At 38.6% G+C, this 264,501-nt stretch overlaps 6 long non-coding RNA genes and 1 other non-coding gene across 8 annotated transcripts; all 7 read right to left on the reverse strand.

The window, feature by feature from the left end:
• Positions 1 to 8,711: 8,711 nt before the first annotated feature.
• Positions 8,712 to 8,785, reverse strand: TRNAN-GUU (transfer RNA asparagine (anticodon GUU)). Its single transcript has one exon. It is a non-coding gene; the product is annotated as a tRNA-Asn (tRNA).
• Positions 8,786 to 32,845: 24,060 nt separating this feature from the next.
• On the reverse strand, positions 32,846 to 179,502 carry LOC106043556 (uncharacterized). The gene is made up of 7 exons (XR_001211746.3): positions 179,446 to 179,502; positions 44,794 to 44,964; positions 43,497 to 43,682; positions 38,678 to 38,808; positions 37,429 to 37,671; positions 36,531 to 36,898; positions 32,846 to 34,468 (listed from the first exon to the last, which is right to left on the reverse strand). It is a non-coding gene; the product is annotated as an uncharacterized lncRNA (long non-coding RNA).
• LOC106043559 (uncharacterized) lies at positions 124,582 to 130,312 on the reverse strand. The gene is made up of 3 exons (XR_010833624.1): positions 129,047 to 130,312; positions 124,924 to 125,055; positions 124,582 to 124,729 (listed from the first exon to the last, which is right to left on the reverse strand). It is a non-coding gene; the product is annotated as an uncharacterized lncRNA (long non-coding RNA).
• Positions 179,503 to 212,474: 32,972 nt separating the features above from the next.
• On the reverse strand, positions 212,475 to 214,424 carry LOC125182270 (uncharacterized). Its single transcript, XR_007161669.2, has 3 exons — positions 213,770 to 214,424; positions 213,428 to 213,486; positions 212,475 to 213,215 (listed from the first exon to the last, which is right to left on the reverse strand). It is a non-coding gene; the product is annotated as an uncharacterized lncRNA (long non-coding RNA).
• Positions 214,425 to 219,786: 5,362 nt separating this feature from the next.
• LOC136791462 (uncharacterized) lies at positions 219,787 to 226,000 on the reverse strand. The gene is made up of 2 exons (XR_010833623.1): positions 221,298 to 226,000; positions 219,787 to 220,613 (listed from the first exon to the last, which is right to left on the reverse strand). It is a non-coding gene; the product is annotated as an uncharacterized lncRNA (long non-coding RNA).
• Positions 226,001 to 227,612: 1,612 nt separating this feature from the next.
• Positions 227,613 to 230,900, reverse strand: LOC136791459 (uncharacterized). Its single transcript, XR_010833609.1, has 3 exons — positions 230,331 to 230,900; positions 228,069 to 228,191; positions 227,613 to 227,758 (listed from the first exon to the last, which is right to left on the reverse strand). It is a non-coding gene; the product is annotated as an uncharacterized lncRNA (long non-coding RNA).
• A 1,399-nt stretch (positions 230,901 to 232,299) lies between these two features.
• LOC106043520 (uncharacterized) lies at positions 232,300 to 238,924 on the reverse strand. Of its 2 annotated transcripts, none has more exons than XR_001211722.3 (3): positions 238,786 to 238,924; positions 234,671 to 234,794; positions 232,300 to 232,624 (listed from the first exon to the last, which is right to left on the reverse strand). It is a non-coding gene; the product is annotated as an uncharacterized lncRNA (long non-coding RNA). The 2 variants fall into 2 exon arrangements; XR_010833673.1 differs by lacking the exon at positions 232,300 to 232,624 and adding an exon at positions 233,802 to 234,591.
• Between the last annotated feature and the right edge of the window lie 25,577 nt (positions 238,925 to 264,501).

Consider the following 264,501-nt stretch of genomic DNA (forward strand, 5'->3'; position numbering starts at 1 on the left):
ACTATTCATATTCAATTTAAAATGGATTAGAGAGCACTCTGAGTGTAAGTGCTGTACTTTAAGTAGCAATGATATTTCAACCATGTATACAGCCTATTACATTTCATCTCCTTACTTCTTACAAAAGCTTCAGTTCAGCTTCTGATACCTACACTGTTATTAAAGCTGCTTGTAATAAATTAAAGGGTGTCAGTGTTCTTTTATATAAATCCTTCACATGCTGTCCCTCTCACTGCCTCTTCAACAACCTTCAAGAGCGCAGATGCAACCAGAGATGGAAGAGCGCTCCCACTAAGAAACCCAAACTGATATGGCTACAGGGGATATCTGGAAAAAAAAATAGTAGAAAACTTGGACAAACCAATTTCTTTGGCAATGTGGAGAAGTGAAATTCACCTTGCAGAGTCTTCTGCTAAAGGACCCAAGCTGGAAAGCCTGCATGGGAGGACTGGAAGCAGCACCAGCCGCAGGATGTCCACCGTGCTCCGTCATACGGGATGTGCACGACACACACCCACAGGCATCGCAAGTGTTTCGGTTTTAGTGCTGTAACTGTTATGAAATCTTTGTGTGTAGTAAATCCAGTAAATGCCTTTCCTCATACCACAAAACAGACAGTACAGTCAACACTGTCCAGATTGCACTAATCTCTCTAAACCCATTGTAAAACCAATTCCCATAAAACCTGCATATTGCATATTGATTTTTCTGTTCATATTTTATTACAGCAAGTTCTTTCTGAAACCATACCACCGCTTTTTGATCCTTCCATTGTAGCAGTTTGTGCAGCTGTAAGCTGTAATTTAGTTTTCCTTTGCATAATCATGCATATATATACACACATATTCAGACGTATTTCTTCCATAAAACGTCACTGATGTGAAACAGAGAAAATAGATATCCAGATTTCCACAGTTCAGATGACAATATAGAAAGTTCTTTCACAGAGCAAATCCCATTAATCCCCTCAAAGGCGGAGTTACCGGTTTCACCATCTAATGTATATGACTCCTTAACTCCTTATCTCCATTCTGTCTACGTTGACATCTAAGAGCACGTGCATACCCTTGAACTAACGAGATCATGCTAGACGTACATGTTCTGCCATGAGGCAGGACTGTGCTATTTTACTGCCATTTTATTGACACTGGGGCAGCAAAGGTGCCTCCATGCTGTTATTTTTACTGTAAGGACGTACCAGCCTGACTAGCACTGTTCAATTTTTATAAGTGAAATTAAACAACACTTCTACCAAACATTAAACAATTCATATTTAAGCATGGGTATTAATCTATTCCTCATTTTTGTTTTGTAGAATATTTCATTATATTTAGAACGCTATAGTGACTTATTTTTTCCCCAAAGGAAGGAGTATTTTCTGATATTCTGCATTAGAATAGCAAACCCTTTACGAACGAACAGTGAAAACTGTAGTAAACATCAGAGCAATCAACTCCAGATCTGGGCAGAGCATGCGTTGTGGTTTTACATGTAAAGCTGTAACAAAAGAAAACAATATCATTAGGAAACTGAATTGTTTCACTGAATTGCCATGGCTCCTGCTGCTCACTTGGCTTCCTCACACCCTGCTCTTCTCGGCCACACCGGTAAAATAAACCGCTTTGAGTAGTATCTACAGCGCGCGATACAGGTGCAATTGGGGAGGTCGTGTATGCTAAAAGACATTTAAGGAATGCTTTTACCTTGCTAAGCAGATTTGTTATGAAAATCATTTACATGCTACAAGAACCACAGATATCACCATCAGCATGTAAATCACAGCTACAACCAGCAGCAATAATGTCCTTATATCAATGCAATATTTTTACACACACCTGTCTCTTCCACATAACAATCTACAACAGTGACAGCTCCAATCTTTTATTTAATTTGTTCCTGACCTTCCAGATAATGCTGCCTGTTCTCTGCCTGCATTTGTTCCTTGACTATAGCAGTGACACTGTCCTGAGAAATTGCATTTGCCCCTCTCGGAGCTGTGAATATTGAATTCAGACAAAACTCCTTCAAGATATTTTCCTAGAAAGGATTAAACTACAAACCTCTATTTATGTTATTTGTGCATTAAACTCTTAAATATGGATTCAACAACAAAACAAAACAATCACCAATTTAAGCGTAGGCAGGTATCCATTTTTCTAGGAAATATTTCCCAAGAATTCTCTTTTTAGTTTCATTACAGAAATCCTGTTAAAATAGCTTAATTTTGTGATACAGTCTGAGTAATGATACAGAACTGCAATTATTTCCTCCTGTAAATCCTTCCTTAGATCTATACCAACACATTTGCCTTTAATTTCAACATGACTAAAATTAAATGAGAGTATTTTCCTTATTTTAATATTTCCACAAGTAAATATGGCTATTTCAGTTCTAAAAATTTTTGAAAAAATCCACTTAAATCTAGACAAGTTGTTAATTTAACATGTACAGAGGATATGAAAAGAATATTTTATCATGGTGTGAAGTTAAAGAAAGAATGGCACACTGCAACAAAAGCACCACTCCTGTAACATATTTCTTTCAGCCATTTTTGATCTTCCAGGTGCTTTGCAAAAGCCATAGGAAAAAAGTGTTTTCTAGAGAGAGATGCTTTACATATATTCAGAGTAGGTCTCTTGGACATTTCAAAGTTTGCATGCTTCTGTATAGTATATAATTCAATATTTGCAAAATATCTGCACATTCAAGAATTAATAACAAGTAGGCAAATAGATCCTGAACATATTAAACAAATCTAGATGAACCTGAAGGAACCAATTTATTCCTCCAATTTAAGCTCTCAACTTGATGATTATCCAATGATCTCCCAGAAGGTCAGCTCAAATGGGAATTCCCTTCCCCCCCAAAAAAACACCACCAAAAACAAAAAACACATGGAATTCTCCAAAAACGTTTCTGAATATCCCCACCTACATGTCCAAGAAAAGTGTTTAGAAAGCAGAAGAAATATTCAAACACAAACTTATTTCTGGTAATGAAAAGGGAAATAGATGACATTTTCCAGGCCAGTCCTAACAGTAGTTTACTCATTTTATTTGTCACTGACTAATTCTGACTTTGTGTTCCCCTGGTTATATTTCAGCAGCATTCTGCACCATGAAACTTGAAAAAAGGAATAATTTTGTTTCACTTGCTAACAGTCATCAGAATAGAAGACACTTTGGGGTTCACTAAAGGTAACTGTCTTTTTTACGGCCTCTAGAGAACAAGTGACCTTTATTGCTGCTATACTGCTCTGGTTTGTCAGTGTTTGCTTTGCACGTTGCAAAGTGTGTTTACTCTTATCAGTCATTATTGCTTTCATTTACAGTATTTAGCTGGAAAGCAAATAAGCAAGATGGACGGGGGGTTAGGGAAATGTAAAACTGAAATCATTGTATTAACCATGCTACATCTTTAATATCCTTCATTAGTTTGCATAGAGTGGGTAAAACTGACACTATACTTTAAATGTCAGTAAAACTGACATTATACTTTACTGCAGATTGCACTCAGGAGTGAAACATGGAGAGAAGTATTCTTCAAATACGGAGAAAAGTTTGGACTCAGAAGTGTTACATCTGCCGAACTTCACCCTTGACTGCATTTGGTTTAAAATTATTTTCACAGTCTTATGCCTGGTCGATTGAATCAAGTTTTAGTCCATGTGCACTATTTGGTTCATGGCACTAGAAAGGGGGAGATGTCTTTAAATATGACAATGAAGCAGTGGCTTTGATTTGCAATTTAGCATGCAGCATGGGAAAACAATTTTAAGTCTGAAGATATTCCCAGCTGGAGGTATCAAACTACTTGTGCATATATAAAAATATGTATAAATTAACTCTGGTTAATTTATGAGTATTGTAGTACTTATAAACAGATGACTGACAAAAGCAGACGCTGTTGGTATCTAATATGGTTCTAGAAAAAAGCTACACGTCTCAAAGCAAGTTACAGTGGTAGACTGTAGTACAAAGCAGCACTGTCAAGATTACGACTGCCCAGATATATCTCTGCAAATAACTCAAAATTTGCAATTCACTAAACTTGGACTTGCAGCCATCTTGTTCTGAAGCTCGGTACCTTGAAGTCCCAAAGTCCTGGCTTTGACCAAGACTTTCAGAGTCCTAGAGGCAGATTTCAGAGGCTGTAAATTCTGGAATCAGCTCAAAGCTCCACTGACTTGAGGCACTTCACCCAGAAACAGGAAAAGAGGTATGGAAAAAGGAGTTCATAAGCTGTGGAGAGTATCATCCAAAGCCGGGTACATGACAAAGCCAAATGCAGCCATCGACCTCAGATGTCCTTCTCAACAAGACAAGAAGTCAAACTGCCCCAAGCTGCTAAGTTCCATCCTTACTGAATGCACCATGAATCAGCATCCTAAAAAGAAAAAAAATCCATTTTATAAGGATCTTATAAATGGAGCTCTGCTAAGCTTGAGTGAAATCAAAGTTTCTCTTAAATTGGAAATCTTGTATTTTGGCAATCTTGCTACATGATTTAAAGCAGGATACCATCTTATAGGGAATACTGTAGTAGAAAACTTGTCACCCCAATACATTTCTAGCTACATCAATGCAGTCTCTTCCTCTGTGTCCTCACTTGCTCTTAATCAATACTACTGATCTCTAGTCTACCCAAAAGGCAACTATCAAAACGATCTCCCCTGCCCATCAATCTGATACACCACTGCCCTCTTCAAATTCTTCCACTCTTTCCTATAGTTAAGCACATCCACCATAAATTCCTCAGCCTTGCATTCAAGTTCAGCTCTCCCAGTGCCTTCTGCACCCCAATTTAGTTGAAGAGCACCAGGACAGTGAGAAGTGACCACTTGCTCTGAGTAACAGAGCAGTAACTCGTGTAGTATAGATAGGACGTATCAGTCAGATATTCCTTTTTATTGCCCAGTGGAAAGAAGCAAGTGATATATGGAGGAGAAGCATGCTGGATTGCAAACCTGATGAAGAGTTTACTAATGGTGTGGGACTGGTGTGTGACAATAGATTGAATTAATTCTCTCAGGACAGAAGCAAAAATAACTGCAATAAAGCTGTCTAAAATATCCAATGAAATATGAAAATTGAGTGTCAACTTTAAGTTGTAGCAGAAATTATCATTATTCAAAATGAAAAAAGCAATGAGGCAGCAAAAGATAACTGTAAATGTTGACAGTATCCTCAAGATGTTTCCCTTGTAAGAAATAATTTAATGATAACTAAACACCCCCTGAAGATTCAAGATTCGGAAGAGTCTTGACTTATACACAAACTTGTTGAAATACTCTTTGCTGCACAGGAATGATTATGTATTGACAAGAAATATTAACCTGCTTGTTAAAGCAACACAATAAACATCTGCTTAACTCACCCAGCAGGGCCCAAAGTACATTCAGTTTTGCATTAAACTGCGTAAACTGTATAGAATTTACCAGCAGCAATATGCAATTAGAGCTGAGCTACAACTCCAACACTTTGTCCTCTGCTTAGATATACAGATGTGCTGCTGCAAGCACACTGGGAGAGACCAAAAGATGTGGGGCTCGTCTCCTGGCTCTGCAGGGTGCATCCAGGGTGATTTGATTAGTTTTGTGTTCTTGCTCCTCCTTTAGTTGGTAAAGCGCTCGTGCACCGTGTGTGCCATCTGAGGGGTCCTCAGGGAAGTCCCTTGAGCAGCCTTACCACAGCCAGAGCCATGCTCAACACAGGGTGTCAGGTCAGGAGGATAGGCCAAGCCCTTACATTCACCACGTTAGATACTGTGTGGGCAGTACAAGGAGTGTTATGGCTTAAAATATACCAGAGCAAGTCCTAGTAGCCTGAACCTGAATTTAGTAAAAAACTAGCAGATCCAAGATGTTTTGAATGGGCAGTATGGCCAATTGCTTGGGAAGGACTGCAGGAGTACACTCAGCTGTTTCTAGATTGGCAGCTAGCAGCGCTCAGACAAATGCAATGGTTTTGGAAATCTGCAGTTATTATTAGAGATGTATTCAATCGATCCATCTCATCACCTCGACCTGCATCTGCTTTGGCTGAGCCCCAGAAATATTTGATTTCTACAAGACACAAAACAATAAAAGCAACAGGGGTAGGCATATCTCACTTGGTCCATTATTCATACTACATATAGAAGAACTGGTACCTTAAAATATTGCTGATCTTAAATTTCTCACAAGAATGTCAGAAAATAATAAGAGAAAAAAATCAATAATGGGGTGAGGAAACAAATTTACAATAATCAAGAAAGTCTAAAGCTGCTCAAACATTTTTCTTCTTAGACTTGGAAGAAGATATGAAAGTTGTCCTCAGCAAGAGATTCCAGAAATAGTTTGTCTAGTGTCAGCATTTTAATTTTGTGTTACATATATACATACATACACATAGACATATGTGTGTGTATAAATAGGCCTTTTTTTTTATTTTTCAAATATAAAACTATTTTAAGATTAAAAATAATTCCACAGCTGTGGAATGCATGGATTTAAAAAGGCTGACTCCTTTGTCCAGCTTCTCACATGACTCACTGCAGAGGAATGCTTTCTTCTAAAGGGTGTTCTTAGGGAGCGTAAAAAGAGAATAATTATGTCTCGATTCCTTTATAAGCTGTCCAGAGATTTAAGATAAGTATTACTATTACCAAAAAATAAAAAGGGACGGGGCAGTACATCCTGGCAGAACCTGGAGTCTTTCTACCTAGGACACTGTCTGTGTGTGCATGCGTGCATTTTCTTGGCTGCTATTACCTACTTATAGCATTGCTGGCAGTCAGCTGTGGGATCCTGCCCTGTGAGCATGGATCAAAGGATAAAGTGACTCTTAACTCCTCACAAAGCATTCAAGCTGGTATAGTTCAACGCCTGAAAGTATGCCTTATGTATGATCCAATTATTTGCATTAAAAACAAATTGAAAACATGAGCCAGCTAAATTAAGAAATATCTAAAATTAAAGGAAGCATATTTAAGATGTGAGCACCTGCAAAAAATGATTTCAGCCTCTTTCAACCAGATCACTGCAATTCGTTCCCCACAGGTGCTCAACAAATCTTTCTTCCCTGTTGACAGCCACGCACGTTGTCTTACATACAATTCTGTCCCATTCACTCTAACCTGAAACATTCTCTCCACAGTGAATGCAATGTTAGATTTTCTATAGATTTCATAGTTTTCAATTTTCTTGCATAAGTCCTCCGTAATCTCGCTCTCTCCTTGCTTATTATATTTCAATACATGCCACCTGTAACTCAATTTCCCTTTCTTCAAAAATTGCTGATGCCTTCCAAAATGCCAGCATCTCTGCAACTGCTTGAAATTTCAACTCAATCTTTGTGGCATTTGTAGCTCACAATTCTGTCTTCGAAATGACGCCAAACTTCAGCCAAAATGTATTGCTTGCTGCTCCTGCCACTTTTACCTTTTTTTTTTTCATGCTTGCCCCTCCCCATATTTAGGGGGATTTATATAGTAGTGTGAGGAAACAGAATTGAGGGGGGGACAAATTACCCTGTCTGCAGTTGAAGGTGTGAAACACATACTACATAGAAGAAAAGAATATCTTTAAGTGCACACATCTTTTTAATGACGCATTCTCTGCTATAGCAGTAATAATGGTGGAAGTTTAAGAAGTGCAGTGAATGATGAGACACACCAGGGAAGAGAAATCTTGCCAACCACGTGCCATATTTTAACATCTGTACTGTTATATTAACTTCTTTACAAGAAGACTCATGGGTTGATCCACACAGATGTACTGATATTGCCCTTCCTATTTTCTTTAGTCGTGTTCAAAGAACAGCTATAGAACAGAGCTTTGTGAACAAAGGAGTTTTGCTTCCAGGAAACCCTCACTGGCTGCTTCGACCTGGAATAATGGTCCTTTCCCTGGTCAGCTTTAATTAAAAGCTTCTCCAGGCACAAAAGAGAGGTCAGGATTTACTTAAGAAAGCAAAAACATTCATCTGAAAGGGACTGGAGAACGAAAAATGTATTAAGAAGTTTGACACAGAACATGAAATAGATTTTCTTCACTCTTTTCATTGCCCCTCATTCTCCTTAAAGTGTATTATAGAAGTTTTGTCCAGAGTATTTTTCATAAATTTCTTTAGAATATTATTTCACTGATGTCTGACCTGCCAGACTGCTCTAATATAAAGCCAAATTATTTTCATTTTTACTGATTTTGAAAGGTTTTTTTTTTAGTAATACTTTAGAGAGAATAATTTAAAAAACCTCAAAATAATTAAGTTTTCAGTGATTGCTGTATCACAGCATTGTATAGGTTGGAGGGGATCTCTGGAAGCCATGAGGCCCCAGCCCTGCCCCAGCAAGGCCACTCAAAGCACGGCCCAGGGCCACGTCCCAACAGCTTCCTGGAGGTCCCCAAGGAGACCCCAGCACCCTGTGGTACCCAGGCCAGGCTCTGGCACCCACACAGCACAGAAGTGCTTCCTGGGGGCCAGAGGGAGCCTCCCAGGCTCCCGTTTGTGCCCAAGGCCCTGCTCCTGGCGCTGGGCACTCCTGAGCTCAGCCCTGTCCTAGTGGGAGGTCCTCCAGAGCCAAGGCACCTCCTCTCCAGGCCTAGCAGCCCCGGCTCCTGCAGCCTCTCCCTTCAGCTGAAGGCTCCAGGCCCTGCTTGATGGCCCTGTGCTGGGCTTGCTCCAGTACGTCCACGTCTCTCTCAAAACATGAAGAGATCTGATATTCCCCGTCCCTGGGTGGGCTCGAACCACCAGCCTTTCGGTTAACAGCCGAACGCGCTAACCGATTGCGCCACAGAGACAGCTGTTTTTTCTGCCTTTGATCAAAACAAATAATGAACAAGTTATCTAGACATATATTACATATTCAGGGCTCTTTGGACTGATTTTTGGACATTATACCAGCTCCCTTCTGACCAACGCTGCCTGAATCACACAGTGACTCCGTGACTCTGCAATACCACACAATGTGATGAAAGAATAACACCAATATATTTATATATACTAACTTAAAAAATAAAGTATCTCTAGTTTTTCCTTTCTTGACTTTCAGGAATTGTGACCTAATAACACCTTGACATAACTGATAAGGAGTTTATCAGCATGAAGTTTGGCTAGCAAAGTTAATTTATTTTTCAGTGATTGTATATCATCAGTATCATTCAGTGAACAAGGACTGAGAGTTAACTTTCCCACTGCATATTTCAGAAACATGCATATAGAGAAACTGTATATATATTTATATATATTTATAAGAATCAGCTTAAATGTAAGAAGCTCAAGAAAAGAACTGAAAACCAGCTTCTCCCCCCCCACAGCTTAGATGTTTACTCCACTAGAGACAGAAGTCTCTGGGATATTAGTTTTTATTCATGGGATCAGTAAAGAAACTTTGTGGAGGATAAAGATGCAGATCAATGAAACCATGGATTTAGAAAAGAAAATTAAACAATTTGAGAAGGATTACCACAATGGACCAGCTAATGGAGGCCTAACACAGCTCTAAAAAATAAAAATGTGCCTGATTTACATTTATATTGTTGTGCTTTTTTTTTTGCAATTGTTTTTGTATTCATCCTCAATTATTCCAAAAGGCTGTGTTTTATTACTCTAAATAGAGAAATAATAAGATACGGAGACTACTCTATATTTAAAAAATGAAGAGAAAGATGCAGACTCTGACAACACTGTCGGTTTGCTTAGAGATCTGAGGAAATAAATAAAATTTTAAAACTGAAAACAATCTCTGAAAGCTTTGCTGCATCTCTGAATATTTGTACAGTTCAGGATCTCAGGAAAACAAAACTGAATTCAAACAGAGCAGGGAAAAAACATGGTTTTCATCTCAAACAAATGCACTCTCCTGGTCCCCTGGGGATGGCCACTGCTTTGCCGGCAGAGATGTGGCAGTGTGACACCACTGTCCCCATGTAACGCTGGGGTCTGGGCTGTACCGCAGGCTGTACCGAGGTCCCGTACAGGAGAGGGCTCGTGGGAAGCGGTGCCGAGCCATCAGCTGCCAGCAGACAGCCTTCCCCTGGTCAGGGCACAGTTTCGGTGTGACAGCATTCATAAGGAAATCACGTACACAGCCACTTTCCTTAACGAAGCGACTGAGACCCAGCTCTTTAAATCCTGCCACGATCCAAAGAAAAAAAAAAAGTTGTGATTTTTTTTTTATTTTTTTTTTTTTTTAGCAACAACTCCAGTGCCCTCGGTACAGGGGCAGGAGGCACGAGGCTACCTTGAGCCTGTTTATAGGCTGCAACCCACCCTGGAGTTGGTAGAGAGGACAGGAGAAATACTCACAGGTTCTCTCTGAAAATTGCTTAAGCGTATAGCCAGGAACTGTTCCTAATTGCCCTCCTCACCCTCAGCACCCAGCCCCTCCACCTTGCCTGTCACCAGCAGACACCCTGCCCTGCCTTCGGGTAATGGTGACTGTGCTGGCAGCCCTCCGATGCCTGCACACAGACAGTGCCTGTGGGCATGAAACGGGGATGAGGCCAAGCCTGCCTCATAGGAGGGACTAGCAGCTCTCTCACAGGATCCTGATTTGCGGGTACCCAAGCTAATGTGCTTAACGATACTTCCCTCAGCTGCCTCACCCTCCGCCATGGTATGAGCAAAGAGCAGACCCCAGCTCGTCAAACACAGCCACTACTGGCCTACTGCAGAGCCCTTCACACAGGAGAGGAGGGCTTGCAGGTTTGCTCTGTTTTCCTCCTCAGCGTATCTCAATCTAAATGCAAATTTGTTCCCCTTCCTATCTTCGGCAAGAATATCTTCATAAGCAATATTTTATTGTTGAGGAAAAATTTCCTTCGGTTTTCTGGAAAGAGATCTCAATTAAAGCTTTAAGTTATACACTCTTGATTTTTATTTTTTCCATAGTCCTATCAATGTCAAATAAGGTTCCTTGTAAAACGATGAGGCAGCCCCATCTCCCCCAGCCCAGCTGCAGCCTGCCGTTCCTCCTGTCAGTCTGCTGCTGAGCGCCTTGCGCAGCCGCCACCAGCTTCCATCTCAATACTGAAGGCGTTGCTAAGTACAGCATGGTTTGAAAAAAGCCTCACGAGTTTATGCCTTGAAAACAAGCCATGAAATCTTAAATTCAAAGGATTATGCGTTTACCTACATGATGGAAAAATATGCTTTTGAACCATGTTTTCTTCAGTCACTTGTATGGTCTTTGCTGGTGTCAACTCCAAACTGTCACAAATACATTAAAAAACCTTCTTACTTCCAACATCACATTAGGTGCTTAAAGCTGGAATTTACTAGACTACTTTGATATACATACATGTAAAATAAGTTGGTAGAACGGGCTCCAAATATTTAGTAGAAGCATTTTATGCCAAAGCACGACAAAATATACACAGGCCTAAACCCTTTGAGAAGAAAATATTTACATCTATGAGGGCTTTATGACCTAGCTATTCATCTACATAATAACTTTTGTTTAATTAAAAAAAAATCCACTGAAGTAAGGCAATAGCTCCATGCTGAAAACCAAATTTTCTTATTTTGCCACTAAAAAGGCTAAAAAAAATGTGCTTACAGGGAGGTGGGAAGCAATGTGGCCCATCATCTCCTCACATGGTTACATGTGAGTTATACATAGGTTTAGAAATAAAGGAAAAAAACAGGCATTTCAGCTAGCCTAACTAGTACCAACACTTAGCCGCACCCTTTTGTGGAATTAAATTAGGCTCTCCAATGTGGTTTTGTACTTCAGTGACTTCAGTTTATTTTACTACCTCAGATTAGCAAGGCTTTCACTGCATTTTGTTCCTTTCATGCCAAAAGATGTCACGTCTTCAAAATCCGTCCCTGGTTTGAAGAGGTGCTGCTCACACAGGCACGGAGATGGCGCTAGTTCTTGTAGATGTGCAGAGGCTGCGGTGAGGCACAACGTATTGTCAGCCTGCACACTTAGTTTACAAGCCGCTGTACGAGCAATAACATTTACCTCTGCATGAAGTGAGATAAAGTTACAAACCTGCACAGGTTGAAAGAAAGATGAAATAACCTGTCTACACACCAACCTGAATTTCAAGGAGCAACATGAAGGAACATGAAGAGCTCCCTTATTTCTCCTCCTTGCTCCAGACTAAGGGAAGGTGTTTGAAAGAGATGAAATCCAGTTCCTGTAGCTGGAAAACATGATTTGTGTCCTATTCATCTGGACTTATAGCAGATCAATTATATGTCATTAGAATTTCAAAATAAACAAGTTTTCCGATATCTAGAATATTATTTCTAAATTAACAAAAGAGGCTTCCATTACTTTTCACGGACATCAGAGAAGCTGGATTTTTATTTATTTATTTTAAAAGTAAGAATGTGCATTGCTTTAGTTGCTTGGAATATTATTCCACAAAAGTTTCTCCATAACAATATCTTATTGTCTTGAAAGGGGAATATTTCATATGATTAAGTTTTGAAAGCAAAGTTTTCCAAATCCCATGAAAACAGAACACACAGTATCAGCTCTCTGTACAATTCCATTCTATAACATAGCAAAAGGGAATTCCAGAAACACTAATGCACATTTCTGAAATGAAATTATCCTCTTCGACCTTGCAGTTCCTCAGTAAGATGTTTGTCAGCTTAACTAAGACCAGGTTTCTGAGTCACCAAAATCTCCTAACAGCATGCGTGTTCCAGAAAGACACATTTTACAACAAAAATCTGCTTTATCCAGGGAAACAAAGTTTAACTTGCAGCTTTTTGACTACATGAGGTGTCCTAATCTTAAAATACACTAACTCACAGCAATGTATGCATGATCTACTTTCATGTCCCAGTACAGATTCCCCCCCCCTACATTGCGATTATATTCTTTTGTTATATTGAATCGGGCCCTGTTTAGAAAACAATGCATTCATGAAGTGTTGATCACAACTTTCTACCCAGAAACAAATCAAAGATAATTTGGAGCCATTGTCACGCATTTTATCTTTTCCTAGCCCCTGATGATTTACAAGTTTTATCATCAGATCGCTCCAGGTAATGAGAGCCTAAAAGGAAAGGCTTTTGGTGACACAGATGAAAAATCTGTCTAGGTTTTGGTGACACAGACGACATTTGTAATGGAAGCATGTCAACAGTCAAATATTGAATATAAACTATAGCATTTTCTGTATTCATATTGAAGAAGAATATTTCGTAACAAAGTGGAAATTTATAGTGAGTGTGTTTTGTGTTTTCCTATTAACAATGTCTTTATTGTCTACACAAAAAAATATTTTGAAGTGTGCTCCTGCTGACAATACACGTCCTAATCACCCCCCCCCCCCCCCAAAAAAAATAAATATATATATATTCTTCCATGTTTAGTAATGAGTTTAAGAAACAGATTTTGGTCTGCCATTAGACAGCACATTCTGGGAATGGCCTTCCAGCTCGCTCCAGGCATCAGACCAGCGCAGCTGTATCTCAATTCCATCCTGATGGCTTGGGCACATATAATATATTGAGAAGGGACTTCATCTCTTTATATCAGAATTTTGACATAAAACCCTGTCATCCTCATTCAAGTCTCAATTTCCCCTTTTGCTCTGCTAAACTTCTGAGTATATCAGAAGCATATATTAGACTTTACTTAAATGTGATTAAAAGAAATTGGTTAGAAAAGTTAGTGAACACAGTTAATGTAAGGCTGTGATACCAACATCACGACAGATCTGCAATCACAGCCCAAACATGTTGATTTTGGAAAGTAACAGTAAATCTAATTTATTTTTTTTTTTTGCCTCCACCTGCAAGATGCAGCATCTTCAAGTCACCAAACTGAGCTGAATAAAGTCATGCTGAATTTATTTTTAGTATATGACTAATTGATGCTATTGTTTCAGCTGCACCGCTGTTCTCAGTGCTGCACCCAGTGGGAGAGGTGGATTTTGTCTCTGGGAACAGATGCTAAAGATGATGCACAAAAATCCAGTCAACACCTACATGTTCAGCAGTGGTTTTAAATAAAGGCTTCTTATTAACTATATCTCAATGCAAGCCCACAGCCTTGCTGGTTGTTTGAACGAGTCATAACAGGGTTGTAGAAGCAAACCTCAGGTACACCAAACTACTTTTCTCAAAGGTGTCCCATGTGCCACTGCAGCTCTTACCCGTCCATAGCTTTTGCCACCAGACCGTGGAAGCTACACTTGTGGAAGTGCCTGCCTTCTGATGCTGAAGGTAACATCACGTTTCTGCAATGTTTATAAAGTCAACTAACAACTCTTCTACAGGCCAGGATTTTCTATTTAAGTTTCATCAGTTGGTTTAATTTTAGATTCGTGGTGACAGAAAGTGAGCAAAATGTGTGTTATTTACCAAGTCCTAACTAAAGGTTAAAGCTTGGTCAAAGCTGAGACTTGCAGACACGTCAGTATTTTTTAATGTACGCAGGCAGGAAAGATAGCAAACCTCTCCTTGTGACATTTCTCTACCACAGAACTCAACTCAAGATAGAAGGCGAATCTAACAGGATTCTGACCAGTCATACCTATTCGTAGTTTTATTACAGCCCCACATCTGTGTTTTTTATAGCAGCCATGCAATTGCTAAACTGTGATAATGACCACTTGTTATTTATTTTGAAAAAAGTTTGAACAGTGCGCTCTGCCAGGAGCTGGACAAAGGGGTAGGAAAACACTGCAGCAACAAGGAGATTTTGCAATGTAATTACCACTGTTAGAACACTTCATGCACAGTATTGTTCGCAAATTAGCTTGATAGTCCAAACTTTTAATGACCTTTTACCTTGTGTGGGAATAATTTCTGCAGCAGTCCTTCTTAGTTTCCATAATTAAAGTCACTTAAAAGTTTTAACTAGAAAGCACGCTCACAGCACACAAGCTGATAAAGGGAAATGTAGCTTCAAGAGCTATTTTTTCCCCCTGTGCAGAGCTCCCACTGTGTCAGAAAATTACAGAATGTCCATCTTTCAATTTGGCTCAGCAACAAAGGATTTCCACCTACTCACTCCATGCTTTTCATATTTTTATTTTTAAGGCTGGATGTTTTAATGGGAAAAAAAATTAAACACACTGCTAAGCAATAAGTGCCAGTATTAAATGGGAAGGGAGAATTGTAAGAATGTTTGGGGTACAAAGAAACCAAGAAACCGTATGGGGCCAATCCCATAGCTGAAGTGCTGAAACATCTTTGTGCCCCAACATTCCCCCCCATCTCAAGTGTTACGCTTCTCTAATTAGTTTTCAAGGATTTTATATTTGATACGCATATTTTTTAATATGATTGATTGCTTTTCATATGAAGATCCACGTGCAATTTTAAAAACTTTCTTTCAGATGTGCCAATGAAAGTGTGTAAAGGGACAGATTTCAAGAGATATTGAAGCAGTGAAATAAAGTCATAAAGTTGCACAGCATAATTATCTTTACAGAAGTGCCCTGAAGAAGTACATTTCAGGTTGTATATGAGGCCCACTCTGTAGACACTGACTGACCTCACAGACTGATTTGGGGCGGAAGGGACCTCAAAGCTCCTCCAGCCCCCCCTGCCATGGGCAGGGCTGCCTGCCCCCAAGCCCAGGCTGCCCAAAGCCCACCCAGCCGGGCCTTGGGCACTGCCAGGGATGGGGCAGCCTGGGCCAGGGCCTTACTCCTTCATAGTGAAGAATTTCTACCTAATGTCTGAGCTAAACCTACATCCGCTGACAAAGAGGCCCTCCCAGGCCTTCCTGCAGGCCTCTTCAGGCACTGGCCTGCTGCTGTGAGGTCCTCCCAGGGCCTTCCCTTCTCCAGGCCAAACACCCCCAGCTCTCTCAGCCTGTTTTCATAGGAGAGATGTTCCAGCCTTACTTCCAAATCATATAAACCAATTCAAACTGGAAACAATTCTGAAAGGAAATATTTTTAGGCCGGTAATTAAGTTTAGTGCGTATGGAAAGCATCTATACTGAAAAGGAATTTTAGCACTTGGTAAGGCAATCGAAACATATGAATGCAAACTCACCAAAAACATTTCACCAAAACCAGTATAGTGGAAGGTCAGACTGACTCTTGTGATCTACCTAAAACGTGTGGAGAGTTACAGTTCCAAAGGACAGCAGAAGGTGAATCTGCTCATACTTTTTTTGGCTCTTAAATGCCTGTCTATGAATATTCCTTTCCTGTTTCAGTATTATAAAAGAGAAAAGCTACCAGGAATATTGTTTTTAATCCAAATATTGTATTGTAAATTAAGTGACTTTCATATATACAGTACAAGAAAGAAAAAAAAGTGTTTCAAAAGCCAAAGAGGCCATAAAAACTGTTCTTTACTGCATGTGTTTGACCCGCAGTTCACTGAACTGAAGTTTAATATGCTACATAAAGACATGGTGTCAGGAAGCTCCGTTTCAGAAGACAGCTGAAATATGTTTGCCCTGTTTTGTCTATGGCTTTCCAACTTCAGAAATTCTGTGCTTTAAATAACAATAACATAGACTCACCATAGATAGAATTAAAGATGCATTCATTTTAAGATTATTAGTTTATTAAAGCCACCAGCCTCTCACTGATAAATAAAAAGTATAACCAAGAGGCAAACACACAACGACAGATTGTTTACCACTGTGTGGCACATTTTTTGCAGTTGGTGGAAGCTATTCACTTGGTTAATGATATTGTTTCCTTGGTCTGAGACGATAGCCTATATAAACAAGTATCAAGCAAGAGGGTATTTGGGCACTAAACTCAGAATTTTGCTCATTTCACATTTGACTTTAAAAACTCTAAACTCAAACTGCCATCAAAAAATTACATGTGGGATTCTTACAATCCCACTCATACGCTCCTAGCAAGGGATGAGATTACACCAGCATTTGTTTTGGGCAAGGCTATAGTAAATACTGGTTTCTGGTAAAGGAAAAGTTCACTTTCATGAAGATATGAAAACATGTTTTCCAAATTTGTTCATTTTAGCAAAAGTAAAACCTTTAACTATTTCCTCAATAATTGTGGAAAGAAAAAAAAAAAAAGACTGCAAAATAACAGCTTGCAGTACTCACAAGGTTGTGAACTGTTCTCTCCAGTTTCAAATACCTCGTATTTCTACTTGAGATATTCAGTGTTGTACAATTAAATATCCACAGAGCTTTTTTGCATATTTAAACGTAACAGCAGACTGAAAGATGTGTCACGGCTTTAAATTTGAATGCATCAACAACCAGCAAAAGTTACCATACCAATTCATCCACTATCCTCTAAATCACCTCATATACAATATGTAATAGAAAACTTCTTATTTTCATGTTGTTCTAAACTTCCAAAATTCTCATGTTATGCACTAAAACTAAATCGGAAATGTAAAGTTAACCTCAGGGTATATTTACTCCAAGTTTGTATTCCAATTTCTTATTTTACTATGAGCCCTGAACATTATAAACTTTGACTTAAAAGGAGCATTGAAAACAGCAGAGACTTTCAGAAATATGAGCCTGGTCCCTCAGAAACACTGCTAATTGGCCCTTTGGGTGAAAATCAGTTCCATGTAGAAGGCCAACACACCACTTAAATCCTACTCAAACCTTGTTTGCTGAAATAAGCAGGATTTAAATGGATCACGAGTTTTCTGGTCCCGCCCCCCTTGGTGAGCACTGGAACCTGATCCTGCCAAGAAGATGCTCAGAGCAACTCCAAGGGGACATACTGACAAGTGATAAAAAAAATAGAAAAAAAAAGGTAACAAATGACAAATTTCCATTATTCATGTTCCCTCAGAAGGTCGCATGGACATTTTGGTGCTCAGCAAGCAATGGGCTGCCCAGTGGGGAGATTTCCCCTGGGGCTGCCAGGACAGACCCACTTCAGCCACACACTGGGAGCTCCCCACAGCCTCACAACACACGTATGCAACAACCGTGATCCTTCAGGCAAATCCAAATGATAGTGTCAGATTTCCTACCATTCAGCAACAGAGAATAAAGAAACATACAGAATAAAAAAAAAAAAAACTCCATCTAAGCACAGTGATTAAACTGGGCTATGTTGGTCTATTATTTAGACTAAGGAAAAAGGTACAAAACTAGAATACTAATCCCACCTCAAACTGTTTCTAATCACTGACTTAAATCTCACATGCATTTACTCTGAGTACCTAAGAAGATTTCAGTTCATATAATAAATAAAGAATGAAACAAGATTGCATCCACCATGTTGATCCATTTTGTTTCATTCCTCTTTTACCATGGTAACGCTTCAGCCAGTTTTACTTTTATGAATACAAAGATAAAATAATCCACGCAGAGGTATAAGCCTGATATGCTGGTTTTAGAGTTCACACAGAAATACAAGTATCATTTTTAAATAGGAGTTACATGCTGTTTTCTTCTGAGGCAATAGAAAGCTACTTAAGTCCCAAGCAATAACACCAGTTTTCTGAACTTAGAAATAGATATCAAGCTTTATGTCACAGTAGAAATACACAACTGAGTTGGAAATATATAAAACATTTCCTAAATTTTTTTTAATAATAAAATTACGTGGTAGATAAACTGAAGCAAGCTACAGCAACAACTGGTAAAACCCAAAAATGATGTTTGGATGTTAGTGATCAATCACACATACTGATTAAACTGGAAAGGGTTAATTGCCTGTTTTACATAACATTTTCATCTATGAAAATACAGAAAAAAAACACAATGCACTTGTCATAGCTACAGAAAACCTGTTTCAGGACTTTTGTTTAAATGATGGGATCCTGTAAAAAAACATTCTAAGGTTTACTTATCAAGATGGAGACAACATCGTCTCTTGCATACCCTGCAGCTGAAAGACAAACTTGCCAGTAAGATTTGACTTTCTTAGGCTTGCCATCTCCATTTAAAAAGTTCCTTTGTCACCACGTTTAAAAATTGTTTGGATGACAGAATAGGTATTTGCACAGACTTTTGGTATGAGCTATCACATAAGTCAATGTCTAAGGGAAGGAAACAAGAGAACATCAATATTTATAGTTCTTGAAAGGCCACTGACGGGTTTTTATTTCTTTAAACATGAAAAAAATGCAACAATTTGATGCATGTTAGAGAAAATGAGCCATAGAGAAAAGCAATAAAAAACTTAGCTCTTAGAGAGATTAATTGTCAAAGCCAGACAATGAAGTAGCTAGAACATGGAGCTAACCTGGTGGCAAATCTCTCTGAGATTATAAAAGAGGCCAGTGGACAGATGGATTGGGCAATCATTTGATATGAATCAGTTTATAACAAAGATAAAACAGAAAAGGAGAAAGGGAAAGAGATGTTTCATGTCTGGGGAAAAAAAAAAAGGTTCAGGAACAGGGAGTTTCCAACTTTGCTAAACCAACTGCTATTGAATTAATACAAGAGGGCCACGGCTGAACTGGCAGGACAAATGACAGAAATGAAAGGGGAATGAAAAACAAGAATGGGAAATAAAGAAGTGGTAGGCTTTATTCTGAGACAAACAAAACTGATAGGGCTTCCCTGAAATTAATAGCAGCCAGGACGTACTACAGATTTGCCATATGTTGTGTAAGAGAACTAGGGGTGCAGCTGCAGTTCACTCAAATCACTGTCGCTTTACGCTGCTTTGTATCAGCTGGGAATCTGGGACTGTGAAGCGTCCTTTACAAATAAACCACTCCAAACCCCCCAAATCCTTTGGAACTTTCTATAACCTGGTCTGCATGCCTGCTTTGCAACTGTAGTTTTGTAATACCCACAGAGTATGTCCAAATTTTCATAATATTATTGGATTGAACTAAATACCATAGTTTTACACCAGCTAACTGACCATGGCTGTATTTAATAGCTTTTTCTCACATATGGGAACCAAATCAATTCAAGAAACCTGCTGCAGTTTTCATTGTCTCTTATTTAATGAGATTTGGAAGCAAAAATTAGGATGTTAGTCACACGAAAATACGTTAATATTGGACAATTCAAGCACTCAAACAAGTTTAGCATTACCATCGCCGTGCCAATGAAACCATTTATTCCATGAGTGACAGTACAGTTACAACTTTAGAAAACCGACCTGAATCAGAAAATATAAGCAGCACATGGTGAAAAGTTCTGCATCACGATCATCCCATTGCAATGGGATACAGGACGGCTGGGCACACAGCTGTGCCTCTGAGCCCAGTAAGCCCTATTACGCAGCATAATTTGTATTTTGCACCAAATTGGTTACTGTATGCTCTGCGCACAAACACTTGAAATGCTTCCTTTATTACTGCAATCAGCTTCATCATAATTCTTACACAAACGCCAAGGTGGTTGTCTGACTTTAAAACTTGTCTCTTAGACTTTATGTATGAAAAAATATAGTTATTTAAGGAAATGCTTTGCTAGCAGTTACTGAGTGGTCCAGTATACAAACATCTATACATACCTACCTATGTTTATTTCTCTCTATATTAGCAAGCTTCTTGCCTGATACTTAAAAATAAATAATAAAAACACGTGGGCTGTAACCACTCTCTGAGGTTGCAGTATTTAATTGTTAGGAAGCTTGTTTATAAAGCTGTGATCCAGATGGGCCATTAGTGTCTCTGAAATAGATATAGAGCTGAGACAGTAATAAGGTTTTATCAAAATCTCCGTGTAACTTAGTAACCTTATTTTCTTCCACTGACTACTTTTCACAAGGGAGTATGTTTATCTTAAACTGTTGGTCCATTGCTGAAATAGTTCTTTTTCCCCAGTTTTTATTAGAGAGATCATCTGGAAAAAACATAGGAATTTGCTTAGGATTTCGTGGATGGGATGTGAGCATCACTAGCTGTTACCCAGACTACCTTGGGTAACAGACCCACCTCATGTTGGAAAACTGAGCTGTGAATTCTTTAGAACAGCTACAATTGGGCCAGGCCTTCTCATGGCTTAAATGATCATTTCCAAAGACTTCAGAGTTTTTTAATACATAATTATATATACATGCATAACATACAACCTATTTTTTAATATATAAAAATAAATTGTGTATTATGTGTGTACACACACGCATTATAATCCTGTTTTTAACAGTTGAACTCAATGAAAAAGAACCCGAATAAAATCAAGCAAATGGACTACAAGACAGAAGCTAATTAAGTTTCTCACTGAGATGACTTTTCCAGCAAGTGATAGACTAAGTAACATGAAGGCAAGCTACTATCCTTGACGTTAACATTATCTTAAGTATCTGCCAGACTTGAAAACTAAAAGGTGTTACAAGAACTCTTGACAAACTACTTGCCAGGGGAAATGAGTTCATGAATATTAGCAGGAATGGCCTGAAAACTCGGAAACATTCATGATTTGTCTGTCTGTTCCCTAATCAAAGTCTGTCATTTACTGCCATTTTATGGCTCGCTACAGGTTTGGAACTAAGTGCTTTAATGTTGCGTATTGATGTTTTCATAAACAAGCAGATAAGGCTAGTGTTCGCTATACATCTGAAAAATTGTGGTACATTTTATGCATTTCAGTTCCTATGTGGCATTTGACTCTGAAGCTCATCCCACTGGACAATTCCAGGGGCATAACCACGTTAGAATTCAGGCCTTTATAAGCATGCACAGTATCAATCAGTAGTTAATGCATTCACCTTTTAATCATATTTATAAAACCATTTCCTGACTTGTACTCACTGGAGACTAGTGCGAAAAACACTAAAACCATCTGTCTACTTTTAGTGCTCTTAACCTCAGCACAAAGAGTCTCTGCCATATCATCTAAATACATACATCATTTCTCTGCAAGCCTCCATAATCCCTTACCAACAGTACTCCCATGTCTCTTCGTTCATTTTATATGTCCTTTCAGTAAACTCTTGATGTTTTAAATCCCCGATCACTTTTCTCATTCAGCCACATCTCACTTATTCCAATAATTTCATACTTATGCTAAAACATTTGTAACTCTTATTCAGCAATCTTATTATATAAGATATGCAGCTTTTCTCTCTTAGCTCTCCTCTGATTTACATTCTTACTAGAAGTCTCTTCTACTGAACATTGTTAACCAGTGGATAAATTACCTTGGGATTTAGACGGTACTATCTAAATCTCTCTTCTCCTTCATTACTTCAGCTAATAAAATATGGATAGTACTTTTCCAGTTTAGAATTCAGCTGATTTTCTCCCAAGCTTGTGAAAGATGGCCCCTCCTCAAATACTGTTGTGCTGAGTTTTGTTACCTGAAAACGTCTTCCTGACCCAACTTAATGAAGACAAAGGCAACCCCGCACAACTGCACTCTCCTTTGAGACATCAGGCTATTCAAGCATCCAGATTTAGACACCCAGACATGGAAATTCCAGCTGAAAGTTTCCTGTCTTGTGTCAAGAAGAATAAAGAAAGAAAAGTGCAGTAGAAAGACTCTTGGTGGCAGTTTTCTCTGTATCTACTACAAGTATAAATCACACCAAGCCTCTAAGAGGTTCCCATTTGTACTCCCTAAAAACATTGCTAAACGCATCTTGCTTACACAACCATTTCTCCCAACAACGCAATGCTTACCAGATTTAATAAGCACCTTATTTTAAAACTGACTACCTTGCAATTTAATAATGAATTCAATTAAAAATAAAAGCTTGCAAGCATGTTTTAGGAGTTGATTAATAAGCAAATAACCTTACCTAATTTAGGGTTTTGAGTAAAGAATATCTGTACAAGATGTCTTGCCTGTACCTTGCTTGTTTATTTCTGCTGTAGCCATATTCTTCTTGCTAAAATCCCGAAAGGGTTGTGAGCCAAAAAGGAGTCATCAAATACCCATTTCCCTGGTGTAGGGGGAGTCTAAGACTTAGATGCAATTATCCATTTACAATAAAATAAAATAAACGCCAGGCTCTATGGAAACTTGTTATATGCCTTTCTGTCTCTCTTTCTTCTTAGGTTTTGGTGATGCTCAACCCCTTTCTCAGGTGAAGATGTTCAGCAGGGATTAATTTGCAGATTGGCTGCAGGTTAATGCAAAGCTGGGGGCCAGGCTGTTACTCACACCGAGCAGTGATTTATGCCACGAGTAACCCCACTCCCCTGCATGGTAATTGGGCAGTTTTGGAGAACGCATCTCCTACTGGGTGCACAGAACTTCTCATCCAAGGCCATATCTAATGTCAGTGGAGCATGCATAGTAAACTGTGTAATAGGCAAACCTAAGAAGCCATACATTTCCAAATGAATTATAGAAAGCTTTTTCTGAAGTTTAGATTTTGGTTTCAATTGAAAGTATAGAGAAGGTCAAGCAACTAATCTGGAAGGTGCAGTGTGATTTGAATAAGGAAAATATGGCAGCTAACCCTTCAGGAATGGTAGTTCGCCTATAATGAATTAGATTTCAAATTGAATTTTTAAACAATGCCAAAGACACTGTGATCCAATGTGCCTGACCATCGCAGGGTTAAGGCTAAAATAATGTTGGTTCAAAGAAATACAGTAATTATATTCACTTCTTTAATACTTGCACTAATACTTTTGTCATTATAGAAGTTATCAATTTTATCCTGCTGAATTAAAATTCTCGCTACACATTTGAAGACAGTGGTGTTATAGGCACATAAAATTGGTTTAAGTGCAGTCAGGCAAAACACTTCTGCCAGTAGTAATGGAAAAATATTCTGGTCACATCAGTTCAATTAGCTACACATATGATCCAAATGTCCCGATTTTCGATAAAGGACTCTACACCCTAATGTGCTTTCCTCTAAAATGTGACATCTCAAATCGTGTTGAAAAGTGCAGAATGAAAATACCGTACAAGTGTTTCTCTGGCCTCTGTGACCTTTCTCAGATCATTTGGACACCTGAAAATTCCCTGCCGTTACAGTGGCAGAGTACAACGATGAGGCCCTTCATCTCGCCTGATCTGCTCCTGTGGTTTTTGCCCCTTTGTACCGCAGTTGCAGCAGATCTTTTGAGAATGTTTCCTGACCTGTGTGATCTTTAACCGTAAATAGTGGATATGCTGTGGACCTTTCACGGACTAAGCATATATTACACAGCTGCTGCAACTATAGAGCATGCCATAACTTGTATATGTGAGTTGGTCTCTTCTGGTCCCAAATCCTTTTTCACGTTTTAGGAATCCCACAGAGTTGGGATGGGGTAGCAGCAAAACCAGCCAAGGAGAATCACAAATACATCCATCATTTATTGCAATACACCGTGAAAGCAGAATAGTTAAAAAGCAACACTGGAAGATTTCAGATGAGTGCTACTCGCAATGGTCAAAATGCTGCAAGAGTTTGAAGATGGAGCTGAGCAAACATTTACTCTTCCATGAACTAACACTGAAATCCTTCTGGGGGTTCTGAACTGCCTGTTTAGAGACAGGGAAAATTTATTTCTGTAACACGTAAGACACAAAGGTTTTTGTTAATTCAGGTCTCTCATTCTATTCCAATTTTTCTCACCTAATTTTTGACACAATAATAAAATACAGAGATCCCAGCAGAGACTGTAGTTTCTGATTTAGAGTAGATTGAAGTGGTTTAAATGTCTTGTTTGCTTGCGACTTTCACGGAAATTGAAGTGTTCGTAGAAAAAATAAACCTCAACAGATTTTGTGACTATTCTTTTATTTTTGTGTTTACTGGTTGTACAGATAATCAAAATGTTCTGATACTAGCAAAAGCATCTTATTTTCCACACTGCAATTTAATTAATTTATTGCAACTTACTAAGCTTTGCTGTAAACAAAACACATACAGATTTTTCCATATTAAGTGAGTTTGACTTGAGCAGCTAGAGAGTTCATGACTAAGAGAGAAGTAAGAAGAAGAAATAGGAGAAAGATCTCACTAATGTTAATGGTGTTGCATTCGGTTGCAGGGAAGTTCGACGTGACCAATTTCAGCAGCATTATTTCTGTAAGGTAAACTTGACTTTTTTTTCAGTATAGGAAACTTCTAAAACCACTCATGGTTGGTAAAATTCATCTGATTACAGAAACTCTGAGCTGTGAAAACTGCTTAAATGGATTTTGAACTTCTCTGTAGAACTACCTCATGAATGAGTGTTTAGGTTTCAAAAGATAAGCATAATAATAACCTTAGTGCTGTAGTTGATAAAGGGAGGCAATGTCTGTAACTACACCATCATTGTCCACTATAGCATCAAATATAGCACCAGAGTGCTCTATTTGGATAGCGTAATGCAACTTTTCTTAAAGCCTGTGCTGCTACCGGAGGTAATTTTTTTCTATTTTTGCTAGAACTCTCAGCAGCCTGAAGCAAATTGCAGAGGGCCACCACACTGGCCCTTTTGATCTCACTGGTCTCAGTGACAAATCTGAATTCTTAACTGTAGTTGTAAAGTACACAAGGGACTATATCAATAAAACCAAAGTCATTTTTTCACAATATTTACCTTTCGAGCATTTTCTTGTTGTTGTTTTAAAATGGTCGTAATCAATGGATTTTCACACAGCTACTAGTTTGAAATTGTAAATGTTTCTTTGAGCTGCTTGGGCTCATCTTCTGTGTCATTCTTCATCTAGAAGCCCATAATGTTACCTCCATTATCCCCATCACACTGTAAGGTCTGGTAAGTCACCTTACACCGATCAGATTTGTGTTCCATATTTCATAAAAGAATTCCAGAGTACTCCCAAAGACAAGAAAAAGATTCTGGGGGATGAAAGTAGGATGATCCTTCAGAAAGTGTTGCTGTTTGTTACGAGCACAAGTGATGATCCAGAGGCTAATTTTCCAAGACAATACCATTCCATCCCCAAATCCAACATGCCCCTCAGGGAGCAGAGTAACTCATGAACTGGGATCACATACTTCTGGAAGTAAACATGAAAATTTATTGAGATGCCAATGGCTGTCCTAAACTTCAGTGCTTCTTCTTTCAGCCTGCTGTCACAGCTAATTTTGGCTGTGTACCATCAGGCGTACAGGCTTATGCAAATGCTATCCAGCAGCCTCAATCATGGCGGCTAAGCGAATCCAAGTGCTGACACAGCAAGAGGGTTTGTCAAAGCCAACCCACAACTAAAGATTGAAAATGCATTGCTCAAGTCCTATTTTTGTGTACGTTATTTTAAATACTTGGGATTTTACCTGAACATGCTGTGATTGGTCCTGGAAAGCTTAAGAATTCAAGTGCAATGAAAAAGATTAAATGGTCTTGAACATCCCGCTATAAAACTGAGAGCTCCAGAAATTTCCTGCGGCTATTTTTGATAGGCTAGTTAAGAACCATGATGCTTAGATTCTGTTCTTTGATCAAACATCATTCATCTAGCTGTTAAAATAAGGAAACTTGGCATTTTTTGCCTTCCAGTCATTGGAATTGGCTGTCAGGATACCTGTGTCATTTGCTTTATCGTCATGTAGCTGCTGACATGGCATAAAATATCATGAAGAATTTAACAAGGAAACACTAGCAATTGCCTCTGAGATATATCTTGTCTGGTTATAGGCTTATGTAAGTCTCTTTATCTGGACATATGTAAATATATCCTGAGACCCTCTTATGCCATTAGAGAGGTTGCAGACAAGAAACATTTGAAGAGAGGGATAGAGGTGGTCCAGTTATTGAGCTGACTGTTTCCAGGACGTAGTTAGGTTGGAAAGACCCAAACTCCTGAAAGAAGGCTTTAATCTACCCTTCTGCCCACATACTCAGTGTCTACGGGACGATTTTGCCTAGACAGTGGCTTCCTTTGCTTCATCTTTCCTTTATTGACCTGTAAACTGATGATGACTTTCTTCAAACAGCATTTGAGCTCTAGGGCAAAACAACAATAAAATACATGCCGAATACCTCCCCCTTTGGAAAGCAACATCGACTGTTACAAGGAAGGGGGGTTTCATCCTCTAATCATGGATGAATGAAATTGTTCCAGATATTTTAAGTCATGAATCTACTGTAAATGGAAAACTATTGTCTATCATGTCAGTTCATCACTTCTGAGACTGCCTTTCTCATACTACCGTTTAGCCTGTATTAGATTATGGAAAGAGTGATTGTTGCAGTGACGTGACTGATGAGCTGTATCAGCACTTACTGGGTAATATTTAACCTATTTCAGAACATCTGTCCAGTTAATGTGGTTTGCAGGAGAGCTTTCTGTCTTCCCAAGAATGCAATGACTCTCCAATTAATAAAAGGGAACTAATTTTAGAATGGTTGAAATGAACAATTTGGAGACCCATAAAGGCGTTTCTGTATGTGGCATTAAATATAGAATAAATTAATTTGCTGGAGTGGTTAAGCTGTACGTGACGGGATTTTATTGGGGGAAAAAAAAATAATGTAATGCAACTAAGAATCTAATCAGAAGACGGGGAATAAAGCACAATTTATGCTTTAGGACTGGGTTTGCCACACACGTTTTTGCAAACTGTGTACTTGCAGAAGGGGACTCAATTAAATATACTATATGAAATTAGACCAGCAGGGGGATTGCAGTTAGTCACATAAAAACATGCTAAAATGAATTAAAACTCATTAAAAAGGTGTATAATTACAGTTAACTAGCAGGGGAAAAAAAAAAAAAGAGTCTGGACATAAAGAACAGGATGTTAAAAAAAAGGAAAGGATAAGAGATAGCTGCCTGTGATTGGACAGAAAGGAAAAAATAGGTCATGGGAGCAGAAAAATGAGCCCATAGCAGATCAGCATGATGAAGTATATCAGCAAGAAAGTGCTACTGAATATTTCGTTAGTGGGAAGTGTGCCTGAACAAGAGGGTTACATATCTGTGTTTTGTTTTGTGTTTTCTTAAAATGTCACTAGATTATTCCACATATATTTAGTGTGTTATTTATCTCCCTTAGCACATACCAGTGAGGGATAACAGCCTGACCACTAGCAAAAAAGAACACAAAGCACTGAGCGGGAGGCTGTGCTGAATGACCTCCTGAGGTCCCCTCCAACGCCAATTACTTTACGAATCTGCACCACCATCCACGGCTGATTTGTCTGAGCTGAGAGAAACCCTCTCCGAGTTAGCCTAAATGTGGTGATGTCCAAATGACGCATCCAGCTGCCCTCTGCTACAGGCCAAGGAGAGACCAGAGCTACTTCAGATATTAGAAACATCAGCTTCAGGAGCCTGGGTTCGCATCTCACCTTGCTTACCCAGTTCCTCAGCAGACTGGATAACAGACAACATGAAAGGCAGGCAGCACATGGTGCATGACAGCTCTGACATAAAAACAATAGCTGCATTTGCAAAAATTTCTCTAGCGCTACCTCAGGGCACGCGTGTGAGTGGCACATCCAGCAGCTCTCAAGGTCATAGCAAAGATCCTGCCTTCCTGGCAAAGAAGAATTTGAGTTCTGTTCAGCTTCAAGCTCATTTTTCCCTTAGTTAACTTCATGCTTTTACTTAGCTCTATCTTTCTGGTCCAGCAGCCAATTCCAAATTTAATAAAATTTCTCATGTAGATCTCATTTTGTTCTATTTATCTACATTACCAAATTTCTCTGCCTCTTATTCCCTTTTTTTCCTGAGATTCAGACCCACATCTCAATATTATTAGAATACAACTCATTTGAAATTCATGCCTTCGGGCAAAATAATTCTCAATATCGTGAAAAACATCCTGGGGAGCATTACCAAGACAAACTGTCACATTTCCTCTGATCTGCAGTACAGAATCAAACATCTTCAGCAATCTTTACTTTGATGCTTCTAAGACACTTCATTTTCCTGGCTGCCCCAACTGACAATGGCAATTTCTGGGTTAAAAGGACTTTCTCATAGCTCTGCCTTAATGCTTCACTCTCTCTCTGCTCTCATCCTGCAATCCAGCTCTCATATTTCTCAATCAATATCTTCCAGAGCACTGTACACGAACTGCCTGGGATCTAACGAGAAGCACCATGTGCGACTGATTACCTTCCCGATTTGACCGTATAGATGGCAAGACTTTTGCCGTTTGTACTGATGACCTCGGGTCTGAACCGTGAGCGATTCTGTGCCAGCAGCTCACCGAGCTGCAGGGATTTGTCCCTCCCTGGCTGCCCCCCTGCCCATGGCTACGGAGCAGCCCCGGCGCAATCAGTGCAGGCTGCCCGGCGGGACGGGCTCCCAGCCTGGCGGCGCTTCAGCAGCAGACATCGATTGAGGCAGATACACTGGTGCTTACCCTGAATTTATGAAACCAGGAGTCTATCTCTCATTACAGCTCACAGTAAATCATCCTCCTCTTGCCTTTTCTTGGAAATTGCTTCAGCTCCTGCCTTTACTTCCATTCTTTTATATATCTAATATAAAGGATAAAAAAAAAAACTCTCAGCAGATGCTGTACAAGTTGAAACAAAACAAAATAAAATGAACTGTGCATTTTCGAATAAATAATAGAAGAGTTTTGCAAGAGCCTCTAGAGCCTGTGGGCCAAAGGACATGGACCCGCACCCCACTCCAAGATTTTCTGAAGTAATCTCAACCTGCTTTTATTTATTTCTCTTAAAGAAGCTGTGAAGTAGGTTGGATAGGCTGGAGGCAGTAATAGACTGTTAAATAAAGGATAGTTTCACATTGCAGAAAGGATGACCGCTCTGACTTAACACACCTTTTCATCATGCCTCCCACCATCAGAGGTGGTCTGGTGAGAGGGAACCTGGGGTAAGAGCATGGGGCCAGTGAATAGCTCATGCCTGGGTTAGCGCTGGCCTGTTATTACAGGGAATATAAAGAAAGCCACTTGCTCTGCAGGACAGCTTATCAGGCAGATTTTTAACATTCCTGGACAACCTCGAAGCAGAAACTAAGACAAATCAGCAAAATCAAAATATCAGAAAATCATATCTGCTGCATTTAGTTCCCTTTTACAAAAGGGAAACTTCAATGGAAATGTATTCAGCCAAGCATCGTGCCTGCGATGGGTTCCCTCCTCCTGTACTCCTTGTCACTGCCAGGCACAAAGTCTGTAACTTCCTGGTTTTACTGTTTTTCAGTACCTAAAGGCATACAACCCTCAGTTTTCAGCCTGGGAACTTATTTCAGTAGCTTGGGGCCAGATTTGCTTCTCTCCTTAGTGTGCAGTTTTCTGAACAAAAGCAGCTGTATGAGCCCATCTACCCTTCTCTTTTCTGCTTGTAGCACATGCAAAGGACATATGAGCTCTCATTTTATATGTGTAAAGGTCCTACAGAAACTGTACATTACACATGCATGGGAATTGTTATCAAAGTGCACAGATATTAACCTTACTTTGCACGCACAACTGAACTCCTAAGTGATTTTGTAAGCATCATTTTGCGCAGAGATCTTGCCCTATTCTTTAAAAACTGCTTTGTTCTATATGACAGTGGAAGTACCCGCTTACCTTAAACACCCTTCCTTTCCTGCAGCCAGCATCCAATTCACCACCTGAATTTGGAACAAGGCTTTTAATAGCTCTCCATTTTCAGCCTTGCTTGCACTCGGGATGGGGAAAGGCTTGATGTCTGTAAAAGCGATCACTCTAACCATACCAGCACAAGTCTTTGCAGAAATGGTGCTAAGAGGGAAGGAAATTGGAAAAGTAAGGCTTGAGAGCATAATCCTATTAAAAATGACTTTGGAATCACTATGGGTCACACACACACGAGGGAGAGAGAGAAAGAAAAAGCTGCTTCTTCATGGGCTATTTCTACTTTATGTGAAAAAATCTCATTAGTTTTCATTTGGGTTTTGCTGGTGTCTTTTAAGAACTCTCACTTTAAAGATATAATTATTTGTTAATATGCTAAAAGTTCCTTGATTCCTTTCTTACGATTATTTCCAGCTATGTCTCCTCTATTTCTTCTTAGGCAATGCGGGGCGACCACTGGGCCCAAAAGCGCCTCACCTTTACAAAAGGACTGGAGCTTCAGCAGAGCCTTTTCCAACAGGACTACAACGGTGTTATTTAAATCCAACACCAGTCAGTAAATACACCTCGCCTGGCCTCGCTCTGGGGTCCAGGTCTGACAAACTCAGGTAACCATCACCCTTCACATCGCACGAGGCTGAAGAAGCTTTCAAACTGCAGCTGGGACCCAATGGTAAGGAAACGGGCCCGAGACAGGGAAGGAAGAAATTTCCACCAACAACGTCACTGAAAAACCTCTCCCTGTCTGTCTTCTGGAAGAATGAAGCTGTTTGCATTTAGACCCAAAGGGATGTTAGAAGTGTATGATACCAGGGAAAATAAAGTTTTCCTATATAAAAACTTCAGAGTATTGTTAACAAGACTTTCCTGTATTAACTTAGATTACAAGTGTTAACATTATTGTAACTGGACTGCTAGTCACTATCTTTTGTATCTTCAAACCCAGGAAGGACAAAATATATTGCTAATGTCAATAACAGCTCCCGCCAGCCATCTCGGCAAACAAGGACAGAAGATACAGAGATGAAAAGTATCGTTTGACTTGAGTTATTTACCTCCTGGCAGCAAATATCTACTGTGTTGAAATTTTCCATATTTGAATAAGGAAAGGAAAATGTATTTTCTGTTAACAGAAAGCAATGAAAATAAGTAAAATATATATAATTAGACACAATACAAATAAATTATTTGGCCCATCCTACAGACTATGAGCTTTCACTTGATGAAGACTGGTTAGCCATTATATTTATTGATGTATCCGTGACAGGTAATGCCTTTTATAAGAAGTGATAAAATTGGAGGTTACGGGTGAAGAGTGATACAATGAGCTATTCCCTGATCACACAGAAAGTTGATGCAAAGATTTTTCAGGTACTGATTGTAGAACAGGATACTTAACATTTTGAGTGTCATTCGATGACATTCACGAGCTGGTAATGACTTTGAGCCAGTAATGACCTAGACTGGATTTGGATTGGTGACCTAGAGGTAAAAAACTTTACAAGGCCTTACTGTGACATTGCCTTCAAGCTCTACTGCCACTTAAGGTCCATCCTTTAGACATTTATCCACATTTAATAATGTCCGACACTCTGCAGACTGTTTGAAAAAGAGACCAGAATTGGTTTCACTAAGTTAAAACTATCTTTGATTTAAATAGGAGCAGATCTAAGCCAATGATAATCACATTTATATTTCCTCTCCCCTTGCCCTCCCCTCAGCTGTCCTTTTTCTGTAACCTTGCTCCACACCCTGAGGAGCAGAGCCGAGAAAGTGACCCCTCAAGCAGACATTTTATGATCTGCTCTACTCCTATCTTCTTCTGCTGACATTACAGAAAACAGAATAAATCATATGGTTTAATTATACCTGCGGATTAATAAAGAGGGAAACTCCAGGGCAATAGCATATCAAGAAAAAAAAACTCCTGTGTTCTGCTGGCTAGAATGGGATGAGGTATAAGGTGAGATAAGCCCTCCTGCTCCAGAGGAACCTCTTTTTGCCCAGACTTCTCCTTGGGACATCACTTTGTTCCACAAAATGAAAGCTGGCAATTTGGACTTAAATGACAGTACACTGTGACACCCTAAGCCGTCCTAAGAATGTGAAAGCCACATTCACTTAGATCTAATCCTCTTTGGGATATCCTCTTTTAATCCTAATTCCAGTTCCAGTTTAACTTGGGGACTGCCTGAACAGTTCCAAACTGGCCTGCTTTACTGGCCTAATTGGTTTAGCTGAAGCTGGAGCTGCATTCCTGATGGTAGCATTTGTAAACTTATCCTGTGGTGGAAAGGCTGTAAACCCACATGTGCGCAGAGCTTTTCCTTCACTTTTGACACAGAACAGACCTGTCAAGCACAGACCTAGATCCTCCTTTGTACCAACATACAAAGCTGATACTAAAATACTCATTGCTAATGAAAGAAATAGCTGATGATATTTATATTTTATATATATTATGTAGGTACACATAGAATTTTTTTTTTCTTTTTCCTTTCCTGCCGATAGTAAACAAAAGCTTCAGGCACAGCTCAGGATGGTGCACAAGCTGATGTGCCATGCTCTGCAGCTGCTGGGAAGCAAGAGCCACTGGCCCGTTAGAGCAGGAAATTAAATGATACTGGCTATCCTTTTGTTTTTCCACTTACCATTTCCATATTTTGACTTCCACACAAGAGAAACAGGTAACACCAAGACACACACAGAACTAAGCAAGGTCTTTGCCAGAGAGTGCAGCCCACATGTCCTGCTGTGGCACTTCTGAGGGATCCATAGAAATGGCCCATAATAGCCGGCAGGTTTTTTTTTCAATCAAACCCATAACAATTTCACTTTATCATAAAACACTTCACTTTCTATGTTCCCTCTGTTCCAAACCACTAATGCACTTAGAAGTGATATAAAAAAACACATTTTGAGGAACATGGCTCTTTTTCCTGGGTTTTGAAAATGTTTGCGGAATTATGGTCAGAGACTGTATTTGTTTTTTTAAGTAGAAGATGAGAATACTGACTTTATTTACATGTTACACATTAGCTGGCCATCTGTCCTCTCCCAGAATAATGTAGAACAGGTTTTTCAATCATTAAAAATATTTAAATTATAAAAGCAATAAAAGTTGTTCAGTATTATCAAGTATAAGTCTGACTTATTCTCCTTGATTTTTTTTTGTAATGTATTAAAAACTAAAACCAGTTTTGATTAAAGACATTATTGGATGCAATAGCGTTTTAAAGAAATATAAGAAATTTGATACACGAAAGAAAAGGTAATAACTATCTTATCTAGTGAAAATTAATTAAAAATAAATCTTCAGAGAAAAATGCTGACACATACACTCTGACCAATTCTATTTCTTAGGATAAAAAATATTTCATAATCATCGCATAACATTTTACATAACCTTCTATGTTAAACACTAGCTTAAACGGTTACTGTGAAAAAAAGCCTGGTGGTAATAATTCCGATGTAATATCACTGAATTGCACTGACTATAGTTACCATCATATATACTCCTTCAGGGCAGGTGTGAATTGAGCCACGCTATTGTGATGGACATGCTGACAAGCAAATCACTTATGACAGAAGAAAACTATGCATACTTTTTACATGAGCCAAAATAGAAAGGTTTTTCTCGTTTACCAAAAGGTAATTTCTTATACAATTGCAATGGCAGGGGCATTATTTCTCATTTAGACTGTGAAGACCTCTTCTTCATTTACGGTAAATATTTAAGCACTCTTTAAAGAGAGAGCACTTTTACTTATTAAGCCTTAAGCTGTTGTAGTTTTGTTTTTGTTTTTTAAATGATTTTTGTGAAATCACAGAGATTTCGTTTGCTAAGGAAAATCAAACTGTAGATTCATTTGAAGATATTAAAAAAGTGCATGATTATAGCTTTTCTTGATAAAAAGGGAAGTGGCTATTTTGTGAATGTTTTATCAGAAGATGCTCAGCACAAAAGTCTTCCAGAAGTACCTTTATATGTAAGATGCTATTTCAGTGAGGACAATAGAGATGTATTCACCCAAAAATCCCACAGAGGGATGAGAAAATCAGGACTCTCGCTACTCTTCAGTGATTACATTTCTTCATTCTGTGCTCAGTCATCTGGAGAAGTTAAGCTCGTCAGGCCATGGCTCTCCATCATTCTCTTATTCTCCCTTTGAGCCATAGATGTAACATGTTTTCTCTTCCTCGACAAAGCTGAATTTAAAATATATATATATATATTATTATTTTTTTCTTTTGACTGTAACAAGTGAGAGATCTAATTTCAGTATCAGCTCAAAATCTGTTCAGATGCATATCCATGAGTGTCATTTCCTGGGAAATACATCCAAAACAGAAATGGGTGTGGACCTTGGGGTGTGTCAGCCTCATTGTAGGACAGAGTTTCCAAGGCTAAACTGAAGAAGGCTCTCAGGGACTTTTTTACTACAAATATCCCTATGAAATCCCTAAGAAATGTTTTGTTGTGTAGTTTCTTATTTCTTCATACTTAAAATTCTACCAAAGTCTGCTAGAGGAGACATTATTTTCTTAGAAGAAAAAAGATTTTAGATGTATCACTGAAAGTTACTGATATTCTTCTAATTATTTATTTTTCTGAAAAAATCTCATATTTTTAATGAAAAATACAGTTTTTCCGTAGGAAAAATTTTGAAAAGTTGTATTTGAATGAAAGTTGACTGATGATTTGCACCTGTAGCATATCCTTCCACCTAGACTATGTATTTTAACTAAGAACTTCAAGTAAAGTGAAGCCACTGGATGTATGAACAAACCTCAGGAGTATATACAATAAGTCTGGAGAAAGTTGACTTCTGTTTAAATTTGACTTCTCATTATCCCCTCCAGTTCTCTAAGATATTTTAGCAGCAATATCATCTTACGGTTAAAACCCAAGCAATGGTGGGACAGCACGCTGCCAAGTACCCAGTCAGCGTAGCAATGAATTGACTGTTATTTGGTTACCAAGAGTTTTGACTCCAATATTTCTCCAGAAGCTTTAGGGACTTTCAAATGTGGGAAAAGTTTAATCACTAAACGTATAATAAGAAACTGTCTTTTGTACTAGGTTCATTTGTCTGAAGATGTCAGTATATAGCTAATCTCATTTCTTCTCTGACTTTAAATTCATCTGGGTTGAAACACACACTTCTGCATCCACCAGTGCTAACTGTGATTAAAATAATATTAGTTTTGTTTAAAACCAATATCAGTTTAAGTTGAGTTGCCCAATTAAGAAGAAAAGGCTATGATGAACTCTCTGAGGAAACTCAACAGTTACTGACAAAACCATAGGAATGATACATCCTTAGCAAGCATGTGGCAGCATAAATCATCAAATCCTTGTTTGGCAATTAGAGGGAAAATGTGGATTAAAAAACTATTCCAGCTCACCACAATAAAAAATGTGAAGCCAAAACACTACGTCAATTTCAACATTGTTCTATTTTCAACATATCCTCAATAAAATTGGACGGTTCTGCAAGTCTTACCCATTTTTCCCCTACCAGCCCCAAAGAAAGATGTGCTTGTAATGGAAGTATTTTGCTAGAGACATACTGCAGAATGATAATAAGAAAAACACTCAATTTTACATCAATTTCTTATGCACTGAAAGAAATTTGTGCAGCCGAAGAGGCTTACTCTCTAATCTACTTGGCACTCCATAGTACACACCACGTTTGACACTGATAGTCTTCTAGATCCGAGGTGAGATCAGCCAACTTAATAATAATTATTGCCAGCTGGCCTCAGGTTGGCTGTCCACAGCCCTGAAGCTACCACCCTTCCTCCAGCCCGAAACTGAACTGCCACTGGTGGCAGCCAGAGCTCTTGCAGTCTCCTGACCATCCTGCCTGTCATACTGTCCTCACCCACCTTCAAATTGTGATCGAAGCCACACGATCAGCAATAGTGGGTTGCTGTGACATTGTCCGCCGGGACTATACAGAGCTAAACATGGGTGGGGGGAGTATACACTTGCTCGCTTTCACCATTTATCACTGAGCTTTTACTAGTTTGCAACAATTAACCTCTTGTCCACCTCCAGACTACTAATTTTAGAGAAGGATTAGAAGAGATCATTGCCTCTAATTGATCTTTGCTGCTGGAGAGGCTGTAACCCCAGAGCATGACAATTTTTGTAGAAAGTTCAGCCCTCAGCTGGCACAGACATAGCCCCCATTGCACTCCTCGGTGGTATGCTGCATCACACCAGAAGAGGAGCTCTCCCAGAAGTCAGACTTAAAGCCATTACCTGGAAAAATCTCTCCTGTGCTTCTGTAATGTGGACCAACCCTGCTGAGATGTGAGCTTTGAACCCATGCTAAGGTGCAGAAGGTGACTGGTGCAGGAAACCTGTGTGAGAGGTACTGGTAGGAGAGCTTCTGCAGGATAACAGCAATCCTCATCAGTCTTTTCACCTTCTTAATACCAAGAATGTAATTGCATTGCAAGCATCCATCCTGTGCAGACAAGCAAACTCTGGCTGCTAGATGCTTCAAAGGCATGGGAAAGGCAAGTCACACGTCGGATGGGAAAAGCAGCAGGCACGGGGAGGGGAGGTAGCAGCTTTCCGTCGCATACACCCACTGAACAGCAGGATCCTTTATCTTCCCCACCAGCCTGGTAAAACAGAGGACTAACTTTATTTTCAGACATTCTTTCCTCCCTAACACAGACTTACTATTGAAGGAAAAATTGTATTGCACACTATAGAGAACAATTTCATCAACTAATTTGCTTTTATTGCCTTCCAAGGTGCCCTAGCTAGCTGTTCAGTCTCCAAGGCAGGCATAGGGAAAGCTAAGATTGTTCTCATTACTGCCTTTCACACTGCTGAAGTTGTGGCTGACTGCAATATTCTGTTTAAGTGATAATAGTTTTGAATATTCCCCATGTTCAACAGGAAATTAATTTCATCTAGAAACTTTTTACCCAGCAACACTCAGTTGTAGATCACTTCTGAACCAAGGGGATGTTCTCCTGGATGCTGCATACATGGGCGGTGGGAAATTCAAAGCAGCACCTCGGAACAAGGGCTTGCAACGGGACCGAGCACTGACCAGACACGCTGGGCTAAAAGCTCGCTGGAGATGGAGGCAGTGAGTCCGTACCATTTTAATACCATGTTTTTTTTTTTTGAAGGTTCTTACCTTTTTAATTTGCTTTCCATGGTAAGGGAAATAGGATCTGGGAATGGGACAAAGCCACTCAGAAGCAAAGGGTGCTGTGAAGGAGCAGAGGTGCTGCAGTCAGCGTGGAGGTGAGCGAGCAGCGCGCCGGGCGCCACTGCAGCGAGATGGGGTGCTCTGCTTCACACAGCAAGGCAAAGCCGGCTCTGCTTCCAAATCCAAATCATCCAGTGAAAACAAGTCGATGGATGCAGCTTCTTTTCTCTGAGAATCATTTACAGACAGCCATCAACCGAGACTCACTTAACCAAATGCATTACTGTTTTGAAAACATTTCCTAACTTGTTTATGGAGAGGACCTCCGGCTTGTGCCCCACGGCCTCTCAGCAATTTGCTTTTAATGTTCATTGTTGTTACCATTTGACTGCTCATCGAAATCCCAGAGTGGTCTGCCTACTCCCTCACGGCACAGCTGAGCATTTCAAAAGACGGAGCCAAGGACAAAATAACCTGCAATGAGTACCAGGACTCTACCAAAAACTGATGCAGAAAATACGTAAGGAAATATTCTAGGAGATTTAGGAAAAAAAAAAAAAAAGGGAGCTGGATCTGTTATTAAGCCACTGTGAGGAACTGAAAAAGTTCTTCTATCATTTACAGAAAATATGGGGTGAATTCTCAGCTGTTTCAGATTGGGTCAGCTCCTTGCTTTGACGCCATGCTCTGCCAGCTGGCCGTCTTTCCTAGAGGAATGGCCGGTCCCCATGTTAGCAAATGGCACTGGTGGCCTTTCAAGTGGAGCCCGACAAACTGTGTCCTGTTAACGTGGTCACTCATCTGTCGACTGGGGACAAGCAGGCTGTTGCCCTGCTTCTTCCCTTCTCATTCTGCTTTGTTTGCTCTTCCAAAGAAAAATCGTGTGCTTCAGCTTTCAGGTGCACTGAAGTGTTTCTTCCAAACTACAGCTTATCAAACTGTGGGACTCCTCAGAATAAAATGTGGGATAAGATAAAGCTACAAGATGTCTTTATTGTTAAAGATGCTTTGTTTTACCAACAACAATAGCAACAGCAAACAAACCAAAAAAAAACCTAAACCACATGGCCAAATCCAAAGGCCAACCTAGTCATTTAAAGAAGAATATAACACCATGTTTTTAAGTGCTTAATTACTCTTTTCAAGATCTTTTAGTTCTCATAAACAAGCTTATATGTCAAGGAACAAGAACTTGAACAGGATCTTAGCAAACAGAAATGAAAAGCTGAATTACCTTGTTGTCTTTCCAAACAGTATTCCAGGGTGTCCGTAACGAAACCTTTTCTGCAGGAAAAAAATCTCTAGAGGATGAGTTCCACCAGCTCCCAGAGGGCTGAGTTTTGCGTTTAATAATGCTCTCCTAACCTGTGATTATAAGAGATCTATTTTGAGTGAACACACTTTTCAGGTTACAGAAAACAATCTGATAATCCCAATCAGAGCTTCAGTAACAACGCCACAGAAGAGGGAGGAGAAGAATGAACGTACTGATGCAGTAGACATCCAGTAAACTCAGCAAACAACCTTTGGGTGTCTACACATGAATTATTTGCTTGAGTAATTCAACATATTTCCTTAAACAGAGAGGGGCAAGGGATGATTTAGGTGTCATATATGGAGGCAGAGTACTCCTTTGGTCTCCCTGCACCTGGGCTATCTCCTCCATGACGTGCAGATCCCAGCAAAGCAGGCACCCAAGTGACTGTTGCAGTGGAGCCCCACGTGCTCCCAGTTAACACGTCTCTCCGCAGCCACGTGAGGTTGGCAGTGCTCTTGCTTCTCCTCTTTTCACTTACAGAGAAATTAATATCTCCAAAGAAATTAATTTTGCAGGTGGAAAAATAGAACTGAAGGCTTAGTAATAATGAAACAAAGACAAAATGCAATACATTTTGTACTTCGGAGATATAACTTTTATTCTAAAATGCCAAGATATGACCTACTTTTGTGCAAACCTTCGCGAGCAATGTGTTGCTATGGTGGGTGAATTTTATCTGACATTGGCTATTCCAAACTACAGGTCTACAAGGCATTTGAAGAGCAATATCCAGCACGACCACTGTAATTGCAACTTCCAGTTACTGGGAAAGAATCACAGTTCTACACTTAGAAAAAATATCTCATCTGCCTTCATTACAGATTGATCTTCGCCCTCTATTATTGATGCAGCTGACAAGACAATCACATTAAGACTGCTCTGAAGAAGCTGACACAATGGAGCTTTCAGATATAAATTTATAAGTGTCCTGACTTGTCAGTTTTCCCATTATAAATCTTCTTTGGAAGGGGATAAGGGGAAATAGCTAGTTATAATTTAGCCATGAAAATTTAATTATCGGCTCAAATCTGCTGAATTTAGAAATGAGGTTTGGTCATAAAACGGCATGTTTGAAAGAGACTGAAACCACAAGATACTTGACATCTAAGATGCATTGGGTTTACTTATTAATAAAACAGGTAATTATTGGAACCCAAGATTAAACACTCCTTTCCTGTAAGGGTAAGGAATACAGAAAGAACATCTGAGATACATCAGCAAGGTTTCACCTCTTCCATACCTACATAAATTACTGAACTTTGATTTATGGTTAATCAAAGTAAGTAATTATGTGCAAAGCATTTTGTACTTTTTTTTTTTTTTTTGGCAGTTGTGCAAAGGTCATGCCCATCCTGGGAAATCACGAAGAGACATATGATGTTCTGCCACCCTGTCTGTGGTATTCCTGGGTGCTGGGCACCTGTGGGCACACAGGAAGCCACCCTTGTCCTCCAGGTGCCTGGATGCAACCCCTTCCCCTTGGGAAGGCAGGGCCTTAACCATACTTGTACTTTTTCAAGACCATCACAGTGATTTCAAACTACTATTAAGACAGAGAAGGCTACTGATGGATAAAAAATCAGCCCCCTCCAAACCTACAGGCAGCTCTGTGTAACTATGTCAGATGTTCTTATAAGCAGAGATACAGAAGCATTTTGTGCTACAGAATTTGAGTAATTCAAAGCCAGGATTAAAGTGATATTACAGGCCGCCAATCGTTAATGCAAATGCCTGAGTTAGCAATTCTGGACACAGCCCTGGGCACAGACATTAGTATTCAAAGCAAGGACATCACAAACAGAGCTGCACGCTAAAAATATAAAAAAAGAAAAAAAGAAAAAGACAAGAAAAAATATCACTCTGCAGACTGCAGCTGCTCAATATAGGTCATGTTTCAATTTTAATTTGAATCATCATCTTTCCAAGTCAAATTGACTAATACTAGGGTACCTTATCCAAGAGCTATGTGGTCCAATCAAAGATCAATTTAAAATGTGTTCAAAGAGATCGATTCTTCTAATTCATGGACATTAGAAGCTCTAAGCTCTGCTAGCATCGCCAAGACGTGACCAAAGCATCATTCAGCCGCAGAGACACAGACAATACTCAGTGGATGTAGATTAACTGAAATGAATTTTTATTAACTCACCTGGCAACATAAGCCAGAAATAAAGCACACAGAGCTCATTCTTCCTTGAGTATTTCACTGTGTCAGCCAGCCTTAAATTTTCCTGGCCCACTGGGACCTCCCCAGCTTTCTTTGGGTAAGGTTCCCCAGATGAAGACATGTGAAGACAGATGTTTTGAGAAATATATACACTGAAAGACACGTGGATGTTTATCATCCACCTTCACAACCCCCAGATGTCTGTCTCTACAGGGCCTAAGAGCTGCCATCCCCCTTATCCCTAGGGCATCTCTTGTTTAGCTCCTCCACAGAAAAACCCAAGAACAAATGTTCAAACATTAAATATGTGAATTTCAAGTGTGTTTTAATTAAAAAGATGCAGCGTAGCAAAACCAGTACATGGACTGCATTTGGGTTCCTGAGCCATCCAATGTCCTTAAGTAAACCGTAGGTAATGAGTTTTACTCCCTCTTGCTGGATTTTATACTGAAATATAACCTCTGTCTAAAAGGGAACTGGTCCTGACTTTCTTCAGGGTGTTGTTTTTTTTTTTGTTTTGGTTTGGTTTTTTGTTTTTTTCAGGTATCTCAGAGAAGAACTCAGCATAACTGTTCTGCTAAATTCATACATTCAGATTTGGGAAGCTGGACCAACCTTTTCCCCTTCATTGTTGGTTTTGCCACACCATTAGTTTTAATTGGCAATATTAGTAGCAGAGGCATGCAGCTCAGTCCTTGCTGCTGCCTGTTTGCTCCTGCTGATGCCAACATCAGATTCCTCTGAGTCAAATCAGTCTTCTTATTTTCAGGCTCACATTTTTCAACCCCATCAAAACTCTTAAAAATATACTTTTGAAAGCTCAACATTTCATTTCAGGTATATACCAGCTTCATAATTTAAAAGCTGTTTCCAGAGAAAAAGTCTATTAAAAATTGGAAAACCAAACAAGAAAGGTAGTAGATACTCAAACAGAATACTGTGAGATTCCTCCGCCAGTCCTCCCATGTGGTCATGGTAAACTATTTCTGGATTTTTCACAAAACTCCATGGTTTGAGTGACCTCTGTGTGCAATTTAACACCATCAATTACCAGCCTGTGGTAAAGCAAACAGCTGCCTGGGGATTCCCAAGCCAATTAATTCTGTTATGCACAGAAGATAAGGTACTGTAGCTTATAAGTAGTACTTCCCTATTTACAGGAAGGAGAAAGCAAGATCTAACCTAAAAGTATTGTTTAATGGCTTTCCTGAAGAAGGATTTTATGTTTGGTGTATTGGAAGGTTACTTCATACTTCCAAATTAGTTGGAAGGATCTACTGTCACTGTAAGAAATTACTCTGCATATGCAGCCCCAGCTCCACTGGATATCTAAATGGTGTTATAGCAACTGAAAGAATAACACCTCATCAGCTTGAAGGACTGTAAGTGGGTATGTGAAAAAGATTCCCAAACTGGACAGTGAGTAGTTATGTGTAGTTACATGCCTGGCTGTGAAAGACGTGGAGCATCGCCTGCACCTAGCATTCTGCGCCAGGCTCTGGTGTGTTTTCCAGCATTTTCTTTCTTTCCTCACTAGAACAGAATTGTAATTGTCTATTTGTTTTGATATGTATTTTTTAATGAGTTCGATACATCGTTTTGAGTAAGCTTTGAAATACTTATATATAAATATTCATATATATATATATATAAATATATATATATAAATGCTTATTTAAAAATCCAGCATAGCTAGTGCTTGATAATAAAACCAATAGTAATTCTTTCTGGTAAGTTATTTATCTGGGAGTTTTCTTTTTACTTTGTTTATTTTTCCACTTCAATACCTTTTGCAAATTACTTATTATCATAATTAAGATAAAGCAGTGATTGCAGAAATGCCACAGAAGAAAGTGGTTCCATGAATCTGGGCAGCACAAATCAGATTACATAAAACACAGTGTTTGAACACAGCAGTTAAGTAGCCTAGTTGATAGTGCCACGAGAGGCGATGCTAGTTCAAAACCACAGAAGCTTTAAAGCAGCTTGAGCATCTGAAATGGCTGTTAAAGACTAATGCTCTTCTACATTATACCTGCAAAATGGCAGAGCAAATCTGTCATCTAGAAAAGTGACTTTGTTGCAGCATTGCAGCTAGGAATTGAAGAAGGAAACTGAGGCATTCATTGCGGGAAGTTCTGTTGTTTTGTTTTTAAAGTCTTTAGCAACATAGAATACACCATTTGTCTAAATAAAATTTTACATGTTTTTTAACAAAATAAAATTTCTTGACTTCTAAAATAGATCAGGTGATTAAATAAAGTAGTTTAATTGTCTAAATTCTTCTCTGAGATTGTTTATCTCTTGCTGAAATCAAATGGGAAAATACAAATACAGTCACTGAAGGAGCGCCAGTACATAAAGAAACACTCAAGAGATTTTCTGCATGATGGAGACACACTTGTGTGTTTACAGTGAACGTTCCTACAAAGAACCTTTTTCAGAAGTTTCTCCTGCCTATTTTACCCTCTGATTCATCTTTTGGCCAGAACTTCAACCTCCAAGCTCCCGTATCCTGAACTGGAAGTGGTTTTCCAAAACTGCATTTCTTTCCCAAGTGAGTCTTACCTGATTTCAGCTCCACGCATTTCCACGTCTTATTTTTGTGCCACTCCTCCACAAATAATGTTGATGTCCCTCTTGTGAATATGTCAGTACAGTGGGGTTATCATTCTGGATTTATGGCAAAACCAGACATAGGAGAGGTATAAGTGGGATCAGGCTCTTGAGCTAAAATAAAGAGCTCTCTGTTACCTTAAGAGGAAAAAATAAAATAAAAGAGATAAATACTATGCAGTGATGAAAAAAACATTTGCAGTGACTATGCTGTTTTCGGTAGTTTTTGTTTAATGAAACCCTCGTTTATACAATAGACATCAAAATGTTTAAAACAAATCTACAGAAAGCTACGCCAAGATTTGTTATCTAATGGCTGATATTCTACACCCTGAGAAAATAAAATAGCACTAAGCAAAACAAACAAGACAGCCATTTTATGAAATAGAGGAGAGCAGTTTCCTCTAATGCAGGAATCATGGATTAAATTTCCTGGCTTGCAATACACAGGAGGTCAGAAAAGATGTTTATAATGGCACTTTCTTGCTTAAAAATCTATGAAAACAACTGATTGGTCTGTCAGGTTCAGGCTATATTCTGCTCTGTTACTTTCCAGTTTGACCTCTTAATCCCATCCATCTCTGAAACAAAGTTAATATCTTCCTAAATTCATTTAAGTTCTCCTTCAAAGAATCTGAAATCAGTGAGGTTTTTTTTTCCACTGGGTATGGGTTGGGCCTAAGGCCTCTGTATTCCAAAAATATATATGGATGTATTGAGAATATATTCCAAATGTATATTAGTCTTTATGTAAAATACTTCACTGAGTTCCTCACTCATTTATACTCTCAGTAAATTATATGAATTACGTTGTCGTTTTTTTTTCTTGTAGCACTAATACTAAGCATAATCCGTAGTCAAAAAAAAAAAGTTTTAAATGCAGCAAATTAATTTGCATTCTTGCACAAAACACCAAGTACCATGAACAGAAACGCAACACCAGCACAAGAGGAAAATCATAAAATCTCTCTATAAATATTACACCGTTTTAACCCAAAAAAAGCAGACTATTACAACTTTTTAGTGTTGCTGCTGTTGGAGAATATATTCCATTTCATTTAAAAAAAAAAGTTAATATTTAAAGAGTAAACATAAAGGAGAGGATCTAGATCATCTTTCACAAAAAAAGTAGGGCTATAAATAATATCAACATCAATTTTCCTCTCTTTTCCATTTTTTGTGTTTGCTGCAGAGGTCAAAGATGAACAGCAACAAACTGGTTAATAGATTCTGAGCATGAGTGACCCACCTGAGGAAAGCTGAGGCATATGTTGTGGTCCTGGGGAATGGCTGAGGTGACCGCAAAGCAGAGGAGCAGGAGACAAAATCAAATATGGCAGGATATGGTGCTCCGCCCGTCACGATCTGCTCTTTTACTTGGGTTTCTTGGCTATGTTCAGGCATCCAAAACAACATTTTGCTGGTGGTTTTGGAGAAAGTAAAGACATTATTACTGCCTCATATCTCATGATGACAGATTTCCCTTAAAACACAAGTGGAAGGGGCAATATCCCATGAGATGAGTTGGCTTTGTTTAACTGGGCCCCACACCTGGACCAGGAGGACACCCTTGTGTGAGCAAATGCTGAATGCAAAGATGTACCCTACCCAACAGGTGAAGACGCTGGAAATGAATGCTCCTAAAGACTTTGACTAGGTTAAAAACAGTCAGAAAGCATTGTTGAGTATCACATCTGATATTTTCAATCAGCAGGTAAACATTGCCCAGCTTAATTTTTTAAATGTTTATCTCATTTATTACTTTTAGAAAAAATGAAAACACCAATAAGTACTGTGAGGATTAGCATATCTGAAACCTAATCGTTCATGACTTGTTAGCAGATAACATTAATTCTATAAACTTTTTGTGAATTTCCAATTATCTTTTACCATTTTCCCTCATGGGAATAATAAGTATATTAGGATGTGCCATACTTTCCAATAGTCTGCATTATTTATTTATGCTATATTTATACTCTTAAATGTGTTGAGTCATTTCAAGCAATTTAGAATATTTGCAAAGTCTAATCATCTGACAGAAGCCCTGGATCAGGAAAGTACATTAATATTTTTTTCTGTGTTTTCAGAAGTGACTATAATGCATCTAAAAAGACAACAAAAAAAAAGTAAAAAATCCAGATGTGTAACATCTGTTCAGAATGATCTACTTTAAACTGTGAAAAGAAGTATAGCAACTAGGGCAGAATTTAAACATTCACTAAAGTACAACCGGAACGCAGTAGACTCAGCCTTCTTTAGATTAATGTTAGAGTCAAGACGATGACTTCAAAATATCTAATGGTCGACACCAGAAGTGCTCCATTTTGCGAGGATAATGAAAGCCCACATCCGAGGGTCAGGTTCAACTTCCCAAACCAGATGCTTCCTTGCAAGGCCCAGATCTTTGACACTGGAACACCTAATCTCTCATGAAATCTATATTTTCCCTGTCCTTCTCTTTTGAAAAAAAAATAAATAAATAAAGGATGGACTAAAAGTGCTACCTGCTTGATAGGGAAGTTGAACAGAAATGCGTTATGAGTAATCCAAATTCTCCAAAGTGATGATTGCTGCTATAAATGTGACTTTCATGAGACTGTTCTCGGTGGATACGCAGCACCTGCCCCCGAGCAGCCCTTCTCACCAAGGGCTGAGGAGGAGGAGCCGGCTTCTGCCTCGCTCCCCCTGCCCCAGCCCGATGCTCACGCAGCCATCGCCCAACCCAGGGCCAACAGCACGAGCCTTTCTGAGACCAGCAGCACACCACAGGGAAGAATTTGGTATTTGGGAACTGAATTCTGAAATCTGTGCTAAATGCATTTGCTGTTTCTCTCTACTCGGATTCATTAATTCTGATAGGAAAATATAATTTTTATATTATTATAAATCATATTTATTTGTTATTCTACCAGTTATGCTTTGCTACTGTGCTCAGATAGAAGCAGATTGCTAATTATGTGCCACAATAAAGTTTGTAATGAATGCTATCATTAACTATTCCTTTACGTCTGATGAACTAATAAATAATTTCTTCCTCAGCCATTACAAAATCATTTTGCATAAAGACCCCTGATGCATTCCTGCTAGGGCCTCCACTTACAAGCCCCTCCAGGTAAGTATTTATTATGTATTTTTAATCATCTCTGGGACATGATGTACATTTCACAACTCAAATGTTCATGTTTTTACTATTACCAATGACATTATGTATGAAGGACTTCATCTGGCTACAGGTTTGCTTGTATTTTGTCATTAAGCTTGGGGCGCTCTTACCAGCCAAAGTGAGCACGCTTGTGTTGCTTATCCCCTTCTCTGCCAGTTTTCCAGATGCCTCTGAGTAGGGTTTGATCCCCTCTCAGATGCTGCCAAGATGTGAAGGTCACCGCCAAGCCACTAACCAGGCTGGCAGTGGCCATCACGTGCAGAGGATGCTCCATGCCCTAGCCCTGCACTCCCCAGGTGCAGAGCTGCAGCTCAGAGCCCATGAACTGCCCCTATGCTATTATTGCTCACAGTGATTTTGCCTGTTATACAAAGACAAAGAGGTTTCCTGTCCCACTACTGAGCTTTCCGTTGCATTTGCTTAAAAAAAGAAAAAAAAAATGACACTAATATAACAAATCCCCTGTGAGAGAACAAGAGTATCTACTTCCATTAAAATGCTTTCTCCCTGCAAGAGGGAAGATAGCGCAGCTAAAGCACCGAGTCCAGTATGAAATCAATTCTATCCGCTGTGTATAAGGAAAATGTGAAATATAAATACGAATGCTCTTCTGCTATTATAAACATTGGTTTTCTGTATGATGAGTGTTAGTCTATCTGTATTACTTCCAAAAGCTTTTTGGAGTAATGCACGTAGCACCAGCCATAACAACTTGTTCCTTCAAAGGAGCAGGGCGATGCAGCACAAGCAGAGCAACTTAAGTAGCAATATTACAAATGAATTGCATCTGCAGCCCTGCTAGGAGCCACTTTTCATTTTTTTTTTTTTTACCTGAGCTACTTAAGTCGAAGTGTATTTCAGAACTGAGGACTGGGTAACCTAAGCACAAAATCCGTGATGATAGCAATGAAGATTATATTTATTTGCACTTGGGTAGAAGGCAAGATCCCTGGTCATGCACCAGGAAACAAGAATGTGAAGCGCCGCATAACCTGTGGATATTTAAATGGACTTTATCCCTAAAGCTTACACAACATATGAAACACCCTAATGGCAGCCACTTCTCTATTCAATTGTATTATGCACAGGTATCCTGGTTTAGCAAGCACTCTGACATAGTTTTTAATGCTGCAGCTAGCTCATGCCAATCTAGACCTATGCTCCAGACCAGAAATCCACTGATTTTCAGTCAAGCAATGATAATCAAGACAGCTCTGACTCCTAACACACAGACTTTACAGAAGCTTGTCCATTATAATGGGATAAACACCTACCACCAGTATTTCTAGGAGTCTCATGCGTTACTTGCAATGCTATCTTAGAAGGGTGTTAAGTTTTAATTAAATGACTTTCATTAAACAAATGTAGTCTGAGCAATGCTTTCATCACCGATGTGCTAATATACACATGGCATTATTTAGCTTGGGAGGAGGAGGGAAGATTCTGGAGATCCCATTCATTGTTTTAGCCATTTAGCCATTGTTTAGCCATTTTACCTGTAACAAAATCACCACGGGCTTTATCTAAATCCTACTGAAGCCACAGACAATCTGTGCATTGACCCCACTGTTTTTTGGATGAACTCCCAATTGACAGCTGCCGCAAACCTTTCACTGGCAAAGTCTCACTGAAGTTTTACTCCCTTTTGCCCAGGAGTTAAATTAAAAAAAAAAAAAAAAAAAAAAAAGCTCAGGATTACAACCCAATGCTTTAATCACTTCCAAGAGTGCTAGCAGAAAACTTCAGAGGGGAAGAGAATGAGTAAAATGACCAAAAGAAAGAGAAAGCTGGAAAGAGCTACTCAATTGAGACTGTCTTTCAGCAATGCACTATTCATACAATAAGCCTCAAAAGTAAAATCAATTTAACAGCTATTTTCTTTAGCTATATTTCCATCCCCACACAGTGTTGCCATGTGCCTATATTCTGTTCCTTACCTTTCAATAATTTAATGGTCCTCACTCTTGCCTTGGGCTCATGAACCCACAGAACTTGGAGATATTTTTTATTAAAGATTCCTTGCCAGAGGCCTTTCTTAGGTTTGCAAAGGCCACACTTCCCACTAGCCAGCTTCATTATGCAGAATTCACATTCCAACTTATAACTATGAACCAAATGCTAAAGTTGGGAAGTGTATGAAATGTCATGAGATAACCCACAAATAGAGAAACCTCACTGTCAGAAGACAGGAAAGTGGCCATTAGGGAATGCAAGTGGAATGATGCTGGAGAACAGACCCCACTAGAATTATTTTAGCAATGTCTGCCCCCAAAAAAGATATTTTTGTAAAGGAACTAGATGCCGAGAAAAAAAAATGGTTTATTACAGAATTCACCAATATTTAAAGCAAAAAAAAAAAAAAAAAAAAAAAACAAACACCAACCAACAGAAAAACCATCACTGACATTCCGACCTAGAACTTAAGGAATGTGCTCCCCTTATTTTTCCTGCCTCCTCCACTTTTCCCTTCCTTTGTGGTGTCATTAGGCATTTACCCTGTTCCTGTAAAACAGTGTCTATTAATATAAAGAAATTACAATGTGAAACTGAAATTTGTAACTGGCATATGACACATTATAACATGGATGACCTTGTGCATATATGTACAGAGAGAGATGAATACCAAAAGAGGCTGATGTCAGGAGGGAAATGTTCTTTTCCTTTTCACTCCCATTTCCCCAACCATGAGACACCTTTCAGAAGTTGCACATCTGTCCTGACCATCCAGAACCACTAGGTTTCTCATGGCATCTTGCTGTCTTGTCAAGCTATTTGCCTTACAACCAAGGGTGATTTATTTAACTGAACAAGGAAGTTCTACACTCGAATACCAGGTACTTGAACTTCAATATCCACTAGTGCCCACCTCAGGGACTGGAGATGGACACTAAGCAAACCCCTCTGATCAGCCTTGCTGATGGTTCTCTCCCGCACACAGCAGAGCCAGTGATGGAAAGTGAAAAGATGTGCATTTGTGAAGATTGAAATCTCCTTCACAAATTGAGTGTATTAAGCGTCTGTACTATTTGGCAGACCTGTGCATCAATTCTGAAATAAAACAGTGTTAACTGCTCTACAAGATTTTTATCTCTTATAGCTTCCCACGCTCTGTGTGAATTACATGGGTAAAAAATTATGCTAGCCTTTTGGACAGTGAGCTGAACAGCAAATAAATTTGACAAGCATGGTGCCCATGCAAGACAATTTACCTGTTATATGTCATTTTAAGGAATCAAAATCTTTTGCTCTTTGGGGAGTACTTCTGAATCTCAACATTATGTATCTGATCATACCTACTGTCATGACTTCGTAGCATTTTGGATATTTATTACAGTATTTCCATCTTTGTGCCATGTTGTCTCATTACTACATCATGATGCTGAACTATGATCCCTGCAGTAACTTGCTTTGCAAATGAATTCTGCTTCAGAAAACCTCTTTGTGCCAAAATACATGGATTTGGGATTCTTCCATTTTATTAGCAACCATCATTCTTCTTTTACAGCTATATGTCACCACAAACTTGCCCATTTAATGTAAATTCAGATGTAGCTCAGACATAAAGAATGACCTTAGAGTGGTGAATGTATTGCATATAAGTTAGTTATGTATATCAATATGTTTTCAGTGGGAAAACTTAATGGTCAATTTGTTTGAGAACTATGGTGATTAGTAAAATAACTGAACATAACAGTGTGTAAGTGCTCAGCTTTAGGAAAAAGTTTTTTTCTTCCCATGCATGATTGAGCACTCATAAAAACTTTATGCTCTACTTGGCATTATTCTGTGGATGATTTTTTAGCACATTACAAAATAAAGAAAGATAAAATGCTACTATTCAATCCTCTACAGCTTAAATTAGTCACTTACTATGTCTCTTTAAATAAGATAACTACATTCAGAAACTCAGTGATCTTCAAGCCTTATTAGTGAAGCATTGAAAGAAAAAAAAAAAAACTTTTAGGAAAACTGTTTTGTTTGTCACTTTCCTAGTTTGAGTAGGAAAGCATCATGAAAAAACTTGTTCTTAATAATGGCAAAAAATTTAGGTAAATCAATAATTCAGATTATAGCTTGTTGATAGTGCAATAATGAATTCACGTACTGTTTGGAGCAAGCTTTCTGCTGGGCAAACAGGGTCCTCCCAGCTGTTCTCAGCCAGCTTCGGTGGCAGGAGTCAGGGAAGCCATCAGGAGGACAAGACACCCCGATGGATGCCAATGACATGTGGGCACTTTTAATTCCTTGCTATAAGTCTCCAGCCCCTCACATGGCAGAAAAGAGAGGAAAAGCCAGGAAAAGTGAAGTTTTCCTTTCTCTGGTGACTTTCAGAACATTTTTCATGAAACAGTGTGCTTGACTTTCTCTTAATATCACATCATCTGTTCTTTACAAGACCAGATTTTTAAATGCCTTTAATGATGCAAATAAGTGCTGGTAAGAATTGCTGAGGCTCCGTTGAAGTCAATGGGGCTCTGCCAATTACACTAGTGGAGCGGCAGCCTCTTTGAGAAGAAAATGCCATGAAATCAGTAGAGCCTACCAGCTAAGAGTGCTGTTGGGGAAATTACAGGAACATGTTGCCTGTAAATTATTAATAAACAATAAGTAGTTGAATTACTCACCCAAACAAGTCATGTGTATATTAAGAAAGAGTTTCTGCAACAAGGTCTGAATGGATTACTTCATGATTAAATGGAGTTTAATTAATGGTACAGTTGCCTAAGAGAAAGCAAGTACTTTCCTATTATTATATTGTACCTGCAGTAGCACAACTCTAATTATTGTGTACATCTGCTATATGTTGAGGAATCACAGAGGCAAATTATTTACAGAAACACTAATAATTACTGAATTCATCTACAGATAGTCATAAAAATAATTTTAAATTTAAATTTAAAATGGTTATATTCCACTGAAAAAATAAAAATAAGCTACAATATGTGACGTGGGTATAGAGGTACGAGTGATTAAAGTATTCTGCATATAAATCATTGAAAAAGTCCAGTGACTTAGAAAACTGGTTCAGGGGAAAAAAAAAAAGGTATAAATTTATGTGACCTGTATCATCACCGCATACTGGAAAAGAGTAGCTGAATGGATGTGAGAATGTTAATAATTATTAATAGTAAAAAAAATATTTTATATAAGAAGTTATTAATTGAAATATGTTTCTCCATATGAACGTGTTGCTGCTACTCATCTAAGATTTTCATTTCTCGTTAGAACATTTATGTCTTTTGTACATGGAAATGGTAAGACAATGCTCCAGTATTTCAGAGCTATACCACAACAAATTCCACTAAACTATATTCTAGGATTACACACTGGACCATCAAGTGGATTAAAAGTTTTCAAACCACGGAAATGGCACCCGTTCTATTTTTTTCAGTCCAACCTGTAACCACCAGGATTTCAATTTTTGAAAATTCAACCAAACAAATGCACCCACAGGAAAATAAACAAAACTAAACAAAATCAGCCAAACAAGCAAAACAACAAGAAAATAATTTTATGTGTGGGGATCTTCCAATTACTTTTCCTGTAAAATGTGAGAAATACATATAATTAAGGTTTTTTTTTCTTTTCATCCATGACCGCAAGAGTTACAACTTTGTGGGATTACACAAATGACAGTCATTGTTTACAGTTTCCATTGCTATAAGAGATTTTCTAATGAAAATGAAGATTTGCAATGCCATGCCCTGCTTTTGTTCCAGATGTATTTGGAGCACACAGGGGAGGCAGAAGCGCTCTAAGGCACCGACAGGACAGCTTAGCCCCATTTCACACTGCTTAATCACAGATTGCAAATAGCAGGGGACAAGAAATAACTCTTTTCCCATTCCTAAATATTGTGGGGTTTGTTTCTAAACATGTTGTTTTCTTTGGAGGAAATAGCTAATTTAGCATGCCTATTAAGAGAAAGGGATGAGTTTTATCCTATTTTTAATTGGGTTATAATGGGTTATAACTTTGATGGGAGCAATGTGTTTGTGGGTTTTTACTAGAGAACAATTAATTGAATTTACCATTTGCATCCTGTTTGTTATTAGACTCACTAAGCATTATTAATACCTGGACAACCGTATATAAAGAAGTCTATGAAGATAAATAACAGGGATGTATTCTACTAGCCGCTTAATTTTTGTAGTATTGGCTCATTTTCAAACGCAAGCATTCAGAAACACAGCGTATGGACAATACAGTGCTGCAGGCTCTGACATTGCTCAGTACAGCTCCGTGGTGAGGGGGTTTGTACTGAAAGAGGAGCTTGACCCTTCAGAGCCTGCCCCTACCCAACTGCCATGGCCTCCTGGAAGGTGTAAAACTACTCACTGCTTGTTGGAAAGCTGCCGTAGTCTTCTGCTAGTGCTGCACAGCCAGATGCATAAATGTTGAATAATATAGCATGAAAAATAAGTGCTTAAATTTTTGATATGGGTGGAATTAAGTTTAAATACACACAAAGAAATTTAATTATTTGAATTCTGAAGTTTCTGCTGCTCAATAAAACACGTAACTTGGAAAATAAGGTGTTTGAACAACTTTGTATATATCAAGAGCTTTAAACTTTTGTTACAGGTCAATGTAAGGTTACTACCACACGAAAGATCTATTTACCAGAAAAAGAGTGTGAGTTGTGGGAGATGAATACATTTCTCTCACCAGACAATTAGAAAAAGATAATGACTGTTCAGAAAAGCAGTGGTTTGACATCATTATTATTTAGTGTCACATCGGAGTATGTGAGAGAAGAAAAAAATCAATGCTTCTCAAGTCACATTACTGAATACTTCTATTGAATAAATGTAAAATTATTATTAAGTGACCAATTATATATATGAAGAAAGCTCATTAAGACTAAGAATATATACTTGGAATGTCTTCTACTCTTTATTTGGGTTTTATGAAAATGTACCTGCATTTGACACTAACTAATGAATTGCACTATTTTTTCCATACGTTTTAAATGTTCTAAGCACTTTATGGATTTTATGGTGCTTTACTACAAATAATACAAAATTTTAAAACATGTAATACTTTAACATTTGAAGAAGATTTTACACGTTAATGTGTAAGTTTAGTCAGGTTGAGAAGTCTTAGGAACACATTCAATGTCTTGTGAATGTTGATAAATGAATTTTAGATCAGAACAATAAGGATTTTGAAAATGAATAACTTTCTATTTAAGAGATTTATATTAAATAATCATTGTTTGGCTCCAATAATGTTTGGCTCCAGCTCCAATAATGACTCCAGAATAATCATAGCAATTGAAACACCACTTCTGCCTGATGAAACTATATCTTAATGCAAAGCAATTCTGATAACCAAGGTAAGGTGTGCTGTTCTGTTTCCAGTTATTTCTTCTTTTCACAAAGACTAGTTCTCTCCTTTTCCCTTATAACTTTACCTTCCTCTCACTAAGGCAGAGTCATGGTGAAGGGAGAGGAAATGACACTTGGTTTAACTCCAAGCAGCCCTACTTCATGGCACAATTCCTGGCATCCAGCTTCTGACTGACTGTTTTCCCAGGCAGCGACACGTCAGGTTATTAGATTCGGTGTGATTATATTGCTGGCAGATGTGGATACTCCGGTGCTCCGGATATTTACCCCTTTGCTTCACATTGTTTGCTACAATCACAGCCAAAAGCTCACACAATAAAAATACATCAGTGTAACTTGTCCACCAGCCATTCAAGCTAACAGCTTAGCTAGCAGTGATCCAGCAGCCTTCTGCTTTGATTTTTTTCCATTGTTCAGTAGTAGAGAAGTGGTGAGAAAAAATAGGACCTATTTCTCAAACTGCCTGAAGAAGCAGTCAGCAACTTTCTCTGTCCTGGTTGCTCCTGACTGTCCTCACTTTTATTCCTCTGGATTTCTTCCAGAAAATAAAGAAATCCACCTGAGTGAATGCTATTAAATCTACTTATCTTTATTTCTCATATATATATATTTATATATATATTTATTATTTATATTTCTCATTATATATATACATAAACTTTCTTTCCTCCAGGTTCTAACCAAACTCCCTTTAGAGCCAGAAAAAAAAAAGGGGGGGGATTTTAAAGGAAGTTTTAAAGTCTTAAACAACAATTAGAATGACTCTTCCATTTTCCTACTATGAACTGTCCATGTCTCTTGTAAACCTTTACGCTAATAAGCAAAAAATGTATGAGTTTTCATTTTATGTGCATTCCTGTTCTAGAAATGTTTGTAATCTTAATCTTCAGAAATTTGAAGAAAAAAAAAAAAGCTTTACCAGCTATAATTAGCAAACATACAATAGCAGTTTGACATTATATTATGAAGAAAGCAGCAGCCTCACATTTGGTAGATCAAATTATAATGTTCCTTCACACTGCTATAATTTGAAACAAAGGCCTAAAATATTATTTCATACAGACAAGACTACAGATAAGGTATAAGTATTTAAAGAAATAGTAGGATGCATACATCAGGTTCATTTTCATTTGAATGGGGATAATTCCTACTTGTTTAAAGAAAATGCAATAAATGTCACTCCACTGAGACAAGATTTCTGATCTCTGGTATAATCTAAGTATAAGTCTTAATCAAGGAGGATTATTACTGCAAATTGAATGGGCTGGGGCTTGTGATATATCCAAACTTCAAAGTTTAATGCCATGTCTAAAAATACTGTTAGATCTAAAACCACAAAATCTGAAAAACCACTTCTTTCTGTGCCTTGATTCTTCACAATATGCACAAGCTTGAACAGAGACAATTTTGTAATCAAGACTGATATTTTCTTTCAAATGCCATATTGATCAGCACAGTAAATGACAGGTTTCCAAGTACATGTAATATAGCCTTAAAGCACTGCATTTTAGCAAACACAAATGGAAAAAAAATCTAAACATGGGGTGAAACTATAGCCTGAGATAACTCACAATAATGAATGGCCTTAATATAATAATAGCAGGGTGAAACAACTAAGAATAACTTGCAGATAAATAATATCCTTCTGGATGTGGGCTCAAAGTGCTGAGCTACTAATGTTTCAGGACTCACAAAATCCAAGAAACCTTTTCTCACTATCATAGCAGAAAATCTGCAATTTGTAGGAACTTTAGATGCTGTAAAAGAAACCTGAACCAACATCTTCTCGACTTGGGCACAGGCAGAGGCTGCACCAGGGGCACACACATGCCAGGGTGTCTCAACGCTGAGGGTGACCATCACTAAGTTGTGAAAGGAAAAAGTACAGAAAAGGATCAATTTTCCCACTAATCCACTAGACACCCTTTAAAGAATTTTTTGTAGTTGCAGTTTGCCTTAATTTTATTTTTTATTCTGAGTAAATTTTAATTCTCTACTTCTAGGAACGTGGTAGGCACTAAAAAGCTTATTGGCAATTTATCTGAATTTGATATGAATTGGCTAAATAACACTGACAATGCAAAGAATTATTCTATCAAGATCTTTGTTGTGGCTCTTAAAATCTACAGGATAGATTTACAGGTACGGACCTTTAAAATGTTTTAGCTCTTAAATATATATATATGTCTGCTCTATATTAAGCTATAGTAGAGTTACTTGTGGTATTTAATCATTCAGAATAATGTATAAAAATGGGGTTCTCCTAGGTTATTCTTTATGAACAATAATATTTGTTTTCAGATTTCTGCTTTTAACTGCTCAGGAACCTTAGAAAATCTTAGGCTATTCAGATTTCATTTGTTGTTGTTGTATAATTAGATATTAAGTTCTAATTAAACAACAATGCTAATGCTAATTGTGTGGTGAATTATTACAGAAGAACCATGCAACTTTCACTAATTAAACACTGAGAAACAGATGCAAGATTAAATAGTGTATTTAAAGTCTAAGGAAAGCATGGAAATTTCAAGTGACAAAGAACACAGAATGAAAAGCCGTTGCATATAGCTCAAGGAAGTTATTTCTTGTTGTCATTTCTTTTGCTGTAAAGGACAGCATGTTCATGAATATTTGCCTTATTACAACAGAAAGTGATTTTCTTTTTCTTTCCAGATTTTGCCTAACTTGCTTCTCCTGTGTTATGAAGTAAGGGTATCATATGTTTTTCCCCTTGCCTCTCCTTAACTCTGCCCTTCTAGGTAGATGGGATCTCACTGGGAATAGGAGGAGAAGAGAGGTAAGATCTGTCCCTGAGTTACTCCGGCACAGACACTGGGATGGCTTACCACCCAGCAATTTTAGTGACGTTAGCACAGATTTAGCACTGGGATATGAACACAGCATTAGTAACATAGCAAGCATTCAACATATTTTAACTAATAACTTAATGGTCAGGTTAATATTTTTTTTCTCCCTCACCTGCAGCTACTTAAAACAGTAAATATAACTTACAAAACACTGGGAGCTACCTATCAGCAGACACAACAGCTGAAGTGTGAGTTATACATTCAGCAAGAATTCAGATAATTCACAGAAATAAGAGGCAATTTGACTTTCAGAATTTTCATGCTCAAGATCTCTTTGGAGAGGTAGGTTCTTCCCACTCATCGTTTGCTTCTGATTTTAAAACTCTGAACCACCAAACTCAAATTTAACTCCAACAACAAAATAATGAGTGGAGGTATGGGGCAGAGAGCTCTGAGATGTAACTCCAAAGCAGCAGTAGCTTTGTAGATGGGATAAAATGAAATTGAGTCCACAGCTGAGTGCATAACATTGTGCCATGCTTCACAAAGCAAAATCACTGGCACTCTATTTGTTGGAGTAAAAAAAAGAGAAGAAAGAGCATTTTTTCTCCCAATTAAATTATCTCTAGAAAATATTTCCTTGCTGACAAAGTGCATGTCCTTCTAAAGAGGGAAAAAATAGTACCCACAACAAATGAGAGTCTATACAGAATTTCTGCTACATAACAAATTGTCTTAATTTGACCTGGAGCAAGATAGATTTATAATAGACAATCAGCATATTCATAAAGAAGGGAGTTGTATACTTTTAAGATAACTTTAAATGTCAACAAATTACAGAACAAAAGTGCTGTATGCTAAAATAAAATCTTAGTGTAAGTCTCTTTGGTTGAACTGATATTTATTGGATGTACATTTTCTTCCTCTCAATTATGACTTGGACCCTGGAAACGCAATGATTGAACATTTGCCTAATCCTTGTAACTCCACAGTAATACTTGACAAACTTTTCTATTACTCTTGCACTGGAGGGCTGTAAACTCATGCCTTCATTCCAGGACTACCTGGTTAATAGGATGGGCCAAAAGTGCATCAATACCAACAAAACCAGCATCATGTGGGAACAGAGCCATTAATATGAAAAACAAGAAGCAATCCATCTGTGTGACACATTAGTCTGGTGCCTGCTGAAAATGAAACTGTGTGACTAAATTGAAGATTAGGTCAGGAGAGTCAGAGTCCTGGCAAGTCCTTGCATGTTAACTCTCGCTATAAATGCGGCTGTCATGCTTGACGGCCATTTAACCAGGCAGAAATCCCGAAATAAATTGGTACCCACACCATGTACTGCTCGACCTCTCCGACGGCTAATGGCCGACCTTCATAGCACACCACAAATTATCAGGAATATTCAACTGTCCTTTTTACAGTGCTGTTACGGACACCACCTCCAATCGAGATTTATGCTCTATGTACAAGAAACTGCATAAAGTTTACCTGTAAAAGGTCTACCTGCCCCGAGGCGTACAGCTCAGTAACATCCCACCTTCTGTTGTTCCACACAAAGTGCTCATCAAAAGTACAGTATGGTCGAATAATTAAAAAAAAAAAAAAAAGTATTTTGTACTAAGTTTCATTTTAATTCATTTAAGCCCTCTTTCTACAGTATTGCATTTTTTTGTCATCAATATTATTTTTTTAAGTACAAAAACATCAACACAAGCTTTGAAGGCAGTGAGGTTTAGATTCAAAGGTGAAGTGTGGGGGAGAATCCAAAAATCATCAAAACCTGAATAAACTAAATTGTAAAAATTGTGGCATCCAATGTACTCCACTTGTTAGATCTTAAAAAGTATCTTTAAATTGCTTCATGATTGAAAAATACTGCCTCATTAATCAGAAGCACATCAAGCTAAGAGCACTAGTAAAGTCAGAGAGAGCAATTGCTGCTAATATTAGGAAATGTGTATTGTTTTTCAGAGTTTATTCGGGCATTAAGTAGCCAGCCAAAGATACACCCCTTTGCTCACAACATGAACGATTGCATAGGTTCAAGGCCAGGCTGGATGAGGTTTTGAGCAACCTGATTTAGTGGGAGGTGTCCCTGCCCGTGGCAGGTGGTTGGAACTGGATGAGCTTCAAGGTCCCTTCCAACCCAAACCGTTCTGTGATTCCATGACTCTATTTACTACAAAGAAAGAAATGATGAGAACACAATGCAGAGATGTGATGGATATGTTTTTATCTCTAACTCTTAATTGAAATCAGAATGAGCTTTAGGCAAGGAATTAGAGAGGACAGAAATGACCTGCAGAGGCTCAGAGGCTAAAGTATGAAGCAAGTATGAATCAAGAATACTGGTCTCAAATCCTACTTTTCATACACACACATCTGTTTGGGTTCAGAGAGGACCAAATAAGGAGCTGGTTTGCACAGTATGGCGCTGCTTTAATCAGGAAACATTCGGACCAATACTCTGCTTTTTAATTTAATAGTTTGCACAATTAGTATTCTTTCTTTAGTGTGTTATCCCGTGTTCTCCTTAAACAGGAAACTAGGAAGACGGAAAATTTACACGGGGATTGGTTTATTTTATCAACAATACTTATATATGCAAATGAGCAAGCAACAAACGGAGGTCTCTTAGGACACATCCAGAACTCTTCAGTAGAGAATCGGGTATGAACAGCATATACATATTTAGTCACTCTTTTGATACACAAAAATTGCATGATATTGTTAAATATCTAAATTGGAGGTCAGCCAAACATGAAACTGCACTTTTTTTGTTGCTGTTGTTTGTTTTGTTTTTTGTACAGGAATTTCTCTGCAAAGTATTTTGTTGTTGTTATTTGTTTGTTTTAAATCCTCATTGAGAACATACCTGTTACTGGTAAGAAACTTGCAGTGTCCTGCACCACTGAGCCTCCCTGTGCTGCGGTGCCGCGTTGTACACACCAGCCGCCGAGCTGATTTAATGCACTGAAGTGCATACAAACAAGCAGAATTGTGTTTTTGCAGATTTAAATCTTTGAGTAATGCCCGTGGCTTGCTGAAAATCCTTTTTATTGAAAATTGAATGTGTCAGCTCAGTCATCACTTTAATTTGTTTTAAAAGATTTATTAGAGTTTGATGGTTTTTCTTTTGCTTGATTTTTATGTATTTTCCTGATAAAATTAAAATCATTGGAGCTTCAGCTAGAGAGAAGAACTTCATCAATGTGTCAGCAAGTGAGCATGATTTTAATAAAACACTTTGGGAAAGTTTCTTACTGAAACATTTTTGAAACTTTGTACGAGGCACAAAGAATTCATGGGTACAGAGAGCTGGAAACTATAGTACTAGCAGTGCAGTGGAGCTGATCTTTAGTATTTCTTGCTTCCTATGGTACTGAATTTGAGTTCTGGATTTGTCTGCTTTGCTTTAATACCACAGAAACATAGCTCTCTCCTTTGTTTCTTATGCACACACAGACACTCTCTCAAAATCTTTACATTAACAATGTCTCTTGAAAATATTTGAGATAATATTGTAATACTCATCTGCGCCTTTTTCAGGAGCCTAGGAAACACTTTTGAACTGCTCATTGCATACAGCTGAAGCTGCTGCAACTGCAACATAACACCAAATAAAATCTGTGCTGGGTCTGCACAAGTCCATCCCTGGAGCCTGGAGGAGGTGATCCTGGATGCCACCAAGCTGGTGGCACTGGCTCCAGTGGTGACACCTCACTGAGCACAGGTGTAATATTTTTCTCCCCGTACCATTTTTTTTTATTATTATTTTTGTGTGTGTGTAGCTTGGTGTAAGACCCTCCATTCCAGTTTGTTTATGAGCCATCGCAATATGTCCTTTATCTTCCGAATGCACTCGCCTTTGGCATGGCACACCACAACCATAACATCAATCTTTTCTGTGATACACTTCTCTTCACTTGGCACAGCAGAAAATTAGCAAAATCCCCCAGAATAACAAAGGGAACATCAATTACACAGATCAATCAAGCCTAAAAGGACAACAGAGAATTGCTCCTTTTTGATGATGATGAACTCTGAGAAATTGCATCTGGGACAATAGTTAGATATATAGAAATCTATTAATTACCCTACTGAATTTTGGGAATCTTACAGACTGCCAATCCTCCTCATCCCAGAGGCTGGTAAGCTAAATAACAAACTCAGTATGCTTGGTCTCTATATTTATAGGTATAAACAGTGCTTGGAAATATAATTTTAAAAAGTCTAAATGAATATCAGCTGAAAAATATATAAGATTTGAAGTTTTTTTTAAATAATAATAAAAATAAAACCTTAAAATCTTATTTCATGCAGCATGGAATAAGATATACCCTATTTATACGTGTTTCAAAGTATTACACTTTCCTTTGGTACTCAGCTGTAATAAGGTATAACTTCATGCACTCTCTGGGTATTACGGGAAATATAATATGCACCTGCACAAAAATTCCACTTTGATTTAGAAAAATTGTCTCCCTCATACAAATTATGCTATGCCAGCAGTAGCACTTAAAAATTAATTTAAAATATCCTACTAGCCAGTTAAAATTACTTAAAATGAACATTTGAGGTAAGTTGTATGATAGACAAATGAAAATACTAAGAGCAAACCATATCCAGCATGGAAATGAAACACTATTACCAAAATGCAAATGCTGTCAGCTTTACATTCCCGAGCTTCCCCATGAAGATCCAACTGAAATTAATATGCAGTGAAACAGCAAAAGAATCCAAATGGTAAGAAATACAAAGCAATGCATACAGGAGAGGAAAGTCTGAACTACCCAGCTCCCTTCTGGGTTCCAAAATTAATTCTAGCAACTCAGGAAAATGATGGGCATCATTTTCTACAGTTAAGAGCAGACCTCTGTTCAACATATAGCGTTGGCTGACAGCAAACAAAACATTAGGATGCATAAGCAGGATGAAGAATAGTATAGAAAAGATGATAACATCATTACAGAAATCACTGACTTACTCTCCCATCTGAAACACTGTACTCAGTGCCTATCATCATCTCAGAAAGCATCCTGCTGAATTAAATGGCTTTTGAAAAGAGGCAATAAGAATGATTAGGGACATGGAAAACTTTTCTAGTGAAGTAAAATTAAAAAGATTGAGTTTGTTTACCTTAGAGAGGAGGCAAATGCAAGGAGACATAATTAAAATACACAGACTTACTAATGGCAGAGGGCTGGTGGAATCCTCTAAGTCTTGTATTGTGAGAATTTGATGGCAGTGTGTGAGATTGAAAGATTGCTAACTGGGAAAAATAGCTCTTCCAGTAGAACACGTAACGAGGCAGGAGAAGTCATCACCACCAGGACATCACTGAGGCCTAAATCGTAGTCAGATGCCAAAAATAACTGTATTTTTTTTCTCCAGGTAATGATGGCAGCCAAAGTTACAGTACTAATTTAGAAAAAGGAATTTAGGTGTTGGAATTAACTAATTTCTAACCAGCAAGGATCACACATTTTCTTGAAAGTTATTTTATCTTGCTGAGCACTTGAACTTGCTTGAAAGGGATTTACTTGCTTTCCTAATGTCACTTGGGACACAGTCTGAAATGAAACACTGGATGGATGAATGCTCAAATAAATCCTCTCTGCCAACATCTACATTTACACAGGCCTTCACTTCTGTTTACTGATTTGGAAGTTACTGTTTATATTTCAGATTCAATATTTAGAGCTGTTACTTTCTGAAGAAGTCCGTGTGTGTCAGAAATACATCTCTATTAGTCTGTGGCTACCCTGAGGTGAAACGTGGCAGAGAACTGGGGCTGGCGGCAGCAGTAGCTGTAGGAGAAACAGTAATCAGCCCCAAATATCCACAGGGCAGCAATGGGAGCATAGCTCCCACAGTTCAAACTCACAACATTTAAACTATGGGTCCTAGAAAGGAAGAAGATGAGAACAGAGGATTACCTCTGGGGCAGAGCAAGATCAGAAGGACTAAGGAGCAAAATGACCCAGACAGACACAGAGAGAAGCCACTACCACGGGGGCTGAAGTGGACAGGGGAATTAGAGGAGGCATTGGGATGACACATTTTAAAAGACCATTAGATCCCTTTGGGTTTACTATGGACACTACAGTTTTTGACCTATTTCCCATTCTTAAGTGGATTTTACTGAATAGTAAATCTACTCCAGACCCAAATCTTTGCCATTCGGCTCTCTTGCTTTCCCTAAATGGAAAAAAAAAAAAAAAAAAAAAAAAATTACAGACAAGAACCCTGCCAACACTACTGAAAATCACACGATTTTTCTGTTTCTGTCTGGATATGAAAAATGCTAAGTTGCCTTGTTCTGAGATTGCTTGATGAATGGATGCATTGTTTTGTCCCAGCAAAGCTAGACTTAAATGTGCAGTCTGGGGTTTTGCCAGATGACAACAAACTTTGCACTGAGTTTAACCGAGCTCTCAAGTTGATCACCAAGCAATCTACATTAGATCAAGTCATGTAGTTGGGGCCTGATCTAAGTAGTCAAGAAAATGCAGTGTTGATAAATTCTTTAGACAACAGTATAACATGTAAATGTTTGGATTTCTGTAGCAACGTACATTTCCAAACCACTGTACAACATGATAAAGCCACAATAAAAAAATTGTAGCGGCTTTTCCTCTGTTTCTGCCCTGCACCTATTAATAAGAGAAACAGCAGTTAAAGAATAATATGAATGTATTTTATTTTAATTTAGCTTACTGTACAAGACTACTACATCCTGTCAAAACTGTAGTTTCTCTATTTCCTTCATTCTCAGTCTGAACGAGTAAGATGCAGTCGCTGTTCTGGGGATGACAAACACATAGATCAAAATTTCTGTATTCCCAAGACAGCCAAGATCTGATGTACACCTAGGATTTGGGAGAAAGTTGTTCTTGATTTTCAGAGGTGAAATAACTTATTATTTTATGCATTCAGGATTTTTCTCGGTCCTTTGCCCTGTCCACTAATCAGCAGTGTATAATGGTAAGAAATCAAAACCTTAATACCAGAAACAGTGATACCATTAAAAATAAACAAATCACAAACACAAACAGAAACAATAAAAGCAAAACCTCCACAGAAAGAAGACAGTTGATGCCTTTCTTTTCCTATTAGGGAATCCTTTTCCTAGGAAGTACTTTTCTATTTTTCTAGGCACAAGTGTAGCTATTCTTAGCCTGCCAAACCGTACTTCTATATGTGCGACCTCTATCACAGCAACAGGTTGTTCATAATGCTCCCAATCTTCCTAATACTCTTCAGTCAGTTCGCTTCCTAATTCTCCCTCAATCAACACTATATTCCCAATGCTTTTAAAGTAAGAATAAACCCTCTATATGAAGGTATCATACACCGGTCTTCAATAGAAAATAAAGAGGGGATTTGCTATTAATCATTATTAATACGATCTTTCCATTATCATAAATTAAGGCTTATTCCAGCTAATCTAAAAGAGGGTTAAACTAAAGCTGCTTGAGTTGACTGGGGTGCTGTCACAGCCTCACCTCGGCAGATCTCTAGCCCACCTTTCTCATCTCTCCTGGGAAACATTCCCACTAACCCAGTGATTAATGCTACCTGGGCAGCATCCTCTCGCCTTGATCATGCTGATGCACTGACAGTAATATGACTAAAGAATATTTCATGACAGCACAGCCTTCTTATTCTAGCTGCAAGAAAGATACTTTGGGGGCACACTGACCACTTCGAAATTATTAATAGAATAAGTAAATTCCATGCAAATAACTAATTAGCATCCTTTGCAGAACTCTGCTCCTATTTTAAGTTGCCAAATGCTCGTTTCCATTTTGCGCAATTACATACCTACTTATGTGTTACATAAAATTAAATCAATGGCTTTATGGTTTAAACACTGTTGATGTTGCTACTTCATCATGAATATGAATGCTGGGATTTACAACGTGCAGCATGGTTTGGAGCTGGGAGCTCAGAGCAATGGTGCAAAATAACTTCAGTTACACCTCACCACTGATACTTTCCATAAGCAGACTGATGTCTTTATTCTGAGGTTTTTTGAAAAGTCATCTTTCTCAGAAGCTCTTACAAAACATTTTTTCCTTAGTTTACATAAAATCATCTATTTTCTATCAATCTTTCTCAAGCAAGTCAATATATACCCTATCATTCTTATCTTACTATTTTTACTACATTCTTTTTACAGGTATCTTATTTTGATTACATCACTCTAATAAACCCCATTATTAATTCCATTATTATATAAATAAAATAATTTTAGAAATCTATATTTTCATTGCTTACAGTCAAGAACATCAGACTAGTCTTGGATCTCTCAATAAATACTGTATTTCCAAATACAGTAAACTGCTCTTCCAAATATCCTGAAACCCATTACCCATGCTACTCTCTCAATACACATCAAATGCTAATCCAGATACCCAAATACATACATCTCAGCCTGCCCAGAAATCAGTTGGATGCTTCTGCAGACACTGTAAAATGGAGCAGTAGTGCTCACAAAATGCATACACAAATGTCAGCGCTAGACTTCAAAAATAAATGTGACTTATTTGACTTCTACCAGAAAGGCTGAGTTCAGAAACAGTCCTGGGTGACAAAGAATACAGAATAGCTCCTGGGGCAGCTTTGTTCTTGATGTAATCCCAATTTCTGCAAAATCCCACTGCACTGAGCTCCAGGAAAGTTCTGTCTCTGAAAATACTTCTGAGCTCTTTCCACACCGTTTAGTATGGATCTGCATTGAAATCCTACAGGCGGGCCACCTTTTGTTTGCCCTTCTACACGTGAAGTTAAGCACAAATTCCTAGAACATAATTTATGGGATATAGCTTTCTATGAGATATGCAAATTTAAAGATGAAAGAGCAAATGCAATTTCATTTTCCATTCCTTTTTAAATATTACCAAAACCTGAAGCAAAAATCCTGCAAGAACCGCTACATCAGAAAATACCGTGAGTCTGGATGTTATGGCCTTTGTGAGAAAAATGAACGAGAGGAGGAAGTGGTGTGTCAGAAAGAGGCACTAACTTCAGATGATGAAAAATGGAAAGTCATTGCAAGTTTGGTCCATAAATTCCTCACACACAAAAAAAAAAGAAAAAAAAGGATTTGAAGAAAACAAACAAACAAAAATGAAACAGAAAAATGACCCCAGACATTGAATTTTAAAAATGTTCCTTTCAACCTTGAATATATATTTTTTCTTGTACAGCTGCTCATTCCCATTTAAACCCCTAAATATTGTAATGGGAAACACCAATAGATTTCAAACATATATGGCAGTCAAAATGTGGATTTGTTTCCAATATAAAAACAATTTTTTACAAGACATTAAATAAAATATTTTCCAAAAAGAATTTCTGAAATAAATGTTTGGGAAAAAAAAAAAAAGTACAGTTTGGTGGCACTAAAGTTTGGGAAAGACGAGAGAAAGTGAGAAAGGTAGATGAAGACTGGGTGTGCTAACTGATACCCATGAAAACATAGTACCATATCCCAGTCTGATTGAAATCACTTGCTTCAGAAGATGAAGCTCATCACTTGAGGAAATATCTGTCCCCAGCTGTCTACTCTTACACTGAGATCAGAAGAGACTGGACTATGAAACCACCAGAACAACCTATTTACTGTGGAAAGTAACTTCTTCCTTACAACTCCCACTGAAAAGAAATTAGTTTTGTCCACAGTATAACACTATAAAAAAAATAAAAATAAAAACTTAATTTCAGTAAAACCAGATATTTGTCTCTCAAAACATATACAGTTGTACTACTGATAAAAGGGATGGAATTAGAATGTGGCTATAAATTAGGTTACACTTTTTCCTCTAAAAAAATATCAGGCAAGCTAAACTACTACAAAAAGTATAGCAATAGTCTTAATCATCTTATTAGGTTTATTTGAGTAAATAAAGAGGAAAGTTAGGGAAAAAAAAAGACATAATATAACTACTCATTAGGAGTTATGGTTAAAACAGAGTTAGCAGAATGACAGAGATGTTGTTTTTACACCCAGAGGGTTTATTTATATCATATGGGTTTTGATTGGAAAGAAAGGGAAGATCTGTTTTTCAATTACTTTCATCGGAATCATGGATGATGCTAGAGCCCCGATCTGGTTTCCATCTATTGGTGTGGCAGTTTTGCCCTTGACTAGCAATAGGAACAGGAACGAGCTCTATTAGAAATATCTTGTTGGAACTTTTATTTACTGTAGATTAACTATGCTGCACATAGACACATAAGAAAGAATAAGCAATCAGAAGAGAAAACCCAACCCAAAAAAACCTCCCATCAGTAAGCAGCCATGAAGAACCGCAGAGCTGAGCTGCAGGACTGCTGCTGGGGCACGGTGGGGAGCCCAAAGGGAGGTCTCACCATCCCCACTCTCAGGGATGAATAACCATTTCCAGCCCAGCTGCTACTTTCCATACACTCTGGGCATGAGGATTAAGGGAGCATGGCAGTGCTCCAGATAAACTTTCTGGGAAAATTAAGGGCTCCTTTCATCAATATTTGATTTTTTTTTTCCTCATATTTTAGCTTGGACTCAGTTCTGCTAATTTTGCTATATACACTCACAGCCCTTGACTTAAGTAATGCGTGCCACATGTACTGATGCCAAAAAAGAAGAAAATCCTTTTCAGTCCTCAAATGACAAAAATCACTGGTGCAAGACAGCACTAAACACTAGCAGTTGTTTTTTTGGCTCTAGTTTCTCAAAGGGGATCCAAAACATAAACATGAATTTGGAACAAATTTCTGAAACTCAGGCACCACCCTCATAAACAAGAGACGCAAAGGAGACTTCAACTACCACCAAGGAATTATTTTTTTTGCTACGACACCTTCCCCCCCCCAAACCAAAGCTATTGTTTCAATGAAATATGTCAGTTGTAAATACTAAATCTATAGCATGAGTGATGCTTCGTTCATCGCAGAGACTGCTCAAGAACAGCACAAAATGACCCTTGGGGTGCTGGCAATGTCAGTGTCAGCTTGAATTACAAGTTACATAAATCTAAGTTACAGAAGTTATATCCCCTAAAAGCTGATCCAACTTGCACTAAATTATCTGGCAACATTTCTGTTTGCAAATCAGACTCATGGAGTTGATGTGTTTTTTATTTTGTCCTCTCTGCTGCTTTCTCCTGTTCTTCAACCTTTTCTCCCAGTTTGTGTTTCCAGGAAGCAGCGGCGACCAGGAGGAACCTCACCCTGCTTTTTCTAGGTGAACATCTCATGAAAGTTCTCCACGAGTCCTCTTTGGCTAGAGAAGGCAGGATGAGGGCTCCCTACAGGCAAAAAGGGAATATCCAGAATAATACCGGCTGGGTTGAATGGGTCATGTAACCAACCTAGCACCCCATATGCAGTCATTTCTTCTAAAGTACAACACCATTTTCTGGAAAATAAACAAAAAAACACAACATTAAACTGCTGCTAGAAACTCTTCAGATATGTATTCAACTACAAGAGGAATTTTAGCATAGAAACATCACAACATTAACCTTGTTTAAATACCTGTAATACCGACATTTTAGTCAGCAATTAGCATAATTTACACTATGGAGCTTATTTTCTTCCTGAAAAATCAATTTCTTTGCTCTGTATATGTTCCTGAGGGGAGGAAAAAAAAAAAAAAAGGAAAAAAAAAAGATAAAATCTATTTCAAAAGACATTTATAGAGGAAAATCATTTAGTTGTTGGGCAGGCTTAAATGCCCTGCTGTGAGGTTAAATCTTAGAGACAGAAAATGTATTGATGTCTTCACAGTTTCTTTAAGCGTGATTCTTCACAGGCCTTTACATTAGCACTAAAATAGCATTTAATTCAACCACTCAGAATGACTGCCTCCATGTACTCAGGCTTGCTTTTAAGAAAAAAAAAAAATATATATATATATACACACACATACAGTTACAATTTATAAAGATATAATTTGCAAAATAGGAAAATACTGAAAGTTAATATATTCTAAACCACACACTCGCAGAAGAGAAAAAAAAAAGTGCAATCCACTGGAAACTTCACCACCACCTCATGGGTTTGTGAACCTTAATCCTATTGCTTAGGCTTCTCCTCCCCAAACCGCAGCCTCACAGCTCCTCCAGTTTCTATCCTATGGTTGCTCCACTCCTTGGTCATTTTATCTGCCTTCCTCGGTAAGTTCTTGAACTTCGTGTCCTTCCCGAGATGCAAGAATCAGAACTGCATGCACTGCTCAAGCTGTGGGCACAGCAAGGGCTTTACGTCATGACAAATGACATTCTCTGCCTTATTCTCACTGGCTTTTTCTGGTTTAGTTTCATGTAAAGGTCAAGTTTTATGTAACATAAGTAGGACATACCAGAATTTTTCAGCAGATTCATGTTTTCTATAGAAGTTCAAATCTTATACCCCTCTAAAACTAATCTACAGAAATAGTACCAAGTTATGTGCCATTTAGCCTGAAAAGACAGCGGCAGCAGTGCCAAGCTGCTCGGTTATAACCTACTAGCACAGGAGCATTAGCAAGGAGAAAAGAGAAGATAATGCACATACAGGGAAATGACTGGAGGTGTGCAACTGGTGTCTGCCTCCACCTGATGCTGGTGTGCAACTGGTGTCTCCCTCCACCTGGTGCTGGACGGAGCCCCCACACCCCAACCAGCAGCCCAGGTTGCACACTGGGGCACAGAGGCCAGGCCATACTCAGGGAGCACCTCTCACTGACTTGGCTGTCCAGAATTATTCCTATACTAGGAATTTTAGTATTTTTAGAATTTAATTAGAACTACAGTAGAGTTGCCTATATAGAAATAAAAATATCTAATTATATCCCCTCTCTCCACTTTCCATTCTTCTTTTATTTTTACAAGACAGCAACAATTCACAACCTCACTCTATTGCCACAGTGGGGAAGAAAGAAAAGGTATTTTAATATTGTTTAATTCTTAACTGTTAACAATTAATTGAATGTCATGATTATGCAGCCAGCGAAGCACAGCAATGCATGTTCTGAAATACAGGCCAATAATTCACCCACGTCTTACCTAAAATTTCAATTCTTACCAAAATAACATTTGGAGTAAGTTGAAATATAAACACTACCCTGAATTCCTGGCTTATAATAGCTGGTTTCAGGATATCATTTTGCCATAGTTTTGTTTCTTATCGTCAAGCTACGCGGTAGGGCTTCACTTTTATTCCCTGTTGATGTCCTCTGTGATTTGGGGTAAATATTAAGGGTGTTAGGCGCAGATATTCAGGCTACAGGGATAACGTCCATGGGAGTTAAGGGAGCACAAAGCCATGCACTCCCCTATCTTGTTCCCTAAGTGTTTTGCCTAACTTTTTCTTACAACTGCCCAGTACCCAAGTACCTGGCTAAAGCCACTGTTCTCCAGCAGGCCAGAAAGTCTTCTGGTATCCATTGCAGGTTTTCTTTAGGGGGCCCTCACAGCGGTTTAAACCATGGCAGAGCGCATTCTATAAAATATTGGAATTACAATTTTTCCAAGGTTTATATGACTTGGACAGCCTTAAAATAACCAAGAATCCTATATACAAGCTGGTCTTCTCTTTTGACCTCAAAGCAGACATGCAACAGTTGGCATTTCTTTGTGCCTCAGGGATCAAGTTACTTCTGGCTTGCTCTTGCCTACCTGTTAGCCTCCCGAACCCGCCTGCCAAGCAGGCACCCCAGTATCTTTTGCTCACTTTACTTTTGGCAAAAGCCCTGGCACAAAGAAACTCAAGACCTTTTTGTGGCTATAAACCAAACCTCCTTTTTAAGAAAGGTTCCTTACCTTTGCCTTTCCCACATTTCTGTCTGATACAACAATCTTTACGAGCCAACTTTACAGCAAATAATTCATCAAAATCAACACACGGGGCACGCATATTATTCAGTCTAAAATAATATACTATACTCCTATCTGCATTGCAGGTGGCAATGTAAGAAAGAGAGCTGCTGAAACACTAATCATTTTCTTGGGTGCAGACGCAAAGACATTGTATGGTGGGTAAAAAAGGGGGAATGGGATGGAGAGGAAGGAAGTAAATCAGGCACATGCTTTTACTGCCATACATCAGAGCAGAGAGAAATAACCTACACATTCCTGCAGGGTCAATAAAGCTCCTTTCCTGGAAGCTGTTATGACAACCTGTTCTCAAAGCAGACTGATCCCCAATCAGTAAATAAAGAAAAAAAAAAAAGATGCAAAAATTTTAACTGTACACCGTGTAGCTGGTTTAGGAGGTGTTCTAAATTAATTAATACATCAAATTTTAGCCCAATGGATGGTTGCATTTGGTACAATGAAAAACAAAATTATTTTCCACCCACTGATCACTTTGTAATTTTTAATAAGCAACTACAATTCAACAGCACCTAGTTCAACAAGTTTACGATGACTGGTTGTATCTGCATCACAGAGATAGCACACCTTCACTGAGGAGGAATAAGGGTGATTGCCCATCACTCCATGGCACATTTGTAAGAAGGAAATAGAGCATGCAACTAATCCTCCAGAGTGCTGGTATTTTATTTGAGGAGATTTACTCCATGCTCTGTTTCACCCATCCTAAGAGGCAGTTATATTAATTCAAGAGATTTGTGTCCAACGTTTTCTCTTCCTATTAAGATTTAGTGTCTCTAATTTGGAAAAAAAAAAAAAAAATCTCTATCTTCTGTTTGTCTTCTGCAAAATCCGGACAGTTGAAATGCAAGTTTATTCTACACAGTGGTTCCTACCAATAAGTTTAGCAAGGTTAAATTTTAAATGATGCCCATAGTATCCTCAGATTCCTCTGAAGGCAGAGTCAGAAAATTCACAACAGCAAAACACGGATCAGTGTTCTTGTTGCTAACAAAATTTATTTTATAGTTTAAAAATAACAAGATGGGAGCTCAGCATTGTGAGTCAACACTGCATGTAATATTAACATCATGTCCATTATGGGCCTGAGGCAAGACCCATTAAAATCAGCGGAAGAGATTTCGATAGGCTCTACGTTAGACTCTACCTCAGCAATTTACAGGGTGAAATCTTGGCCCCACTAAAGGATAATGTTAACACACTCATTGGCTTCAAGGAAACTAAGATTTTTCCCATTGCAGGTAATTCGCAAGCAAAATGCTCTAGTCTCCTGCTTACTGAAGAGCAGTTTGTGTGAATGATGCCTCTGATCTATTACTTACCTCATATGATGCTTTATACTAAGGCATACAGATCTACAGAAAACCAAGAAAACTAGGGGAATTTCTGAGTACAATTTAAAAGCATTAGTTGTATTCCTAAAATAACTAACCATATTCCCTAACATTCCTCCTCTGTATTTTAGAAGATATTCAAAAATATATATTACCTTTAATATTTTATCTTAGATTTTTTTTTTTTTTTGCATTTATTTTAGCAACTCTATTAAATGGTGGACTGTACCCAGGTAATTATCACAGCTAATTATGTAAAACTACTGCTACATAAGCTTTATTTCCTGTTCACCTTAATTCTTTGCACAAGATCAGAGCTCTTTCTTTGATAGGATTTTTTTGGGACATAACGCAAGAACCCAGATCTAGGCAACTTCAACTTGTGAATTAACTCCCAGTTGCTGTCAGAGATGAAATATATTCTTATGCTAGTATGGCGCATGAGTATCTATGACTGATTTAAGTGATGCCTTGCACAGACTACTTAAAACATATTTCAATCTCTATTTATAGCAAGTAATCTGATGTCTAGATCAAGCCTTACTATATAGGCATTCACATCTCATGCCTCTACAGCTATTCGTGGAATATAAGCATCATCCAAAACATGCTGTTTCAGTAAAGCTACAGCTGAAGGATGTTTATTTTCTATTCAATACACAGTGCATATGTATATACGCAAAGCTTTCTTCTTCAGAGAATATATCCCACTCTTTCACATAGTATAAAGTATATTATGTATTATCCAACACTTGAGAAAGCAAACACAGGCAGTTAGGCTAAAGCCAACACTTACCAACATGTGAGTCCTTTTAGCCAACAGCACTCATCTCTCTCTTAAGAGATGACCTACTGTATTTAGTTTGTCTGGTCTATTGAGATTATTACTAATATCTAAAAAATTAAGGGTCTGAGCCCTGACACTCACCCATCTCACCCATCTGATTTTCCATCTTCTTTCTTTCAAATTGGCGTAAAGGCATATTTATCTGCTGAGCCATTCCAGCTCCGTTCTCGCATCCTCGTGTAGCTCAGATGCTGTGCAGATGGCATGCTGACACACTAAGTCTAATGGTAATTTCTATCCTGATTTCAAACACTGACATTTTAGGTCATGTTTAACAAATACTTTCTGTTGCGAATTTTTCTTCCGGGTCACATTTTGCTATGAGCTTTTCATATATACACAAAAAGTCCTTTCAGCATTTTTTTTTTCCTTTTCCTTCCCAGCATGGATTCTTGCTTCTGAATTCCACCTTTCCCAGTGGTTTGCTTGGCTCAGGTGGGCAGGAGGATTAAGAGCTGGAGGGATAGGGCAGGCACACAGAAATGCTTGTGGGGGGGTGTCCCGTTGGGCACAGTTATGGGCCTTCCCATCCTCTGGTTCCTAAGAAATCAGTCCATTTCCAAGTTTCGATTTCTTATGGAGAGTCTTGGCATTATCATTTTCTCTCTAAAACAGTAAAAGACATTTTCCAGCAAGCTTGTTTAGTGACGATATCCTGCATCTCCTGTAACATGTGTTAATCTCAATCAGTAATACATGATTCCTTGGGAGGATTGATGTCCCTGAAGCTTAATTTCAGCATCCTACACTTTATGAAAAAGTATAAAATAACAATGAAACACCTGCTACACATAACTTTGCATCAGCCTGCAATAATATTTCTAGATACGTTCGTATTTACACGATCCCTTACTCCACTGAAAAGATGGTTGCAGTAGGCACAGAAAAGACTAGAAAAGCCCTAAAACATTCAGACCTGGAAGAGCACAGACCTGCTGCTTATGCCTTTCCCTCATTTTGAGCAGCAAAACTCCTCCATGCTCCTGCCACAGGAATTTGCCGGGTTTATGGCTACAGCTTGTCAAAGTCAAATAGCAGACAGTGTAGCACCTTTTATGAAAGGACAGCAACACATTTCAGATAATGAGAGCAGCCTGACCAACGCTGACTTTCTGCTTCAGCTTTTACTGCTCAACTGCTGGAAAGGAGTTTGGGGAGCGCTATGTAGGGAGCATCCTTAGAGACACTTCTGCCAGTAACCGTACGTGCAGGATCTGCACTTGCTCAGATACTAGCTAAAATACTAAAATCCTAAACTAAAAAGCAGTAACTCCTACTGAAGGTTCATGCCATCCTCACCAAGGACGTTTTTCTACCTCACCCTGGATAGAAACATACGTTCTATACTTCCACTGCGCTGTGCAATATTTTAAATGGTAACAGACATTATTAAAAATTTAAAAACCAAAGCTTAACTTCCTTATAATTTGATATTCTGTTTTCATATAGTAGGAGCAGATGTGCAAATGTTTGTTTACTCAGTTCTTGATAGTAGGCATTTGCTAGCAGATGCATGAAATTAATTTCTGCCCTAGTATTAAAAATCATTTCCTTGATTTAAATGTCTCTGATAAAGAAACAGTATCATAAAGTGGTTTAGCTGATGAAGCAGCACAAATAGAAACAATACTTGCTATTTTAGGATTGCTATTTCTATTTGCTTAGATTGCATAGTCTGTCTTTCAGGAAAACAAATAATTATTTGTAAAATCTTCCATCCAAACATTTTCCTCTTCAATGTTTTTCCAAGAGCAACATGGGAGAATATATATATATTTTTTAACTGTAAGAAAAAATCATTTTTTACATCAGGCTGCGATTTCTGTAGATTTCATAAAGCCAAAAGGAAATGTCAGATTTCATACTTTTTCTTTTCCTATTCATTTTTTTATGGGGCGTACTGAGCAGTTGCAGAAAAATGTGAAGTTATTAGTGCTCTTTTATTTTGGCCTCAAGCATGTGTCCACAAGAGGCCTTTGTGGTAAACACAGAGAGCAAGTTAGGGGCCTTGTTACAGACACAAATGCTCCTCGTGGTCTCCTTGCTTTGTGGAGTCTTCATGTTTACATCCGTCTTTCAGAGTATTTCTGATGCACTCAGCTTCGCATGCAGATGTGAAAGAGAAAATAGGACTATCCGTACCCTTCTTATACTTCAGGGATTCCCTTTCTCATCAGATATTTGCTTTCTAAGGAGAGCTTTCCCTAGCACCTAAAATGCAAATATTTATGTGCGGGGATGGAGCACAGAAATGTTCTCTGTCCACTCTACCGGCTGCGCCTGTTTTTAAAGCTTGCTGAGTCTCCTCCATACTGAAGACATGCCATATGGATGTGCCTTAAAGCTCCCACTCCTGGAAAAGCACTGCATAGCCACTGACACAAGTCCACTTGCTTATAATTTCATGTATTGCCACTTCCCAACAGCGTCACCACACTTCTGACAACACAGGTGAATAAAATGTGTTATGTGTAGCAACTGTAATAACTTTAGATCAAACCCAATAGAGTAAGAAAACAAATAACCTTATGCCACCAGACCTGCTTGGCTAAAAAACACGTGTTTGGACCTCCTCTGTGCCCCAGGACTGCACAGACTCTGCAGTGTCAGCCAGCATCACACAGAATTAAGCTCTTCGGTGGCCAATTCAGAAGTGCTGATGGGTTAGGAAGGTAGATAGTTCTCTAGGGCAAACTTTTCCTGAGATGATGGAAACTGAAGACCTCAATGCTCTCTTGAATTCCTGAATTTTACAGCCTTTATAAGTCTATATATGTCTTTTTATAACCTATTTGGTATCAGGAGTTAGAATCAACAAGTCCAAAACCCTACCTCATGTTTCAGTAGGCAAACCTGTCAGATGCTGAATTATTTTTATAATTGATTTAGCAAGGAGGGCAGGGTGCATGAAACTCCTGACAGTAAAAACGTTAAATGTGGTGAAAAGGCCGGGGGGGGGGGGGGGGGAAATGTAGAACGTGAGGATCTGTAAATAGTAGCAAACTGCTGGAAACCTCACTGGGAGCCCTGTGAAGTTCCAGCAGAGGCGGCCTGCAGGCACCTCACTGCTGTTGGAGCATAGACAGCGATCCACGGTTTGCAAGGAGTAGCCTGACTTGTGCTGAGCATTCCTGAGTGCTGCCCTTTCTCTCTGTGCCAGTAAAACACAGATTCAGAGATAAAGCAGACTTATGCCCTTCCTTGCCACTGCTCCCAGAGGTGCTCCAAGACCACTGCCGCCAGGTCCCTTAGTGCCACCCTTGTCCAAGGCCGCTCATGGGGCCTGCAGCCTCCCCTGCCCTGAAAATCCACAGACTGAAAGAGCTAAGAGCTTGATAACTAGTACAAGCTACGTATATAGCTCAGAGATAATGGCTATATATTGCAAAATTTGATCTCTTACTGCCCTCATTTTTTGTTGTTGTTTTGGTTTGGTTTTTCGTATTGGTTTGTGAGCAGGTTTTTCAGGTTCAGTCTGTCCTTCATTACCAGTTTGTTTCCTCTAAAAGATAAGGTGCTTCAGTATGCACAGCTCTCTGTCTCCACTGACATTTAGTTTCCTTCTTTTCCATCAAGGAGGAAAGATTTTCTTCAAGGCTGAGCTTCCTGATGTAATAAACTGCAGAAGATAAACCTGGCTTTCACCCCGCTAGAGCCTCCATTCCTCTGTACTGATGCAGAGTGCAGAAAAACTTCTGTTTTATATCCGGAGCCCCACAAAAATCCATATACTATCAGTTTAAAACACGAGTGGTGCAGAGCCTCGGACTGCAGGCTGTGATGGAAACCACCAGCGAGGGGTGAGGTCGGCACGCGGCCCTCCCGCACCACACAGCTCTGCTCAAGTGTAGGGCACAGCAAAGCCACCAAGGGACTTTCCGGTGGGAGGAATCAGCAACAGACAGCCAAACACCTGAGATAAGGCTCACAACACCATCAGAGCCAGCCAGCCAAAAACCTGAAATAAGGCTCACAACACAAAGTCCATAAAAAGGGCATGGAAGATACATGTTCAAAACACTGTCACTCTGTTTCAGGGGAAATACTTGAACCTCAGGCTCCTGTGTTTCTCAATAGAACTCCAACCACATGGCTTTACATGATATATGTCCATTATTTGTAACCAGAACTGCTGTTGTAAAAGAAAAAAAAATCCAAGTACTTTGCAACTTGACGGCAACAACTCTGTGACATCTGAAAATCTTGTGTTTCAGTCCCCGCACCAAAGCGGCAGAGAGAAATTTTAGTTGGATTTGCATTTTGCTGTGTAACCCACTTACCACATCCATAACCTGTTTTTGGGTAGATGCAGGGAGAGCCTGAGCCCTTGCACAGCCACTGGCCCTGAAAGCTCCTGGGCTAGCTGTTCACTGAGCAGATTTTGCAGTTGGGATAGAAGGAAGAACCAGCCTTAAAAATTATTTCAGGGCTTAAGCCTGGAGTAGGATTGGTAACAAAACAAAAAAAATCTTCTGGAATGTCTAGAACAAGGGAAAATAAATATTAGCATTTTATTACTAGAAGCCTGTAATGATTTTGCCATTATAATTAAAAAGAAAAGGAGAGAAAAGAGAGAAAAGGCAGAAAAGGCAGGAAAAAGTCAGCTTTTCGCCACAGTCCCTTAAACCCTAGTGAGGCATTATTTCTTAAGTGGCTTGAACAAGTAGGAATTGCAGAACTAGAGAAAAGAGAGCATAATTGGTAAAATAATAACCTAAACCACATTGGTGAATTTGTTACTTTGTATTTATTTTTGCATGGCCTATACTTCTATAGTTTGACGTATGTATCCTATTCCTATTACAGCTTCATTTCACTTTCACAAAAAATTTATAGCTAATTTATTTGCTTAATTTCAGACAACAAAGCAATATTAAACCATCAGTCAAAAGAATGTTCCATCAGAGTCACTGTCTGTGAAAGCATCACCTAAAAATCCATAGATTATAACTAATCTGCCATGGAAGTTAATGAAGTTGATGTATGATTTTGCGTCACTTAGGAACTGTACCTAGTGAATAAGAACATCACAAAATGCAGTGGGTTTAACACAGAGTGATGTGCTTTTTCACAAACTCTGTCAGTGAAAAAACATAAGCCATACCTTGGACTTCCTATAGTGGCGGGAAGCATACCCATATTAAAGAGGAAAAAAATATATAACTTTTTTCTTTCCTGTATTATGCAGCCCTTCCATAATGCTTCGTTAGGTTCCAGTTCAGTACTAGCATCACTGCAGGTTATATAAATACAATAATAAAACCACAGCCACACAGTTCCTTTCACAGAAAGATCCCACAGCACTTCCCCACATTAATTAATTAAGCCTTGCAGCACACCACTCCAGACTTGAGCACGATTTATCTGTGCACATCTCCCCGCTCCGGCACTAATGGGTCTGTCGCTGGGTCACTGTGGGTACTGTCCCAAGGTGGTCCAGCGAATAAATAAATAAATATTCATCTAAAAAAGATGTGCACAGCTTCACGCTGGCTCTATTGCTCTCCCAGACAAATGACCTGGGAGGGCAGCAGCTCTGCTGCTCGGGTTACAATTCAGCACGTACTGTTATATGTCTTAGCAGCGGCAGTTGTTTGGGTTCCCCCTTGACCCCAACCCTGTGACCGCAATTAAAAGTGCCCTCAATTCATGACCAGACTTCCAGCTCCCGTGAGTCACAGGGAAGAGGATGGGACAAGCAGCAGTGCCTCCAGAGGAGCGTGGCATGGAGGAAAAGTACCGCTACCCTGCTCAGGCCCAGCCAGCAGCCTCAGACCATCGCTTAGGGCACTTTACATGAAACAGCACAAAACTTGTGAGCACGGCCCCTGCCGAGGTGGAGCCCCAGCAGGTCTCTGGAGGCCTCAAAGGGCTGGCCACGCTGAGCCCTTCGTTGTCTGCTCCTGCTGTGCTCAGTCCAGGCGGCGGGCAAACATCTCTCCACAACACCAACAGCCCTCCACTGTCCCACCTCAGCACACGGGGGCCTCTCAGAAGTCAGGGGGCACATCTCCTTTCAATGCGCCTTGGGATTTTTAATGGGAATGTCAACTTCAGGTGCCCCTGGGATGCCAGAGAAGTGGCTCAGCTAAAGGCGACGGTGCCCAGCCTCTCTCTATTTATTTCTGTGTGTGCTGTACCACTGTGTCCCCACACCTTGCAGAAGCAGGCCTCATCGGAGCTGAATCTGATCCTCACAATAGGTGCAGGAAAGGCTGACATGGGGTCTACTGTAAACACATCAGAAATTACTTTACCAGCCTAAATTTTGTCTCAGGTGAATCTCCCTGGCGCTTAGCAACACCTTGTATTAAAATTCTGTTTTAAAATACGGTGTTAATTAAGCAATCAAGGATGCCAAGGCTTTTTTTATGGCATCATCTACTCATAGTTAGATTGTGTTGTAAGGTTAACTGCATGAGGTATGTTTTATGGCCTTATGAAATGCTGTCTTCCTATTCTTATTGCTTTTATTATGGATTATAATGAATTCCTTTTTATGTATTTTAAATTATTTTTGATAACAAAGTGGTCTTATTATTTGCCACATTACCATAAGATGCTGTCAGCTAGAGTTTAGCTACAGTTAGAAGACACATTTGCACAGTGCATTAAATGAAAGCACACCACATAAAGAGATGTAAACCAAAACAAAATAAAGCAAAGAAAACAGCAGCAACATTCATTACAAGTTTAGAAGTATAAATGATTTATCACGCAGAGAATATTGAGCTGCGACTTGGAAGAGGAGCATATGTATGGCAGCAGACAGAGGTGTTTATGAGATTGTGTATGGTACAGAACCGTAGGGTAAGGACTACTCACACATGCATCAAAATGAGAGATTCTGGCCCCAAAATGTTACCATTTTCAAGAACAGTAGTAACAAATAAGCAAGCATATTCCGTATCATGAGCTCTTTTCTACTCTAGAACAAAACCAAAAAAACCTCTTTTCTGTAGTTTAACAAATGAGTTTAGTGCAAAACCATTCAAAAGCTCAGATCACAGACAAGCTCCAATCTGATCTAAACTGTGCAATGAACATTGCTCAAAACTTGTGATAAGAGTAAACTAGGAAGGAAATAAAGTTCTATTTCTTCTAATTAAAGAAGACTCTCTTTATTGACATGTCTGTATATGGTAATGATTAGTACATTAAATATGAATAATTTATCAGATTCTAATTGGAATAATGTGCGTTCCTAGAAATATTCATAATACTTTAAATTTTTCCTGTGATGCATTTTAAATATAGAACAGACGCAGACATTATTCACTGCATATACTGCAAGCACGCATAAACCCACCTTCCTCTTCTAAAAATACATAAATAAAGCTCAGACTGTAGGAGCAAACAGAGGTTACTTCTGGAAATGACAGCATGGGGCAGAGTGGTTGGCGGACAGCAGGACAGACAGAGCCCTCCCTCAGGAAATGTAGGCTCAGGGGGACATGGGCACAGAGCAAACTGGAGAACAAGGAGAATGAAGGAGCTGCACATAACCAACTCCACCAGCATTGCAGAGTCACTCACCATGCCCATAAACACTGGCGTTCAACAGCTTGCTGCTTCCCCTTCCCCAGCGAGCAGCGGTGCGTGTTCTTGCCCCCCAGCCCATGTTCTGCAGGAGACAGGGCTAGATATAGCCTGGAAAATCCCCATCTCACAGCTAATGCTCCAGAGGACACGTGTGATAATCTTCCAACAGCTGTTCTCATTGTACTCACTCTCTCCGCCTCTATTCCCTTTCCCTCTCCATAAATGTTGTACATACGACCAACAGGGAACCATATTAATGTACCAAGTCTTGCAGCCTGCTTTAGCTTGAAATAGTGCCCATGCCTAACTCCAGGGAGGATATCTCAGCCCAGCACTGTGGCTTCCAGGTGCCATCTCAGTAGAAGAAATATTAATAGTAGCATCGTTCATAATGGCTTAAACAAACCTCCAACTTTAGTGATTGCTCTGCCCATGGCACACAAGAGAATAGCAAATGGATTTGCTGAATATTAACAGAGATGCTAGGCAGAGGAACAAATGGATGTAAAGGGTTGTAGCACTCAAGAGCCTGTAAGAGATGATCACAAGATTTGTTGCAAGTGCTGATTAGTAAGGAGCTGCAGATAAGCACCCCCATCACTCTCAGGAGGCCTGGGGAGCCCTTCCCTTCAGCTGCTGTTCCTGCTCTCCTACCTCAGGAACAGGTCAGATGGGAGCCTGTACCATATCTGATGCGAGGTAACTGGAAAGATGCTATTTAGCAAATACCTTCTCATTAGAACTCACTGAAGGAAAAACGTAAAGTGGCAAACATTTAAAAAAAAAAAGCAACACAAATTTTAAGGTATTTGCAGTAGGATACACTTGGTTTAACTGAACTTTTGGACGTATAAACAAAATTTTAAGTGTATTCATGTCATCAGTTTAAATAAGCTCAAATTCTTTTTTTTTTTTTTAATTTAAACTTTACTCTGGAAAGCTATAAAATATTAATCAGGAAAACTCTCAAACAAATTTTCTTCTGAGGCCAGATTATCAGTGATCTTGTAACAAATCCTAAAGCATAACATGCATTTATTTAAATTTCACCATAGCAGAATGAGTCCTTGCAGCAGACACCTCCTTACTCAATAACAACACATCAGTGATTTCTTGAGACAAATAAAACGTCAACACAGATTTTACATCAAGCTCCTTACCAATCACAGACCCATCTGTTTCTGCTGCATTTGCCTTCTGCCTGCAAAATATTCATCTGAACCACAGGGAAATCCCCTGCTAAAGACCTTATATCTCTCCCTTTCTAGTTCACTAACAAACATCCTGCATTTCCCTTTGAATTGTTAAATTTACAGTAAATGTAATTTTTCAGCTGAGGATTATTTCTATCGTATCAGAGAGACTGGAAGAGGTTTGATCCCCATAGACTGTTGCACCACACATAAAACCGTATTATATTTATGTTGTTACCAAACTTTTGCAAGCATCACCGAAGAAAGGCAGAAACAGCAAGGCACAAAGCTGGAGATATGAGACAGAAGGATAAAAATATATCCAGTTAGTGTGCATGAGCTCGTAACACATTTGGCATAAACAAAATTTGGCGACAGCATCTAACCACATATCCTAAGTACTATGCACATAGCATAAGAATTGAGCAAATGTACTTCCCAGGAAACTGCAATTTCCTCTGTGCTTGTGCTAACCGTGGCTCAGTAATTCCCTCCCTGGTCTATACATGTGTTTGTGTCTGTGTGTGATACCCTTCTGGGAACAGCAGCCTGCATTCACATTCCTTTTTTCCTGCTAATTATTACTAATTGACTTGGGGTTTTGTGTACACTGCACACACACTGCCATAGCTCGCATGCAAAGCTCACAGGTACTTCCCAGGTACTTCCCCAGGAGCAATTTCCAACAAAGCCTATCCCAAATCAAGCCACCAGGAAGATCACAAAAGCATTGAACCCATTGCTCCCTCTTTTTCAACCAAATAGTGCTTTCTGACAAAAGGATGTTAACAGAGAGCAAACAAAGGATCACGAGGGACCAGTGAATCTGTTTTAAGACGCACAAAAACCTTCAACAGAGTTCATTGTTGCTAATACAGTACGGGGATTTTCAGCTACTTCTCTTCTGGCTTCCATATGCAACCAGGAATTTAGTAATTATTCATACATCCAACCTGTGTGCCCTTTACCTGTAGCTGACCAAAAGAAAATTCCCTAAATTAAACAAGGATAGTCCTTGAAAAGCTCTAAGGAGAATGGTAGAGCCTTCTGTGAGTCAAACCCTGCCCACCTCCATCAGGCAGGAGAAGTTGGCCTTTGGTGGTCCACTTCAGAGGGGACCCACACAAAAACCCATGGGAGCCAATGGTGCTGACATGGTGGAAACCCCCATTATTATGAATGATACTGAATATCTGCATAAAACACACGGGAAGGCTGCAAAACCAGGAGATCACTTTTCACTGTCTCAGGACATAGGTGTTTTGTTAAAGCTTTGTTTAAATGGTGTCACTTATTTAAAGCAAAAATATAAGGCAAACCTCTGCTCTGCACCTGAGGCTAGCACACATCGCACTTAAGAACATTTAGGAAAACCCTTCTTGTTGCAAAGGAGGACTGAAAAGCTCTTTAAATGTAAACCAGATGACAGACTGCAGATGTCCTTAGACAAACAAGCAGAAACTGCCCCTCTCTCCTCTCCAGTCTCCTTCCCTCACGTAACCTCGCACAGAGCTGAGGGGAAAGCAAAGGCCTTAATTTTAATATCCTGTGGCAGCCTGGTCCCATAGCACATCATCGACAGCTCAGCAATTAGGTAGTTTTTCAACAGCTCCAATGCTCAGTTGTACAGTTTCCATTTAAATCTGAACAGAAAGATCTGCGATGACTTCTGGAGCACTTGTTTAATTTTATTGAATTCACAGAGTATCAAATCTGTGTTTTTTTAACCTCCATGTATGAAACTCCTCCAGTAAATTAGTGTTGAAACTATAGATGTGGAGTAAAAAATGTGCAGATCACTGGCTTGCAGCGACTATTAATAAAAAGCCTTGCTTCCATTTTTTCCTTATGACCTGCATTGAAGTATTTACTGTGGTAGCACATACCTTGTGGGAAAAGGGCTAACAGTTAACCTCAAACCCTCCAGCACTGCAACACCAACTCTTAAGATTTATTAACTTCATATAAGATTTTACGGGATTTTCAACAATTATCATTATGTTGCTATAGAGGATGACAGAATCCTGATAATAAAACCAGCAGAGATGTGCACGCGCTGTACGTTGCTCCCATGATCCGATCAAGAGTGGACCACACGTGTGGGGACAGTCAGTCACTAAAGTTTAAAGATGAGACCTGCCACATCGCATAAGCTCAACCTCATGTTGAGTGTTTGGGCACCAGTCAATACGTATCTGTTCTACATTTGTGCTAGCAAAGGTCAGATGGTACCTTCTAATTCTTGTTACTGCAACAAACATGTCAAGCCCCCTGAAAAATGTGTTGTGTGCAGTGAGTGCACCCAAGCGGCAGATTTATCTAGGCTGTGATCTGAATCACTTAACCAGGAGGCTGTAATAATTCTTGGTGCTCCTTCCAGATTTTTATTGCAACCAAGCCGGGTGTGTAGTACACACTGCTAAATCTGACGGTGCTGAAGAGACCCCTGTTTGTTGTCACTGACCTTTGGAAACGCTGACCCAGCTGGTTGTTGTGCTAGTTCCCTTGGTCATATCATCTGGCAGCACCACTTTAACAAAACAGTTTTCTGAACAAAATCCAAATTTATCCTGTAAATGGGTCTTTTGTTCTTGTTTTAGGCACGTCACTTCATTCGACTATACACATCAGAATCCAAAGGTCATGAATAAAAACACAAATGCCTTCTGTAAGACCGATACAATGGCTAAACCAGCATATCACTAAATAGAAATGCAGTAGTGATCTGAACAAATTTCAGACTGAATTTCACAAAGCAAAAAGTATTATCCCATTTACGAGATCAAATACAAAGAGGTCTTCACACTTTAAAAGAGCAAGATCCATACATTCTTTATATAGAACAAATCAATGCTTCATGGCTAGATAATGGCCCAATAACTTCGTCTCCTGAAGGACTGCTGAGGATCAAATGAACACAATTAAGTGAAAAATATAAGTACTTACAGGAAGAGTTTAAAATGGATTAAATCATAAACTACACATAATGGCTAGTGAAATACTCTATGCAAACAGACTGAGGTCAAATTAGCTTCCTTCTTGGAAATCTACTGTATGTAGTCGGTGAAAGCAATAAATTCAATTTATGGGAAGATAAAACACCACACAGTCACTCCGACATTTCAAAAGGCAGCAAAATCAAACAAAACTACTGCATTTCAGAGCAGTAACTCTACACCAACTGGAAAGTACGTCAAACTAAATCCAAAGCTATGAGCTGTTTCCTGCAGAGTGATGTATGCAGAGGACATCTCTGAATGGGTTTCATCATCAGAACAACCTTTCACCAGCCTTGCCTCTCATCTCCGTGTCCTTGAAAAAAAAAACAGCTTTGTAGTAAAAAAATTGGCAATAATTATATAAGAGGCAAGCCAGACATATATTCTTAATCTAGGTGTTCTCTGCCCTCCTCCATTCAAGAACTGGTATTGCTTGACTTAAATAATTTTTTATAAAATCTGAACACACAGCTTCTGCAAACAGTGAACAGCTATAGCTGAATAACTTGTCAGCTTTCTACTTACATGTGTCCTGATTACACATAACTTGTAGCACCTAGGCTGCCTCATTTTGAAGAGGACAGGGATGGAATTCCTTAGTTTTTAGATAATTTGTAATGTTAAATGTAATAATGATATTGAAATAGTACAATCTACTTAAAGTGTGAGGAATTCTGCAGAAATAAATGAAGCATGAGTGTTCTTTGTTTGGTAAAATATTATCAGACTAAGTTAGAGAAGGCTTTTTTCTCCATGCAGCATCAATGACAGAAAAAAAAAATCTCAGTAATTCTGAATTTTTCACTTGGGTGTACGTAGGTAAAATTAATTAAAATTAGAAAATTGTTGCAGGAGTAGCTTCAGCTCAAGCAACATTTTTTTTTTTTCCAATATTTTAAGATCAGTTTGCTCGAGGAGCAAAATGGAGGAGACAAGGAAGATGGTTCACTATGGCTACTGCCATAGCACTGTTGAGCTCGTTCAGGGCAAAACACACACTGGAAGTACAATTGTTGTTTTCAAATTGAAATTTCAGATGCACAGCCTCCACTTTGACAGGCCGGCCTTGTGGGGACATAGCAGGTTTTAGATATTGCCCCAAGTCCCAGACTGGCAGTGAGACAGCAGCCTGTGGCCAGCCAGCAGCGGATGCTTACAGCCCCTCTTTCAAAGGAGCTTCTAAAGAAAATGATCATCTTTACTGAGCTTTTAATCAAGTTTACTTTAACACAAGTCCACTGAGAAGGAGACGGAGCAGATATGACTTACTGGCACATCACATGACATAGGAGAAAAATGTTAATAAGAAAATTAATTGTTTTGGGGCACCTTTGTTTTGCTTTCATCTCACATTGACAAAACCTTTCCCCAGGCTTTTTCTACAGATGTGAACTATTCTGTGGCTGCAAGGGAATGTGCAGGTGTTATTTTTAATAGTCATAATCATTTTATGTTATCTTCATATGTGATATTACTTTTTTTTCAAAGAACTGTCTTGAATTTCAAATGCTAAACCGAATGTTATGCATCCAGCTAACAACACACAGCTGAGACTGGGAAATCTCTGGTGTAAAGTGAATGAGGTCAGATGGGAGAGAAATACAGCACCAAGGTAAAAAAAAAAAGAACTCATTGCCATCTGTCTGCAATTGGGTTAATAAACAGTTATTGAAGAATCCTCAGAAATAATTCAAAAAAAAAATCTGAATTATTAGGATGAGGGCTTGTTTTTCAAATTAACTTTTCAAATTGAAGCAGCAATAAAACATTGATATGCATTTTAAGCCTCTCTAAATCTTTAATGCATTGAGGGATACACTTAAAATTGATTTGGGGATATATACATAACACCTCTAGTAAACATAAGCTGGATAATTCTTTCTTTTCCAGTAACGGGTGGGACATGTCCTTTCAGGAAACTTTGCACAATGGCACTGATTTTCATTGCCACCTGTGGCTCTGACAGGAAAACAGCCTCGTTTGAAGAGCTCCCAAACACCATCTTAACTTCCACAGGATTCCACCTAAATGCACACAGAAAATAAACCTACTTTCAGGTTTTATATGTTTGGGGTGTTTCACAGAATGATAAATAAACAGAACTGAATCACTGGGAAGAGGCAGGAGAAAACACTCAATTTATGACAGATTTTTTTCACAGAATACGCTGAATGAATGATAAGGCTAAATAAAACTGGAAACTGATCCACAGCAAATCTGACAGTACACCCACAGAAATTACTTCAGTCTAATATAAAAGTATTACAAGCCTGGAGTTGCTATAGCCTGTGCTCGGTTTCTTACAGCTTTTTGTTTCCAGCAGCAGCTATACTTCAGTAATCATACAACCATTTGCTCTTACCATAAAGCGGTTGCCTACCTGTGATCGCATGCTGGTTCAATTTTCCAGCTCAAAATCAGATATAATGTTTGTACTACAGCCATTTGCAATTGTTACCTTAACTACAAGCACAGCCTCAGAGGTTCGAGAACCACAGATGCAAAAATAAAAATTTAAAAAAAAAAAAAAGTGCTGAAGAAATATCTGGTGATATTTTTCTACTTTTACTGACTGCAGCAACATGCTGCACGTATTTCAGCAACTCCTACAACTCTGCACTACCAGACAACAAACTTCTGGATTGAACTTATTACACACCAGTGAAATCCTTTCATGCATAAGCTTGGGCTAAATCTAATCATTATTTCATAAGTAAATTACTGTCTGCGGCTTCAAATTTCCAGACTTTCTCTGTCCATCTATTTATTGACATAAAACATCATCTATTTCAACAAGATTTTGCCTGACATGCACACATTCATTTATTTATTTCTCTTTTGAGGAATGAACTAGTTTTCTTTGGAACAATTACTGGAAGTAAAATCAATGGCTTACATTCGATTGTTGGGTTTCTATTGCCTGAAACGTCAGAATGGTCTGCCAGCATATTTGTAATTTCTAATCCAGCAAGTACAATCGGCTGAGATAGTTTCTTTTTTTTTTTTCTTTTCTTTTTTTTTTTCTTTTCTTTTCTTTTTTTTTTTTTTAACATTTAAAAAAGGTCATATACATGATAGAAGAAATCAAAGAAATCTGCACCTGGGTGAATTTGTGACACTCCAGCTTGGCAGAGAATTTGACATTTTGGGAGGCCTTGAAGCTTCCTTTTTTTTTTATATATATATATATAGATCTTTATATTAAAGTACACAAACAAACACCACACAATTACTGCCTTCTACAGAATTTCCCAGAAAACAAAAGAAAATAATAATGTTCTAATTAATTCAGTATGACTTCTCCATACAGAAACTGGTCCAGGTCTCACAATTTAAGAGAACCATCTCTAAAGCTGAAAAGATAAGAGGACTTTTTTGACATGGTTATGCAGGTTGGCTGCCCTGAGAATTCAATCACACTGACAAAGGTGGCCAGACCTCAAGCACAAAAAGAAGAAAAGAAGAACAAAAAAAAAAGATGAACTGAGAGAGACAACCTGGCTTTTCCCCACTGTCGTTAGATTCCCCCACAAAATTGAACACGTACCATATACAAAAATGTTGAAAGGCATAGGTAAAGGCTTAAGGAAACTGAGAATAAAAAAAAAAAAAAGGATCAGTATTAAAATGATAGAAACAAGTTGTCAGAAATGAATTAATTAATCTGCAATCTTATTGTCTTGCATCCATAAGCATACAGTTTCAGATTTCTTGAAAATATTGTGTTAGTATTAACTACTCTAACTCTGTGTACTCTTTGACTACAATTCATTCAAGTCTCTCACACTCAACAAATGCAGAAAAAAAAAAATTTTCAATGACCAACTCATACAAAAGAGAGCCCTTCCTATCTACATGGCTGCTTTGGTTACTTCAAATACCCCAAAGACCCCTGTCTTCCTGCATATTCTTTTCAAACTCCAGTATGATTTTCTTGCTGGCTTTCCAAAGTGCTTCTAATCCATCTCTCTTACAAGTTCTGCTCCTCGTCCTTTTCTGCAGGACTGCCTCCAACTAGATGGCCACAGCACCTTCTCCAGCTGCAGAGGCAGGCAGCTCAGAAGGCCGCCGTCATCTTCGGTCATTGGCAACAGGCCTCGCTGCTGGCCAAAGGCTCCCCTGCCTGTGAATAAAATCTATGCTTGGTTGTAATTATTTGCTTTCTGGGGAAAACATTACACTTGCTGAAAAGAAACGGTTGTATAATGTCAGCCAGCATAATGACTATGGTTGCAGCACACTGTGATGTAAATTACAGAAACTGAGCTCAGGAACATGCCAGGTTAGTGAGCAGTGAGTTATTTTACTTTGATTTTGTTTTTTAAACTAGATACGTTCACTCCCTTTAGAGGATGGTCTGATTTCTTTGCAAGTCACTTCATTATGAATTTGTCTTGAGGAAATTAATTTGTCAGTCATAATATGTGCATTTTGATTGTAATTTTTGTCAAATTGCTCTAACAGTAACAGCAGTATTTACAGCCTTCTTGTAAAGAGAAGTAAACTGGATGTCACATAATACATAAAAAAGTTTGCACTGGTAAAGATTTTTTTTTTTTAATCTTGTCTTGTTCTCCCCTCTGACTAACACCAGAGCAATTAAAGGAAAGGGAAAAACATTATTTGAGCTATAACAGTTGCAAGTGAAGACAGCATAACAATCAGGAATTCCAGTGTGTAGAACAAATATTTGGACAATGATCATTCAAGATCTACAAAACATAAAATAACCCTTCTTCATAATTCAATTTCAGTTAACTGTTTATTGTGAGAGCGCTGTTCGGGTTTGCTTAATGCATGAGCTGCCTTGGTGTCACCGGGCTCGACAAAGGGACATTGACAGAACACCGGTCAAGAGAGAAGAGACAGTCGAGCTTTCTGGCCTTACGTTTTCATCATATGTTGAAGAAAATTTCATTTCAGGACAGAAGAGAGTGGTGATTCATGGTGCAGAAAACATATTTTGAAACAAGGTCAGAGCAACTCTGTTATTCACTATATGGGAGAGAAAGGAAAAAGGCCATCTGACTATTAGAGCTGATGGATAACAGAAGGCCCAAGCCTTAAGAATTACAGTTTGAACTTTTTTGCTGCCAAAAAAATAAAAAATTGTTCAGATGGCTCAGATCAAAATGGTTTAGCTCATTGACCATGAAGAAATTGCTTTAGCTTCGTCCATGGTTTTATATATACACGACATAACACTTGCAATCAGCAGCTTGGAAGCATTGCTTTAACAATGTTAAAATGACATACTGATCTTAAATTCCTCTCAAAATTCGAAACTAAATTTTATCCGAAGTATATCATCCAAAATCCCCACAAAGGCAGTTTGAAACAGCATTGACTGAGCAAGATTATTTTAAAAAGTCAGAGATTGTAAAAAGTTATGATCTACCAGTATCTAGATCTGGAACAGATTTCAGAGGATTTTTTAGTGTATCCAGAAAAAGCCTTTGGCAATCTGTTTATCTAAATCAGATCAATCTGAAGTCTCTTTGATGCCAAGGCTACAGCTCCACTATAGGTTATCACCAGATAGCGGACCAGCTCCTCAGTTCTCACTTTGTTCACAGCAGAATTCAAGTCGGGCAGCATAATCTCCATCCAACGCCTGACAAGAGCCAACGTGCAACTTTACCCCCCCAGCTGGCTTCCAGTGATGGGAATGGGCACGAGTGACTGGGCAGAAGCAGCACCGAGCAGCACGCGCAAAGACAGGGACAAGCGCTCCAGCAAAGCTACCAGGTATCACAGAGGGAAGCATAAATTAATAAAACGATAGAACTAAACCTGATAATAATAGGTTTGGGCAAAGTTTCAATTGATGTTGTTTTCCAATAGAAGTCGGGGAAAGGGAGGGTTTACAGGACTATTTTTTTCCTGGAAAGGGTTTGATTTCCACAAGAAAATAATATCATTTCATTGAAAAGCAGACTTCAGGGTTTCAATTTTTTATCAAAAGATATTAGTTTCCATGGAGAGGAAAATCCAGAGCATTTGCTACAACTCTAAGCACACATACATGGGGAGGACATTTGGGATTATACTTGTGCTCAATAGACTGTTTTCATGAAGTTTCTTCTCGTGTTGGTAAGGCACATTGGTTTTATATTGACTTTTAATGAGGTAAACAGAAAATTTCTCTAAATTTATTGTGGTTTTATGACATTTCTTGTCGGTTTAGTGTTAAAATGATGTGTCATCTAAGTAAACATTCCTTGCAAGTTTCTCTGAAACTGTTTTGTTGCTTCCATAGAGAAGCCCGTACTTTGCCTTTCAGAGATGATTTGTGTCTTCATTTGGTTGAAACTAATTCTGTCCTTGATACCCATAGCATCTAGTTCTGCTCAGATATCTCTAAACTGTTGATGAGGGGCTAATAAAACTTGACACAATTAGGGATATCCTGGTTAAGTTGCTCAGACTGAAAACCAACCCTTCCAGATTTCAGTCAGAAGTGAATTCGGCACTGTACGCAGGGCACAATTACAAAATTGCTGAGTTCTGCCTGAGTCACAGCCAAGGGACATGGGGATATATGAGGAGTTAAATATGACTTCATTAAAATCAACAGTATGTTTTGTAACCAAAATGAGATTCTCAGCCAAGCTGAGATTTCTAGCCATGATTGCTACATCGTAGTCTTGCTCATGGCTGTAGCACCACGTCTGAAACCCAAGGAATAGTAACTGGAAGGAAGAGTGTCGATATGAAATGTAATCCTAGCATTGTCCTATTTGGACAGGACTCCAATAAAGTTGTGAAGGAAAGGGGTTAATGTTTTTAATCTGTAGAGTATGACAGCAAAGCCAGCCAGATAAATTAAAGGACCCTGAATAGGTCAAAATGAAAATATAAGGCCACAGAAGTATAGAAACCCAAAAAGCAGAACTCCTCAAGTGTAAGATACTATGCTGCCAACAAAGATGGTATGTGCTAGGAAATGTCACAATATTAGTATAAGTATATTCTTGGCTCCAACTTCATAAAAACATAGCAAGCACAAGAACTTGTGTCATTGTCATAAAACAAGTAACATGTAATTTTATAATTCCCCTTTGACTCCTCATGGAAAAGATGAGCAAATGTCACTCAAAGATATCCTCGCATTTCATCTAGATGTCTTGATTCACAGCAGGAAATTGTGCTAGTAAGTCGTAAAGGTTCTGTAATTCATTATGTTGTCATTATCGTTTGTAATCTTCCTGTAATTAGGTATCAGTGGGTTTCCTCGGAGAACATATGATTGAGCCTTAAATTGCAGCAGAGTCTCAGCAGCATACAACTGCAACTGGAGCATTTGCTATGTGGTGTTTCTCAAGCGTATATTTAATATATGGAGATTTTATTTGTGTGTGCAAGCCCGTCTGCCAGAGAATGTGTGCTTATTACTACATGTGCACTTAATTTCTGATGGGGCTGCGGTTATTAATGAGCTGGATTCCCTCATTGCATCAACTAGTTCAAGCAACGTATTCCAGCTTATCATCACAGGTTTGTTTGCTTTTTTCTTTTTCTCAGAAATAGTGATGTAGTAACACAATTATTTTAGTCTTGTATGTTATGCTGTGTCAGTGCTCAGTATTTTCAAAACATGAATAAATTAATTCAGTATTTCTGTATGTAAAATACAGAAGCAGAGTTTCCATCATGGTACAGTGGGTTACATAGGGCTTTTGATGCATATACATTTATATACACAAATCTGTCCACACACTTTGTGATGTATAGAGAGCACCAGAGGCTCCTCTCAGCAAACCCCGGAGGCTCCCTCGCCACCCTCTCCATGCTTCCTGCAGCTACCCCAGGCTCGTCTCTCCAGCCAGCGACCACCGAGGGCTCAGCCAGGCTCACGAAGAGCAAAGAACTTTTTCCTCTTGAAGGAATTTAAGCGTGCTTGAAAAAAACTCTCTCTGGTAGAAACTGTTTTCACAGTAATGGCAATATTATATCTGTCATCATTAAAATACTGGCAAAAATACACAATTGAAAATGCTTGATAAGTATTTTCCACTGGCGATTTAGAGGAAAAACTGTTTGTCTTTTCACAAAGCCCAGTAATACGCCAGTAGAAACCTATTACAGTAAGTGCCTATACTCAGTGAAAAGCAAACAATGAATATCTCCTTATCACCTTTTTTTGTGCAAGGGAAACCATTAGTTGGCAGAACTGAAATAGAGTGTGAAGGCAATACATATTTTTCCATTACTGCAGCAAGAAATGCTGAAATAATTAATAACACCAAGAAGTCTAATTACCTGCATATTTACATACACTAATTCGATTTCTAGCATGACACTGACATCACTCTTCCACTTACAATCAAACCTTTTATCTAGTTATCTCAAAATCATAGTTTACAATAAAGTCATATTCTTACTGTCTTATCTTTGGTTTCAGACACTTGAGATGAAGTTTTAAAAATAACTTTTAAAGTCTTTTAAAATTCAAATGAAACTAAGAGATACATCTCATTACCCATGATTGCTATTGACAAAAATAACGCAGTATCACAGTGCTTCTATCTCCAATCTCTATAACCTGATCCTGAGCCTCTGAAGTTAAAAAAAAAAAAAAAAGGACAAAATGGAAATAACAGACTACTACTCATCAAATGAGAGCTTCCAACAGCCATTGGAAAAATCCCATAAAGTAACAGCTAAAGAAGTAAATTCAGAAGACTTTAAATCTCTGGATTTAAAATAATTTTAAACATTTTCATGATTAACTACTTTTCTATTGCTATGAGAATTGCTACACTAAAAATTCTGCAGTACAACCCTGGAAGCCACCTGCATCTAGATGCCGAAAATCAGCAAATTTCCCCATGATTGTCAAAGTTTTATTTTTACTTCACTGGACCACAAAGCAGAATCCTAAAGAGATCTTTGCACAGGAGAAAAAAAAAATGATAATTAAAAAAACAAAACCCTGTAGAAGGTTTATAGAAATTGTCTCTTGAGATCTAGGTCCAAGTTAATCCTTGAAGACAAAGAAAGAAAGAGCAAAACTTGCTGTGTTAAGTGATGACAGTGAATTTAAAGCTTTTTTTTGTATGTTCACAGCAGTCAGGAGTAGATATTGGTATCAGAAGAGCATATTTGAAGAAACAGGGGTTAAATATGGGCCTTGTCTCACAAGCAAAGCTCTCAGCTTCCCTTCCATGAAGTAGGGACTCAGAAGTATTTATTAACATAGCTGAGCTCCCTTGAATCTCCTGTCATTAGGCAAAATGCTGAAGTTTTATTTTCCCTGATATGCTCTGATGTCTGTCTAGCTGTTATCTTTCTACCTCCAAGAAAGCTGCATTTTGGTGATGGGAGCTGTAATTTTATTATGCATGCAGTTTTTAAAATACTTCTGGTATCCTTGATATCATAGAAGAAATATCTGACAAACTGTGTACGTGCAGTCTGGAAGAAAAATGTTATAAAATGGAAAATATTGTTACAGTATCCATAGTTGTACCAACCTTTTAATTGGCTATTTACAGAAACTTTTTTGGGGGAATATCTTCTTTCATTCTTTCATAGCTAAAGTATTTGAACAACATAAGGATCACCATTTTTAATAGAAACAGTAATAAATATACAATATGCATATGAAATAAGGAGGAATGTAGTTTTCTTCTTATTTATTTTTCCTAGCAAGAATGTGCATATTCAAGAAGTATTATAGGAGAAAAACTCTCTTTCTATGAGCTCCTAGCAGGGGGGTGGAAGGAGAAGCATGTTTCTGGGGCCAGCAGCGAGCACTTTTGGATCTAGCAGTGCACAGTGAGGCCAAGTGAGAAGTGAAACAGTGCTCGATAATGCTGCTGCACAAATAAATAAATAAATAAATGAATAAATAACCTTTAAGACCCTGTATCCGCAACCTTCCTTCTTTTTCCCTGAAAACCAAGAGCCACAACAGGCAGCTGTGGCTCCATAGGAGCAATACTCAGGCTACATCTCCTGTGCTAGGAGAAATACTGAGGAGCTCAGAAGACACATGCATCTGCTTGTGTTTGCCTGGAGGAGGCAGGTACAGTTCCAGTTGCAAGCCTTTTCCCCACAAACAAGTGTATGCACGCAAGCGTATGCACAAAGTGCTCCTCGCTGAGCTCCAGGACGGATTGCTGCTCCAGCAGGGCGCATGCCCAAAGCTTCCTGAAACGTGTGTGGCTCCACAGCTCTCTAAAAGAGAGATCTCAGGGAAAGAGATCGAAAGAAATCGATAGAGCTGATAAAGTAAACTAAAAGGGTAAACATTTTTTCGTTATATTCACTCTTGCTGTTGACATATGAGAGGCTTTTTTCAGGACCGAAATGCCAGCAGACAGGGACGGTGGGTTGTCTGCAGCTCACCGTTTGCTGCACATTTATGCCACAGTGCTCTCAGCTGTAAAAAGATAAAAATTCCCCTTGTGTAAAGAAAAAACCCTATTCTACCAGATATATTAAGCAATATCCATCATCAGCCATACCAGATGAGCAACCCTGTTCCCCTTCCCCCCAAGCTGCATTTAAGAGGTGCCTCTGAAAGAAATCTGCTTTTGTCAGTCACCCGAAGGCTTCACGCTTAACCCCCGCATCCCACCACAGCACGCAATTATGACGGCCACTTTTCGGAGGCCACCACTTCAGAGAGGAGAGGAATACTAACTACACACCATACCCATAACATTGGGAACAAGATTAGGATGTGGCAGCTGAGTGACAAGCATAGCAGCAGGCAATGTTTTGTCTTTTTTTTTTTTTTAATTAACAAATGTGAGATAAATAAAACACTTCAGGGCTGCCACCCCTCTGCAGAAAAGTGGCCTGGGACCCTTCACTGTTTCAAAATAGATGCCAGGGTTAGACCCTTCATAATCTGTGGGGACAAAAGAGAGAAAAACTTTTTGAAGCAACCACTCCTGTAGCACGAACATTCAAGATTTTTCTCTCTCTCTTTTTAGTGACCTGTTGATATCTACCACTGGATTAACTGGAATTGCCTACAAGAAGCCAGGACACCTGTATCTCCATTTTCAAGCCTTATTATCACAGGAAAGGAGCATGCTAGGCTCGCAAGAAGAAAGAAAGAAAATTGCTCAGGATCCTGCATATGTTGCATTGGGTGCTTTGCAAGGACAGCAACACTATGCATTTTATATTCTTTTTTGTTTTGTGAACGCACATCTTTGTCAACAGCACACTTGAAAAAAGAAATCTGAATTCTTAATTAGCGTAAAGGTATAAATAGTCCAAAATTGCACGTTTATCCCCCAAAAATGTATCACTTATCCCCAGTTCTGCATGAGCTTCATTTAATTGAATCTTTTACCCAACCCATTAAAAATAAGAAACGTTGAGAAATTTTTTCCCCCCCATTTGCTGAAGCCAGGTCCCTTGATTCAGAGAACACGTTGGTTTAATCCAAATTGCTCCTGATGCAAGCCGAAGTCTTCTAATGAGATAATGAGATATACCACTGTGCATTGCTATGCCCCTGAGGAGCCTCATTAAAAATTGGAAAATGCACTACTATTAACCACAATTTTTTTTTCTGTGAATACATTTGTACATTATTTAATAGATCTATAGCAAACAGTAGCACCCAATATTATTTGCCAAAACATTTTAGGCAGTTTTTGAACTGCCCTAGTTTTGCAGTTTCTGGTGCAGGAGCAGTGAACTCACTGGGGGTCTCTGGAAATACCGAAACTTCCCTGACACAGGTTTCGGGCCCTTCTTTGCAACTTATGGCAACAGACCTTATTGCCCATCATTTTGGTGTGGTCCTTTGATCATTCCTCACACATTTTGCATGAGAGTGTTGGAAAGTAAAAACTTTTCTTTTTTTAAATCACATTATTACATTGATACATCATACATTATTTCCGCAGCACCTGATGGAGGGACGTGAGCCAGGAAAATATAGAACTAGTGTGTGAAGATATGGAATTGGTTTAATATTTTAGGAAGGAGGCCCAGACAAAGATGAGAAACAGGGAAACCATCAGTTTTCTCTCTATATATATATACACATATAATGTGTACACACAAACACGTACATATATCTGTACAGGCACTGCTAAACTTCATGTAGGTCAGTTGCTCTGGCAGTTTGAGAAATAACCACAAGACAGACAGACTGCTGCATGCTAATAATGAATGGCAAAGCAACAGTAGAGATGTCTTATCCATCACATAAATGCATCTGGCTGTTGCACGGGGAGGCACTACGCTTCCTTGTTTTGTTAGTTTTCACTGTCCAGCAGCCTACTTGCTTTCAAGTGTCTTGAAATTAGTAAAATCAAACGGTTATTGCTGCAGAATAGCAAAAATCTACTTCAGATAAAAATGTTTCCAATAAACTTGGTGGGGGATAAAAATGAGCCATTTTTGAGATTCTAGCTTTCCTTCCACATACTCAGCTTAAACTGGTCAATACAATATCCTATTACCTAATAACGCATAGCAAATATGTAAGTCAAGTAGTGACACTACCAAACTCTTCAGGAAGAAGCTCATGCTCCCTTTTATTTCCTTTTGCTGAAGAGCTCTATGACTGCCTCAGAAGACTGATTTTTCTTACTGTAAAATTCACTCTTAATACTTCTGTCTTGAAATAAGTGATTTAAATGTCTTTATTTCCTGAAATATAACCAAGCAACAAATGCTGTCTAATCAGAATAGAACTGTCTTTAATTCATGACTGTTTTGTGACATTTCTGAAAAAGTTAATTCGAACCCAGAAAGCCAAGGTACATGGATACATCCATGGCGATGTCCTGTTTTTGTTTGTTTGTTTTAGCCAAGCTTTTAAAAACTGTTAAGAAAGCATTACTAAAAGCATGTATAAAGCCTTACCTCCCCGTTCTTTTCAAACGCGTAGACAAAAAGAAATATTGGAGAGGAAAAGCAAAGACCCTTCCTTGGCTTGATCCAGGCCCTTACGTCACCTGTGCCAAAATATTAACTAAGCTGAAGATCCATAAATTGGGCAAAAGGTGCATCTGCATGAGTGACCAGATCAGACTGCAGTAAACACAAACAGCCAGCAGATTGTATCTGCAGACTGCGGCAGCACAGTGTTCAGGTCAGGTCAGCACCCGTGGGTGCCCAGGGGCCAGGGCTGGCTTGGAGAACTGGTGCTGAAGCTACACCAGCCAGCAAAGCACACAAACACTAGCTTTACATGTCCACATATGCTGCTCCAATACTGTCAAGTTTATATAGGCACAGCCAGAGAAAAGATGTATTGGGGGTCCATAATAACAACATACATACACGTACATTCAGACACAAATATGGATATTCTGGAATGAAAACTGCTGTGTAAATGTAAAACATCTGTCCGATGAACGTCCAACTCGGTGTGCCCTTCAGAAATCTCACGGGGTTAGAGGAGGTTTGAAATGTGTCCTACATTTTACACAAAGGACAACAATTTATTCTCTCTTAACACTTCCCTGAAAATCAAGGAACTACATTTTTTCCCAAAATTTAAAAGCTAAACAACTCTCTATGCACCATATTAAAGTGAGATGCATCAAAAAAAGAAAGCATTAACATAATTAAAAATAAAAATAAGCATCCTTCCCGTTTGTGTTTATTAAGCCAAAATGTAATTATCAGAGACATGCTGTACTGGATGTTGCCTTTGCAAACAGACGAGCCCGGCATTGTAAACAGCCTGCTTCCTAACTGCGTATGCATATTTATGTGCCCATTTGTAAACATTTTATTTAGCTGATTCTCAGTCATCAGTTTCTAAGACTTTTAAACACAGTTTAATTAAATTCCATGGACTTGCAAACAATTACCATGCACTCGTTTTAGAATATTCTCAGCAGCCAAATGTTCAGTGTGTTATTACAATTTTTGGTAATCGCAAAGTATCAATTAATTAGGAGTTAAGATCCGGGGGCTATAACTTATCTCAGAGAAAGTAAAGTGTTAAGTACAGCAGTAAATTAATTTAGGCCAAGTTGAAGAGAGCAGTGTATTTTGTTGCCATTTGGGGAGGTTTCTGTTCCTCCAGCTACTGAGAACAACCAGAACTGGCTCGGTTACAGTGGCTTTGCAGGGAAGGCCAATGTTCAGTCTTAAATGATGAAAGCTAAGCTCTTGTGTGGTTGAAGATATCTCATTAAGCAACTACCTCTGGAACAATACAAGTGAACATGCAAGAACTGAAGGTTAAGATGGCAAAAGGAGTGCTCAACATCCTCCTTGTAAACAATGTGCAGCCGCAGATAGTCTAAAAAAATCTAGTTAGGGAATACACAGTGAAAATTGAAAACTAAACAAACAGGGCAGAAGACAAAAAGTAAATGAAAACATATCCAAAGATTAAAATCAGAGAACGTGAGAAGAATTATAATGTCACCAGCAAGGCTGAGTGCTCAGTAACATTTCCTTGCTGCAGAAACAGGCGACAGAACCTCTCCATGACCCGGGTCCCCTTGCAATGAGGCCCTTGATCCACCCAGGGACACCTCCAGGCAGTAATATTCACTGGCACTGGTGAAAGAAAAGCTCTTCTGTAGCCTTTTTTATTAAATGGCTTCCCCCTGCCTTCCTGCAATCTGCTTACACGTATCAAAACTTCCAGGTTTTGATGTGGATAACAAGGCCAGTTCTTCACTTGGAGGGTGGTGAGGCACTGAAACGTGTGGCCCAGAGAAGCTGTGGATGCCCCATTCCTGGAGGTGTTCAAGGCCAGGTTGGACGAGGCCCTGGGCAACCTGATCTAGTGGGTGGCATCCCTGCTCATGGCAGGGGCTTGGAACTGGATGATCTTTAAGGTCCCTTCCAGCCCAAGCCATTCTATGATTCCTGCAAGGTACAACATCTGCCCTTCAAGGCCTCCTCAGAATAACTATGTAAAATCACCCGAACTTCTCACCTCTTGAGTCTTTAGCTACCTTTATCCATCAGGTTGTCACTACTAGTAAAGACATTCATAATTTTAAGAATAAGCATTTGAATAATAAATATTTCTGGGTCTATGTCATTGCTGTTCAGACAGTGGATATATTTGAAGCTGCTCTACAAATTCTGTTCAAAGATTTTAATGCTTGAATGAATCCTGAAAATTTGGATGCTCGGGAGAAGTACATGCCTAAAAGATCAGACAAATGAAGCATAGGAATGTAACATCTGTTTTTCAAAGGAGCAGGATGTAAAACCCAGACTTAGGAAACCAAAGAGAACGCCCAAACAGAGCAAATTACTATGCAAGCAAAGGGTATAAGCATTAAATCAATCCTTTCTTTTCAGTGAAGTCAGCAGAGATCTCTCAATAGAAGTGTGATGAGATAAGGAATTACGTTTCTCCATGAACAATACAGGCTTCAGAGATACAGGAGGCAGATCAGTAGAAGAGAAGATAAGGGTAAAGACTGAAACAAAGTTAAAAATTTAAAGAAAACTATTACCTACTCAAGATTTAACCACACAGGAAATCATGAAGTAGAACTTAGTTTTAATCACCGCAGTATTACAAACTAAAATAGCGTGTTTTTTTTAAGCAAAAAAAGTTTTTTAAAAAGTGACATTCAGGAAACTTCTCTCATGCTTTCTGAATGACTGTGCACAGCCATACAGAACCAGCCACCTTGCCTCTACATTAAACATCAAATCCCAGTGATCTGTGAGCTCGAGGCAATCTTTCATGGTCCTTTACAGTTTCAACTAATTGTCAAGCATCTTAAGCATATTGGGCAGTGCTTCATACGATATAAATCAATTCATATTCATATCATTAAACTGTCTGTAATTTTCTCTAATCTCAGGTCAGATGTTTCCCCTTGGAGATCCTGGTTTTACACGTATTTCTGCCAGGCTTTGCAGATGTCACCTCTCCTTTAGTGCATGTAACTTCAGGTGCTTAAACCAGAAAGGTTTCCTGAACGTTGCTATTTGAGATTTTACATTGAGCTGGACTCCTCAACAGATTAAAGTTACTCTTCCACTGAGCACGAAAGACAACTTCTTACACACTACATCCAAAACTCCACACTAAAAAAGATTAAGGTTGTAAAACCCAGCACTCCAAAGCAAGGAGATGCCAGACTTATGTCTGCTCAATATTTGGTTTGTTATGTACACATTACACTGCAGTCCTTGTTATGAAAACTTTGACTCATTCTTTTTTTTCCTGTGACTCCTCATTTGGTGAGTGGGTATAATTAAAGACTTACATCTTCCCTTAGGCTTTCATGCACACAGTCAGTTTCATGCTGAATACAAAGCTGTCGAGTCATCTAGGATTTCAGGGTCTGCTGACCACGATAGCTGTGTGGGATGTGATGGTGGTCCCTGTTCCTTTCTCCACTTCACAACTGAGGCACTGGAGCTCTCGAGAACTCACAACCTGAAATCCCATGTGCTTGCATGCTGAAATCTAGAGGTCAACTTCCAGATCTTTCCTGAAAGTAATTAGGGTGTCTTGATTTAAACCAACTAAACAGCAGTGCAACTATCTTAAATAGGTAGAGGAAGCTTTTATCAAAACTTAAAGAGAGGAAATATTCTGTCCATCTTGTCTGAATACAAACACAAATATTACCGGGATACCTGTCTGATCAGTGTCCTTATCCACTGAATTTATTCCACTTGCCTAACATGATTAATTTAAGACTTATGCTGTAAGGTCCTGTTACGGATGATTATGCACCATCTAGTGTAACACCTAATTGCTATTAAGACCTCCATGATGAAACAGTAATAATTATAATAATGTATTCATGTTAGTTATATATCTTACAGTAAAGCAAGTAACTCTTTGCAAGCACATACCAAAGTTACCAATGAATAAGGAATACAGAGTGTTACTGAGACAGCTCTTTGAGCTACAATTCATTCCTGCCTGCATTCAGCTTGAGAAGGTTTGATGACATCTAGTCCAAACTGTAATACCATAAAGACAATCACACAGCAAAGGGAGAGCCAGCACTGGGTCAGTAGGTACTGGAAGATAGATTTGGGAGTTGTCAGCAAAAATGTAACACTAAAACCTGTGAGCATGAATAATAGTGCCCTAAAGAAGCATATAAATACTGAACAGAATAGAAAGCAAAATGATATCAGTATGGCTCTATGAGCAATTTGGGACACTCTGGAAATGTAAGGACAAATATCATTGTCAGAAAAAGAACCTGAAGAAGGCCAACTTATTACAGACTTAATATAAAAAATTCAGAAAACACACCAATCTCGTTGCCCACAGCAGCAAATGAAGTAGAAAGAAATATAAAGTCCAATTCACAGACATGTTATATTGAATTGGGAAAGGGGCATAACCTAAAGGCAATATTTGGAAAGGGTTGTCACATATCTGAACAAATAAAACTTCATCTACAAATAAGACATGTTTCTAATATATGTAAATATTTCTTTGCATTTTCAAGGCTACATAACTGTTAATGAATTTCCCTTACAGTTGTGCAAGGGAGGCATTTCTGCTGTGTATGAAGGAAAACAAAATGATGTTACCTTATTCACTCAGACAACAAAGACTTACAGGTTTGCTGCTTTGCCCATCACTGCACACTGCTGGGCTCCTCAAGCACCCAAGACCTTTCAAGGCAGTCTAGACCCATTTGATTCACCCATTTGATTTTAGAAGGAGACCTTTCTCCTGCAGCACTTTTTTGGGGGCTGGACTGAGAATCTTGGGCAGGGCAGATTCGGCTGCCTCCCAACACCTGCAGCTAATTCAGGCTGGCAATAAGTAGGCTTGGTCAATGGAGAAGGAATTAGGTTTTGGTAATGACCCTAAGAATTTTTTCCTTCTCAACAGTAACTAATATGACGCATTTTTAAAGATGTGTTTATAGCAAGATGGAGATGGTTTTGAGCAGCAGAAACCGGGAAAAAAAAAGTAATGAAAGAAGATGGTTTGAATTAAAAACTGGTGACTGTTGAAATTGTCTGCAGTTTCAAAAACAATTTCCAAAAGAGTGAGATTGTAATGGACTCAAGAGTATCCTTTATTTATTGAACTCCTGAAGCAGGGCAGAGAGAAATGTCACAGGGTCTTTGGAGCGGCAACCTGCTGCTTTCACGCTCCTGAAAATGAATGTACCAGACTTGCCACTGATGGCAAAGAACAGAGATCTTATGGATAGATCAGATTGGGTTATAATTATAACCAAGCGTTGGATGTAGTTTCTGTTGGAGGTTTTGAAGATATGTCAAAACACTGCAAACAGTTTACATTTTCCTAAATGTACACCACCAGGGATAAGAGAAAAATGAGCAGTTCTAAATAGCATAACTTATCTGCTGAACTCTGCTCACGCCTTCAGGAGTAACTCTGGTATTGTAGCCTACCCGTTTCATCTTCCTCCTCAAATCTTTCAAATTCAAATAGAGCAGAGAACTTCAGCTGTAGGCTTGCTTGAGCTTTCTTGTCTTCTCCCCACAACGATGGAGATGTTTCCTCCTCTCCGAGCAAATAGTGTCATTGTGTTGGACCTCTCACAGAGAAAAATCCTAGCATAAATAAAGCCTTTTGAAAGTATTTTATTCAAGGAGAGGGCATTTAATGAACAAGAGGAAAAAAAAAAGGATAATAAGCTATCGCCATAGTAGAAAAATTCCAGCAAAAAACTATCCAAGGAAATAACAGGATCGGAAAACCAGCTCCTGTTAGGAATCTGAAGCTTAGCATGCTGATTTTGCTAAATATAATTTAAGTGCCCCTGAATGTAATAAGCTGCTGAATGATCAAAGAATCGACATTAATCAAATCAGCAAAGGAAGAACAATTTACTGGTAGGTAAATAAACATGAAAAACTCCAAAGAATTTCCCAGCAGACTTCAGCTCAGCAAGACATAGCCTAAATGGGTAATTAGTAAGGGACAATTGGAAAGACATTAGAAGGCATGGAAAGGGAAAAAAAAATGTCTGTTAACAAAGAAAAGAATGACAGACAGGTAATAACCCTATCAAAAAGTGGCAGAACAGAAAACCTAATTATCAGAAATCTGTTACAAGACACAAGCTGAGACAAAATGTCTAAAAGCCTATCCTGCTCTCCTGCATGGCTCACGCTCACGTAGTATCTGAGCATCTCAAATCTCTCCATGCATCTATTCTTACAACACTGCTTTGAAATGCGGTAATATTGTTACTTCTTTTTAAAGAACAGAGAGCTGAGAAATGTCATGTTAAGGCCATGTTTCCCAGAGGAGTCTGTGTCTTACTTTCATTGACTTAGCCCAGATGTTCAGCTGAAAATCAAATGGAAATCTGTGAGAAAACAGGGAACTGGATCTGAGACTAGGCTTATGTTTTCTTACCTGAACAAACCATCACAAAATAAAAAATAAAATGAAATCTTCCCTTAAAGGGTAACAGTGCTAGACAACAGGAAAGCAGGATGGTAAGGCAGCATTGTCTTTACATCAAATTCTTATCATTAACATTTTCCTGCGTTACTGCTCTTTCTTTAAATAAAGATATAGATAAAAAGAAACTTTTCAAGCTACGACGGAGGCAGGACTGGAAGCAACGAGATACAAAAATGGCTCCAGGGGCACACAGTAATCAAGATGAAAACAAAATGCAATCACAAAACACCTTAGTGAATACATCTAAAGCCCACTGCTGAATCAAACTTGCTGTTAAGAATTAAACAAAAAGAAGAAATAAGCCTCTCTTCAGCAATAACATTAAAGCCAGATAAAAGCAGCTGGGGCTGTCCTTAATCCCATTGAGTAATTTTTCACACTCCTGGATGGCAGCGTCTTCTCCTGGAAGCAGTAATTCTCACACCCGTGGAGCTGCTGCTCTCCTGCACTGGGGGACAATAGCTCTCAAGCGCAGCAACCATAAATACATGGTACATACACACTAGTGGCAACCACTGATGAATTAGTGTCATGGGCTGTCCTACCCGCTGGCATCGATATCCCTCATGATTTAGATCCATTTACCAGCTGTATCTCCTCATCTCTCATTTTCTGTTATTTCATTAAACAAACTATCGCATTATTTCCCATCAGCACTCTCCCTCATCCCCTCTATGCTCAGGGGAATGCTTTGCTCCGACTGTAAATGATAACGCCCTAGCCTTTTCACTCTTCTGGCAATGACTCTGCTTTTACATGGTCAGTACCCAGCTCCCTGCCTCCCTGTCAAGAGAAACTTGCTGCTCATATAGTTGACTCACAGAAAAAAATGAAAGAACGAGGAAAAAAAGCACAAATATACCCTGAGAAACAGTGCTAAATACAATCAGCTGACAGAGTCAGTGCCCATCAGCTTGAAACAAAGGAAATGGAGCTGCCTTTAACAGGAGCACTCAGGAGGAAGCATCATTAGTGCTCTAAGACACATTACAACAATAATCTTTCTGACCCGCTTTCCTCTGAAAGCTAGAGTGCTAGGCACAAGTGAAGAGGTGCCAACATCTCAAAGCATGTGCAGTAAAACCAAAACTTTCACAATGCTGCAATACTGCATCGGAGTGACAGGTGGACACCAAAGGCTCTCAGAGCATCTGCATCTAACAGCTTCTGTTAGACGGCAGCAACGAAACCACCACTTCCTAGAGCCTTTGCAGTAAAACAGACTTTTCGTATAACTACAGCAACAAACACCTGTCAACATCAGAATAAAGTTCTCACAGAAAATGCCTTTGTTTTAAATCCAGCATTAATGTACCTCTGTCTCCCACGTGGGCTCTACCTCTGCCCCCCTCTCGAGCTGCCTGGCAATACTCTGGCACTGCACAGCCTTCTGGCCACTTCCTCTCCCGAGGCAGAATCTCACAATTCTTCCAATACAAAGGGAAGAACGAGGCACATTATATCACCTGTGTACTGAAAGGGTGCTTTTAGACACCCAACAGAGACATCCAGTGCTCCAAGCAATTGCTAGGATTTGAGTGGGTTGATGTTTCTCCCTGACATGGGGCACAAACCTGTTGAAGTTTGATAAAAGCTCGCAGTCAATGAAGCATTTTGAGCAAGTTGAATACAATTAAATATTCCTACTCTAGGACAGTTAAAACATTTTATTTCGATGATTTTTTTTTCAATAGAAATTGATAAACTTGGAATGTAGTCAGTCTTTAAAATTTCCTGATTTTTTCATTGTCTCGCTCTGAGCTGGGGCAAAATACTGAAACTACTGAAGCTTTGCATGGACTGGAATTGCTGTTGCCCTGGTTCTACCATCTGTTGAAAAGTCTTTCAAAAGAAAGTCTGTATCAGAAGAAAAAGAGCAGGATCACGTCACTCTAATCCACTACCCAAAATTGACTGGATCATCTGGGAGAGCCCGAGCAGGACAGGCTGCAGCCACATGCTTCTGTGAGCGTTCATCCTATTTTCAGCTGAGAGCAGCAAACACAAGCAGATGGGTGCCTCCTTCACAGCTCAGCGTACAACTTCAAAAATGACTCCGGAAATTCATGTGAATCCTATTAACTCCGTGGCAGCCTCAGCCAAAATGGCATCATGTTTTCATTCAAATCAAAATCCCATTGAAGAAAGTGGTAGAGATGAAAAGCTATTATGTCCTGCCTGGGACGTTCTGGAGTTGAGTGCATGAAATAAAACAGAATTTCATCCTGCAAGCCTCTGACATGTTAAAAAAATGCAGATCTAAAATTGGTCATTCCTACACTAAAGAATAGCAAATTCTACACAAATTCCCCAAGTAAGCTCAACACTGAAAGCAGCACAGCTGCAGCATCACAGTACTGGACATGATTATTTTGCTGAATGAAATGCACAGGCATAATGCCCTGTGATTTGATGTTATTTACCCTTATACTCCTAGTATGGTTTTTTGTTGTTGTTGTTTTTTTGTTTTGTTTTGTTTTTCCTCCAATTTTGCCACTGTATTCTCTTTATTCCCAGCAGTTACAGCCAGGAAACCCATCCCTTGTTAAATACGTCCTCAGAAAGGGCTGAGTTTGAGGAATAAAGCTTGAAATATGTAGAAGGGAAGGCGGGGTAAGCCTTACCCTTTTCCCTGCAGCCCCTTATCTGACCAGAGGGTGAGAAATACATACCTTCACATTGCAAAATAATATCAGTTTAAAATCAGTTTTCACATTTTGTTCCCTACTTGACACACCAAGGACATTACACACAATATTAGGAAACCTATGTAAACGATTGGCAAAATAACAGTTCCCAGTTATGTTTCCTAAAAGTTTCTAATCACATCAGAATTCAACCAGTAAGAAGAAATCCATCTATCCCTTGAGAGAAACTTCTGTGTAATCCATAGAAAATCATAGTAATTCTGCAGATTTTCTTGAATAGCTTTATACAACTTCAAGAATTTTGCTCCTACTTTATAAAATATAAAACAGCAACATTTGTGATTAAATTACACTAGCTACTCCAATCATCTTTGGAAATAAGAATGATTTTTTTGATAAAATATGAAGAGATATTTAAGAAGCTATATGTACTTTAAAACCTTTCAGGGATTCATACCAATTTATAAAATTAAGCGCTATTTAAATTTGGAGTCAAAATGTATTTTGAAATACATGCTTGGTGCTATAGTAGCAGTGTGTAACAGTAGTATATATGTATATACATGCAGTAGCATATAGATACTTGCTTGCATTTTATATATAGTATTTAAATGAACAAGACTGTTGTGAATCAGGTGGTGATTTTATCCATTCACATATCAAAGTAAAAAAAAGAAGGAATTACTTCTTAGGAGTTAGTGTGTTGACATATGTACGTATGTATCCATAAGTGTATGTGAATGAATTCCCTCTGACAACAGGTAAAACACATGGGAATGTGCTATGCATTTTTTTTTCTGTGAAATGTTATATTTCAGATTTTCTTACTGCAAATAGGTAAAGAAATCCCTAATCCAATCCTTGCTGCTCTTTCACGTGAATCATGAAAAAAAAAACAGAGGTGTATTACAAATTTTCTTCAATAGGTTCTCTGCAGCAGACTAGAGTCAATCTTATTTGTGGAAGGATAAGGTAGAGTAGCATTGAACCAAATCTTCTCTCCCCTCTTTTTTATTTATAATTTCTTCATTAAAAAAAATCACACAGATCTGAAGCTGTTCAGGCCAGACAACAGACATGTCTACCCTGAGAGGATTTTCAGAAGCCAGAGCTAGTGACACTTTGCTCCGGTCACCGCTTTGTTGTAAAACACGAGCGTGACTGCCTGGGCTACATGGCGCAGGCTGTAAGTGGGGAGGAAGCAGCTGACTCAACCCTTCCGCAGACCACATTAGCAGAAGGAAAACAACGTGCTGCAGGCACAGGTTACAATTTGACCTTCTCAGAACTAAGTTGCGCTGGTTCTTCCTCTGCCAAACGAAGAGCTCCTTGTTCTTCCCACTAAGAACAACATGAAAGGTCTTTAGAAACTACAACTCTTGCAAAAAGGGAGCTCAGATAAAAGGCTCCTGACACCAGCGTGCCCACGCAGCGTTTCTGAGCTGCAAGGGGCTGCAGCAGCTTCAGTCCTTGGGCTCTAGGAAAAGCCCTCAGGTGGCTTTACTTTGCTTTGTCTTAGAATAACTGTTAGCAAAGTTTTAATCAGAGCTAGAGTCTAAAGCTCTAAGCAGACATGGACCAATCTGTGCAAATCAAAAGCAACTGAGTGCTCAAGAGTGTGTTAGAAACAAAGGCAACCTGACACATTGAGATTAAAAAGAAATGTGAAATAAATGCATCTTTAATTAACCTTATTCCACCCACCAGGACTTCCAGAAATTCCTTGCACACTTTTCTTCCACTAGATGTTCCCTAGTAGCATTTCAGCATTAGTCAGGGGTGTCTGGGTGCATCACGGTTAAAGCAATAACTTACTCTGGCTGTGAAGCATCAGTAAAATTCTCTATATTCACTAGGATATAGAGAATTTATTGAACCTGGGTTTAAAGGGAAAAAATAATAAAAATCATTAGGTAAGTAATACACAGAGAAAAATACCAGCTCAGTGAAATCTTATTTGAGAACTTATATGACTGAGAAAAAAGCTAGGAGCTTCACATAAATAAAACACAAAGAAAAACACCATTAAATCCAGAGCCAAAAAAAGGAATGCCTATAGGAAGAGAAATTGTAGCTGGATAAAGTTCCTTTTCCTCCAGAAAGGCATAATTGCAAGTAGGCTTTGCATGACAAAAGAAAATAAATGCAGAATCATATACTGAATATAGAGTGGATTCTAACACCAGTGATAAAGGGGAAAAAGTACATTCCACAAGAAATGCATTTTTTCCCATGGTAAAGAAGGTTTTAGTTGCTTTCCCCATCCTTGCTGAAGGCTACCCCTTCCAAGATACAGCTATGAATCCTGTAAGAATCACGTCCTTAGATCACATCACAAAATATTCACTCATACAACAACCTGTTTATCTCAATTACTTGTTTACCCCAGACAGAAGGTAACTGTTTTTATATCACATACTTCCCAGAGTCACGTTATTCTAACCCCAAACACTCCATTCCTACACCTGATTTCCTTCCACTTCTTTTCTTCTAATGACTCTTTGATGCTACCAGCAATTGAGAGAGAGACAGACTTTTCTACAGCACTATAGTATAATGCAACTGAATGAAAATATATGAGTTTTTTTTTTTTCCTGGATTTATACTGCTGCAAAGCAGAACAAGTTCTTACCTCAGACCCAGGAAGAGAGACACGAAACATCCTGGAACAGTTTTCTTAAAATAATCTTTTAACTAAGTTAAAGCAAGGGGAAACAGATGATCATTCATCTGTTTTATTATCTGCAACCCAGGGACTAAGGAAAGAAAAATAAATAAATGAATAAACTGCATTCTAAAGGGAAAAGGAAAGAAAAGAAGGCTGTAGAAAGCTGGTTGTCATTCCAGGTGACCTTCTGCTCAAGATTTAGAGACCACAATGAGAGCTCTTATTGTTTTAATCTGCTAGTACCACTTTACTTATTTATTTTCATGGATTTTATAACAACAAGGAACCAGAAGTACACTAATCACTGTAACAGTTTAAATTTCTGATCCATGGCAAATTCAAACTCAAGCAAAATGTTCCCACTGCTTGTCTTGTATATACTCAATCTTGAACTATTTTTTAATAGTTTGCATCTCCTTATCAGACCTTATACACTGCATAAATATTCATAAAAGTAATAAAACTTACTATAGAAATCACAAATCCACCATGAAGAAAAAAAAGTTACAGCATCTTCAAAATGATGTCCCTACAAGACTTTTTTTTTTCCTGCTCCAACATCACAGGAAAGTCAGAGAGGACGCCCTTCAGACTTTTGTACCCAAATATAGTGCAAAGACTTGATTACAAAGTCAGTTTGCATCCGCATCTTCCATTCTTCCTCATAAGCATGAACAGATTTCTTGGAATTCATTTTTGTACCTCTGAATTTGATAAACTGAAGTAAATATTAAGCTAGCTTGCAAGAACGCAAAGTCTAGATCACTAGGCAGCTTAGATCTGCAAAGCTTTAAAATCCTCTGTTTCTGTTAAAAATCAGCATGTACATTTTTTCAGAACCCCCGTGTAATTGCAGTAGGTGGTTCTCCCTGATAAGCCTTAGTGCAAGTGTTTTGATGTGATATTTTCTGTAGGTTTTCAGAAAAAAATAGATCCCTGTTACTATCGTTATGGATTTCAAGTGTCTTCCTGTCCTTGTGTTGCTTTTTCAAGGTAATCATTAACCAGTCCTATAAAATGAACATATTCATTATTCTTGTAGGAAAACAGTTAATAGGTGGTGTAAAGTTAACGGTGTTTCCTCAATTTTCCAGCTGAATTCAAACCTGTTCTTGAGTGATTTGTAGCACAGCGTATGAATTCTAGCAGCTGCCTGTTTTAGCAGATATTATTAGCTTTGAAACCATGCATAAACTCTTAGAAGGTCAGAGAAGGATAAAAAACTGACAGTAAGAGGTTCAAGTAAATGAAGGTAAATACATCAAACAATCTATTTAACACAGGCTCCACATGAGTCAGCAGTGTCACCTCTTCACTGCACAGCAAGTTAAATCAGGAAAATACCAGTTTTCGAAAGTCAAAGGCAACAAACTTCACGTAGATGAAAGAACAGAGAAATGAGGAAAAACAAGGCAAAAAGCAAGTGGCAGCCTTCACAGCAAATCCTGCAACATGACTGCAATATGGAGAACACTATCTCCAGCACCCTCCCCTCTGGAATTCCAGTACTTTATGAAATAAACACATCTGTAGGGATAATTCCACAAATTCTTCATCCAAATTATCCACCTTGAAAGACTTATTACAGGCAGTACAAAGAGAACCCCCACTTCCCTTGCTGGGGCTCCCTGTTGAAGATAACAGAAGGACAAAGATTCGTATATCCCCTGCTCATAAACCTCCCAGAAAAAAAAAAAAAAAAGCTTATGGTACACTGTAGTGAAAGGAGGTATGTTAACAGAGAAAATGTTGTGTACTGTCTAGCAGGACTGAAGCTCAAATTGTAATGCCCAACTCTAGGTATTACCCAAGCTGTACTAGCAGTAACAAATAATTTTCATTCAAAATAATTTCCTGGAAATCAGGAATTGTTTTTATGTATTTTCTCACAAATAGTCTTCAATTTACAATAACACAATACCGGTGGTGAACTCAGGCACCAACTGGTAACACAGAAAGGGAGCCTTGATTCCTCACATGCAGCTAATCACCACAGAAAGGTCAGCTCTGCATTTACATACATAGTCCAAAGTGGAAATGAGTTTTTTGGAAATGAGTTTTTATGCAAAGATCACAGAAGTCTTTTCCACAGAGTGAGCTTCTTATTCAGACTAGAAAAAGATAACTGTTATTTAGCCAAATATCTTCCTTCAACTTTTTTTTCTATTATTTTGAACAGTGTTGTGGAGTCCACAGTAAAGAATATACCACAAAGGTTTTATATCATTCTCATCAGCAACAAGTCCTTTTTATCAATTCATATTGCAAAGGAATAGTAGGAAGGAAAATATACTGCTCTTTCAGTTAAAGAAAACTTTCTAAACTAAGGCTGAGCCTAATACTTAAAATAGAATATATGATGCAGTAAAAAAATACATTAAAAATCACACTTGGAAAAGTAAAAACTAACCAAACAGAAAAATCCAGACTGCATACTTTGTTGGCAAATACTTGCATTTATTTCATTCTTAATACATAAGAAGGGATTTATTTGCTATATTTGAATTTGATTTCAGAACATTAAAAGCAAAGTACACTGAATAATTTAAGCTTTAATGTATTTCCCTGAATGGAACATGCTCTCTTGAGAGGTGAGTAAAAGAATCGGTTTACATTGCACAAATGGACAGTAGTAAAAAAAAAGATTTCCCTAAACACAACACGTCAATACAATTTACAATCTCTGGCTTTATATAAACTACTATAAATCTGTTTTTCATATTTTGGATAATGTAAAATTCTTGTAGCTGAACCATAACGCCATTCAATTCTTATGCCTGAATAATCTGGATCATTGGAAGGAAACAAGAAACATCTAACACGGATGGAGAATGGGAAGAAGATTTCAAACAATTAATCAAAGTTAGACAAAATAATAAACTAGTCCTCTGATACTTTGAAGGAAATTCAAAGGAATTTCAGTCTCTCCAAATTTAATCGATAGCATCAGCATGAATACTAAAATATCGTAGCTGTATTTCAAAGATAAGGACAATATTTAGCAAGAACTTATATCCTCGCTGGGTTCTCACCATATGCAGACTGAAGACAATTTACACATACAAAGGCCTATTAATCTGAAATTGCACACAGCCTGGCTTTTGCAGTCCTTATGCAGTACTCAAGATGCATCAGTGCAAGACATGAGTTTTACGTGGAAGGACCGGAGAGACAGTAAAGGATATTCAGTTAATAAAATATTTTTCCCTGATTAGCAAGTCAGATGTTTGGTAAAGCGGTCGTGATGGAGGAGAGAGAAGTAAAAGCATCAATAGCTTTCCCTCAGTGGGTTCTCAGGTTTAATTTGCCAAATGCCAGGATTCAGGTGGGGTTGCAGACCTGAAACTTTTCACATGCATGCCATGGCATATCCAAATACTTTGATTTCTAAATCAAACTATGCTAATCAAGGTATGATATGTTATTAGAAACAATATTATTACAAATGATATAAGAGCATTAGTTAATTCACGGCTTGTACTGAAGAGTAAGTATAGTCAGCTCTTTGGACAAAGAGCTGAAGGATAGCAGAAAAGCAGCTGTCACAAAATATGCCTCGTTTAGTCCAAGACACTACTGGAGTCCAACCAAATGAGGAACAAGTAGTCAAAGAAGAGTCAAAAGACAGCACAAATTGACGAGCCCAAGATCAGATGTCCTGACGCTCCCTGCAGGGCATCTCCTTACAAAGCCTGGTGGAAATGTCATTCCCCTTATTAAAAATGAAATTTTTTTTTTTTTTTAAAAAAAGTATTGAGAAAGGCAGAAACATAGGGGGGTTCTCAGCACACACACTGATAATCACATGCAGCCTGGATTCCTGCCACCAAAAGTAAATGAGGGAGGTGGGAAATGGTCTTTGTATCTACAAAATATCATACATACAGTGTGGTTTTCCCCCAGATGAGTCAACCAATACCAATTAATGCAGAGTCAACAAGACTGTACCGAGTTTCATCCTGCAGGAGGCTAAGCAGCAAATTTAAAATTACAAACCAAGAAATTCCTTACAGGAGTAAATAGCTTGGAACCTATCAGTTGTATGTGTGCTTAGGGATGGCTGAAGGAAATGTTATTACTCATCAGCTGTAGCTCTGAGGACATTAAAATGTAGCAGTTATGTACATAGCCTGCACAGATGCTTTGGTGAATCCTACAAATACCTTGTTCAATCATTTATTGTATAAATATCTTTAGGATACCCAAGCCCCAAACTATTACAGTATAATTTCTTCCAGGGAGTAATTGAATCTTGCATGTATTGGTGAAACTGCAAAGAGAGAAAATACAGCCAAGACCAGCAATAACTAAAGAAAAGACAAGATTATTTTGAACAGTCAACAAGTCCTTATAGTCCATCCCATATAATTGCCACTGGAAACTCATAAAATCCTGATGTTAACTCAGGAGTCATTCAAGGTTCTTTTCTGTCACAAAAACTCTCTTTTTCTTGCCGATAAATCAAAAGGACAGAAATTCATTGAGGAGGTTCTCTCTCTTTCATTTTTTTTTTTTTTCCCTTTTAATTCTTTCTTTCCAGTAGCTTTTGGTATTGTTTCATGAAACATCCGTTATCCTCTAAGTCTAAAAGCTGTACGAAAATCTTGCTGTCTTCTGATATATCATGAATAATTCTGGTTCCTCTCATGCAAAAGAGTAGAAAATCATGGAGGTCTTTTTGAATAAATGAAATACAGATATGTAGAGAGAAATTAGCATTAAGTGTGTTTGCTATTTTAGTGCTATGATTCTGAGCTTTTTGTGATGCAGCCACTCTTAGGAGTGTCTCTCTTGCTCCTCAGAAAGGAAATTAGGTCATTTTTATTTCACTACTTTCAAAGCAGTCAGATTAAGATCACGTTATTCTTTCTATTCATAACTGACTCTACCAAAAATTCCTCCTTTGGCCAGAATTGCTCTTTAACATCAAGGACAAATTCAGATATGGCTATTCTGATTCAACTGTGCCCAATATAATCCAAACTTCACAAACATGGAGAAGTTGCTACCAGTGGTGGCTACATACACATATTTCCCACCTATTTTGGTATATGGATACTCAGAAACCTTTCTGTCAGTCTTCTTTATTAGAAATAGGCCTTAAAAGCCAACTAATACTTTTCTCTTTTGAATGCAGATATGCAGAAATTAAGTATGAATAGACAGTATTATATTAACCCAATGCTTTTCCTTTATGTCACAGTACAAACAACATAATATGAAAAGATACATCAAAATATTTTTGACATGTAGTCTATCTTGTTGATAGGACATCTAAATTTCATAGTTTTATATTAAACTTGTAAATTAAAGCGTTATAAATGCAATCCTCTATTACAAGCAACAATTGGTCTGCACTGGTCTAACTCATTTGTCCTAGAAAGCTGTCATCTGAAGAAGAAACAATCTGTTTCCCAACAACAACAACAAAAATGCATTCAAGAATTATAATAGCAGCCAACACTCATATATAATATATACTGTCAGAATTTTTGCTGTAATACATGAAAGAGACACTGCACTTTCCATTAAGTCATTAGCCTTATTTAGACTTCTCAACTATGCGCCAGGAGACAATTTTCATGATTTTGGAAATGTACATGCTCATTATTCCGTCTAAAAATGAAAATACAACTTTATATCAAATCCTACTGAGACAGGAGTTCCCCAGACAGGCTGCTCTGTACCTGCAGTAGCTGATGTCTGCCAGCAGTTTATATTCTTGCTTGGAAACGTCCATTACTTTATTATTATTATTTCTTAAATATTTTTCCTTAAACTAATCTAATCACTGTAGTTTTAAAATACAGAATGCCCCAGTACCAGCTCGGAGCTCTGATTAGCTACTCTGTGAACACCAGCACCTCCCTCTCCTCTCTGCTGGGCTTCTCTGTTTAACAGTGTGCCAGCTGTTTGCCAGCAAGAAACTGCTTCATTCCTCCCACGGCCCAGGCAAAAGTAGTCTAACATTTACATGAGAAGAGAAAAGAGAAAGGAAACTACATTTTTCAAACTGCTGAAGAACGTGTGTATGGGAGTCATAAGGCAGAGACCAAAGCCACACGTCTAACAGGCATTTCTCACCCTCTTCACTCACCACTTTGACATTTTACTGTTTGATAAGAGACCTTTTCATACAGTTTTCAGAGGCTACGGGTAGACATTTTTCAAGCCTGTTCAGTAGTCACCAGCACAAGAGCTGATCAAGAGATTTCGGAAAGCTGGCAGGTATTTCCTTCAGTGCAGTATTGCGGTTGCATGTCCCTCCTGTGTCTGCCAAGGCCAGAAAGGAGCTTCCCTTCTGCTTTACACTTGGTGACCAGCAGCCAAGCAATGATCTCCATTTATATCCCCTACAGGCAAATATATATATTTAATCAGATGCATCCATACTTGGGATGGTATTAAATTCTATTTCATATCAGACAATGTTAAGCCACATTTTGGAAGCTCCTGTACATTTTGCTGGGACTACAACACATTAGAAATGGCCCAAAGAAAAGCTGATTTTCTGCCACCAGGGCATTGTCTCCTGCTCTGTCCTCATCCCTTTTACTTCTCTTGATAACTAGTAAAAGGCAGTTTTATTACCAGCTCTCAGATTCCTGATGGCCTATGTGCCTGTCTCCAAGGCTAAAATAAGTGTAGATGTTTATTTTTGTTGTCTGCTCTCCCTTTTACCTTGAGATGCTCAAAATATATTGTCTTGAGGTAAATGGAGAGCAAACGCTGGCCCTTTCAGTTTTACTATGGACGAGACTTGAAGTAGCTTTGCACCCCTGTATAAATAAGTGCAGATTCTTTACTCTCCTTTTTTCTTTACTCTCCTTTTCCTTTTGACCAGATGAGTGAGAGGACTAGTGAGAGGACTACCCTAAAGGAAGGAGAAAGAAATCCCAAACTTTTTAACTGCTGAAACAATACCTTTATATGCTCCCCAATCATGAAACTTTCAAATTCAGTGACAGCCAACAAAGCAATGCTCAGTTTACTTTTAGCTATGCATCCATTTTTTACTCATATTAATAAATAGCACCAATAGCGAAAAAGAAACTCCGCCACTCCAACAACCACATAAAAGAAGCTTGTCACAAAAGTCTGTGTGCCCTGAACTGTACTGCAGTTCTTTTTTAGCAAAGCATTTACCTACAAATCTTTTCATTACTCATTGTCCTAGCAATGATTATGACAGTGGCCCAGGACACAGGCTTACTGAAGTTTGGAAAGTTATTCAGATGAAAACATAAAAGCAGATTTTGTATTACTAAACAGATTAAATGACAGCAGCAATGACAAATTGCTCAGAGGAAATACCAGCTCAAGAAGTAACTCAGAAAAATATGCCAAAATATAGCAAAGTGGGGAATAAGGAAAATATGATTAAGGTCACCTCTACTTAACCTCTCCTGGGCAGGAAAACATAGGTTAAAAAATAAATAAAACTGTAAAAAATCAGGATGAAAAGCAATGCCACTTAAAGTTGCCTAAAGGTCAAAGCTTACAGGGAAAAATAAAAGTGAAAAGGAACGTTTTCCATTTAGGATCTGTGACATCCAAAACCTGTCAAAAGACTGCAGTTACGCTATTTTTTTTTGTTTGTTTTGTTTTCTCTTCTAACCAAAGCTGCTCTTTGCCAGTATCTGTGTTGTCTGGACTTGTGCTGTGGGGAACACAGGAATAGCTGCTGGTGTCAGGGAGCTCCTGGGCTTTGGCTCGGGAGGGTTCGCAGCAGTGAGCACCTCCACTGCGTTGTGAAGAATGCAGTTGCATAGTTTTAACCACCATTAGACAACATCATTGCTTTTAGCCTCAGGTCTTAGTGGTATATCAAAACAAAAATATGCACTATCCTTAATTGAGCATTTGTTTTGTTTCAGAAAATACACAAGCATGTTGTCAAGGCCAAGGAGTTTTGTCTAGGACATCCAAACAATTCTGCATCTGTTAACTTCACTAGTATAATCTAACTTCAGTTATCTTTTTTGAATCTCAACAGGACTACTTGTTACTGACATTACTAAATGTAAATGCATGAATAAGTGTTTGCAGGATTAAGTTGCAGAACATATTAGTCTTCATTCCAGATAAGGTATTCCCAATAGAAAGTATGTTCAAGTCTTGTAGGAAATAAATACAAATCAATAAGCAGAACAATCATTGTGTTTGGTTTTTTTAATGCATATGCTAGTATTCTGAATATATTTCCAAATTTATTTAGGAGCATATGACAAGCTGTTTCCATTGAAATGTTACTGTTATACTCAATAAAAAATCCAAAGCAAATCCAAATTTCAGTACAGCTTCAGTACAGCATTTAAAAACACGCGATCATCTTCGAATCCATCAACTGTTGTCTCAAACCCTGATGCCAGACTATCAACCAGAGCCCCTGCATTGCACTGGTATATTTGAGGGTAACTTGTAGCCTATTCTAGTCTTTGTTTGTTTTGAACATACAATGAAAAATTGTTTCAAAAAATAATTCAGTAGCAATTCATTAAGTGGTGAACAGCTTCATTTTGAAAGTGAGTTTTATAGCTTAATATTACATTGGACTGCAAAGATAGATTAGCTTGAAATTTGTTCTGTAATTAATTCCCTGGAGAGAAATCTATTTGCATGCAAAAAGAGGAAGACTTAATTAATGGCCAAATATATTTAAATTGATATATCAGCTACTCACAGACAATTGTAACTTCATTCCTTATTGAAAACCAACCCAGAACTAAATAGCTTATTTACAATGTAAAACAAAGCTATAGAATAGCTCTCCTGTAAGTAAAGGAAGGTATTTTATTTGGACTTCAATAACTCAGTAGATAGAGAGACAGATATTAACTGTAAGATTTTAGTTACATAGGAGAAAAATATCAGTTTATTATAAGGAAAAGCAATGGAAAAACAGTGTATTTTGCTGAAATATCAAGTTAGATGAATCCTGAATACCTCCAAGAAACCATTATTTTTATAATGACCTTTTTACAAAAAAAAGCATATCAATAAGTGCTAAAGATCCCAAACTTTGTAGTGAGTGAACTTCTCAGATGACTTACTGGAGTACTACTATGCAAATACTGTCACCTCCATTAGTTGAGGTATATAACTGGTTAGTGACTCCCTCCTCCTTGGACAACTGAAAATACCAATTTGATTCTAAAAGAGGGTAAATGTATATGTATGGCAGCCCCCTGTGGTAGGGGGATTGGAACTAGATGATCTTTAAGGTCCTTTCCAACCTAAGCCATAATATGATTCTGTGATTCTAATACTCAGGAAAAAAAATGACAGTGAAGTCAAACGTTAAATTGGGTAGAACAATCTCTTATGTTAAGCAATGAAAATTACTGGCTAAGAGGGAATGACAAAATATAGATTCAAGCAAATTTTGTACCCTCATTCTTCAGTCAAATTTTCATACTCAGGTATTATATAGAATCTAAATTACTGCCACATGTGTGCCCATCTTGTCAGTGCTGATGCAATTGATGTTTATCACTTAACACAAGGCAGCAGGTTAAGAACTTATATTTTTAAATTAAAGCAGAAAATTACTTGACACTGCATTATTGTTTATACAACAAGATTGCACATTGTTCAGAATCACGCTTACGGCTACTGACAAGCACATAAATCAGATTAGGTTAACAAATTCACTCAAAGCACTAAAGCAGAAAAAACTTCAGTTTGAAAATCACATTCCTGATGTCATCTTCAAGAGCAATGTGTTCCTAAGACTACTGTATTCCTACAAAAATCTGTGAGTGATTGTGTCCAGTGGATGTCCATGTCTTCTCCCATGAAAGACATCACTTTTCCTATGCCGTGTACCAGGATGACATGAAAGATGCTACAGAACATGTCATTAAGTAGTACTTGTCAGTTTTCAAGAAAAGAGACTTTGGAATGAGTTAGAAAAAATTAGCAGCAGAAGTTTGAGTTTTTGCCATATATCCCCCTACTCTTATTTCTCGAAGTGTTGCAGTATGAATAAGCCTGCTGGTATATAAAAAGTGTGATGCAAACAATATAGTAGTGCATACAATTATTTCTAAAGAATTTTTAAACTAGCTAAGATCTTTGAAACAAAATATTCTTGCTTTATAGTTACACAAATTGATTAAAATTTGAAAAGAAGAATCCTGAAGACATCTATTCAATTCTGTTTTTTCCAGGATTCCCACTGCAGAGAGCACGTTGCACTACATACCAGCAGAGAGACTGAAATGAGCAGAAATCCCATGAATATTTATATCCCACCTTGTTAGGCACCACACAAAACCCCACCATGCTAGAAAGACCAACAATAATGGTAGTAGTAAAATATAAATCAAGAACCGTGTTTAACCAGTAGCTGTGAAAAATAGATTTGTTACCAGCATAATTCAACAACTACATCAAGTGAACGCAGTACGAGTCAATGCCACATGCGTAGATCATCCAGCCGCAAGGAGCCTGTATTCACAGAGGGTTCAGCCCTTACATGCAATAGTGATGAGTGCTGATGAATTCAGTCAGCTCAAAGCGATGGATGAGAAAAGCTCTGACAGATGAGATTCAGGCAACTTCTCTCAAAATGAAAGGAAACTCAAAACACATACATGGGAGCATCTATAAAGACTTATTTTCTATTTTTTTCCCCCACAAATAATTATAACAACATAACCCCATCATGCATGTGTTCTCCAAAGTATCGTGAAGAAAGTGCAGTCTTTCTGGAAAACGCAGTATTTTGAGCAGTAAGGAGCCCAATGACCTTTCAAAGATGATTTCAACATGACTGGGATTTGTAACTTTTCTTTGCAACCCAAAAAGAGATGAAAAACATCACACCGTGAACCACAGTGCTTAAATGGATTTGAGCAGCCATACTTCTGAAGGTCCTCTAATTTTTCTAACTGCACTTTTTTTAAAAAAAAGAATTTTCTACCCACAAATGGCAATGGCACCTCTGATTTTCAAATTATCAGTAATCCTGTGAATTTGAACATAATCTGGGAAAAAAAAAATCAGTTCCTTCCAGGCTGTGTGCCTTTTCTTTCAGCAATGGGAATACATTAGGAAAAGAAAACAAAAGTAAAGTCTCTACAGACAGCACAGGCTGCTTCCACAGTCTCTTCTGCAACATGCCACAAATTCTGTTCAAAGAATGACATCTGCTTTCATCAGACATCAGAGTCCAATGCATTTAAAGAGGTAATGCATAGGAACTAAATTGTAAGTTACATAGTTAAATATTTCAGAGCTTCCATACTTCTTTTTGTCAACAGAAGATAAGTGGCTTTCCAGAGAATATTCATTCAGTCTGTCACTTGAAATGTCTCTCTTTAAAAATTAACACAAATACTTAACTTTCATAGATGTTAGCATGTCATTACTTGTCACATAAATTGTAGAGTTAGGTACTTGCAGAGGTGTATTTGAAGACTGCTGCTGAGCAACTTTCAGCGTTCATGAATAAGATATAGGACCTTTCATATTCCATTAGATATATGCATACTTCCCATAGTTATTGAACAAAGGTATTCAATGTCTATTTCTAAAGAAAATGTTCACTTTGAACAGAACTTTAAATGAATTGTGTAGAGTCAAAATTCTGTGGTCTCAGTCCAGAGGTCCTTACCCACAGACATCTTTTCATACTAATCAACTGAGTGAATCAAGTCCTTGTTGTGATCATGTAAACTGAAGGATGGGTATGAGCACCTGGGGGCAGAAGCAAGCCATCACTATCTGTCTGTACTGAATCAATTTACAGCTAAAAATGTTAGAGCCAGGTAGAAGACCCAAGCGTTTCATTTCCCTCATTCATCTTCCCTGTAAAAATAAACTATAGAATTAGGATATGCTAAGAGGTTAGCATTGCACTGGACTGACTTTAATTTGTTCACAGTAGCACACTTCACATAATCATCTCCTTGCCATTCCACAGGGAGTTATTTTCCATCTTCAGTTTTAAGAGACAACCCTGATGGAACAGGTTCACTCCACTATTGTTCATCTTCCCCTGCCTCCCCAGGCCACCTGGCTCCCCCCCTCCGTCTGCCTGCCTCTGTGCTTACACATCCTCCGCTGCTCCAGGGCCAGTTTTTATTTGTTTGATATCGCCGTGTTCGCAAGCTGGCACATGGCCACCCTTTCCAGTTCCAGCTTTTGCTAAATGAGAAAACTCTTGCAGCAGTTGCACCAGTGCTTCCGCACACACAGCTGTTGGGGGTGATTTCCACCTTAGAAAATTGGCATTTCGTCTTACACAGAAATTGCTACCAGAATTCAAACATCTATAAAAATATTATCTAAAGAGAGGAGATAGGCTCAGAGCTTGTCCATACCCTGTACCAAGGACAAGTCACAGCAAAAGAATGCCAGCAGAAGTATTTGGGGGATTTGGGGGAAAAAAAAATGGGATTTTTAGGAATGTTTCCATTAACATTTTTATCATTTCTTTATCAAATTGCAAGATAAGAGTAAGCTCAGATACACAGAAACAATTCTGTGGACCAAATGCTTGCACTAAATACATTTGAACAGGCTGGGAGGAAGGAGGTGGCTCCTGCACCATAGCCATGGTTTGCACCCAAGGAGGGAGCACCCCCAGGGTGCACTTGGCCCCCTTACCGGGGGCGGACAGGTAGTTGCACGCATACCAAGTCTACAAATGTATAATCCTTCAAATCCTAAAAATCTCAATCCTTCAGTCTCCAGAAATAACCTCAAACTGGCCTCTGCTCTGGGACCCCTACCCACATGGCTTCATTTCCCTGAAGGACCACAAACTGATTCTTCTTCACTCAAAACCTGTTTATTTTTTGTCCCTTGCTTGTGAACTTTCCTACAAGCATTTAGTAACCTTAAATTAGAAAAATCCCAGAGCACAGAGTTACACAGCAACTTTTCCTCAAGGGACATCTGCCCTGACACTTGCATAGTTAAACAAGTGTGGAGCTGCAAGAATGTAATTATTCACAATAAAAGTGTTTTAAGCTAAAAAATATGAATGTGTTTCAGTTTGATACAATTAAATGACTTGGCAATTTTGGATTTGAATTGTGAATCATCCTTGCATGGTCCTCTGACTTATTCTCTTTTGTTCACGCAGTGTTCATTAAAGGCGAGTGACTCATTAGGTATGGTCCAGCTTTCAGGCAGGAGAAGATGGTGGAAATTCCCTACTGCAACTTATATTGTCAGGATCAAAAGGAAGAACCTGCCTCAAAGGTTAATGCAACACTGAAGATAACTTTTTTTTACGCAATTAAGTGGATGATAAATTGCTACTGATCTGTGAAGACAAAGTTCTATTATAATAGTTGACACTAGTTATAAATTAAAACTAGTTTGTAGTTTTGCTATCCAATCAAAACTTTAAATTGACAGAAAACACCACTCACTAGTTTATGGACAGGGAAGTGTTCATTCTGGACAGGGAAGTGTTCATTTATCTGTCTGATTTACCAGTGCAATGTGTCTGTCTGGTCCATATTCCACCGGCTTTGTCTTTAAAGTATATTGCTCAGTCCTCTTATTTTCATCCTTTCCAATCTAAAAATACCTAGCTTATGTCAAAGAAGCATACTCAACATGCCATCTGCACAAGTACCTTCCTGTTTGGGGTCTGAAATTGTCTGCATCTTCACAGATCTTCACAAAAGTACGATGGAAGAAGAAACTACAAAAAACTTGGATACCGAAGCTTGGGTTTTTTTTTTGTCTGTTTAGTTGGTTCATTTTGTGAGGGGAGAGGTTGATCTGTTGTACAGCAGCTATACATACATTTCTCCTGAAGTCGGTGACAAGAGTCCTGACCATATTTTTCAGGTCTGAATTCAACAATATCAGCACACACATACTGTGCAGCAATGTCATTAAATTAATAGATCTGTTTCTCTAAAACTGCTTACATCATCGAAAAGCTGTATCGATCATCTAAAGGAGATTACAAGCAGTGGGAGATAATGACAAAATATTAAGTGAGACCCTTAAAAGTAGGGTTCCCTGAGAGAATCACAGCTAGAAATGAGATATAGGAAGGGGTTTGTTCCATTGCCTACACACGTCTAGTGCCATGCTAACTTGACCTGGGTACCAGGTCCCACTCCAGAAGGCAGCACAGCTGGGGAAAGGCTATGGGATATGTCAGCCCAGCATGGATATTTTGGGGTAACTAACTTGGATGCATATAGGCAACTAGTAACTGCTTTCAGTATCTAACTGAAATAGTTCCTCTGAATTAGGAACAGGTACACTGATTCTTCTCATTTTTGTAGTCTCATGGATAAAAGAGGTAAAAGCCAACTGTATTTGCATATAGAAACAACCTACTAGGTTTTCAATACCCTTGGATTTGTATGGTGTTAATTTAACAGTTATTGCCTAACCCAAAAAAAAAAATCTAAAGTTCTAGGCAGTAGGAACAAAAGGCAAAAATGAAAATATAATTGACTGAAAATAAAGCCTCTGGAAGAAGTAGACTTTTTAAAATCATCTGAACCATCTGGTAGTCATCTTCGTACACCGATCTCTGTTAAACTGTACATGGAAACAACCTTTAGAGGAGCAGAATAAAACAACTTCTCAGCATATATACTTCATATATTCTGCCTTCTGGGTAAAACCCCCTCCACAAACACACAGCTTGAGTATCCAAATCTGATATAGCTGAAGAGGAGAGCATCTGGTAAAGTGAGAAGTAGGATCACAGTGTTGAGCTATTATATTACAACAGAGATGCTCTCATATTCAAAAGAACAATGGTATTTCAATCTGTACAGTGGTATTTTCCTTTTTTTTTTTTAAAAAAAAGAGCATAGAATACGTAATCCTGTCATATCAACAAAAGGAAAAGAATTCTTCTTTCAGTTAAAATGTCAAAATAGTGTGAAAATACATTCCATATCAGTGCCTGAAAAATTCAAACCAAAATCTTTCAACCACAAAAAAAATAAAAATCTTCTGGTTAGAATCTTAGAAGCCTGCCAAGCAGATCTGAAAAGTCCATTTTCCACAAGCAGTCTCACATCCACTGGCTAGGCCCTCCAGCTGCCAACATGCAGGTCTTTGACTTATTTCTTTGCTCTTAAGAGAGAGCAGCCAGATGGCCAAAATTGAATATCCCTCCCAGCTGGCCAGTGTGAATACATGTACCTGCTACCCAGCTGGACACCAAGCTCCAGGCTGGCCAGCCAGGAAGCATATGCTGCCTTTCACTGAGCTAGTGGACCAGCTAGCAGAAATCTAGGAGGAAAGCATGAGACAGAAGTGAAAAGCTGTTTTATTCTAGGAAATTAAAAGGCATCCCTGCTCGCTTTGGCTGCATACTCTGGATGAAGGCTCTTGGTACACAGAAGGACACGCAATCCATCTGTGCTCCAGTAGCTGTTGTGATCACATCATGCACAAAGCTGGGGAAGGCAGGCTGGAAGCTGTAGGCAGAGAACCCAGAGTGCTGTGAAAGGCACTCAGGCTCTCGGAGGTGCTTGTTCAGCCAGAAACAAAGCCTCTGTCATCATGGCCTGCAGTCCACAAGATATTCCAATCACCAGAACAAAATCTTACTTAAATACATCAATACACACCTCAATCTCAAAACAGCATGAAGACAGAACCCTAGGCTCACCTGATGATCAGGAATGCTTTCAGACCAAATTCCACAACAGCATTTAGGCAGAACAGTATTGACATCTGCTTGTGGATGCATTCTGCTCCAGAACGAAATTCATGGCTTCAAGTTGTGCTTAGTTTTCCTGTACTAGAGGAGGAAAAAATGGAATGTTTCACACCCTATAAAGAGGTTCCTTAATAGGCGTATGCTGAGTAGGGAATTACTAAACAAATTAATAGAAAATGAGAGAATATTAATAGAATATGTAACAATAGAGAATGAGAATATTAATAGAAAATGTGACAGAACATCTCTTGACTGTTTTAGAAGGGAATTATTTTATTTCAGTAAATCAGTATTAGTTGTATCAAAATCTATATGTGTAGAAATGAATCTTGGTTTTGCCTTCCTTCACAAGGAAGTGTTACAATTTAGTGTGGCTCCATCTTCTGCTCTCATTACAGCTATCTCAGACCAAAAAAAAAATCAAACAAAATCAAACAGTTTTACACAGGCCATCCTCTGGCTCTTCTGCTATAAGGAAATTATTTTTTTCTGCCCCTGTGGCAGCAGCTCAGTCCCAGTTACTCATTTCTGTCTCTAACACACCCACCAGATAGTTTGCACCATCCCCATGACAAAGAAGCATTTTATGCAGATACAGCAGAAGAGGTTAACAATATCTCGGAGAGGAAATCAAGGAGCATGTGCAGCTATATGTGGACATGCCAAACTTTGCCCAAGGGCAGGGCAGATGACAGAGGAGACAAAGAAAGGAGAAGAAACTCACAGAATAACCTTTGAATATCAGTTGTCTTCAATAGAGGTTACGAGGACAGGTGAAACTCTAGCAACTCGTTTGAGTAAATCAATCAAGTTGCTGAAGGACTGGGCTAGGAAAACCTGACAAGTCACATTACAAGCTCAGTGCAGGATGACCAAAACACAGCTTGGACCATCCTTTGGAGGTGACACCCCATGGGGTAAGCATGTTTCAGCCCCATCACTTGTCCCACTACTGTATACAGCAGTTGCAGGCTTGGTGTATGCTTAAAGTCCAAGAATGAAGAATTAAATTCAAGCTGAACTTCCCATACCAGAAGTTCTTCTTAAACTCCTAACAGCACATTTGTAATTCCTGACTGTCTTTCAAAGAGTTGACTGGAAGAAGCAGAGGAAAGACTGATCTGTTCACCCAAAGGTTATGAAGCACTCCAGTGCACATCTGTATACATCTGACCTCTACAGTAATTGTTTTGCAGATATAGAATCACATGTGGAAAATCACTGGAAGTGGGATGTAGAGTAGAGATACTGATCCTGTAGGCTTACAAAAATTGTTTGTACTCATTTGAAAGCAAGAGAAACTACTCTTTATCTTGATAACTACTTGTGGGAAGTTTTCTGTGAAACACAAGATTTCTTGAAGTAATTAGATGCCAGCATCAGCATAACTTTACTTGTGGTAGCAGAACTATCAGATACATAAGCTACAGCTTAAAAAAGCCATACGGTGTCAGACAAAGACAGCCACAACTGAGATAAGAGGGTGAAGATCCATATGGAGAAATCTAACAAGGTAGTTCCTCATGCTTCACCTACACATATACACTCGTGTATAGCTTATGTTGCTGCCAAACCAAAAAGTTCCTCGGTATTATTTCCAGTTTGAAAATCCATGAGCTATGTGTGGACTGTAGTCCACTGGTAGTGCTATCTTACCACCTTTTACTGATAGTAAATTGGATTCATCCAATTTAACACAATCTGCTTAACTCAGCTAACAGGGGTGGAGCACATTGATCAACATCAGCCAAGACACAGTCCCTGTAACATCACAGATTGAGATAACGATCTGCTCCACAGAAAACAGGAGCCAAATGTCACCAACCACCTGCCCGAATAGGTGCAGGCTGAGGTAGATGCCTTTGGAATCAAGTAGTGCACGTTACCTTCCTGATGAAAAGAGCCATGTATTCAATATAATCTGGAAGTGCGAGGCCAGTTCTTAAGAATATTCCAGAAATTCAAATTCATAACATTTGAACTGATAATTCCTCTTTTTTTTTATTGTCTATAGGTCATTTTTCTCACGTTGCTAATACCATTCTTCAGAAAGGGCCAAGCAAATATACATTGCTGAGCAATAATAGTGTAGAAAATACAACAGGATTCAAACATTCATAAAAGATTTACTTTTTGTTTTTAATAGGAAAAGAAAGTGAGGTATTTAAAAACATAAATGGTTATGGGAATAGCTCCTGGTCCACACTTACTCAATTATGAATCCATTAATATTCTGAGACTTCCTCTCTCATTTTCCGGGCTGTTTTTTTAGAATTATCACTCAATTTCCATATACATGATAAAAGGTGAGAAATTTGCCTAGGAAAATATTCAAATAAAAATGGAGCTGCCATATATTATAGGATGTTGTGGAAAATGGAAAATAACTAGAGTCACCACCACTATTTCAAAGTTCTTAGCAAGTACAAAGCAGGGGCTGCAGAGTGTAAGAAATTTGTATCTCAATGCAAAAGAAGCATCTTTGCAGGTTTCTTTCCTCAATCAGCATGTAAAACGCAAGAGTTCTGATAAGCAGCATGTACTCATAACCCAGTGAGATGCAATGATGCAAAAGCCATGAAAGTGAAGATCCAAGCTGCAATACAGTTTTGGAATAAGGAAAATTGTAGTAAGGAAAACAGGAAAACACAGGATATGTAACCATTACCAGAAGCCCTTTTCCCAGATGAGAACTAGTACTTCAGTTTCTGCAAAATGCTTTGGAGCTGTTACTTTTTATCCTCTCCTCACTTTTTGTTTTGGTTAGCAACCTTATCACATAGCTTTTCTCATCCTCAAGTCTTTCCTTCCCCATTCATTCATTAATCTTTTAGCCCTCCAGATATCTCCTCTTTTCTGATGCAACCATGTACCTCTGGCCTCTCACCAGATACCATCTGACCTCCTACAGCCTCTTGCCTGGACTCCAAAGCCACCAGAGACCCTCTCACATTCCGCTTTTTCCTCTTGGCATCGCTGTCACCAATACAGACATCTTCCTTGACAAGGCTCAGAAGAGCAAACCTCGGCCTTCTTGATAGTCCTTTGGAGTTATCCTCACTTGGGTATTTGAAGTCAGCGACTCCATGCCTTGATCAACTCAGCACTGAATCAGAGCACAGGACAGACACCCTAAATTCAGGGCATACATGAATTTTGATGGGCAGTGATAACCTACATTGGTGGAGCTCTTTGAAGACATATATCCCTTCTCTTTAGATAATTGCAGAATGCCTGCTAAGATTGCATTATGTCTATTACGAAGTTATTTAACCAGAAATATTTAACAACCATGAATACTGCATATCAGAATTTACAGCACTAAATTTCAGTCCAACACAAACCTCTCTACTGTTTAGATTCCACCCTGTTGTCATGAATTAACTTTTCAAGAACGTATTGGTGGTCCAACCTCTTGATTTTTCACTTTTCAGCTCTGTTGCCTCTCAGCCTTATAAGCCTATTACTGGATTGCTTCAAAACCTACTTACCTCTGAAGCCTAAAATTCCCAACTGTCAGACAGAAAAGACATTTAGTAATTAATTTAATCCCAGACAAGACATCTGTCAAGGCAAAGGGCAGAGTATAGACTATGCTCAATATTCATATTCTAGCATTTTCAGAAATGGAGCAGTTGATGAAGAACGTGCCAGGCACAGCTTCTTAGGGTTTTCTCCCACTTATTAGAAAACTTTTTTTTTTTCCACCGAAAGGGAGTTACTTTGTTTGATACATTGGTATACAGGTGAGGCCGTAACTAAAATACCTCTCTCGTATTTTTACCAATAAAACAGACTTTGTTACTATTGTGCAATGAATCGAAAAGCTATGGGCCTTAGTGTGTATCCAGGTTCTGAAAGAATTCTTGTTTCCCCATTTTAAGCATTTCCAGCAAACTAATCATAGCCAGACAATGACACAGGGCCAGCCCTCGTTTTTTTTTGTTTGGTTTGTTTTTTGTTTTGTAGCACTGAACAGAATTTTACTATTTATCCTTTGGAATCTCAAGGCTGGAGAAACACAGCAATTTACTTGCAACTCAGCTCAACAGCACACAGCAGCAGCACATACCAGCTCTGTGCCTGGCAGTCTCTACATCTTCCTGCAGTCTGTTACAGGCCAGAAACCGGTGAGCTCGTTGTCGTGATCTGTTGCATCACACGATGTCACTGCTGCCGCTTACTGTCACCTCATGCTAAATAGCAACGCGTGCAGTCAGGTTAGACTCAGTTTGCCGCAGCCTGGAGTGAAGCAGAGCAGGGCTCGTGGGCAGGCACTGCTTTGGTGGCAAGGTGTCCCTCTGCACTGCTGCCAGCCCTGTGCTGCCTGCAGCGTCCATTTGACCATGTGCTATAATGGACTCAACTGGAGAAAAACAATTTTATTTCCCATCCTTCTATTTATTCAGAAGCATGCATCTTAATAGTAGTAAGTGAAGCTTTGGAAAAGTTTATCTGAGAAAATGCAGTATTACACCAAGTTCTTCTACAGTGCCAACCTCCCCTTTTGGTACATTCAGAGGGGTAAGGCATAAACAAAAATACTGTGGATCAACATAAACAAAAATTTAGACTGCAGTCAGTATTCACTTTAAACCATTTGTTGGGAAAAAAATCTTAGCTACATACCTTAAGTGATTTTAGGATATATTTGCTTATATCACATGTTTGAGTGAGAGTGACTGGTCAATTGCCCCGCATCCTGCCCTGTGACCTTCCTCCATGGTCACGCTGTCAGGGATTACGACTACACGTGTATCACCTCCAGCACGTGCTGAAGCAATTGAAAGCTGAACCCCTGAGCAGCTGCCAGGCTCTGGCCCCACTCACAGGTTACTCTTTCAGGCAAGGGACATCCACCATCTATCACCTTGATTCTTTCCTTTGCACTTGTCAATGAACTCAGCCTTCTGCCCACTTGCTTCAGTGACAAATTGAGCTGCTACAGGCATTTTGGAAAGCAGGCAGGATCTGCAGTCTTCAGAGCAGAGTAGGACCTTTCAAGCAACTGTACTTTTGGACGCCACACTAGATTCAATAATTGAGTTTTTCTTCCTATGTAATAGACTTAAGTTTTCCACCAGACATCACCCTTTGACTAAACAGAAAAAAACAGATATTGGCATGAGCAGAATAGCTGTATTTTGTTCCTAAAGGGTCTTTTCATTTTTGTAGCAAGTCTCATTACATCCAAAGCTTCCATTTAATTCATTTTCACAAACAATTTCTACAAGTATTATACAACCACCACAAATACTATCCTAGAAATGAGGAGGTATTTTTCTTTTCAGATACCTGAAAAGAGATACAATTTGGAGTCAAAAGCTGCTTCTTTGCCCTTGCCACAATCACTGTAGTTTTCCTAGAAAATTCAGTGCTGACCTGCACAAAGTCTCCTTGCAGTCTTGCCCTGAATTGTGTAATGCTTCAGGTTGGACGTGACCTTTGGGGGTTGGGGGGTTGTCCTGTCACCCTGTCCAAGCAGGGCTGGAAAGATTACAAAGACTTAAGATCCATAAGAATTAAAGAGGAGGTCAGCAGTTCTGCATTTACAGGCTCACTCACTGTCAAGTTAGTTTGGTACCTAAAGCACTGAGCTCTTTGAAAACCCAAGTGTTGATTTTTCCATATTTAAGGAAATCTCTCCACTTTTGAATATCTGATACATACATAATTGTAAAAAAAAATTATGAAATATCCTGACCTGGCTGGGAAAGGGAAGACAGTCTAATACAAGATAATTTTATTAAATTCAAAATATGAATACCTATAATATTTTGGACTTCATCTATTTTTTCCTCATACTTTCCCCATGTGCATTCTTTTGTAATATTGGGTAATCCAGGTTTATAGGGTCTTACTGACGTAGGAGATACAGCATACTTAAGCTTTGGTGTTCATGCACTTAACACACAGCAACATTTTCACAAGTGCATCCACATGGCAGATCAATCCTAATTTTGAAAACAGTTCCAAAGTTAGAAATTAGAAATGACAGACTTTCAATAAAATGTTCCACTGGAGCACTAGCTTAGTAATGAAATTAAATAATGATACTCTATTAATCTCTCAAGGTTTTGGTTGATTGTACACTTGGATGATTGATCTGAATATGCAGTAGCATGTTTGGAAAAAAAGTGTATTTTTCTGTCTCTATCTAAACTACAGACAATATATGATTGCCAATGGAGCATTTCCACTCCATCTTATGTTCTCCACATTAGTTAGCAGTTCTCAGTTTTGCCTATTTCAACACTGAAAAATGAAAAACATTTTTCACATCTTGCTCTGAATTATTCCTGCATCTATGAAGGCAAATAGCACTACTTTTATTTCCATGCACCTTAACTAGCGATACCAGCACTGCTTTACTGTCTCAAAGAAAATGTGATTCTTCCAGCTCTCTTAAACATAGCTGTTCAAAGGCTGTGTTATATCTGCAAGGCACAGCTTTGAAAGGCAACCTTCCTTTTCATCAATACAATTTCAGCACTGAAATCAGTTGTAAACACAACACCAACTAGAAATCTCTAACAATTCACACCTGCACTTGTAACCTCACAAGGGGCTACCAGAGGTTCAGGGCTGCCAGCACACAGGGGCTGGTGCTCTCCCAGCCTGCAGGGGTAAGGCAGCAGTCTGACTGCACACAACAAAGAGAGCTCCTGCTAGTGTAAATATTTAAGAGTAAAACCTGTTAATCAACAGTCCTGAAAAGGTGATGCCATCCTTTCCAGATTGCATTACTGATAGAGCTATTCTATATTCTCATCCTTCAGGAATATTTCATGTGGTCCTCTCCATCCTTTCCAAGTTACTTCTAAAATCATTCAAAATATACTTTCAGATAGAAAAAAAGCACTATAGTTTTAGAAACAACATTTTGTATGAACCCGATTAAGAGTTGAAGTCCACATCTAGGATACCTGAATGTCACTCATGGCTTCAGAGCAAATGACCAACACTGCTATTGCAAATAATTCCAGGTGCCTGGAAAGGTCAAATCCCATAAGTAGCATGGTTATCTGTATATATACACGCACAAGTATCATTCCATGAATACATACGTATGGAAATAAAATAGTATGATGTTCTGAATTATCCTTTTTTGGCTGAAATTCAGACTGTTTTTGGTATCAAAAGGGCTAAAAATCGTGGAACATAGAGAGAAAATGCCATTCCTTTGATCACTATGTGCAGCAGTTTTAATGGCTTCCTTTATTTCCACAAAATGAGACCAATTATTTTCTCAGATATCTTTCATCACAATCTACACAAGCTAATAAATTCCTACTTGCTAGATAAACCAAACATTTATCAGCCTTTCATTTACCACCGCTTTGGAAGGACTGTCTATTTTTATTTGAAGCTATGATTTCTACATTCAATAATCATCATTTGTTTTAGCCATTTACCTTTAAGGCAATTATTTCAATTTGATACTGCATGTTAAACGTTAACATTCAGTAGACCTTTTCTAAACCGGTAATATATGCTGCTGTATTCAGTATATACGCCTGCACAGAACTGAACAAGGAAGCCATTTATATAAAATTCAGAAAGTTTATACCGCTGTTAATAGGTGGCTATAGAGCAAATGCAACTAAAAATATTTCTTTAAAAAACCTCCTGGAACTGACAGAAATCTTCAAGAGCATGGATTTAAAAAAGAGGTAAATAACTTTACAAGCCCTGCATATCATGAACTCAAAGACAAGAAAGGTTGAGCGAACAAACTATGGGCTTTCAGGTTAAAGTTCATAAAAAGGTAAGAATTACTCCATTACAACAATTTTCTAGAAAACAGCGTAACAAAAGATTAACATATACTGACCCATGTGGAAGTTTTTGTGCATTGGTTTCTTCTCACATTTAAATCCTATGCTAAAATCCACAGGGAATGGGTAGCATGGAACACTGCATCCACATTCAGAAAGCAACTGTGTCCTGAACTTCTGAGATGATGTTCAGCAAGGCACATTCAGCTCTGATTTACCAGTCCCATCAGAAAATCCTCAGAGTACATCAACACAGACCGTAGCTGACATGAACGTAAATATTTATGTTAATTCCCTGGTATGGAAACATACCGGGAGATGGGTGAATTTAGGGAGAGTAAATGGGCATAATTAGCACTAAAAATAACGTTAGGTGATGCTAACATTTGGCAATTATCCTTTTGAACAGCTGCTAAGTAGTGTTAATGGGCTGCTATGGACTACAGTTTTGCAGGTTTTGCACATCAATATACACAGTAACTAAGCAAAATGTACTAGGTGACATAAGAAAAAATGGAAATGCCAAAACTAAGATTTTTCAAATGAGGGGCTGAAATTAAGACCGAAATTAAGACCTCAGACTACTGCTGTAACACCAATTTGACTTTGCCAGCTGAGTCATGCTGATGAGCTCTTTCCTGTTTTGTTACACATCACAGAATACCTTACAATGTATTCAATGTATCTGTCATCTCCGACATTATATTTATATGAAAACTCATGAACACGAATTCCTCTGTTGAAAACAGACAGCTACCACATTGTTTCAGCTGAAGTTCCTGGACCTACAGCTGGCGAAACCAGGCAAAGTTTATTGCCTCTGGGGGTTTTCCAGGTCAGCCATGTCCCACATATTTTACTCCACCTCTGGTAATCTGGTTCCTAAATAACGTGTTGTGGAAAGGCATTTGCTGCTCCATCCAGCAACACACACCAAGTCAGCGTGAACAGGGCTGTCAGTAGGACAGCACACCATCACACTTGCCTGCTTCTGCCAGTATCTTGGCCGCTTCTACAGATCAAACAGTTATGCCATGGAAAACTTATCAAGCACCACTAGATTACATTTTACATGCCAGGAACCCAAGATTCGCCCCCCCCCCCCCCCCCCAAGTCCCAAAAGAAGTTCTTCCTAGCCCTATACTTCTATTTAACAGATACTTAGATATCAATTGCAAGACCATGTAGTAGCCAGATGTGTAAAAGTAAATGAATCAAGCTGGACCATGTATTTCTGAAACTACAGAGATCAAGTACAACTTGAATATATTTATAAGGACAGAAAGCATTCTACAGAGTAGGGAAATCTTCCACAGAAATAAAAAAAGGGGCAGAGGGAGCTTAGTTCTAAAATTCTGTTTCTCGGATTCACTTAAAGTAATTTCAATACAATCAGCATTTCCCTTCTTGTTAAAGCATACAGTAAATTAATCCCTCTTAAGCCCAAATGAAATAACATACAAAAAGATATTCTACTTAAGCTAATAGAGGGATGACTTTTCAATCTTTTATTTTGTGGACTTGGAATTATTTGTACAGTAAGGTGTGCACCCCCATTCTTATGGATAACACCTTCTAACGAAAACTTCTACTCCCTACTGAGATCAAGATGTTGATGAAAGCATGTTTGAAGAACAGTGTCAGGGACTCATTAATTTTAGTCATATTTCAGGAAATTAAAATACAAAAAAAGTTTTCCTCCTAAACTTTGTCTAAGAACATAAAGAACCATACAGGTTCATACTAATTGTCACCTAACCCATTTTCATTTTAATGAGTGGTGATATGTATGGTATCAGAAACCAAAGGAAACCTGGTAGGATTACCATTTACATCTCCCCCAAGGTTAACGTCCCAACCTTAAACTATTTTGAGATGCTAATATATAAAGTTAACTAAAGGTCATACTGATTACTGTAAATTCAAATTGATTTCTTTTCTTGTCTGTTTTCCATAAGCATTTGTTCTGTGATATAATATAGATCTCTTCCTCTTCAGGACTTGAAAATTGGGTGACTTAAATATACACTCACTAATTTTATTTGAGCCAACAGGAACCACCATTAACAACTTTATTATTGTTTGGTGCAATACAAGGAGGGGTTTTTAAACTCATGTTGCAAAGTTAACTGATTTGCAATTAAAAATGCACAGCAGAACAAACAATGTGCGTCCAGAGACAAGCTTTGCTGTGAAGTGTTCTAATTACAAGTTATTCCTCCAAGATCTATGCTGAGTCAGTGCCCACTTGTAAATACCTGTAACAGATATCCCAAGATATTGCTCATGTAATCTACTTCAGTTATTGATGTTTGTCATTTTCTTTCCACACGGCCAAAGGTGACTTAAGTAGCACTAATTGTAAGCAGGTAAGAAACACAGCAACAAACAGAACAGGGATAGGAGACTGTGCATCTTTGGTACACATCTCTGATTTATTACTGAGTGGTATGATTTAAGGTACTGGGAATTTTGAAGCGTGGTGTCTAGACAATAAAGGTTTACTCATTTCACTATACCCTTATGTATAATACAGTAATAATCACCGTAGCTTTTAAATCACCTTTTCATGGAGCAATTTCAATATAACAACAGGATTGGTCTGTGACTGATGTCATACACAGCAGGAGTTCTTCATGAGGAGGCTCTCAATACCCAAGCGAACATATTTTACTGAAAATAAGCCTTCAGAGCCTGATTAATTTGGTCAGGTTGACATTTGAGCGAAGCACTCCATTTTGTTACTCTGTAGTTGTATTTCTCCTCACATTTTGCTTTCAACCCTTGTTTCTAAGAAGGCTTTCCGTCACCATGAGATCTGCATGAACATCTTCACCTTTGCTGGTTATTTCAGCAACCCTTCAATAAGGTTTCATAGAGACGAATGACTTGCACAACAGAAATGTTTTATTCATGTTAGAAAATGACCCAGGTGAAACCCAAAATAATAATTCATTCCTCTGTTTTTAAAAGAAGGCTACATCTTGGATTTAGCAGTAACAGTTTTTAATAATTGCTAGTGACAAATCATTTTCTCCGGAATCTTTCCACACCTTGTCTATAGATAGAACTGGACTCAAAGGCTGTAATCTTAATACCATCTTTACCGTGAAGGTTTTAGAAAAGTCATTTTTAAGCTTTATACTGAAGCCTTCATAGTGCTTGAATCTATATGCACAGAAAGCATGTAAATTGATTAAGTTTCTCCAGCATAAGATCAGTACTTATTGATGCTACTTGATACACAAATGTTTAAGTGGCATGTGCTAACTCATCCAAGTAGGGAACTCCAGAATCCAAAACAAGTGTTTAAAAACATCTATAGGATTATTTTGTCTCCATCCAATCCAGTACCTTATCCAGTTTACCATTTGCCCATACAACCGCCCTGAACACTGAATGCCCAAACACCATCAAGACTCTCGAAGCAGCACTAATACAACAGTAGCAATACACCTCTTCTCCTTGCTTGTGAATTCTATTAAACATTCTTACCACACAAAAGCAATGTTCAGAAAATTATTCCCATATTATTAGTAGAGGAACTTGAGAACTGGAGTACTCAATTATCTTCACTTTAATAGCAAAGTTTCATAACCTTTAAGTGCATAATACACAAGGCCTTTCCTAATCCTTAAAAAAACAAACACCCTTAGCCTTATTCTCATGTTTTTCTCAAGGTGACATGATTAAAAGTGAAGAGAATACTCCAGAAAATGAGAGGAAATTAAAAATGATTTAAAGTTAGTGGCATTGATATTCTGTTTTCCAAGTTTCTTTTAAAATATCTTTCAAGATTCTTATAACTAAACTAGATAAAATGTACAAATGAAAATTTTTATAAGATTTGGATTCTAGCTTTCCTCTTCCCTGAAAGTCACATCAAAGTGTGGTTTAAGGTTATTTTGTTTTCCAAAAAGATCTTCATACTTTAGTAATTACTTGGGTATAAAACCACTCATACAAAAAAGAAAAATTCAAAACAGGTGGACAGAATACTTTCCTAAAACTTAAAAAAAACTAAGCTGCACTTACTATGGTAAATACATCTCTACTGTAAATATTGTCTTAGTGACAATTGTATTAAGTTGTCATTTACTGAGACAATATTTACAGTAGAGCTGAGCACTTTAAGATGCTAAGATGCAACTATATTGCTAAAAATGGGGTCAAGTATGTAGAAAATTCTCTCCCTCCACTTCTCCCCTAAAGAGGACCAGAACATCAACATGGGTTTTATGCCAGGGAGGCTATTTTATCCCTGCAGTACGATGAACTGCACTTCTCCACATTCCTGGTGGTAGAGATAGGGAAGCCCAGACTTTGGGAAAAGCTGCAGTGGTGATGGAAACAGCTCAAAGTTAAACTTAATCACTGTTGCACTTGGGAGTACGTACACATTTATGAAAGGTGCTGAGTAGTTTTCATAATCTCTATTGTACTATCAGTAAGGTTACTCATTATAGCAAAAAAACTAATAGATTTGATGTTCCAGCTTCTTTGAAGTAGAATAATCATCACAAGATAGATTTCATTTAACATCCAAAAGCCCCCAGAAGTCCTACTATTTATAGTAACACATCTATAACCTCCAGACAGGATGTCTATTTTCAGACTCATCTTTTGTTATCATTTCCCTTATAGAGAAAGCAAAACCACACAGATCTAGCCTATAACTCAATTGGAACTCACTGTAAAAGATCTCTTCAGAAACATTTCCTCAACTCAAAAAAAAACAAATAAACATTTAATTAACAGTTTAGTATTTTTTAGAAGTCTGTAAACAAGAACACTCCTGTATATTTATAGGGTGTTGGTTGATGCACTTTAGTTTTGGATTGCAGGTAATGAGAATTATAAAGTAAGCTGCATAAAACTCAGGCTAAATCACACCCACTAATGAAGCTCATTACATGAGCAAAATAGCTAGTATTAAAGTAAAAGGATAGTAGGGTTGAGAAGAAAAAAATCCAAGTGTTACATCAAAGAGAGTGGTCAGAACTAAATGGAGTAATAACTAAATCCCTGTGGCTACCCCATTCCTACCCCAAAACAGTATTTTATAATTAAGACAACATAATATATCAAATTAGATATGGTGCATACAGCACTTAGTAAAGGTTTAGAAGGCAAGGACCAAGTCCAGGTAAGATGAATCTGCTCTGTAGCTACAAGGAGCTGCAGGCACAGAAACTGGTGCCAAGAAAACCCAGAATCACTGATTTCATCCAATAAATTAAGTAAAATAATCTGGGTAAATCTATGAAATACTGATTTACCGTAAAACATCTTACCTTTAGTTTTATTTATAGCTAAAGTCCCAGGTTCAAAATAACTATTAATTCATGGGTTTGGTTTAAGGCATGGAAAAAAAAGGCATGTGCTGATGAGGAAAAAACCTTCAACATTAAAGCTAATCCAGCAGTAACTTCAAGGCATACCAGTAACAAGTATCCAGCTCCTCAAACAGTTGCTGACATTAGACAGCACTGGTTTTCAATATCAAAGCTGCTGAGTTCCAGCATGCATGGAAAGCAGAGGGCATCCATGTGGAATAATCCAGAGATAAAAACCTGACGACAGGAGTATTTGCTGGCCTCACTGTGTATATATAGGGATGCTTTAAAAATTGGAGAATTTCAATCTAAGGTGCCTGTACAGGATTTTGTAGTTTCAAAGAAACATGACATGGAACAGAGGCAACCACAGGAATATCCACAGCTAAAAAGAGTTGGGTCCCAGGGTTAAATGGAGACACGTTGTCAAGCTGCTCTTGAAATGCTCTGATACACCGTGAGGCATTTTTCTTAAGCAAACAGGGATTATCCCCAAATAAGTATATACCTTTCCGTGGTGACAGACAGATAAGGGAGATGAAACAGAGGCTATCTGGAATACACACTCCTGGGCAGATGGGAGCAGCGCTGCTCAAAGCAAGCATAACATGGGCTCAACCCTACATCACACAGCACAGCAGGGACTCCTGTTCAGCTGCAGCACATCCACAGTGCGTTTCAAACATACAGCAAACAATAGGTTTGCCAGTAAAAATACCTGCAGGGAGCTACACTGCTCTGCGAAGAGGCATACACAGATAGTCCATGGCCATGGGGAAGGACTGGTGTGGCTGCTAGGGGAGACTCATCCATTACACGTGTGGACCAGGTCTCCAGATAAGAGGAAAGGACTATTTTCTAAGCTTTAAATTCTGTCAAATGAGGAAGCTTGCAAGACATATCGCCATCATCTTCCTAATGCACTGAATCTTCACAAATCATGCCCAGATGACAGCTGTGCACTCTATATCCATACGAAGTGCAAGACTTTGAGCTTAGGTAACAGCATGAAGAACATAACCCTGCCATACCTGGGAGTTCATCCCGGGGAGTAAGTGCTGCTGGCAGAGAGCAGCCTCCAGAGACACAGCAGCGGGCGCACGGACCAATGCAGCCATTCCCACACGGCTGTTTCTTGGTTTAAATTCAACATGGAAAGAGGCATAAGTTATTTATCATCTTGGGGAGACTGAGAGGTGATGTAGGTATCAATACAAAAGTATTCCTCAAAGTTTGTTTTGTCCCAGATATGCTCCAGAGAGAAAAAGAGTGGTTACTCTTCCTTGAAGGCCACCAGCCAGAGTCCCATCCAGAAAGTGCTCTCTGAGCAAAAAACAAGTGACAGAGACAGCATGGTCCTATGGGGTTCAGCAGTAACTGCAGGAAGTATGATTTGTCAGAAATAAAGTCTGAGAAAGAAAAAGATATTTGTATTTCTATAAGTTGGAAAAACATTGACATTGTCTCAATATCTCAATTATTTAAGAGATCAGTTTTCTGATTCAGAGTACATATGCCAACAGAAATGCTCTAAAAGAGCCTGATATTCTTCTCCTTTCCCCTCAGGATTCTGAATAAGAGACACTTCAACATATTTTCATTTAAAATAGCTGTATTTCTGAAACATGATGCCTTTACACCTTCAGCAGGAAGCACTGCAGACAGACTCGCACTGGGGCTCCGGCCTCTGCAAACATGCGAGCAACCGCACCAAGGCCGTGTATCACGGACATCGGTGGGACTCTTGCCCAAGCAAAGACGTGACACAAGCATTTTCTCAGGTTTAAGCAGAAGCATTTCACCTAGCAGTGTGGTGGGTGAAGAGAGAGAACATGAGTTGCCAATGCCCAGCATGAGTGCAGTTAACAAGAGTGCAGCCAGCCCCTTGACCACCCTTGACCACAAGCTCATCTCCAGAATCTGGGCTATGAAGTCATGCAGAGCCTACCCACGTCTTATCCTTGTCTACACAAACTCACAGATTTGAGGATTTGAAGTTTGGTTTTAGATAGATTCACCAACTGATTGAGCCCACAGATAACTCTTTGCGATCTTTGGTCAACCATGCTAGCAGAAAGCTTTCTTTAAAGCCACCATCATTCTGCAAACAGCACGATTTCTTGTTTTATAATTATCTCTTGTTTAAAATATTTTGGTACACGTCTGATATATAAACAAAACATCGCAATCCCTTGGAAGAATTAGCACTTCAAGTATGTGATAAAAAACACGAGGAAGCAGGGAGTTACTTTCCTGGGAGCTTAGTGTTAACATTATTAACAATCAATATTAATAGTCCATCTGAGCTGATGTGCACCATCAGGTATGAAGACTAATACTGTAAAAACGTACATACAAATGCTTTATGAAATTGGCAATAGGCACATTAAGAAATGAACATATATGAGCAATTTCAAAATGATCATTGCAAATCTTATCACAACAATAGTGCATATTGTAGAATAATTTGACTGTTTTAATAACTTCGAGAAACAGACAAATTGAGGAGCACAAAAACCATTAAAATCCAATAAATATATATTTTTTTCTTGATTTATTTCAACTCAATATGCCTCGCTGCTAACCAATAAACATCTTGGAAAATTAAAGTAATTGCAGGAATCAGACTTGGAAGGGAATTTAAATTCAATCTCTTATAACCAGAATATTAATAACAAACTCTTGAGCCATAGTTAAGTTTATTTCATGCCATTAAACCCTGGCACTTGTTTTATCTGGCATTTAATTTTGTTCAGGCAGTAGCAGCTCAGTAACTCAAATACTTGCAACTGTAAATATCTAGGAAGTGGAATTTACCTTAAGTCATCCCTGTTAGCCTCTAAGAAATTTAGGAAAATAGCCAAAAAAAGTGTGTGTGGGGGGGGGGGGGTACAACAGACGGACACAATTTTCACTCAAATTCAGTATGCCTGATGCCACGTACTGGGGGAAAAAGTGGCTTCACATCTGCAAAATAAAATAGTTATCTGAATACATACAGCACTATCCAATTTTGTGTACATTACAGGATTATCTTGGCCATCAGGCTGATACCATGGGAAGGGAACATCACACATAAAACAGAACATATGCTGTTTGCTGTGGGATGGAAAGAAGTCTCAAATGTGATCTTATATGAGTTCAGATTTAAGTGTCCTTCCTTCTGAATAGTAGGCTTAATGACAGCAAATTGTGTTCAGAATTCAGTGATTATTTAGTAGTTACCTTTTACTTAGATTTCTTAATGAACTGAAAAAATGTTTAAACTCAAAGGTCCTTAGATCCCCGATGAGCTGTTACAGATATTTCTGAGCTAATTCCATCACCTTGACCATAGCTACTGAAATATGAATGGGTAAGATAATACCTATAGATCATACTTTGTCACAGAGCCCAGCAAGTGCAAGATACCTACCTTGCTCGAAATCTGTTCCTGGGAGACCTTCGCACATCAAGATTTCCTAGCTCCCGAAGAACTCCTCTGCCTTAGGCATATTTGATAAATAAACAATTTTGACAGCAATGTCAAAACAATGACAAAACCTATTAAATGACATGTGGGATGCTATCGCCATGTTTCTAAACAAGCACAGAACCAGCATGAGCATCCCAAACCTTGCACATCAACACAACAAACACACCTTTTCTCCAGCTTTATGACTTACTGCCACGCCACTCCACCTGATGCATGCTTGACCCCAGTAACCCACAGAACAACTGCACAGATTTAGTATCTTGCCTCGTAACAGAAATGCATGTTTATTTTGTTCTCAGTCTTCCCCCCCTCCCCAAAGAATTTTGTGTTGGGCAAATTATTTGACCTCCAGAAAGTCTTTGCCATGTGAACCTATGCCAAATTACATTCTCTCGATCATCTCCCATTTCTCTTGGGCCTGTAAGGTAGCTGGTCTCCCTTTGCTTTGGGGGGCCACTTCCTTACTTTGGGGTTTGTCCTAATTAGTAGTTTGACTAGACAGGGATATATCTCTGTAGTATATTCTGAATTTTTGAGCTCTGTTGGAAGATGATAAACTGTTCATTTTTCATGTAAGTAAACTAGGGTGGATTCCAGCCACTTCTGCTCTTCCTGGTGGTGATGGGGCCCTTGAAGCCACCAGTGTATTCAGAGAAAAGTAGTGGTTTGGCACAAATCCAGCCTGCCCCTCTATTTTTATATCAGTATTCTGAAATGTCTATTTTTCACACTAATTCCAAATTGCCGTATATAAGCTGATTACACTTGAATAAAGTGTTTGCATAGTGACTGTTTCTTAAGGTATGTTATTTATGAAGCTTTGTATAATACATGAACTGCTCTTACTAGAGAGAATGGGATTAAGAAATACAAATAAACACGGAATACAATGCAATACACTGAATGGAATGATAAGGAAAGAAGTGGAGTATAACAGTGTAACTAAGATGACGCTTCTTTTATCCAAATGCTGTATATACATTTAAATATTTGTTTACAGTTGCATAAAATGAAGGCATTTCCAGGGCGGTCATTTAATAGCCCATTTGTATGGACAACTATAAAGATCATCTCTAGTCAGACACCATGAACTGCACATAACTTCATTAATATCTAAACAAGGAACACCCTTAAATATTGTTTGCAATCTATTATAAAAGTTAAGTATTTGTCTACACAGAATAAAACAGGTGTTTTCTATTCCTTTAGCTTTACCCATTTTGTTTGTCTAGCAAAGAAAAACCCATTAGACACCAGGTTACCCTACAAATAGATACTTCCTTGTTTTGGCAGCAATTGAGTTGCATGCAGAAGTACTTTCTTTCCTTTGGCATGCTCACCATGGGAGACTTCTTTCAACATAATCAGTGCAAATACGAGTTTTGGCGGGGGGGGGGGGGGGAAAACATACCGGTGAGATCTCTAGGCTTTGTGGGAACAAATGCTGGAGTTGTGGCTTCCCATCAGGCACCAGAAAGTGCCTGAGAGAGCATTGTCTGTAGATGCTTAAATGGGAAGAGAGATGCACAGAGTGGGGGATGGCAGGAGGGGGTAAATCAGTCCATTGCACCAGGGCTACATTAGTGCATTTTTATACCAAATAATGGAAGCAAGTCGTATGGTTATAATTTTATGTATTGCTAAGTGAAATTATGCAAAAAAAGTGTATTTCAAAAAACCTAAATAGCTATTTAACTGCTGTCTGAACAACTGCAGCCCCATTTATGTCCTTAAAATGACAGTAATTGTATACAGACTTGACATGTAAGCTTTAAGAAAGCCACTTGCAAATTGTTGCCATACAAGGAGAGCATAAATGGCAATTAGTTGAGTTCTGTGAAAATGAAAAAGCTCAAAAGAGATAAAATATTACATATAAGTGCTCCTTCAATTAAGAGTATCTGCATCTCAATTAAGTTCCTACTTTTAGTGATTTATATAGTAACTAAGCTGCAAAGAGTTGCTCCAAGCTGGAACATGACAAAGTCACAACCCTAGCAGCAGAATTTGTAAATCTATTTCTGAAAAAATAAAGGAAAATTTAGCTATTAATTTGTATAAAATGGAATTGTGTAGCAATGCATTTCAGTCACAGTGGTTCAGAGATCATGATCAGGCTTATAAGTGGCTCCAGGTAGTTATCACTACCTAAATATTTACTTACTTGCGTCTCATACAGTCATCATGGGCAACAGCAACAGTGCTGTTTTACTGGAACAGAGTCCATAGTTCTCTAAAGGCTAACAGACACCAGTTCAAAATTCAGTTACATTATTATTGGTTCCAAAGCATTTCTGATTTATGCTTTGCTTTTTCATCCACACAAGGAACCTCAACTTTGAGCGCATAAATTGAGATAAACAATTACCATCTCCACCCTTCTACTGTTTTAATTACCAATTCACCCCATTTTAAATCAGTTCACAATGCCATCACTGAACATAGATAAGATATTTGCAAATGAATCAATGATCGATGCCCCAGTAAAAAAGGTATAGTTGTTTTGAACCTAGATTGCAAGTAGTAAGGCTTATTCCAGAAAAAAATAAAGCTTCTGTGGAATAGACCAGCAGCCTCCCCCACCCCAAAATCCATTCATTAGAAATACTTTGTAAACAATTACAGGAATAGTTCCAAAGAACAAATATTTGCCTTGTCATAATCCTAGCAAGAGGGAAGAAGCCAGATTTTAGCACGGCAAAACCCTCAGTGATAAAGTGGTATCATTCTATTGGAATGCACAATATCTCTACTGAGAAGATAGTTTTAATGTGTTTTGATCTCAGGAAACACAGGGAAACTGAAACACAATCCAAACTAAAAAAAATACAAAGTTAGAGGGAATTAGTTAAAACTGCATTAACATCTATAAGGTTTCTCAGACAGAATTAACAAAGTTTCTCACTTCAGCTTAATTCCTAAGGCCAATTTAAGGCCACTTGAGTTCTAACATCTGGTTGTCTACAATTTAAAATGCATTTAAAATAATCCAGTTTAAATACTAACTTGGATTATTTTTCCCAGTTGTGTTCACAAAATAAACTGCCAAGTTAAGAAAACCTGACAAATTCTTTGGAAGACCGCTAAATGGGAATTAGCGCATTGCTTCTGCAATGTTCATGTCCACAATAGCAAAAGTGCTCATGAAATCCAGAGCAGTGTATCAATCTCCTTCAGATCCCTCAGTTTCAACATTACCGATAACATGCATGTATTATAATTATATTTAACAATATGAATTTCATGGCAAAATATATCAAATGTCCTCCACCAATTCCTGTGTCTCCTCTGCTGGAGGATAGTAACAGATAATCACTTTTTTTTAATTCATTTTTGTTAGAACAACATTACTACTAGTCTCAACTGCTGTAATTGCCTGTTAATTAGGTTTCCCTTGAACTCGACCTAATTGAAACCAGAGCAGCCATCCATCTGCTCCTCCACTCAGACTGTCATACACAGACACCGCAAAACTCCCATTTTTAGCCTTTTGCCTTTCTAATTATTTACCAGCAGCCAAACGAAAACATGAACTCCTCCCCTCAGCCCCGGTTCAGTAATTTTAAATTGTTATAGGTTTCCATTACAAAAATGTGAACTGAAGGCAAAACAAAGGAGAACTGTGGAACAAGTGACAAAGTTTTTTCCTCTCGGGTTATCGAGAAGGTTACGTCTGGAGCACCATGCTTAATTTTGGGCACTGCAATTTGTTGAAGATATGGAGCAGATGGAGAAAGCCATGAGATAGACTACAGAGGGGGCTGGGAAACACAGCCTGTACAGGTAGATGGAACAAACAGTAGCTCGAATCCTGAGAAGAGAGAATGAATAGAGACAACTATTTCCAAAAATATGAAAAAAGTGTCACAATGGAAAGAATAAGCTGCTCCCCATGCAGAAGAACATATTTTTCCCCAATTCACCAGGGGACGTTTAAAGAGGGGAAAAAAAAGTAAAGATATTAACATTGGAATAGATTTTCTTAAAGAAGGATACCAGAATCACCACTAAAAACAATTTCCATAGGCAAGAGAGAGACTTTTCAGGACTGATGCCTTGGGAAGAAGAAGGGGTTACCTAATCTCGAAGTCCCTTCAGGTCCCAATTTTCTAGGACATGAAACACTCATGCTCCCAAGCCACGAACAGCATTATCAGCAGGAAGTTTGTAGCAGACAAGCCCTAGAAAGTGTCACCTTCTGTGCCTGTGCCAGAGCATTGGACATTTACATGTGGACATACTCGCCTTCCTGCCTGCAGGAGATGGCAGGCATTGGTCTCCTAGGGAGGAGATACTTGGGTTAAAGGAACCAGAACTTTGAGAGAAGTCAACTTCATGCTTCAGTCCTCAACTCTTAACACATCTGACCAAAAATGTCATCTGATGTAGAGGATGTAAAACTATCATGTAATAAATAAAACTGAAACCCAATTGAAATTAATTTGTCTAAGCAAAAACAATCTTTTTGGAGTTTGAGAAGTAACGTGACATTTTTGAGGCAGATGGGCAACTGCTATTGTTCTTCTGCTGGACTGGTCTGCAGTCACATAAGCAAGATCTGCCTCCTCGCTCCTTCCAAGCCCCTTTGCAGATGACTGAACTCTGTTCGCTCAAGCTTGGCCATAACTGTCCAAATTACACCATGGAAAAGCCACGGGTTTCTCACAACCTGGACGTTGGTTGGACTTGCTGGACCAGTGCACTTGTGCTCTCTTACAGCTCACTCACATCTGCTGATGGCAGCCAGCTGGTACCTGCTTCACAGCAGGGCTAGGAGCACCTTCCTGTCAGGAAGATGATCATTGCTTAAACAGTGACTTTTATTGCCACGGGCTTCTTGAATACACTTTCGATCCAAGAAAATTCAGCCAAATACATTTTTGGGGAAAACAAACATTTACGCCAAGTATAAAAGTGCTTCAGCATAGGGAAAATGTGAAAGTCATTTGAATTGGTAAAATATTGGGTTACTGAGGTGTTTTTTGTTTGGTTTTAATCTTTCATATGTGGAATGACACCTAATCAAATTACAGATATTGTACAGGTCAGCACAATGACAGAGCCAGCTATCATTCATAGGATCTACTAAGCAAAAGTTTTGTCACTTTTTTTTTGACACCTGGAGGAAAAAACAGTGACACAAGTGTTAACAGCGTAACTTGTGAGCTCTCCAAAAACTTGATTTCCAACACAATTTTTCTATAAACTATCCTTGTTGATCCCTGCCTTTGTCACCACAGGTAAACTCGTACTGAGTGTCCAAGGAATATTCCCTAAGAGAACCGTGTTGCAATACTGACACCCCCGGCAGAGCAGGCGTTTGAATTATTCGGTTGGAGTGCAGGCAGTTCATGCTCCTCTCCTGTGTCTCTCAGCCACATCACTGGAGGATCCCAGGGGACTTTCCACCAACACACACATTGCCAGAGCACCCAGTGCCTACCTGAGACCACTTCTGCATGTGAAACTATATTATCATGCATGAGTACAAGACCCTAGCACAGCAATTCATTTTGCAAGTCCCACATTATTTTTTTTTTTCCTGCATGAACAAACTATCCAATGGCTTACAAAGTAAAAGGATTTCAACAAAGCTGTGTGGGCTGGTAAGATCCTATCCAGTCATAGGAAACTTCAAGGCTTGGGAAAAAAGACTGTTTTCCTTGTGGAAGTCATCTGTAATATTTACTGCAGCACAACAGGCTGAAATAGGTTTCTCTTTTCCCCGAAGTCCACCCATGCTTTTTTTTTTTAAATAAAAAATAGTGCAGTTCATCACCAAAAGAGCATGTGTGTAAATTCACTACCTTTTTGCCTTTCCCAATTAGAGTAGCCAGGGACAGACAGACATTAAATATCCAAGAGATTTTTTTTTTTGTGAAAAGTTATTTCTATTTGTTCCTCAGCTGCTGATAAGGAACTGTTTTTTCTCCAAATACCTTTACTTTGGATTACAGATCAAGCAGTGAAAATCTCAGGCCAAGAGGTGAATGTTTTGGAAACATGTAAGCTGCTGAAAATGGGTTTCCAGGAAAACTTGCAGGGTTAATTAATGGGTTTGTTAGCACTCCTGCTGGAACACACCAATAGACATTTTTAGTCTTAGTCTTAGCAAGTCATTTTGATTGTTGTAAGTTTTGTAACTGCTTCTTGTGGGTTTTGATTGCTTTTTGTTTTTAAGAAAAGCTTTTTTTTCCTGTACACAGGCCTTGAACTTCACCATTGGTTTGGACACCTGATTAGCAGTCTCAGAAACCAAAATTCACTTTACCTGGACAGCAAACAACATCAACTTTACAGTCTGATTCTAGATACATAATTGAAGGTTGTTCCTTAATTTAATTGAAGTACAAAAGTTACCTGTGGAAAATTTATTGCGAGAGAAGTCTCACTGTCATGTTGGGTGTACACAAGTAATTTGCTTCCTGACTTACCACTGGCTTATTGGAAGCAATCAAATGCAACAATTTCAAAAAGCTATTACCAACTCACTGTTGAAAAAGAATTGGGAAATATATTTGATTTACTTTTTTTTCCAGGTCTTATTAAAATAAAATGCAACTAGAAACTCTACTTATTTCCCTCTGCCATTTCAAAGTATTCTGAGGGTTGGAAATATTTGGAGCTGATCCTTCTCCCTTCCTTTGTCAGCAGCAGCGATCTCAATGCTTAACTGAAGCAATTAGGAAGCTGCAGATATCCTGCCTGTAAAGTATTTTATTGAATTTAGAGTCAAAACTGCATAATTTTATGGTTTCTATTTGTTATTGCTGAGGCAGGCTGAAGCAGAGAAATCCAAATGCAGTTTCTATCTGAGGCTTCTTGCATACAATTTACCTGCTTCTTTTGCCCGGTCCCAAATGACTTCACATTGCAGCATTTGATTTACGCACTTTGTTAAATCAAAATAATTACTGCTTTAAGAAAAGGTTCTTTTTTTTAATATGAGTATTTTGGACTGTCTGCAATGACCTTGTAGCTCCCTGATGCGCACCAGGCTGGGTGAGGCTGTACCACCCTGAAAGACATGCTGACAGCAGCATTTTCCCTACCCCATCTGAGGGTTGCACCATCTCCCTCAAATCAGTACACAGCAGTCCTCATACCAGTCCCTGTATGAGCTAAGGAATAAGGTATATGCCCACCCATTTTTCTCTTGCTGAATTCTACATTGACCCTACAAGATTTCCTTCCTTTCTGAACATGTAACAGATATCAAAGCACCCGTAACTCCCTCCTCCCTGTTCAGGCACTTCTGTCCCTCACTCCCAAACCCCATTTCCCACCATTCTCTGTATGACTTTCGGAAGAAAGTCATAAAAAGTCATAATAAGGAACAATGCCCATACTTAGGGGAAAAAAAAAGTTTTAAGCAGAATTAGGTCCCAAGCTTTAGAGAAAGTCACAAATTGTGAAAATGGCATAAAGCTTCTTTTAAGCAAGTACCATATAAGTACTTACATGGTATATAAGCCTGTAACTCTTCGAGTCATTATGGCAGCCAGTATTTTAAACAAAGTTAAGACTTCATTGTATAACTTTAACTATACAATTCCCAGTTACTGATACAGTAAAAATTATTGTCAAGTTTGAATTCCTGTTTCGGGTTGGAAGGTTTCAGCAGGGACCAGAACTCTGTCTGGCTCCATTCAGAGCTCTGATCTGTGCAACACAGGGACCTGGAGCGGCTGCCAGACTTCGGGATCTGATAAGCACATTTCCTGTATTAAGCCCCACTTTATATATAAGGGACACACACCATTCATCTATAGAGAATACACACATTCTGGCAGAATATTCCACCTTGTTCGGGGCACCCCGTGCTTTGAAAGCCACAGTTGTACTTACGCAAACACCCACTCCAGGTGAAAGCCAGGGGTTGGAGGCAGCCCTTGGAAAGCAGCTTCATACTTTCCTGCTCCTGTAACCCTGTAAGATGTTCCCAACTTTTCTCTCCTGTTAGATGCTCGTGTTTTATACTAAAACAGCTTTATATAAACTACATTAGTGCACAGGTTTCTGTGAACTCTGGTGTTTTTCTGGAGGAAGCACTCCAGAGCTCCCCGCTCCCCCACACCATCCTATTCCAGCCCTGCTCATGCTAGCCGCACTGCAGCCTGTCGTATTTTATTCCTTAGCTATGGGAGAGCAACTGCTGGCCACCCTTTCAGAAAAATCGCAGACCAAAACGAGCACAGAACTGAGAACAACCAGCTGAGCCTGCAAGACCAGCTCAGAAAAGCTGGAAACCAGAACAAAGCTACATACAAAATCAAGCTGACATACTTAAACATTTTTTTTTTAAATAAGGGCAGAAATACAGCATTCCTGAGTGCTCGCACCTGAATTACGGTCCCTGGCTACTTGCTGAGCACCCTTGCTCAGCCTGCTGAGGTGGACATGTTAACATGCACCCCTGCAAGGCACCTGTGGTCTCAGCTCCCTCCTACAAAAGAGCAGCTGTGCTACTTCTGAAGCACCCCTTGCTGGTTTGTCTTTTTCATACATAATGTATTTCCAGCTAACCTGAAAATTGGATCAAGATTTGTTTTGAACTATACTACAGAAAAAAATGACCTAAAAAAGGAAATATATTTCACAGAACCTTAGGAGAAACACACGAAGCCCCAGAAAGTAATCTGGAAAGTCAGCAAACATAGTTTCTACCTGTTCTTAGACATCATTTTATGCTTTTTACATCCTTTTTACTTCAATATATGCTGCAACCAATTTATCTCAAGGTAACTGAGATTTTTCTAATGCTTCTGTTAAAGACAGCAACATCCAGAGGAACTGGGACATTACATAGGAAGCTCAGAAGCTCATTCCAGGTCCCAGTAAGTTTTCCCATTGGCTGCATTTTTAAAAGGAAAAGAAAATGAAGTTTCCTTTTAACTGAGTTACTGACTAGCAGTAAGTCATATTTATATTATAGAAATGTATTCTCTATATAGACATTTATATTGCACATGGCCAGCCTACAACACTGAGGACCATTTTCTATATTATTTCTAAATTTTCTTATTTCTTGCAAAAACAGAAGGAAGAGATCACAGATTACCTAAAATGTATCCTTTGTATGTTGCTGTTGAGAGAAGGCTATAGCCTGTTTGGAAAACAAAGTTAAAATTGCAAAGTTATATGCAATTTCTCTAGAGAACTTGAGAGTTTGGGACTTCTTGGGAGTGCTCCAGCATACAAACTGGGAGGGGGACCACATACCTGGTTTGTTGTTTAGGCTGTGCACTCTGTTCAGGCACACAGTTCCCCTTACTCCAAATCACCTGGCATCCTCTCCCTGTCCATAAGGGCAATATCTTTGTGCCATGCATCTCTAAATACGTAGCGTATTCACACATTGCATTTGTTCTGCTCACTGGAATAGCAGTTTAAGACACCAAGATGTTTACTCTTCCCTCAGACCCCCACCCAAAAGGTTAGAGGAAGACCACTTCCCTTGGTCAGGAGGTGTGGAGTAGGGGCTGTCCCCGTGGAGGACAAGGAATCGAGATGTTTATCATGAACCTGGTTTGCTCTGCATAAAACTGCAAGGCAGGGTTGTGTCTGGAGTTTCCATGTGAAACATTATATGACTTACTTTTTATAACTAGATTCTTATTTCTTCTGTAACTACCATTACTTCTGTTTTAAAGGGAATGATTTTAAGAGGTTTTGATATAAATGCTATTAGGCAAAACCTCCATCCATAGAGGTGTTCAGTCACGGATGCTCAGCTATGAAAATTAAGTTAGCGTAACAGTCTTCATAAAAGAGATGTCTCCCCAAATATAATCAAAACTGAAACATGATCCTTCTGATAGCTACAGCTTCACAGAACCAAACAGCCAGACTGCCCCCAACCACAGCAATTCCTCTTTACTGTTCCTTTGCAGCCACTCCACAGCACTGATTATTTCATGATTTCCCTTAAGAGACCAATATAATGATTCAGAAACTGTTCAAAATATGGTTTTACACCACAACTACAGTATTCTATGTTTTTATAAGAGATGATTCCTTTATTTCAGTTAAAGCCTTTCACTTCTACAGCTGCTACAGCAAAATCTCATTCATTGCTTGTCACCTTTCTACTGAAGCCATGATTTATAGCCCCCGCCAAACCAGCGAGCACCGGCCTGACCTGCATGGCATTTCTGCTATTAGGTCCCATGCTCTTGTGACTGCAGATATTGTCTGAGGTTTTGATGTATGCAACGTTCACTGAACCTGTGGCTATTAACACCAGTGCTTTCAATGACACCCCGTAGAGCAGTGAGTTATTTTCTATGCTGTTTGGTCTGTGTATTTATTCCTTCACGTCTGTCTTACTCCATGAAGGAAGAAAGGAAAGCTTTAGAACTGCTACTACTACAGTTTGGGTTTGTGTCTTTTTGACTTCACTACTATAATACTCCTGTTACTTTTTTTCAACACAACACCTGTTTTGTGCTAATTAAGTTGTTGATGACCTAACCTTTTCTATTTGTGGACTCTGTCTTGCCAACTCTCCACTAATTTACTACCTCGTATCTCCTTTATATGAACCTTAGCGAGGTCATTCATATAATTTCATCTCCCCTGCTTTCTTTTTTTTTTTAATCTACCTCATCATTCTTATGCCATCTGTTCCTTACATACATTGAAGAGGAACATTTTTATTTTGTCTCAATGAGATCAGTTTTATTCAACTCACTCACCACGTACATCAGCCTGGGCTAATCTTCGTGAGTAAAGTCTCTCATTCTCTCCACTCCTCTTCCACCAGTACGTGCAGTTTGTAGGCTTGGCTTCGCTGAGGCCAGCAGCTCTCCTTTCAATCTGTATTTACCATAGCAAGCTGGACAGAACTGGAACAAAGCTCCTCTTAGCCCAGCTATACTGCTGCAAACTACACGCGCATCCAGTTAGCATGCTTAGATGGTCTTCAGAGAAGAGTTGACTTTTTACTTCATATCCCCATGAGAGTGCACATCTTGTCTTGAGCAGGTAGGCCTGCCCCAGGTCCATTACCACTGAGTTTTTCTGACTTTCTGAAGTGAGATGCACGCTTTCCAGCAGTAGCAGGGAAGAAACAAGCCCTGGCACCTCCTTCCATAACATATTCTGTACAACTTCTCTGAAATGTTTTCTTTAAAGGCTGAGGAACTCGGCATGATTTTGTGTTGTCTTACATAAAGAATCATCAAAAAGTTACTTTGGCCTTTTTAAAATAAAGTTTGAAGTAAAATGTTGGAAATTCATGAATATTTTCCTTTCAATTATCTTTCTCTAAATAGCAAATAAGTTCCAGTGAAAGTATTTCAACCAGTGTTTGTTCTAAAGATCAGTGCCAAACGCCACCAGAAGCGGCTATCCAGTGCTCACACCACTGCACAAAGGGTATTTAATTTATTTTTTTAATGAATGCAGATGGGCTTGTACTGAAGGAAGTAAACACACAGTATTAAGCTGCAGTGCTGGGTTGTGTCAGGACTATATATCCACTATAAATGCAAACATAGGCTATTTATCCTCAAAAAGATGTACACAAGTACAAATTCCAGTAAAAGTCACCCTCACTTACCATCAGTAGCAGACTCCTTCAGGCAGCCTGCACTGCTTGGGCTGGAGAGCAATGCCTGCCCAGCACAAGCCCCCAGTTCTGAACAGCTTCAAGATCCAATTCCACACATCTTCTAAGAAGCACACTCAGTGCAAGATTGACACAAGCCAATATAAATCTTCCATTTAAAAAGTCCCAATAGCTCAGGAACTTAAGGCGTATTGTATTTCCCTCAACACCACAAAGAAAAGTACCATCCTCTATCTTAGCATTCAGAATCTATTCCCACAGAGAAAACAACTTATTAGTAAACAACTAACATTTCCCACAGTGAAAACAATTTATTTCCCACAGAGAAAACAACTTATGAGCAGGAAGCACACTGGAAAGGCAATCTGGGTTCTGCAGAGCAGCTGCTCATCAATAACACTACTTCCAAAACATGCATTATAACAACCTCTATTAGAGCACACAGAGCATGGCTTATTACACCAAATACCTACGTTCCCGTGACTTCATATCTTAAGAGCAGAAATGCATTAAATCCTCTAATATATCATGTGTAATCGTGACACAACTGGAAGTCAGGCTTTAGAAACTGGGAAGGGAAGTCTAACATCTTTATCTCCAACAACCTCCACAGGAAATAGACCCATTAAGGACAAATCTCAATTTCCATTTTTCTTTATTTGGCCACAAATGCTTGAATGAAATAAAGGCCGCTCTCAAAACATGTCTAAAATAAAGGTTTTTAGCAAAGAAGTGTCCCAAGGTATGCTATCAGAAGGCAAAATAAGACGAAAGAAGAAAATTAAAGGTAGCTATACTAACGAGTTCATTTAAATAGTGTAAAATGCATGAGCTACATGAATCTCAGTAAAGCAAATAAAAAGATGACAAAACCTGCTTTGGCCTTTTTGAAGTCAGGTATCTAGAAATCGAGGTTGCAAGTGTTGCTTTCATTTCTTTTTTTTTAAAAAACATACTAGTAAATAACTTTATATTTTTTTTTTTTTAGACAGGAGTCTTGCTCCCCATGGCATGTAATCTACACTGTTTCTTAAACCACAGTTCTGAATTTGTGCTTAACTTCCATCAAGGCAACCAACGAGTGTTTGCTTGTTTGTGCAGTGTGGTCAGGGACGCTTACAGAACTATTCATCATCTCTTTCCATCTTGCCCAGAATCAGTTTCTTGAAGCAGAACAGTTTTGAGAAAGGTCCACACACTTTTCAAGCTAGATAAATTAAACTCTGAATGCACTAGCACCTTTACTTAACATCATTCAAGATAGATCTGTCATGCTTCATCACATACAGCATATTTTCAAAACTCAAGGAGTAGCAGACTCCTTACTGTTACTTTCCTTTTCCTTTATGGTGGGTGGCAAGGAAAGGATTCCCTTTACATCCTTAGTTTCGGAAGCTCTTGTAGCACTGACTTTCTGGCATCTAACAGTTGCAACAGAGCTAGCAATAAAATTGGCTCCTCTTTCATGTTTCTGCCTTTCAGCTTTCCAATTCATCACTCAGCTTTCCCTTGAGTACACGTCCCAGTCATAGACAAAGTACAGAGTAGGATCTCTAAATTTTATCCAAGATCAAACCCTCCTGAGTGACACAACTGCAGCACAGCAGTATTAGTAGCCCTTATTCAGGAAAAGAAATGACAGCATTCACATATTTCTCAGGATGGGGATCGCACACAGTGAAGCAGAGGCCATCCCAGTAGTTAGTCAAAACTGCCTGTTTTTTCCTGATGTCTGTGGATAACGGCACTGAATTTCTGATTCCCCCCTAGACCAGCTAGCACAGGAAAAAATGATCTGCACAAGATATTTTCTGCCAAGGCCCGAACAGGCCCAGATCTCCCTACTTCCAGCTTTTTCACCATGGAAAGCTGCGGCACTAAAGCCCACCTCTTCCAGTGCCATGCAAATAGACTGCAGGCTTTGACCTAGTAATGAGGCAGAAAGAAATGGGAGTGAGAAGACAGTCTCATTCGGCAGTATGATTTATTTCAGGTTGGCAGCTCAGACAGCTACCCCGCTTTTCTCCAACCCGCTCGCTTGATGGATGGTGCCCCAGCAGAAGTGGACAGAGAAGCTGCAGAGGTGATGGCAGTCTGCCCTCAACTCATGTTTGGTTAATGAACCCCAGAAGGACTTGTACAGCCTTCAAGCGCTGAGAGAGGAAGACTGACTGCAGGAAAGAAAGAAATCCAAGAAAATCAGCTTTTAATGCAAGGCTCCCTCACAGGTATGCATATGGGAAACTATGACTTCCCATCACTTTACAATTGATGTTGGGTAAGAGCAGAACCAGACTTTTTACAATTTTATCTTTTCCCCATTACATTTCATATTCTTGAGGCTGAGCTTTCTTATAGGGAATCTATTACTGGGTCCTCACACAGGCACAGCTCCCATTAGTGTCAGAAGGAGTTACTGTACGCCCGTTTATCAAGAGGAGAGCCGACTCCCCTGTGGCAGGACTTCTTTCAAAGAAAAACTTCACAGAATGATCAAGCAAAAATACTTGAAATTTTAAAACCCTTCAGGCAATGATTATAGCTCTGCTGGCCCTTCAGAGAAGCATAAAGGGCCCCATTAACTGAAATAATATTAGCATTTGATACCTGGCAGTAACTCACCTACATTCTGTTTCAAAGAAGCACAAGAGCAGGCAGCCACTTTGCTGATCTGCTATCTCTTGCCATCCTGGGCGAGAAATGATTGTTTTAAATCAACATCCCCGTTCCCACCTCCGCAGAGCCACGAGCCCTCGCCGTGCTCTCTAGGAGATTTTATCGCTGTAGCAGGACCAAGTTCTCCAGCTACGTGCATGCTCGCAGCCAGGGAGCCTCTCTGCTGGTTAAGTGCTTCACTTGACCCTGGGCCACTTGCAGCAGAGGAGGATATGAATGAGCTCTGCTGTAAACCCAAGGCCGAAGGCCGCCTCACGAGCACTCCTTCGGTGACAACTCGCCTCCTCACGGCACACCGCAGGTTGCACGGGGTGGCCCTGCTCCTCCCAGGGATGGGAGGAGGGCAGCGCTGCACAGAGGGGTCAGCAGAGGATGAAGACTTTATCAAAGTGGCACAAGGTAAAATTCCTTTTTTTCCCCCATGATGTGAGCTCAGAGCAAATAAGAGCAGCCTTCAATGGAGGGGTTGTTACAGCACATGATTTTTTTTTTCTAGTTTTTGAGACTGACCTGTTATGAAAACATTTTCAGAGAGATAATTAGTGTTTTTACTTGAATATGCATAGCCATGAAGTGATGAGTTACAATATCAAAATTAAACCAAAATATTACAACAAAAATTTAAACAAGGCATTTTACGGCAGTTACATAAAGAACTTTGCTTCTACCTTCCCCTGAAAAACAAACAAACCATGTCCAAATCCAAAACAATTCTACAAAAACATCTAATGAACTCAATAACAGTACTTGTTTATCCTTTATTTCCATTATCACTGTGTTTTCCCTTCTTTCCCTAGAACTACAATAGCTTTTTTCCACTATAGCACAAAAACATCAATCTCCATCACAACCAAAAGGGGAACTGTTATTTTGGCCAGTTACATTGCTGGTGTCCGCATGCTTTGCTCTGTTTTGTTAACCCAAACCTTTGCTCTCAGCACTCTGCTTAAACTTTAAGTGTAGGGTTTGAAATGGGATACGTGCAGTAGACTTTCCCTACACCTTGCTTATGTCCTGGCACAGGTCAGGTCTGCAAATAAAATGATTAATAGTGAAAAACTGTAAGAACTTGAGCTTCATGGAAGGTCTGCCAGGGACAGGTGTGTGTTTGTACAGCTCTTGGGTACTTTCCCTAGTGCCCACACACCCAATGTGCACACACGCACCCCAGGAGCAATTCCCCTTTCTTCTAAGCACTGCACAGTGACAGTAAGAGGCAACTTCTGCCACAAAGAGATTGAAGCCTTACTCCTGAATCAGAGATACCAAGTGTTCACAAGCAGAAGACAAAGAGAAGCTAACAGGGAAAAACTAAAATGATACAAGCATATCTGAACAGAAATATCAAGAAAAATGGCTTTTAGCTCTGACGATTGCATGCAGCCTGTCAAGCAATCATTGTCCCCCAACTGTTCAAAAATTGCGAGTGTCCCCAAACCTACGATAAAAAAGCAGAAGCTAAATGGAGCAGAGAATATGGCCAGAGTTCAAATTCACTTGTGGAAAGCCAGATGACAGGTTTTGCTGTCCGAAAGACACAAGGAGGATTATGTTCTGCTTTCTATATTACAATTCAAACAGATTGCGAACAAGTTTCTAATCTTGCCGCATTTCAGAATAAACTGTAGTTAATTAAAGTTGGCAGGACTTCTGAAAGAAATGCGGCAGTTACCTTCAACAAGTATTTGCTGCAGCCACACACACAAAAGACTTGTTTATTATTCTGTAAGTATAGCTGTTGAAGCAAACCATGACAATTTTGGCCAGTGACACACAGTTGTGTGCGCTCGCTGAGATAGATGCACTGTGTGCAACCCTGTGTTACACAGCACCGGGGGTTACAAGGACACGGCTACAGCCCCACAGGCTGGTCTCAAGAAGGAGTAGGTCAAGGCAGATTTTCGTATTGTGTTTCACATAAGGTTGAGAGACCTTATTGTGCTCTACAATTACTTCCAAGGGGCTATAGCAAGGTGGGGATCAGTCTCTCCTCCCAAGCACCAAGTGATAAGGTGAGGAAATGGCCTTAAGTTGTGCCAGGAGAGGTTTAGGTTGGATATTAGGAAAAAGTTATTCACTGAAAGGGTCATGAAGTACTGGAACAGGCTGCCCAGGGAAGCAGTTGAGTCACCATCCCTGGAGGTCTTCAGAAAATACGTAGATGTAGAGCTTGGTGACATGGTTTAATGACGGACTTGGCAATGCTGGGTAAAAGGCTGGATCAGATGATCTTAGAGGTCTTTTCCAATCTAAATGATTCTACGATTCATATCTCTGAATGAAAGGAAGAAATACAGTCAAAGAAGAATTGAGTCTTCCTTTCTCCTGCGTGGCACCAACAGGATTGGTACCACCAGGAGCCCAGATAGCCATTCCGGGCACATATTTGCATATTAATCATTAAAAACATTTCCTAATTCCCTAAAAACATTCCCTTCATTTCTTAAATGAAAAATTATTTAGTGAAGGGCACCACTGGCAGTGAACCCACACATCTAGATGTTTGGAGAGAAGAATATTTTCCTTTTCTTGTTTCTTAGCTTTCATCAGGGACAGAGCTTTAGCTGGTCTATGCACATCTTCTGAACTACAGACCTGTCCTAAATGCAGTTAACTGCTAACAGTTAAATTACTTCTTTTTAGGAAGTACTTTCCTTAGTAATTATCACAGTGAAGTTACTACATTACAGACCAACTCAAGCATGTTTGCTACTTATCAATTGCAGTGTAATTTCCTGCCCTCTTGTTTCCGCATTAGTTTCTTCAGATGAGGTGCCCATTTTAACAACTTTCACTGCTTCAACATCAACATTTAGTGAATGGAGCTGGGGAGCTTTCCTCACCAAAATCACAACCAAGAAAAATCTAAGCCCCTCTTTCCTGCATGCAGTCTCCTGTGGTAGGACTGAGGAATATATCAGGAAGCAGGTCCTGTCTTTCCTAATTAAGCTGTTCTTCTTCACATACAGTACCATTAGTTCTTACGCTACACTTGAACATCACCATAGGCCAGACGAGATGCTGTAAAAGCTTTCCATCCTTTCATTAGATCAAAAGAATTGATAGCCCATTTCATAGCAGTCTGGAAGGGTACAGTCCTTTTACCCTACGTTAGTACACCAGCTCAAAGTTAGTCTATTTATTAGTAGCCGATAAAAAAATAAAAACAAGTGCACCTCAGTTTCCCCAAAATAACACTATTAAGCATCCCATATTCTACACACAGGCTGAGAACATCACTACATCCTCCTGCTAGACTCTTGTTTTAGAAAGCTGTGATATAACAGCTAACAAGTGTTTGCTATTTTGCATACAAGTTTAAAGAGTCCAGTGAAACTTTTTTCCCCTGGTCTCCTTTTTCAGTAGAAAGACAGATCACAGGAGATATCTTCACATGGAGCAGTCCTAAGCTTCCTGGCCATCTGGTTCAGTAGGTTTCCTAGTACTTGAATTCCAGAGATACCTTTGTCCTTTCTCAAAATGCAGAGACAAGGTGGAAAAGGAGGGTTATCTGACGTTACTAGGGAGGAAAGTCTTCCAAGTGTGTATACTACTACTGAGCTGATATAAAATCTTATTAACCTATAGAATAATCAGAAGCTGGGTACCATATGGTACTTTGTTAGCATTCTCTACATATGCTGTAGAAGTACTGTTGAAGTACTTTAGTCCTTTCAATACTGAATGGTTAATGCAAAAGTAATTAGACTTGTTTATGCAATCTCAGAGCTCAACTATGAGATGCAATTGACACTTCTGATCAAAGGAATTGAATTACTCGTGCTGAATTCAAAAGGTTTTTTCATAACAATGCATCTCAAAAGACTGATTACCATAATATAATCTGGTCCTTATAGGAATGGCATCAAATGCACCTCTGCACATCACAGTATTCAAGTGATGTTTATTATCTTCCAATGACTATATTTTATTTTATGCCATGCAGCTTTAACAAAAAAGTTCTTTATATACCATGGTTATTTGGACAACCCAGTTTACTCAGTTCTTGAGGCATTATTCAGATATTGAAAGCAGCTGTTTTTCTTTGAAAACATTTAAAGAAATTGGGACTTTTTGTTCAAAGCAAGTGCATGTTGACTAAACATGTCCCTCAGGCTGTTGGGAAGACTGTATGTTGTGCTGGAGAGAGCAATAGGTGCCTTTGGTGTTAGCAGTAAAAATAACAGAGGTGGATTCTTTCACATGGAGAGGCTTTATGTTGTGCCTAGAGGGAGTGAGTCACAAAGGCTGCAGCATTCACCTCTGAAGTTCAACATTTTGTAGAGCTTAAGTCTTCAGGCTCGGCATCGCTCACAAGAGCCAGAATCATTCTCAAGCAGCAGAAATGAAACTAATGACTTTATTGGAATAAGTGAGATGAGAAGCTGAAAAAACCCTTAATAGGCATGCAGTCACAACAAATTCATCAGGAATAAAGGAACCAGGCTGCTGCACACCAGTACCTCAAGAAAAACAGTGAAAAAAGTCAGTTGTAGGAAGATCAACCTTATGTAATAAAGACTTACGGAATATATTGGCCTCCTCTGCAGAGCAAAAAATAAGGGACTACCAATGAGGGCACAATGGGCATGGGAGCCAGCACTGGAGACCTGTAACCCTCCAGGTAACAAAGTGCTAAAGCACTTGGAGCTGACACAGAGGACAATGCAGTAAGAGCTGACACCAGACAGAAAACAAAGATAAAGTCCTCAGAAAAGAATAAATAAAGCTTTATCTTGATGCAGTAGGAAGAAAGTGGACCAGTGAAAGGATAGAAAATTGATGAGGTTGTCAGTGCCAGAGACAATGGCAACGACCTTAGCGGCTTCAAAGAGGACTAGAAGGAAGTCAGGGAGATAAAGGATGAGAAACTGGATGAAGTCACAACATTAAAGATAGCGATAAGATTTTGACCATTTGTTTAGAGAGAATTTCAGAAATATTACATAAGAATTGACAAGCTAAGGACACAATAGTGGAGAACAAAGTCTTCAAGATAACTACAAGGAGATGAGCTTAAAAGGACATTTATTCACCGAAGTACAGTTACTACATAATCAATATTTCTTAGGGTTATGAAACTGCAAAGTCATGGCAAAAAAATTGGTATTTCATCTGAAGTTTAAGATGCTCAAAAAGAAATGTAACTTCCTGAACTCCTTTGAAAATCCAAGCCTAAGCACAGACATCCTTTCGTTTTAGTTAAGGTATGCAAATATATATGTATTCATGACCAAGCTCAAAACCTTTCAGTGACAGCTTCCTCAAATTAATATATTAAAATAGTTCATATTGCAACCCTGCCTGTCACATACAAGTGCTATCTCAAGACGCTACATAAGAAAATGAAATTTGAAAATGTTGTTTCATAATTCTGGAATAAATTCAGAGGTAATGAAATAGCTACCATGCTGTTCCACTTGAAACTTAATTCCAGTGTAATTCAAATGCACACAACTGATTACCCATGCCATTTATGAAAAAATTAGGAGATTTCAAAACCAGCACAACTGAAAACAACATCTATATTCCTACCGAAAGCAGAGGAAGAAATATATCTCAATTAATAAAGACTCTTGGGTTTCCAGACATTGCACTCTCATACATAAAAAAATTACTTTGCTTGATTTTAAATGCGCCTGTTCCAAATAACAGACAAAGGCTAGAGGCTCACAACTGTTCAGGCCCATGTGGCTGTCATTCACTGCAGGCAACCAGCGATATGTTGGCAGAATCATTTTCTGATGAAACATCCATAATGTAGCTGAAGCCACTTTGAAATAAGATTCTTGTATCAAACTCCTCAAGCAGAAGCCTAAAGGGATCTGTGTTTGGAAAACTGTGCACTGTATTTTAAATTTTAAAAATATTGTAATGCACAGAAAGCCACCTCCCAACCAACAGGCTACCACACCGTACTGCCTTTAACCTGAGGCTTATAAGAACCTTTTCCCTGCAAAGAGGAGTAACACAAGAGAGAAATCTCCTGTGCTGTACAACATCCCTCAGGGTGACCCCAGAGAGTAAAGAACTGCAGGAATGCAGAAAAGGCTAAACTGAAGAACTCTGGAGATCACCTTGTCCAGCCTGCTGCTAGAAGCACTGCCTTACTTTTCTCTGAAATAACTTGTACCTGTTGACTCTGGTCCTGCCAATTGCACATCCTTACAAAGAGATATGCTCCATCTCCCTACAATTACATTTTAGGAAGACTAGCTCACCCAAGCCTTCACTTCTCTAGACCAAAAAACCAAATCCCAATTCTTTAAACTTGGCCAAGTTCCCAACCTCTCAAATCATCTTGGTGGCTCTCCACTGGCCCTTCTCTAGTTTTTCCACTGTCTTGAATGGAAGGGGCCTAAAACTGGACAGCTTTCCTGGTGCACCACAACACATGCCAGATAAAGCAAAACGATCACATCTCACATTTGGCTGCTTCCAGAGTCATGGAGAGTCAGTGGGATAGGGTTATGCTACCACAGTAGCAAAGTATTTTAGGCTGTTACACATCTCTTGCTAGGTGAATCTGAGCCATGCTTGTTATTGACTATTCGAGCAAAGGGACTGTTATTCTCAACTGCATATAAAGCCTGAGAACTGAAGTTTTAACAAGCTATTCAAGGATCTTAACTTGGCTCAGGATTTTAAGAGCAGATACTATAAACAGTCATAGAGCAAACACCCTCAGTAAATGTTAGCTCTCCCCCTGCTCACAGTAGCTGTGCAAATGTGCCTCAGTTGTGATGTTGAGGGTGGAAAAGCAAAAGCATTACAGAGGGCAAGGCTAAGACCGGATCAGCAAAAACTTGAGTAGCAGCTTATGCTACTGCAATGACATCAAATAGTATTTGTCTGGTGATAGTATTCAAGCAAACACTCCTGCATCCATAATAGCACAGTTTGGTGCTTCACTATGGACAAGGGGTTCTGCTCATATCTCAACAAACAATCCCAGTAATTTGATTTCTGCCATTTGCTTGAATTCCTGTGCTGTTGAGCCCAGCTCCCTTCTGACAGGGACATATCCATGTTTGGTTCAGCAGTGAGGACAGGATCTCAGTACTATCTGTGCTGCAAATTGATCAGATTTCTGCAGTTGTATTGGATTTCATCTTCAGTGATATTTAACAGTCCGCATGTGCTGTGATTAATATGCTGATACCATTGAAGTGACTGTCTGAGGACTTAAACCCACTAATCCTGCAGGACAAAACTTTTCAAATAGAAAATTAATGTTTTTCAGTAAAATTTGCTTTGCCAGTAAAAAAAATAATAAAAAAATTGGTCAGCCTCAGGCAGGCATCTTAGCCAGATGTTAATTTGCACCCAACCCAATTAGTTTTAAAGCAGTTTAAACAATCCAGGGAAAATTTCAAATATTAAGCACAGCTATATTCTTGATATTGGGTTGAGAAAAAGGGGGAAATAATTTCTTTGTGGTGGAATACGCTGTCTCCCATGCACAAAGACAACCCAGGCAGGTGGCCTACTGCAATCTGCACAATGTAACTCAGTGTCTCCTCACTGCTCCACTCTGCCTTGACCATCAGGCAAAGCTGAAGTTTTGCCACATTCCATGGAAAAGCTAACAGCAGCTAGAACCACGCAGAGCAACACAAAGGTGTAAGTGCAAGCGTGATCTGCAGACATGGGTCACCCAGCAGGTGGGTGGCCTTATTCATTACTGCCACTGAGGTGGCATGCTCACTCCAGCTGTCCTTCCAGCTCACTGCCATCCCACCCCAAAAAGCTTATCCACTGAAAAAAATAAAAGAAATCACATATCAAGAACTCTACTTTAACAACGTACAAGGGAAAAAGGACTATTGGGTACAAAGATGTTCCAAATCAGGAAAGTAAGCTGAGAAACTTCTTCCCTTACAAACCCAAAATTGCTGGGGCAGGATGAAGCACAGATCAGAATGTATTACAAAGCAGCTCAAAATATGAGATGGAAAACAGAGTCAAACTGACCTCATCATTTCTTTTTAATTGTGTGATCTTGTACAATTCTCCTGCTCCATCTGGAAGTCACTTCCCTCTGATTAGGTGCACTCAGACAGCCACCCTCAGCCAAGCAGTGGTCAACAGCACCACCTTTCCATTTCCATTCTTGTAGCCATCCAAAACCCACTGACCAAAACAGAAATGGTCAGCTTTCAAGTTAGTGATCCATCCTAGCAGTGTATCCTTGAACAAATGTGGTTTTTTTTGTTGTTGTTTTAATAAAGTGGAATTTAGCTAAATTATGTTGGCATGATTACATTCAGTAATTACAACAAAACAGAAATGCAAGACCAAGAAGGTCTTTATAGACCTTTATAGACCAAGAAGCCTTTATAGATTGATCATGGGAACATGAGGAAGCCATGTCATGTGAGGAAGCCATGTCATGAGCTAATTTGGGTGCCAAAGCCAACAGGTGTAACCCCAACAGCAAACAACAAATCCTACTTCTTACTAGAGCTAATTAGCCCCAAACAAGTTTTATGCTAATAAGACTGTACTGTCACCTGAACCTGCTTGGATTGTTGAGATTATATATTCCCAGCACACTTTTATAATGTTTTCAACAGTATTTGGACAAACCAGAAGGCCCTGTCCCACCAGGGAGGTGACATAAGGTGCAGGGGATGGGGACTGGAGAAGCCCTATCACCTAAGCTGCCCATTACTGTGTCTGCCTGGATCCACAGCAGTCAAGCTGGCTGCAAAGCCTTGCTCACTCTCCTCTCCTTCCCCAGTACAAAGGAAGCCTAAACCAAAATTGCTTTTTGAGCTGCTCTCAGACCATACTGCTCAGAAGAGACAGATGAGCTCAAGAGCACAGAGCTCTGGTTAGCTGGAAAAAAAAAGGAAAGGTAAAAAGACAGTACCACAGATTTGCTCACATGTTCACCACTGTTTACATCACACCATCACCAGGTGAAGTGAGACTATATTTATTTACAACCTTCCTTTTAAAAAAAAAAAGCAGCACACCACAAACAGAAACCACTTAGGGTTTCTGCACAAAGAAACAACATCACTTCTTTAAGTGCCTGCTGCCACTGCTAATCAATGGTAATTACTTCGCATCAGGACTTTCAGCCCAAGCAAGGGAAATGCAGGGAATTAGCTCCAGGCAGCATTTATCAAGACAGGCAGGGAATTACATCTGTGCAGCAGCTGGGACACACAGGCATCCACTGCACCCTCACCTCTACAGCATCACACTGAACTCCAGGGTGAAAGTGGAGGATAATGCCCAACACCAGCTACGCTGACTTGAATGAATATTTCTATGAAACAGCCACCTTCCCAAGTCACACTGCATCCATTCTGACTATTAAGACAAAAATCAAGGAACAAAAAAAAAATGGGAGGGAACCGGATAAAACCAAGAAACATGAGCCTGATTATGAAAGTAGATTTACGGGAATGTCATCTGAAGTTCAGCTGGTTGCTACACCAGACAAGTCGACAGACAAAAACACTGTACAGTAACAGCAAAGGCACACACATCTGGGAGAAAGCTATGCATACTTGCATGACAAATAATCTCATTAAGGAAACAAATTATGCATTGCCAGCAGAATACCATCCATCTTAGAAGTCTTCGGTGCTGTGGGTTTTTAGATCAACCTACTTCATATATTGAGAGTATTTGAGCTTGAATAATTGGCCCAAAAATAATCCTTTTGTTTCTAGATTGATAGAATCACTTGTACTGCATCCAAAAAGTGCCAGAAGATTAAGGTGGTAATGAGATTGTACCTTTCCCTATTCTTGTTAGTTTGTCAGGACAAATAATTGGTATGCTATTTTCTGTTCTTGCCATGAGAATGGATTAGCATTTTGGCATTTTTACCTCTGAAGGTGGTTTTTTTTGTTTGTTTGTGTCCTTAAATAATTCTGCCACAAATACACACAGGATTTGCAGACTATAGCACAGTATCATTCTCTCCATAATCACACCCTCCCCATTTTTACAGTATTTCATGCTCTTTCCTACCAAAGAACAAGTAGGATTACTATGATGTGCTTCAAGATTTGCAACTCTTTCTCCACACATACTTCTCAAACCACTCCCTCAGAAATGCTCACATTTATGCAGAGGCAATCCACTGATCAGCACTTTGTGCCCCTTATACCACTTAAAGATCCATGTGTATATAGATTCATGTCCCAAGGGCACTGCATGTTTAGCGCATAAGAACCTCCCAGCTATTTCAGTCAAGAACTCATTCTGATAAATGTCTGTCTTTCACCCCTCTAAACACAAGGTTTCATACACCAGCTTCTTGCATCATGACATGAAAGACAAGCATCTTATAACACACAGTGTACTGCTACAGGGACATGCAGGCATTTCTTAACACTGCATTGTTTTCATGCCATACTAACAAGACTGCCATCAGTCTGCAGCTGATTTAATGATATGGAGAGCCTGGCTTAAAGGTAGAAAAACAGTTCTGATAAAAACAGGATTCTACAACCTCCTTTGAAATAGTTCATATGATATGAATATGAATGAACTGTGAGTAACTGTTCATATTCAGCATGCCAGCAGAGAATAAGAGGGTTTTTATACAGTAAGTCATTTCCAGTCTCACAATCCTCAAACAAAGAGCCATCCCAAGTTCACGCCAGCTAAAATATACCAGGGGATCACAGTCAACTGGTAAATTAACACTTCACATGGATTTACAGATACCTGTATAAAATGCTGTTATATAAAGTTACGTACTCTCAATCTTGTCAGCGTTCACACAAGCTATGTTTGCCCTTATGCATGTTAACTTCTAGTTAACCTGCTTATAACATTTTTGTATTAAAACTATAACTGCATTAAAGGTGAAGATTCCTTGCAAACTTTTAAAAAATATTTTTATCCTTTAGATCATCCTGCTAAAGGTTAGGTAACAGGTTGCTTTTCTGTAACTAAGAGTCCCTTATCCCAAACTGGTACTTTCTTTGCCTTTACAGTGATGCTTATCCCCCTCTTCATCATAAATTCATTGCTCTTGTCATTTAGGTGCACCCTTAATCTTTGCTGCCGATAGAAACTACCACTCTGATTCAGTGTTTCTGTGCAGCTTGAACACTTGAAAGTGGCTACCCAAGTTCCAAGACCAGAGTTGTCCTAAAAAATTAGTACCTAATAATGAAAAAACAATGGAATTTAAGAGGAAGGGGCACATTTGTTCTCTGGGGCTTATAATTTTCTTTTATCTGAAGTAGTATAGCTGAATGTTATCCACAGAAATGTCTGTAGAAGAGATTTCCATCTGTTTTTTCCACTGGAAAATCCTTCCTGCCTCTACCTCACTCTCCCCATTGCACAGTTGCTTGAATTCATACATCCATCCTGTATTTCCTTAGAAAAAGTGATAAGTAGACCCATCGGTAAGTATCTGTACCGTGTTTTTCCATTTCAGCTGAGAGCTGGCTGAAGGTCAAAGCATAAATTACATTTACTACAATACGTTTTGATGGGCTGAATCAATACCCATGATCAAGTACATCATGCAGGCTCCCAGCAAGGACAGATCTCCACTCCTGTCATGAATTCTTTCCATTCTTTAAATCATAGCTATCTCCATTTTTCCACTGTCAGAATAACCCTGTTTTCTGACAATATGGCAAAACACATTCTGCAAGAAATGACATTCTTCTCCTCACTCAGTTTGTGGAAAAATCCTGAAGGAATTTATTAAAGGTAACAGGAAAATAAAATGTGGAAATATATAGAAAAGTTACGAAATCCAAACATCAACTGTCTCTAGCAGAGCTATGAACAGACCTAAATCCTCACATTTCTTCTTTGTTAAAATATGCTACTAATTGTATGAAAGACCTCTTGGGTTGGAATGTTGACACTGTGTACACTGCCCTGGGAACAAACACGTCTAGAACTATATGCAACAACCACAATATTTCATACTTCTAGGATGCACAATTTAAGAAATCAGAACTAAATGCACTTGTTTTTCCAACTATAAGATACACCATTTAAAATAGACCTAAATACACTTAATTTTTCAACACAATACAGAGTAGAGATTTGTAGTTTTTGTTTTTTTTTTTTTTTTACAGCTAGGGGATGTGTACTTCAACCTTTCCTCCATCCATCTAGGGTGGGGTTTTACATGTTTGTTTTTCAGGTGACCCTGGTGGGAATCACTCAGCATCAGAGGTTTTAAGTCACACATCCAGGCTGCAGTTTCCATTTAAGATTGGCTGTTAGGTAAGTGCTCCAGGGATTGACAGTAGACTTGTTAAAATGACTTAAAATGTTTGTTCCAAACAAAACACCATTTATTCACACACAAAAAAAAACACACTACCACACAAAAATCATAGAATAGCTCAGTTGAACTCTCTTCAGTTCAAATTTTCAGATGAAAGGGACCTACAAAGACCAAGTCCAACTGCTGATGACTTCAGGGCTAAACTGAAGTTAAAGCATGTTATTGAGGGCAATGTCCAAATGCCTCCTGAACACTGACAGGTCTGCGGCATCAACCCCCTCTCTAGGAAACCTGTTGCAGTGTTTGACCACTCTCACAGTAAAGATTTTTTTTTTCTTAACGTCCAGTCTGAACATCCCCTGGCACAGCTTTGTCCTGTCCTCGCATGTCCTGTCCTCAGTTCCCAGGGAACAGGGAAACTTTTGCAACTTCTATTCAGTCCAGCTATGAATGGACTAGGAAAAGAATTTCTTCCTAATATTTCTAGTTCTCCTAAGAGCCTCTCCATTCAATTAGGCAGATAACCCCAGCTACACAGAATATTTCTGAGTATTCCTGAGCCACATTGAAGTGTCTTCCTGAAAGCATATATCATTTCAAGTCTGCTTCCAGCATTTACAGATAATTAAACCTAAGTCAGACATGTGATTAAAAATTACATTTAAAAGTCTGGCACTTAATTTATCAACAGTGACCAACTCCATAACCGCCTGCACAGACAGGCTTGTTCTCCAAAGGCTTTCTTGTGATCCTGACCAGTCTGGGGGACATACATACTATTATGTAACTTATAGAAACAGTCTTTCTTCGCAAGGTACCAATTGTCCAGAGAGCTCAGGGAATGGATTTGGGGTCAGGACCACATCTGCTATAGGCTCAACACACTAAACATATTGGGAAGCAAGGGAAGGAAAGCAGGAGGGACAGGCATCTTATATTGTACTTCGGGTATTGGCCTGGGATATGTAGAGGCCACAGGCATCACTTAAACTCAGGCCAATAACATCTTTTTCCTAGTCAATAAAGCTCATTAGCTACCTGCCTAAGAGTCACTCTTGAGAGAGTCACATATATCTTACTGCTCTGGGACATGCACAGGCTACAGTGAATTTGAAAGTTTAAGAATAAAACAAAAAATTGGTAATGCAAAGTTTCCCCATACATTAATATTTCAGTTTTTATCACACATGCAGTGAAAGTCAGAAAATTAACAGAGTCAGTGGAAACTAATGAGTTCAGAGGAGGTTGCTTTGTGACTAGTCTAGAGTCCCATGTCCCCCCCCCCCAAAAAAAAAAGCCATTTTCAGCTCATGAAATCCAGATATCTCCAAAGATGTAAAAGGTCATTCTTTCAAGGACTGTACAATTGTATTGACTATGGCAGAAAGTGACACTGAAAATGACTCTGTATTGATGATCACAGTGACATGTTCTTCTCACACTGCCTTGTACCTACCTGCACTGAGCTGGAGGAATATGGCAAGACAGAAAAGCCAGAAGATTAAAGAGAATAAGGGAAGCAAAAGAGAAGAAGCACTTTAACCTTTATTCTTTGCTTTAAAATAACAATAATAGAAAGAAGTATTGAACCATTCCCCTAGAGATCTGTTCAGCACATCCAAGTAGGCAGATGAACCACATTAGACAAAATCTGTGGTTCCCATAAAGGGACATAGATTTTCAGACACTCTTTTATTGTTTCCACTAATTTGAGACCAGAAGGCACTTTCAGGATAAAGAACCACGTATACTTGTATCACTTCCTCCTGACAAGGTACCTACCATATAACTTACAGACAACCTCCCAAAGAGGAGCAGTTCCCCACCCCACATAACCGATGTTCCTCACAGGAGCAGGGGCTCATCCAGCAACAGGATAGATTTAAATTGCTGCGGAGATTTTAAAATCACAGAGGATTGCAAGAAAATTGTTTTTATTTGCCTTTCAGAAGCACAGTAACAAACACCCCCTACTCCATGGGACAGCCTTTCTGTGCTGCACACCAAAGGGAAAGGGAGGAGAACAAGAAACCCCAACAGCCTCCCTTGCCAGTGGATTTGTCTAAAATTGTTAATAAAGCAGAGTTGAACAGTTTTATTTGCCTGCAGGTTGCATTACATAGATATACCTTGTCCTGGATAAATACCCAATCTCCTATGATAGTCAGCGTGGCAACAAATATGATTCATTTTTTAGAATGTTTAGTATTTTTCAGTAGAGCAAGTTGAGGATTTCGTACTCAATTGACTGGCATTAGTAAAACAGATCTTGCCTTTTTATCAATAGCACATAAATTATGAAAAATGCAGCATTGCTTTGTAATTGTTTGACATTACATTGGACCAGTGCAGAAAAGGAAACGAGATCAGAGCCGAACAGGGAAGCTCTGCTGGACCCCACTGAATGCAAACACAACCTTCAGAGTCCCTGCATCGAATGTGAGCAGCAGGGACAATCCCCATCACCTAGAAGGGTTCTCCCAACCCCTTTTCTGATAAAAAGCAAAGCTCTTCTCTATTTAATGACTACAACACTCCAAACTCCTCAGATGTATTAGTTTTGATGCATTAAATCATGAAGTTCATGGCATTTCAGATCTTGGTAGGAGTCACCCATTGATAAGTACTGTACGGTACTCTGTTTTGTGGCAGCTTTTTATTTAAAAAGAAAAACAACGTCAAATTTGTGTAGCTTGTGGAGCATACATTACTGTCGCCCTAAGGCTGCAGTAACCTTGCACACTTTTCTCACTGAACACATTTCAAAGGTGGGGATTTTTTTTTTTTTACGGTAAGAAATAATCCATATTTTATACCCCACAGTGAGGAAAGCCCCGAGGCTCACCTCTCAGGTGTTTAACCATATCAAAGAAAGGTCCACTGGCACATGACAGCCAAAGGACTTAATAATTCACAACTTGCATTATGAAACAAAAGCAGTATCTAGAAATGCTCCCCAAGTAAAACACCGCATCTCAGAGAAACGTAAAGAACAGCTGTAAAAATAAAGGATCAGCTCTGAGATCATGGGAGTAACCCAAAGAGGTGAACAACACGAGAAGATCTCAATGCTGTCATTTAGTTCTGAAAATCTGGTGGCTCCACAGCTGGTCAAATGCACTGTGGGAGGACTCAGGTTGACGGGGAGTTCAAAAGCAGTAAGGAGAATGTAAGCATAGGAATGGAAACTGTAATAAAAATCTGATCCAAACCCATCTAACAAGAATCTATTTGCTTTCACTTTCCTGGAGAATTATGTGCATCTTTCAAAGATTAATTGGAGTTAAATATTTAAATTCCCTAGGGTGATCAAGTATGCCAAGAAACGTGACTAGTCACGTTATCTTGTAATAAAATGCTATCTGTAGTCTCACTCGAATCATGATAAGCAGGAATACTTGAGTTACTCTATGAAACATCACTTCACGGTTTGCCACTCCTTTCAATGAGGACACGTGAATTCTCATTTTTGCGGTTGTTAAAAAATTAAAATTGTTTGTGCTAAAACAGACATTTTCTGATTGTTTCGCAGTTAATGCATATATTGTCCCCCATTGTATAAATATCCCATATATCTTCAAACCAAGTGACTATGCTTGACCACAATGATAATACCTCATCTTCCAGCCATGAATCATCTCGTAAGCAGGGCATTTGTCTCTCCAGCATGGCAGTAGCAAGCTTTAGCTCCTGCCCAACACAAACATGGTACCCTACCTGTCTGCTGGATGTGTGCTTGTTTAGTGTTACTCTGAGGCATGCACAGGGCAGTATTTTATTGAAGAAATCTAGAATCTCAAGTGTTCCTGCTGTAGATTATCACAGGCTGGGGTGGCTTAAATGCCATGCAGCACCGGAGGCTTTTGGCATTTTGTTAACTCTGGAAAAACATATGCAACAATTCATTTAAAGTCTCAGAGGATTTAGACACCCAGGTGAAATAAGTGCATGACAGAACACATCTGAAATGGTTATAAAGAAACCCACCCCAACAGTAGACAGTGCTAGAGAGACAAATGCCTCATTGTTGTCTGTAAGCAGCACATGCATTCCAGGTCACTGCTAACAAAGTTTAGCATAGACCCCCTAATGGACCATGAAACCAGCATACTTTGCTTTAATCAATATTGGCATTGGATTAAGGAATTGCCAGGTACAGACATGATGCTGATCGGTGTAGCATCTGCTTTGGGGAATGCACTGTCTTGCCTCAGTACCCAGAGCCCACATATAAAATCTTTCAAAAAGAAAATAGACTGACAAGGTATAATACTCAAAATGCCATTGAAAACTGAAAAAGCTTTTAAGATGTTAGACATGAATGAATTATGTTGCAGTTTTAGCAGACAAATGCACATTGTGTGGCTCCCTTTGTCCTTCTCCAGTTAAAGCCAGAAATGGAGCGTACTATGCCCCAAGATAGAGTTTAAGATGCATCTAGACTGAATGGGAATCGTAAGGACAATAAGCATTGGCATCCCCATCAAGCTGCAAGTCCTTACAGTTAAAAATGTAAAAATTTGGGTAGACTGGGGGCACGAGTCTACTGAAACTGTCTTGAGCATCCTGTGAGCATGCTCTGCACAGCTCCCATCAGCATTTGTTTCAGCAGCTCTGCTCAATGTGAGAAGGGTCACAGACCCACGGGATGCCCCTAGGCATCAGCTGGAGATGCTGAGTGCCCACCTGTCCCAGTGCCACCCAGCTCGTCACACTGCCAGCCAGCATGCGCAGAGGAAGGGGAAGGCACCTGGGCAAATGAACAGCATCTATCACACTGCATTTCTAGAATGACTGTTTTCCAAGTAGAACGAACTAAATTAGTAGTTACAAGATGCAGTAGCCTCTTCTAATGACATATGATCAGGGAACTGAAATTCAAACCTACAGCCAAAAACCCACAGGGCTCAGGCATCTGACACTTGATGTCACCTTCCTTCACCTTTCTGTATCTTAGTTCTCTTATCTATAAAGCATGGGTTAAAGAAGCAGTGCCTTGAGGACCCCATATACGAACTGCTGTATCAGAGCTAGGTATTACAGTGAGAGTTATTAAATAAAATGTAACCAGGCCTAACCCATTTCTTAAGGAAGATTTCAGTTCACCTAGGAATTTAAAAGTAGTAATTCCAGATAAATCTCCTCTTTTCTATTTCTGTAACACGATGTTTTTCATCCTGTGTTTCCACTTTGAAAGCTTACAAGTAAATCCCTCCCACCCCCTCCTTTTTCCTAAAGTGTGTCAGGTGTCGTTCAGCATTCAGAAATCACTCTGATCTCCTGGGTTTTATGCACCAGAATTTGGAGTGATAAATGCTTTTGCCTCACCCCCAGCAATCTCAGCTGTTTGTCTTTGGGGTTTGCAGGGATGAGTGACTGAAAGAAATAATAAAATACAAAGCTGGAAAGAAAAATGTATGCTTGTATTAAAAAAAAATTCTAATATAAAAGTGGCATTGATAGCAGCAATACTTCTCAATAAAAGAGCTTCTGATAGGAATTATATACTAGATGATACAGCTTCAAACAAGGGCATAAATTATGTTTCATTACTTCATTTGATTCTTTTGGGAACATTTAACTTTAGAGTAAAACAGCAGTATAGGTTTTTGCTATTGAGACATGTCATTAATTGCAATCTACAGCATATTCACTCAAATAAATGAACTTCACTGTAAACTACCTTAGTATAAATATACCACACTACATCTCACACACACCCAGTATAAGGTTACCGGAAGAACTTACTTCACCTATTAGAAAGGCTGTGAAGCAGCAGATACTAGAATTAAATTTTGCACGATATACATACCAGCTGGTTTTGGTAACATTACAGGGAATTTCTCTTTCAGCAGGGCTTTTTTAGCCTCATTCTATCACCGTGCATCTTTCACGTGACTTGACTCAAAGCAGATGGAGATTCAAAGCAGGTAAGATGCATTTGAGCAAGTTCTCACCTCTTTTTCCAGCTCTAGACCTGACTGACTGGTTGTTCAAGCAAAACATACCTCACATCTTTCCCTACCCACCTCCCACCCCATGCTGTTTACTTCAACAACTGTTGTATGAACATCTGTTCTTAGGCTGTAAATTCAGAAGCGGTGCACGGTTTTAACACTCATTTCTTGTAGAGACAGAAGGACTGTAAATATCAGTGCCATCACCATCTATCCAGCTTAGCTTCATGTTTCAAATATCCTGGACAGTATAATTGCACTGTTAATTTCCGTGTTTTAAACAGATCAGATTTTTGTACTGGATTTTCCCCCACCACATTAGTCTAAGCTAAAATAACCATTTTTTTTCTCCTTTTATTCTTCCTTTTAAAAAAAAAGTGTCCCATATCCATGAAAAATATTCCTGCCTGTATTACAAACCTAAAAACCCACCCTGCCATATCTACCACCTTGCATCCTATTTAGACTTATTTATTTGTACTAAAATATGGTCTACTGAAATATTTCACAGTTGCAACGATCCTACTTTATGGAGATGACTGCTCAGGCTTTAAGAATGAGCTATGACAACTGTTTAAGGGATGAGTCTCCTGACCTCGTAATGTGCATCCTTTTGCAAGTTTAGTACCTGAAAATGAACATCTCCTGGAATATTACTGCCACTTATGCTCTGTGCAAGATCTACTACCACTAAAACTGCATGATTGTTGTACAGTTATGCAGATATGTATGGCGATACACATTAAATAAGTTATACTCTTATGGTCAGAATAAAGTATCTGAGTCCTTGCTGAAAGCAACGTCCAGGATTTTTCTCACATTTCACTGAAGCATGAAAGATGTATTAAAAAAATCTTATTTTTCAGAAACCTTGCACTTAGAAAGCTAAGGTATATACTGTGTGTGGTGATGGATGTACACAAAGCTTCCTTTCCTGTTGGAATAAGCATCTTATGGAGAAAGGCATGGAATGGGAAAGTCATTTAATTAAACTGTCTTTATCCTAGTTCTTATGTGCAATGACTGCCTAATAACAGCATGCGCTGCTGCAGCCATATTGATAGAGACATGCACTGCTTCTGCTGAATGTATTGGGAGTGAAAGTTTGCATTTCCCCAAAGCTCTGCTGAACAAATTAAATTTTTAATTAATATTCTTTCATTATTTCCTTCCTCTCTTCCCCCCTGCCCAGGATTATAGGTCTGAAAGCAAAACAGTGAGGTACTGACTTTATGGTGTGCTACAAGCTGAAGGCCAAACATAAGTAACTGGTTAGCACAGCAGCCGGACTCAACGCTGCCACATCAATGGCCAGTTATAAAACCCACGATTAAACAAATGGGCCTGACCGCACTCAAGAGGTTTCATAACCATACAGAGAAATAGCTTGATAACCTTATTAGATGTTAACATTTAAAAATTAACTGCATGAGATTAAAGTAAAAAAGTGACTGATTACAGCTGAAAATTTCCAGTACACCCAGTTCAGCAGGCATTTCGTGTTGCCAGGAATACAAAGTCTCTCCTTTCATTTAGGGAATATTCTATTGGGTGCAGCAGGTCAGCAGCCATGGTACAGGAGTAGCAACAAAAGGGACAAGGAGCTGTAAGTATTTAAAATGTAATATTTTCTTAGTGGTCTAAGGAAGTTTCCAATTTTTTTTAGGATAAATAGACCTCAGCTGGACAGTTCATGTACATAAGATGGAAAAGTTTGGTATCTTGTATGATGTTATGCTATTAAAAACTCAAACTCACAGTTAACATGTTTGAACATGTGTGAGACCACAGTTCACATACATGGTTTTTTATTTTAAAACTCCCCCAGTTAAAACCTATAACATTAATAGAATCCCGACTGCTGGAGTAGAAGGAAGAGTTAGGTCTCAGATTCTTCCTGCAGGAGTTGTTTGTTCTTCTTCAAGTGCATTACAATTTGAAACTATTTATTCAGCACTCAAGGGTTTGCTTGTTTTTCATTTTGTGTGTTTTTTCTTCTTTTTTCGTCACTTTACACTTCTATGAAAGATGCATTTCCCTATTTTCTAGGGAATTTTGATTAACTAGCTATTTTAAAAGAAGTCATGCTTCAGAGAAGCATCAGATTTATACAAATAGGTTTGATTTTAGTTCTTTAAATAGGAAGCCAGATTTTGTTGCATTTTGGTTAATCTGAGGCTTTGTTTGTTTCTTTATTAAATAGAGCTAGGGTTTTCTTCAAAGGGAGATAAAACTATCGAAGCCTGTTAGAAGTCCCACTGATACTGCAGCGATAGTTTTCGAAGATTTTGTTGATACAGCTGCCTACAGTGGAGACAATATGCAATGCCTTTTCAGAGCTCTTAATTGCATCTGAAACTGAGTATATCATGCTGTTTGCATAGAGAGTATGCACAGTAACAGTCAAAATCCAGAAGTCTTCTGTAGTCAGTTCCTATTCCCATAATATTTAAGCTTAGGATTGTCTTTAAGTTGCCAAAAATGTATCCACTAGAGTGAAGATAATAAAATATCCATGAAGTAAGGCCTGAATCAAAGATTTATCTTTGCCTTTGAATCACATTAGAGAAGTGGCAGACATTTGATGAAACCAGGATTTGTCATGTTCCTTGGAATAACACACCAACTCCTTTATCGTCTTTAAACTGAAGAGCCTCAAATATCATCAATCTCCTCAGCTCGAAGGAGCAATGTTAACTAGTATACAGATCAATACTCCTTTCATTACCCTACTCACTTGCCTTGAATGCTATTAGCCAAGAATTCCACACCTGCCCTACCACAGCAACCCAATTAGAGCATGCCAAGTGCCATTGTCTCAAAAGTTTCTCAGTCCTTGCTTTTGGAGGGGTTTGAATCCAAAAGCAAAGGAGCAGTATCAGTGAGAGTGTAATATTTAACCAAATACAAATGGAAGATTATTATGAATAACACTAAAGCAGCTAGAGATTATTCTTTGATAGCTTTTATTTACCAGACTTAAAGAACAAGGTCCTAGCTCACTGAAGTTCCCATTTCTCTCATTGCATCAGTGGGTTCCAGCAGAACACCTAATGGTAGTTACCTTAACACACATTTAGTAGTAAGATTAAACAAGGTATTTATTGCACTTCCTGTGATTATCACAGAATCACGGAATCATCTAGGTTGGAAGAGACCTCCAAGATCACCCAGTCCAACCTCTGACCTAACACTAACAAGCCCTCCACTAAACCATATCAGTAAGCTCTACATCTAAACATCTTTTAAAGACCTCCAGGGATGGTGACTCAACCAATTTTGTGGTTGTGTTTGTTTTGTTGTTGTTGTTTTTCCCCCTTCTTCTGACATTAGGAAGAAAGAAAAGAAAACACTACTTGATGCAAATCATTAAGGACAAGTTAATACTGTTTTCTGCAGAGGCAGTGGCTGCTGGACCCCCCCCCATGGGAGACATTGCCAGCGCCACTCCCACGCACAGCAGCAAAGCCCAGGTATGCAAGGAAACAGGGATCAGTTCGCAGCACTCCCAAAAGAGACAGCAAGAGCATCTGCTTGATTTTAAAGGCCCAGATGAGTGGTGTTTATTTTTTCCCCTCCAAATAACATCAAACAAGCAGCAACTCCCCTTTGCAACAAGACAGAGCAGGTCTGCATTTTTCATTGAGGACAGGGAAAGGAAGCCTAGCTTCTGTTAGTGGAAACTCTCCAAGCACTGGTTTTGCTTTTAAGTTTAACTCTAAATATGTACATAAACTGCCACCAGTGCCCCTTTGCTACGGTTAGGGGGATTGAATTTGCTAACAACCATATGGGATATTGAGCCAAAACTGAATTTTGCTGTTGCTTGATAGCTATTATGTACCTTTACCATCTACATTGAAAAAGATAAAAATAAAAACACAGCACTCCCATCTTTTAAGAGCAAACATCCCCCAGAGCCTCTGTCACATACCCAAAGGAAAGCTGTCCGCCTGACACCTGTCATCCGCACCCGTTCCCTGCTGCCTGCCCATTCAGCATGTGCCACAGACATTTCCTCGGAGTTAATTGTCTGCTCAGCTTTTGTCCCTTTCACCCAGGTTTTCCCGAAGTGAACTGCCTGTCATTGCTCAGTTCCTTCGTCTCCACAAATTAACTCACTGCTTGGCACTGCTCGGTGTCTCCGGGCGGATGCTCTGAGCCCCAGCCAAGGCAGGAGCGCATTCGTACACACCGCCTGCCATCTAGCGATGGGATATGCGAGAGCACAGCCTCACGTCCGAAGTGTTTCCAGATCTATGTTAGCTTTCCTCTTCACAAATATTCCAAAGGAAACACTCAGGGATCCAAGAAAATATTTAGTTGCTTTCTCGGATATTGACAACATAAATAAAAGACGCACAGCATCTCTTCCAGGCATCAAAGTCCTTAGCTTATTAAAAATGGGTGTCAAACATTTAAAAACAAGTGAGAAAAAAATAAACTCATGACAATTATTTTTCTGCATATCAGCCTGATGAATGCTAATGATAAAATATAACAAGGCACTGGAGGTCACCCTCAGGGTGGCACACAGCATGACACAGTCAGCACAACATTGGTGGTGACAGCACTCCTGAACAGCATTGGAAGGCAAAGCAGGAAAACAAGACTCCTAGAGGACATGAAAATTATGCAGAAATATATACACGGGTGTTTTCATATGGTTGACAATTCCTTCAAGCTGTGTATAATAGGCAGCATTTCCTTTTCTTTTCTTCCAGAAAATTGCTCTTCTCTGAACCTGGGCCACCTCTACGTAACGCGACTGCAACTCATCTGGTCTCTGCCTTTTACCCCGCAAAGCATCCGGTTTTCTAAGATACTTGAGACTAAGGAATGAAAACACTTTTTCCTCCTCTACAGAGGAAAAGCCAGCTGATTAGGAAGGCCATGTAGGCAAGGAAGCCAAAACCTGGAGTAGAATTACCCCCAAAGGAAGCTTGCAAGAAGAGAGGTGGGACTCAGACTCATACAAACGGTTACAACACAGCACACGTCTCCTCTCACCCTACTGAATGCAGCAGCTAACCACTCTGACCCCAGGAGGTTCAGCCTGAACCCCTAATGCCACAGCACAGGAACTAATTTTTGCTATCTTAATAGCTTTGTTGGAATCCTCCTCCCAGATCGGCATTTAAGCCAGGCTTTCAACACTATTATTTTTTCTTTTTAGCATGAAAAAATACATTGAATCTGACAAATTAATTGTTAAAGGACACTTCATTAACCAGAGTACCTAGCACACAGCTCTTCATTATCTGAAGACACTTGTGCCAAAATGATTTTGAACATATGAAATCTGCTTATTTTTAACACCTTAAAGAACATCTAATACATTGGCAAAGCTGAAGCTTTCTTCCCAGGGTCTCAGTATCAAGAGATATGACAAACACTTAATAATACAAATGAGATTAAAAAAAAAAATACTATAAAAGGTGTTACCTTAATCAGCATGAATGCTCTAGCCAAGCACAGCTCCTCTACTGCCTTCTGCAAAAGCCAAAGCAAAACTCAAGCCTCTCCCTAAACCTAAATTTAAACTCATCCCCACAGCTGATCCCAATGACTGACGAAGCCCATCTGACCCTTAACGCCATACCGAGACTGGTGTAGCACATCACTTCCCAGATGTATTTCATCTCTTTTTTTTGCCCACTGCTGTAATTCCTTCCTGTATTTTTGGAAAACTCGCCAGCATCAAGTTATTATGCACCAAAGCCCTCTGGAGCAGCCTATGGCAGGACCACAGCACAGACAGGCTGCAGAAGCAAAAGATGGTGACAGCACCTTGCTGTGTGGCTGCAGGGTTGGTGCAACTTGTTTTTGCATAACTCTTCATGTGATGATTCTCCCTTACTAGGACCCCTGATTTCTCCCACTCTGACATACAGACTGCCTTTGGAAGGCACATAGGGTGACGCAGTGGTGGGCAGAGCTACTCCCATGCTACATCTAAGACATAAGCAGCTTTAGGCCAGAGTTGAAAAGTGGCAGTGGAGTAAAGGCAGGTATGGGACTGAAGCCATGGTGGTGATAGACAGCATTTCAGAAGATAAACGGGTTTGTCACTCCCATTGGGACTTCACCAAAATAATCTCTCAGCTTTTCAGTGGAGAACAGCTGAAGGGAGATCACTGCGCAAATATCAGCATTACAATAACCACTAAAACATCTCTTTGCAAAGCAATTTCAAAGCCAAACAGAACAAGTTCAGTGACTCAGGTTTCCAGGCCTCAGGGACAGAAACTCCTGATTGTTTGCTCTGGATAAAGCCTTGACCAATAATGCCTCAGCAAAAGAAAAGACCACTGCCCCTTAAATGCTGCTCTTTCAGCATTTCTCAGGTAGATCCATTAGATTTCTAAAATTATGGGTTAGCTGAAATGAAGGATACCTCCTCCCACATTTTTTCTGCCAAATCTTGCATCAAGCAGCTCTTGACAGAACTTCCAAAGCCATGTGTTGACCAAGCCAACTCATAAGCTCAACTCATGCTATAGGTTTAGTCTTACATAAAATAGCATATAATTTTTCTGTACAGCTGGTTTGCACAAAACATCCTCCTGATGATGAACTTGTTGAAGTCTTGTAGTCCTCAAGATAAACATGATTTCAAGATGGTAACTCCTAATATTACATGAAGCCCAAACTAGTTTTCCTTGGGGTTTTAAGTAGAACACATTTGCCTGTGCCAGATGATGCTGTGTGATAATATCTGTGTTAACACTGAAGTTATTCCTAGGAATGATAAAAAGTCGTTTATGGTTTCCAGGTGGCATTTGTTTAGCTGTTCTGATTAGGAGACTAGATAAAGAAAATTCCAGTAGAAATTAATTTAGTAAAATATTCTTTATCATTTCTCCAGGATAATGCTCTGTAAATTTCAGAATCAAACAATTATGATGATATCTCATATATATATTTTTGTAGGGTTCATGGCAACTCAAAGATATTTTGTCAGGTGTCCTCCATGAACTGGCCAAGAGTGGAAGCTCTGCACAGCACTACCCAGTAGGGTCTATGAGAAGCTTCCAAAATGAAACCTTCAGCATGTCCCCAGTTATGGACATCACAGGCCCTTGTGGGATTACCTGCACTCAGATGAATTTGGAAATCTCGCAAAGGCTTGTAGTATTTCTCCATTGTCGTAATGCTTTCAAACATTGAATGAAATCACCTAAAAACTTTGTTTCAAATGGTATAGGCACAGAAATGGGCAAACATTTGTTGTAGTACCTACAGATCAATTTTCCTATCCCCAGTGTACCAAACTGTTAGTATGTTCTAAAAGATGAGGAATTGTAAGTGTGTCTGCATCTTAACTGGTGGTTTTCAGCCCCTAGAGAACAATTATTTTCGTATTTGTTTGCTAACTGCAAAGGATTTCTTTAAACATGAACCCTCCAGAATTTATAAGACTTGGCTGGAGCTATCCTGGTTTCTATTACTTGATACTTTTGCTCAAAAAAAAACACTTTTCAATCCAATGTCCAACCCAAACTCCCGCCAGAGTTGGAAGGTAGCAGATATGGGGGTATTGACAGATGGATTAATGCTCTGAGGCTTGTCTCCAGTTTTCTTTAGGCTCCATTTTTCTTTAGTCACAATTATTTAAAACATAAAAGGTTAGGTTTCCCCATGGCACGATCAGGTAGGATCATGAGTATCTGTCATTTTTAATATAAATATAATATTAGATTTTATTGTAGATATTTCAATAACTCTCAAAAGAATGACTAGGTATGTATATTCTGTAATGTTTCATTTCCAGGCTAAGTATCTGGGGACTCTTGGCATCACTCAGGGCTGCCTGGTGTGCGCAGAGGCTGAGTGAAGAAAGGTGTGTGGAGGAGAAGGCTCACGGCACAGCACAGGGTGTTGCGGGCACCCCTGCTCATGTGAGCCATCCTGGTTCTTAGAAGGGCTGAGCCTCAATGCATAACAGTACACAAAGCAGTTAACAAAAGGCTGTATTGTTCCATAATTTCTATGTGCTTTCAATAATTTACACTAAGAGATTTTTTTTTTACTGTAATATTTTTTAGCTTTTTCACGTCAGAAGTTTTACTTAGTTTTCTCCAAGTTTATAAGCATTTAAGCAAATTGTGAAACAAATTGCAAATTTGAAACATTAACATACAATCATGTAGCTGTTCTCTGGACAGAATTAAAGTCATTTTTGAAGAGTATCTCCCAAGGGGATTTCGACATTATTTTGAACAACATCACTTTTCCTTATTTAGTTCTATAATGAAGGTCTTTATTTGACAACCTAGTGAAACATATCCAGTGAATATTTTGTGCGCTGCAAAGGAGAAAGTCAAATTCAAGATACTGTGGTAGCTACCAATATACCAGGTGATCCCAAAAGCACTTTGTGTGAATCCACCAGGAGCACTAATAGAGGCAAAAAAAAAATAAAAAAATCTCCTCTTTGGTAGAAGAAAAGCTCAGTCTGCAAAGTTGAAATCTATAAAGGGAAAATGTATCAAGTGTTTTTAAAGTCAGTAGCTTCCTTACTTCTCAAAAAAAATGGAAAAAAAAAAAAAAAAGGAAAGAAAGAAAGAAAGAAACCTGTACAAGAATGCCTTGGGAAAGAGCATATTGTTAATTTACACTTAATGTTCCAAATGTATGACATGTGGCGAACCATTAATTATACACTGTTCCACTAACTAATCTCATTGAAAAATTCCACCTTGATAGGATTAAAATAGCCTTACAGAAGGCAGGAATAAACACCAATATGTACTTAAGTCACTTTTCTTTCTCATTTCCTAAGCCGTTTTTTCTTTTCTTCAAACAACAGAGGGGTTGGGGAAGAAGAAAAAAAAGCAGGAAAGTATAATTTCTCACTTCTAAGAAACTGAGTCTTTCAAGATATCCCCTATGCTTTTATTCTAATTAGACCATAATTAGAATAGTCATTGTCATGACAATAGATTTATTTTTATTGCTACCTAAAATTATGCATGGCATTTTTATTTTCTGTGAATGCCTCTGGGAAAGACCTGAAAACTAGAGAATTCAGTGTAGGAAATGGGTGGCAGAGTTCCTGGTTATGCCTTCCCATAAATTGCTTGGGAAGAGAAAAGAAGAAAAGCAGTGTCCCTTCAGAGTACATGATCAAAACCAAAAATTGTTCAGTGATATCTTCTCATGCCTCTTGATGGGCATTGTTGGGATTTACTTGGAAGATACTCAAAATTTAATTGACCAAAGCCCTGAGCAACCTGGTCCAATTTTTAAGCCAGCCCTGGCTTTAGCATAAGGTTTGGCTAGATGTGCTCCAGAGGTTCCTTCCAGCTGAAGTTATTCTATGACACTATGAATAGTTCACAGTGCCATGTTATTAAGACTAGTGTGTTGAATTTTTATTGATTTTATTGTTTCTATTGTGTGTTGTTTTTATTTATTTATTTACTTTATTACTAGGACTGGATCGGATTGTTTAGCAGAAGAAAGTGAAATCTGTATTCCAACCCTTGTTATCCCAAGTTTATGTTTTGACATAGCCCCAGCACTTTCAGGAGAGGGAACAGTGGCAAGTCAAAGATTACCATAGTCATTACAACCTTTACACAAAAGCAGTATATCAAAATGTAAACTGTGCCTGTGCCAAGTAAATGTTAATGAACAGTAGCTGGAAAGGTTAAATATAAATACATATAATTACAGCTTGCTGGTGACAAGAAATTATTAGTTTCTTTCTTTGTCAGAAGGCATTGCTCCAAAATACTAAACTGAAATAAAAGTATATATCTAATCCTGCAATCATAATAGGACTTGGAGAGCAACAATTATATCAGTCAGAAAGAAGTTGAATATATATCACTGCTGATGTCTTCCATCAGTTCTATATTCCCCTCCTTCCAGAAAAATGTGCAGATTAGTAAGAAAGCTGTTCTGAAAACTGGAATTTAAAAATTGCTTTGAGAAACCAGTTCATTTCATTTATATTTTAAAAATATAAGCTCACAGTTGTGGGAGGGGGAAAAAAAATACAAATCACGCAGAAAGAATAAATCTATTTTTTCATTCATAGTCAGGACAGAAGAAAATGTTTGCTAAAGAAATTATTTTAATGGTCTATATTGCATTTGATTGGAGGGGAAGAATTCATTTCTTTCCCTGAAGGGAAAAAACTAATATGCTACTAACTGCACTAAAAACACAGCCATTCCAAATCAACATTTGCAATTAAAAAGAGAAAATATTTAATGAAAGCTTGTGAATATTTTGCATTGGCAAAATTGCTTTTAGCCGTTAGAAAATTTCCCTTTTAATATAATTTGCTTAAATGACCATTGAACAGTCTTTGTCCCAGATGTAAGGTGAACTCTGTTAATCTACAGAATAGTGATGGACTGGCCAAAGTCATGTTTAAAGACACTGTAGGTTGATAGCTAATTGGAGGAATGAAAATTTTATCCATTCCGGTCTATGCATAGCCAGCTACTGACACCTGCAGTTATCCTCAAACAGACCCAAGCCATCTAGTCTGGTTTAAAATGAAGATACTATTTACCACCTCCTAATTTTTTTAAAAAACCTTTTTTAGCACACATAGGTTAATAAGAGATAAAAGATACTTTTGAATTAAATGGATTGAAGGTATTTATGGAGTATGAGGTTGTCTGAATGCTTTAAGGGTTCCGGGTTGGTTTTATTTATTTAGTGTGGTAAAACATAAAATTAATACTTTTTCATACTTCTACAGTTTCTACATTTTCCTCCTCCCAACAGTCCCATCAACTTCACCTGAACACACAAATGTAGGAAGGAAAAAAGCACAAAACAAGGGGGAAAGTTCAGCCAATACAAATCTACTTAAAACTTGAGTAAATCTAAATAAAGGAAGAAAAAATGAGTGCATTTGGCAACCTCTGTTTATCCAAATATGAAGTAGTTGATCAGATATATTAGACCAGTTGGAATGAATCCTACTCTGCCTGTATGGAAGTGATAGATTTTTATTAATTTATTTATCCTTACATGGTAACAAAAAATGGAAAACCACACAAATATCCATTCCTTTTTTCTCTTCTTCCTCTTTTCTATTTTCGTAACACTGTTGATCTTTTTCAACCACATTTATTTAACTACATATGTTCTGATTACCTATCTAATGGTTTTAAGAGATGAAAACCATTAATTCTGATTATAAAGTCTTAAATAAGTCTCACTAACTCTTACTTTAATCCTGATTGCATCACCTTAACAAAACAAAGGTTTTTAAAACCACAGTTTTATCCAGTGGGACAGTACATGCTGTCACATGGCTGCCAGTGCTCACTGTGGTGGCAGTAATTACCCATTTTTGCTGCTTTTTGGAGCTGGGTACCCCACAGTGACTCCCTGGGTCACGTTGGTGGCAAGGATGCTGACCTGGCATTGTGGTACGGTGCTGTGATACACCAGCGGAGGTTAAATCTGAAAGTCCAGAATAACCAGTGGACTGTAAAAAATACAACAATCACTTTACAAAGGAAAGGCAAGTAAGAAGCATGTGCAGTTTATTGGCAAAAACTCAGGTGAGCAAGGTGGTCACTGTGGAATTGCAACATAATGGATGGACGTGAGCACAGAGATGGGACGTGCTTCAGAGGTGGCGAAGCTGGTGGAGATGCCCTGTCCCCTTGTCTGTACTCTCCTCTACCTATACACAATAAAACTACCAGAATTTTAAAAGGAATATCAATCTAGTAATAAAAGACCATTTCTGTTTTGACCTTTCAGTAGAAGGTAACCTACTTATAGAGAAATGAATCTGCAGTTTCAGTAAAGCTGGGCAAGAAATAGATTTCTCCTGCTGATCTCTGTTGTCCTAAATGTTTTTGTCCCAAATTAGTATTAAAAATAAAAATTGAGCAATTTCTTGACAAATGATAATGAATAAACAGTTTTGTACCGAGCCTGCTAAAATATTTTCTTCCAGTGTCTTCCAGATACTCTGATTCAATGTTGACCTTTATGTTTTTCATCTAAATTAGTACACAATAATTAAATTACACTACAAAAAACTTGCTTCAAACTAAGAAAGCTAAAGTTTCATTTAACACATTAAAAAAAATAATTGAATCTTTTTTTAGTACTACTTCCTTTTCATAACCTGAACATTGGCCAAAGCCCCATGGCAGCACATCTTTTGAGCATAGTCCTGCCCAGCAGCTGACAAGTGGCATGAGGTCTCCCAGCACCACACAAAAGCCAGACCTGAGCAGTCTTTGATGCTCTCTCTGTCTGATCTATGAACTTAAGCCAAGCAATGGGTAAAGACCTCATTGGATCCTAAAATATGCACCATTCTCATGATAATTTTTGAGTCAGATACTTGAAATCTTAAGCGAGTTACAGTATTTATATCATTTCTATCGTGACTTTGCATTGTGCAGAATGCAGTAATTTGAAAGGTCACAATACATTTCTTTAAAATGTTTCTTATTCTAAAGCCTGTTTAAGTTTGCTTCTCTAAAACTGCAATTAAAGCTTTCAGGGGAAGCCTTTCTTACTCTCTTTATATTATTCAAATTATTGCTCAGTTGCCTACACAACCTCCCACATAAGAACCTGAAATACAGACTTGTCTCCTACACCTGCGGGACGGGCAAGTGCTCTGTGCTGGAACTGTGGCAATATGGGCTCTGCCACATCTTCACCTCTCAGTATGGGTACGGGATGCTACAGAGGCCCAATCTGGCGACTCAGGTGTCAGTATGAATTACTAATTATGTCCTGTGTGGCACAAATTCATCTCCTGCTTCTTCTGAAGGCTTAACTGGGAAGTAAAATTAGACTTTGGAGGCATGGTGCAGAACCCATTGTCATTTCTAATTTGGAAGCAACAGGTCACCAGCCCACACAGGATGGCATTGCTTACTGGCTCTGGAAGATGTTGGTTAATGCATTTAATGAACTGGAAAGATTGTGTCGTATTAGTATCACTAGTGAAAATAAATTTTTCAAACTGTAAAATAAGCTGTGTTCTGCTCTGTCTTGTGTTTTCTATAATAGTCCAACAGCTGTTTCAAGAGTTACAGCAACACAAATCTGGAAGACAATGCAATTTACATTGGTTCCTACATCGAGCATGTGACAAGTATTCTCTATTTGTAGCATGCCCATATAGAATAACAAGTTTCTCACACTTGTTCACTTATTTGATCAAATGGGTGGTCTACGAATGCCAGTTTGAGAGCTCATTTGTGTGACAGAGGCATGGCGGTGCAAAGAAGAGGTGATGGTAGAGAACGGGCTACCTGAGACCAGGCCTGATGGAGAGCAATGAGATGGGAACAATGAGCAACAGGAGCTGTTGCTATGTGATCCAGTGCAGCTTCTGTAGAAAGAGACTCCTGTATTTGCAATAGGAGTTGAATTTAAAAAATAAAAATAAAAAAAGTCTCTAATATAAATCTGTTAATTAGTATTCTTCATTTTTACTTTGCTTCATTTTTATGAAGTTCTATCTCCCATAGAACTAGGGTGGGGTTGGGGAAAGGAAAATCATCCTTTCTTTTTAATTTCTATTCAAAATTGATTTGTTAACATAGCATTTTGAAGGTTGTGAAGTGGCTTCACAATTTCTGGTTTCTGAAAATGTCCATTTCCGGAAGAATGTACTGCTAAGGCTTAATCTCATGCCTTTTAATTTTGTGTCCAGGATTAAAGGTTGAATTATCCCATGGGGTATCCATCCTCTTTCTCTTCTCTCCGTTTTGGGCTTTGTCACTTTCTGTATCCATAACGCTTATTGGAAGGAGGAGGCAGAGCAGTGCCTACTGCTGGCATTCCTGTGGTGGCTGAGTTCAAGCAGGCAGCTCAGCACCACCCAGCCACTCACTCACTCTCCCCAGGTGGAGAGAATAGGGGTAAAAGTGCAAGAACTCAGGGGCTGAGATAAGGACAGTTAAAACCAATTGCTCATTAAGATGAAGACAATGGGACAATTTGCTAAGTCCGTACCATGCCAGAGGCTTTATTTTCTCATTTGAAATAATTCATACGTGAACGTGTTCCTTTAAGTCTAAAATGATTGTTCAGCATCTATTCCACTCCAAACATCTCTCTCTTGCTCAAAAAAAGAACTTGAAAAACCAAACTCCCAGCCCCCAAACCACAATAAAGGCAGTTATTTATTTCAGTTCTTACAAAGCATGTTTGTAAAACACAGCCCCCTCCCCAACTGTTCTTTATACGGTCCTAGTAAGTGAATTAAAGCAAAGTTCTCTGCAATAAGTGAATTTAGGGTACCAGATGGCTGTCTAAAATAGTACATATTTCAGCCTCCTGTGTAGCAGCCAAGTTGATTTAAACCAACTAGAATTGAGGTACGCTTTAATCAGGTCAGACGACAGTTATTAGATCAAATTTGATTGAAATTCAGAAATTTAGTGAAAATAAATCTCTACAAATCCAACCTTTTCCTCCTACAGGGATCCAATGGATAAACTTTTTAAGATATGAAAATTTTTCTGATTTGGGGAATAAGATTTAGTAGATCATGTCAGGTTTTTCTTTTACTTTTTAGCCTACTCTTGACTTTGTTTCCATGTAAAAAATACCACATAAAAACAAGCATCGTGGAACAGATAGAAAAAGACAGAAAAGGTCCAGTTCTTGGCTGTGTTGTGTCAGTCTTTTACAACTGTTCAAACTAGACATAAAACGCTACAGAGATGAAATAGCTGCATTTTATACTTGATTTGCACATCTACAAATGATAATAAAGCCAAAAGGGGAGAATTTGTGCAGCAAATAGGACATAATTCCTTCTAGAGTTTGATCTGCCTGTATTATCATAAAATCTCACCATTCTTATAATATCAATCTATTTGTTAAATATAGAGGTAACTTACAATGAGTTTATTGTACCACCTGAGATGCCCCTGTCAGTGTCTTTTAATTTTGATATTCTTCATGGCTCTGAACCGTGGAATAGCAGCTGGGCTTTATCCTTCAGGTAGTGAAGGAAATCTCAACAGTGCTCTCTCTTATTTTGCAGATGTTGTGTACAAAGCTGGTTCAAAAATAGATTTTCCATCCTGTGGGACAATTCCAGAACTCTACTATTTATTTTCATCTCAAAATCAAGATGACACTTCAGTATTATTTTTGGGAAAACATATTTGGGAAGGAGATCAATTTGGAAATGATGGATTTATTCCAATCATAATGGGACATTTTTTTCGTTAAACTTAAAAAACTAATAAACAAACCTAACTGAGAATTGAGACCATTCAGATGATCTACAACTCCTAACTTGGTGTCCCCACAGCCCCGACAGGAGCTTTGTCTCTGTCTTGCTCTTCCAAATTCGTACAGACCAGAAAATTCTTGCAGTATTTCTTAGAAGACATATCTAGTGGCAGTGCTTTTTTATTTGTCTTACAGTAGGCCGTTTGAAAATACAGAGAGGCTGGAAAAGATTCATTCATTAGTGTTGAGGAGAAATCTGCCTTTTCTCTTGAAGTGTATGAGACCCAAAAAAAAAATGTTGCTTTCATTTGATTCAGCTTACTGTAGCATGCCCTTATTAAAAATACGTTCATAGGATAAGCTTGTGCTGCAGATTTCCATTAAAACATACTTCCAAACTTCCTTGTCTAGACCAAGCCAAAAAAAAATGAAACAGTGATATATAGAATTGATAAATAGCATACTTTCCCTTCTTTTTTTTTTTTTTTTTCCTACCAGCATTCTGTGAGTACCTGTGTGTGCCTCAGTGCTCTTCCAGGGGTGTTTCACAGCCCCTTGCCCTGTGTGGCTGAGCCACACCATACTGGAACAAAGTACAGAACTGGGGACGTCTGTGGAAGCAGGTGCTGGGGCCAAATACCCACAAGATCTGGGCACTGAGCATGGGAAAACCATGTCAGAAGGTCTGCACTTGTATCCTACAACTCCGCAAATTTTAAAAAAGCACTAGTTCCTTGGAAACCCCTATGGTTTTCCCTCCAGTGCTTAAAGTGAAGTGTTGCTATTGTGTGCACAGAGTTGTGATAGCAGGAGTGAGTGTCCAAATACTCCTGTGTGTTTTTATCTATTTACTTCTCTAGCCATTTTTAGCTGTACTCGTACTTGCAATTTGTAACGTTCCAGCCACTTGTGAGTCAAAGGGAACTGAAAGCTGTAGCGCAAAACAGCATCTTGCAAAATCAAACGCTTCAAGTGGGTCCTAATCATTAGACTGCATTGAACTTCGGACTATTCATATGCATAAAAGATTACAAAAATCAAAGCTTCATATAGCATTGCTTAATTAATGTCAAGAGCAGCCACAATTATTGGCCTGTTGTTTCTAAGAATAAGCTTAGTCTGCTTTGAAAACAGGCACAATAATCTTACTTATTGGGTAGTATCTTTAAAATGTCATCTCTGATGGAACTTTATTTTAGACAGCTCAGAAAGCTGTTCACAAGTCTTAGGGGGAAAAAAAAGAATCTACCATTTTTTATACTGACATCAATGACAAATATCTATCCAGAAACATTCAGCAAGTACTTTTTTTTTCTATTACTAATATTATTATAATAAATGAGTACAAAAAAAAAAAAAAGCAGACTATTTGTTAAAGTTTTCATGTCTCTGTGCGAGTAGGATTTCCAGGTTCTAGACAGTTTCAGGTTACTAGCACTGGAATAACTACAAATGCCTTCTGAGCTGTTTACTCTAAACCAGGAACTGTCCTATTATATAGCAAACCACTTTTCCTGTCAAGGATGAAAATAAAATCAAATAATACTAATTCTTCATAATATACAATCTCCATATCAACATCATTTAGAAAAAGTGTCTGATGACTAACAGAAGATAAATCTGTCCAACATAAACACTGAATATTATGTCCAATACAAAAATACATTCAAAGTGCAGAAGAACATGACCATTTTATGTTATTGCTTGCCGTAAGATAATTATTAGTTATATACGATCACTTAATTTTCAGAATTTGGGGACTAAATTAATGAGTTCATCACTAGTTTATCTCGGGTGAAAGTCATGAAGGTTTGAATTCCCTCAGAACAGATTTTCACCTCTGGTTTTAACAGTGCTTGGGATATGAGCAAATAATAAATAAATAAGAAAATGAATAATAATAATAATAATACTTTTAAAAATGCAGGAAAAAAATCCTGTTTCAAGAAGATATATTTTAGCCCATATAAATTTCAATGTGGACATTTCCAGGACTTATGTGCATGCCTGAGTATTTGCTTGAGCTTGTGCCTAAACACCTTGTACTTCTCATTAGCAGAGATTCAGGCCAGTGAAAGGAGCCAGCACAAGATCTATACACAGCTTAAGGCACTTAAGTCTGTAAATTAGGCCTGAGATAGCATTAGACTGATGGCAGCTCTACTCAAGGGTTCATTTTACTCACTGGATGATTTTGAAGATATTTCTGCTATTTTATTTTATTTTATTTTATTTTATTTTATTTTATTTTATTTTATTCTTCAGGCTGTTTTAGTAAGATATAAATAGTTGATAGCCATTATAAATATATATATACATATATATATATATATTCACTAATTACAGACAGTTTGCTGTTGCCATTATACCAAAGTGAAGCTTGTTCTCTGCAAGGATGGTGAGTTTTGTGGCAAAATGTTTGCAATGTTTTGGTAAACCATTTTGTTTGGCAAATCTATTTAAATTAGTGCGCATTTTATTCAATTTTTAATATAAAAAGATTAAAACATTTAAAAGAATCCCTAAACCTCGAGCCTTCTGCAATGAAAATATCAGTTTCAACAGAGTAAGTTTCTTTGGTAGCTATAGGGCTTCTATTACTTACTCTAAATTATATTGCTTACAGGGCATTTAAATGTCAAGGATTTGCATACATACACACATATATAAATAAATCATTTATATAAAGAAACCAGACCAGCAAACACATATCAATATTTTTTGTTCTTCCCAAAATGGTTGCTCATTTTTTCATACACTTCAAAAAAAAAATAATGCTTTCATTTTTCATGGTACAGTTATAATTCATAAACAGTACCATGCTGAGAATCTTTTTTTTCTTTATGGTAAATAAGGATATTGCTCAGATTGTGAGCCAAGTACAAAGGAATAGACACACACACAGAAATAAGACTATAATGTTCTAGTTCTTTTTTTTATATATATATGTTTAATATTTAAAATTTCCCTGAATTGTGATCACAGTGAGGTGGAGAGGCGGATTTTGGTGCTGTACACTAATAAATTAATTTATCAGATACTAGAGGGGGGAATTAATTTTGCTCATATATACTACTTCAATCCTTCTTGTAAGAAAAATTATGTAAACTTTTAAATTATTTTTAAATTCATTTAAATTATTTTTATTTTCTCTTTTAAAAAGAGAGCTTGCATTAAGTATTTTGTATCAAATGTAGTACTACATAAAGTGACATACAGTGACCCCACCACAGTAAGAAATTCCTAAAATATTCTGTTTTGCCTATGAATAGGGATTTCTATGCATTAAAAATACTCTTTTTCATGGAAGCAATTTCTGCTTGTAATCAAATTAACTTCAAGGTACAAGTAAGAGGAAAACACACCTTTGCATTGCCTTGTCATTTAGTAATTTCATGCTTCATACCCTTTAATATTATGTTTCACTTTCTGTAAAAATGAAAGTTAACATGAAAGATTTCTCCACTCCAAAACATAATTATTTCATTCCTTAAAAGTACACATGTAGAGCAAGTGGCTAGAGAAATCAATATGATACTGGGGTCTAGAAATGATCAATTACATGCAAAATTTAGTCAAGCAGAAACAAAAAGAAAACAGTAGGGTATCAGTGCACAAACTTAATTGCTTAGATTTCTTAAATTTCCGAAGTGAAAGGTAATACATTAGGGAACCTAATTAGATATTGATTTAAATTAATTTAGCCTCCTGGTGACTAAACAGTGTTTACTAATGGTTCTGATCGAAATTAAAAGAAAAAAAAGCAACAATTTTGTACCCCTTGTTATAAGGAAGCCAACCTAAAACAAAGTTTGCACAGAAGTTTTATTATTTTGAAATACCCTCCATTTATTGCTTTCATACATATTACATGTTTTCATAGCGTAAACACCATGAGACTTAAAAAAAAATCTAGTTCCCTGAAATCTTCTAAACAAACATAAAGAGCACTGGAACAATGCCTTGGAACTAGGAAGTGCAATTTCCTGGAAAGGAACGGAAAGCTCCTACATTTCTGTTTGCTGGAAAGCAGAAACATGCACTGGCAGAAAGGTCCTCTTCTCCTATGTGTCTCTGCACACAGCCATTACTGGGTTCCCGAGCATCCGTTCACACCTAGTGCAAGCGCACGGGCAGTAGGTCAAGGGATGAAAATATTCCCCTCTATGTAGAGTCATGAGACCCCATCTGGACCATTGCATTCACTTCTAGGACCTGAAAGGACAAGAGGTGATGGACACAAGAGCCTGTCTTCATGATCTCCATCCCCTCCTTCAATAAGGTGATGAGCAACTTGGCCTGATGTTGGTGTCAGTCCTATGTTGTGTGGGGTGTGGGACTCGTGGCTCCCTCAGCCCCTTCCCACCCAAGCTTTCTCAGGAAGGATTCTGTCCTTCCAGAAGGAAAACTTACCCAGCAAAGGAGGACTGAACCTCCCTTAATTCTTTAAGTGGGTAAAATAAAATAAAATATTAGGGAGAAAAGACATTGGGAAAAGAATCCATCTCTGTCTCTCCTTTCTCAGTCCCCAGTGTCTAGCATTCTCTTTGACAGTTTTGTTACATATTTTGTACTTTCCCTCTAATGTGCGGTTTGACTGTGCCCTATACTTTGTATGCTTCTTTGATGGTAGGATGGTTCAACATTCTAACAAGCTTCCTATAAAAAATAACCATTACGCTTTATTTGTCATGGAATCGTTTTACAGATGTATTCAGTTGTGAAGGGGGAAGTTACTGTAAATCACTATCACCAAACCGGCGTGAATTGCTACTAACAAATTGAAGTGACAGTTGCTAAAGAGACAGCTATTGTTTGTGCCAATCATTTCTTCATGCACAGGTTTTGTCTGCTGCAGCCATAACAGCACTGAAACGGTAGTTGTTTCCACTGTGGAGAGGTGCTTGGAGTCTCCTTCTTGGTTAAAGTCTATTTTATGTGCTACATGGAATACGGCAGCTAGAATGTACAAGCTGATAGAAGTAAGTCTATATACTGAACATGGACAATAGTTCAATAGGGCAGCAGTTGTTTATGCAAATGTTTGCGTTGCTCCTTTCAGCACTCAACATCAGTCTTTAGATTACCTCTTTTGAAAATTAATTATACCTTTCCTATTGGTTTCAATATTTGCAAATATTTCATAATTTTTCCCCCTTCTCAGTGCATCGCAGTCCTTTGGAGTCTTCTTTATGTCACCGCATGTGGTCTCTGAGAAGTGTTTTCATGTAGAATTGCAAACACAATGTTACCCACATTTGTAGGCAGAAAGCAAAATGTACTGTCACGTTAATCATGAGATCAGAGAAGCTAATAGGAGCTTTGAATTGACTTCCAGCAGTTGTTACTGTTGATCTTCTCTGTAGAAGTGCTATCGAGGTGCTAATAGTATTAGTTTTCTCTGATTTAAGGTTCCCCACAGATCCTAGCCAATGTTTTGGTCTTATTGACATTGTTCTCTGAACTATGACTCATTAAATTAGCTAGAAGTTTGTTTTAGATTAATTACAAAATGAGGAGCTTGACATTCTCCATCTGGAGCAGAGTTTTCAGTTGTCGCCTGCTGAGGGATGAACCATTTGATTCATAAAAAGGTACTTCATTTGCTAAAACATACCATCTCAATCTTCAGATTTTCCCATTAGGGCTGCTACTGTAAGGACGAAATTATGCTCCTGAATTACATTGAAGGAAAAGGGGCTATTAAAAAAATAATGATTATTATTATTTTTAACAGGGTGGGGAAAGGAAGGAAGAATAAAACAAAAGATGCGATTTGCTGCTCAGATGCTTAGCCACAGAATAATGCTGCATCAGTGCAAACTTTGGGACACCTTGTTGATATGATTGATGAGCATTATTTTCGCACTGTGTCCAAAGCAGAAAATATCAAAATATATCAGAATCTCTTTTTGTATAATCTTCAAAAAATAAGCCTCCCCTAAACTAGTATTAATCTGTGGGCTAGGCTAAAACGTTATCAAAAAAGATTTATGGGACTACAGGCATTGCAAAATGTGTAAATCATGCGTACTTTCAAATTTTAATGAGGGCAGCAGCTCGTGAATGTAGCTCTGTGAGTACTGAATCATGTTGTGTACGCGAAATATCTTACCTGCGTCCTCTTCCCAGTGAGATCGGGGCACTTTCTGCAAGATGCTAACTTGCTAACGCCCTTGCTGCTCCTAAATGTGCTGCCTCTAAGGATTAACCCTTCCTTCTGTCCCAACAACTCAAAAGGAGCAGACAAAAGTGAACATTTTATGGCATTCTTTTATCGTGGGTATAATTAAAGCTTTCATAAGCAATGTGTTCATTTTCTAACATTATTTTGTTATCCTTTCACATTTATACTTCTTTCTAATGGATTTTTCCAGAAACAGAAATTTTAGGTCCATCAGAAGCACTGCAACCATTTCCTATGTGCCACAGAGTGGGATTTTATTTCCAATTCCTTCATCTATCCCAATAACTCATGCTGAAATTAGATCATACATTTTAGAAAGAGATTCAATCTTAAGGAGTCTCATTGATGTTGCATGAACCACATCCATTAGTAATCTGTTCCAATGCTTAATTACCCTTGTTAAGAATACAGGCAAGAGATTGTCTGATTCCTGTTTGACCTTTCTTGCATTCAGTTTCCTTCCATTTCTCTCAAAAATTTCGGGTAATGTGTCTCCCAGATTCTCTCGTCAACACCCCTGCTGTTCTAGAACAGGCTGTTTCAGGTTTAATACCCCAGACAGTTCTATTCTAATTCAGGCTCTCTTGTCCTTGCCTAGAGTGAAAGTGGTCTACGTGGATACCAAATCCAAAAAGAGAGACAAGGGACAGACTGAAAGGACAAAGAAATATAATAAAGGTATTATTTTAAAAGGTAAGTGGTATTATTATAAAGGTACAAGTAACCGAGTAAGTGGCTAAGCCAGCACTGAAGCTATATTCAGATGGAAGTCAAGTATTAAAAGTTCAATTCCAGGACATGTGCTCATACCCAAAATTTATTATTTCAGCCAAAAGTACTCTGCTTCAGTACATGCGAGGTGCTTGACTGCTAAATCTGTAGTCCTATTGGATAAGATATGATCACTATCAATGGAATTATATGTTGGAATAAAGGACAATATTTCTCTAGGTACTACAGTATTTTCCAGCTTTGCTCTTTATCTTACTATCACTACCTCACTACCACTGTATATGTATTTTTAAGAGAGACCACAAGAAACTCTAGCATCTCAAAAGACAGAGATCTTCCTGCTGTTTTAACATTCTCAGCTGGGCTTCCAGATTTCACAGAATTCAGCTCATCTGCTCTGACCATCTCGTACATGCCTGTGCACCCATCCACAGCACTCTGGGCTGTCTCCAGCTTTCACTCAAGCCAACAACAGAATTCTGAAGAATTATAACCTGATGATGCAGGTAAGGGGTGGCAAGGCTGATTTCTGTTTCTGTTGAAACTCTGAAATACTAATACTGGATTACTGATCCCTCCCAAGTGTGCACATTTGCACTAGTATGGGTGAATACTTGCAAACAATCTCAAACCCTTTAGCATGCTACCTGGGTGATAGGCAGAGCACATGTTGTTGTATGTATTTGTATCTCCTTGACTCCTACATATAGTTTCCATGGGAAAATTGCAGAATGCCTACGCATGTTAATTTTTAGTGCAGCAGGCCGCTAAACCTATCATCTCACAAAAATGTCCTTTTATAGCCTTGTCAATCAGTGTATAATTAGCTGAATTTACATGCAGAACAGATGGGAATTTTGGAAATGTTTCTTTTACTAAATGCATGTGAAGAGGAAAAAAAAAAAAGAAACATGACTTGGGGATTTAATATATATCTGTATTCCTAATGTGATATTGAATTAAATTAAGTTCTAAAAATATATGCAATAAAATGTTCAGCAAAACATGCCAAGCATTATTAATTATTAAAAAAAAAAAAAAAGTTTCTCTGATAATCACAAGAGAAAGTAAGTAAATAACATATTCCATTGGGACAAATAAATACCAAGTTTCTGCTATTGACTTCAGCTGATGTCCTCTTGAAAGGGGAATTAGGGCTCTTAGGCACTGTCATTTGCAAGCGTGACTAGGAAGGGACAAGTCAGTCAGATGTTCAAGGCAAACAGCACTCCCAGGCAGTCCTTCAGGAGGAGCATGGGGCTTCCTTTACCTTGCTGTGTTGATCATGCTGCCTCAGCACAGCTGCAATGTTCTCTCTGGATCAGAACAACTTGCCCGTGCACTTGCCTGTGTGCATTGGGCTGCAGGGTACATCACCATACCCGTTTTTACAAGATGTACAGATTTTCAGAGGAAGAAACTAAAGCAAGAGAGAGAGGAAGACACAGAAGGAGCTGGACATTGCTGAAGTCCTCAATTCCATCCATAGGGTGTCTGCCAAGTTGCTATATCCTGACAGCAATGGCTTGCAGAACATCCCATATTGCAGGGGCTGTGCTACAATCCATGCATCTACCCTTCCACTTTATGAGTCGCTGCTAATTCTCTCATTCATGGATAAAGTGGAATTCTATAATCTGCTGTTCGTTTACTAATTCCATTTAGTTTGTAATGGTGTTGCGAATAAACTATATAGAATACTCTCACAAACAAGCTGACAGTATTTTGCATACATGCCAAGCCACTGAATCACTTATTTTGATGGGGTCCATGTGACTTTGGCCTCAAAGAGGATAATTGCCTATCTCACATTATGGATATACATTTTCAAGACATTCAGAGCTGACACTTGTTGCACCCAGACTTTGGACTAGGGATTTCTGTAGCTCCTTCACAACCTTGCCGCTGTTTAGTGGCACTCAGCTACTGAATATTTCTGGTGGAATATAAAGGATTATATATGTAATTCAAGAATCGTTACTACTTTATGCATATGTTAATCCAACAAAATAATACATTTAATAGCTATTTACTATTTTCTTTCTTTTTGTGTGCTGTTTTATAGTCATATTTTCTCCCTGTTGAAGTTCTGGAGCAGACTGAGCTTTCCTTGTAAGTTAAGGAGATAAAAGAGTATAGAAATCTGATTTTTTTTTTTTCTTTCTTTCTTTCTCTGCTCTTCCTAGATACTACAGGCTACCTTTATGACAGCTCAGTTTAGAACTGGAAGAGAAACTGAAATGCCGGATTAGAAGGGAATAAAATGAATAAAAATCTCAAGATGAAAATTGTACCAATATTCACTGGTTTGGGGGAGAAAAATCTGTTCAATCAAAATTAAAACTACTTAAAAACTTATGTTTTCATTAAACTGCTAAACAAATAATGGAAAAACATTCTTGTTAATTAGAATAGGAGCTCATGGCTTTGAGCATTCTCTGACAGTGAAGATTGAAGCTCTCAGATGAGGAGCTAAAGTTCAGGCTGCCAAGACAACATCTAAGTGTTTTTATGAGCTGGACTAAGAATTGTACAGCTTCTGTTGTCCCATGCAGAAATTCTGCGTCACGAAATACTTTAAAATATATAGTAGTTGACAAGCCAGCTTGAGATTTTCTTTTGAAATCACAGCCAATTCTTTCTACTCAGGCATTATGTTTGGTATTTGATTCTACAATCTCAGTTGGTGACCATCTCCCCTCCCAACTAACAGCAGTGGGAGCAGCAAGGTCAGGTCCTTTATTAGTAAGAATTACCATAATAATAAGTGGATGTAATATGATTAGTGCCTGAATTTGATTTATTACATTCTAGAAGGAAATGAAGGGCAAAGGATACAAGTTTGTTTATTATGGGTATTCAAATAAACACTAATAAGATCCCTGCTAGTAAGGCATTGAAGTGTTAGAATGTACAAGCTGATGAACATTCAGCTGCTTCTCCTTAGGGTATAAAGTATAAATTAATTATACCTTGGCAGTCAGCTTGACTACAGGGTCCTTGGCGATGAGTAGAAATAGATGGAAGAGACTTACTTGGCTGTTGGGTATATCAAAGCAATGACGGGGATTATTCTTACTATCAATATAATCAAGTAGCCCAGAGTAAAAAGCCCTAGAAAACATAATTAAAAAAATACATATAAGGAACATAGGACCTCCCAGCTTATTAAATCCAGTCACTTTATATTGGATGCAGAATTCTGATGTAATTCCTTCTAAGAGGTATCCATCAGCATAAGTCTTAACATAGGCATAGAGTTTGATCACATTAGATAATTCCTAAAAAGAGAGAGAGAATATCTATCCTTTCTTCCAACCGATATCCATTCTTGAAATAAATTGGATCAGATCTATATACAGTATATCCATCAACTTACCTTGGGAGTTGAATACGATGTAACGTAAAGGAGAGAGGAACTTCTTAAGTCAATAATTCTGACAAAGCCTGTGTATCACAAAACTTCAGGTATTTTTGCAACTACCAGAGTAGAAAGGTAATACTCAATAATAAGGGGAAAAAAGATTTATACATTGGAAACACCAACAAACGCAACTCATTAAAACTACTGAGTATGTTTTCAGAAACAACATGCTGTCCTTGCTTTAAATTTGAACTCTTGAGTTGTCCTTTTAAACTAAAGCACCCAACCTGAATGGCTAAATTTTTTGATGGAGCCTCTCCGTGAGTTTATCGAAGTGTTACTAGTCACAGTGAGGGACCTTCAGAATATGATTATAAGGTTCAAATTCTGCCTGTATTAACCTGTATGTTTAAGTTTCACATGAGGAATAATGAAATCCATATGTTAATTCTGATTGGAAAGCCAAGTCTATTTAATGCATTGGTAGAAACCTACATTAAATTAAAATATATGTGTATTTCTTTGGATATTTGAAGCTCAAGAAAGTGATCTTGGAATAACAACAGCAAAATAAGGCTTTGGAGTACTGTAATATCTTAAATAGCAGCTTAGAAATAAGGCTAGCATGTGTTTTTTAAGAATAGATTATAGTAACATGAAACTTAAGATTTTGATTTATAAAATTATTGTATCTTTACAGAGAAGGAGAGAAAAAATTTGATCTTGTATATGAAATAGCCAGTACATATTTGCTTTGTCTCAGTGAGCAGGCTTTGCTTTACTTGCACATTTTTTACTTAAACAAAAACAAAGGAAAAAATATATCCAAAATGAGCAGAAATGCTATTTTGTGACTAACAAAAAAAAAATAGATTAAGAGTGAAATACACTTCTGAAATGTGATTAAAGTTTACAGCACACATCACTTGAATCCAGGTGCCTATCTAAAATTAGATACTTACCTAAGGATTACTGGGAGTTATTTCATCTGCTAGGGTAAGAATAAACACTAATTATGTGGAGTATTAGCAAGACAGCTATGGGATTATTCCGAGTTGGTTGGGTGGATACTTCTTTTCCATTCTTCAATTCTGGAAGGGGCTGTTAGTAAACGTAGAAAGGCAAAGTAGAGATGTGAAGGCTCTGTCTGCAAGTCCTGCACAATGATTTACAACGGATCAGCAGACTGAACTGCAGTACCCTGAAACACATCACCTTAACTAGGACTTTTTGTCCCATTGCTCTTTTTATGGTTTTACATCCAGATTAATAAATTATCAATATATAATACAGGTTTTATCTGTATTACCAAATTTCTACAAAGAAATCTTCTATCCAAACGAATAATTAAATAAATAAATAGAAAAAGTAAGATTTGCATGTTTTACTGAAACACTAGATAAATACATGAGGAAACATCAAATTACAGTGTTCTACCTGTGGCACCTGGTGCTGTCCTACAACTGTTTTACGCGGAGTCCTGCTTCTCCTCAGATCTGTCACATTACCACATACCTTTCTTCCACTTTAACGATGCTTTGGCAGTATGTCAGTGGGAGATCCTCTCAAATCTGCATCAAAGCAGGAGCAGGCACATGACAAAGTATGAGGCACCATTATTAAAGAGCGCTCCGTGTTCCAGATGAAACCAGCATTCGAGATTGAAAGCTAACAGTAATATGCTCTGTCATATCCCATATCCCACAGCCAGCTCTGTCTAGTCTAAGTAGTTAGACAAAAACACGCAATGATAATCTACTCATGGGGTTTAGCAAACAGTGAATTTTGCACAATCAGCAGAAGAAAAAAAAAATCTCCATCCTTTCACCCCTCTGCCAACTTGATAACATTTCAGTTTGAAAGATGATGTCAGCACGGTACCCTGTTGGTCTCAGATGATTAAAAGTTGTCCACATGTTGTAACAGAACACAATGCTTCTCTCTTTTTGCAAGAACAGGATTTGGAACCTTAGCCTGCGGTGCTCCTGGGTCATGCATCACGCTGACTGCAGCAGCAAGACAGGCTTCTTAAAAGCAACGTTTTACACTCACTCTTACAGTGAAGAAATGCAGATTTTCTTAATGGCATTATGTTTTGTTTGTACAAATCGCCTTTGGATTTTATTAGGTAAAATGATATATTCTGGACTTCATAAAAAGGTGTGTGTTTTTGTGTGTGTACAAGTAAAATTAGATTTTAAAAGAATAAAAAATAGTAGAAGAGTGAAAAATAAAGAAGGCTTTGAAACAAGCATTCTTATTTTGACACAGCAATGGAATATTTACTTATCCAAGACCACAGGTAGTTCTTTGCCCATCTCAGATTTGAACTTTGGGGAACCAGCACCAAGAATTTGTTCAGTTTGGTGCACACCTCATAAGGTAATGAATTTCCTCTTATTCTGTCGTGCTTTTATTTTCATTACTGAAGTCTGCAAACATGTTTAGCTAGACAGTTGAGTGGGAAACTAAACGTTCTCCAGACATACAAAGATTATTGGACTTGATCTGAGGCCTGTAGCAACATCTGCGTTAAGGCAGATCTGGCCACCAGCCTTGTCTCATTGACTGGAGTTTGAGATTTTCTGTCTGTGGGTTTTGGACCAAGTCCAAAAGCCACGGCGTTGCAAAGAGCCTTTCCTAAAGATGAGAGCCCAAATCCTGCTCTTGCATTTCTCTTGACAAGTCCCAGTACTGCAGGTAACATTCTCTGTCACGTTGGGCTTGTGCTGTCTTTCACCGTGCAACGCAGCAGCTGATTGCTGTCAGCGCCCGTGATGTGGCTGTAGCATCAGGGACACCTCCTCACACACGTGGTCAGAGAGGTGCCTGGCAGGCAGGTATTCAGGCACGACCAGGCATTTAATCCTTTAAACAACAATCACTTCTTGAAAGAATCATTCATGATTCATTTTGGATCATTTGCATAATAAAGTCATAAAAGAACAGTAATTCACGAGGAGCTGAGGAGGAGATTGAATGTTGCAGTTTTAGCAGGAGACCTTAAGGCTACCAAAATGCTTCATGAAATCACCAAGGATGAAATCCATATTTCCCTACTGAGTTAAACACGACTTGACAATGCCAATGAACTTTCAGAGAAATGACAGACAAATTACAGAGTGCTTGTGCTAAGCCACGTTGAAACCCTCATTTCTAAAAGGCATCCTGTCAGGAGTTGTAAATACTGCAGACCAACACTAAAGAATTGTTTTCCTACATCAGTTGGCTTGTACTTTTTGCTCACAGACAGATTATAGGATGTACAGATTATTCAATGCATTGTGAATTAATTTTTTTTTATTTTGACCTGGAAACAAGTGAAGAATACTGAGGCATTTTTGACCTCAGTTGTTTGTCTCTGAAGATCTTCACCAACGAACCATCCCCCTTCCCAGGCTCTCCTAGAATATCTTTAATATTTTACATGTTTGGGGATTGATTTTGTTCCGTGGGTTTTATTTATTTATTTTTATTATATTTTTTTATGTTCATGTTTAGCAATTCTTCTCTGAAAGCCATACAAAACCAGAGGCAGTCCACAATTAGCTACTGCCCATATGTGAAGGACACTCAGGGTGCCTGATTAGAATTTAGATCTCAGCTGAAGCCATGAGAGGCTGCAGCATGCCAGGCTGTTTTTTCCCTCCACCTTCCACCTGGCCTTTTACCCTAATCATAAACGCTCACTACAGAGATGAGAAACAAGTAAAGGCCCTGAGGGCTGAGGCTCCAAAAGGCATTTAAAAGGTCTGTGTTGGCCATTCTGCCATGCTGTAGGGCCAGCAGCCAGCACTGCCCCACACTGGCATGGTGCTGAAGCACCCCAATATCTAGCAGGAGTGCTTTGAAGGTTGCAGTTCCCAGGTCTGAGACAGATCCGCTATAGCTCACTTCAGCTAATACTGAAAAATTATCATTAACAATACTTGCACTTTTTTCTATTCCTACTTATAAACAGCTACATGCCTAACATCTAATTCTGCAATCATTATTCATGTTGCATAATGTTTTATTCACATGCCTAGCTTCTGTCAGACCAAATAAGACTATTCAAAAGAACAAATGCTGTTTTGTGTGGGCAAAAACCAAGGAACTGGGCTCACGGTACTTCATCAAACATTTGTACTGGATGACTGACACAGCAACATTTGGGTTTGGCTAGGGCTCATCAAAAAGTGGGTTTGCTTTTATTGCATGGAAAAGCTGCACAGATTCACTGTTTCCCCTGATAAGTGAGAAACCCTGGCGGAAAAATTGACAATTTCCATTAAAAAGCTTCTAAAGCGGGCAAGCAAAAGCTGATGATTTTCTGCAAGAAGGGGAAATCATTTTGAGACCAAACTTGACCCAATTTTCAGTATATTTCTAAAAACTCTAGTTTGGGCTTCTCTCGTTTTCTTTCTCCTTTCACCATATGCTGTTCTGACATGCCAATATATCATGGAGCAAGGTTGTCAGATCCTCCCTCTAGAGCTGTTTTTTTTTTTTTCCCCACACTAAATACCACAAAAAACATCTGTACAGCTCCATCTATCTTACCAATATATATATATAAATAAAAAATAATAATTGCATCCAATAAGTTTCCAGTGAAAATGTTTCTCTTTAATGTTACGGTGAGCTGTGTTATTAATGGTACTAATTTCGAGGCTGATGTAAGGTCAGTTCAAAGTTTGGCCTGACAGAGGAGGAGTAAAACATCTGCAGGAAACACATTTCTGTTACACTGTGCTTGACGTGGGAATTAATGGGTGCAATTCTATGGCCTGTGTTATGCAGGAGATCAGACAAGATGATCATAGTGCTGCCATCTGGCCTTAAAATCTATGAATCTACATTTAAATTCTCACTTGAACTTAGGTAACCTCTCTCTCAGCCCATCTGCATGTTGAATATTCCCTTTAGAAGGCAGTTGCAAGCAAGCCAAGTATATGTTACTAGCCTCAATCAGCTTTATTTTACGTAGCCACTGACATTCCATTTTGTATTTTTTTCTGCCTTTTTTCTATTGCCAAAGCCAAGCATTTGTACCTATAAATTCAAAGAACATAAAAATAATAAATGAACAATCTCTACAGCCACCACACCACGTTAGGGACGACCACCCAGGGCAGAACAGCCACTGGCATCAGGCTGAAGAGCAACCTGCGCGACCAAGCGGTTAATGATTTTTGGGTGTGACAAACCCTGTGTATTCATTCGGCCAAGCTGGACGATGAAGACTTACATAGAGAGCAATCTGTGGGGTGACAGAAAGCTCAATCATGCAGGTTTCAAGTGAGATGAGCATAGAGGAACATACAAGAGTGCAAATATTGCCCACCAATCTGCAAGTTAATTAAACTTTTCCTTCCCAACAACATTTCACTGAAATCCTCACTACAGTAACTGGCATAAAAAGAGAATTTAAAGGAGAAGAGCGTGGAGATTTTGAAGAGTTTCTGCAGCAGAAAGGAAGATGGAAATCCTTCTTCAAGCAATGGGCTCCAGCCTATACCAAAGCTCCAAGAGGCAGTGGCTTCTCTCCAGCTATGCAGCCATGGCAAGGACAAATCTGAACCCCTCTCTGCAGAATGTCCTTACTACTCACTTGCAAAGTCTTAATGAGATTTCCTTGCCAGAAAGCTAGAACAACCCCGTAAAATTTTCAAAACAGACAGCCTTGAGCATTGCACAGGAACAGGAGGAGCCTGATCCAAAATTGATGATTGAAACAGTACTGTCATTTATTTTGCATTTAGAGGCCACCAGTAATGAAGGAAAAGAGAAGGGGTAGCAGTAGAATATCAGCAGGAACTTTTATTTTTGAGTATTGGGCTTGGGGTAGGGGAGGTTGTTTTTTATGGTTGGATTTTATTATTATTTTCTCTTATATTGTGGATCTAAGGTTCTTCACTCAGTTGGATTTTGGTTCCATGAACACATGTTCTGCATGATCAAATGTGGATTATTTCTGGTGAGGTTACTTGGGGAAATGTATTCATGAAGAGACTGCATCCTGCTGATGCAAAACAAACAAATAAAAAGACAAGCCAGGAAGGAGATCTGAAGAGAAGTAATGAAAGGAACATTTTAGGCACAATCTGTTATTTGTTATTATTATACTATGTCCATACACTTCTCCCTTATTCTCAGCACTGTACGTTTTAATTGTCCCCTGAAGAAACAGTTCTGTAGATACATCCACAGGGAAGCAAAGTCTCTGTCAGTGACAACCAAATTAATTTCTCTGCTGGAAGCATAGATGTGACTTTAAACCCCAGAACAGTGCATTTTTAGCAGTCTGGACCATCTTTCTTTCTGGTAACTTTTGCCCTTAATACTCTGAAAGCAAAGAGCCCTGGTAGCCCAACTCCTGTTTGGGAGGACAGTGGCAACAGTTAGTAGGGTTGACTGCAATCCTATCAACTGTGTCTCTTTTCTGTTGAATCAGCATATTGATTAGTGTTCTAACAGATAATGAAGCCTTGCTGTAAGATTTAAGCAAGATATGTACATATATACAGGTAAGGAGTCAGTTCTGGGTTCAGGTTCAAATGCACTTTGCCTCAAAGTCCAGCACAGCCGGGATCTCCCCACCACTCTCCAGCACAAACACAGAGCCAGAGCTTTGTGTGGGAGAAAAGCAGTATTTTCTTTTATATCTGTGACTATGGCAACAAAACCTATGAGATTCTATGTGCACCTATGCCTAAAAACATCTGTGGAGAACACAGCAATGTCAAAATATAATCTGCTGTACCTTACTCCTGCCGAGGGAGTCCCTTCACATTTTTATGCTTCTCCTTCAATCTAAATATTCCTTTTCCTTTCAAAAGAAACAGATGTTTTGTATCTACATATGATTCACAAGTGGTAAGAGAGAAAAAGAATATGAATTTATTGTAAAAGATAATCCTCCACTGCCCTTTAAAATATTAACTATTTCCTCGCTTTGCTGCAATAGCCAATACTGCCACACACCAGCAACACTTGCAGAGAGCCCCTCCAGCAGTTTGCGTTGTGGTTATGAATGCCTTTCAGATACAGGCTCCAGGAACAAAGGCATTTTGCTGAGTATTTTGATTATTGATCTACAACAATAACACCAGAGTGACATTAACTTCAGAGAGGCAGTGAGGCTGGGTTTTCATGCATGACTACCTGCATGAGCACGTATAATGTAAAACACATCAAATCATACTAAAGGAATGCTTTTGAGGTGGCATAACCCAGCACTAGAAGTGAAGACATTTCTGATTTAGGACTGCCCGTTCAACTCGTTGTATTCCTTTGTGCAAGGGCATGCTGTAGTAAGCTCTGCAGCAGGAAGGCCCACTGAGGGCTATTAGACACAGCGATGTAGCTACCGCTTCCAGGTCAGTAAGCCCTTAAAGAGCAGATCACTGGAAGCCAGGAGAGCATATCCAGAGGAATTATGTCTCTGTGTTTTCCCACTTATAATACAGCCCTGGGCATCTGCTCCCAGCCACTACCAGTGGCAGGACACGATGGGTCATTGGTCTTAGTGTTGTTCCCGCAGTCTGCATCCCCCCGTCACAGACCGCCACCCCCGGGGGTAGGAGGTCTCACTGCTGCTCTGGCTCGTGTTGAACGAGGAGCTTGGATTGCCCTGTGGAAAACTGCCAGGGCAGGTGAGCATGCACAGCCCCCACACACAGCATCCTTTCTTTCAGTTACTTAACAGTCCACAAAACTGAGGTGGAAACAACCTAAAAATGCATACACTATGTTGTACACACACACACGTAATATCTTTTTAGCTGAAAACGTCTTCTCAATTCCCCCTGCCAGGTCCTCCATCTGAGTGCAGAAGACGATCAAGGTAAAAGAGGAGCCACCACTTTTCTTTTATCCCACTGCCTCAAAATGAAGGTGTTCTTAAACCTTTTTGAATACCCTTATTTCCTACAGCAAATGCTCTGGCCCAGAGCTATCCCAGCCTTTTTGACAGGAGTCATCATTCAGAATTGTAATCTGTTACTGCTGAGCATCCCACACGCCGCACAGGTTATGCATTCCTATGATCTGCAAGACCCCAAGACAGTGAAAAGCCAAGCTATTTATCAGCAGGAAGCACTAGAAAGAGACGTATCCTTAGTGGGACCAGGTACTGTGATCAGATTTTAAACCATCTTTCCAGATGAACATACCTGTATAACGTTCTTTGCCGTGTATGACCTTTTCCCACAAATATTAGCCCAAAAACATGGCAAGGGAGAACCAGTTGTCCTGGAGACCGTATGCACTTCTTTTCTTAGTTCTATATATTTTTCCATTAGCAAAAATTTTTTTTTTTGGTGCTGTACATGCATATATCAGTACATCACAGAAGTATTTAACTAATAACACTCTCAGTGCCATTTCAGATAGCATCACATTAATTCTCAATAGGCTACAAATTTGGGCTACACACCTTTCATAGCCCTATCTTGTGCCATTTTCTTGTGTTCATTCTACTTTAAACCGTTACTCTGCAAAAACGTTATCCCTCAGAAAAGCGAGGGAAGTATAATCCGTTATACACTCAGCTTTTGTTGAATTGTCCAGTGCAATTTGTGAAGTCAAATATCAAAGTTTAGCTACACCTGCCACCTCTACTTCTAAAACAGTTCTTATGTTTAAAACAGTATCAGTGAGTTCAGGGCACTCAGTAAAATCCCAATTTATGACAAAAAGTTCTGTTTAGTTGACACAAACCTATTAACTCAGCTGAAAAGAGTGACAGTAATTGCAACTGGCTAAGGGTTGATAAGAAAACTCGGTCTACTAATTTGAAAGAAAATTTACAGACTTGCAAAGCCATGTCAGACAAGAGAGCCAAAGATAGCTGCACTTGGTGTTTTCTAATTCAAGGAGAAGGAAAAAAATGAAAGAATTCATAATATTTGCACTACAATAAGAGAGACCTTTTCAAAGCGATAAGGTTGAAGCCCTTTGTATCTTATTCCATCAATGTCTACTCACAGAAAAATGAACTTTGTCATGGAACAGAATTGACCCTTATTGCTCAGTTAAAAAATAAACACAAATAGAGGACATTGGATTTGACCGAGTAACACTGGCATAGATTTTGTGCCACGGGAACTGAAGCTTTAATGTTTAAAATAATTGAGATTTATAATGCAGGAAAGTACAGAGTTTAACTATCCAAACTGGAAGTACAAATCAGTCACTCTGCCTTACCACATCCAACCAGCAGGAGAAGGCACTGAGTGCCCCTTCCTACCCACAGCAGGGCTGGTACTGCTTCACTGCCCAACTTGCCATCCCAACAGGATGGGCAGGACAGCCGAGGGTCTAAAAGCCATTTCATTATCCAGTCTGGAGTTTAAACAAGTGTTTAAATTATTTGTGCCCTGTTGTGTTTTTTTTTGTTGTTGTAGGTAGGTAGGTCTAAGGCAGCTGCTATTTACTTACTTTATTTAAAGCTTTCTGTCACACTTCTGGAATAGAATCATTTTTCCTCAGCATCCCCCTGTCCATGCAGTTTTCACCTACCATCACCCTAAAAAAATCATCGCGTCCTTTTTCACCATGCTGACAGGTTGGCATTGGCTGTGCAGCACAGGCAGCTCGAGGTGCCACCATCATCACCTCTCCTAGTACAGAAACTTCCCACGTTTGGCGTGGGTGGGCCAGCCTCTGTGTGGTCTGTGGTTGAGAAGTCCTGTGGAGAGGCTCTGTTTTATGGGATTGAATTAAAGCATCTGTCACTGCTCTACAATGGAATTATCATTATTCTTTTATCCGAGTTTCAAAGAAGTTTGGTAGAGTGACCTTTCCTCAAGTATTTTTCTCGGATTCTTTCTGATCGGAATTTTCTGCAAAGGAAGAGCTGAAAGAAAGAAATATGCTTTACTCTCCTTTTTGTACTGTAGAGACATTGCAAGGTGTATCTGTTTTCTTAGGCTTTTAGAAAGGTCTGAGATTTTGCATTACCTAGGATAAAAATAATTGTATCAAAGATAGAAAGCCTTGTGCTTCAGGCCAGAGGTCAGCTGCTAACTGATCGGGTAAGGAAAAAAACATTTCCCTGTGAGCAAATCATTCCCTAGTTGCCTGTGATGGGTTTCTCACACCCTCCTATGGAGCCACCATCAGAAACAGAGGTTAAAATAAGGGTGTTTCCAGCCTGGCTCAGCATGGCAATTCCTGGGTAGATGGCAGGGTGTTGTTTTTTTTCAGCTGTTGTGAAATTGTTATACAGATTTGAATATATGAGTTTTTTCTAGGATTTAATTATATATGGAGGTATTAAATGAGAAATACTGCTATTGAATTTATTTTTAAATTCTTAGATATTGGGCTGCATCCTCATGTCACATAAAGGTATGTAGTTAAACACTAAGTCACTTGCGGCATCTTATTCCATAAGAATTTCTTTTGAAGCTGTGAAAAATTCATTTGGAATGGGTAAGGTAAGAAAACCTGGCTCCAGCCACAGCAGCACCATCACACCACCACACTTCTGCTGGTAGCACTGGCTCGCATTTACAAGTATAAAAAAACCCCTTGGACCACCTATTACCCTGCTCCTTCCTCAGGCAATAGAGTAGAAGGATGTTTCAGACATTTATTTCATCCCCTGCACGCAGTCCACCTTTAAACATATTTACATATTTCATGTTTGCAGCTACTATGGGCTCTGATGAAGTGCTTTTCTCCAGCAACTTCTCCTACCTGTACAGTGAATTTCCAGGTTTATTCCATACTATGATTTCCAGTGAGATTTTGCTCTTTCAAGGATATCTCAAGTATCACGTTGAAGTCATGGAGGGCTCATTTAGAGTTGGAATCTGACTAATATCCTATTATTCCAACCCTTTATGGGCTGTTATAAAATGCAAATGAATAAAATGTATACATGGTCAATGGCAACCATTTCTAGAGGAAGACAAAGTACCTGATGGTTACAAATTTGAACTTATAAAAAAAATCAACTAGCAACAGCAGAAGAAAAACAAAAAAGGAGTGAAATTTCCGATAAATATAAATATATTTAAAATTGTAAGTGAAATTCACATATTGATAGGAAAAGAATAGGAAAGACCTTTACCAAAACAGAGTAAACGTTCCCAGTTATGCAAATCTAGGCTGACTATATGAAGCCTGTAGCAAACCAGTGTGAGACCCCCAGGTACCATATGTCCTCCTGTAAAGAGAAAGGCTCGGCAGGGATACTCAGACATTTCTAGCATGCTCCCGACTCATGCAAGTGCAGGACCTATAGGTGATCACAGCTCAGGAAACCAAGGACTCAAAAATCTTCTGGAAGTTTCCAAGTACTGTAGCTTACATATGTGAATACAAGAGACAGCCCCAGCTTATCCCTGGCCAAGCACGATATCTATTTTTAATCATTCAGTAAGAGTTTGATAGCTTGCAGAGAGTTTTTATCATTAGGATTGATAAAACATCACCTCTGGCAGAGCTCGTACATGAACTCACAAGAGTTATGCAACTCTGTTCTCACAAAAGCAGTCTCCTAAATCTGTCCGGCATCAGGAGCACAGCCCAGCACCTTATAAAGTTGTAACTCCCCATAACATTGATCTGCTCCTCGGAGCAATGGTCTCCCTCAGCAAGGTATGCAAAGGGAAGCAGAGATGTGTTCCTCCCTTTCCTACATTCTGGAGAAAGTTACGGCTTTCAGGAAGAGAACTAAACCCCATGCAGAAAACTCTGCTTCCATAACAATTACCTCCCCCAAATGACAGCTCAATGTCATTTCTACGATGGCATCTGACAGCCAGGGGTTCTAAGAAAACACCAATATTGGGCAAACTAAAGCAAAAGGAAGAAAAGGACAGAACCTGAGAATAAGAATCGCAGACCTCTGTCACACATTAAACCCATCTGATTAAAAAAAAAAAAAAAATGTAAATATCTCCTCCTTGAATGGAAACATTTAAAAGGGGACCACAAAACTCCACGTAAGTGGAATCATTTTTCACTGCACAATATTCCACTGAGAGTGGAGTTTATGAAATGACATACTTTTAAATGAAAAGCAAAAGCTATGTTTGGAAAAATATGCTGACTGGATTATTTCTTAAATTACTCCCAGATAAATGGGATCATCATCCTTTTGCACCACTGCAGCCCTCAATAGGGTTCACATGGGACATGAATAGAGGAAGAGGCTTCACCTATTTTGAAGTATTGATGACTTTCATTTTGGAAATGTAGGGTTTTATTTATTTATTAACTGAAATGGTTGTAGGTAGAGGAAATACTCTTCCCTTGAGAAAAGGCAGAGCATGCTAGAGTTGGGCTTCCAGAGCACTTCCCCTGCACTAACCGTGCCCAGGGAAATGCCATCACAGCACAGCAAGGGAAGAGCTTTTGAGGTCAAGCTACTGTTGAATGAGGAGGAAGCAAAAATATTCTAGGACTAATTTTAGAACTTTCAAAACCTCTAATTTTTCAAAGTGTCATTGTTTGTCCAATTAGCCTAGAAAAAACCTCCAACATGGAGGCTCATCTGTGGTGAAATCAGGGCTGTGCTCTGAAAAGGGACCCTAGCCTGTAGCAGCCTAGAGCACAACACTGAAGATAAATTTAGTACAGAACAACCTGGAGAAAAAGATGACCAGAAGCACTTAAGTATTTCACCATCTCTCCTGATTATGTAGTCAAACACAACCAGCACGCAGTTAAGCAAATGATTTCACCGAATGTGACTACTGGTCTTGAGGCTGCACTGAAGTATTCAGAGCTTTACCCTCAGTCAGTCACTAATACACTCCGTGTACAGATCAGGAGGGAAACACTTGTAGAACTGAGGTCAGAATGTTTCAGTGTGTTCTTAGAAACAGCAGCCTTGTTTGGGGTGTAACTTTGATGTCTGAAGGGTAACAGCAGAGAGATCCCGAGGACGCTTAGCGGTACACGTACATCCCTAGCAGAGTACCACAATTTAATATGAGATCTCCTTCTGCATCAGGACTGAAATAGTTCATATGCTATATGTATGACAGACACAGTCAGCCTATGTATTGTAGCTGTAAAATACGAATGTGTATGATGCCCATTGTTTCCATGCACTGTTATTTAAAGGAGCCTTTAGTCGCTACCTTGTAAGCAGACAAATATACTTGCAAACACATAGGAAACACCAAACACAATTGCCAAAGAGCACTGGGACATGCCCAGAGCAGCACAAAGCCAGGTTGCAGAGTCAGGTGGGAGGAGAGCAGTCCCACACCTCACCCACCCGTCCCCCCACGCGCCGGGGACTAAGAAGGGATCTCCCAATCCCTGCCCACTTGAGAAGCAGCCACCTTGCCTTCCTCCAGCTGATAGCGACAGAGAGGCAGCAAAGCTTCAATCGTCAACATCCACTAACAGCATCCGAGGATAGGTGGCATGCCTTCTCATTTGACAAAAGCCAGGACTCTGGTACCTGTTTGCTTCAGCAGCCAGCCTCTGCGTGGCTCCGAGGCAGGTCAGCAGGGGTGCCCAGGGCTTTCCCGTTCACTTTAATCACTGCCTAAGCCTCTTTCAATGCACTAAAAGAGTGTTCCGGCATGCGGAAAGTCACTTTCAAGCATTCCCATGGATCATATGCTATAAATTACTTCATCTGGTATCTGAGGTAGGTTGAACATTTCCAAATTGAAACAGACATTACCTTAGCTACCATGCTGCAGGAGCCCTCCTCCCATTTGTGATGCCACCAGCTGGAGCCCAGGAAATGAGTTTTGATTAGCAGCAAACACACACCTGAAATACAAAGCAGAAAAAAAAAAACATCCATCACTATTTCTCCTTCTTGTTACAGCCATGACCACACCAATTGATTTGTGCTGGTCCTGGGTTTGGTCTTTTTCAAGTTTGATTCATGAGGACAAAACAGGAAAAAAAAAAATAAAACTCTCCATGCTTGATTTAGCAAGCAGGCAGAACAAAACCCAGGTCTGACTAACCACACTAACCTTTCCAAATGCTGTGTTTCCATTGACCAGCCATTCCCCTTCCTCGCAGGTTGCTGAGGCTGCACAAGGAGGGAACAACAATTGCCAGTTAATCCAATTACAGAGCACTCTAAAGGTTGCAGAGATAGAATAGCTTGCCATTTGATATATGATTAGGGATGAATTAAACTCTTCATTCATGTGACAAAATTTTAATAAGGGCACTAAATGACTCTGAGAACAATACAGAATATCTGCATTTGTTTAAGGATTCTTGGTGAATAAAATGGAAATGAAATGACATGAAAGAAAAGAAGGTAAAACTTCCAACCGAGTTATAAACCATTTAAAAGATTTACAAACCTTTTCCTTGACACACATCAAGTGGCACCCTGGGAATATGTTATAACCCTAGGAACATGATATAAGACAGCCAGGTTTGGAAGGGAAAACTGCCCCACCACGCTTGTGAAGCAGCAGCAAAGGTGAAACACAGAGCAGCTTTCTGCAGCCTAGGTCTGACCCTTCAAAGGAGGTTCTTAGTACCGGGATGCTTATATTGGCCCAAGAGAAAATGCTGATAACAAGCAGGTGTTTCCACAGCAGTTAGCTTTAAAAACTGGTTGTTTTAAAATTGTCTAGGCACCTTAGTAAGCCTATATGGGCTCTGTGAATATCCTGAAGGAACAAGTCCTAGGGGGTGGTTCTAAGGAATGTAAGGTCCTCACCTCCCTTATTTGCACAAATAAAGAACTCTGGCTCCTCCTTTCTTTTAGCACATTTCCCAGTGGAACAGTTTCAGCTTCAGTTGAATCTATTTGTCCACAATGGCTGCAAATTGAGTTATTCTTTGTAAAGGTCAAATGTCATCAAAATACTGGGAAATACTTTAATTCAATCTTTGTACATCCTTTAACTTTCTATCTCTTTTGCTCTTTTAACCATTGTTGAAGCAGCAAAAAACATCTTTTATTTATTTATGAAGCTGTCAAAATCAAGGCATTAGATTAGAAAACACCTGTATACTTTACCTATGGTAGCAAATATACAAGTCAATATTTTTACCTGAGAGTTTTTCAGCCCAGATTGAAGACTAGGAGCCCAAGCAAGAGTCTAAATGTCTACCTTACTAAGAGCAAGGCAGCAATATTAAAAATCCGTAATTAAAATATATATATATAATAGTTTAAAATTAAACAGGAAAAACGTTATCATTATTTCATATGAGTATTACAACTGTAGTAAACACCACACATTTATTCATATTCATAAGGGCTTGTCATTGCCTGTGGTCAAACTCACTTCACAATGATACAGAACATAAAGTTCATAAAGTTGTTTTTAGTTATGAGATGTTCCCATTCAAATGTGAGCATAAAGTGCTCTTAGCTTCAAATTCAGATGTATGTATATTATGTGAATACTTTAAGATATGCAGAATCCTCCAAGTTAGCACTAATAAAACCTTTGGTTTAAAAGCATTGTCCAGTAAAACCCCAGGATTTTGAGAGTGAAAATGTCATGGTTTATGTCTTGTCCCAGCCTGAGAAGTTCTTTTATGACACTCAGCAGTACTGAGTGTGTGTGTGTGTTTAACAGACTTACGAATGTGATAACTATCCATGCATTTCAAAAATGAAGAAGGACAGACATACATGTCCCACACAGGCTAAGCAAAATTTCTCCTTTTAACTTTAAAACACTGCTAACCATTTGTCCATGTTTTATGTAACACACTAACTTGTCTTTCATTTTTTTTTTATTCCCAGCTCTCACCATTTATGTATATTTAATGTTGTACTCGCGACTTGTGGCTTACTCAGTGGCTTACACTGAAAAGCATATTCAGCAAAATCTGTTTTTCTTGAAGCTCTGTCATTATTTACTGTAATTTAAGATCACTAATAAGCTTCTCCCCTCCTGCAAGGACTTTTAGACCTCAAGTTCAATTTTGTCATTCCCCTACCTTTTACTGTCAAAAGTATCTATTTTTACTTTTTTTTTTTTCTTTTTCTTGTGTTCCTGTCATGGAAAAACTGGTTCTTTACTAAGATTTTAGGCAGCAGTTTAACAAGGGAATGGCTTTTTCTCTCAAAGATGAGTGTCTGCAAACCCACTGCAAAATCTGTTTCATCCTTGGAAATCTGTGGCACTCCAGCGCCATGTGCATCAAGGTCCTGAATTTTACTGATGGGATTTTATGCTAAAACAGTTTGGTGGTTTTTTTTTGGATCTCAGTAGCTACCCTTCAGCATCCAGCGATGAAGATTTTGGCCTGTGTGACTCACTGTGGTCCTAGTGTGACCTGGGGCTGGGATTAAGGGTGAACATCCTGTAGTGAGCATCCTGTTCTCTTCAAAGAAAACACAGCCTTGATCTCATGAAGTATGTTTATGAGTCCCAGTGAGAAGTCACTTGAGCAGAAAGGAGTTAGTAGGGAGATTTATTCATACCCAGGAGCATGGAAATCGCTTCCATTTTCTCTCTAAGCTAGTGGCAAGGTTTTAACAGCACTGTTGTAGTAACATGTTAATGGCAAGCAGTTCCTTACAGTCAAGGGTTGCCTGTAACCCAAGTTTGAAACACCAAACTCAAATTTTGTAGATTTGCAATTTATATTTGGCTAGCTTACTTTTTACAGTTTCATCTAAATGTGAATGAAAGGAAGAAATAAGAGATATTTGAATTTGTGCAAATCTTTACTCACAATATCAGCGTTTCCGTTACAGTCTATATTAGCTACCAGTTAAATGAATATGGTGTGTCAGTCTACATATAAACCAAACCTACTATTCCTATTCAAGAAATATATCACAGGATAAAAGAATTTCCTTGTTACAGCACAGTCATGGCCACCTCACTCTATCCCTGCTGGTGGGCAATGACAAATCCATTAGAGAAAATTAGAAGTTCCCCTGTCACAGGCAAGTGCAGTCAAACTTTTATTTTTATTTTTATTTTTTCCTCAGAGGAAATTAGCCATCAACCCAGTTCTGGAGGGTGTGATGTGCCTGGAAGATCACCGATGCATATTTCTTCAAAAGAACCGAGGACAGATCCAGATCCAGGCAGTCAGGTATTGCTTTCCATCCCAGTTCAACTTTGGGTCTTCATGTACATAGACTTACAGCAAAGGGTTTCAATATTGGTGGGGTTTTTTTTTGGAATGCGTTGGTATTTCTCCTACATTAAATTGTGTGCTTGACAACGTATTGCTCTCGTTGTATTATTAAAAGAGCAAATATCAGCAGATAGTTTACTCTCAGTAGCTCATTTATTACTGGAAAATATAAATTAAGCATATCCTCTTTGATTTATATCCTGTCTTGAACAGCTTACCTCAATCTTTTCACTCAGCTCTTGCAGCAGTCTTCCGAGAAATCCAGTGTTTCACATTGCCTGCCTCAATATTTCTTAAATGCCTCAATATTATTTTTTCTATATTTTTTTTTTCTTTCTGACAGACTGAATAGCAATTAATGTAATATTCTGGATGAGCACCTAGTTTTCATCAGCAGAACAGCATCTATTTCCTGGTCTGTACTGCAGTGTTTATGCTTGTGCACACAAAACTTTGATGACTGGTTTGAAAACTGGTGCATGTTGAATAAGGATCCTGTACTGATGTCCAAACACGTGTGGGTGTCAGCAATGAGTGAGTGTATCAGCCTCTGCACTGACTTTTTACCTTGTATTTTTAAGTTCCTCTAACATTGTCTACCTTTGTCAAATATTAGGATATTTGTATGTTACAAATGCTGTGATCTCACTATTAATAATGGAACCTCTTCATTGTGTCTTGCTGTGAGGATCATTTTTTCCTCATTTTTCACGACGCCTCTTCATCTGCAATAAAACTACCTTACAACTCAGTAGCTTCCATAATATTGTCTTCTGAAAGACTTCTAACAAAGGCTTTCTCCAAAGCCCAAAAAATAACTATTAATCTCTTTCTCTTTGTTGAAAAGCCCGACAAGGACTGTTGGAGTAGAAAACCCTTACCAGGAGAATATTTAGGAAGGACTTGAAGATTTTAATAATGTATTTCCATGTGCAAATCTCTTATTAAAATCAAAGTCATTACATGACTAGATAACTTTCAGGATCAAATTCCACATCAGTAAATACATTGGGATCATGTAAATACATTACATGATATCTCCTAAGCCAGCACTATTTATTTTATGCTGGTATTTATTTATTGATTTATTTATGAAAGATATTTAAAAACATGAGTTTAAAATTTCTGGGGACCTAATCATAGAGGCAATCTCAACTTTTATCTCAGATAAGATTTTGAATAGTTTGTTTTTAATTCATACAGTCTGTTTTTGTTTTGATGGGTTGAAGTACTTAACATGCAGCAGATATTTACATTATATGTCAGAGAGGGCTGACAGCAAATCTGGGGTCTTATTTTCTTTAATAGAATATAAATTACTACTTTTGCTTTAATTTACTACTTTAGTTTTACTTGCTGAACAACCTATGTAAACGTCTGTTCTTCCCCAGGAACAATGGTTAACAGGGTTACATTACAATCTTTACAAAGCATACTGATATCAATACAGTTTCACTCCCAAATGTGAAGATCAAGAGTAGTATTTCTGTGTTTTTGTTTGTTTGTTTGTTTTTTGTTTTGTTTTTCCTTCTGAAAAATACCAGAAAGATATTCAGGATTATTTTTCCGAATCAAGGATTTATTATTTTTTTTTCTGAGTTAGAGACATGGCCTAACCTAAAGGCTTTTGATTAGTTTTAATTCACCCATATCAGCATATCTGTGAGGGTAATACTGAAGCAGTCTTAAAATGTTTAAGTGTTCCAGTGTAGGGATATTTATTAGGGACTTTATAGACCACCCTTCAAATCAGACACCTTAACAAAATTCTCCCAACTGACAGAAACAATAAACTTCCAGGCTTTCTTACTGACATACATTAATATCTGATGATGATTCTACCTTGCCTTCCCTAGATCATTTCAGTAAATTAATATTGAGTTATACAACCTAATGAGGGAAATTAATTTCCTAAAATTACTTTCCGTGAATGAAACCAGGCATAAGGTGTATAATCAGCTGATTTTTTTTATTCCAGAGGAAAGATAATCACAGCAAACGGAACAAACTGGGATGTCTGAGATGGAAAAACACTTTATTTTCTTTCCGAAACAATTTTACATAATAATTCTATTTTTACCCTTCCATTGCCTTCTATCCAATCTGTCTTCATTTTGAAAAGGTACAGCAATTGCACAGATAAAGATCTTTAGCTCCTTAGGTACCTATTTGATAATAATTAACAATAAATCTAAAGATTACCCATATAGGATTTCTTTCAGGATTTTTGAATCATCTCAGACACGCTTCTTCAGATAGGAGCATTCCACATATATAACTCAAATGGGATACATTTTGCTCCTCCTGTATTATTAATAACTCCTCAAAAAGTGCAGAATTTTCTAGTTTCATTCTAGAAGGCACTTCCAAATCCAGGATTAAAGCATTAATATTAATAGCCAGAATATGACCCTATTGCATTAAATTCCTGAAGCATCTTTCTACAGATTCATGAAAGGCGATTTTACTCTTTTGGACATAAAAAAGCCAATATTAAAAAAAAAAAAAAGAGCAAAACCTATCTGAGGGTCTTTACCACTGGCCAAATCTCTGTCGTCTTTTCCGACGAAGCCAGGGGAGCGCTGCAGAGAAGGAAACCCCCTGCACAGGTCTCATATCCCTCATAAGAGGCCGTGGTGGGCTGTCCCCCGATGGGCAGCAGGTCTCTGTGCTCTCGCTGGCATGCTTGGATGGGCAATGAGCCACCTTGATGGGCCAGCCTCCTCCCCCAAGCAAAGCAGGAGTTACAGAGCCCCTGCAGCAGCCCAGGATGCTCAGGAACTGCCAGGAGGGAAAGCGTTGTGTAGATGCTTAAAAATATTAATGCTTGCGATAGCTGCCAAAAAGCTCCAGCGCAGGCAGGGAGGGGAGCAGCGCACGCTGCTCTCCCGGTTCCTGCAGCAGGATTTCGGCGTGCTTTCGGTGGCAGCCCGTTGTGTTAGTTTTAGCAGTTAATGAAAGACCTAAGGCAATCTAATTCAAGCTCTTTTCTGGGGAACCATGCCAGCTACATTCCCAGGCCAATTATTGCTTTCACAAAGTGCTCTAAATCTGTCAACAAGCAAAAGTGTGAACTACAGAATAATAACAGAGTTGAGAAGGTGACCCAGTTGTTACAAGAGGAGTGCTTCTTCTTGCAGTGGGAGCAATGAAAGTTGGCTGCCTCGCAGCCAGCCAGCTCCCAGCACCAGCGTGTGATCAAGTGACACGCTTACATACTGTTAGTACTCACCAACATTCTCTTAATCTTAAAAAAAAAAAAAAAAAAGGCATACAGTTTGGTGGTAAATGAATGCTTATTCCTACACATCAATATGACAAATAGTTTGCAAGCTACCATGGGAACACCCATGAAGGTTCAAATGACTTCTTACTGCTGGGAGCATGATCAAAGGCAGCTATAAGATTTTTAGCTACAGAATTAACAACGTCTTGATGTACATGGATATATTTTTCTTAAAAATAAATATTTAATAAGGGAAATTACTAAAATAAAATGGTTGTAATCAATTTCTTTATAATCAAATACTTGCATCTACTTCAAATATTCAATATCATTGCTGGGTATACAGTTTTCTTAAAAAGAAGAAATAAGAAAATTTCTTTACTTTTTTTTTATTTTCGATTCAGTGTCATAAAGGCCAGCATTTGAGAAATCACCCATCTGTCTTACCGAGAACACAGGAAAGCTTCTCGCCACGTACCAGGTAACTTCTTTTCTTCAACCGTATGTGCCGTTATTAAATGGCGCATAATGTTGCCTCGGCCCCCAGAGGGCTGCTGGCACATACTCAACAAGTGCAAGTGCTTTGGCTGCGCTCAGCTCCTCCGAGAATGATTGATTTGCATCCAAAACTCCTAGGCTTAGCTCTTCTTCAAAAATAACCACGATCTGCAAAGGCTGAAAGCTATTCCAGCTTGTCAATACGCCCCGTGCTTTGGCTCTGGTCCGAACCTCGAGTCTGGGTGCTGACCCCACACGGCCACAGCTCCGTAACTGCAGGAGTTATTCTGAGGACTCCACGAGCAGAGCAGAATTGAAAGGCAAAGCCCCAGCTTATTTTGTGGGGTGCAGTTTGGTGAGATCTCATATCGGAAAAGGAGACAAAATTTTATAACCACGTGAACTGAAATGACAGGATTGATGGTGACTGTCAACCTAATTATGAGAATGAATCATGTCTGGCTCTACAGTTATTAGTCAAGGTAATTCATTATTTGCTTAAAAATAACATTGAGATTTAACCAATAAAACCATTTATGGGTGGTTGGTCTTTTTTTTTCCTTTTTCTTCCCTAGTCTAAAATGTCAACCCCATTAAGAAAACTTAAAAGAAAAAAGTTAGAAAATTATCTTAGGCATAATAAACCATCTTTCATCATTTGAATAAATAGAAAGAGGAGGCATTATCTGATATAGATTTGGGTATATGATTTATGCAATGAAATATTACAGCTTTTCCACCAGGGGCCCAGAGGACTTAGCAATTAAATAAAGCATTTTTTTTACTAAAAAAAAGTGGCCTTAATTAAAGGAGACAAAATTTCTGAAGGCAGTAAGTCTCCCCGTATTCTTTCCGTTTACACATCTAAGCCTGCGGACTCTGCCAGCAATGATTTCTACCCCAGACAAATGTGCCGTGGGGTTGTTTCCCTGCTGACTCTGCCTTTGCTGTCTGGCGATTTCCCCAGGGCAGATGATGGGAGACGCAGGGAGGGAAGCCCCCTTGTGCCGCTCACCCCAGCCCTTGCACCTATAGCTTCATCTCACCTTGGCTGCTTCTTGACAGTTCTGCAAGGAGCCACGGGCAAAACACCTCCTGGATCCGCAGTCAGGCAGAGGGGGACATGCCGGCCTGGCCTAGGGCAGAAGTAACAGAAGGGAAGCCAAGGAAAGCAAATCAAAAGGCAACCAGAAAGTTTGCCTCCGCACCATCTACTCCACGCAGTACTGTTGATGCAGTATTGATGCAGTGTCTACTGCTAGGGAAAGGGGTTCAGAAAGGTATCTGGAGAATTTCTCCCAGTCAAACTGGGAAAACGAACCACAAGAAATGGAAAACTACAAGAGGAAAAGGAGGGTGCGTGAAGACTAAAGGCCCAAACTGAGTAGAGTTGCTGGGCTGGTGCAGTAGGGTGGATTTTGTCTCAGTTATCAGTTGTCTGTATGATCCCCTTACTTGGAAACGAGCAGAGGCATTCGATTGCCCATCAGACAATACATAAGCCTTACCTCCAAAGGAGCTAAACGTCTTAAAAACTGAACTCTTCAGATTTTATTAGTGATTGAATAGCTGTAGGTGTTTCTAAGCAAAAATCAATAGAGAGATTAGCTGCAAGAGTCTGCCGAGAGATTACGGGCAAGGCTTTGTCAAACGGATAGCCAACGTGTTCAGAGACGGGGTGCTGCCCTTTGGTCCGGGGACCAGGTGTGTTCGAGCCGATTCCTCGCCCTTTGCTCCGCTGGAGCGCCACGGTGAGGAGCAGCCATCGATCGCCGGCTCGCTCCAGCACACGGAGCTGCATCCGGCACGGCCACAGCGCTGAGCAGCGGCTGTGGTGCCCAGGCGAGGCTCACGTACTCAGGCAGGGATCGGTCCGGTGACTTCTATGAATTTCTGAGAGTAAAATTCTATGGCAAAATTGAGCAGTAGAAACAGCAAGACCGTGTTTTTACAAGGAGGAATTGCTGTACCTTTGTACCTGCAGTCTCCGCATCACAATATCCCTAAGAGGATTTTTGTACGCTCCCACGGCAAACACTTGCACAGCTTATACATGAACTATTTCATGGATGAGAGAAGTTAGAGCCTGCCATTCAATTTGATTAAAGTATTAGTATTTTTATTTCACATAGGCATCGTTCTGTAGCTCATGTTAGGGAGTATAATTCACTGTGTATTTTCAAAGTATATTACAAAAGTATATTACTATACCAAACTAAAAGTACTTACTATACTATACTAAAAGTATATTACTATATTCAAAGGTTTTTAATGTATTTTTGAGCAGTTTACAATAATATTCCTACTTTCAGATGAAACAAAATTTTTGAATATTTTTAATGATCTCATTAATGGAATACCAGGCATGTGTGTTTCCACAAGTAGTTTTAAACACCACTAATTGCATCACTTCAGACATTCCCTTTTTATATCATTTTGTGAAGACTAAACAGAGATGATCTGCTTCTGTAGAAACTGGATAGAGTCAGCTGTACTGACAAATTTGAATGCAACAGCAAGATACTGATGATAATTGTTTGAAAATGCATCTGAACTTGTGAAATTAAATTTGAAACAAGTTCACAACAACACAAGGGCTTTTATCATGCAAACTTAAAGCTTCTGTGCTGTTTTTCCTCTTTCAGGGTCCTCTCTGCTATCTCACTGAGGTCCTGGACCTTGATGTTTCCAGGAGAGAGGCAAAGGGGACCAGCAGCCCTTCACAGCGAGATTGCTGCCTCTTCTCCAAGTGGGTCTGCTGTGTCTGCTCGTAATGGCCACAAATTGGATTAATTAGATTAATTGGTGGTGTCGGTCCAGCAGCTGGTGGACAAGTGTCCATAAAATAATCAACAAACTCAGCAAGGAAGACAAGAAGGCAGATGGACTGAAATATATCCTTGCTTTGAAAATATAAAATCAAATATTAAAAGGCAACTTTGAGACAATCAAAACAATAATGCTGGGGTTTTCTTTGATGCTTTGCCTTCTTTCTAACGGCAAGTAGAAAAAAAAATGGTATGCTTTTAAATTAAACTAAGTAACCAAACTAAAATTAAAACTAAAATTAAACCTAAACTAAAAAGCAGGTTAAGTGAAACGTCCACTCTTCCACACTAAAACAAAACAAAGAAAAAAAAAATCTGATACAGGATGGCTCCTGTGTGTGGGATCTAAAGTGAGTCAGAGCATGGTTCATCCATGGAAAAGGATTTAAATTTTTAGGTATAATTTGCCAATAATTCATTCAATGTGATTAAATTTAAATGTTCATGAAGTGACAATCATACTCTGGGAACAGAAAACATAATATGTAAACTGATTCCATATGAAAATGAATTTTTAAAACTTAATATAAATAAAGTTGTCACTCTGCTCTTTCATTTCTCCTAACTCGTAGACATGTTTAAAATAAAACATAGGAAATTCACTGATCATTTATTCATGCTCATAAAACATTTCTCTGCTTGTTAAATGTAACAGAACCGGACCTTTAATTTATCTTTACCAGGAACTACTTCAAGACAGGGAGTTTCCAGGAATATTTCCAAAAAGTCTTTGCATTAGATGAAAAGAAAATTAACACAGATGCCATGCTTCTTGCCCTTGGTGAAATCCATTTGATTTTATAGTTACCATTAACATTACTGTTAAAAATTCTAGGTTAAATTAAGATTTCAAATGAAATTCCACATATAGCCCACCCATAACTATGTGAGGCATCTGGATGAGTGTCCTAGTCCAGCAAGAAGGGCACAGACTCTGTGCAGAAACACATGGTGCAGGTCTGAAGAGTTACTTGCTTTTACTTTTATTTTACCAACATATTGTTGTTCAGCCTATGAACAGGCTATAATCCAATCACTGTGATTTGAGGCAGTTGTGTTTGAAAAAAACTCAATCTTCGTTTTCTTACCTCTTCTTGCAACTAGGGACTCCATGTTTATATACAGAAAAAAAAAATTGTTTTGGAGCTGTCTTACTAAGTACTTGAATCTGTCTTCTGTAGGCACTCATAACTGACAACACAGCTTTTATCAGAGATCCTGAATATGAAATTTTGTGAAAAGAACACATTGCTGTGGAGGGTATGTGAAGTGAAGAACCTGGCTCCACAGCAAGATTTTAAGGGAGCATTCTGTACCCCAGGTCACTCACCCTCTAGGGATCCGTAAACTCCACAATTTAAGTCTACAAAGCATTCTGTAATGTCAGCATTTCTCTTTACTCTCAGCATTTAAAACAATGTCCTAAGGTTTTGTCTGGTGGATGCAGACTTCCAACAGAAGAAGCTCTACTCTCTTTTCCAAATCAAGACTCCTGCAGACATCAAAGGCAAGGCAGCTTTGTGCAGAGGTGAGGTGGTGTCCCAAGGTTAAATGGTGCTGACTAGCTCTCCTGTATGCTAGTCTTCTCCAAGAGTTTTCACCCACCTTATAAATATCAGGCATTGAAAAAAGAAGAAATAATAAAACAACAAACAACTCACCCCTGACTGCCTGCTCCGAGACATTGTGGTGGTTTTGCCAATACGCAGGCTTGCCTTTTCTGGACCTACGAGGCAGTTCACAAACTCAGCTCCCGAAATCTCAGGTCAAAACTAAGATGGAGGAGAGCATTTTGCATGTTAGGAGGGTCAGGTTTTGACAGTCTACAAACACCAGCGACCAGCTTCTGCACAAGACCAGCTTATTCTCTCTGGGTTCCCTGGCTCAACAGAGCAGACTGGGGTGCTGTGTCTGCCCCCAGGCCCTGCATGAGGCTGACTTGGCCTCTGGGTGCCAAAATGGCTGAGCAGCATCGCACAGTTGGCCAGCCATTCACTGCGGTGTGGGTAACACTTCATGCTCCAGAGGTGTTATCTGTTGAGCTGTGTTGCTCATGCAGAGCCAGCCTTGAAACCAGTGCGTGCCACTGCATTCCTTGTGTAGCTCCATCCCTGGTGGCCCTGTGGTTGTTTTCTGCTGTACAAGGCCCTTCCTGTGCTGCGGTGACCTACTTGCATATTCTGGTTTGATAAAGATTAAAAAGAAAAAGAAAAAAAAAGACAAAAGCCCCGAACCCTTCAACAACAAAACCATAAACAAAGAAAGAAGTGACTACTTTTTAACTTGTTCTTTAACATTCTTAAGCTGTTATGGAAAATAAGTAAGTCTCAAATCCTGTAATTCATTCTTTATATACCTGAGGCAATGAAATATGCATTTTTGTATGTTGGATTTTTGCCTCAAATAGCTTTGTAATAGTCTTATCCCAATGATGAACTGCAAATGCTTTTTTTTTTTTATATATATATAAAATTCTTTCCACTATTGTAAGCAAAGACTTAAGAAACAAAGATTTCTTTTTAAGATCTACAGCAAATAGGACTTATATTTGAATATTTACATTTGAATATTAGGGACTTTAAATAATCTGTCTGTGAAAGACAAATAAATCAAGTCTTCAGAACAGTGAGAACAGAGTTTTAATCGTGTTTTTCTGAGAGAAACAGCATAAACTATAAAATGTAGGTTGTGACTTTTGTTCTCTGAATTGTCATCACCATTGCAGGGTAAGATGATGTAGAGGTCTGCCAAATACTGGGGCAATTAAAGAAAACATTAAAAATACCTGAAGTAGTAGATAAATTGAAGGCTTATGACACAGCATACTCCAGAGAATAAAGGATGATATACCCATCTGGATGAGTCCCACTGTCATAGGGCACGTCCACACAGGGCAATGGAGATGTCTATACTGGCAGAGACCTGAGTCAGCAAACCCAGATGATACAAAAAGAAAATTATAGCACATGCTATTTGGATTATATTGCTTTAGGTACATAGCCCTGAACTAGTAATAAACAACTATAGGTAAAAAGAGTATATCTTTGTTTGAATTCAAAACAATCTTGGCTATCCAACAAGTTGGGTTAACTAACAAGTTATCGATACTACTCTCCAAGGGGTCTAAATCCCACATTCCACAGATCAACAATGTGGAACTTCACCAGTTTTAGTGGCTCTGCAACCATGCAAGAGAACAATCTGGCCCATACAGCAATGCAGTGGGAATATTTTCTATCATAGGACATCTGGATTATCTTTGCATAGTAGCATTTCATACTGTCTTAGTGCTGACCAGGTCAACAGGGGTGCTTTTCTGAAAGCAAATGATGCAGAATTTACTTCCATTCTTCAGTATCAATTCTGTGGTTGGTATTTTATGTGGTTGTTTTTTTACTGTATCACCAGACTAGCCAATGATATAAAAATGAATCTGTTGATAACTATGCTCTTCCTCCACAGGCAGTCTCCATTTTATAGACTGGAAATGGAGATACAGATACAGTTAAAGTCTTATTCACAGTGCAGATCTCTGTGTAGTTATTCCTAGTGTTGCTGCAGACTAGTTGTACCAATACTTATCCTACTAATTTTTTATTTTATTTTGAGCAGGCAAGTGAACTATTCTGGTAAAATAAATTTTTGCAGGTATACCAGGATGTCTTCATAATTGACTACCATGGCTACACCCTAAAAATCATGTTACCTCTTGAGAAGCTTGGCAAAACGTGAAGTTAGAACTGTCTTAGAAATGTCTTTCTAATGTCTTAGAAATCTGAGACATTCAAGATCACAGTAAACTCCAGATCAGCATTCAGAATCAGATATCTTACATCCACTAACAAAACCCCAAGAGTTCAACATGATGAAAGATTTTAGGAAACTAAGGAGAAAGAAAGTATGCAAAAACCCAGATATTTCTAATACTGTCAGTCATGATAAGAGATGGAGATGTAAAGACATTGACAAATCCTACCTCAGAGGAATCCAACATGTTCCAGGAGAAACAATACCCAGCAATCAGAAAATTTGTTTGATATTAGTCTGTGAAGAAAAGGACATTTACAAAGGGATTCATTGGAATTAGAACAGAAATCCAAAAAACAAATAGGATTTGATGATGAGGCTCCTACATATAACTTACAGAATGCTCCCCCAGTTTAAGTATATTAGAATGCATTATATAAGGTCATATGACAGATTATCTATAATCTGTATAAATACAGTGCCAGGAGCTCTGCTCATGGACTAGGGACATGAAGAATTAGGTGTCCTACAAACAAAGTTCCTCAGCCCAGAAATTTGCTACCTAAGTAGATGGCAACAGATGACAAGAGTACACGAAACAAGAGAACACAGGTCAGAAGGATTAGCAAGTGGTCGGAGTGCGTTGGCAGCCTAGCTCCTCTTTTATATATAAGTATTGTAATAAAAAAAAAGGGGTTTCAGAGGTATGAAAGAGGATAATGAAGTAGCTTTGAACATGAGCACACAATGGCACAGCTGATTTCATGGCTGAATACCTACTTGCTGTACGTTGGAGCTGTTGTCCTGGTGTGACTGCAGCATGAATGAGACTTGGGAAGTTGAAGGAGAAATAATAAACGCAGTGGCGTATATGCTGCTAATAGCACTAGAAAGGAGGAAAACTATTCCTGAAACAGCTGCAAATGGAAAACCTAAAAATAAAAATTAAAAAAAAAATCATAGAAATAAATTACATACTCCAAGAAATGGACAAGGAAAGTTATTGTCAGCAGGTTAAAGTATGTGATTGGGACAGAAGATGTGATGTGGAAAAGACTTACATGTGGAGACGTTTAGATACCTAATTTGGAAACTCTGCAAGTGAATCATGAATATTAGATAGCTTTTTATTTTTTAATTTTTTTTATCGTTTTACTCTACTTTAATCTTTACATTTAATTTCTGATGTAAAAATTTTTGACAGTGGCTTCTGTCATTCACAGATATTTTGCTGAACTTTACCTTGCAGGAAATATCTTCAACTTGAATGTGCCCCAACATGCTTTAAATGCATTTCCAGTATTCCCTGAAAGCACTGTGAATTGTTCCATTGATTTCAATAGTCTTCAGATCAGACCCATGGGACTGAAAGATAAATGTATTACATACTCTAGAATGAACGGTTAAAAAGAGAGTGCAGTAAGATTAATGCATTTGTAACTATTGTTTCCACAGTGGCAATAAAGTATAAGTAGGATAACAGATTACGAGTCAAGATAATATATCCTGAAAATATATCATTTGAAAGTGGCTGCATTGCTCTTAATTACATGGATATTTTTTCCATTCATATGACACTTCTCAAGAAAGTGAACGTATATTGACATTTTGAGCTGGACGAAAGTTTTCTAAGGTACACGTATTTGGTTCACACATGGGAGCTGATAAGCACCAGTCTCATTAAGTGGCAAGGACATTTAAAATACAACAAAACTATTGTATAAATGTTTTCACAAATTGGAGTTGCAATAATGAAACAACGTGGTCAGAGATCTTAGTGGAGGAACTTCTCTTAGGTATTGTTACCTTATTTCTAGCGCTTAGTTCCCATATTGACCATCATCTACGTCAAAGTTAGTTTCCGTTTTCTTTAATCTGATTTATTAACATCTTTCTCCCCACACACACACTTTTTATTGTCTGCATATTTATCATGTGAAACCCATCAATGAGAAAATGGCTGGATCACTAACTCTTTCATTTTCATTGTTTGGCCAAGACTTTTAAAATAAAGAACCCCGTCCCCGTTTACCGTACATGCATGCAATCCTGTTGATTCAAAGTGTTCATATGTAATTAAAGCTTTGCAGTGATGCAGCCCCCTGAGTTCACTTCTACTCAATATTCAAGGAGTTTCAGTGGCTTATTCCCCTCAGACAGCAACAGCCTATTTTTCGCCTTAGTTGCAGCAGGTTCATTAGGGATCCAGCGAGGAGCTTTAACTGAGCCAATTACAATGGCACCGCTTTAGAACAGTGACAAGCTTATGGGTCTTGGGGGACTTCTCTCTCACCCTCTCTCACTATCCAAAAACGTGAGCCGTGTATTTCATTATTTATTTTTCCTTGGAGAAAAGAGTGGCAGAAGGACACCCAGTTAACGAGGTGGCAGCGGTGGCACCCACCTCTGCAAAACAGGCCCCAGGCAACCACATGCACATCAGAACATCGCTGCTTTCTTCTGCATCTCCCGTGGCACCTCTCACTTCCTAGCCGATGTCAATGAGGGAGGCAGATAAAGAAACAGGTCTTTTCTGCATTATTTAAATACTGCCTTCACATACCCTCAGCTACTGCTCGCAGGCACCCAAAAGCCTGATCAGCAGTCAAAGTGTTGCTTCCCAAGGTGAAGGCATGATCCGTCTGCTGTTCATTACAACCTTAAGTTGAAATCAGGCATTTAACTGTTTGTGTTCAACATGGATTTTAAAATGTGGAAGCTTAAAGCTTCGTGTGCTCATCACTCAGATGTTTTATTCAAAGCATGCCTTCAATAAATATTCATGTTCCAGTGTACATACTGAAATATCCCATCTCAGTCAACCAACTTTAAGCATTAGTTTTATGCTGCTGATACTATTTTTTAGCCCCAAGTACAATCTTAATTGCACTTATGCAACTCTACTATATTTATTCTGGTTACAGGGGGTCAGAAGTGATAAAAATTCAATTACTATTTCTGATGCGTGACAACAACTTTGTGTCTTTTCATGTTTTTTTTCACTGTTTTTTCTAAAAGAGGCCTCACTGTTATTAGCACTTTGATTACAGGCCTTCATCCTCCTCTACTATTATGCATTTGCATTTGGTAGACAAACTGAATATTTCTCTACCCCTTCACACATCCACTGTCTGCCTGATGGTGGCAGAGCAAGCAGACCATATCATGACACAAAAGACATTGTGTTTTGTACTCTTCCGTGAGCATCTTCTGCTCTTCGTTTTACTTCAGTTTTCTGAGAAACATTGTTTTGTGATTCTGATACACAGCATTTGCACCAGGTTACAGATTAAGAAAAAAATCCTTGAATTTCTCAGATTCATGTTCAGACCAGACACACACATGTAATAAAACTTTAGCTGACAATCTGTCTAAAATGCAAAAATAATCCCTAGTGCTTGCCTTGAATCCTCTTAAGAATAACGCTGCAGTATTAGTTCTGCATGCTGTTGAGCACCCCATCTCAGTCAAACACCAGGTCTCCACATCAGCTAATCGCCTTACCTGGAGGTGTGAGAAGCCCTCATGTCTTCCAGGCAGGACTTCTCGGTCAGTCTGCCTGCAGCTGTGGCAGGACTGAGCCCAAGGTGATACTATTACAGGGAAAACCAGAGCTAGGAATTAGAAAGAGAGAAGGAAAGAAAGAATTCGTGTTGGAGTTTCTTGAATCCGCCTTTGAGCTTGGTCTGAAAGCTCACATGCTCTTGCCATGCTGTTTCTGTCAATTCCTGTTCAAAAGGAATCCATATTTTTGTTTTGCACAGAAATCATTACCATCTTAGGAAACTTGTTTGCAGTAGCAATACTTCAGGAGTAACATTAATACAAGTATACAACTATACATGCTGTTTATAAGTTATGCCACCCTTCCATCACGGCATGGCTTTTAACAGGACAGCAACCCCCACATTTTTTGTTCATCTGTCCAGGTAAAGCATGTGCCATAAATCTGCCCACAGCATGCTCAGAAAGCTTTGAAATTTGGAAATGCAAATGTTACACAGATAAAAAAAATAAAAATAAAAAATAAAAATTAATCTCTGTCTTTCCAGGTATAATTCTACCTTTAAGCAGGAAGATCACCTCCAGCCAGCCAGGCCTCCCACTGAAGTGCTATGAATGTATAGGTAGCAATTAAAGAAAAATAACTTAAAACCAGCTCAGAAGTTGCCCTGTTCCATACTTACACCTGTCTTTTTGAGTACTATAAGGCTGAGTGACACAGGAAGGTATAATGGAGCACAGTTTGGGCCACAATAGCATCTATCTTACTACAGATGCTTCTTAAGGCCAGTGAATATGACTTTGTGAGATCTTGAACTTTTTGACCTGGATTAGCACTGAATTAAACACACGTTTACCCTCAGAGTTCAAACCAGAGCTTGGCTACATTTCCATTAACAAGCATTACAAAGTGACAGAAACAAATCCATGAGCTGAACCAGCCTGTGCTAGGGCCTAGTGCCTGTTTTGGATGTTTCGATATAAATAAATAAGGAGCAGAGCACATACAGCAAATGGTTATTTAAAATGTGTTCTGGTCAATATAGGGACTTAAATATTTACCCAAGACAATAGTCATATAATTTAAAATAATGGGTATATCTGAGAAAACTGTTCTCTGCTTGTGGATATTCTCTGAAGTCACATTGATCAAATGACTTATGAATTATTTATTCAGCTTTTCTCTTAAAGTTAAAAGCAAGAATTATTGATTTTTCTTCATATATAATATTATGGCATTGGAATATAGGGAAAAAAAAAAAAACATGACTATCATCATACCACCATCATGCACTTATCTGGTTTGTAGAGGAGAGGAGGATGTACAGAGGTTGCTACTACAAAGTTAGTGAGCAATTCTGGCTCCAGTGGCCTCTGCAAAACCCTAACAACATGAAGAAGCTCTTCCTTAAGCTACAGAATACAACATGGAGTTTGAATTAAAAAATAAATAACTAAAATTCAGTTTGACTTTGATTCAAAAATGCAAGTGTTGCACTCCCATCCTGTTGCTTTCAAACAAAGCCGCTATTTCCTATGTATGAAAGCTAGCTGAGACTTAAATATCAGAGGTGAACAACAGCAATGTAAAGTATTTACATTGCTTGAGTAATAGGCATAGTCTGAGAATGCTTAAACCTGAAAGAGAATTTCCTAGGAAGAGCTGAAGGTTTTGTTTCTATTTTTAGTACTGAATCACATGGAGAATGATAGACTTTGCAAGGGAAGAAGCAACAGTATTGTAAATAAAACTTTCAGTCAAGAGAAATAATAGTGTTTTGTTTTATACCCAAGTTATTAAGGTTAACCACTTGTAGATTTTTTCCTTCCCATTAGTATATTACAAGCAAAACATTGCCTTCTGAGGTGGACATCAGCTCCTTTCATGAGGCCAGGTACAAAACGAGTGTTAAACCCTTCAAGTAAGAGCCAGAGATTTCCCATGGGTTTCTGGGTCCATTAATATCCCTGTCATTCCTATCCAGCTCTTTCATATCTTAGACTTTGTGACAATGGAAAGCTTGCAAGGCTCCAAAGCACCATCGTTAAAATAACAGATTACAAGGAATTAGTTCAGCATCACCTTACCCTGAATGATATCTGATCAGAAGAGCTTCTTAAAAATTCAGGCTTGAGAACTGTACTCCGAAATATGAGAGAGAAATCTTTCTTTTAGTTATGCCACTTCTTTTGACTTGAGACAAACGCTTGCAGTTTTTATTTTAGTGGCTTCACGCAGTAAAATCTGGGAATCTCCACTCTGAAAGTGTGCCTGTCTACAGTTACTGAATCCACTGGAAAATACAGAAACAAATACAGAAACAAATTATTAAGAAACATATTTTTAAATATTTCCACTGCGCTTTATATAAATGCACAATGGAAATAATAATTTTAATAATATGGCTGCTGCAATCCACATCATATTTGCCATATGGAGAAAAATGATGTAACATTTGGCAAGATGCTCTTCTTACTAGCTTATTTTAAAAACTGTACCTTTAAAAATAATATCTAAAGTGAATCTGAAATGAAGCTAAATGACTGGATATTATAGAAGCCTTTGGCTACAGCCCTATTTTATCAGGAGATAGTTCACAACATAGAATATTAATGGAATTTAAGATAAACCATTTGGTGATGCATGGAGTTGTTGCATCTGCAGAGGATGTAACTCTGCATCTGATTATAGGGAGCTTTTGATGAAGTATTAATACAGGAGAAGAACTGAATACTTCTGTCCCCCCATTTGGAGTAAAATCCACCTTGTATGAGGGGAAAAAAAAAATACAAGGCCCATATATATATTTCTATTTTGAAATCACAGTTGGCAAATTAGATCCACATTTCTATGAGAGAAATTGCTTTAGCAAGAAGCATCACAAATGAGATTTCAAATACCTTGTGTTTCAAAGTTTTTCATGGTTGCTTATATAATACATTTACTGTATAGGAAGAGTTATTCTCTGTACTATATCTGTTGACATAATCTAGAGGTATCTTAGTAGCATATTTCACATTTTCAAAGATATTTTGACTACATGTGGTTATTTGGTGCACTTTGGGGACTTCAGATGTTGTATATGACATGTAAACAGCTATGACTGATGACCAACCTTTAAAACAAGAGATATACAAAAATAATTACATTTTCCTTTGCTGGTGGACACTGGGATACAAGAACCTTTTACCAAACTCACTGATACTTGAGAAGATGCAGGCACCTTGGTATACAAAGATGGCAACGCTACGAGACAGGCTTATTATTTTAATTTCTGAGATAGAAAGAATACTTGGTGCTGTCCAGAATCCTAGAGATGCTTGGAAAGTGTCACAGCAACACAGCAGAGAAGCATCAGGAGTAAGCAGTCCACCCAAAGCCACTCTTCTGTCACTTACAGTGGGATCTCTCTGGATACAGCCATTAAATTTCACAGGCATGGATTGAGTAATTGACGATTAGCTATCACTTGGGGTCTATTCTCCTGTGAGATCATTTTCAGCAGCTATGGAACTAGGCAGCTGCTGGATTTAATAGGTTTACACCTTAAAAAATAACTTCCTTTCCTTTTCTTCTGATGAGCGAGTGGGAAGGTACCACGCAGAACAACCTGGGGGAAGAAGCATCAGTTTGGCACTACCACTACCACTGGCAGAGTGGTCACAGCAACAAATTGCAGTGGTTTACATGAGCCCTACAAACTTGAAATGCAGCCTGAACAACAGTTTGGCAACATATTTAATTATAAAATTCTTCCTTTCTCTCTACTGCTATAAAGGGCCACAGCTGAGCAAGAGACCTTGGTGATGGCTTCCTATCTACACCTTCAGGGCTCCTCCACTTGCTGAAGATGAGCATCTGCACTGACACTAGACCGCAACCCCAGGCTTTGGTAGTTTGGGTTTAATATGCGAGACGAGAGGGAGGAGAAGGCTCAGACAGTTTTGGAGCTCATTCGGTTATCTGCAATGGTACGTGCTCATCGGTGTCCCTGGTGTTCAGCTTGTAAATGACTGGCATTAAACTGTGATCTGTCCCCATGGTACAGGGTCAGAGCCAGGAATTTATTCAGAGAGAGAATTACAGCTCTTGCCTGTGGGGACCATACAGAGGAAAGGGTTTGATTTTCCTTTTGCGGGCACGGGGAGAGGCTGCAGACAGCCACCTCATTACCACTAATGGGCCCTGCAGACGGGCAGGGAGTGCAGCACGCTCGTCGGAGAGCAGGCCCTCGGTCTGCATTGCACTCCAGGACCAAATCTGCAAAAGCAAGGGAAGGTGTGGAGGTAAGTGCCATGGGTTGGAGCTGCATTAAATGACCTGAGAAATTCTCACTCACCAAGGACTCTGAGGAGCGTTCATCCTGAAGGAGGTTGGCAGCACTCTCATTCCCTCCGTTCCAGCTGGTGCTCCTCGGTCTTTTGCGTAAATGACACGACCATTATACGGTTATATTCAATTTACTGGGGAAAGCAGATAAGGTCAGTTATAGTTACATCATTAACTACCACCAAATTAACATCCTGTATCTATAAAGACCTAAATGACGGAAGTGACTAAATGTCTTCATCTTATTTATAAAAACAAAGCGTAAGTTTTCATTTCAATATCAAACTAATCGAAGAATGAATATCTTTTGATGTTTGCATCAAAAAACTTTCTCCACTGATATCTTAGGCTGCGATGTACATTTGCTGAAAGCCAATCTATTTCACAATGGGTTTTATTAAAATGATTTCACATCATTTAGAGGCAAGGAAGATAAGTGACTAAAAGGCTGGCAACACAGCTATGCTGTCTTCTATGGGATATATTGGGAGCAACTTCTTGAACCATCAAGTAATGTTTTATAGCTTCCAAGATTATATTACTTCTGCTTGTCAGTCACAAGTATGGGTAGGGAAAAAAAAAAAAAGAAAAGAAAAAAAAAGAAAGAGAGCACTAGTAGAGATAACAGGGATTTATAGGGTGATGCAGTAAATATATACATGGGGAATGAAGTATTGTATATGCATATACCAATATTTCAGAAAAGATTTTTACATATTTTAATGGTATCACTAAATATTATTTAGTAGCATCCCCCTAAGTATTCTGTTTATCTTTCTGAACATCCCCTCCCATCTGGTTGTTCTTCTTTTAAGTTGTTTATTAGTCCAATGTGTTGGCCTAAAAAGCTACATGTCCTTCTCCTATCATTACACCATTTTCTTTTTACCTGGATGTTATATTCCAAACCTTTTCGGGGAAAGAAGAAAAAAAAAAAAGTTTGCATCTCATCCCACATAAGTGAGAAGATGCCAATTTTTAATGACAAAATTTATAATATGTGTTAATAGGAAAATCTGACCTCTTTGGCAGTCTACAGACAAGAAGAGTTATTAGCAAGGTATCCTGTTTTGGATAAACAACTTCGGAGCACAGTAAAAAGAGGCTGCATAAATTCAAACAAACAGTAGCGTCATTTCTTAACGTTTTTCTCAATTTTAGTTACATTATCTTTAGTAAAATATATATATATACATACATATATATACAAAAGCACTCAGCTTTAATGATTTTCAACATTGGCTATTGGCATACAAATGTATTGTCAATAGGTTTTCAAGTAGCCTGCAAATTTCCAAGGAATAACAGGTCCCTGGTTGAAAATGACTGGTCTAATTCTTTTTCTGGCTTTAACTACACTTTCTACTCTTGAAAACTATCATTATTTTGCCTCCAAACAGTATTTAACACAAATACTGACTATTTAACTGATTATTTTACCCAGAAATGTATTGGCTTCCTTATTATTGTGGACTTCTTATTAGATCAGTAAGACATGTAGCTTCAAAACATCTTTGGTAAAGACTGCTAGTGCATAAACATATCTTTAGGATAAAATCAGTCATAAATAAAGCCAAAAGTGACTTTTTCTGGTTCCTAAATATAATGCACCAAGTTGCAAATGCACCAATTTAATTATTAAAATCCAGTTGACAGCAGTCACTGCATGATTGTCTTTGCTGTCGAACTCATCCAAAAAGCACATCCAGAAAGGCAATTGCTTTCAAAGGAGCAAGGATTGCATTCATACATGAATTTAGTGGAAATAAAGGGCTGGAAGGTGGAATCAGGCTCAGGGTTTGTTATTATTATATGTTAATATATTATAATAATTTGTTGTTAACACTTAAAAAGTAAAAATTCCTGAGAAATGAAACCTCTACTAACTTTCAATTGTGAAACCAATTATAAATAAGGTGAAAATTATGCTGTATTTTAAACATTTGGATTTTTTTTTAATTTCGCACTGTAATTTTTTAAGAAAAAAAATCAATTAATCAGAGTTCTGTAAAATTTTTGTATGCAAAAAGAGAAGTAGACAAAGAATCTTTTTTTTTTTTCCCATTCTCTAAAACAGGAATTATCCCTAAGAGGAAATGAACACATTTTAAAATTAATGATGCACCTATATTCAAATAGAGTTGCTTCTGAATCAAGACTTTGCTGTTTGGAGCTGTATTCTCTGCTTCATTTAAAATCACTTTGTATCTGTAGCACAAATTATTTTCTTTTCTCTCTGATAGGTGGGATGTAGGCTACTAGCAAAAAAAAAGAAATCATCTATTCAGCTACAGAAGAATTTCTCAAAGCTTGATCTGTAGCTTACTGTCTTCTTAAAAAAAAAGATGGTTCACAGAAAGTTGATGTTGGTTTTCATTTATTGAGGCAGTGCTATAGTGAATAATAGCATTTCAACATGTTATTGATATTGTAACAATTCTTACATTTTAGCCCATAAAATATGCTACCCAACTTTGCTGTGATGGCTTATGAAGCCCAAATCTGGACACATTTCCCACAAAGTCAAGGCCATGCACTCACATAGATAAAGCAAATGAAACACAAGGGGAATGTTCTGTGTGCTGTTATATTATTTGAACCTGAGAAATATTTAAAGAAATTAAAAAAAAATGTATTTACTGAACAAATTCACTTATTTAACCATATTTTGTTTGGGTTAGGTTTATGAGATGCATTTAGATTTTTAAGGCCAATGTAAATCTGAAATATCTTACTGACTTCAGTCTGACTCCTCTCAATATACCCATGCAAGCTGAGAAGAGAATATGCCCAACTCAAGACAACACTCTGCACAGCCTGTATTTGAAAGATTGAAGGGTCTCTTCTTTGAACAATTTGAGACTAAATATGATGAGATCTCTTGCTCTTCTGTGAAGGACAGACACTTTTATTATTTGGGGGGGGATTGAGGGGGAGAAGCAGACAAGGCTAGAAAACAAAAAACAAATGTAGCAGATGCTCTTCCATTCAGAAAGGTAAGACATTCTTCTAGGCTTCTCACCAAGAAAGGAGTTTCTGAAATATCATCAAAGCAGTAAAATATGTCATGTAACCAGAACGTGTCCCCAGCCTCCCAAGGAGGAGTAAAACCTGCCTGCTTGGTTTAGTTGGCCAAGGTGGAATTGCACCATAAAATTACTGTGGCATCTTCTTAACACCATGCCTGTTGGACTTGTTTTAACCCTCATTCATCTTGTATTTCACAAACTGTGCAAAGCTCACTCAGGAGGTGCTTTGGTGCACCCCAAGGCAAAAGGAGACAAGTATTTTCTTTGGTTGTGCAGGCATTTTCAGAGGCCTTCTGCTTCCTCTCCCATGAGCACCTCAAACTTGTGGGCTGCATCATTTATTGTGATCTTATCCCCTTGTGATCTGCTACGGTAATTTCCTGGGTTGTGCAGTACATAAAACTGGTCTGATACCAAGAGGGACCTAAAGAGTAGGAGAGCAGAGGTGGTTCAAAGCATTCTTCCACCCACCTCATCCTTTCTTGGATGCATGAATATGGAATAATTGTTACAGGAGAAAAAGCTCAGAATTTCACAGGTCAGCTCAGCAAATGTTTCTTGTTCTCATAAACAATTTTTGAAGAGCGTACTGCATGCGAAGAGTTGTAAATGCCTCTGCTGTAAATCAATGCCTCTCAGGCATAAAAAGGATATATTGTCACAGGATAATATCTCTCCCTTTTTCTGTGTTTTGTTGTTTCTCTTTTTTTTTTTTTTTTCTCAATACTGTCAAAACAAATGCTTTGCTTGAAAATAATTCTTACAGTATTTTGGATTCCCATTTGTTTGATAAATATGAACAAGTCAAAATTAAAGGGATTTGTCATCACAAAATCAACTCCAGAAACTAAACGTGAGCCACATCTGACAGGAGTGCTTTGTGTTCTGGAGAACCATTTCCTACTCAGGGAATAATTGCCCATTTGGGGATGCTACAGGTGACACATTAGACATAAGCATTCAGATTGGGTATAATAACAGCATCCCTGCTAAGTGTGAAAACATTTTTTCTGCTTGTAAAAGTTAAGAGGAATCAATATCAATAAGTGTCGTTACTATGATTCCCTTTCCTGGCAGGATTTGAGTACCCTCCTACCTCGCGTTGCAGAGGCTAGCCTCCGCAGCAGAAATGAGCCCGTTGCCTCTTCAGTGCAGAGCTGGCAGGAGGGGTTTACAGGGTCTGCTTCTTCCCCAGTGTATATGTTACACGCAGGATTATCAGGTTTCCCTGTACCAGACCTGTTTGAAAGAGAGAACAGATTTATTACACAATCAAAGTTCAATCTAAGAGTCTAGTCTAGTACATCAGACAACGGTCTCCCATAAGGGAAGGCTTCTGGCCTTTCATGATTAATAAATTTATCAGAAAAAAAAAGTAAAAGCTGAGGAAAATGGATGCACGTCCAGAGGAAGGTTTAAGTGTGAGTGATAACAAGGAATAAAAGCAGGAACCATAAACAGGTAGAAAACCAGAGACTCGCACAAGAGATTATGTTGCCCTAAAAGTTCTAAATATTGAGGCCTGCCAACTGTTTAAAAGTATTCATTTGTTGCAAAAACAAGTTGCAAACTAAAGAAAATGCTTAATTAAATTTGCCTACACAAGGTCATTTTTAAAAATGTATTAAAATAGACTAATCATAACAGAAACAAAAGTCTGTAATTTTAGAAGATGATTACTAACTGCACTAATTAAGTGGCTTTAATTGACTCCATCGAAGTCAAGAGACAATTCATATGTATATTGCTGCAAGACTCAGTAATCATAATTTCTGCAAAGTAACTTTTAAATGAGTTATCCTGCAGCTTTTATTAGCTAGATAGCTGTTTTCAATCCACGATTTGCAGATCCCCAGGGGGCCACGGATTACCACCGAGGCTCTGGAGGTAACTAAGAAAAGCATGTTTACTGTCAATACGCTTCCCTGGAAGCTTTGAAGGATCCAAAAATTGAGAAAGATAAAGAAGAAAAAGGGGGAAAGAGGGAATACATTTTTTTCTGCTTTATTACTGCTTCCTAACTTTCTGAGCACTTTCAAAACATGGAAAGATATCTTCTTGATTTCCCCTGAAGAACTGTTATTTTTTTGCCTTTCTTAATTAAATGGAAAGAATATTAAAAATAATTTTAAGGCACACATCCAAAACATTTTAATATGTGCAGCCACTGCTTCTAAAAAATAGCTTCTACTTCCTTTAACTTCTTACCTAATCATTACTGAAAATGGGCTACTTCATCTAAAACTTATTGTTTAAATGTCCTAAACCATACAGTACAGGTACATCAGAAAATAATCTAATGCACAGTGTAACTATTCAGCAAAGCTCTTAATAACTGAAAACTCACTACTGTAGCAGGAAGCATCAATGCTTCTTGTTTGGCATTGCAAGGTTGCCAAGGTCTTCCCGGTGGCTCTTATGCTCCCTATTTAGAAGAACCTCATCGTGTATTTTCGGCAGATATTTCCCATGAAACCCCCGGTTTCCCCACCTGGTTTGCCCAGAGCTAACCTCTTGGATATGGAGGAGCAGCAGGGAAAAGTCCCACACCAGAATTAGGTTTTATGTTCTCTCTTTTAGCCCCATAATGCCTTTGTTTAACCTTGAAGACTGATGAGAACAATTAGTCCCTCTCCTCCCCGTGAAATCACTTTATGGATGTGCAGCCTGTTGATTTCTTGTCATTCCTCTTCCCTAAATTGAATATGTTCAGCTTTCCCACAGTCTGACATTATAAACCCTTCACTCTTTTATTTGCACTCTTCCAAACTCTCTTATTTATCTTTCTTTTTAGAAATATCATGCTCAAAAGCTTTATGTAGCATTTTAAATGTTGCCTACCCAGTTCAAAATTGAAAGGGCTATATTTTTTCATTTATATCTGATGTTTTACAGGCGATCAAAACCTCAAAAGGTGGAGAACTGATCTAAAGATGAATAAAAGTCTTTGTACTATAGCAACTACTTCAAGACTATTTTAACTCAGATGTAAGAAAAAGCTAAATTAAAAGTACATGTATATAAAAGTAGCTCAGCCATCTCTGAATCTTTGAACATTTGCCATGACAACCTTAGAATCTAACATACTTATTTATATTTATTTCTTGTGTGGTCTTCCCTAAAAGAAGGGAGAAAAGTAGTTTTTTTTTTTTTTTTAAAAAAAAAAGTTATTGCTTGTTCTCACTTATCTTTTGAAAGTCTGTAGATTTTTTCTTTGTTTAAAAGGTCCAAGAAAACAGTTTGTTGCCAGTATCCTATGGCAGGTTTCGTTTATCCTTTTCCAGGTAAATGGAGGAAATAATTTACTCTGAAGCCTATTCCCTTCCTGCCCCCTGCAGCATGTGCTCCTCTTCAGCTCCACCCTTTTACCCTTTTTCCTGATCATTCTTTCCTTTGGGGGAATCAAACACATGAAATTACATTCTCATCAGTTCTTATATCTAGATTAATTTTAACACTTTTTTTTTTATCATATCCTAATACTTACCTTGGCTACAAAAACGCGTAACCATTTGTGAAAATAAAACACTATCATGCGTTGCAGCTTATACATGTTTTTCACTGAGCTATTAAAGGACCCCCCCCACTGAGCACAGAGTACAACACGTGCCACTCTACAAGGCATGGAGGCAGGGTAAGCCCGAGGGGAGCTGCCACACTCCATCCATCCTGCGGTGGCCACCCATATGCACGCTGTAACCCCCAGGTAAGTGCAGGGGAGCGAATTCTCCCAGAAGCATTGGCCCCCCTATCATGAGGTCTGGACATGAGCTTAAAGGTCTTCTTTTTTTTCTGTTTTTGTTTGTTTTTTAATCTCTTTTGTTAGGTTTGTTTTTTTTTTTCTTTAGACATATAGAGAAAATTTACATGGATCAGGATTGACAACACTGCCAACATTTTCTCATTTTTATTTACCGTTTCTGTCAAGAGAAGATATTAGTTACAGACTTAGCCGTGAGCTTGGCGGTATAGCTGCTCTTATAGGGTAAAAATAAAACCACTACCACCAACAAAAAAACAACAGAGCTACCAAACGTGAGACGTCAAACACGGGAAGGAAAACACAGTGTCGCAGAGACATGACAATGAAGCAGTATTTGCGGTAACTCCCACTGCCTGGTAAATTAAGATGTTCTATGCCCAATGGCTTGCTTTCCAGCTCTTCCTACAAGATATTGTTGGAGAAATATTAAAACTGCTGTATGCCTGAAAAAGTAGTGGATTTAAAATCAGAAGTAACTGACAGAAGTTTGTTCCCTTCATCCCGAGAGACTCAGGTTGGGCTTCAGCAGCAGATCCAACTCCAGGCAACACTGGCAGATGGTCTACGTGCCATTTCCCCCAGACAGTTTTTCACGGCTAAGAACTAAGATTTGCAGAAATTCCAAAGAAATATCATCTTGATTTTCCTGATGAAACACAAGACCTCTAGACCTGAGAACTGTGCATGCCCCCTTCACCAAAGAGCTACACCAGGGCCCCACCAGTTCAAGGACATGAATAACTTCAAGAAGTTGGACTGCTCAGCAGAGTGCTGTGTGCAGCTTATGTGCCAATGAAGTCAATAAGAAAGATTTCCTCTAATAGGTTTTGAATAAGCTGGAGCACAGCACAAGGATGCCATGCTCAAAATACAGAAAGGACAATTGTAATTGGCATCAAGAGAACGATTTTATAATGTACAAAATATAAAATGTATGCATTTCTCTAACTGCAGCAAAAAAGAACACAAAAATGTTAATGCAAAATTGTGCAATATACCAATTATTACCAGTTACTCCTTTATGCTTGACCCACTCTCCCAGCAAGTAGTTCCAGTGCTCTCTACTATCCTTATGTCCATACATGTACGTGAACAAAGATACTTATGTACAAACCTGTGTGCACGTCTTTCTGTCACCACCACTGTGGGGTTAACCTGGCAAGCAGCTAGCACCACACAGCCGCTCGCTCACCCCCCACAATAGAGGAAATTAATTCTATCTCAGACAAAATCAGGATGACCACAGACCAGCCATACTTCTCTGCCACTTCAGTAACCAGAAAACAAAGAAGGAAATATGTCTGTGCAAAGCCACAGTATTCTGCCTCACTGCTTTTTGCTATTTTTCAGCTGGGTGTCACTTCAGATTACCAAGTGCTGTCCAAATTGCAATACAAGTCCTACAGACCAATTTTTGTACTCATTTAATACTTCCAAATTCACTGACACTGCATGAGGTATAAACAAATAAGTGCAGACATTGCCCTAATATGTTTAGGGTAATATAAATGTGAAAAAAAATATTTTATATATATTTTTTTTTCTTGCAAAAGCAATCAAATCATATTTTGAGCTAAAATAAACCTTTAGGAAAAATACTCAAAGACTGGAAAATGGGCTAAGTATGTATAATTTGGCTAAGTAATGAGTAAAAAGATACACTACATGCATACAAATATTTGATGAATGAGCTGAAGTAGAAAAAAATTATGTAGGGTAACCTAAGGGTGTATAGCTTAAAGCAATGTGAGAAATCTCCCTGACAGTGAGACATATTAGATTGTGGAATAGTCTCTCAAGGGAAGAAGTGTCAGCCCTAAAATTTAGATAACTTAATCTATGATTAGGAAAAAAAAAAAAAATTACAACGTGTACCAAATTCTGGGATTAGAGGATTATCCAGAAGATAAACACTGGCAAAAGTCATATCTCTGCTTTTAACCTGCAGGTTTTTTAGCCCTTGCCAAATGAGCAGAAGACAGAGCTTTTGCGTCCATGAAGGAGACCAAAGAGGACACCCAGGTGGAGCAGAGGACCCTGCCACCTATAGTCAATGGGACTCCAAGCATCGCTTGAGGTGCACAGGCACTGCACAGTGTAAGGGCATGAAGACACACCAAGCAGAACACGTAGGAACCACCAGTGAGGTCACTCTTTGAGACTGGACCACAGCTCTCCAAAGGTGCCCTCCAACCCCATTTGTACGGCTCTGCAAGTCAGCTAGAGGAATCAACATTTAGAGCGCGTGCCCTACAGCTCTTTTTCCACATTGGTGATAATTGATAAAGGACGATCTGCGTAAACAAATCGTAAAGCTTGTCTGTTTGCTGCTTCTCCTTTGGTATCTTTTTTCCCCCTCCAGCTGTAAATAATAATGGCTCCAGTTCGTGAATAAATATCTTTAACCAGACAATGTCTACTGAACTCAAGGAAGGGTTTGTACATACCCATTACGCAGCAATGAACAGCAAATATTCTTTAGGTACTTCACTGGTCTTTCTATAGAATACATGATTCATCATCATAGGCTCACATCATTTTTCATCTCCATAAGGGGGTAGCCTATGTTTACCAAGTGCAGATGCATAAATAAAGTGAGAACTAGTACTTGTCCTGGGCTAATGTCCAGGTTTTCACCTAATTTCAAAATTTCATGTGATGTATCTTTTTTACCTTTTAGAATTGTCTATTTATATATATTTAAAATGGTGACTTGTAAATAGATATTATGTCTACATTTAAAATACATGATTTGTATAAGTATACTATTTATATATTCATATACATAATTTGAAGTGTGCAGAGGAGACAGTTCTCAAGCCAGGCTTATTGAGATTCAAAGTACAGCAGGCCTTTTTTCTCATCCTATGATACACTATTCTGAGGCAAATTTGCTTCTCATAGCCAGGGGCATCATTTGCAGGTGACTGAACAATCAATTAAAATTGTTTAAGGATATTATCTGTAGGTTTTTCAATACAGCCAGTTTACTGCTACTTCCTCACATGGTTAGAGGTATTTTAGTCATTAGTAACAGAGTTTTCCTAAGGGTTTCTGGTACTGTCTTACAGATTTGCATCATCTTTTCCCTGAGCTGATGGAGGACTGAACATGCAGCTTTTGAGACACTGTGACATTGGTCAGTCTTAGCAGTATTATAAATCTGTCCTACTATAATATATATATATATATATCAAACTTCAATTAAAACTTAATTAAAATTCCCAAATTTAATGCAGATGACATAATCATAAAAAATTGCATCAATGGCTCCTACATAGTCTCAGACCTTGGACTCTTTGGACTTGGAATTCAATGGAAGACAAGTCAGCAGACCTGCACTGAATTCAGGATTAGTAGTGGATAAGTTTTAGGACAGTCCAGTTTGCCTGGAGCAGTTTCAAAAGCACACACTTTTTGGTCTCCATGTTGTTTATAGCCAGTTTGCTGTGATTGTTTGCAATTTCTCTTTTCAGTTACACAGTCTGATGGACACAAGCCTTGTATTTCACTTCCAAGCTGCTGTACAGTGTGAGCATGTTCACATAGGTCATGAACTCCATAGCTGTGATCATGATGGCTCTTTATTTCATTAGTGTTTGATAATTGTTTTTTCATAAGATAAATATTTTTAGTTGTCTGAACAAAGGCACTTAGGCATAACAGGGTTCAGCACTTCTGTGACTAAGCTGCCTTTTTTTTTTAGGTTAGCTATTCAGTCAGGGAAAAACAACAATTTTTCACTGGTGGTGAGTCAATCATACCACAAAATACATAGTTAATGTTTAGGATTTTTTCATAAACTGTTCATCAAACACTTGTGAATAATGAATGCATAAGCTAGGATTAGACATGATATGTAAATTTAGGGCTCAGTTCATCCAATAACTTATTTATCAAGAACAATTTGAGCAGTACTATCTAAAAGCATCAGTTTAGTTCTCCATTAATAGCCAGTTGAACTTTCTGACTTTGTGCATAAGCGTATGCAAAACACAGGCATGAACACACAGCCCTACCCCAACACTGCTGCTGAGCCTTGCACTCACCTCCTGCAGCCACAGAAAACAAAGGGCTCCCAGCCTCAAATTTCCACCCAAAAATTGTCCAGGAACAATCACATTACTGCTAGTGGAAGTGAAATGGCACATTTTCCATACCCCTTACAACTATGTTCAGTATGAATGTTGTTTTCTTGACTTAAGATACAATCTATCAGAGTGTACTTGCACCACCATATCCAGTATTGCTCCAGTGTAGCTAAGGTTCAGTTATCATTTTCATTATAAACATTTGCAGTGGGTTGGAATAATTTGTTGTAGAGCATATCAAGCTGTCTGCTCGGACGCGTTAAATTTTTCCTCCTTGCGATTGATTTAAATCCTATAAGACATTTTTGTAGAGCAGCCAAAAATAAAAATGTATAATTCTCAACTTTTTTTTTTAATAGTTACACTTCAGTAGAGAAACCAAAAAACTTATACATAAATTATTAATTGGCAATTCTCACAAAGGCAATGCAAAACAAACAGCAGCTTCCTGTTCAGCTGATTCCAGGAAACTGTCAAACTTCTGAATATTGTAATGCAGATGGTTTGCACCACTTTAATATTTTCAGTAAATAAAATATTGTCCTTGCATTTAAAAAAAAAAAAGAACAATTAAAACCACTTTATCTAGTTAAGTCATATATTGCACATGTGAAGCGATGAAGTGAATCACTGTTCACTCAGGCAGCAACACGTCGAAAACTATTTTGTTTGCAGTTCATAAGAAAAATTTGAAACTGAGAACATTTCTACAAATCAAACATGTTGTTTAAAATGTCAGTCTGCATCAAATGAAAGATTTTATCCGGGATTTGACAAGTTTAAGTAAGATTTGTATCTCTGTTGGGTCATATTTGAAACCAAAATTAATTTTGAACCAGAAAAGCAGATTACTTTGCTTTGTAAAATGTCAGAGTATTGCTTTTTTGCTACTGTGCTGCCAAAAAAAAAAAGAATAAAAATAAAGAAAAAAAAAAGAAAAACTAAAAAGGTTGCCAAAGTAGAGTCTTTTGTGAAAAGAGGCTGTAGTTCTGTTTTTACTATTTTTTAATTTAATTTAATTTTATTTTTTAAATGAAGAGGAGTGACTATTCAATGTGTTTCACCTGACTACAGGGTTATACCTGTAAGACTCAACAAAGTTATGGAGCCACCTCAGGTACCCAGCTCCAACAGTCACCTCTCCATGGTAGCTGACCTATGCTCAAAGCACAACCTGTAGCTCCAAGAAGCGAGAACTAATACACTGCGAGGTGTTATGGGCAACACTACCTCTGACTTTCTTTGGGGGAGGGAAGGAAGAATTAAAGTCACTTCAGAGTTAATGTTGCTATCATTAATTTTCTGTGTGTGCACTTTACTCATGCAGTCAATTTGTCATTGAAGGGCATAATTTACTCTTCTCTCCACAGATTTTTGAACAGCGAAGGAAAAGACTTCGGCTATTGCAAAGTGTGCAATACTGATGATAAGGCAGAAAAATCAGAGCTCTTGCGACCCTCCCATCACTTTGAGCCCTTTCTTCCAGCCAGGCTCTAAAGGAATTTTCCATCAAAGCCAGAAGAAAACTATATACAATTTCAAACCTTTATCTGACCTCTTGTTTCCAAAGGGTTATACCTTAAACCTCTGGGTCCTTCCAGCTTTCTTTTTTCCTGTTAGAACGCTTTCAGGTGTCCTCTGTACCCCCGTGCAGCTCGGAGCGGTGGCTTTCACGTCAGCCATCTCCTGCTCTGCTGGGAGCCCTTGCAGACGGGCGTCTTGCTGACCTTGCCTTCAAACACAAAAGACAAAAGAGAAGGGATGAAACTAGCTGAAGCAAGAGAAAGAGTTGTACAAGACAGCAGAGGAGAGAGTGAAAGACCGCAGCGACCAAGTATCGGTGAAAACTGCAAGTTACAGCAAAACACACTGCACAAAGAGCATTTTAACCCTATCTCTGCAGCACAAGCAAGGAGAGCTTTTCTCCTTGTCATAACTTAGGATAGATTTTTATACTCCAGTGAATTATAAATGTATTATATTATACTCTAATTATTATGAAGTGACGGCAAAACTGGGCTAGAATAAAGATGTTATTTCCATTAAGAGAAAAACAAACTCCCAAATCGATAGTCTGTTAAGAGAGGCTTTAGAAAGTTTGGTTCTCTAAATGTGGAGCATACTGACCTCGAAAGTAGTAGAATCAAGGAAAATTGCTTAAAGTATTGCCACAAAAAAAAAAAAGGTAATTTTTTTTATACCTACTCAGCCTTATAGCATGAACCACACTGATTCCAGATGACAACTTTCTGAGAGCATATTTAACATAGACACATTTCTGCAATATATCAGAAGACATAATAAATAAATAAATAAAATATATGAGTAAAAGTCTCTGTGAATTGTTATGGGCATATACCTGTCTTAGTATCTTCTAAAAGTAAATCCATCTCTAAGAGCACAGGCTTATGGACATGTTTAGAAATTGCATCTAAATCTGAACACTTGATAATGTTCAAATATGATCGAGTAATAATCGAGTTCATAATGATGAGCTCTCTGTAGTATTGACTGTCTTTTCCTTTTACCACCAGAGTTAAGTACCATTTTTTGGATCTGAATGCAGTTTGATTCTCTGCAAAGTTTATTTTCACAGTTATATTCCGCATTTGTCATTTTTAATATCAGTCCGTAGCTGATTATATCCCCATTAGGGAATATAATAAAAAGAGGATACACGGAGGTGAATTTTAGCTTTCGATTTATTTATATGTTTTATTTTTATTATTATTAGTTTTTCTCTGAAATTCACATTGAGAGAAGACTTTTGAAGGTGAATCTAGTTTTCCAGACATAGCAGTTTTGAGTGGAGTTACCTTGAGTTCTGCGTTTTTCCCCCCATCCTTTAAGCCATCACGCTCATATTGTGGTTTCCAGAGTCACTCTGGCTTATTTTTACCTCGTATGACTTGAATTGGAGATGCTGCATAGCACAGTCTCTGCTGAATGCTGCCAGAGGAGCCAACACTGGGATCATGAGGAGCCCCAAGAAGGGTGAAAAGGGCTTTGTCTCCCTCAGCACAGCAGAGCTGTGTGCAGAAGCACCCTTGGTTAAGGGTGGAAATTCATCTGGAATAGCTCATGGGCTACATGCATGTGTACAGATATGTGCACACACATGCAAGCATATATCTGTTTTCTGCCATCTTGTCTTAAGCATGCAACTCTTTCTTGTTATTTATTGAACACACAGGTTGGCTAGTCACCCAAAACCCTTTTAAATCAACAGGAGAATATTTGCATTTAAAATTGAATGTTGTCCTTTCAGAGCTTTTACTGAAAATTAAGAGACACCATTCATAGAAGGAAAAAAAAAAAAAAAAAAGAGCTTCAGAACAATTAAATAAATTTACTGAAAACAAAGGTGAACAAAGTTGTCCAACATGTAAGCATTCAGATGAAGTTTTCTAACCTCCTTGAATGCTGACCTTCAAAATTACATGTAACCATCTGCTCCTGAAATCTATATATTTCTCGAGATGAGGGAATGGGAGTTCAGAGCATGAATTTCCTAGGGGCTAGATTCTTGGGGGAAGCATAACTAGGGAAGCATGACCAATAATTTCCCAGCCTGAAAATCTCTGGAGTTATCGGCAAAGATAGTGAGGAGAGGCTTTATGGTGTGGAGGGCATAGCTGATTAGAAAACTCACTTTAAATGGATGCTAAAACAGGGAGAGAAGGATCTTGGCTGGCACTCAAAATTTAAATAGAGCATAAAAAGCTGTTACTTTATTATTTCACGAGAAACTAAAAGAAAGTAATCAAGAATACTTGTGTACAACTTATTGTAGTAAAGAAAAATAGAGGGACTGCAATTCAGATTTTGGAATCCAGCAGTTTTATGAACTAAAGCAGTAATAAATCCAAAAATAACAAAATGAAACAGAATTTAGGAAGCTATTTTAAAACAATTTGAATTACAGTGTATTAGTGAGCGTTGGAAAAAAAAATCTATGTAGTTTTACATTGCTGCAGTTCTTGCTTGGGTATAAAAAATAATAAAATAATAGTAAAATAATAAAAAACGGGATAAAACAAGAAAGTATAACTCCTGGAAATCACAATTACTGCATTTTGTAATGGCAGCTTATATTTACAGTATCCATTGCGCAAAGATGAAATTGTTGCAGGTCTGTAACTACTCTATCTTTTGAACCTGTTTTTTGAACTATACACACATTTCCTGGAGGCTTATACCCAATCCCTGGTAAACGTATCACACACAGATGGCCCTGATGTTTTATCAAGACACAGTTTTGTTCCTTTTCTCTAAGTACAACGGTATATTTTGCTATTCCCTGCCTCTGTTGTGCCGCAGGATGTTATGTTCCAAGGGGAAACGTCTTATACTGGATCACCTTTGTTATTATATATTATTTATGCAGAAGTGCAGACAGGCATAAAGAGTGTTTAAATAAAAGGTCCCTCGCAGAGGAATGTACAAGCCTGAGTCCCAAGACTCCTGGCTGTGCTTACCTCCAACACCACAAACGGCGTGGAAAGGCAGTCTACACTGAAATCAGTGAAAAAAATTATTAAGCTTGCCTTACAGGTTTTCTCTTTCTACCACATCGTGTGCTAAGGAACAAAGGAATATCCCAGCTGTTACTCAGCTGAACTCTCACACTGCCTTTAGGTAAATGCTGTGTGCGCATCTGACCTCTCTCCACAGAGGTGGATTGGAACAGGAGGAGTTAACTAACTTGCCTAACTTTATGACAACAGCATGTCAAAAGCAAGGAGTGTATCCCAAGTGCATTGTTTTGCTCTCATGTTTTAATCAGAAAGCTCTCAATCAAGATAAATATGCGGGTGGATAGGCAGGTCTTGCACCTCTGGCGGTATTTCAGTCTGTGCAGGGAAGGTGTAAGACTTCAAACAAAATTCTCCTCTGATGTTGGTGGTAGCAGTGCACACCTCATTTGACATGTGTAATTAGTATCTCAAGGTGCAAGGTAGAAAAGAATATTAGCTACAGCCTTTATAAGAGAGAACAAAAGACCTAGAAATATGCTTATATTTAGCCTTGATGTACTTTCATTTTTTTAAAGCAAACAGAAGTAAATCACTATGAATAGATTTGAAAAAAAAAAAAAAAGTGGTAGACCAACCAGAGCTAGCAAATCTTAACCAAAGGAGCAAAAAGGATAGACATTTTTCTTGTACTTCGATTTCTTATCTTTCATTCCTTACTCCTTATTAACCTCTTCATCTCCTGCTTGACCCGTGTTTGCGCTATGCGGCTGTCCATGCACAAGGCTTGGCTTTTCAGCCTGTGACTGGGTCTATCACCTGCTCCTCCCTCTTGCACTGGAGGGCCTTCTTCTTGGAAGGCAGCCCTGCTCCTTCCGAAGGTGACTCAGCTGGAAGGCACATGGCTGAGGGTGTATCCCACAACCTTGTTTTCCAAAAGCTTCCACAAGCTTTCAACATAAAAAGGACCTGTCCTGTCTTACATGTGGGGTGGAGAGGTGCTTTTCCCAAAAATGCCAGTGAAAGGGGCAAGCAGAGTTGTCTAGATTCCTTCTCCTCTTCTTGTTTTCATACAGTATCACTAGTTTTGCTACAATCAGAAGAGGACAACAAATAGTAAGCTCACACAAACAGAAAGTGAACCCTACAAAACCCATCAAGAAGCCAACAGTTGTGAGATTGATTTGTCTCACGTTGCTCAGCCAGACAAAATGGCTTGGAGCCATTCAAGGGCCAGCAGGATCATAAGTCTGTATTTTGTTTCAGCAGTCTTTGTTTCATTCCTAGAAAGACATTTGTTGTGTTTTAAGATTTAGAAATAAACTTTTACAAACTTTATACTTCAGAAATAAACCTTTACAAATTTAATACTTAACAAACTATGCGAGACTTCCACTACTAGTTATCTTCTTTCTGGAAAAACAACTTTCCTGTATTAATGGTGTTTGATTCTGTACTTTTAAGTTGCAAGTGCAAATGGGAAAAAAAATAAATAAAGTGATGAAATAAGGACAAAGAAAATTTAGGCTGAAAACCAGCAGAAACTTCTCTCTCTTAACAGACGGCTATAATAAAATTTGAAATAACAGATTGGTCAAAACACTGGAAATAAGCTATAGAGAACAACTTTTGCACTGACAGGAGATGAACTTGAAACTGAATAGCTTTCATCCATGTCTAACTTCTGATCATACCAATAGAACAAGGAGAGGGTGTGGATATCAAAGAAAATTGCTTTGGGGAATTTATTCTCACTATTAGTTCTTCATCCCCAAGGATGTTGTTATGAAATGAAAAACACCTCCTACAGCTGCCATAATGATAAAATGAAAAAGAAATACTTATTTGGAAGAAAATGTATGTCAGATGTTTATACAACGGGAGTAGACAATAACGAAAGAAAGCCAGATTTGAGTAGATAGAAATGGCTCTTGTGCAACTGGGGACCAGCAGGAACCTATAACAAGCCATATATCTTTGTTTAAGGATTAATTGCCACCTTTCAGCAATGCAGGGCTTCCATCAGTAGGAAGCTTGAAAAGAGAGACTCCTGAAAGGGAGTATTATCCTTGTGATGTCCCAGCTGTTTCAGAAAGGTAATTGAGCCTTCTTGAAAGAAAAGGAGCTTCTGCAAGTGGCACTGCACTGCCAGTAACAGTCTTTCATGCATCAGTAGTTCATTTCCGTTGAAGTATCATGCCATTAGCATATAGGGATATTTATTATACACAGAATATCAAAACAAGGCGACAAAGCTCTTAGAAAGAGCTTACCTTGGAAAAAAGGAGCTCAGTTTGTCTGGAGGGGAAAAGGAGTGTTGGCTTCTGTGTTAAAGTGCATACTAAAACATAAGGGAGTTTGGAGAAAGGCAGAAAATCACTGAGAAGATGCTTCTGAACATCCTTTGGGTATTCTACAGTTTTTCCTACCTTAGGGCTAGATTGTGCCACCCGGGGCCAAGCCTTTATAGGGCATGATACAAATTGTCCCAGATTTCCAGCGTGTGACCATACAATAAACTGGCTGACAACACTGGAGCCTTTACAACGACAGTCTGGTCCCCTTGCAAAGCTACGGCAGTGACATTACTGTCAGCATATTTTTCCATATCCACATCCCTATTGTGCAAGGGGAGCAGACCCTGAAAAGCTGCAGGACAGCAGGAATGCACTCCATGTAAAAAGGAAAAACAAACAAACAAAAAAAATCTTTCTCGTTCTCATAACCTCTCATGTTTTTAAGGAACAGACCTCCCATGGAGGTGGTGCAGAAGACAAGAAAGCAGCAAACGCTTCAAACATAGCTAATTTACCTAAGCCAAAGACAGAAAACTTGAAGTTAAATAAGGTACTGAAAAGGAAATGTATATTTAGCATTTCACAGTTTGGTGCTTTCATTTAGAAGAACACCCCTTTCAGAAATATCTCTAAGATTTCTCTGGCTAAGAAGGGAAGTCACTCAGGCTCCCAGCGATTTTTACAGCAGTAAAACTGCAGTCTCTCTCCTGCCACGTTTATGACTAGAACCATCTCCTTTTCACCTCCTTTTTGCTCCTTTCTGCTCCTCCAGTGACCTCAGCTCTGTACTCACTTAAGATGGAAGCAAAGGCATGACTGTACAGGTCTGAGCTCCACCAACTCCTTCTCCTTCCTGCTGCTGCCTCCAGTATTCTTTCTTGCTTCTTGGATCTCCAGTCTGAGAGTATTTTTGGATGAAATCTAAGTGTCAACTGTGTCAGCTTCCTAGACCTTGAAAATGCTGTATGTATTGGGTTGAGATTAATCTCTCTCGCTTGACTCCCCAGGGAAGGCAATTTAAACCTCACATCACAACAGATGTGTATTAGATTCGTCACTAGCCATGCCAGCTTCCTGTATAAGTACCTTAATTCACTTTCCATATGCATTCCTCCCTGCTGAAATGAAAGACAAGATAAAAGGCATAGAGATGACGTGGTTTTGTGACCCCGGCTCCTGTCAAGAGCTAAGAACTGGACCACGACCATAAACGCATTTAACATAAGCAACTGAACAGCAGCCATATTATAATGATTTACACAGCTGCTAAGAGCCTTGGCCTTCAGATGGTATATTGAATTTAATATTCCCTTATGCAGATATGTAATCAATTTTTAAGCTCAGAAATTTAGTATCTCCCCACACTGGAGTAAATTTCCTGTGTTGCGAAGACTGCAAGGATGAAATTTGCAGCCCTTATTGCAGGCACTCAGCTGCCATTCTGTGGCCCACTTTATTGAGTTTTACTTATACCCAGATTGAACCAAAGGCTAAAACCTAATGACTTTTAGTATCCTGCTGACTGTGAGGCGGAATTTTTCCTTAGCCTAATCTTAAATCATGGAATGGCTTTGATTGGAAAGGACCTTAAAGATCACCTAGTTCCAACCCCCCTGCCATGGGCGGGGATGCCACCCGCCAGATCAGCTTGCCCAGGGCCTTGTCCTACCTGTTCTTGAACACCTCCAGGGATGGGGCATCCACAGCTTCTCTGGGCCACATGTTCCAGTGCCTCACCACCTTTACAGTGAAAAATGTAATCCTTATATCCAATCTAAACTTGCCCTCTTTTGGCTCAAAGCCATTACTCCTTGTCTTATCACTACAAATGGAAATACCATAATTATCAGTTGACATATATTTATAAAAATAGTAAAATATTAACAGTGCATTACATTTTTATAGTAATTTAAAATCATGCTGTTGTAAGTGAATAAGTAATCAGTTTGTCACTCCACAAAAAGCCAATGTGCACTAATATTGCTCATGTCCCTGAAGAGAAACAGCTATTAAATTCTTCAGTTTTTCTATGCAAAAAACTATTCTGGAAACATGCATGAATGTTCCTAAATCCAGATCCTGTGATTCTTCTAAGCACTGCACATCATTTTGAGAAACATTTCTCTATCACCCTCCCATTTTTAGTTACAGGTGTCTTCGGAATAGTGATTTGGAGTGAATGAGTTATACATGCACTATGGAAAAAAGAGTTTTTCAGAAATATGTTGTGGAAAACTGAAGATATAAAACACTAAAGCTATGAGATATTGCACTGCATCTTTAGAATATGGAGCAACAAAGCAGTAATTTAGAATTAAATACCACATTTAGCATGCAGTGTATTCAGAGTAACAACTCAATAATATAATGCAATAATAACTCAATAATGTAATATCCAATACATTTCTCAGTAATGAATGTTAATGATTAGCCTGTTTATTAATGGCTGAAAATGAAACCACTATAAACTTTGGCTGTGGTAGTCAGCAATGATGCATTACTCATATTATTTCCCACAAAGAAAGTTAATTGTTATTGTGCATTGTACCTGAAGTCCTCAGTGGTATATTTTTGTCCTCAGTATTTTGTATGAGTAGAAATTTCTGGAAAAAAAAATAAAAATGCTTTATTCTGAATTCATATACAGCACTGCTTTGTTTTAGAGAAAGTTATTTCCAATACTGCTCACCACCCACATGGGAACCAACTATTCAAAACAGCTCCCTGGCTGCTTTCAGCCTGCTTCTGCTCCCTCTGAAACCCTCCCGGTATCCAGATTTAGGATGAAATTTGCAAAAGTTTTTTTTTAGAAATCATTTTATTAAAGTGCTAAAATTCCAGTTTATCCTCATCACCAGAACACCCAACAGCCAAACAGAGATTTTAGCAATGACTAACATCTGCTCAGTGCTGTTATTTCGGCCTTTTATCTTTTTAATTGGGAAATCACTTTATGTATCACATAGAGTTTTTCTGCAGCTGACTATGTACCTGCTGTATGTGGTAATCTTTGTGAAATTTGGGGTAAAATCTGTATATTGGTCTACAAGGAGCACCTGTTAAGCTTTTCAGTCATTTTCCAGCCCTGTTTCTCAATGTGAACCTTTTCATATCTATATGGTCTATACCATGCTGCATTGCCTGCAGGTCTTCCTGCCCCCCTCCCCTTACTACTCGTGAACACATTGACTTGTTTCAACCTAACTGATTGCTAAAGAGTAGAGGTAAAGTCTAAAAACGATCCTAGTGAGGTCAAGGCTGAAATTGTAAGAAAATGTTTACAAGAATAAGTCCGTAGGACTTCATACATGCTCATGTTCATTTAGCATTTGGGAACCCCAGTATAGCTTTCCGTTTGAACCATCCAGGACGATCACCAACCTCCTGGTGGGGGGATGTGGCATGACAAGGGATGGTATAGCACCCACTGCTCTTCCCCAGTCACTGTGAAATGTCCAAACCTGGGTGCTTTTGCAGCTTTGGAGTGTTTTCTTATTTAGGCAAATGGGGTTTGTGATTGTAGTGAGCCATTGCATCAGAAGAAGACTGAAACCTTTCCTCCCATTCCTTGTCTGCACCTAGTCAAACACTGGCATAGCTAACATCATATTATAGTTTGTGTATATTTTGGAATGGAGAGGATCTAAATGCTCATTTCTTGAATTATCCCTGCTTCGTTTTCTACAAATCAGTCCAAGCTTTTCATTTGAGATATGAGAAAATCAGGTAAAGAGCTACAATGCCACATTTCTTCAAGCTCCTGAGAGTAAAAACTTTTTCCTATTACATCTTTCTTCATATTTTGTGTAACAATAAACTTATTTCTTAGGCAGAAGCTGAAGGGGAAACTGAAAGTAGCACATTTGGTCTTTAGACTAATACATAAAAAAAAAAAAAAAAAAACACATAAGCTAGAGCTAACAAGGAAATTACCTGTCCTATCAAAAGTACAAATTTTCTACAATGGGAGATTCTATTTACAGAGTGCTGGAAATGTAGTAAATCCAAAACTGAATTTAATGTCAATGAAAGCTGCTGTGATGAGCACTTTTTTCACAACTGTTTCTTCTTGAAAGTCATATGAAGTACATAAATAAATACAAGGATATAAGGAAAAATAACATAAAAAATAAAACTTTCCAATAGTCTACATTACTTTGCTTGATCCAAAATGAAATGTGAAGATCTGATTGTAAAAGGCAAAAACAATTACTTCAATGACTAGAAATGAAACCCTTTAGGGTAAGGAATCACTTACCTACAATACAACTTCCACTGGTTTGCCATGGGAACATGAACACCATGGGCACATACCATGGGTGTAGCACCTTTGTTTATTCTGCCAGTAGAACGTTGGCAGTATTCTGCCATTGCTTCCTAGTCAGCCAGAAGTACAACAGCCCCCTCCCCCTGGGAATGGGTTATTACACTGCTTCATTGCTAGAAGCACCCATACTGCAATACCACATTTTCTGAAAGTTTCTGTAATAGAAATCCTTATTCCTGTGAGCGTGTTCATTTTTTTTCCTTTTACGTCCTTACGTTTAAATAAAGCTCTCGGATGATTCCATTGCAATAGCCTTACACTTCACACTTAATCCCTTGTCTTCCTTCTGACTGCTGCACAGGAGAAAGTACTTGGAATTCAATCTTTAAATTTTTATTTCCACAAACTCCTTTTTTTGCTGAGCATGTCAGTCCATCGCTTCCAATTCACTGTGCTATTTCTGCAGTTGGCAATATTCATGTTTTTCAATAAGGGTATGGTCTCTGTACAAATAACTAAACACAACTCCAATGATAATGATGTTTTCCTCTTGCCATTTCTCACATAGGGTGAAGGTGAGCATGTAAACCAGGTGTTTTTGGCAAAAACAAATTCCTAAACTCGTGACCTAGCAAAAGCTACTTCAGTGTATCTTAGCTTAGCTGGAGGAAGATCCTGTGTGATTTATAATAGCAGATACAGAGCAACAAACAAAACATTATATAAAAATATGCTATCATTAATTTAATGTTGTTATTTACAAATACCTATGCAATGCTCATAACTGTTTCTCCATCTACTCAAAACAATACCTCTAATTACTTTAACTGCTCCACAATTTTATTTTTTTAATTCAGGCATGAATTTCAATCAGGTTTTGTGATTCAGGTAGGTGGGAGGAAAACAGATAAACAGCCATTTTTCATGTGTTATTTATGCAAATATGCTACTCTAACCAATAGACACAGTGTTTACAGACAATGCCTTACTATTCCAAGTAAGAATGCTAGGAAATGCTCATTTAACTCTATCTCATCTGCAGGTCAGATCTGCATCAGTTTTTAAAACAGCTTACTTAGCTCAATGAAACAAATTAAATGTACTATTTCTGCACTGGTCTTATCCATGGCAAAATATAATAGCCTTTTACATCGGAGTATATAGAGAACACGTATAAGTGCAAGGAAAAACATTGCCTTTTAAAGGACTATATTAATCTCTTTCTCTGTGCCCATGGATCAAAAAAGAAAGGATTAAAATACTCTCAATGCTCCCTTTCACACTGAAAAAAGTATGGAAACATCATCACAAATGACAGAGAACCCAGCACAGGCCCTCGAGGTACTGCTTTGTGGTTGGCCAATGATTTTCTCCTCACTACTTTTCAGCACGGTGCTGTCTCTTGAAAGGCCACTTGTAGGATTTGATTACATTCTTTTGGACATTTTAAAGAATGGGAAACATTTTTCAGTAATAATAGAAAATGAAATTGCTGTTCTGAAGAGTTTATAATCTCAGGACTTAATTGTGTGATGGTAAATGCACATAAATAAATTACACACTTGTATTTTAAATCCCTTGAAGTCATCAGACAAGAAATGAGTTTGTAGGTTACAAGTTTTGAGAAAATGTGGCAGACACATACACCTAAACAGCGACATTACTGCTGGTGGCAGCCATCCAATATGTTCAGGAAATTTGCAGGAACTAAAGCAGCTGTTGGCCTTGAAGCAGGAGCTTTTTCTGACTGTCATCATTTACCTTGAAAATGACTGTTTTGGAAACCTTTTCAGTGAAAACGGCACAAAAAATGTGTAAGCAAAAAATCAAGATGATCATGAAAGAAATATGTAGCAATAATAACGCATGCGATTTAAAACCAATAATAAGTATCATTTTTACTGTCTAGGAAAAAACACTCTACCCCTAGCAGTAGATGTAAACCAATTACTAAAGAAACTAAGATTAAAGATGTTTCTCAAGAACAAGAAAAAGTCTCATGTGATAAGCAGCTCTTACTTAATTAAAATTCTTCTTCTGAGTCTTCTGTAATAGAGGAAATGCAAACATTTTTTGTTGATATTGCCAGGGGACAATCAAGGACATCGTTTAGTTCCCCCTTCATCCCCATTACAGAAATTGTACCGGTACCCCCGGGTAACATTTGTCTATCCTGATCTCTTCTGCCAATTGAAGGGGCTTCTGCAACCTGCCTAAGAAGATTAAAAAAACCCTTATCTAATTCAAATGATGTGTTCTTATACTCAGAAAGGTCCAATTCCTGCCTGAAACATCAAAACCACCAAGGAGGAATGGCCTCAAAGGGCAAACAGGGTTACACAAACAAGGATGCAAACTCCTTTAACAATTTTAGAAAATAATCAGAGGGACAGCTATAAAAGGGGTGCCTTGCTGGAGACAGAGAAATAAATTAATAATATAATTAATAAATTAATAATATTAATTATTATTAATAATAAATCACTAATAATATTGCCCATCTTTTCCATATGTTTCTAATTTGTGCCTCCAAACTTAACTATATTCAAGGTACTGTTTTTCTATCAGGGCTTCAGGACAGCTCTGCCCACAGAAGGCAAAAAAACATACCTTAACCCTTACCTTTGAGAAAGGCAAGATATAGGGCTACACATCCAGGGGGGCTATTTCCCTTACTTCCTAGACTGAATGCCTCCTTTACTTCCAGAGGATATGTAAGACTGCACAGGTTAGCAAATATTTCAGAATACCCGTCCCTTCCTCTCTGTTTCCAGATTTTATACAAATGAGGCATGGCAGTTTCCCAATAACTAACACAACAGACTCAGAGGCTTTATGTTCTATTTTCTACCTTTCAAAAAAGATGAACTGCTGCCTTCCTTTTATGACCCCTGTGAAAGGGATGATTAACTGAATCAAAACATGTTTCATCAGGTGAGTCTTGGCAGCTGTAACAACGAGGGTTATTTAGGAGCATCTGAAAGTAACCTCATGGAACAATAAAACTCAGTATTTTGTCAGGTGTGTTACTTTACTATAGACAGCATGAATGACTGACACATGAAGGGGTCAAAACACTTACTGCATATTTGTCTTCACCCTTTAGGTTTTTCTGTCTCAGACTGGTGACATTCCAGATCGAAATGACAACCCCTTATAGTCTCTTCTTTTCTGTCTTACATGTTTCGAAAATTACAGAAATACAATGGGTAATCCACATTTTTAAATAACCATTTTAAACAAAGGGTATATAACATAAAAATACATATAATGGCTTTATGCTTTCCTCTGGTTATACTGTGTTGTATGCAAATCTATTTATAGCAATTTTCAAGAGTTTATAAAGCCAGAGTGCACTGTACAAAAGAAAAAAAAATTGCATTCAAGGCATCAGTTTTCATCATTACTGCGTGCTGTTGAAAGCCCAAACAAATTTGTTTTACGAGTTCAGAAGCGTGGCATTCTACTAAATATAACTTTGTGAGTTGATTTATCTACAAAAAAAATGGGGAGGAGATACTAGAATAAAATTTATTCTACAGTTTTACATTCCTCCTGAAACATAGGATGCCTTTGAATGGAGCACAAAGTGATTCAATTAAATAAATCAGATGAATGCCTTTTGAAATATATCTCACGGGGAAAGAGTATCAGTTCTTTATGACATTGCATTCATGTAAATCTGAATGTTAGGATGGTCAAGGGGCCTTTTATTATCATTAATTGTTTCATTGTTTGTACTAAATTTTCACTTTGAAAGCCTCAAATGTGATAAGATCTAATGAAGATCTACATTTACTAAAACAATTCAGTATGAACTCATTAATTCAGTATCTGTATTCATAGCTCTATACATTAATTCATATTCTAAAGGGATCTGTCAGAATACAGAACAATACTGTGAATATTTTGATGTATATTAAAACACTGACAAAGTTATTTAATTTCGTTGGTAAAAGATGGGTCAACATGAGGCAAAGGTAAATATAACCAGTGGTAGAAGTTTTGGTGTGTAGCTGCTCCCTTCCCATTGTTCTAAAACCAGTTGATTCTGCAACAACAATAAAAAGTAACTAATACTAGCTGTCCAAGTAGCATTCAGGTGTTTATAATAAATGCCCCCTTAGGAACAGTGCCAGGAAATGTGTGAAACCAGACAGTTTTCTCCAAAACTAAGGAATATCCACTCAACCCAGTCAAAATTAATAAGTGACATGATCAAGACCTCTGGCTGAAAAAGGTTATACAAAATGTATTAAATGTGGTTAATTCTGATATTGACAGATTAACTGTTTGGTTAAAGAATTCTTCTACACTACATTTATAAAGTACAAACTAGGATTTTCTGTATTTGCTTCAATGAATCTCTACGGGTGTTCCAGGATGAATCTTTAAGACCTTGGGAAGAGTCTCAAAACAGCAGCTGAATATATTGGAAGACCTCAAGTTGCAGTATATCCATAATTTTTTTTTTTTTTACATGTATTTTAAACCTGTTTTCTTTAAAAGGCTGATCTCAAATAGCCACGTTCATCCCAACCATTTCAAGAAATGGCTTTTAAAAAGCCAATCTTTAAGCACAGTATGAGAAATTATAGTTCTGAAATAATAGGACGTAATCAGGAAAATACCAAGACATGAGTCATGACTCTTACTGATTGTTAAGTCTAGCGATCCAGTAAGCTAGATCATAAGGAAAACTTGACCCAATAGCTGTTAGTAAGTGTTCAGAAATCTCAGCATCGCTTTATCCGTTTTCACCAGCTCACTGGAGGAGGAGTCGTACCTTGAGATCAATTGCCATCACTGGGCTAAAGAATAGGAATACCTGTAGGAGCTCAAGAAACATGGTATCTTTGCATTGTCATCAAAACAAAGATCTTTTGGGGGAAAATATTAAGTCAAGTTTTGTAAGAAATAGTCACACTCACAATAGCAGACAGTCTTATGTCTTCATAGCGAAGCTCTAGCCAACTAGTATCTTCTCTGACTGGATACCAAAACAAGCTGATGTGCAGGTGGGAGTAACTTGCTCAAGGGAGAGGGTCATGACAACACCTGGAAGAGATGGCAGAAGCTGGAAAAGTGAAAAAAAACAGAATATTTTACTGACCATCTCTGATGTTACACGTGCTCCTGAGAATGATTGTCCTAGATTTGAGGGTAGCTTTTAGACACTAGGATTATGAGTTTGTTTCTGACCTAAATCTGTTACATTTCCCGCTGCTGTAGCACAAATATATCCTTTAATCAATTTTACTTTGCTGCCGTTTATATTGGGTCTCCCCTGACTCCTGAATTATGAAACATAGCGAATATAAAAACTTCCTTTTTTTTTTTTTTTTTTTTTTTACCACAGATACCACCAAAATATATGCAGCTCATCTTTCTTAGTTGTTTCTGATTTGAACATGCCCATCCATTGGTTCACAACTTGTGTTATAATAATCGAGGTATAATAATTTAAAGTGCATAAGCCTTTCTTATTCTTTCTGAGCTGCACTAAAATAACCAAAAATCCTTATTTAGTTGTGCATCCAATGCTAGCAGATCATTTTCCCTTTCCAAATACATTAACCATTTGATAGCCTTAATAAGACGACTGCATGCTTCAAACCATTCCTACCAGCATGTAAGAACTTGTTACTACCAGCAGTTGTACCATTTCATCAAGCTCTTCTATATCTCATCTTTTCCCATTCAGTCAGATAAATCTGATTAATTGTATAAAACCTGTCTATTTTTACTCCTAGAGTTCAGCACTCTCTCTTAGCTCATTAAAACTGCCTTAGAACAAAACTAGAAGCTTTCTCTCTGAGAGACCTTCACCATGCAGAAAAATGTTAACCTCATTCCTAACCTCTTCTGTTTTTTAGCATCATCTTGATATATTTTAGCCATCTTTGACGTGTTGCAGTGAACACCTGGACTCTTGGATGAATATCACAAACAAATGCAGAAAGGAAAAAAGCAGACCATTAAGCGTTCAAAGCATGCAATTCTGTTACATATCATCTACTCAAAACTTTTTAAAATAGTTGTACTCACTAAAACAGATCTTTAATGAGAGTTGAACCATGTATGAATATTTTCTATGAATAATTTGAAGCCAAGATGTTTCCATGTCAAAACCATACCAAAAAACAATTGCTTTTAGTATTCCTATGAAACATATGAGATGCTTTACCCTTTTGGGATGTAACCCAAATAAAGTTTTTTGAGGATAAAAATAGTAAGTGACTTTAAATAACCCATTGTACAGCCATAAGGTAGCATATAAACATATTGTTTTAATTTGATTTAAATGCTCTTGGAATCTGCTTTCAAATAAAGATTCAGATCTTCTGGTTTACACAATATAGTCGAACATAAGACTAAGCAAACAGTATCACTGCTAAGACAGTTTTCCTGCCCTTTCGTTGTGGGTTCTTTGGGTATCTTCAACTTTCAGTAGTTTAAATGAGCCATTTTACTATTTCTCAGTAGCCAGAAGCTTGGAGAAGTCCCTTCTGTTTCACACTTCTTACCTGGTTGCTTTAACTCTAAGATCAACCATAACACTCTCTGACTCCAAAAAGCCTTGAAACATATGTCAGTGTTTAGGGTGAATTTCAGAAATATTTTTTTAAAACTTTGCATGCTATGGTTAGTAGGTATTTCTGCAATTTCAGAAGAGTACGATTTTCAGGATAGTCTCTTTCTTCTCTGAGACAGAAGAGACAAAGTCCTGGAGAGCTAAGTTTGATCAAGAAAAGAAGCTTAATTGAAAAGAATTGAAAAGTACCTTTTGCAAAATAACACCTTCTTCCCACATTACAGATATTTTAAAAGACTTGCATAAGGCAAAATGAAAAGCAGGTAGGGGGCAAGTGAAACACCATACTTTGGGTTTGTTTGTTTGTTTTAACCACACGTATCTCATAGACATAAGTGAAATTATCCAGCCTTCTAGCAAAAGAGAGAAAGAAGTTTGCAACACACAAAAAAAAAAGTAATAGTAGCTGCAAAAATAAGTTGAACATATACACATACACACACAAATCAAAGCTAGATGAAGGAAAATCCTTCCAAGAATATTATGGAGTAACTTGAGCACTTATGTTCCACAGATACAGCACTGTAAATCTTTAAATATATATATACATACATATAATGGATATTTCAGGGCTGTAGGTAGGAACAAACTTTTATACAGTTTTATATGTTCTCTGAACATCATAACATATTGCACTTTTCACTGATGTTAAGACCAAATTCACATATAACATTGATTGATATATAAAGTATTTTTATGGAAGAGCAGTAGCCAGTCTTTCCTGCTCATGAAAAAGGAGGGGAGAGAAGGCAAGCAAGATACAACAAATTACAAGAGATAAAGTACATCAATCAAGGCAGGCAGCAATACGCTGATGACTGACAAATACAAGGTATGTATTCTACTACAATCTCAGCACCAGAAAACTCTAAAATATAAAGTGGAAAGTTGCTATCTTATGAAATATGACAAATTTAACACCAGCAAAACTTGAAAGTTGTAGAAATTATCAACTAGGAAAGGAATAGTGAAACCACATATTACAGGAAACGCTGGTATCTAAGATGGCAGGTGCAAGAGGAGATGGGATTGGTATTTGCTGATAAAGTAGAAAAAATATATCAAATCCAGCATCAGCTGTCTTGTAGGAGTAACACACCGTTGTATCATTAGTTTTGTCACAGGCATCGTGTGGAATCAGAGCACCAGTCCGCAAGGCAGCAATATAGATATACACACTGAGAAATAGATGAGGAAGGAGAATAGGGAGGAAATCATGGTTACAGCGAAGTCATGCAGCAGAAAGACACTTTACAATTATATTTGAAGAATTTTTTCTCATCCTACTGCACCATTTTCACTCCCTTCTGAATAGCTAGGCTGA

This window comes from Anser cygnoides, chromosome 9 (assembly GCF_040182565.1).
Source record: "Anser cygnoides isolate HZ-2024a breed goose chromosome 9, Taihu_goose_T2T_genome, whole genome shotgun sequence".
Taxonomy (NCBI): domain Eukaryota; kingdom Metazoa; phylum Chordata; class Aves; order Anseriformes; family Anatidae; genus Anser; species Anser cygnoides.